The sequence below is a fragment of the Dryobates pubescens genome, chromosome 18 (genome assembly GCF_014839835.1).
Source record: "Dryobates pubescens isolate bDryPub1 chromosome 18, bDryPub1.pri, whole genome shotgun sequence".
NCBI lineage: Eukaryota > Metazoa > Chordata > Aves > Piciformes > Picidae > Dryobates > Dryobates pubescens.
The window spans coordinates 14045456-14333813 of NC_071629.1; the positions used below are offsets into that span (position 1 = coordinate 14045456).

Genomic DNA, 288358 nt, shown 5'->3' on the forward strand with positions numbered 1-288358 from the left:
AGCAAGTCAAGTGCTTTGGTTCTTTGCTGGCAGAAAGGCCAGATGTCAAGGACCAGCCTGCAGCAGGCAAGCAAAGTGTGGACAAAACAGAGGAAAACAAGTGTACGCTTACAAGAAATTAAATATGAAGTTATGCTTAGAATGCCAAACTAATGCATTGCTCATGTGTGGGCTCTGCACAGAAGAGAAGGAGCTTCCTCTGCAAGATTTGTCAGAAGGCTTGGAAAGTCCTGGGTGAGCCTCCAAGACAGGGTGGAGACATCAGTTCACCTGAGTTACATGGCAATCCCAAGAGCAGTAAAAGTAGAAATGAACATAAGTAGGATGTGAAATCACTTCTTAGGATGGAGGCAAGCATCATCTTATCAGTGTGAGTCACGGTAGCTTTTATAGGTATATACCATACAGTCAGGGTTAAAATTAAATTAGCTCCAGTATAGGTCTCAATTACTGCAGAATAACTGAGGTGTATGCAGGGGTGCATCCTGTGAATGAGTAAACCAGCCCTGAGTTTGAGGAGCTGGCAGGGTCCTTGTAACACATAGGATCTCAAGGGCACTCAGTGGGCAGGTACATCTGGAAGTGTCAATGCTAATACAAATCCTATAAATGGTCCCGACTCCAGCTTTCCTAGCAGTGGAGAGCATTCAATTTTCAGGTCTTCTTGCAGGGTTTGTGGAGTAGAAGAGCTCTCTCAGGAGTGGGAATCACCTTCACACAGACATGGTTGCTAAGATTGGCTTTTGCCCACAGAGCCTGGAGCATTAAGTGACAGCTGGTGAACAAACACATTAAAGGGACTCTGGGTAAGATAGGATACAGATCCACAGGAGCTGTAACTATGTAACTGCTCTGAAACGAATCTATTTCTTTCTCACCATTCTATTTTGTGTTGTTTTCTTCAAAGGAAACAGTTAAATTCCTCGATGCTGACTCAGAAAGGAAGGCTCCGCTGCAGTCCACAACCACATCCTTGAAGCATCTATTACTTTCCCAAGTAAACAGACTCGTTCATAGACAAGACTTTATTTTAAAGAGCTTGCATGCCAAGTAAGGTGGAATTTACTTCTGGGGTAAAAAAGTGTTGAGGAGAAATGTCACAGTGTGTGCCACAAACTCAGTAACGTGAGCACCCAGGATAATGGAAGGTCGCTGCATATCACAGCTGACTGAGGGGAGAAGACAGATAACTGCTAACCCCCAAGTTAGAGGAGAGCATTGAGGAATAAAGAAATAAGCAAGCCAGAGGTAAAAATAATTAAATAAACCCCACCAAGAACACTCTGCTTAATAGGACTAACTCCACCACACCTATTTTCATCTAATGGGCTAGTAGTGCACTGCACAACTAGTCTGTAGTCATCTGAAATTAGAATCTTGGTGCAGTTATAAGGATCTATTGTTCTGGACAAAACTACAACCATAAGGACACCTTATAAGGTGTTAGGCACATAAGGTATTGTGAGGTGCTTCTCTGCCTTATGAATGTAAGGTGTGCTCTGGTTTTATGCTTGCTTGCTTTTTCTCCATGTTTTGGATGAGAAATATGAGTTAGGGGAATTGAGAGAAAGTCATATGAGAATCTGTGGTGGCAGGACATAATTCCAGAAGGGATATGGCCAGGGCACCAGAATTTGGGCATTATAGAGTAGTTACAAAGAAAGGGGAAGTATTACAGAGATGTGTTTGAGACTCAAAGCTCACTTCCACGCTTGAGTCACCTTTCTGTCCTTCCCTCCTGTTGTGAAATATTTAGAATATACTGCAAATATTTAAAGAAAAAAAGCCCCTGTAAACAGTTCAGAGCCTGTACTTTTAAATTAATCAGTAAAACAAAGCCAGGAGGGCAAAGGGCTGGCAATGAATAAAAACAAGGATAGACATGTGACCATCCTAGGAAGTAAATTCTAAGAACCTGAAGCAGAAGCTGTACTTTAGACAGATGTAGCCATTGCCTGTATGATCCTGCCTGCCTTGTTTAGCCAAAAGGAATGGGAGTGTGGCAAGTTCACACAGATCAGGGGCTTTGGTGCACTGGCCTGCATTTTTCTATGAATCAAACTGAGGTTCTGTAGTTTAGAGACCAATAGGCTGCATCTTGATCTCTATCCCGTGATCTAGCCTTCAGAAATGTGCTGCTTTTATAACCACCCTCTGCATTTGAAGCTTCTACTTACAAACAAGCTTCTACTTAAAACCAAGCTTCAGCACAAGTTCCACGTTTTCTCCTTGCAGTCAAGCACTATTTGTCAGGTAAGAACTCCCTGGGAAATGTTAATATTCTACCAAGATTTTGTTGTGGTCTCACAATTCCTGTTGTTTTTTTTTTTTTTTCCCTGCCTTTCAGCAAGAGTTACAGTATGTACACACCAGGTTAGCTTTCACCTTTTTATTCTAAATAAAAGGTGGAGTTACCTGCTGACACACTTCTCTGCCCTTCAGGGCAAGGCAGGGCGTCTGCCTCCATAGAACACCCACTGCACTGCCAGTATTCCCAGGAAGAAGCACTGGAATGTAAGGACAAATTAGGAAAAATTAATAAGATTTATACCCACAAACTGACTACTATACTGAAGATTAAAGCATACATGACCACAAACCCAGCACATCCTCACCAACTCTAGCTTTGGCTGGTTTGTGTAATCCTTCCCATCTTTTCCTTTTAATAATCTCTTGGGATATGGACCATGAGGAGCTAGTTTGACACTGAGGAAAAACTGCCTGAAGTACAGGCACAATTCAAAGCTGCTAGCACAGAGAATTAACACATACATCTCCTGGCTGCTCCCATCACCCACCTAACATGAGCAGGATGGCAAATGATTGCCTGCAATGCAATGTCACTTCTAGTATTAGCAGGGAATGAAGGGCTTCAGGTCTGTGCAAGCATAAAATTGGATAGGGAGTTAAACTGATAATGAAAAAAATCAACTCTATACACACTGTCTCTCTTGTCTTGTATTTGAGCACATAGGTGTAGAGCTCTCAAACTCTCCTCAATAAATCTTAGAGATGTGTTTAATGGGGTACAAAAAATTATCTTGCCTCTTCAGCAGTGTTCATTCATGACCTAGTAGGCATGATACAAACTCACTGCTGCTACTTCAATGAGCCATTCAACTGTGAGGAAAAATTACAATCAAAATCATATTGCCAGTAGCACAGCTCTAGTGTCAAGACACACACTACATTTTTGACCTTTATGGCTTGTCACTGTTCTGCAGAGAAGTTTTCTAAATATGTTACTTTTAAAAAATTAAAAAAGGGGGGGGGGGGGGAAGAAAAAAGAAAAAAGCATCTTTAAAGAAGATAATGTATTCATACTAACATGAAAGTATTTAGGGAGTGGTTAAAAAGAAATTGTCCTGGTTTAGAGTGGGACAGATCCTCTGTTGCCCTTAGAGGGGCAAAAGAATGCTGCTCACACAAATAGATTGGATAGTGATGGAAAGTTTAAATGGAAAAGCAATTGATGTTCTACAAAACTACAGAGCATAGTGATAGAGATATCCCAAAACATACTGAGTTCCCTTGCACCACACCCCAAAAGCCCCCAACACTTCCCTACTCCCCACCTGAGGGTACACCCAAACCCCCCAGGGCTCTTTCTGCTCCCCACACTGCTAAGCTAGTCCCAGGCTGGCGAGGCCAGAGACTTCCCCCTGCCCCACTTCTTATCCTGGCATTAGGCCTAAACAGACCTAAGAGGCCTGAGATACTCCCCCACTGTTTAACCGATAGGGAAACATCTCCCACGGGAGCAGAGAGGGAAGAAAAAGAGAGTGACTTTGCAGATGGATTTATAGGGTGCAGGATTTGTGGGTAGAAATAAGCTGTTTCCTGTGTCCACCTACTGGTGTAACCTATGCGGCCCCCAGAAAACACCCAGCCTAAACTGCCACAGAAATAAAACCCTCTGCAGGAACTATGTGCTGGCAATAGACTTCATCAAGCCTGAAAACATGTTCAAGCAGCAGCCACAGTTTCAGCTGCAGTGGAGTACCTGACTCTGATAAACTACTGGAATACGATATCTCTTTATACTTCTGTAAGGCCAGACAAGAAAAGAAGTGTTAGAATACCATTAGTTCTATCAGTAGCTGCGGTATTCTCTTCCATCAGACCCTTAGAAGCTGGTATTTACTCCACTTAGCTCATACAGGGTAAAATAAATCAACATTTGATCAAAACAATGTAACCTTTCCCTTTTCTTACAACGAACCAGCAGTATTGGTTGTGAGGCTTTGCTCACTACTTTCACAGGTGTCTGCTGCCACCAAGGGATGATGCAGGTGAGAAGCTGCTGTAGGAAATATCTATGAGCTGAGGTAAAGCTGGAATCCGTGGCTTGCAACAGAATTTGCTCTGCGACAGCCGAAGATCTTTCACTTTGGAAACATCATTGACTTGACAGGTTTTGGGTAAGGAAAGACATTGTCAGATTTCAGGAGAGCCTTGATGATTTCTAATTATCTATTAGCTTGGTGTTACTTGAATCACAAATATTTGCCAGAGGAATGCAGAAATTTTGTATAGCACCTTGTTCCCAAGATTTAACACAGGAACTGGGAATTCCTGCATACTTAAGCAAATCCAAAAATCAGATGCTGGCTATTTGGTTTTTAAAACACAGGTTGTTATAAACAAAATATATCACCACACACAGATCAGGGTCCTCCAGACTAATCAGTGACTTTCCCTGAAACTATGGAACCTTCAACTGAGATATGCTTAAAATCCAGATATGTTAATCTAGTGAGTTTTCTATTCAGAGAGCTTGTGTGACTTCACACCAGGGTAATTTACTTGACTGTCATGCCAAAATCTGGACAGTACAGCTTCTGAGGGAAAGGCTAGTGTGTGTTAGACACAGACTATCAATTATGGAAGACATTTAACACCATCAGTGATGTCAGGTGATGTAGCTATATGGCTGTATTTTGTCAACAGTATAAAGGTGTGATTTGCTGATGTAAGGCATCTCACTGTGACACTGCAGCTAGGTTAGCCAGTCTGGATTGACTCATGAAAATGAGCCATTTTCTGTGGGATTCAGGAGATAAAGATTTCCCAGATCTCAAATCCACTTGCACTGCTATAGTCCATTTTACTCCATCTTGGTAATAAAGCTGCTGAAAGACAAAAGGTGTCAGAAAACTAGTGTTTGATCTTACCCTAAGATGAAGTTGGGATGTGTGTTGTACCTTGGCAGGGCAACTACAGCTTTAGGTGAGTGACAGAAGCCCGAGGCTGCAGACTGAGATGCCTTTGAGCCAGTCACTAAATCTGCTTCAAAACTGTAGCTAGATATATATGCAGGGGGAAAAAAAATTAGAGAATGTTTATTTTAAATCCTGTCACAGCTAAAATAAGACTGTTTTATCTGAAAGAAGGTTCATACACTCTCCTAACCTAAAATAACTAAAGGCCTACATTAAAACAAACCCAAATATTTTGGTTACTATTTCTGTGCAACAAGCCTGTAGTTTCAGAACCTTGAGTGCTAAAAGTTGTAGGTTTCCATGCCTGCTGGAACATATCGAGCCAAAGGCAGTCAGTCCAAGGTGATGGAATTATAGGGTGTGTCTTCATTGAAAGGGCAATTTTTCATCTTGGGAAGACCTGGATGGAAAGTTAGTCACAACAGCAGAGCTAGTGAAGACAAACACTCATTCTGCCTAAAAGCAGTGGTCACTAAATGTGTCTGTTTAGCCCATGGGATGCCTCAGGCCTCACTGATTTAGAGCTAGCCTCAGAAGCTCACTTTCTAGCTCACACTCCCAGAAGCATGGTCTGGTGAACTCCCTGTCCCAGCCTGCTCTCAGTGCAGCAGGATCTGCTCCTCCAGCTCTTGCCAAGCAGTGAGTCATCCCAGGCACAGGAGTCACCAGGGGAAGTTTTCACCATGCTGCACAACACAAAAAACTTTCATGGTATCTCCCCATGAGATCAATTCAGTGCTAGGCAGAGATAATCTGAGGTCCCAGGGAAAGTGCACGTTTGTAGGACCCTGGCATGACCAATTCAGAAAAAAATATAATCAAACAGGAATTATTTTTTGGCCACACAATAAAAATGGCACCACAAAATGCCAGATGCCAGCCTGCCCAACCTACCTGCAAGCAGGGACAAGACATAATGGAGAGGGAGCCTGACAAACACAAGTGTTTGGACAGAGCAAGGTGTATAGTTTTATTTTTATATAACAGCTCAAAGGAGTCCTGCAGCATTCAGGTGGTGGTTACTTCAAATGCTTGAGATGCTTCTAGAGAGTGCATAAATAAAAGACCTGTTCAGGCTTTTCACCTTTTTCTACCTTATTCCCTGGAGAAGTGCTGGCCATCAGATACCATGAGCAAGCATGAGCCAGGCTGCTAGGACTTTTAACAAGCTGGGGAGCTTAGAAAGGGATTTTCTTCTGTTACTGCAGCGTTGTCCTCACCCCTTCGTGCTTGGCACTCTTCTTTGGAACACAAGTGACTGCAGCCAGGCTCTTTGCAGTAGGGCCCAGTGAGAGTGGAAGAGGCACAAACTGACACACAGAAATAAGAGATGTTTTATTGTGTGGGTGACTAACCACTGGAACAGACTGTCCAAAGAGGCTGTGGAGATATTCAGCATCTCAGTCCTAGGCAACCAGCTGGATCTCACCTGCTTGGGCAAGTTTTGACTACGTGACCTCCAGCAGCCTATTACAGCCTCAGCTAGACCAGGATCCTGTAATGCAAGTCACCTTATGTACACCACAGTTATTACACAATTTCCCAGCTTTCACTAGTACCATTTGCGTACAGCTCAACAGTTTGATGTAGTTTGAGTGTCTCACTCTAGGCCATGCAGTTTAGCAGAGCTGGAAACATACAAAAGAAACCTTCCTTGATCCTCAGCTTTTTGCTGAGCAAGCAAAAAGCAACAGTGCTTCACCTTTCCCATTTCACCCAGAGCACTCTTCCCTGGGGAAGATGAAGCACACGTGACATGCAAAGCTGCTCTCAGAAGCTCCAGCCTGTATGTGCATGTTTCAACCTCCTGCAGGGCAAATGTAACAGCATCACATCCCCAAGCTGCCACATTTGACTTTTTAACTGACCAGAGGAAGAAACAGGGAGAAATTCTGCACAGCCGGCAATAGAATCTGTTAAGTCAGCAAAGAAATAAAGATCCTCGAACATCGTTCAAAACAGCCTTTGGATATTACATCTTTATTATACAGCTTATAATTGCCAATAACATGATGGAGGCACAGAATGGGAAATGGGAGGCTACATGTTTCTAGAGGTAAAGAAATGTAACAGCACTGGATCAGCATTCCACAACAGCATTCATAGTTCATACCAAAACTGAGTAAGAAAAAAAGTCTCACGTTTAAAACATGTAACTGGAATTTCTAGGCAAAACAAGAAAAAAAAATCAATAAATAAAAATACTTATTTGTTTCCACTGTGGATAGTCAGCTTCACATTCATTTTTGTATAAAATGTTAAGTGTTTACTCTTTCAAAAGTTTATTGGAAGAGTCAAAGAGCATTTTTTTAAAGCCTCCAGCATATGCACTCTTTGTTTTTTTAAATAGAGCAGATGTTTCATAAATAGCTAGTCACAGAAAACAGTAAAAGAGACAAAGTAGTAAATACAATTTCCTTTGTAACTGTGTGTTTCCAAGGGACATTTTAAAACTTTGAAACCAAACTGCCTCCAAGAAGAGCAACACATTTACATATTAAAACATTTACATTTGGGAAAGCACTGAGCTCCCACATGATTTCACTTGCACTGCACATTCAAACTGAAAAACATTTTGGTTCTTCAACAAAAAGCACCTTATATAGCATTTAAAACGTTCTACAAGTTGATAGCACACCTTTGGGGGAGTGTTGGACAGATACTCTATTTTCAAATATCTAGACTCTGAATGTCCTAATCAGCTATACATTACTCGCACAGTATCTTAAATCCAACTTCAAAAGACAAGTCCAGACAGATACCCCTAAAGAGCAGAACTGGACTGACAGGGACCTCCTGAGCAAGCAAGTCCTGACCACAGCTTTTGCTGGCATCACTTCATACAGGCCTCTTCTAGAAGCTCAGAACAGTTTGCATTGTGCCTTTACCAGCTGTAACAGAGCTGTCTCATAACCTAATAGCTGTTATACTTTAAAAGCTTCATTTCAACTCAAGCCCAGATTCATCACAGCCACTTCACAGCCACTCATTCCTGGACTAACACTGGTCTGTAGCTTGGTTACTTCCTCTAGAGCTTGGTCCTCTGACTGCCCTTACAAGCTACTTTCTCATTCCCTCTTAGGCAGCGTTTTGCTGTTCTTTATTCCTCAAAAATCATCTCTGCATCTCATTAAGAGTCCTGGTTTTGAACAGTGGCTGTATTTTGTTGTAGCTGGATCAAATGCTAGGTTTGACAGAAAATGGGAACGTTTGGAAGTACACCTGTGCTGGGAAAAAGTTGGTGATAAAGGCAGCATCCCACTGCAAACATTCAACTCATGCATCATTTGGACAACTAAAGGTTGAAGCCAAAGTGTTCTAAAATATAGTTGGGAGCAATCACTCACACTGCTGTATCTGCCAACATGGAATTTAACCTGAAATCACTTCTCTGTTTCCTGCAGTAAGAACATGGTGTCTGTGCTTTACATGCTATGGTATGTATACACCATAACCAGCACCTGCAAGAGAACTCCCATCTGAAAGCATGCTAGGGTCTGCGCTACATGATTAAGACCACCCATTGGCACAAGCCAGGCAAAAATATGTGAAGTATTTTCCTTTTATCTCCTGAATCTTGCTAAGAACAACACCAGCAATGAGGGTGCATAAACAAGAAAACCAAAGTCTTTGGAAATACTTTGCGTGGTCATGAAGCACTAAAAATCCATCACGATATGATCAAACAGCTTTCAGGTAATTACCTGCTTTGTAAGAAACAGCTTTGTTGCTGAAAACTGAGAACAGTATCTCATGGAATGGCTTTGCAGTAATGTATCTAAGCATCTCTTCACACTACAATATATACATGTAGCCAGAATCTGATTTACTAAAATGATCTATAATCATGTAGAGGTACTAGGAGCCTAAATCCTGCAACAAAATATTTTGGTTTTTAAACTAGAGACAGAAACACATCATGTTACACATACAGCGATTCACTAAGCAGTCTCCCACAACATGACTCTTTTGATTCCAAGCACTGGTATTTTTCTGGTAGTTCTCAGATAAAAAGCAAAAGCTGTTCACTTACGACTTCTTAGACACACAAATTGTGCACTAACATCAGACTTGAAGTTAAAAACTAAAAGACAGAGACCTCTTTATCATACTCTGAACTCAGTAATTCTCCTCTACAAGCACAAGGTGGAATTCCATGTTTACACCATGAACTGTATGTTGTGATGTAGTTCAACATTACCAAACCCAGAATTGCCTCAGCCACCTCAGCAGAGGATTTAGAGCACAAAGTTTATTAAGTGACAAACACATAGCTAGACGTAGCTGCTAGATGTAGCTACTAGATGACAAACCTCCTTTTTTCTGAGAATATTGCTAATATTCACAGTTTAAGGATCAAAACCTGCATTTTGATGTTTCAATTCAGCAAGAAATGAAGAATCTTTTAATTCACAAAGCCTGGAACTCAACATCCCAAGCAAAGAAGGTTTGGATCAGTCCATGGAATGGATTCTGGACCATTCCTGGTATAAAGACACCTTTACAAACAACTGATGTCAGTACCATATCTGATACATAACAAATTCTCTAAGGGGAGGTCAGATCTCTGCAAAGACTGAACTGTAAGGATTTTAAAGGCAGTCTCCCTGACACCTGCCTGAACTACTCTGCTTCATGTCAGGAGTGCCAGCAGATACTGGTAGTGAGCACTAACTACACTGCTGCCTTCTTCAGAAGCTAAGTATCTCAGCTAACACTGCATCACACTCATCTTGTATTCAGATGTTGCAGGTGTTTTTGGTTTAGCAGAGTTTGGGAGTGAGCAAACCTCCCATCACACTAAACCTTCAAGCAGAAAACCTTAGCAGTAGGAGTGTACTGGGACAGATTTATGGAGTTACTGTGGGTATGACTTTAGAAAGCAAACCTAAACCTCTCAGTTATCTCTGCTTTGCAGGAATTCAAACCACAAACAGGGAGGCGATTTGAAGGCAGGAGTGTGGAAAGCTGGAATCAGATGTTTGTAAAAACAAAAGGCATTGGAGAGGAACCATCCCTGGTAGAAGGGGGTTGAGGAGATGTGAAGTAAGGCACATTTATCTGCAAATACAGATCCTTCAGTATTTTGCAGATGCAGTAATTTGATTATCACATTTTAACACAGCACTAAACTTGACTACACACAAAGTAGCCTGTTATCAGGCTGGGAAGCAAGTTTCTGTTTCTTTAGCCTCCATAACTGTATTTTGATATTTTGTCAAAAACATGCTACACTGCAAGCTTCCTGGAGTGGTAACACAGCCCTGTTTGCAAGCAGGAACAGCCCCTGCACCTTTTTTTTTTTGGCAAATCTAGTTTAAGAAAAACAAAGACCCTGAACAGTCACTGCAAAAACTACCTTTCTACATTAAAGAGGAAACACATCTGAAGAGGCCTCCAGAAATATTCAGCACACGCACAGAGCCCTAGACAGCTGTTTGGTTGTTCTGCCACTTTGCTTAAGGGTTGGGTTTTTTTTGCTTAGTGTGAGAGAATGGGCGAGTGTCATAATGCTGTGTCATCCTCTTCTCCAAAATCTCCCACCAACAGCGAATGCTTATCTGGTTCGTTAAGAACGACGCTGTTCACCGAGCGCTTGTCTGAGAAGAGAGAGTTTATGGAAGCTCTGCTGTAATTGATAATCCGATCCATTAGGCTGAGTTTAGGAGAGCCGGTCCCAGTCTCATCAATTCCAACGTGAACACTGATTTCAGACGGGCTCTTGCGCCTCATTTGGCCACGGGCCCGGAACTCAAGCTTCTCAGAACTTGGTTTCTTGTACCTAAGGAAGGAAAAAAACCCAAGAGATGACAACATATCTCAGGGCTGAAGTAAAGCACACTAAAACATGGAAAGAAACTTGCCTACTACTATGCTGCTTGGTCTGTTGTCCCAAGTAGCATGTGACAGGGTGAAAGGGAACAGCCTCAGGTTGTGCCAGGGGTGGTTTAGTTTGGGCATTAGGAAAAATTTCTTCACTGAAAGGGCTGTCAGGCACAGGAACAGGTTGTCCAGGGAGGTATTTGAATCATTATCCCTGGAGGCTTTTAAAAGCCATGTAGATGTGGTGCTGAGGGACATGCTTTAGCAACAGACTTGGCAGAACTAGGTTAATAGTTTGACTTAACAATCTTAAAGGTCTTTTCCAGCTTAAATGATTCTACACCCAAGCTAGAGGACATTTACTATTTGAATGATTAGACAGCAATGAAAGCTTCAAATGTGACAATGCTACTGCACAACCAGAAGTTAATTCAGTGCTTTTTGGCCATGACAGAAGAAAGGTAAAGGTGACAAGCATCACTCAACATTTAACTGCTTTGGTGATGCCCAGCATCTGCACAACACATTGTTAAGATATGTCTACTTAGAGTGGATTGCTGTAGCTATTGATGACCAACTCTTCTACTCTCCTTCTGAAACCTGGTGTGTTAACTAAACAGGAGAGATACCATTCCTACCAGGGGATGCAGAACAAGGAACAGTAATAGTGACACATGCAGCAACCCTCAGTGTCAGTGTGGCATTTGCAGCTTCATTGTCTCAGAAGCTAGCATCTCCTGACCAGATTTCTTATAGATACACAAAGGCCACTGAGGATTTCTCCCTTTTGAACACATTTCTCATTTGTGCACTTCTCTTCACATTAGAAATCTGAAGCACTGCTGTCTGAAGTGCTTTGGACCAACTGACTCTTCTCAAGCAAGAGCACAACCAATTGCTGCTGAACACAGACCTGCCTGAACTGTTCCTCAAAATGCTTTGAAATCTGTCCTGGTCCCACACTTCTTTTCTCCCACTCAAAGTGAAAGACTCGAGCTTTAAATCCACATTCCAAATCATAAAACTGTACATACTTACATCTTTAACAGCAAAGAAGAAAGCACAACAGAAACGGAGGAAGCAGCCATGGCTGCAGACCCCATCCAGGGCTGCAAAACCAAACCAATGGGCATGAAGACACCTAGAAAATGATAACAGTATACAATAATATTTACATACACAGCATACAGTAACATTTACAATTTCAGTTTACAATTTTAGTTGCATTTCAATGCTAAAAGAAACAGTTTAAAGGACTAATACTTAATACATCAATATTTGGGTTCTATCTCAGCTACAACCTACAGCTGGATGTGTCAACCAGCCTGAAATTCAGAGATAAGCATGTCTCACCCGCCTTGCAGTAAGCTGCTTGTTCACAGGGACGAGCTCATATATAAACCTTTTATCTTGAAGCTATTTTGCTGTCCTGAGAATACTCAAAATAGCCACAATGTGGAAGAAGGACAGCTCATGAATACACCACAGCAACAACCCCAGGCAGAGAAAACTCTGCATTTATTGACAGTTAGAAATACAGAAAGTGGGCACTCTTCCACAGAGTGGTAAATCACTGCAGTCTTCTACTCACTAAGCACAATCTCATCACTGCAGCGAAACCTTCACGTACCAGCAGCAATGGGGACTCCAATGAGGTTATAAATTAGAGCAAAGACAAAGTTAATCCGGATCCTTTTCACAGTTTTCCTGGATAAATCGATACTTGCAACCACATCCATCAAGTCATCCTGTAAGTTAGTGTTTATTGGAGAAATGAGAGAGGGAAAAAGCACACATGTAGTGTCATCATACCCCTGTTTGTAAGCTAACCATATCATGTGTTGGGGGTGGAATTAGATGATCTTCAAGGACCCTTCCAACCTAAACCATTCTATGAATATGCTGGATGTAATAAACTACACGCAGTAAGTATCCTGTAGGATGCTCCGGTTTGTTTGCATAGAGCCCACACAGTCAGCAATCAATCTTATTCCAGAAGCCATCGTAACTCAAAAACCCACACACAGTACCACACAGCACAGCTCTAGACACTGACCACAGCTTCTGTCAAGGTGTTGCTGACATGTAAGAAACAGCGACTATAAACCTGGAGGCCCTGTGGTGTGTCACTGAAGTAACTTATGGTTGCCAAAGGTCAGGTCACTTTTTCCTCCTCTGCCCACTTCAGTTGCCCCAAAATTTACAGTAGCTAGAAAATGGGGAAGTTTCCTTCACAGGGTAATTGCACTACATCACGCAAACATGGTGACAACAATCTCTTCTCTGTTCCAGTTCTCCTGGCTTATGAAGGCCATAAACACTCAACAGGGATCTGAATCATTCAGGACAAACTGGGCCTTCTAACTCCTCTCAATGAAGCACTTCAATTTCTTACTTTAATTAGAACAACATCAGCTGCCTCGATGGCTACATCAGTTCCTGTGCCAATAGCAATTCCCACATTGGCCATGGCAAGAGCTGGGGAGTCATTGATACCATCTCCGACCATGGCCACCCGTCTTCCTTCATCTTGTAGCTGCTTCACTTTTGCTACTTTGTGGGAGGGAAGAACCTCTGCGAAGACTTTGGTGATGCCAACCTAAAGAGAGAAAGCACATAACTGTTCTGCAGCTTTCTGCTGGCTATGAGAAGCTTCTGCCTTTTGTAGTGTGACTAGGAAAATTGAAATCTGTTATTACTCACAAGCTAAAGACCGAAGACATCTAGTATGAAAACAGCTCTGAATTCAAAGCTGATGTTACTTCTACTAAAAAAACGCTTCCTGCATGCTCACCTTATTCTAGACTTGTTGACATTCCCGTTTTTCACAGCAGACCAGTCCTATGCCAGCCACAGGCAGTATCAACACAACAGAACATGCTTCCTGTGAGTGGGCAAGCTCCAAACACAGGTGTCACAGCTTACCTGAGAGGCAATAGATCTTGCTGTCTTGCTGTTGTCACCAGTCATTAGGACAACTTCTAATCCCATACTCTTCAAAGTGTAGACTGCCAGCTCAGCCTCTGGTTTCACAGTATCAGCAATAGCTATCAAGCCACAAAGCACTCCTAAATTAACAGAAAGAATGTGTTTGTGATAAAGATCTTTAATGCTTTAAGAGAAAAAACAAAAGTAACTTTTCCAGTAAAACCAATTCCAGATATAGTAATACCAACAGTAAAAAGCAAGATGAGAAGAGGTATCAGGGCAGCAGTTTTTAAGGCAATACAGAGCATAGACCGTTCAACAACAAAAACTCCTTTTTTTCCTCCTTTCTCTTTGCTCCTTCAAGTCTCTGCACTATGTCTAACTTCCCTGTCAACTAAGGCAGGCAGTAAGAGGTCTCACCTAGATGAAAGTGTTATAAAACTAGCTGATGATCTCTTTTCATCCCATTGTTCTGCTTCAGTTATAATTGCTATGACATTATAGCTTACTTTCTACCTCTGAATGAGAAAGACAGCACTGAACTTACCATCCACAGCTGCTAGAACTGCCGTGCGACCTCTCCGCTCATGCTCCATCATGGCTTTATCAACTTCATTTTTCACAAGGAGGCCATTTCTGTTCATCCATTCCCGGTTCCCAATGAGGACTGAGTATTTCTGAGAAGTCATAGCAGCTGAAAAAAAATTTTCAAAATAAAATAAAATTAAAAAAAAAATTCCTACCACCATGTGGATAACCAGGAAGCTGCCCTCTAGCTAATCCTATCCAGTACGCACTGAAAAATCATGAGGGCACCCAAACAGAAAAATCTCACTCCATACTTTCTGTCCCACCAATGTTTTTGCCATGTTCTTGCCAAGATAGACACCAACATTTCTTCAGTAATGGGTAGTTACCACATGAGCAGGCCAAGAATCACAAGTCAAGTCCCTTTATCAGTGCTTCTATTTACATATCATAGCCCAATACAGCTGAAAGATGCTACAGTGAGCTGTTCTTGACTGAAACCCAGTCAGTTGTGCAAATACTCAGAATTTTTGGCTCACAAATAGTAACTTGGAACGAAGCAAAACAAAACAGAGTGCTGAAAGACAAATGATGTATGATTGTCCAGCCCCATATTCAAGATGTTACTTCAGATTGCATTTATCAACACATCCTGAGTGATCATAGAATCAGAGAACTGCTTGGGCTGCAAAAGACCTTAAGATCATCCAGTCCAACCGTTAACCCTACACTACCAAGTCCAGTGCTAAACCATGTCCCTGAGCACTACCTGTGAGCATGAAACAAATTAGATTAAAACTGTTTCATGTGTGCCTTGATGCAAGCCCAGTTCTCCAGGGTAGAATAAAGTGACCTCATTTTTAAGGCTCCTAAAGACACAAAAGCAAGAATGATCCATTTCAGTCTATAAAGTGGAGTTGTCTTACTTGGCAGTTCAGCATCAATAATCAAAGCAGGCTGCACAGATTCATCTGTATTCTCCTCAATCTTCACAAGTGTTGCATTTTTAATATTGTTTTCCTCAACCATTTTATTTTTCCTGTAGAGCAATGCTTCAATATTGGTGACTTTACAACTGATGCCGCAGCCTGGGACTACCTGAAAATCTGTACAAGTCCCAAGAGTTTCTGAGTCCAGTTCCTAAAGAAAACAGAGGCAGAGTGAGAAAGCACCGAAATCTATAAAAGTATGCTGCATTTACAAACTCCACAAAACAGAGTGCAAAGAACTCTAGCAGGAGCAGATAAAAAGTCAATCAAAATATAATTATATATCCAGTGCATCTAATGGTGTACTAAGTGATTCATGTGGCTCCTCGCTTTTCAACTTTCCCAGGTGGATACATCAATTACCTTCTGAATAACACAAGACTACTCACAGATACTAAGTACTGCCAGAAAGGTTCTTTCATAACACAACCTTCTCATTTCCTGAGCCAAGAACTTGCCTTTTTGCAGTACTTTGTTATTGCCACTCCAAGAGGATGTTCGCTATTACTCTCTGCAGTCCCCACTATTGCCAGCATTTTATGATGTGGCAGCTGGTTACCCTCCAGTAGAAACTTCACCTGTGTCACTTCTGGAGTTCCATGGGTGATAGTACCTGTTTTGTCAAACACAACCACCTTTACCTGCAGCAAAACAGGATGACTTGAGTCAGTGAACAAAGCTTCAATGCAGAGCTTTCTCAGAAAAGACTGAGGGGATCTTCTCAATGCTGATCAATAGCTAAAGGGTTGAGGGGCAAAAGGATGGGGCCAGACTCTTTTCAGTGGTGCCCAGTGACAGGACAAAGTGCAACAGGCACAAACTAGAACCCACGAGGTTCCATCTGAACAGGAGGAGAAAATTCTTTGCTGTGAGGGTGCTGAAGCCCTGGAGCAGACTGCCCAGAGAAGTTATAGAAGAGATTCCAAACCCGCCTGGACATTGTGATCATGGGCAACCTGCTGTGGGTTTCCCCAAATTTCCCAGCACATTCTGATCATGCCCCGCTTTACTAACAGGTACTGACACATGTGTTAATGATCTGCTCAGGCAACAATTGGCAAAGTGCCTCAAGTACCAGCCTTTAAAGTTTTTGTAACAATGACCTACAGCCTTTACCTTGTGTGCCATCTCTAAGGGCTCTCCTCCTTTGATCAGAATACCATTCTGGGCTCCTACTCCAGTCCCAACCATAACAGCTGTTGGGGTGGCTAATCCCAGAGAGCAAGGGCACGCAATGCACAAGACTGTGATGGAGGCTTGGAAAGCAAAGCGGATTATCACTTCAGCTGCAGAAATGCTCTTGTTGTAGCCCTGGTGACAGAGGTTTTTGTCAGTAACAGAAGAAACTGAACAATACAAACAACATATTCAAGCTACACATTGCCTTGGATGTCAAAAAAAAAATCTGTAAATATATAAGCTAAGACGCTAATATTGACAAGTAAAGCATAGGCAAAACATGAAAAAGCTCAGACTAATGATTAATAATTAACTAATGACCAAATTCTGCTCTGTACTGCATATACCATCTGGTTTACTTATGGGATATTTACCTAATAAGGCACCATATGCTATGATAACTCTTTTATGCTGCAATATAACATAGTATAAAGATATTCTATCAATGAAGTCACAAACAAGGTGGATATGAAGCTTGCTTTTCTGGTAACTAATAAATTCTAAATCAGAAATAGGAACCAAGAAACCTGTGATCTAGATAGTTCCAAGGTACAAGTTAGGATCATTCTCCTTTGTCACTTGTAATAAAGATGAACTCCACTGATTTCTAGATGCAGAAATGGAGGCTGTGACACAGAGAACTTTGTTTCCCCACGAAGAAGGGATGGAAATTGGGAAATTCTGATGTTTACCTTTTTTTTTCCCTTCCTTAAATTCACTTCTTTTTAAATACTAACTTTCAGGAGTTGCTTAATCACTGCAGAATCATTTCAAGTATAAATGCAAGAGTGATACAGTATAAAAAAAAAATAATTATAGTAATTATTATTACTATTAATAATCATCACCATCTATAGCCAGCAACTGCCAGCAGGGATACTTCAGAAAGGGAACTATTACAGCCTAGTAGACTTGTGGACTAACTGCTTTTTAAGCATTTCAAAAGGTGTATAGGGAGACTTACTTACCAGAAAGTACTTCTCTACTATTTCAAAATCCACAAATCCAATTATAATCCAGGCAAAAAGGGTAATGACAGAGACAGCCACAATACAAGGAACGAAGTAGCCACTAAGTTTGTCTGCAAATTGCTGGATAGGAGCCTAGGAAGGAGAAATACTCGTTAGCTCCAGCAACATCATGTGCCTTCAGACAGATATAATCACAGCTGCTGGCATCATACCACACTTTGTAACTACCTACTTAATAAGACTTGAAAGAGCAGATCACTGCGTAATCCTTATTCAGCAAAATGCTACACAACCTTAACCACTCTTCTCATGATTTGGAATGCTGATGCCTAAATGGTAAGACAAAACCCAAATGCTTCATTTGGTAGCACTCTACCTTTGAGGTCTGTGCCTCCTCCACAAGTTTTACAATCTGGGAAAGAGTTGTATCAGCTCCAACATGGGTTGCTGAAATCAGGAGTGATCCGTTCTGGTTAATAGAACCTGCAATAACTGTATTGCCAGGTTTTTTAGTCACAGGCATCGCTTCACCTAAGGAAAGGGCAATCACAGATATTAAGGTACATTTTTCAGCACTATTATAATAGCTACCAACTCCTGACATGCAATTTGAAGAGTGAAAACTGATCAGCTTCAACTTCCCTTGTCAAATTCATTTTCAAGAAATAAACATTTTTACACTTGCAAAAGTCAAAGGGTGCATCAAGAGAAGTGTGGCAAGCAAGTCCTCCCTCTCTACCATTTTGCCCTGGTAAGACCACATCTGCAATACTGTGTTCAGTTCTGGGCTCCCCAGTTCAAGGGCAGGGAGTTGCTGGAGAGGGTACAGAAAAGGGCAACACACGTGATCAGGGGACTAGAACATTATGATGAAAAACTGAGAATTGGAGCTTTTTAGTCTGGAGAAGAGAAGACTTATGGGAGGTCTTACAAAACACTTACAAACACTTCAAGGGTAGGAGTCAGGAGGATAGGACCAGGCTTTTTTCACTGGTGCCCAATGACAGGACAAGGAGTAATGGCCACAAACCTGAACATAGGAAGTTCATCTAAACTTCTTTAATTTAAGGGTGATGGAGCATTGGAACAGGTTGCCCAGAGAGGTGGTAGAGTCCCCATCTCTGGAGACATTCAAAACCCACGTGGACGTGTTCCTTTGTGACCTTCTCTAGGTGAACTCGCCTTGAAAGGGGTTGATCTCCAGAGGCCCCTTCCAACCCCTACCATTCTGTGAAACGCTTACCTGTGATAAGGGATTCATCCACCATAGAATGTCCTTCAATAACACGACCATCCACTGGGAATTTGCCTCCTGGGATCACTTTGACAATGTCACCTCGTTGAACCAGTTCAACATCAACTTGCTCTTCACTAGAAGTATGTAGAGTGTTTTAGTAAGAGACTGCTAACTCGAGTTACCCAGGCTAAAGGAGCTCTCGCTATGCACAAAACATAATCCCACAGATGGACATTAACTTATTAAAAAATTGGCAGAATAAAGGCCTTTTTAAAGAGCACTATGATGATTTCATCATCATTTTATTTACTTTCCAGTTGAGAAAATTCACTCATTTTCTTATGACGGCAAAAAATTATCAGGATTCCAACAAAACAACTCAGAGCAATGTTAGTTTTTTGGTATTTTTAACATTTATAACTGGCAAATATGGAGTTATTTGCTTCAAAGTTCTATAGAATGGTAACATTTGTCTGGGAATTAAGCATATTAACAACAAAAAAAAAGGAGCAACAGAAAAAGCAAATGACAAAGCAAGATACCTTAAAAGAACGTTACCAGGGCCCAAGGTAACAATAGTAGCTTCAGTAGCTTGTAATGAAATTAGTCTTGCCAGTGCTTCTGATGTTTTACCCTAGAATAATAATTTTCATATTTTTCTGACTATGCTATTGAAAAGCAAAAATTGCTGGGTAAATGACAACTGCAGATGTTGCAATTTACCCTATTAAAAACACTTTCTGCATTTACATTAAGCCATTTCATATTTTTTACTGGTTCAGTTACTCAGGATGATTTTACAACAAGGAAGGTTAAAAGAAGTTAACAAAGCTTTTTCACGGTATGTTTCTTTTAAAGGTACACAACAACGATTCTCAGTGTCTTGCAGCTTGTAGATATCATGGGTTTCTGTCTTCCTTACCTTTGCAACATGCTCTAGCCACCGGCCCAGGGAGATGAAGACAAAGAGCATTGGGGGTGTGTCAAAGAAAGTTACAGGGTTTACTTTTGCTTTCTCAGCCATTGCGACCAGGAGAATAACAAATGAGTAGACGAAGGCAATGGAGGTTGCCAAAACAATCAGCACATCCATATTTGCAGTTCTGTGCTTCAGTGCTTTGTACGCCTGTATGTAGAAGTGCCAGCCTCCAAACATCTGCAAAAGGAGCAGCAGTTGTGGTTTACACACACATTTGTAACACAGGAGCAGCACCTCCATGAGAAGGGGACACCCACATTATTTGTGTTATTTGCCTTCTCCATCTCTTCTCATGCCAAATCATGCCATCAAATCTTCTCACTTCCACCCAGTTCCACCAGCTCCTCCCCATACCCAGCAGTGGAGCCCTAGGGAGGCTGCCTGGCTGCACAGCACCTCTACACTGACTGGCCTGCCCAAAACAGTCCTTGGCACCACTTATTTCGGCAGCAGCAGAAGCACAGAACAACCTCAAGAGCGTTCTGAATCAACACAGCCACAGTTGCTTTTCCAATCTAATTTCTACATTGCCTTCCATTATGAATGTTTGTGCCCAACAAACTAGAAGTGGTCCTGCTCCCACTCACCTGTACAGGGACACAGAGCAAAAATGACAGAAAATTCATAACGGACAATCCTGGCAGGAGCTGGTACTCCAGCACCATGGAGGAGTGAAGGGCCTCCAACTCCTCATCGCTCATGTTGTGACGTGCGTGAGCATCTGACATTTGACTGTCCATAACCATCATGTAAATCATCAGCCCCATGACAGGAATGCAGAAAACCAGGCTCACAACAAAAGACCTTTTCCACCTCAGATTTAAAACAAGAAAAGAGATTCGGTTTGCAGTCAAGAGCTGGGCACCATTCCAGCTTGCAAGTCTTGCACAGTCATAACAAACAAATCGTAACTTTACCAATGATCAAAAAAGACGACAGAAAGGTCTCTAAATACATTCAGGAATACTTACTGCCTTATTTCCTGTTTGTGATCCAGATGACTAGCAGATCTATCTTTTTTGACTAATGAAGTAGTGAAACCTAAATCCTAAGGGAAAAGAGCATAACAATAAAGAGAAGAGCCATCTTTTAAAGGCACTTCGTGCTCCTATAAAGTTATTGCTAGACCATTGCTGCCGCCAGCATTAGATTTGATTTACTTTATTTCCAATATGATTGTTACTATTTTTTAGCTACCTTGCACAGACAGAAAAGCAATCTGATGTAAAAATCAACCTTTCTAGAACATTCCTATGCTATTCTAAAATGTGTCTTTCCAAAATTCCTGAAGCACAGAAATTGAGGGAGAAAGACAGGAAACTTATTTCACCTCTCTCATGCTACAGTATTCATTGCTGGGATTTATTTTTCTGCAAACCTCTTACTGGTAACTTCAACTCTACTATAGCTGGGCTTTCCTAGTATTTCAGTTTAAAAACTCTGGCAAAACCATAACAGAGTTTTGCTTTTGAGCCAGAACACACATAATCTGCAGAAACCTGCACCAAGAAGCAAGGAGATGGGGAAAAAAGAGATTTTTTTTCTTTAATAGTTTTCCCTTTTGCTTCTGGGGTATGTAACTCTTGAAAGGACACTGGATACGAGACTTGGTGCCTTCATGAAACATACCTTTATTGTTTGTATAACATCTCGAGGACCTATAATCTCAGGATCATATTTAATATGTGCTTTGTTGGTTGCAAGAGCTACTGAACAGTATAGAACACCATTAGTCTTCATGAGTGTGGACTCTATTTTGTGTACACAAGAAGCGCAGGTCATTCCTCTCACCTGTAAAACAGAGGTTCCTCCCTGTTATTAAAACCACAGGTTACTTGGTAAATGCATCTAAAGAACTAGGAAAAGAAGGAGGGCTTATGACTATTCTGAATTATTCAGTGCATATTTCTGGGGTTTGAAGCAGTGGGAGGGAGCTCTCTAGTTAGGATGAGAGCAGAGGAAGCACAGCATACAGACCAGGTTATTAAATTCTGCTAAAGCTGTGCAGGCTCTTCAAGCTCAGAGCGAGGGTACTCTGAGCTAGACTTGGCTACAAAACAACCCCAACACTAAGATAAAACCAAAAAGCCAAGAGGAAATTCCTGCAAAATAATAAAAATTCCACAGGAATATGTCTTTGTCTTCAGGGTAGTAACAATGAGCCAACACAGTTTGCAGGACAAGGTACAGTTTGTGATACATACCTGCTGCGCTCTTACACTAGAGCTTAATTCAGGAAAAAATCAGCTCTATGATGTTTACTTTAGGAAGTGGACTTTAGACAAACACATCCAATACATAAAAGTAATGAAGACAAGGGTGGTTGGTTTTAATCCCTAACTTACAACAAGCTCCAGAACTCCATCTCCTTCACCACAGTTTTCCATCACGGTGGCTCCAAATCCCAGCTCCCGTATGAGCTCTGCAATGGCTGCAGGGTGTATGACAGCAGGATTGTATCTCACTTCTGCCTTTCCTGCCATTAGGGCAACAAGTATCGAATGTATTCCTAGAATATAAAAGGTGTGGATGGTAGGTCATGCTTCAGAAACACACTGCATTTGTGGTAATGTGATGGCACAGAGGCAAGTCATGGAAACCGAGAAAGTTAACATATTGTAGGTACACAGAAAAAAACCGCATCAAAACCTTTGGAAGACTGATAAGCAATGCAACAAAAGCACCCAAGTGTAGGTGTGACAGGTGAAAGTATCACCCCATGTGAGTTGCATGTTTCTAGCAGTCTAATTGTGGATGCCCTCTCCCTGGAGGTGTTCAAGGCCAGGTTGGATGAGGCCTTGAGCAACCTGGTCTAGTGGAAGGTGTCCCTGCCCATGGAGGAGAGCTTGAAACTAGATCCCTTTCAACCCAAACCATTCTGTACTCCTATGGTAATTACAAGAGTTCAATCCACAGTATATGAAAAGACAATCCAGTCTTACTCAAAAGAAGTACTTCTCAAATACAGTTTTGCATATTTTTCTGCTCTGCATTTACCATTTCTAAAAGCTTGTTCTTCAAGGCAGAACATGTATGAGAAAGGGTAGATCTAACAATATGCAATCCTGCTGTGCACAAATTAAAAGGGTCTCGATCCATCCATTTTCAAGGATGAAAAAAATTAACCTGGAGCACATCCACCTTCATTACAATAATTAAACACAGTCTACATTAATGACTCTTCATTACATCACAGTCATGCAACTATTTGCTTCCTGCAAATATAATCAGCACACTGAGAGAAGCTGTCAGGACAGATATAGCTGTCCTGACTCGCAAAGCCAAAATTAACTTAGACCTCTTTAATCCATATTAATGCTGTCCTTCTCTAACAGGTCCCTTCCTAACACAGGCACATAAGCTCCTGCCTTTAAGTTGTAGACCTGGGCAAATTTCTCCAGCAGAAAAGATTTGGTTTTGTTTCAAAAGGGTCCATATTTGGTCCCTATATTGTCTTCGGAGCACCCTAACTTCTGCTTTGGCAAAGGCAGTCTCTAGCCAGCATGCCCACAAAGCAGCAAGGACAACACTGCTTTCATCCTGTCAACCAACAGTGAGCAGACTGTGTTCTCACCCTTGATACACCAACTTCTTTTCACAACCCACCCACTCAGAATTCTGTACAAAAGTTGGATGGATTCTCTAAAGGAAACACTCTGAAATGTAACAGATTACACTGACATAAACCTCTTACCATCTTCTCTTCTCAAGTTTCTCTCAATGTTGGCTACACATGAAGCACACGTCATTCCTGTGACCTGGACATAGCACTTCAATATAGTCTTTGTCTCTTGTCTGCCAAGGTGGGCTGGGGACACTTTGGACAGAGGTTCAGGTTTGTGAGATTCCAGCTGCACTTCAGGTGAGGGCTGGGCTACTGCCACAGATAGTTCCGCCCTTGCTGGAAAGGAAATTCAAGACATTACGAATAGCCACGGCTATAAGGTACGAGCTGGTACTACAGCAGCCAAAAACACATGTTGTGGTCAATTTAGCCCAATAAAAGGCTGACAAACTGGGTCTCTTTAGCCTGAAGAGCAGCCTGAGAGGGCATCTTCTCAATGCTCAGCAATAACAAAAAGTAAGGGGGCAAAAGGATGGGACCAGAGTCTTTTCAGTGGTGCCCACAGATAGAATAAGGAGCAACGGGCACAAACTGGAACCCACGAGGTTCCATCTGAACATGAGTTAAAATTTCTTTCCTGTGAGGCTGCCTGGACAGGTTGTGGAGTTTCCTTCTCTGGAGTGATTTCAAACTCACCTGGATGTTGTGATCCTGGGCAAGCTGCAGTGGGTGCCCCTGCTTTAGCAGGGGGTTGGACTGGATGATCTCCAGAGGTCCCTTCCAACCCCTACCATGCTGTGATTCTGCGATATGCCAACTGTTAAATTTCATTTTGGGTGGCAGCAAATTATAAACAGAACTGCACAATCCTTTTAAATTAAGAAGTTCAGGATGTCATTACCTGGTAAAAATGCATCAAATCCCATGTCCTCTATTGAGGAAAGCAAGTCTTCTGGGCACGTTTTCAGAGGGTCATATTCTATAGTCCCGTTACGATTTGCAAGAGAGACACAAATGGATTTGACACCTGCCTTTTGGGATATGACTCCCTCAATGGACTGCACACAAGAGTTGCAAGTCATCCCTTCAATATTTATCACCACAACTTGAGTAAGTGGCTGGCTAGCATCCTTCCAAGCTGGATGAGGAGACTTCAGTGGAGATGCCAGTGTGGGGAAAAGTGCTACATTTTCATAATGGTCAGGAAGGCTGACTTTAAATGTTTCAGGAGACACCATCTCAATGGTTTTTCTCAGGAGGTCTATGCTAATTAAGTGTGGGTTGTAGTTTATAATAGCAGATTTCTTCTCTAATGAAACAGTTACACTTGTTACTGATGGGAGTGCTGATAGGGTGCTCTGAATGTTGAGGACACATGAATTACAGTGCATGCCATCAACTCTGAAGACAACTGTCTTTGTATCATTCACATTTGAGTTTTCTTTGGGTTCTGTTTCAAAGCCTTTGGTCTGAGTATTTCTCAACCTCTCTAGGTCCATAGCGCTGAGCTTGAGGGGCTTGGGCTGCTTTTTGAAAGATGCTGTGAAACCTGCAGCTTCTATTTGATGTTTTATTTCTTCTGCTGCAATTAGATGAGGCTGGTAGACAACAACAGCTTCCTGATTGTCCAGGGACACTGAAAATTAAACAATAAGTGTGCATAACAAACATGCTGCTCTATGAACAACAGATCTTGTCAAAGCTTCCCAAGAATGCTTTAAATGTCTAACTGCAATGGAAAGACTGAACTGCTTCAGTAAATACCAAACTACTTGTATTACAACAATTTTTAACTCCACTTTTCCTCAACTTTCTGCTCTTTCCCCAGTACTTTTTTTACTACTTCTTACTAAATTCATCCTTTTAGTCAGGGTTCTGTGGCAATTTGATGCCAAAGCTATTTAAACAAAGAATGTTGGTTTTCTTTTTAGATCCAATCACAGGCATGCCAGTATTAATTTTTAATTGGAACAGAAAATATAAACTAATATTAATTACAATTATCCTCAAGACATCTAGTATTAAGAGATTTCTATATGGTTATACAGTTATGAAATACTACTAATACACAGCAAACCACTGAATACGGTCACACAGCCTCATCTCAGTTTGGACTAGAAGTGAATAAAAGGACCCCAATTGAAGGTGTACCTATATAGCTGGTACCACAAAGAGTAACCGTCACACTAAGCTAATCTAAACCCAAGACACCTCCACAATGTCATCAGAGAATAGCACTATCAACCTCAATTTACACGAAAACACACTAAGTTTTTACCTTTAATCCGCTGGACTCCTTGCAGTTTGCCAATCTTGCCCTCAATGGTGCTGGTGCAGGAGTGACAGGTCATCCCTGCTACTTTCAGGCGCAGCACAACGCTGCTTGCTTGAGACCAGCTGGAATCTTCCCAAGTTCCAGGAGTTACCTCTGGTGCAGAGACAGTTAAATCTACTCCTGGGACCATGCAAATGATCTGCTCGACATTGATAACGGAAGGAAGGAAAGTCACCACAGCAGTTTTTTGGTCAGAGGACATTTTAACATCCAGGATACCTTTGTTCTTCAGCAGCACACTACAGATCTGGTTAGATGACAGAGCTGACTGAGTAGGAATTGTAAGAAAAACAGTGTCAGGTGAAACAGGTTGTGGGTTTGAATCAGCTAACGTAGCATCAAATCCCATGTCATATATTGCTTCCTGCAGCGTTGCTGGAGTCTGCAGTTTGGAGTCATAAACAACAACTGCGTTCTTATCCTCTAGAGATACCTTGCAAGGGGAAAAAAAACAAACAACAAAACCACAGCAGTTTAGCAAACTGCAATACTAAGAGATGAGAATTAATACCTTGCATGAGACTAGAAATAGAATTTATTTGCATAGATTACTAACACTTGTCCAGTATACGCATCTCTCATTACTCACCTTGAAGAACAAAGCCATACCAATAGCCAGCACAATGTGACTTTTGCTCATCTGTGCCACAACATAGCTAGAAAGTACAGATGATTCTTTCCTCACACCAGTTTCAGAATCCTTTACAAGTCTGTCTGGCTAATGTTACTTATGACATCCAGACAGCATCAATGCAGTTAATGAAACCTCCAGAGCCAAACTCTCTTGAATTGAGATGACTTAACCCAGTTAAATCTCCAAAGCTAAACAGCCCACAGAAGCAATTCTAATCACAGGTACAATTCTGCAGTGAGCAGTAATTACCCTTAGGCTACAAGGAAGGAATAAAACATGCTTTGAAAAAAACCCTCAGATTTAAGTAGCAGTGAAAGGAGTCCAGTTTTTCCAGGCATCTTTGGCACAGGCTGTGAACTTCCTATGAGCAACAAAGTGCATCAGACTGCACAGAACAAAATTCACCTTGGAAATTTGATATATTAAAAATATTAAAGCTGGTTTTCCTCTCTCTAGGTTTTAGTGGTCCAGAGACGTCCTGATTTGGTACTAACCTTTCACATCAGATGGTACAAACATCCTCAATTTAATTTGCCCCCAGCTGATGATGTATCAAATACAATTACTGCAGTTTCCAAAAGGGAAAGACAATGACTGCCAGAGGCCCAACATGTTATCATTCAATTCTGTCTTTCCTCTGGGCAAAGTACAACCTGAAGACCACGGTCATGATTAGATTAGACCAAGTAAATAATTTTAAGAACCACCTTTCTTCATTTTTGTCACAATTATGGGTCTTAGCAGAATTAGGAATATGGACATTTATTGGTTTCATTGCAGTTGAAGGAGAAATAACCTAAATGCAGCTCTGTTCGCCTGTATTAGCCATCTAACAGTCATCTCCCTTGCTGACCTGATTCATTATCACTAAAACAAACCCCTGCTTTACTATTCTCAGATTTTTTCTGAAACAAATGATCTGGCTAAATTGAAGTTGTGCTATTATAATGAGGATAATTAATAAAAATGACCTCAAAGTTTCTTACAGCCTTGTTCTACTCAGACAAAGTTTCTGTAATGTATTCTGTTTCCAAGAGTAGTTTCAGAAGTAGCATTCAGCTTTGGACTAAGGTCTCTACCTTAAAACCTAAATTCAAAACTGTTAATATCACCCTTTCACACAAGGAATGAAGCAGGTTTGTAAAAGACACTATAGGATGCATACTATTTTCAGTTAAGTATGAATCTTTCCCCCTTCTCCCATCTCAAGTCATCTGTGTATTCAGCTCATAACACTAACAGAAACCTCCCAATTTTTAAATTGCTTCCAGTATTGCAACTACTGTAAAATGAAGCATTGTATAGGAATGATGAGCTCACCCTGGAACACTAAGATCTGATATTTTGTCCATGATAGAAAAAAATACCAAAAAAATACTGATTATCTCTTCTGAGTTAAGAGAAAAGAAACAAAAAACCAAGTTAAAAGTAAGTCAGATCAAGGAAGTTATGGGCAAACCACGCAGCTCTGTTACCAATTGGAGACAGCAGCCCTGCTGCTCCTCCTCTCATTTCTTCACTGACAATACAAAGCAAAGGAAACTTCTAATGCTTGAAAGGGCTAACAAGGGTTTCCTTCGTCACCTGGACTACCTGCTACTTGTATTTCACTAACCACAACTAAACAGCCTCATCTTTCATGGTAGGTCAACTACCACAAGGTTAACTGGACATCTCAAGCCCACAAATGCTTTTGAACCTGTGCAAGTGTCCACTGTGTACTATCAGTTAGAAAAAAGCCAGAGAAGGTGTGGAAGCTTGGGACATCCATTCAGTATAAGGGACAAGGAGATTTTTATTGTTTTCACAGTGTAAATTCAAGGGCTTTTTGCTTTATTGTATTTAAATGTGTCCTGTTATTGCCTTTTTACTCATTACTTCACAATACTGATTTAATTGCAAAGCAGAATGTTACTTAAGAGTAGCATGCAATGACCTAGCTTCTAGTGTCAAGTGCTTGGTTTCTCTCACACCAGAAATACACTAAGACACTTCTAACACTAGCTTCCCATGCCATGTACAGAATACATTCTTTCCACACACTTCCCCCTGGTACATACTTTATCATCATTTCTCTTAAAAAACAAAGCTTTGGAAGAAGCAGTGATGGGTTTACCTTGATGTGATGGATACCATTCATCTTTCCAAGGTGCTGTTCAATGGTCTGAATGCAGGAATTGCAGGTCATCCCCTCCACACCAATGACTACGGTTTTTGCCTCCATTGTGAAATTCTACTCGCGTCTTCTCATCGCTGCTGGCCAAAACTAAAACAGGGATTTGTCCTTGAAACAGTTCAGAGATTGAAATCAAAACATAGATTTAAAAGATGATGTACTTGGCCACATGTAGAAACCTGAGCAAAGCTGAACAGGAAGAACTTGAGGTATTTTTTCAATGAATTTTCAAAATGGGTAAGCGTTCTGACATTTATTGTTTGATTTGTGTTACAATCAAGACCATTTAATTGCATGCAGCAAGCTGTCATTCACCAGTGGGTGAGATGAAACTACAAGGAGAAGCATGTGAGAAAGGAACAGCAGCTCCTGGATGCTACAAAAAAGGGGGATGGCATATAAGCCACACTGGCACTGGTGATGCTTATGTTTTTCCATATTTATATCTTATATATTATCCTTGTCACAAACAGGTGACACTGAAATTAGCCCTAGGAAGCGAATCAAGCTTTTCCCACATCTTAATCAGAAATACCTAATTTCTGCTCCCCTAAAGATCATTATTACTTTTGTTCATTAAAAAAAAGGCCAGAAAAAAAAATATTGCTAAAGCTAAATGAAACTGATTTGTAAAAATAATGGTTAAGACATGTGACTTTTTTTACCCATTGCAAACACTGCTAAGTAACAGAGAGGAAATGAGAGCAAGTTATTTCCAGGGGTCCTTTTAACCTTTCCAAAATTAACTTTTTTTGTTTTTTTTCAATGACAGAGAGATTAGCAACCAGGAAAATGATCACAGTTAACTGCTTTATGTTTGGCTGCAGTGGAAACAACAGCAACCTTTGATGATTAACTGAAGAGCTACAGTTAAACAGCTGCTTACCTTGTTTTTGTTTACCCTCAGAACCTAAGTTACATGAAGTACTAACAATGTTTAATGCAATTGCTTTTCTTGCTCCTCAGTGATATTTCAGAAGCATTCTTTGTTATAGGTCAGAAAGGTCCTGGTTTCTCTTTAAGACATGCTACAAACTGCGTAAGAATACAGGGGTGTTTCATCAGAGCAACAGCTTTAACTCACTGGTGCACAAAAGTAAATGCTGAAGTTTAATCAAGAAGAAAACAAGGCAGGATAAACCTCTGGATGACTGAAATTTCCAAGAGATGAAATATTTTCCCCTCTAACTAAATTTTCTGTGAAGAGCTAGGAATACATTGCACCTTTCTGTCAGCCACTGATCAGTGGGAGAATTTACCTAATTTCTAGGTGAAAAAAGAAATATGCAAGATGATCTGAGAAAGCAATTTAAAAGATTTCCCTTCCTAAAGATAATGACCAGCTAATATATATGAATGCTTCTTAAAGATCTTTCCAAACCTAAACAATTCTGTGATTCTGTTACTGAAGAAGACATGTATTATACTACTCAGTAGAAAACAGTAAGAACTCACCCTTGCTAAGAACAGAAATAAGACAACCATATGAAGAGTTACTACAGATCTCACACAAGTATTTGTATGTAAATATTCACACATTAGAGAGTTGTCACTTGACACACAAGAGACTTATGAATCAGCAGAAGAGTAGAATTTGAGCAAAATGCTTATGATGGGTCCTTTCCTCAAGCCAATCTGCACAATCAAGAGGTACAAGGTATTTTTAAAAGCACTACAAAGCTACCCAAGAAAATCCACACTTACCATATTGAAATACGATCCTTACTGATCAGCTCAGCTGATCCACAAAGAATGCTTAGTCCGTGTAAAACAAAGACTTAATTGTAACTCCACAGGCCAGAAGCAAATACTCCCACAAATAACATTCCAAAAAGCACTTGACTGTTGTCTGACCAGACGCACACAACTACGTGAGACACAATGGTCTATCACAGACTCTTTTAACATCTACTACCATTATAGTTTGTCACAAAACACGTTCTCCATTTCCTCATTTTCTTTCCTTGCCCTCCTGGTGCTCATTTCACATACAATCAATGTAAAAGAAAACACACCACCTGCTATTTACGTTTGGATTTAAAGAACAAATCACAGGCAATCAAGCTTCAATCACTCCGCTGCTTGGTGAGCTTTTAAAGACTCTTCTCCCAGGACCAACTGATCAGGGCCTCTTGGCATTAGGCATTATAGAAAGACAGCAGAGAAAGCCCTTTCCTGGAAGAGACTGCAATTCAAACATGTAAAAAGCATAAAGGCAGAGGAGAAAAAGAATTTCAGGGGGTTTTTTAACCCCTTAAGATCCCAAAATCCTAGGACTGAATCCAGAACTTCCATCACAGAATGCACCTTTCAGATCAAAATGTTTCTTCTTTTTGTTCTCTGGCTTTTAATGAAGAAACACTACTGGTTCTACATGATGTATGCATCACTAACAGCTCTCTATTGGCGGGGAAAACGACAAACAGGGATTTCTACTTCCTTTGTTGCAACTTGGTAACGGTTTTCACACCATTTTTAAAACCAGGCTGCTCTCTAAAAACAGTGAGATGTGTCCAAATGTAAGGGTAGAAAACGAGCCATTTGTAAGCAGCAGACTCTCCACACCAGTTTCATTATGACAGTGAAATGAGAAGCAGAGCATTCACAATCTCAGTCTTCTGTACAGTCTGAGACTTCTGAAGACCAAACTGTATGAACTTCCACTCCTCCTGATGCTTCAGAGATTGTGTTCTCAGAAGAAATTGCAGGGTCAATACATAGAGACTGTAAGTGCACACCTCCCCTTCCCTCCACCACCCAGAACAAGAAGTTCAATTTCAAAGCTAATCCACACTTACATCTGAGCCAGCACTCTGCCTTGTTATATTCTATTTCATGTCTAACCCTCTGCCTCTCCTACAAGTGCTTCCTCGTAGAAATACTTTGGCTGAAACGTAAAAGAAATAATTTTGTCTTAATTTCCTCCTTTTGACAATGTCAAATTAAGAAAAAAACATGACTAAGCAGCCTGAAAAATATGCTACACCAATAAATTATAACTGGGTGCACACAAGGGGCGTACTAATATTGACAATTTAATCCTAGTTCTCGTTATAGGTGTTAATGCTTTGCCAAGTTCACTTGGAAGTGGCCGCAGAAGTCAAAAGATCTTCATGAAGCTGTGTACTGTACAAAGAGGAGTGACAGTTCTAGCAGAATAGACCTGAAAAACTTCTAAAATTTCTTTAACATCTAAAAAGCTTCCTAGGTGACAACATACATTTTATAAAGTGACACTGAAGATCTCCGTTATCACTGCTGACTGCCAAGCAAGTGACTGCTAACAAATACATTTCGATTCAGAGTTATCACGGACACATTCTTTCAAGTGAGATGTTAAGTTGTGGATCACACTGTTTCAGAGAAGAGATGGTTTTATGCTTAATCAATACATTGATTAATCTATACAGCATCATCATCAATTAGTAAGGGATTTTAGGATTTGCTGATACAAATGGATAGCAGCCTCTAATCCAACAGCTATGTATTTAGAATACAAGAAACCAAAAGGCTTCAACTCAAAGACTGCTGTTGGAATATTGCCTAAAGCAGCTTCATCTTACAGAGAGCCCTTGGCTTTGAACAAACTTTGTAACAGCTTTTTGTAATCTCTACTATACTATTTACTGCTTAATCCCTTTAGAAACTACCATCATCTGTTCTCTTTCATGACAACTCACCTGTGTTTAGCAGTACACAAGGCAGCAGTACTTCCTTGTTTGTATATTAATACCATCAATGAAGCAGCAGATCCCTAGGAAAAGCCTGGCAGGCTACATGTGAAGCAGCAATGCTCAGAGACAGGATACTACAAAGGGTAATTAAAACCAAAACTCTATTTGGGAATGGACATAAGTATTTTTTTTTCTTTCAGGTATGATTTTAGGCTTAATGCTTGGGTTGTCTGTGTGCAGATTAAAACCCAAACATTTTATTTCCTTTAAAGTCAATTAGTGCTTCTATTAAGAAAGAGAAATAATTTCTACTTCCAACAGCAGTTTCTCCCTATGTGAAGGAAAATTAAGCAGTAATCAAACAGAAAGTGACTGAGAAACTCAGATTCAGCTTTCTAAACTTTTTTTTTAATGTGCTAACAGTTGTCTCTATAAGTAAAATGACTGAAGCAAGTTAAGGTTTGATGAAGGCAAAGTTAAGTCGTTCACAATCTCACACTATCAAAAATACAAGCAATATGAAGAGGACTTGACAACACTGGTGATAACCCAGACTCATTTTACTCTACAAGGAAGACTTTGTTCCTTCTAGAATCCAAACTAACCCAGGCATCCCAGTGTAACCAAACACACTTTGTGCCTGTCCTGAGCCAGTAAGGACACAAAATTGAGGAGCATGCAATGGTTCTATGTAAGTGCACAAGTTCAGTTTTCACCCAAATTTTATACATGCAATTATTTTGAATTTATAGCTGCTTAAATGGAAAGAGGTCAAAGCTGGGCAAAAATCACACAAGTGGCAGACACAAGATCTGTCAGATTTAAGTACAGCCTTGGGACTTTATTAAATTTCTAGATGACGGAGTCCTACTTTAGAGCTCACTTCATTTATGGCAGCAGAAATAAATTACTAATTACACTAGATGGAAAAAAGGCACCTGTCCTTGAAAGTCTGTGAAGACCCATGGAAAAGAGCAAAGGACAGCGTGAAGGAAAAAAGCTGTCTCATCTCATCCCTGGGCTTACAAAAGTGTTGGATGGGTTATGAGAGGATCTGGTCCAACACGGGAAAAAGAGGCTTCATTATGTTCATTGGCAAACAAATATATTTGAAAATATGGATATAAGAGGTTTAGTCATGGAGGGAGAAACTGTACATCTGTAATAAACACCTGTCGCAGACAGCTACGTGACACTTTAAAATAGGCTGTAATTTATGTTGCTCAAGACTTTAACAAGTCCTGCTTGGTCAGCAGGCTATGGAAACTGCTCTGAGGAATGTGATTTCTAGACAAGCTGGGTGAAAAGAGACAAATCCTTTCACTTGTCTGCATGCTTCCACTACCTCTTCAAGTCAGACTTCAAGAATATGAATGTTGGGAGAATCACAGGACATATTAGAAGCAGAGTATCATTTATAAACCCTTCTGGTTTGAGCATACTAAGGCAAAGTGAGGCTACTCATTCTTAAGCTCAGTCTCAAAATACAAGGCAGAACAACAAGTAATGCATGATATAGGCGAACATAAGAATGAAGCAGTAAATGACATGTAATGCTAGCTTTTACTTTCCCAGTTTACTATCTGGGAAAGTAAAAAGCTTCAGGACTTTTCTCTACAACAGAATACTTAGTAATTATTAATTTCAAATCCAATAGAAATTTGTGTTTGTGCTCACACAGTGCATTGTAATATACACAACTAACTTTCATGTTACCAAACAGAAGAAAATATTTCTTGGTCTATATACATCCACAAGTAGGAACCAACAAGTATTTAAATATAGAAATACAATCTTTTATACCTATAGAGAGCATTTTAAGGAACTTTACACTAGAAATATTATGAGGAATTTCCTGAATATGGATACAGAGCAGCAATAAACTTGATTTACTCTTGCTCATGTTTGTGAGATTTTACCAGAATGTTTACTCACATTAAAGAAAATGTACTTGTGAACAGAGTGCTGCCATCACAGGGCAAAAAGCCATGTAAGATGTTCCAGAGGCACAAATGAAACAGCTCAGATTTGAAAGAAAAGACCTTGGAAAAGGTGCTTGGTGGCTTGTCCAGCCAAATTTGCTTTTTCTGTGAAGCTCACCAACAGCCGAAGAGGTACCTTTCCTAAGGTATCAGTGTGTGCACACTTGGTGTATACCAAGAAGCAACGAGATCTCCAGTCTGGATGCCTACTGATAAGAATGATCCTACTCGACCTGCTGGCACTGGCTGCATCCCAAGGAAAGCACAGGAGTGTGGATGTGACTCCTACCATCAGTCCTTGCCTAGCACTAGAGAGAAAAAAAAAATACCCACCAAAAAAACCCAGGAAAGCAGATGCAGCTTTCACTGAGTGAAGCGGCCGAGCAGGAAATACAGTTCTGGACCCAGAGCTGTGCCGTTTCGGACCCAGACCCTCCTTAGGTCCTCTTTCCCAAACACCCAGGTCACCCCCGCGCTGTCCCGCTGCTCGCACCCCCTGGGACCCTGGAGACACTACATGATTCGTTTTGCCTTACAGTAGGAGGAAGCTCACCATACTCCTTCATTCCTCAGAATCCATAGCCCTCCGGAGGTGCTGGACAGACCAGCGCCCGTGTCGAAACCGCTGTTTTCGGGCTCGGACCCTCCCCCGGTGACAGTAGCATAGGGACGGCCCGTTCCCGCGCTGCGCCTCAGGCAGCGGCGCGGCAGGACGACCCCCCGCAGGCGAGGGGACACGTAGGTGAGGGGACACGCAGCACTGCCCGCCGCCGTCGCCTTCACCCCCGCGCCTCAGCCACAGGCAGAACGCCTCTTTTCGCTCCCGCAAGCCCGGAACAGCGTGACAACGGCTTAGCCAGCGCTGAGCAGAGGCAGCCGGGGCAGTCCTACGATCTGGGAGGAAGAGGGCAGCCCCTCCATGGGAAAGGTGGCACGAGAAGGGGACATAAAGCAGACCGTCCCACGGCGGATCAGCCCCGCAGCGCCCAGGCGCGTACTCACCGCAGGCTCCGAGCAGCGCAGACGAGGCGGCTCTCGTTAGCGAGGGGTCACGCCTGGCACTTTGCCCCAAGCGATGGCCCCGCCGGGCAGCCCCGCCCCGCCGGCAGCGCGCCGCCACGTGACCACGACACCGATCACGTGACACGGTGCAGCCATGCGCGCTGGGTCACGTGACGGGGGACGCGACGCCGGGGACTCACCGGCGGGCTTTCAGCAGCTTCGGTGTGTTAATGTCTAACCGAAGTCTCCCTCTTTTAATCTGGTACCCCTTGTCCTGTCACAACAGGCCCTGGCAAAGTTTGTCCTCATCTTTCTGACTGGCCCCTTTTAGCACTGAAAGGCCACAATGTCTCCCTGGAGCCTTGTCTTTTTGAGGCTGAACAACCCCAACTGTCTCAGCCTGGCCTCTTAGCAGAAGGCTCCCAGCGCTCCCATCATTGCAGTGGCCTCCTCTGGCCTTGCTCCAACTGGTCCATGTCTTTCCTGTGCTGAGGACTCCAGAGCTGGCCCCAGCATTGCAGGTGGGCTCTCAGAAGAGCAAGGCAGAATCCACTCCCTCCACTTGCTGCCCACACCGTATGAGGCAGTTGGCTTCTGGGCTGCAACCACACATTGCCAGTCCTTCTCCAGCTAAAAGTAGTAATGCAGTAATTACAATCTCTGAGAGTAAAGGCAGCCATTTTACATGACTGCTGTACCAAAAAAGCAGAGTACTGATGCTTTTCAAGGATTTGAACTGACTTGGAGGTTTAGAATCTGCATTACACCTGTAATTTAGGCCCTGCCCTATTCTGATTACTGCAGAATTCATTAGAAAGTCTCACTTCTCTTGTCATCAGTTAATAGCACTGCTGAATACTGCCTACTTCCAATTAAAAAAAAGATTAAGTTTTTCTCTCAAAGTGAAGAAGCTTATTTGGTTAGTGATTGAAGACATAAAAAGACTTCTGTGGGAAAGAAAGGGCTCTCAACCTTGTTGCAGTAGAAGTCAGAGGTGATGTGAACTTTGCAGTGGGAACACATGTAAGGTTCACTGAGACACACACACATCTGGTTAAACAGACAACAATACCATGTTTTGAGTTTGTCCATCATCCACTAGTGACCTTTACAGGAACAAATGAGCCTACTTAAAATAAGACAATTATTTTGAGCTTTTACATTGTTTCCTATACTTCAGCTGACACAGGACAGAGAGGAATCCTAGATGAGCCAGACAAGTTTTTAGGTTTATTTATTAGACCAGGAATGCCACTGAGCAATCAGGGAACAAATACCATTACATTATCATTTTTTTCAGTGAAAGTGTAGACCAGTTAATTATATGCAAAGGCTGTTACTCCCTCCATTCTTTTGGAGTGACTCTGCCAACAGGTGACAAGCCCCACTCTATTCCTATTTGTGTAAGTGCCTGTAGGGGGATAAAAATCAAAATTATTAACTCTGAAATAAAAGAAACCTTCTGATAGAAGGCTATTTCTGTTGTTTCAGATTAGATTTATTGTATTAAAACATGACATTCATCTAACAAAGCATATAACAGTTAAATACTTAAAAATATCTAGCTTTAGAACAAAGAATCTAGAATGTAAACCCCCTTCACCACACTGCTAGTTTCATCTATGATTTTTTCTGCTGAAAGATTTAGCAGTACAGCTTAGAAATCCCAAGTGAAAGAGAGAACACTTGTGTTCCTACTACATTTAAAAATCAAGCAGTAGAGTGACACAGAAAAACTGTAATTCAAAATCAAAACATGAATTAACACAACTTTCATCTCTATCACACCATTCATATCACTTCCATAAAAAGCTCCTAAATTCTGGCCACGCAAGTTATTTCAAACAAGTGCTCCCCTCATCAAACTCAACAGCTTGCAAGCTTACAGCTATAGTCACAACAGAGTGGTGATAAAAGGATGACTTACATATCCCCAGACAACAGAGAAAACTGCAGCTCCACCAAGGAGTACCAGGTTTCCATACTTATCGTGGAAGTCAGGCTCGTATTTGCGATGAGCTTGTCTTACTGCAGTACGCTGAACGCTACGAGCTAACGAATGTTAAAAAGAGTTACAGAAATCAACTAAAATATACGTTCAAACCATTAAAAATCCTCAGCTCCCCCCAAAGCAGAGGTAAGTGTAAGCGTTAAAAGGCTTGGAATGATTCCAAGAAACACTGCCCTTTGTTTAAGCTGCACTGATTTCTCTCCAGAAACTTATTTCTGAAGTCGAATCCCAGTAAGAAAATCCTCCAAGTTACCTTTTTCATTAATATTGGCTTCCTTCAGCACTCAGTGTGGAAGTTCAAGTATACTTCTACATATCACTGTATCTCTAATAAAATAGCTTGCTTGGTACTTACGGTTCACATTTCTGTATATATGCATTGATATTATCAGTATGTGTCTCTAATATAAGCATTTTCATGATGAAACTACCAAATTAAGAGGTTGAAGACAGTGGCATTGGGAACATTTTTCTCATTTCTTCAGATTTTTGAGGGGAGGGGAGGAAGGTGAAGAAGGTAGTGAAAAGAACTGTGGGCTTCACATTCTCTTCACAGAGAATGAAATACAGAAGCAAGTCTTCAGATGAGAGAATGAATGATGTAAATGATAAATGTACACCACAATAGGTACACACTTATTAAGGAGAAGACAAACAGAAGAATAAAATCACCAGCTTTGTAACACAAAGACTGTTTAGTAGCTGTGTACAAAGCATTTGACAAGACTGATCTGTGCACAGACATCACAAAATATGATCTTTAGCTTCAGGTCAACATGACTAAAGATGATGATGTCAATACCCATAATCGTACTACATCCCTCACATGCTCTGTGAGGCTGCACAAGAGTTGTTTGGGTTAACAGATAAAAGAAGTTTTAATATATACCAAGCCAAATACATGCAGACACCTCGGGCTAAGCACATAATGATCAAGGGTCAGATTTGAGACAAACGGGTCAAGAACTGGGCAATAACACTTTATAGTTAAGAGCTCGTCATTAACTACACCTTGCCACCTCAGGCTGTAAGACCTGGATGCACCTTTAGTAACAATAATGACAGCATATTTTTGCCTTGCAAAGACTTTCATCAAGTCCAACCGTTAACCCAGCAGTGCCAGTCACCACTACACCACCTCCCTCAGCACATCTCCACGGCTTTGAAAGCCTTCCGGGGATAGTGATTCCACCACTGCCCTGGGCAGCCTGTCCAGGGCTTGACAAACCTTTAGGTGACATTTTTCCTAATGTCCAACCTCACCCTCCCCTCTAAGGCCGTTTCCTCTCATCCCATCATTATCGAGAAGGCAAAGCACCGAGGAATGGAACCCAAGGTCAGCTCAAGTAAAAGTTACCAGGAGATAAAAGAAAGGGGGGGGGGAGGAAGGCAGCAGACAAACGACGATAAGAGAGCCGCCCGCAACCTTTCAGCTGCCCTCACGACCCTCCCTCAGGACAGCCCTCACAGGGAAGGCAAGAAACAGGAGGGAGGCCCCCTGACGAAATGGCCGGCTCCCGAGAAATACCCCCAGCACTTCTGTACCTCAGAGAACCCTTCCCCCTGCTTACCGGCGAGGTTTAGAGCGGCCCTGGCCACAGGGAACATGCTGACAAGAGGAGGTGAGCCCTACCGCAGCGGGATACAGGTACCCTTGGCGAGCGGTGAAAAACAAAATGGTCGCGCCGGAAGCGGCCGCCGTGCCCTGCCCCAGAGCCCTGTGGGTAACGCAGCCGCGCACGGCCGGTGGAACGGTACCAGCTCTGTGTAGCTGAGCGGGAGTAGGAAAAGCTCGGTAGCTGGAAGAGAGAAAGCGGGTAAGGCTTGCTCTCTAATTTATAGAGTCAGAAGCACGAAGGATACAGGCACAGCGATGACGACAGTGGTAAGAGGTTCCCGGCGAGAGCTGCTATCGCAGTGTCAGGATGGCCGAGTGGTCTAAGGCGCCAGACTCAAGGCGTTCCGCGCCTTCCCGTGGCGGATTGGGTATTCTGGTCTCCGTATGGAGGCGTGGGTTCGAATCCCACTTCTGACACCACTTTTTGCTTTCTAGTTTTTCGTGAATTGAAATTCACTAAGCGACCGGAGCGCTAAACCCGGAGATTTTGGCGCGAATAGCTCTTGCAAGGAGGCTCGCGGCGCCAGAAGGCGTTTTCACAGTATGCACATCCTCAAGTAGAGGAATAAAGCATGACTCTTCCTGTGGCAATTACACTTGATAGCCTGTTAATGTTACATACTGGCTGAAACTTTCCTGGGTTTAAGACTTTAACAATATTTGCAACACACGACCCAGCAATATATAGGTGTATAAAATTAAACCAAGGGTACACCTTTGGGGAGCTACTGGTTAAGTTCTTTGGAGGTTGTTTTGTTTGTTGTTATTTTTGAGCTTACCAACCTAAGCTAAGGTCTGACCTCTTGCCGCAGTGCTGCCCTCCCAGGATCTCCTACAGCCTGAGTACACTGGCTGTGCAGCAGTTAAAACCACAGAATCATTTTGATTGAAAAAGACATTTCAGACCATTAAGTCCAACCATTAATCCAATACTGTGAGGTCACCACTAAACCACATCCCTCAGCACCGCATCTTTTAAGTCCCTCCAGGGTTGGTGATTCCAGCACTGCCCTGGGCAGCCTGTTCCAGTGACAAGTGGAGTCCCTCAGGGATCAGTCCTGGGACCAATTTTGTTCGACATCTTTGTTGGCAACATGGACAGTGGCACTGAGTGCACCCTCGGCAGGTTTGCTGATGACACCAAGCTGTGTGGTGTGGCGGACACACTGGAGGGAAGGGATCTGTCCAGGGCAACCTTGACAGGCTGGAGAGGTGGGCCCAAGCCAACCTCTTGAGGTTCAACAAGACCAAATGCAAAGTCCTGCAGCTGAGTCAGGGCAATCCCAAGGACCAATACAGGCTGGGCAGCAACTGGCTTGAGAGCAGCCCTGAAGAAAAGGACTTGGGGGTGCTGGTGGATGAGAAGCTCAACATGAGCCACCAGTGTGCACCTGCAGCCCAGAAAGCCAATCACATCCTGGGCTGCATCACGAGAAGCATAGCCAGCAGGTCAAGGGAGGTGATTCTTCTCCTCTGCTCTGGTGAGACCCCACCTGGAGTACTGTGTCCAGTTCTAGAGCCCCTGTTACAGGAAGGATCTGGAGGTGCTGGAGTGTCTCCAGAGAAGGGCCATGAGGATGAGCAGAGGGCTGGAGCACCTCTCCTATGAGGATAGACTGAGGGAGTTGGAGCTGTTCAGTATGGGGAAGACAAGGTGCTGGGGAGACCTTGTTGTGGCCTTCCAAGGGGGCTACAAGAAAGCTGGGGAGGGACTTTTTAGGGTGTCAGGGAGTGGTAGGACTGGGGGGAATGGAACAAAACTAGAAATGGGTAGATTCAGATTAGATGTTAGGAAGTTCTTCCCCATGAAGGTGGTGAGATGGCTGGAGCAGGTTGCACAGGGAAGCCTCCTCCCTGGAGGTTAAGGCCAGGCTGGATATGGCTTTGGGCAACCTGATGTAGTGTGAGGTGTCCCTGCCCATGGCAGGGGAGCTGGAACTAGATGATGCTTGAGGTCCCTTCCAACCCTAACAATTCTGATTCCAGGCCTTGACAAGCTTTTTGTGGAAGAAGTTTTCCTAATAGCCAACCTAAAATCCTGGCACTACCTGAGGCTGTTTCCTCTCATCCTGTCACTTGCTTCTTGGTAGATTGTTCCCCACCTAGCTCCAACCTCCTTTCAGGGAGCTGTGGAAAGCAAGGTCACCGCTCAGCCTCCTTTTCCCCACACTAAACAACCCCAGTTCCCTCAGGTGCTCTTCACAAGACCTGTTCTCCAGACCCTTTCCCAGCTTTGTTGCCCTTCTCTGGACCTGCTCCAGCACAATCACTACTTTAGTCCTGCTTTCTACAATATTGCTGATCCAGACCAGGATGCTGTGCTGTTTGCTTTCATGGCCACCTGAGTACATATTGGCTCACCTTCAGCCACCGTCCACTACATTTCGCGATTATCTTTTCCAACCAAAGTAATTCTGTCTGACGAGCCGCGCATGCTGAGGATAGCCCGAGGGTATCCTAAAGGTGAGGGGTGCAGAGGGATGCAGCATCAGGACAGCAGGAAGACCGCCACTGCCGCCATCAGCAGGGCTTGCCGGCCCGCCTCGGAGCGGCACGACCCGCCCTCGCTCAGGGTTCCGCCAATCCTACAGCTCCAGCTTGCCTCGCTCCTATGGGCTCGCAGCAGCCCCTGCCGGGGACAGGTTCAACAAATCGGAAGCCGGCTGCTAGTCGCGGGCCGGCACGCGGCCAATAGGAAAAGTGTGTGGGTCGCCGGTGGGTCGGAGTCCGCCAATGGGTGTGAGGCACTGGACTGGGACGGTTATGGCGGTGGTGCCGGTGCTGGTCCTGCTGTTTCTGGCGGCGGCTTGGGGCGGCCCGGGTGTCGCGGGGCAGAAGCGGAAGGAGGTGAGGAGCCGTCGGGAGCCCCCTTACTTGTGGCCAGGCAGCAGAGCGGGGTCGAGCCGCACTGGGCCAGGCCGTGGCGGGTTCCCGGGTGCATTGGCCTGCGCTGAGGTCGTACAGCGCTGAGCACCCGAGGCTGAGGGCAGGGCAAGGCCAGGCCAGGCCTGGCGGGCCACACTCTGGGAGTCTTCGCCGCGCCCGGGTCGCCCGCGGGCTTCCCCAGCCTGAGGTTTTGCTGTCATTGGCACTGGCCGGGCTGTGAGGGGAGGCCAGAGGCCTCACGCGGGGCCCGAGGGGAGCAGTTGGCTTATCACAGTCACAGTTTTGATTTGTCTTTTATTTTCGAGTGCGTTTATTTCCAGATTCTTCTATTCCTATAAAAGTCACTGTAAGAGCGTTGTCTTCTGGTGTACTGGTTTGGGAGAGGAGGGCGGGAGGGTGGACTGTCTGTCTTTGGCTGTAATCACAAAAGCGTCTCTTATTTCCACACTCTTGAGTCCTTGGTTTTGTAGAGATTCCTCTGGACATTCTTGTGTCAGTGGGAAGTCAAGAGTAGTTTACTATTTAACGTATTTCTCTGTAGAAGAGTTAATAAGGAGTAGAGAAGTACTGTGACAAATCCATTCAATCCTCTTGCTGTAAGTTTTGGGTGTTGTCACTTATTTCATACTTGATTGTATTATGCTGTAGAATTGCTTGGCTCGTTTTTTAATGAAGAGCTTGGTGTCGAGCACTCCTGAGATCACATGGAGTGGTTGGTGCTCTTATGAAATACAGAGCACCTGTTTGTCATATCAGACCTAAAGGCCTTCAAGTTTGTACTGTGAGGCTGGAAAGAAAAAAACGACCAAAACTCAAGCAATTCTTCTCTGGCTTTTATTTTTTCAGATGGTGTTATCAGAGAAAGTGAACCAGCTAATGGAGTGGGCCAGCAAAAGATCTGTTATTCGAATGAACGGTGACAAATTTCGACGCCTTGTGAAGGCGCCACCCAGAAATTACTCTGTGATTGTGATGTTCACTGCTCTTCAGCCTCACAGACAGTGTGTTGTGTGCAAGTACGAGCTTCATTTAGTCCTAAATTGGAGCTTGACCATCGTCACATGCTTTGTAGGGAATTAAGAATAGGATAAAGCTCAATTGTGTGGGAGGAGTATGCTGGGGCATGTTACAGTAAGATTATCATTGAAATTAAATGTGTGAGAATTTGTGTAATATGCATGGGAGAAGACAACATAGTCCTTAATTTTTGATCTCCCTCCTAAAATAATCACTACTTTGCAGAAATAATATCCACACTGATAGGCTTCTGGAGAAAAACAATGAAAACTCAACTGTCCTGGCATGAGCTGCTGAATAAATACTTGCAGGATTACTGCTGGCCATGCAGTCTAAAACTTGATGTTAATTAATACGATGATTGGCACTTACTTATTTCTAATACACGCTGGATCCTTAACCATGTGATAGCTTTCATATATTATTTTTTATAACCAGTTAGTTGAAATTAATTGGCTTCCCATGGATATGAAGGCACACCTGTACTTGTTTTCATGCTTTGTGGACTAGCAAATCATGAGCTGCTGGTTTCCATTTCAAATTTCAGTTAGAAATTACCACTGCCTGTGTTTGTGGACTCTACGGAACTTGCCCTTGCATTTAAAACCACTAGAAAAGCAAAGTGAGGGTGGGTGATGAAACCATTAATGAAATGGGTGGCTACAGCTCCCACGGCCATTTAATAACACGTCCTGGACAAACATCTGATATGGCATCTCACCTTGTGTGTTTTACAGGCAAGCTGATGAGGAATACCAGATTCTGGCAAACTCGTGGCGATATTCCAGTGCATTTACCAATAAGATTTTTTTTGCCATGGTAGATTTCGATGAAGGTTCAGATGTATTTCAGATGGTAATGTTTGTCTTTCTCTTTTCTAATTTTGCTTTTAACATGGGTTTTGGAGACTCAGGGCGAGAAGGTGAAGATTTATATAGAATTTAGTGTTACAATGTTAAAAAATTAAAAGCTGCCACTCCAGAAATGGAAAGAGCAGAGGGCAGTGGCATGTTTGCAGTAATATGGACAGAGCTGACAAACCTGGCTTCTCTGAGTCTTTTCTGTTTGTCTGCTGTAATAACTTACAGTGTAATTCTTAATGCAGTTGTTCTATGATGCATAATGAGGGTAGAAAGATCACACTGATGTCATTTGGAGCAGCTATTACAACTTTTAAGATCAATGGAGAGTGACAGATTAGGCTTTCAGTGTGGGTTAACTTACTTCTCAAGTACCCTGTCATTCTGCTTTTTTATTAACATTGTGTAACCTGATTTTAAATGCATGAAAACATTCCAGATAGGCTTGCAGTTGTGCATAACCTCTATTTAAAAGCTACACAATTTAGGCAATGATATTTTATTAAGTGGAACCTTTCAGACTGGAAAGATTCACTCCACAAGAGGCAAAGTGTCATTTATTATTCTTGCTAAATTTTCCCCTAGTGTTACATCAAAAATTAATTTATCAAGCTATGGCCTTTGAAGATCATTGTGTGCATTCCTATTTGGCAGACTTCTTTTCTAAAAGTGGTGTTGAGAGAGCAAACCTGCAAAAATCCTGAAATACTGTGGGAAAAACAGTGTTGGGAAACAACAGAACTGCATTTTATAAACAACTACTTTTATTTACCTATGATAATCTCCCTTTAACTGATCTGAATCTTTGGACTCAGTAGCTGTAGATCCAAGTACTAACAAAGGAACATCAGTCACTTCAGAAGGCTTGCTTAAAAAAGAAAAGCCTACTCAGAAGTGATAATGTTTTTCTAAGATGACTAGAACAGCTGGTGACAGAGCTAAAAAAAACCTCCTTCAATGCTGAAAGGAGAAAACAGCATGGAATACAAAAGGGAAAGTGCAGGATGCAGTGGTTACTCTATGAAATACAGCAAGGCAAGCCTCTGTCTGCTGTCTCTATTTTTTTCTGTAAGCCATTGCCAATGAAACCTACTTGTTAAAATTGCTTTTTCTGATTGATACAGTGACTGTGTTGCAAGATAGAAATGGAATAGAATTGTGTTACTAAACAGATGTTCTGTGCTGCTTTGTCTTCTATGAATTTCCTAAATACAGCTAAACATGAATTCTGCTCCAACCTTCATTAACTTTCCTGCTAAAGGGAAGCCTAAACGAGGTGACACATACGAACTTCAGGTGCGTGGCTTTGCGGCTGAGCAGCTTGCTCGTTGGGTGGCTGACAGAACCGATGTCAATGTAAGTATTCACTGACTTTTCTCATGACCACCTCTGCAGCACTCCCTTACTGTGTCATTCTAGTTGTGAAATATGTCAGTTATGTCCTGTGGCTGCTGATCTACTTTCAGATACTCTAAATAGTTCTTGTCTACAAAATCTAGTTTGGGCACATGACTCCATCTCTTAAGTTCCTTTACATTCTGTGTTCTAATGTTTTGGGTAGCTCTGTATGTGGTAAGATGGGAAAGCTCATCTCCTTCCTTCTCCTTCTTCCTACAGAATAAAAAACCAGCCTTGAAATTATTAGGTAGGGTAAAGGTGCATAAAACAAGTTACAGTAATGGGGAAGAAGCACTGCTTCCCAAGTCAGCTTTATTACACAGAAAATGTTTGTGTTGATATTTTTTTTCTACTCTACTGTATTGTGGGCTTTGTTAGCAAATTGTGTCTGCAGTGTGCTACAATGGTCATAATCCAATTAAAGGAAGATAATTCCAACTTTATCTATTTAGATCCGTGTGATAAGGCCACCAAACTATGCTGGACCACTGATGCTGGGACTGCTGCTCGCTGTCATTGGAGGCCTCGTGTATCTGCGAGGAAGTAATCTGGATTTCCTGTATAACAAAACTGGCTGGGCACTTGCTGCTTTGGTGAGGAATTATAACTTGTCTCTGTGGTGTCATGAGTTCTGTAGCAATTAAGTCTTTAAAGGTACTTAAGTTAAAGGTACTTTAACCTGGTAGAGGAAAATGAGGTTTATTTTGGTTTTCTTCTTGGTAGCCTGACAATATTATTTGATCCTAGTCTCTTCAGCTGGGTTAATGCTTGATTGTGTGCCTTTTATGCCAATAAAAGGTAGGACACTGCTTAGCATAAGACTGTATTCCAAACCATTTTGTATAAAACGAAAAATATCCTGGGTTGCAGCAAAAACACTGTGGCCAGGAGGCTGAGGGAGGCAGTTCTCCTCTGCTCTCATGAAATGCCACCTGCAGTAGTGCGTGCAGGTTTGGAGCCCCCAACACTAGGACACGGAACTGTTAGAGTGGGGCCAGAGGTGGCCATGAAGATAATCTGAGTGCTGGAGTCCCTCTGCTGTGAGGATAGACTGAGAGAGTTGGAGTTGTTCAGCCTGGAGAGAAGGCTCTGGGGAGACTTTAATGCTCTATTTGAAGGGGACTACAAGATAACTGGAGAGGGACTCTTTAAAAAGGCATGGAGTGACAGGATTGAGGGGTGATGGCTTCAAACTGGAAGAAGATGGATTTTGGTTAGAAATTAGGAATAAATTCTTCCCCATGAAGCACTGGAACAGGTTATCCAGAGTAGTTGTTGAGGCTTGAAGCCAGGTTGGATGGGCCCGTGAGGAATCTGGTCTGGTGGGAGGGGTCCCTGCCCATGCAGAGCGGTTGCAACAAGGTGATCTTCAAGGTACTTTCCAGTCCAGCCCATTCTATGATTGTAGGAAATTAGTCAAAAATTACAATCAAAAGCCTTACTAAAGTATTTCTTCTTTCCTTTTCAGTGTTTTGTATTAGCAATGACATCAGGCCAGATGTGGAACCACATTAGAGGTCCACCCTATGCTCATAAGAATCCCCATACAGGACAAGTGGTACGTCTTTCCTCATTTTTTTTTCTGCATTTCTGTTGTAGCTCTACAGAATGAGGCTGGTGCTAAAAGAGACAAGTCAGTGCAAATGCTGTTCTTTGTAAGTCAGTGAGGCTGACCTCTTCTGCAGTGATCAAGGCAAATTGGAGAGCTGTTGATCATTTCAGAGAGGGACTGCCTTCTCTTAAAATACACCTGTAAAAGAGGGGTTTTGCTTTGTGTGAAACAGGAATGTTAGAGCTCCAGTCAAGATTTAGATTTTCTTCCAATTAACTTTATCCTTCTTTTGGCTCAAACAGAAGGAGAAACTTTGTTTGAAAATTCATCCTTTACTGCTAAGGAATCTCACATTCCTAATCTTAATCCAAAACAGGTGCTCTGTCATGTAATTGCTGTGTGATAAGTTCAACCATTACTATCCCTAAACTGAGGAACAATGTACATAACCTGAGAGTCTAAGGGCATGGATGGGGCTCTCATCACAGTGGGTGCAAGAGGGTATTTTGCCCTGCTGAACACAGGATCTGGACCATGAAGACTGGAGCTGCATTTATATCATCCAAACGGTACTTTGGTCTGATTGTGCAGGTTTTTTTTGAAGCTGACACAGGTCTCAACAGCTGAAAATGTGCTCTTAAGTTTTGTCTCCTGAAAGAGACAGTGCAAAGCCCAGTTCCAAGCTCTAGCCATTGTTAATCATGTCAAAGTTGACTCCAGTCTTTTCTAAATTCAATTACTCTTTGTCTCTTACAGAGCTATATCCATGGGAGCAGCCAAGCCCAATTTGTGGCAGAAACACACATTGTTCTTCTGTTTAGTATCCTTCCTACTGAGAAGCATGTGGTTGGTGATCTGTGAGCTTATGCTGCTGCCATTCCTATGAAAGCACTTTGTCAAGGCTTGAACTTGCCATGCAACACTGATGCAGAAGCTTGTGGAGTCTTTCCATGTTGAGAATTATTCTTTTATACCACACCAGTGATCATTAAGTTCAACAGAAAAATATCTACTGCTTTCTTACTACCTTCTCCCTTGCTTAGTGTCTGAACTGAGTGCAAGGTTGAAGATGGGGAATTGTGAGATTCTTCAGGACAGCCCATTCCTCTGTGTGTTTTATTGTTTCAATCTGACTTGGGTCTTGTTTTGGTGTTGAAATCCTCCTTCTGTTACTGATCTTTCTTCTTCTATTTCTTTGCTTACCTTCTTTTAATCTTGCCACTCATTCATGCTTATGATTCAGGATTTTTTTTCTCTGCCACTATGCCATCAAGAAAGACAAGTGGAAACTTGCAGGTTGAGATCTTCTGCCGTTCTCTTTGGCATCATAAGAATTCTCAAAAATTGAATGCTCTTTTCTTCTGTTCCCACTTTAATGTTTTTGATCCATCATCTGTAACTTTAGCCAGCTCTGAGTCACACTTTTCTTCCTTGTCACCTCTGTCAGTCTGTGCATTCTTTTATCTTTTATTAAGGATTTAAAACTTATTTAATATTTTTTTCCTTGCAGCTTCACAGTCCCAAATAGTTTACATTTTATAATAGATAAGTGCAGAGTATAGCAGACTTACTGCAGACACACTTCAAAACTTAATTCAAAGTACCTGTGCTCTTAGCTGTTTCACAATGATTAACACATCTCTTCTCTTGAAACAGCCGCATTTGTTTGCAGAGTGACTTCTGCTTATTTCTTCCCTTTTTATTCTGTTGAAAATCCCAATTCCAGCAAGTGAAACATTGGGGAGTTTGTAAAAATTTAAAGTAGGTAACTGATGTTTAAATATGCTGTTGCTAAAAGAACTTTACTCTCTTGCTGTGTATTCATTATTGTTGTAACACCAAACACCCATTTGGAGTGGGACTTCAGAGCTTTGTTTAGTTATTACTGTACTTCTGATGCACTCAAAATTCAACCTAGAAAATTTTGTTGATACTTGTTGGTGTTATTGCTGTCCATCATATTAAGGACCCAACTCCCAGTCACTGGAGACATTTAAAATGGTGAAATTGGCAAGGCTCCTGTAGGTTGAGGTCACTTTTCTCTTGTGCTGAAAGTCGACTGCATCTGAAAGAAAAAGATTTCTTAATGCTCCCATTGCAGTCAGTGATAAGTATTTCTCATTTCAGGAGGAGGATTTGGACTGAACCTCTGTAGTGAAATGGAATGAAATCTTTGGGAGTTCTGCCTTTTCCACTGGACCCACTATTTTGCCTTGCTAGGATTCATTATCTGTAGATATCAGCCCTTTTAAGTTGTCTCTGCTTCCTTAATATTACAAGTGTTGATTTTTTTTGTTTTAATTAAGATTTAGAATAGAGTGAAATATTGCTACTTGAAAGATGTTCTGTTAGCTAAAATATTGCCTGCATTTTATTCCTTTCTATTAGCTGAGTAAAATGCAGAAATTGAGTTTCTTTGGGAGTTTCCCAGTGGAATAGAACAATAATAGGAGCAGATGAAGCTCTCTGGGAATGAGTGCTGTTTCATAGCAAGCTGAGATGATCAATGCATGTTTTTAGTTCTGTCTCAAGCCCTACTATGCTTTCCAGTCTATATTTTAAACTTTGTATTTATCTTTTGATGAGTTGACATTATGAATGCTTTCCAGTGGCTTTTTTCCTTCCATAGTTATTCTTTGGCTGGAAAAACTCTAATTTTTCCAGTGAGTTTTAATGACCTAGGTATGGTGTGGGAGCTGAATTTACAAGATTACGAATGAGTGTATTAAGTCTGTTGTATTTTGTTGATTTAGCCTTAAACCACGCCTATAGATGGTGGTGTTACTTTAGGAATGGTACTCCTCCATGAAGCTGCTACTTCTGACATGGATGTGGGGAAAAGAAAAAGTGAGTAGTAACTTTTTTATTTTCCGAGAGGACATATTAGCAGAGATGTTTGATTTAATAGAAAAGCTTTTGCACTGTGGGCTCCTGTACACTTCCCATATCTAAGCAGAACTGAATGGTTAAATTTCCAGGCAGCACTCGGAGTTGTTTAGCAAATTGTAAGATAAACTCAAAGCTCTTTTGGAACATGGGGGAATTTTAAAATGCTTTGCTAGTAAGAGAAGAAGGGATGCAGTTTCCCCTAAATCAGGGGTACAAAGTTGATACGGAAGAGGAATTGGAAAGAAAATTTGCATTAATTTAGTTCTTCTCAGTGACTATTAGAAGGGTCTCATCTGACCAAATCTGGAAGTGCTACAGAATGCTTTTAGAAACTTTGGTCACTGTGGTGTGTTTAGGGGCTGCTGTTATGTTACCCAGAATCTTTCTCTGCATCTCTTGCAGTTATGTGTATTGCTGGTATTGGCTTGGTGGTCTTGTTCTTCAGCTGGTTGTTGTCTGTCTTCCGATCTAAATACCACGGCTACCCATACAGGTATGTCTTTCTTGCTGCTTCAGTCATTGTTCCCCTGTCATTGCAATACAGCTAGAACACCATAGACTTTCTCAAATGAAGTGAGTAAACTTAAGTTTACCTTCTGGTATCACTCTTGATCTTACTTTTCATATGTATTGTGTGCCTACGAATGAATCTGTCCCTACTTACTGCTATTTTCATGTCTGGTGGTATTAATATAAACCAGACTGGTGAAACAGGCAAATAATGTATTTTATGAAATGTAATTTGGCAGTAAAAACTCTTTCAAAAATGCTCAGCTTCTTCAAGAGTGGCAATATTGGTTGATATCATCTCCAGAAATAACAGGATTTGGTGGATATAATGAATTTTCAATTGAGCCAAAAGAAAGATTGTGGTACTCTCTCTTTAATACCATTATATATTATAAAATATTTATATTCTCATAGTGGCATCTCAGCCAATTTATACTGAAAACAAATGTATCTTTTCTCTTCCTCCATATTCGTGCATCTTGATTGTTGATCCTTATTGTGAGAACAGGGAAAATGGCTGATGCTTTAAAGCTGCACATATTTTGGGATTGCTTCTATAACACTTACTTATTGAGTGCTTAATATATTATATATGAGATGGATATAGACATCTTGTGTGGTTTTAGTAGGTTTTTATACATTTTGGAGGAAAAAAATTCACGTTGAAGGACCAGCTTCAAACCATTTCAGGTTCTGCAAAGAGGATTAGCCTTCTAGGCAAATGAAACCATAGGCAGATGCTATCACTTCTCTATGAGAAGTCAGTTCTTCTTTAAAAATATCTAAATAGTAAAACTGTTATTTCATAAAGACTTTTCTCAAGACCAGAAGAGAACTGAGCTTATTCCCTGCTTAATCAGCTTTTATTCTAGTCTGTGCTAGAAATACCCCTGTCAACTCTGTTGAAGGTAATATGTGATTGTCTTTGCTTTTAAGTTACTAGAAAATTGACTTTTAAATGACTTCTTCCCAGCTGTTTGTTGTAGATGCATCAGATCCAGTTTCTTATTCTTATGGGAGCTAAGTAAAACATTGCACATCTTTGTTTCTTACATAATTAATAACAGTGTTTGTTATTTTGTTCCTGCAGCTTTCTAATGAGTTAAAGGATCCTAGAATATGTAAGATCAGAAAGCTGGTGACTCTGAAGAGGCATGAATGGAATGGAAGAGCTAAATATGTATGGTTCGTGCTACCTCTCTTTATAATGAATGAGATAGTTAAACACTGAACCAAAGATGATGTGTAGTGCCTTAAACATAACAAACAACTTGCTCTGAAAGATGGAATATTAAGGTGCAGTTTCTTTTTTCATAAGCTTTACATCCTCTTAAACAGCTCTAATTCCAGTGAAATTCAGAACCTAGTGCTTAGAACTACATTTCAGTAGTAGACTAACTAGAAACAGTACTTTAAATTCAATTGGATAATTTGCCTTTCATGTGCTTATTTTTTCCCTTAAATATTTATCACTTCATGTCTGTGTATAGGAAGCGACAACAGCTTCTCTGTTGTGCCTTTTGATGGTTGAGAGAGTCTCAGTATACCTGGAAATCTTTTCCTTCAGACTGTGTGCAACCCTTGGAGCCTACTCCAAATTCCAGTGTGGGATGTGCATATCCTAGAGCTGTATTTCATTTTTTGAGAAGAATTACTTCACTGCTGTATGATGCAAGGGGTTGTTTCATAGATGGAGAATTTTAGCAGGTAGAACTGAATTACTCACTCAATTACTCATTTAAAAACTCTGCCTAATGCTGATACTGCAACATTTAAGTTGTAAACATTGTCTCACAGCTGAAAAAAACCACTCTTCTACTGACCAACACTCACATTCTCAACAACAAAAACAAAAACTGCACAGGAAACTACCTACTTGTAGCATGAATTAAAGGTTGTCAGCTGGCTTTCAAGTTACTCCTCAGAACCCTGACAAATTGTCAGGTATCAGATTTTTGATAACTGTTAAGTTCTTGTTGTTCTCCATTTGTTTTCTCCAAGTTTATATCCTTGGTGAGGATATGAGAGTGGGCAGTGATACCTTGGGATTTGCTATCCTTACAGTTGAATGCATGTGCTTTTTGCTTTCTCTTTCTGTTCTACATCTCACAAAGATAATTTGCCTTATGGATTCTTGAATGGAAGAGATTGTGTCTCAAACTGTTGTAGTTCAACACCTCTACAGGAAACCTTTGCAGCTTGATTCTGTAATACTTCCTTCCATAGGCTGTGGTGGCCTGAGAGATTACTAGTCAGAGGAAGATATGACACTTTTGTCTACTCCTTATGCTTCTCTCCTATCTCAAGGAGTTCTAGAATTTGGATGCTTTAGATTGGATCTTGGAAAGGACTATATAATTCAAAGTAGAATGTTATTCTTATGCAATTTTGCTAAATTAATGCACATTTCAAGTGCCTTAACTTCACTAATTCAGTTGTTTAATGTTTCAACTTGTTGAGATGCATTGTTCTGTGCTATACAGAATGACAAGGCTTAGTGAAATGGATAAATTGTGTGCCTGACTGGATTTTGGATGAGTTTCAATAAAATTTTTTAGTCTAATTTATGTTTCTGTGTCTTTTAAACATCAACATAAACCGAAACATGTCTTTTTTTCCCTCTGATGCTTCAATGTGTTAATAACCAAAGTGTGGCTGAGTAGACTGGATTAGTAGCATATATGTGTTAAAGTGGTGAAGTGGGCAGAATACCAGTACTTGAGATCTTCCCATGTACCCAACTAATAGCACAAATGTTGCATAATTTTTACTTGCCTTTGACAGCTGTCCTGAGGTGAAAATATTGGTGTCCTAGACAGCTCAGCTAATACTGTTTCTGGAGATGGAATCTAGATAGTACTGTTGATTTGCCTGGAACAGCTCTGGGTTGCTGTGCCTGTTAATTTTCCTGCCCTCTTGGTGCAACGCTTCCTATAAACTCTGAGGCTGGTTGTATTTCAGTCATTAACAGTGCAGGTGAAAGTGGCTTACAGTCTCAATCTGAAGAAGTAAAGCTTTATCTTAAACTTTCAGAGTTGTTTCTGATCTTTCTGACATGGTGCTTATTCTGTCCCTCTAAAAATAAAAGAAAACCAAAATCTGATCATATACTGACTGACTTTGAGCAGTCACACATCATGTGGCAGATGGTGGAGACATGTTGACTTTCCACTTCAGGTGGTATAGATGTCAAGAGTTTTTGATTTTCCTCTTCTTATCCATGCTGAGATAGAAAATTAAAATCATGCTTACTTTTTCCAACAGTTTTGCTGCTCTCTAGGCTGAAAGTGAAGTGCATGGAGGAGAGAACAAGTGTGATAGTGGAGCAAAAGAAGACAGTGCTTGCAAGGACCTGTAGCAGATTTAGAGAGGATGCAGTTGTGGAAAGATTTGACTTGCGCAGCAGTTGAGAGGTAATGACAGCTATAATTGGTACCCAAAGTGATTCTTCAGGACCATTGGCATATGCATCTCACAAGCCAGTTAGTGTAATACAGTTCTGGACTGGCAGAACAAATGTGGAAGAAGCAATGCCTTTGAGAACTGGTGTGCTAACACTGGGAGTTTGAGGCCATCTTCTTTAGAGAGTGAGTCATTAAACAGCTCAGAAGCACCACAAAAGCTCACCTGTAGAGAACACTTATTATAATAAAAGCAGGAAATGGTATATTCTGTAGCTGAAAATGGACTATGTGGTTTTGGTGATGTGTCTGGTCTCAAAGATTGCTGCTTTTTCCGCTTTGGAGAAGGGGCTGTGGTATATTTAAAAACTATTTTGGACTCCTAGCTAGAAATAATTTAGGGAGCTCTGAGATGAGCTAAGATAAAGGCAAGATTCTAAATCTAACTGGATTAATCAATCTAATGTGTGTTATCTTCAAACCATTGTAGTGCTGAGCACAAAATGTGCTTCTTGGTGTTGGTGCCTAATAGTCATTCCTGTAGTTAAGCAGAGATGCTTCATAATCATATGCTCACTGAGGGCAGAATTGCCTTGTCCTCCAACAAGATGGAAATTGTGCTCTGCTCTGCATACGCTGTATATGGCTTGGTGCTGGTGCAGAGAACCTTAATTAACGTCATGGCTGGTGATGTCCCTGTGGCTGGCTTGTACATCTGCAATCGTAGGATTAAGGTGCATATAAGGACATAAGGGTAAGAATAAGTTAAACCTTTTGGCAGGCAATGGGATAGCCATCAGTGTTGGGAATGTGAGGAGATAGTGGCTGCCTGGAGGCTTTGGGAGAATGTGAATACTGTTGCGGTCATGGATGTCCAATAGCTAACTAAATGTATAGCAAGACTTATTCTGAGCCTTGTTAAAAACAAGATAAAAGTCAGTATAACCAGGAAGGCTGTTTGTTTGGTTTGGTTTATTTCAGTCCTAGTCTGTTCCTGACAGATCTAGAACTTCTGTTTTGATAGAAGTACTGAAGAAAGTCCCTCGTTTAACTTTCTAAATATTGGGAACCTCCAAATCATACAGCCACATCACTGAAACTTGTTTGGATATAGTGCCCATGACATCAGATTATGTTACATCATAGCATCTTGTAGACAAACTTCTCAGGACAGAAGACTGGCCTATAGTGTTGCTTTATGGTTTATTAGCAGTGGTTTCTGATAGTGTGTTTTAAAAAGCGTTCAGACAATAACAGAAAATCACAAATATTGAAATAATGTATTTTTGAAAAAGAAGTTAAAATGTCCAAGTGCTTTCATCTACTCTGAGGAATTCCCATAAAGCATTTGGAGAAATGCTGGCACTTTTTTCTTCTATTGGGTGTTGATATTCTCTGCTTTCTCAGGCTGAAAAAGTTTAATTATTAAATACAGACCACTACTCAACTAATTCCACACCATCACTTTGAACTTGGAGGAGAAGGCAATAACAGCATAACCAAGCACAAACCCAGGCTCTTGAGTAAGCAGTCATCTGTTTTCAGTTTCTGTCATGCTTTTTATGAAGTGAGAAACGAATGAGTTTCATTGGACAAAGTCTGTTCTAGTTAAAAACTGAGATTTGGACCATTCCTATAAAATTAAAGCCTAGTATTTTACTGTGCTGGATTAATTATGCTACTTTTATCACAGATAATCATCTGAAAAGAATATATGTGTAGTTGGCATTTCTAGGTCAGGAGCACATCAAGTTATTAAAATATCCTCTTGTCAATTGATAACTGTACATGTCTTTCAGTCATTTTCCTTGGAAGTAGGCTAACATCTACTTAAGCAAACTAATTACTACCATTATGGAAAAAATAATCAGTGTGATGAGACTCTACAGTGGCCCTTGGTTTGTCCTGCAACCAAAGCTTTGAATCCACATTCTGCCAGGTATACTGGAGCAGCCAGCAGTGTCTATTAGTAAGGCACTGGGGAAAGGGGTCCTGTGAGCTGGGGAAACTTGACTGTAGGCCTGTTAGATGTGCAAACTGTTTCTCTAACAATACACATACTATCTTACACAGATTGCAGGGTGCTTCTACAGACTGTGTTTTGACAGCCTCACGATAGCATCAGATGTTATCTTCAGGAGTAATTGTTGGGAGATGGAAACATTTCCATCTCCCATTTTGTCTTGACATTTCCTTGCAGTAGGATTTTTTTCATGTACAACTTTAGTTCTGAATTGGAGGCAATTAAATTTGCTTTTTAAAAACTGCTTTCAAATACCTTCCATCTCCCAAGAAAACAGTAAAAGAGAAAAAAAAAAAAGAGCAATACTAATAAATTGATCTATGTAGCTGTTCTATGTCAGTAGGATATTCATCCATAAAGCAGACTACATCTCTTGAACAGGAAAATGAATGTTTTGTGTTCTTACTGGAATACTAATGCAGAGCTAAGAATAGGTGATGCTTCTGGTTTAATTAATCTGTCTGGTGGCAAAAAAATAGAATGGCTTTTTGCAACATCTTAATGGGATGTATAGCAGTCAGTTAACAGGGATTTATTTTTCTTCTCAAATTCAGCTAGAAGGCAGGTGATGTTTTGGTCTTTTAGAACTGGAGCATTGACCATGAGAGAGCATTTGTTAACAAAGCTGTTACTAAACCTGCTGTTTGGTGTTAATAAAATTCAGCAAATACGGGATGCAGTTCTTAGGTAGAACATTAAAATTTAAAGCAAATTCTGTGTAGAGCAGTTTGCAGAATTTCCCTAGGATATGTAGGCTTGTATGTGCTGAAGTGTGAAAATGCTATTTATTATCATTGCCTTTCAAGACAAATAGGTATTAAGGAGAAGTTATACTTAAGATGACAAGGCTTCCACATAGTATTTTTTTTCTCTTACTTTGCACATTATGAAGTCATCTGAGTGTCTACTTTTAAAAAATTAATTCATTTTCCACAGGAACTAAAAATAAATTATTAGTTGTCACATCTGGCTTTCTTTGTAAGTGGATAACACTGGTGTCACTTGTCTCACATTCTGTGGTACTGGACTAGGTTTTGCTGGTTTGTGTTCTTAGTCATGTGGGCATGTGGAAGTTGACATGAAAACCAGCATTCAGTAACCTTCTCAGGAAAGCACGTAACTTCCTTCCCTCTGAAGAGGGACATGTTCCAGTCCTCATATAGATTTTAACATCTGACAGGGACATAGAAGCTGGGAAAGCTTCTAGAAAGCAGGGAGAGTTATCTTCTGTGAGGCTGCCAAAGATGTGTTTCCTTATCTAAAGAATTTTTTGTTTAAAAAAAAATTCTAGTGAGGCTGGAGCTTTGCTTAAGCCCAGCTAGCAGTAACTTGGGGGCTGTTGAACAAGTGCAATCTTGAGAAGCTTGTGTTATTCATATCTTGCTTTCTTTTCATTGTGTACTTGGGCAACTACCTCCTCCAAAGCTTGTTTCTGTGCTCATGTCCTGGTCTGGCTTAAGTTCCATGGCTAATTGCAGTGTATGAGACTCACTCTGGTGCTGTTGGTTAGAAGTTTGGCCATCATCACCCTGTGACCCTTCCTACTGATGTATCTGGTGTATTTAAGTGTCATGATTAACCTGATGTCATGGAAGCTTTGGGCAATTCCACCACTTAGATTTAATTTTCATTAAGTGGGCAGCTGGGGATAAGGCACCACCTGACTATTGCATCACAGCTTGCTCAATCTCCTGTTCTCATTTCACCCTGTAATGCATTGTCTTGTGGCACAGGATCTGTGTGTGCTTGGCTTCTGCTGCTGGGGCCCAGACCCTGGGGGCTCCCTGTGGCCATAGATCAGGCTTTTGGGGCTCCCCAGGCCCTCGGGCTTCTCATGTCCCTGGGGCCTCAGGCCCATGGAGCACCCATAGGCTGGAGCCCCCTGCTGGGCACAGCCGGCAGTACATGTTGTTTAGAAGTGACGTCATGGGATTTGATGCGTGACGCCACCCCCCGGCTGGTGATGTAACTCTCCCTCCAGCCAATCAGAGAAGGGAAGGTTGGATGGTGACGTAAATGGCCCTAGCAACAGGCCCCGTCGTAGCCGTCCAATTGGAAAATAGCTGGGGGCGGCCACAAGCCAATGGGAGTCGGTAAAGGAGGAAGGCGGCAGGAGGCAGGTCTCCCTCAGCCTCCCTCCGATAAGATGGCGGCGGAGCTTGCGATGGTGGCAGTAGCGGCTTTGTCTCCTTTCAGCGCCTGAGCCCGGTTCCGGCCCGGCCGGCCGCGCCGACCAGCTGCAGCGGAGACATGACCGCAGAGCCCGTGAGGTACATCCTGGAGCTCGCCCGCGGCGAGGGAGCGGCGGTCGCTGCTGGCGAGCGGCCTCCACGGCTGCACTGCCCGGCCCGGCCCGGCCCGCGGCGGGGGTGGGGCGGGGACGGGCCTGGGGCAGCGGGCGCTGGCGGAGGTCGGGATGGCGATGGGAGGTCGGGTGGAGGAGAGCGCGGGCGGGAGAGGGGACGGCGGTTGAAACGGCCGGGTGCAGCCGGGCGGCCAACGCTCGCCCCGCCGCGGCCCGGCGCTGGAGAAGTGGCGGCATGCACGCCCCTCTTCCTTCGCGCACGGTGGTGTCGGCCCCGGCTCAGGAATGAGAGGTGGGCAGGGCTGGGTCGGGTCGGGTCGGGCTGTCTCGTCGCGTCCCGTCCCGATAGGAAGCGGCGGGAAGGCCAGGAGGGGCGGGGCTGCCATCGCCCCCCGCCATCGGCCGCCGTGCCCCCGTCGTGGGGTGCCAGGGTGATGTGCCCTCCGTTTGTCCGCCCCCGCCCCACGTGTCTGTCCTGTAGTAAAGACCTTTCTCTGTTGCAGATCCCCCCGTGAGGGATCTGTTTGCATGCAGGTTTACAAACATCTCCCTCTACCCTTGAAGACCTGTCTCTTGCCGTCTTAATTATTGTAAACGGCTCCTGTTTTGCTGTGTAAAGTAAGTAAGCTGACAGAAAACATAGCGAAGTCAGTGCTGAGAGACGCCATGTTCAACTATTAATAAATAGTTGCTTTCGGTTTATCGGTATCTCAAGGGCTCTGATCAACACAGTTCTTCACAATACTCCAGATGCCTGCGGCACTATATAAACAACAAAGCACTGTAACTTGACCCTGACGAATGTTGCACGTATCTTCAAAATCAGACAAGTGTTAGGAAAGCATCACCCTGTCTTAAATACTGAGCATTGGATGGAGTTTTTTTCTGTGGCCATATTTGTGTATCTCCACCATCCAGTTTTGGACTTGCATGGAGTAGTTTACAACTACTACTTAGTTTCAGCTGAAAATAAAAGAGTTGATAGTTTTCCTTCTCTTAATTTTAAAGCCTTAGCTTTTCTAAGGGAGTAATGCATATGTCATCTATTTCTAACTAATAAGAGTTTTTTGAAATATGATTAACATTATTGGTGTTGATCTCATTGGATGCAAGTCATGAGTGTTGCAACTATAAATTATTTGGTGCATAACATTCCAGCAGTTATCAAGTTCTTCTGTATATGCTTGTTAAGTATTTTGGAAGATGGGGATTGGCTATCTTGCTAGGACTGACCGTGCCTTACTCTTTCACACCCTTGCTTTTTACTCTCTGTAGTTTTAAAGTTGCTTGACAGTTGTAGACCACTTTTGTGTGGTATCAATTATTTCATGTGGACTAAAATACTAATTAAGGGTATTTCACCTTTTCCATCCCTCAAAGTCATGAGTAGAGTTTGATTTTTGTATAGCAGAAGCCTCTGGCTTACTAGGATTTGTTGATTTTATTTGTTTGATTGCATATTCTCAAAAACGCACTTTCATTTGGACCACTTTTTACTGTGATTTGTGTTTTCTTTCCTGTTGCCATAGTCTGCTTTGCCTTTTTTTGTGTGTACCTCTTGTGCCTGCTCTACCCTATGAAGATTTTGTACATAGCCCTTTCCATATCTTTATGTTGTCATTAGTGCAAAAATTAAGAGTTGCTTCTTAGGGGGCTGCTTTAGTTGGTGCTTCAGTGGAAGAGGATACAGGCTCATGCATTTTTTTTTCAGATTGCCTGTGACATAAAGGTAAATTGGATTATTTCAGATTAGTTCTGATCTTGAAGATCGAAAAGTATGTACAAAATAGATCTGACATTGTATATAGGGTTTGGATTCAATCTGCCCCCCACAATAAGCAGGCCCTTTGACAAAGTACTTTTAAATGTATAGACAGAATGTATTTTTTGTGTGTGTGCTCTAAACTTTCTCTGATCATGAAGTTAGTTCTCGTTCAGTCTAATTTGTTTTTGCAAGTCTTAACCCATGTAGAGCTCGCCTTGAAGGCTTTGGTTTTAATTCACAACAATACAGTTCCATGCCTGGAACTAGGTGTGACATTGTGGGGCACAGTGGTTTCAGCGTTACAAAATGATGAGCACATTGCATGGACTTCTTATTTTCTGTCAATTCAAGTTCTACTTAAAATTGGACTTGCAGACAATGAGAGGGAAAAGAAAACCATTCTCTTTCTCCTCTCTCTTTCATTCCCATTTCCCACAAGTCCTGTGGCCTGTCAGCTGCCTGCACTTCTGTCACCCTGCACAGTCACTCTGCACATAAATTTCATCTCATGCTATCTGCAGTTTTGCTCATTTGAAATGTATACAGAAAGACAGCTAGGAGATTTTTGTTAGAATTCCGTATGCCAACAATACAATTTTGATGGAAAATCTTGCCTCAGCACTTCTGGAAGGTAGAGTGTTTAAAAAGAAAATAATCAATCACTACTAGTTTGCTGGGTATGAAGGTTTGAACTTTTGTTACAGAAAATGCTTTCTATTTAATATTAAGAACTTGGGAGTCTCCCATGTTCTGGATGAGAATTTTGAAAAGCTGCAAAACATAATGAAAGCTGCAGAAACTAAGGAATAAACAACTAAAAAATGCTGCCTCATGTAAATGTTCATAAGGATTTCTCTACAACTTTTTTCCCCAAAACTTAACTTTTTCTTTGGTTTAAACTAGAGTCATCTTAGTCGAAATGACCTAACCTCTCCTACCAATCAGTTCATATGCTGTACAAAATAAGCACAACAGTAAAAGACAAGTTTTGTATCTTACTCGCTTGAGCCATCTGGGAGTCAGTGTAGTGCTACTAGATCTTTTTAAGTTGGCAAAATAAACTTATTTTATAACTCAGACATTTCAATATGATATTTTGGTAACTTTTTCTGCATTTTTGAGTGCCTTGAATGTCTTTGCTTTAAGTGATGTAACAGGGCTGCTTTTGAGGCATGTTACTTAATGCCCCAATAATTTAATCAAAAGAAACTCAATAGCAGTAGTTACAGTGTAAATTATCAATCTTTCACATAATCATGTGGAATAGGCATAAAGAAGGTTCTTTGTCTCTTCCCCCATGGAAAGTAAAACTTCAGGCTGGCTGTCATCTTCTGTGCTACATGCATCCCACAGCCAATGTATTTACACCACTGAAATTAATCTCTTAGAGTGGAACTTACTGCAGTGGCTTCTGCAGTATTATTTCTGTTAAGAGTTTTGTAAACTTTGGGTCAGTGTCTCTTATCAGGCTTAACTAGAAACATTTTGATTTTTCCCTTAAATAATTTGGTGTGACAGAGGGGTGTGTAATGTAAATTGTGGAGTAGGATGACCTTCACATCATGGACACTTGAAGTTTCTGATGTTACAGATAAACATTTACAGCCTTTGTTTCTGTGGAGAAGTTAATGCTTTTCACATGAATATAGCTCACCAAAAGAAAATACCAAAAATAGTACTACAGTAAAACCAAATGCCTCCAATCTGTGGCAAAGTGCATTTTTAAATTGGGTCACTGGATGTGTCTTCTGTACATTGGAAAGCCTGGGGATAGTGCTGACCCTCAGGAAATCACATTTCATATCACCAGAGCTCCGTTTGTGTCTTCAGGTGATTTGGAAACATGAATCGTTTCATGGGTAGGTTAGTCACAGGTTGTTCCAGTGGTGTGTCAGGAGGAGAAAGGAGAGATTGTAGAAACACAGTGGCAAATATGAGGGCAGGTTTTATACTGATGAAGAAAAGGTGGTAGGTAAAGTGCCCTGATTTACTAACGGAGGAGTTTAAAGCTTCCATATTTTTTCATAGCATCTGGCCAGTGGGCAGATGTCATTCAAGATGAATGGTGGATTGATTGATGGTAGTGGTTTGGTTTTGGGTTTTTTTGTTTTGTTTGAGTGAAAGCTTGAGAAAATAATTTGATTACACAAGTTGTTGACCAATACCAACTTTAGTGCAGTTTAGTCAGCTTGTTTGCAAGGCTGAAAGCTGTGCAGTTGTGGAAATTTCTGTCTGTAGGGCTGAATAGGTTCAGCTGTAGAATCCTTGCTGGGCCCATACATAAATTTAGAAAAAAAAAAAAAATGGAAAAAGAGGCAAACAGGACTGATAATGGGGCAAGCTAAGACCGCTTTTCTCTTGTAAAATAAACCTACACTTCAGATGAGCTACAATCCTCAAAACCTGCAGCAAACCTGATTTGGGATATCTGGGAGACTTGAAGGGAAAGACTTAAATTCTTACCGTTTGCATTTAATGATGTGTCACTGGGAATCTGCTAAACTGCAGGAAGCAGAAAGCAAATAAAGCGAAAGAGAAGACAGGTTTAGAGGTAGAGGGGCATGATGCTATTGGCAGTGAATCCCTTCTTTCCCTTTGAACAAAGCACGATTAAGGTTTTAAAATGCACCTTTGTGTGTATAGACACTAACTGGATCTTACTTTCCTGAAGTAATACAGTAAAGGTGAAGATGTATTTAGATTTTTCAAGTCATTGACTTAAATTAGTATTTTTTTCAGCTTGCAGATTATTTTGACTTTGAAGTTACAGATTTCTGTGTAGCATTCAAGCCAGATTAAGGAAAGTGTTTGTCTTAGCTTCTCTCCTTCTATTTATTTTATTTTATGTTTTTTTAAATTTTTTTTTTAGGTCCTATTACAGAAACAGGTGTAAAACTGAAGAATTTTTGACTTTTTAGTGAAGCATGGTAACTCCCAGCCCAATCCTGATGTGGCTCTTTGATGGTTGTTTGGATACCATCTCAAAGAAAAAGAAATTGTGTAATCTTCCTCAAGCAGAATAAAGGGTCTCTTAGTGACTTCAGACTGCTGCTTTCTCATTCCCCTTGTGTGTCTGGAGGAAAATAATTGTTTACTTGTCTGAACCTGTTTTGCCCCAAAGTTACTTCATCTTCATCATTTATAGTCTTCAACTGCACTAGGTATGACTTGATTAAGTCCCTGTGGATTTAAATTCAGTTCCAATCAAAGTAAGAGTGAGTTTGTTTTAATGAAGTTTTAAGCTTAGAATCTTCAAGTTTGATGGAGTGCTAGATGGCTGTGTTGCTTTCTAGTCAGAGCTTCAGTGTTCAGGTACGTTCTGACTGTGTTTGATGTATGATATTTAATGTGGTGCAATTCTGTCCAACCACAAGAGAATGTTTTTACTGTAAGAATGGTCAGCACAGGAGCAGGTTACCCAGAGAGGTTGTGGAGCTTCCGTCTGGAGGTATTCTGGGTTCCCTCAAATAACTGTCTCCTCTTGTGTTGAGGATTGGACTAAGCAATCACTAGAGGTCCCTTCCACCCTGAGTTGTGTGACTCTTGCTGTTACTAGCCTGCCCATGTCTGGTTTTGCTGCTGATAGTTGAAGCTCACAGAGTGTATTACTGCCACTGAAATTACAGTCTCTTTCCAGCTCATCTCAGGTTGTCATCACTTCTGCTTACAGAAACATTTGTACCAGTGGATTGGGAAAATAGCCAGATACAGTAAAAGAATTGGCTACTTACAGTGTGGATCAGTTTCTGTGTGTAGATCACCACGAATTTTTGTACTGGAGGAGAAAGGAAAGAACAGTGTGGGGGTGGCATCAGGTGCATGTGTCAGGGCATGAGAATTTGCGTCCTTTGGCAGCAGAGCTGGTTCCTGCCAACTTGAACAGCTTGTGTGAGTCCTGATTGGAAAGCCTCGCTTGTTTTGATGTAATTGGTATATCAGTATCAATAACTTACAAAATACTAATCTGATTTAGGCTCTACAATACCTTGTTGCTTTGCTTTTGGAAAACCATTTTTGAGTTAAAAAATTCCTACTGGATATGTTCTGTTTCCCCACCTTTATACAGCCATGTGCTTTTGCTAGGCTGAAGTTATTTTCTGGTTGTGGGTTTTTTTTTCTGAGATAAGAAGGCGCCTTAGGATATTGCAGGTCTGTTGATTCCTTTTTTTGATTAGGAATAAGAAAATAAGCAACTCTGATGTAGGTTTTACTATCTTCCACTCTTTCCAACAATCTTAAGCAATTTTATTTGTGTGTGTTCAGCCACTGTGTTGACATGTTCCATATGAAACAACTATGTAGGCTCTGTCTTCTAACCAAGATACTTGAATTGGGGTAAGTCCAATGCTTTTTTTCTCATCAGGAAAAACTCGAAGATTTGCAGGTGATAGAATACTGGCATGATTATACCGAGGCTTAGGTTGTATGAAAGGAAATGACATGTTTTGGGAGGAAGAAGTGAAGAGAATGTCTAGTACCCATTTTGAAATTGTACATTTAATCAAATTTAATGAAATTCCATTTCAGCTTTATTTATTATAATCCAGTGATTTAAAAATATGCTAGTGTGTGTAATGTGTTAGACAAAGAAATGCTTTGGTAAAAACACGTTTGGATCTCCTTCAGATCTTTGGGTGCCTCTGAATTAGCATGTGAATTAAGATTGGCCTTTGATTATTCATTTTTGCTGATAATGTAGAGGGGCTTGGAGAACACAAACTGAATTTCTTCAGGGTGTAACTGACCCAAAAAATGTGCTCCAGCATTCTGTGTTCTAGCTGCTGCTACTTGTTCAGTCTGCAGAACCATACTGGACGTAGTTTGAATCACTAAAATGTATGTAGCATGGATATGCTACCAAATCTTCCTATGCTTTCATGCAGATATAATGTGTTCTTTCCCTTCTTCTTCCCACTGTCTTAATTAAAATACTTCTGCTGTGGGTTGCTGGATTTCTGTAATTCACAGAGGGATACAGTCTGAAGCAAAGGATGATAGTCTACAGACAGTTTAAAAGCACATCTGGTATTTTTCTTTCCTTTTTTTTTTTTAAAAAAAAAAGGATTGTTTAATTTTGTCTGCTTAGTTCTTGTTTTGCAGTGTTCTGTTTCAGCTTCAACAGTGCAAAATAATTGGGACTTAACTTAAACCAACTGTAAAGATGAATTAAAAAAAACTTGTGCCATTGAACTACTATTAAAGTTTAAACAGAAAATAGTTAAGTGTTGAATTTGAAGGCGAGCATTTAAGATGGGAAACATTTTGCAAAGCTTATTTGCCAATATTGATGTAGATGAAAGCTGGAAAGCATTCCTTTTCCACTGACATTCAGGGGCCACTTGAAATTTGGATAAAGGACACTTAGACTAAAGGTTGGTAGGATTCTGTGGAAGACAAATAAATTTCTTTAAAGAAAACACAATTTTAAAACTATTCTTCCAGATGCTGATACTAAGTGGGACATTCCCCTCCTGTAGTTTTGAAGTGTCTGAAGGAAGTGGATAGTAACTGAGCACAGGAACAAGGTTTTCCCATTGCAGTTCTACAATCCAATCCATTGTAATCCAGTGTTGCTGCTGAAATGGGCAGTCCTGCGCTTTGCCCTGCCCTCAGTGTGAATCTTAAGCACCTCACCTGCCATCAGAGAGAATGGTCATGTGAATGCGTAGCGAGTGGGATCCAAGTGAAAGCTGGTCCTTCGAATCTTACTTGTCCAAGGTGATTTGACTCATTTTGCAGAAGCATGATCGTTAGCTAAACCAGGTAATGAAGTAAGGTGGTGGTTTGACCTAGGCTGGGTGCCAGATGCCCGTCAAAGTCGCTTTATCATTCACCTCAATTGGACAGGGAAGAGAAAAGATAAGAAAAGGCTAGTGAGTCAAGATAAGGATAGGGAGAGATCACTCGGCTCATGGGCATAACACACTCAACTTGGGGAAATTAAATTTATTACCAATCAAATCAGAACAGGGTAATGAAAAAGAAAACCAAATCTTAAACCACCTTCCCCTCACCCCTCCCTTCTTTCCAGGCTCAGCTCTGCCCCCAGATTTCTTGACCTCATTCCACCAAGCAGTGCATGGGGACAGGGAATGGAGTCAGTTCATTATAGATTGTATGTACCACTCCTTCCTCCTCCCAGGCTTTGGCTGCAACATGGGGTCCCTCCCACAGGAGACAGTCCTTCCTAAGCTGCTTCAGTGTGAGACCTTCCCACAGGCTGCGGTTCACAGACTGCTCCAGCAGAGGTCCCTTCTATGCGTAGAGTACTTTAGGAACAGAGTGCTACAGTGTGTTGTTCATGACATCACAGCCTTCAGGCATGTCTTAGGTTGAGCAAACAGAATTGGAAACTTAAATGGAAATACGATTCACAAATGTATACAAAAACATACCAAATACACGAATTCATATTCAGCCTTGGCCCAGTTCTTTCCAGCCTGGGCTTTACCAAAACCTCACCAGGCCAACATCTTCCAACCTTCCCCCCAAATAAGCCCAAAACCCAAGCCTCAGTGCCCTGCCCCAAAACCTCAGTGCTTCCCCCCAACACTAGGCCTGAAATGGTGTAGCTACAAACTAGCTTTGCTAAGGCCACTCAAAGCTGCAAACCTACCTCTCCTGCATCGCCAGAGATAAAGGTCTGTGCCGGGAGCAGGGAGAAAGAGATAAAAAGGGGAGAACGGAGAGAAGTGCTTGTTTATAAAGGGGTTGCAGGATTATGGGAATGAAATAACAAAAATTGCATTTTCTAGTCCACCTCCTGGACCATCTGGTCTGTTGAGGAATGGCTTGAATTGCAGGGGCATAGTCCTATGGAACAGCTGCTTGAACAAAGTGTGTAGGCCGGACTCCATCTAGATGTTTGCTGCTCGCAGTGAGCAGGTGTGCTGATGTAGGGGGATCATCGTGGCCTTGAAGCTGTGCTTGCAGCTGCGAGTATAGATAAAGTATAGGTAAAACAAAGAACTAATTAGAGAGGAGCTTGCACGTAGATCTAACTGTAAGTAGGCTGGATATTATAATGTAACCCTGGACTAATGGCCAATGAAATAATGACATCTGTGCATATTTAGCTGAGATGCTTTATAAGCCGTGCTTTCTAACAATAAAGTTGAAGCTTGCTTATCAATCATATTGATTGCTGCGAGTCTTTCCCTCACCTATCTCGCCGTTGGATATTTCTTCACAACACTGGTCCTTCTGGAGGACTTTTTTGTTTTCCTCTGTAGTTTTTAAACTGGTAGCAAGGTATATCCTCTTGCTCTGGCATTGCATCATTGATGGGCTACAGGTGTATAGCTGGCTTCACTGTGGACTTCACCATGGGCTGCAGGGGAATTTTCTCTGGCACCTGGAACACTTCCTCCCCTCCTGCTTCACTGACCTTGGTGTCTCTAGGGCTGTTTTACATACTCTTATTCCTCTCTCCCAGCTGCTGTTAAGCAGCAGTTTTCCTGCCTTCTTAAATACATTATCCTAGAGGTGCGACCACCATTACTGATGGGCTCAGCCTTGTCCAGCGGTGGATCCATCTTGGGACCATCTGGTATTGTCTCCATGAAACATGGGAGAAGCTTCTACCACCGTCATGCAGAAGCCACACCTGTAGACTCCCTGCCACAGAAACCTTGCCATGCAGACCCAATATAGCTAGGCATGTCCAAGGGGACAGCATTCAACAGCCAGACTGAATTAAGTATGTTGTGTCTGGATTAGGACACCAGCTGTCCCTTAATTTCCTTCTGTATCTATTGATCTGTAGAATCATTTAGCCTAATACCTGGTTTGCCTAATATGTACTTCTTTTTTTTCAATCCTAGTAAGAGCCAGGCGTTTACTGTTTGAGTGCAGCACTTGCTCTGAATTTAGGTAAGAAATGGTATTCTCATAGGATAGTTTCCCAAGGTCACAAATCAGGTTCATGGCCAAACCAATAATAGTAGGACACCATTCCTTTCAGTCCTGTTTTAATTAGGCTAAACAGTGTTGAAACAGCTCTAGACTGATGGTGAAGCCATTTCTTTAGAACATGCAAGTCTGAAAATGCTGGTAAATGGTGTTGGGGCTGTTGCTGTGTGGTAGAGGGAGGTGCTGGCTTTACTTTGTGCTTCTGAAGTGGTTCTCAATTTTTAGGCTCCTATATTTAAAAAAAAAATACTCTCTTTGTGGTTTGTAATCAATTTAGTAGTGGATGGGTCTATTAATACATTGCAAAGAACAAGGATTTTGCAGTATAAGCTTTAAAAAAATCTTGCAGATAGATTCTGAGCTATAAATGTGTGACACAAAATCACTTATGTACAAAACCAGGTAGAGCATTGCCCTAAATTAAATTTTCTTTGTGGTGAGGGATAGTAAGTGTAACACCTTTACTTACACTTGACCTGCTATTCCTTCACGTGGTCTTACAGTACAAAATGCTGAGTAATCAGAGGAAAGACAAGTTGAGGAGACGTTTGTAGATTTTCTTTGGACATTGTTTGTCAGCATGATTCTTTTGCTCTGAAAAGAATCATTTTAGTCTGGTTAGAATAACAGTTAGTAAATGGCAGTAGATAATGTCCCAAGTGCTAATCACAGAGACACATCCATACCACTATGAATTTGGTTTGTGTTGAGAACAATAATATTAGAACTTTTCTATAATTCACATTTCTTTTTCTAAAATAATGTTACCTAAGTAAGTTACTTATAAAGCAAATGAGCAGAATTCCACGTGTGGTCTGACTTCTTTTTTTCCCAATTACCAAAAATCCACTTTTTTTGTGGCCTTTCTCAATGTGCATTAGTTTTCCAGACTGTCTGGGATAGACATAAAACATATTTATGTTTTAATTTTTTTTTTTTTTTTTACTTACTGTGAATAAATTGTCATAAATCTCCCTCCTAAAGTTGAGCACGCAGTTTGGTAAAGCCTAAGTGTGTCAGTAGTATTTTCTGTAGTTTGGTAGGAGTATACCCTTCATCCATGAGAATAAAAGGAAGCCTCAAGTTCGGGGACCAGGAGCTGTGCAGCAGCGTGAGTCCAGTAATTAGAGAGGGAGACTTCAGGCAGATGGAGAAAAGAATTTTAAGATGCACTTGAGAGTAAACTGGGCTTTGTTACCCTCCTTCAGAGTTGCTCAAGTGATTGATGGTATCTGTGTGGATTCAGAAGTGTCCTCATGCAGAAAATCTTTTCATTACAAAGCCTGGTTTTGTTTTGAGTATTTCAGAAGATTTAAAGACATTACAGATTGATTTTGTAGTGGGTATTTTATATGTGGTTATTTCCACTGCTTTAAATAGTCATTTGCATTAATGTGATGATACCTTTGACTCAGTGCTCAAGAGAACCTCCATGTCCTTATCAAACAGATGATTTTGTTATGTTTTTTTTTAGCAATAATGGCTAAATAGAAAGAAGTTAATAAACTGATAGATAGTAGGGATAGTAAAGTGAGTGGGTTGAGCTGATGGTATTCTAAAAAAGAAGGACAGAAAATCTTAGTTCTGTTGCTGTCAGAAAACCAATTTGGAAGTAAGGGGGAGAGAAAAAGGATGAAAGCCTGTGTCCTTAAACTGGGTTAACTTCTGAAGGGGGCGTTGTAGTTGAGCAGTTTGGAAGCTGGTATCTAGTGATGCGGTACTATGACTCAGGCATATAAGCTGGCACGTTTGAGAGGGATGGCATCGTCCAGGAGGGAAGTGGTGACAAACTGCTGAGTGCTGACTGTTGACACAGGGGGGGTTTGAAAGGGTGACTGCCCTTGGCCTCCCTCAGCATGTTGGCAACTAGAAAAAGACACTTGCTGTGGAAAGCAGTAGCAGCTTTGGGAGGAGGAACTCTGCAATAAACAATTTAAAAATGAGCAGGAATAGCATGGATTATGAAACAGTGGAGCTTTGTAATGAAAGCATAGGATAAAGGTGTTGCCTTTTTACTGTAATGAGCGTGCAACACATTGGTGTCTGAAGCTGCCTAGTGAAAATTCCCACAAACAGATCAAGAAATTACCTGATCCTGCGTGGATGGTTTTTGACAAAAATCGGTGCAGGATATGTGTATATGTACATGACTAATTTAATGTAAGCTTTGCATAAGCATGTAGATCTGTTTGTTTCTAAGGTTGTAGGTGAAATTCTACCATTATTTCCCAGGCTTTACATCCTCAAAGGTGACTTTATTTTATTATTTAAAGATCTTACTGTTTTTAACCTGTAGTAGAATTTTAAATTCATTTTTCACTATCTTCCTGTCATAGCAGAATTACCACTCAGGCTTCCTTCAGTTTTGCAAATAATTTTAAACATTAAAAATAATTTAAATAGGCTTTTTGTTATTATTTTAAAGAGTTCTTGCTGCTTTTTGTCAGTAAGGCTGCACCTATTTTACTCAAGGTTTAACAAAATTTTGCCATTTTTATTTACTCTGATATTTTCTTGTAGGAGCAGTTGTTTAAACAGTAACTCAGTTTCTTTTGTAGGTATTTATTGAGATTAAACAATTTCTCTGTGAGATGTGTAGGTAACTGTGAGCTTTACTTGTATTTTAACAGTGAAAGCAAGTTGAATACATTGGTACAGAAACTTCATGACTTCCTGGCTCAGTCATCAGAAGAATCTGAGGACGCAAATTCTCCTCCAGCACTATCTAAAAACAAAACCATAGGTAAAAAGTCATGTTATGTTTTTATTTTTAATGTACGTATGATTCTAAAGTCGAATCACTTTGTGGCTTTACTGTGTTGCACTTCACTGGGATAGTTATGCAAAGGCCTAATGTGATGTCAGTGGTGAAACTGTAACAAATACACAGTAGGTCTTTGCTACAGTGTTTATTTCAGTTCTGAACCTTTTCTAAGTGGGAAAAAAAAAGTAATCCCGCTGCTAATTTACGTGCCATGAAATGTGAGATGGCAAACACGCTTGTGTCAGGGGTAGAAGCTCCCTGTTCACTTCACCTGTATGTGTAAGTGCAGTATCTTGGTTTTTCTGCTGACACAGCTTTTGCATACTGTACAGCTGTGGAAGAAGTTCTGGAGGTTGTGCTTTCATAATTAGTAAAAGAAGAAATGGACATGTAATCTGGAAACGTTTCAAAGCAGTACTTCTAAAAAGCCTCACATCCAACAAAAGGTCAAATTCAGTATTAGAAATTTTTGCCTACGAGTCAGAAATAGGTGTTGAATTCTAGGCACACCCACCACAATGCTGATTACAGACATGTAAAGTGAAATTATTTCCTAACAATACTGAACAAAATTTATTTCCAAATTTGACTAGGTTAAACCCAGTTCTTACTTTAGGTAGGACTAGTTACAGATGCAAACTTTTCAATCTCTGCTGCTTAATGAGCTAAAAGTTGTGCTGAAGTGATAAGACTACAGGAGAAGGACAGTGTGTTGACTGCTACAGAGCTTATTATTTAGGATGATGAGAGTTTGAAAATAAGAGTTTAATCTTCCCAAGTTGTCCCAAGTAATAAATTTATGTGGGTTTTCAGGTGTGCAATTAATATATTCTAATATTTTTTTCTTAAGCGTTTGCTGCCATGTGGTGCTAACCTCCTTGTGTCAGCAGCAAACTGAACTGTTAACATAAGAAAAAGAACTTACTCACGTGATACTGTGATACAGATAATCTCAAAGTGATATTCTGCTGAGGAGCATACTGGGAGAAAGAAATCTTTTCCCTTTATCCTGTGTGGTTACAAAGCAGGCTCTTTGCCTAAAAGTACAAATTTCCTTTGAAACAGGGGTACACTTATTAATAGCAAACGTGACTCAGTGTTGGTTTCAACATCTCATGTTTTCTTTCTTGAAAAAGAACATATTAGTTGAAAATACAACATTTAAGCATTTAAAAAAAAAAAAGGAAATGCCAGAATTAACTCTGCAAATTTGCTTCCCTTCCCAGTTACCTGTGCATAATGATAGTGTCTTTGCTGCTGTGCCTTTTCTTAATCAACAGGATACTCATTCAGTGTACAAATGTTAGACAGGATTTGAGCCAAATCAGGTTCATATAGTGATAAAATTAATTTTGTTCCCAACATTTAAGATGATGTGAGGAGAGAGATGATGGTAAACACAGTCAAGCATGTCCCTGTCTCACTCAGAGGTCAATTACAATGCGAAGCCGTTGGTCACTGAGCGCTTGTATCTTGGGAGCTGCCCTGGAACTGAACTCTACCATGATGCTAGGAGTGATAAGATGCCCCAGTAACTTCCACTCTGGCTTTTCTTAATATGATTTTAAGTTGATTTTACTGCCTTATCATAGAATCAGTAAGGTTGGAATGTTTTTTTATCCTCTTTGCATTTGAATTGCATGTCTCCCTCCCGTACAGGAGGAGAGTCACTGAGAGTGTAAGAGAGACTGACTTGCTGCTCCTGTTTGGAGTGCCCAGCTCCTGCCCTGGAGCATCAGTCCCAGGAGAAATCCCGCACACTCCTAGCCCTGAAGTGGATAGAGCACGTGTGGTTGGGTCAGCGCTGGAAGGGATGCCGCACTGTCATTCTGTGGGGTCCGTCACACAGAGAAACAGCTAGAGGGCCAGGTTCTTTTGCTTTGGGAAGTAGTGCACGTGCAGCCTGTTAGCAGTCTGAATACAGAATCTACAGAGGTTGTAGCTGCCAGGATCATAGACTTCTCTACCAAGCATGTACAAACTGGTGTTTTCCATGGCTGTGATTTTATGATCCTAGTTTTAACATTACAGTTCTAATGTCAAGATGTATAAGAGAAAATAATTCTACTTAGTGCATTTATTCATTTATTAAGAAGTTAATTTTATTTCTGCATATACAGTTGCACTTTAATTTCTTCCATATTTCCTCAGATGTGGGAGGGCTTCTTTGAGCCTCTCAGTGATGTAATTGAAAGTAATCTCTAAATGCATTCTGTAAAACTGATGCCATACAATGAGTTGTGCTTTCTTGTGCAGGTCTGTCTCTGAAAGCCACAGTGTTGTCTTTATTCATGCTGGTGGAACATAAAAAATGCTATGACATAGTGTGAAGAACTAATGTTTCTTGCATTTCAGTGATTTAATTCACTTTAATTCCTTTGATTTCTTTCTATAGGTAAAAGTAGAGAATCTAAAAGTAGTTCAAGTTCAATGGAGAACAGTAGAGAAGAGGTAGGAATGAAAATGCTTCTGAATTTTAGTTTCATGACTGGTGCAGAATGGCTAGTACAGAAAATGCTGAGTTCACTGCTACTCTTACAATAAATGCTTAAAGAATATTAGCAGAACCATGCAGTAAATGTCATAATTTATAGTGGATACAAACATAATTTGTGAAGTGTTTTAAAATGAATTTAAAATGTAGTTTTAAGTAAATTTAAATTTTTGTATGACAGTTACTTAAATTAAGGCAGTCCTGTTTCTCCCTGCCCACCCTTCTTTATTTCCATAGTATTGAAATGCACACATTTACTGCTTTGTCTTTTTGATGCATAATAATTCCTGGGAAAATGTCTTTAACGTGGTTCAGAGAGTTAGGTTTTACTTACCTGAGGTATGTGATTGCATTTTTGTGAAGAAATGCAGAGTCTTGTTAATTGATGCATATTGGACTCAATCTTGAAGGCCTCCTCCAACCAAATATTTTCTGCGATACCCTGAGTACATTGCACACAGAGTTTTTCTTTTTAAGAAAACTTGCAGAACATTCTTTTATCCTTATTCTGTTCTTTGGCTTATGTGTAAATAGGCTCTTACTTATTTTTGGCTTAAAAGACTTGGTCTCTGCCTTGTGATTAATGCTTGCACCCTGTCACTCAGATAGCAGCAGGTACTTGGTTGTCCTTTTAGGCAAATATGCTTTCTTTTTAAAAAAGAGAAAAATATGTAGATTCAGGATTCTTAGTGATAACAAGCAAGTTTCTTTTATATGGTGTCTTAGATGCATCAAAGACATTTTTCATGTGCTATGTCTAATACCTGCTTTCCTGTTGCAAACATTCTGGTTGATAATGTTCAATATATAAAGCACAACTGCTGGTGTCCTGCCTTAGTTTTCCTCTTCTGCAGTAAATTCAGTTACTTATTTGATACTGTCCAAACCTAGTTACGATGCGCATCCACAAACCTCTCAAATACCAGTTTTCCTGCAAAGATGGGCAGGCTTTTCTGGCATAAGAGCCAGCTAACAAGTGTCTGTATTCTGGTGGCAGTTCTTGCGTGCATGCTTGTGATATCTCCCTAGTGCCAGCCTTCAAGAACCCTCTGTATCTAGGTGCCAGAAAAGATGGTGGTTCTTTCACATAATGTGAGAAACATTCATAGACCTGCAGCAGCCTCTGCAGCACTTCAGTGTTGTGAGGAATCCTAGTGAGTGTAAGGAAGTGGAAATGCACAGGAATGTGGAGGCAGGTGGGTGGATGTGTAGGCAGGCATGCTGATCAGGAAAGTTAACATTGCAATGAAAATACACAGAACAGGAGATACCAGAACTGCTGATGGCTAGAACTGCCCAGTGGTTGTGGTGGGTTCAGAATTCCTCCCAACATTAAACATGAGCCTTTCCCAGTCTTCTTATGAAAGCTGAGAGAACTTTCAGCAGGTGATACAAACCGAGAATTTCCTCAGTTACATCAGTACTCAAGGTCCATGCAGTCTTTCTCAGAATATCTCAATTTCTGACAGTGCCCTCTGTGTTTCTTTTAAGATACATGCATAAGGAGGTTAGGGAGCATTAGTGGCTTAGAGTTTGATGACGCCTATCTCTTTTTTGAAGAATAATGTTTTCTTGGGGCCTTCCTACTGATCTGAAATCCATAGATTTAGATGACCTGAACTGTCAGGACTGTTGAAATTGGGTGTCACTTTTTCTTAATGCTTTTCTTGCCCCCCTTTTTTTTTTTTCTTAAGAGTGCTGGTGACTTCTGAAGTGTGCTCTAATAAGAAGCTGTCTTTCTTGACATGTCACTTGGTCACAGATGTGTTGACTTTAATGTTTTCTTGTTTTTAGGGTAGTAGTTCTTCGGAAAGAACCAAATCTGTGGGATTGTCACGCTCAAAAAGGTTGGTTTGGAAAACAAAACCAAACAAACTGCTTTTTTGGCACGTGAAACTGGAAAAGCCCAAGGACTAAGCCAGATACTTTTAGTATACACCAGCATAACTCCATTCAGCTAGCAGAGTGCTGGTAAAACAAGTACCTTAGAGTGATATTAAAATTCAAACCATTTTGCAGGGTCAAACATAAAGATCATAAAAAATGGGGTTTACTAACAGACACGGCAAAATTCTCATGTATCTCCAGGACAAAGGTGTTGATACAGTTGTTCCTTCATTCTTGCTATTTCTGCATGCAGAAGTTTTCCAAAAATGTTAACTGGGTCATACCAAAAAGAAAAAAAAAAAAGAAAAAAAGAAGACTTTATGTACCTTACTGTTAGGGGACTGTAGAGTTGCAAGTTTAGTATTATATATATTTGGCTTTAATTTATCCCTCATCTTCTGAATCCAGTGTCCTGCTGAACTCATTGATTTATATTGTTTATACAGACTTGATTTTCTGCTTCCTTTCTGTCACTAAGGACATTTGCACTCATACATTTGTCATACTATGCCAAATTGTGACAAAACTAGTACCCTGCAGTAGTTCATGTACTACCTTCAGACTACTGAAAGTTATGGTCACATTCTTTTTTCTATTTTTTTTTCCCACCCTGCCCTAACATGGTAATTTCACTCATTTTAATGATTTTGGTTCTAAATTATATTTGTGTGAAATTCTTTCACCTGGTCTTTTTATTCAGTAGTCACCTTTTCATTTCTTTCTTCATTTCCTTTATTTCCTTGCAAGCATCTTTTCTGCCAAGCTGCTTATTGTAATTTGCTGATGCCTGTGTGTTCTGTTACACTGCCTGTTAAACTCGGAGCGATGAACAAAATTCCTGAGGAGACATTAATTTGTTTCATTTAGGCTTTTTTTCCTAGAAGTGTGATATCCCTGAAAACCTTCATAAAAACACATCCAACTTTGATTTTGCTAAAAAAAAATAACGCAGGAAGCCTTTGAAACAAAACTATTTTATTAGTACCTCTTTTAATTTCACCTCAGAGGGGAGAATTCCTGTTCCTAACAAGAAAATTGGTCTACAACTTACTACAATAACTTAGAGTGCCCCACCTTATAATGCCTTAAATTAATTCTGGTATTCTACTTACAAAAGGTGCCAGCCTTACCTGTTTGTCACAGTATGGTGTGTTTTTTCTTTGTTTGGTTTTTTTCTGTGCAGGAAACCTACAGTTGTAACAAAATATGTTGGCTCAGATGATGAACAAACTTTAGATGAGACTGTAAATGAAGATATTTCAAATGAAAACTCAGAAAATGATGTTGATATGCAAAGCTTGCCTAAAGGTAGTTCATGTCTGTCTTTGTTTCTGAATTCAGCAAATCAGAAAAGATTATGGTGCAGCCTAAATAATTAACTAGAATGCACATGCGGAGTAGTAAAATGCTTGTCTTGCATTCTGTTGGCTTTTTGTATATAAGCATACAAGCTGGAGCTCAAGCACAAATACACACAGTACACTCATTTAAAAGAGGAAACCAAGCACCTTTAGTTTTGGACTCAGCACACTTCAGTCTATGGGTACACCAGGATGTGCTGGTGACTTAATTTCAGATGTCTACTGACATCTGTATAAAACCAGCATGAAACAAGAAATACTTTTTTCTGTTCTTTTGTGGAAATCTCAGACTTCATCCCTTTCAAGTCTTACTTATTGTACTGTTCTGTCTTTGAGGTTATTGACAATTAGATCAACTAAAGCAAAACTCAGCCGGGGTAAGGGAAATGTCATTATTTGATATAATTTTAAGCATCCTTTTAAATAGTTGATATGATAAGCCTACATCCTGCTCTTAACTATAGTGTGAGTTTGATTAATCTCTTCTGTTTCTTACCTGTGAAAGCTACAGTGAAAAATATGAAGGACTACTGCTGCAGTAGCATGTAGCTACTGTATGTTTGGCAGTACTTAAAGCAGTGACTTTAAAATTACTTTTTTTCGGACTGTTAGGTAATTTCTAGTGTTCTTACAGTGAAAGCATCAAAACTGAGATCTTCAGTAAATTTTTTTTTTTGCATTCACAAAGTCTTCTGTTTAAATAAAAAACAAAGGAATTTTTGCATTTTGTTGAAAACAAACCAGGTTCTAGTGTATTGATTTTTCTTGTATTTCATATTGATAAAAGTCATGATAGTGGAAACTGATTATGAGGGGGGAAAAGAGAGAGAAAAAAATAGTTCCTCTAAGGCTTTTGATGGATTTAAGTGACCTAATCAAAGCCCTTTATTTGTAGCACTGCACTGCAAATCCCTGTACTACACACGCCCAGCAGTATGACAGTCCTGGACAGTCCTCTCTATATGTAGTGCACCGGGGCAGGGAATGCAGAATTTGCTCCTCGTAGCCCATTCAGTCTTTGGCTTTTGTCCTACAACTGCGAACCAGACATAGTTTGAAGTGTGTGGTGGGGCTTTTCAGTTTGTTCTTCTGTGTTTTATTCCTCTGAACATCTGTGCATTCGAAACTTTAAGTCAACAGACAGCACTACTTTTTTTTTTTTTTTTCTTCTTTTAAAGATACTATGTTGGCTTTTATTTAAACAGGACTTTTGCACTTCATTTAATGGTTTCCAATTTCTAAATGAAATCATTCTAGGTACAGTGGTTGTACAGCCTGAGCCAGTGCTGAATGAAGACAAAGATGATTTTAAAGGGCCTGAATTTAGAAGCAGAAATACCGTTAAAATGAAACCCGAAGCTCCTAAAAAGCGTGGAGGTAAATACAATTTAAAGCATTTGTTAAAATGGGTTTAGATTGTTGCTGATGACCACATTTGGTACACTTCAAATTGTTCATATTTCTGATAAATTATTCTAAAAATACCTCCACTCTTCTGGCTTTCTGTTCTTGAAGGATTCTAGCTGAAATTAGCCTCCATTGCTGCCCCTGCAATGCAGCAGTGAAAGCTAAGATCAGTTCTCATTAAACTTATTTTCAGCAGCTATAGGATGCATCATTAGGTGCTCTGTATGGACCCCTTGCTTTGTATTCAGAACAGTTGTTTGGTTGCAATCGGGTGTTTGAGGTATTCTTGTTTTAAGGAATTATATCGGAATACGGTAGATAGGGGAACATTCACTGACTCTCCAAGAAGGCAACCTTATTTGAGCAGGAACATGTATAGGCATATTATCAATCAGTGAGCTAGCAAGAAACCCAAAATCTCTTAGCAATCCAAAGACTTCTTTGTTTTGTTTTGTGGGAAATTCCCTACCAGTGGGCCCACCTGAGGATTGTCTTTGAAGAGCTGCTGTGCCAGCCAGTTTTCCGTATCTTGAGCAATTAGGTAGGTTATAGCAGTAACAGAAATTAACGTCCCATTTTTTTCTGAAAAGTAAAGGACAGGAAGGATTTTGCACGAAGCAGCTGGTTAGAAGGCAGGTATTTTCCTTAATACTACAGGCAATATCTGAGTTCACACATACATCAGTACCCACTGTATTCAGACAGCTCTTGTACACACTATTTATCCTTCCCATTGCATCATTTGAGATACTTGCTCTCTTTTTAAAGTCTTATTGTAATTTAATAAGTGTGGTTTCTTCATCTGTGGTTGAAGAGGAGTGAAATGTGACTGTGTGGAAATGTGCTTGTGCATATATTTGGGGCCATGCATGATTTTAATCACAGTCTGAGCAGTGATGTTTTCTCTCAATTATTAATCTTTGACAGTCAGTTTCCTTCCATCCCTGCAGGATGTCTTGTTCAGCATAGAGCAGTGCTTTTTCCTGTTGTCTTTATAACAATTCTACAAAAGCCCTGACAGAAATCTTAAGAGTTATGGTATTAAAAAGATAGAAGTCTTCTGCTTGAGCTTTGTGGCCTGTGTCTTCTTCCCAGGATAGTTCATATGAGCTATGCTTCCAGCTTTTTTTCTCCATGCCTGGAGAATTTGAAGGCCGCCTTTTGTGTATCTGGACTGGTTAATCATGCACTGCTGCCTGGCATAATAGTTTTGGAAATCTGAAGTTTGTTTAAACCAGATCTTTATCAGGGCAATTTCAGGTGTATCTGTTTCACTACTGATAGTCCTTGGCTTGGCTTTGAAGTATACAGTACATGTGTAAAGCTTCTGTCAACTTTCAGGGAGATGAAGTAGGTACTGCCTGCTTTTGTGCTGTCCCCATTTCCAGACCAGGAGAGGTATGAGCGATGTGAGTGCAGTTGACCTCGAGAGCAGCTGGATTGGGGATGTATGAAAACAGTTTTATTTTGTGATGAGTACTGAAGAGGTAGTGGAGGTCCATTTAGTCTACACTTGTAGCAAATCTTGTTACATGATATGGCACTTACCTTTCTCTAGGGTGAAGTGCCCTGGCCCATGCATATAGTAAGTTATATACATTGCTGGTTTAAGCAGGTAAGCATGTAGTAGCAGCCACTTGAGATTCTGAATTCTGTGCACAGTGCAAGTAAATAAATAAAGACAACAAAAATTGCCAATCTGTCTTTGTGGAGTATGTATTCACATTTTATCAGAAGTTCTGTGTGCTGTTTAACTTGAAGAAGCAGTAGTGATAGAGCTCTTGTTTTTCTGGCATCCAGATGCTCTTATCCAGGAGTGCAGTGTCAGTTTTGTACTGCAGAATGCATATACATGTATTTTTGCTTATAAACTCACAGTTAGGAATGGTTTAAAAGTATTTCTCAGTATTAATTAATTAGCAGTTGTTTCATTTCTCTGCATCATCATAATTTGAAGTAGTAACATAGTTTACAATGGTTTGTCTCAGAAATCATCTCTTGTTTCTGGTGCCAACTTGTAGGTTCCTAAGAAGGAGACAGTAGAGCTTTCTTTTAAAGTTGCAGAGGAGGGGGAAGTTGCTGAGGTCTTGTAAACAACTTGTTCCTCAGTTGGCTGTTGACCTCTGTGATTCTTAGATACATTAAAGGTTTGGGAAAGCCTGAGTAGGCTTCTGTGCTGCTTTTTAAAAATAGAATAGAGTTTTCTTTTCCAAGTAGTATGAGATGGTAGATACAGTTCTTCAGTGTTTACCAGCAGTGTTTGAAACAGATATTTGAGCTGGTTTTGAGGTCCTTAGAGGTGCTTTGCAAGTCCACAAGCTCTGCAGTACATGCAGTCATGCATGTGTCAAAGTTAACACAACAAATCTCATACTCAGAATTCCAGACCTCCTATTTTCACTGGATTGTGAGGGCATATTAGTTGTTCTTACTGCTCTGTAAACCATTGGAAATTGTGCTTCAGTAGCAAATTGCTACTAGCTCGTACTGTTCTTGAGAATGTTCATTCAGTTCCTTAACATTGTGGTGGTGATGTTTGGTTCTAATTCTGTGTAGGGATTATTTAGATAAATATGTATATAGTCTGTACTCAGACTGTAGTTGTTAACCATTTGAGTTAATTTCCTTGTACTACTTGCTGAACATGACAGCGAAGGACAAGCCACAGTTAAGTCATCCTATGTCAAATCTCTGTCTGCTTGATCCCAAATCAAGTTTTGGAAGGTGCATAAACTCTCTATCTGACCTTTCAGAACTGTGATTTTCCTTTCTCTTTATAGTATCACTGCTGTTGAAAACAAAATGGTCTCATAGTATTAATTAGTTGGTTTAACTGCTAACTGCCTGGCATGTAGCAAGCCTCCAAACTCCGTGATCACCACCTTTTAAAGTGAATTGAATGATTGACATATCCCCCCCCCCAACAAATTTTTGTGACCCAGTGTAGGTAGAGTAGCAGAGTGGTGCAGAAACTGTGGGAGCAGTCAGCAAGATGGTGAGAACGTGTGTTTCACAGCAAAAGTGTAGCTTCAAAAAAACCCCAAAACCCTAACCCCAAAACAACAAAATACCAAGAAGGGAACAAAAAGTGAAAAAAAGGAATGAATGAGGAAGGTTGTATCAGGGCTGCTTTGAAAGAGTTTTAGTGATGACTCTTATTTAGGTGTGTTCTGATGAGGTGACCACTTAATCCAAACTAACTCTCAATGGAAAAATGAAATCTTGACCCCAATTGGAGTATAGAAGTTAGAGGAAGGTTCTTTCAGTCTGAGTGGCTGGTGGTTACAGAAATACTTCTCTAGTGCTGGGTAGTAAAGAAATAAAGGCATAACATAACATGCCAAAATATTGTAAGAAAATGAATCAGCTTTATACAGATTGCTTAAAAATATATGAAAGCAATTAATATGTGTTTTACAATCTTCTCTATAGAGGAAGGACTACATGGAATTGTAAGCTGTACAGCTTGTGGGCAACAGGTGAATCATTTTCAAAAGGATTCAATCTATAGACATCCTACACTGAAAGTTCTTATTTGTAAGGTATGTGGTAAACAGTTCTACAGTTTGTGCTGTTTGTTTTTGTTTGAAGTGTCATATTAGTTGATTTGGGTGGGACTTTCGTGGGAGCAAGTCTTGTTTATTAGCAATAAACTTCTCCGTCTTTAACTGTTACAATTAAGGAAAAAGGTAAATAATAGACGACAAATTTATGTTCTTGTTTTCTTATGCCCAAGTTAAATTCATTGTGATTTGGGGTTTTTTTTAAGTGTATTGTTACAGTTTGAAGGATTTAATTTTAGTGCACCACTTATGTTAAATGATCTGTCTGAAATTTTTACCTACTCCTAATGTATTTTAGGAGCACATTTAATTCTGGATGTCTTGGTAAGGTATTGTATATAAATCAACATTGGAGTAAGAAGAGGAAAAATAGCTTCGTAGCCACCTCCTCTTGTGTACAGCTCCTGGACTGCTTTAATTTGTGGCAGCCTCTGTAATAATGGTCTAGTCCATAATCCAAAACCAGCATCTGGGTCCTCAGCTACATGGTTTTGCGGTGGCTTCAGTTAGGCCCTAACTGCCTGTGTTGAAAAGAGGTGGGGATTATGGGAAGAAGGAAACAACCCTGCTTCTTTTGGAGAATTCTTAAGCAAGAGAGAGCGAGCTTTCTACATCTCTTTAAAATTATCTCTATGGTGGTAGAGATTATGTAAGATATGTCTAAAGAGAAGGAGATAGAGATCTGTGTTTCAATACACATGAAGTATTTATCTTCCATTTGTCTGTCCCCGATTTCCCAAATACTCTGTCAGCTGAATATGTAAGATTATCTGAGCTATGTCCATCTAGTCCAAGGGTCTGGCTCTTTTTTGTTCCTTCCCTCTCCCCCCCCCATTCATTGTAGCTTGTTTCTTTTGTAAAACATGCTTTTGAAAAATCAGTTTATGCAAGCACTGATTGGAGTCTGGAGTCCTAACTGTTGTTCATAGGCTTGAAAGTCCTTAACTCTGCATGTTCTTTTGATGCCTGCAAGTGATCTGGTTCATTTTTTAAACTGTAGAGCGTTAGGTCCAATAGCAGCTCTTGACTGAGCTCCAATAAATAATTTTATCATGTTTGCCATAAATTCTCTATACCTTCACTTAATTGAACATGGCCTTACATTAATGTAAGAGGGAAAAGTCCCTGGTCTGCATGCTCCTCATCTTCCATTACTTTCTGTGCCTAGTTTTTCCCTTATTTTTCTCCTGCTTAGGTAAACAGTCAGAGAGTCAAGAAGCTGCTTTCCTTTTGCTACAGATGTGCCTTGAAGTGTCTAAACATCATTTACTCTTTGTTATTGTTGTTCATGGTTTTGTTTAGTTCAACAGATACGTAACACTACTCCAGATACAGAGGTGTCATAATTTTAAATTCAGGTGCTGAAGCCTCTTCTGGTTTCTGAATTCACAGATTTTCTGGATAAAAAGACAAAATTTAGCTAATAGTTTGTATTGATAGGAATCAATGTAATGCTTCAAGTCTGGGAGAGCGTTCTTTAATAGCAGCTGGAAAAAATCCACACCTTCAAACTTTAGTTTAAAGAATTAGGCAACTGAAGCCACTGCTACTACTAGCTGAGTTGTTTGTTTATTTTTTTTCCTTACTGTTACAAATTTTTCAATGGAAATGCTTAGTTAGAACCTCGAAACTCAATCCTTGGATGTTAACATCAGGATAAATACAGAAGACCTTTTTATTTAAAGCTTTATAGGATCAATTGCTAACATAAGGAGCATTTTAATGTGTGTAGGATTAAGAGTGTCAGGGAAGAAGTGATGTTGGTTTACCTAGGAAATGAAACAACATAATAAATTTGAAGAGAAACGTGCATTTGATGTTCTAAAGTAAGCAAACATGCAGCCATCAAACAAAAGCCTGTTTAATTTTCAAACAAACCTTGAGCCATCTAAGTATGAATTTCTGGTTTAGGACCTGTCCTGTCTATGGAAGGTGGTTTTTAGATCAGCGCAAAAGTAAAAGGGGTGGACTGCTGAAGACCTTGCAGCTGCTGCTTTTAATGGCTTCCCTCTAATACATACTGAAATCATAGGAATTGATGAAGTCCAGTTGGAATTTAATAAAGCATTCCTTGTCCTGTCTGTCTTTACAGACTTGCTACAAGTATTACATGAGCGATGACATAAGCCGTGATTCAGATGGAATGGATGAGCAGTGTAGGTAAGTAACACCCACAGCTCCTCTGGGTTTGTTTTTTTCTTGAAATAGTGAAATTAGTGACAGAGAGAGACTGATACATAAGATCTTAATTGGCAATTGTTTCTCACCAAGAAATGCTCAAACCCAGGGGTTTTGTAAATATTTGATTGTTACTTTAGCGCTTAACAGGAAAGCATTTTATAAAGAAATCCAGCAGCAAACCGTTGTAAAACATCACATTTTAAACTAAATTGCATATCACCTTTTAAATACTTAAAAGTTGAGACTAGAATTTGACATTTGAAATCTTGTGAGTCATGGAAACTTACTTTTCCAGATGCGTCTCCCACTTTAAAGTACTTCTCTGTCCTCATGTCAAATATCTGTCTAAATGTGTAATCCATTCAGAACTGTGCAGTCTGTAAGCCTATGTGTCAGCTGCTTTTCAGGTCACTATCAAAGACTATACAATCCAGATAGAGATCAAAAAGCATGCTTTAGTGTGATTTGTTCGTTTGGTGTGGTAATATGTGCTTGTAGTAGTAGGGTCATAGAACAGTTTGGGTTGGAAAGGACTGTAAAGATCATCTAGTTCCTACCTCCCTGACATGGGCAGGGACATCTACTAGATCACGTTGCTCAAGTCCCCATCCGACCTGGCTTTGAACACTTCCAGCCTTGGAGCCTCCATAACTTCTGTGGGCAACCTGTTCCAAGTTCTTCACCACCTTTGTGGGGAAGAACATCTTCCTAGTATGTAATGTTAATCCAGCTTCATCCAGTTTGAAACTGTTCTATGCCTGAGAAAGTCCCTCATCAACTCTGCTGTAGCATCTCTTCAGATACTGGAATGCTGCTCTAAGGGCTTCTTGGAGTCTTCTACAGGCTGAACAACTCCAACTCTCTCAGCCTGTTCTAATAAGAGATGGGCTTTAGCCCTCTGATCATTTTTGTGACCTTCTCTGTTCTGAAATGCCTTCAGTGTTTCTCTTCTAATACACCAGCTAAGGCTAGAAAGACTTCTAGCTAATTCATTTTCCTGTAAAACAAAAGAATTCACTTGCTTTGTTGTTTTTAAAGTCTCAGAAGTAATTTGGAGAAATAAAGTTCAATTAATGTTTCTTCTTATTTAAAATGAATACTGAAACTGTGTTGGGATCTTACTGACTGTTTCAGCTTTCTGAACTGTTAGTCTAATGCCTTAATGTTCTGACTTTCCAGTTCTCAGCTGAGTGCTTTTCAGTTGTGCTTTTACCAGTGTTTGCACTGAATGGATCTGTTTATCACCTGAATTTTTAAATGCTTTGTCAGATAATAAAAAATATATAAACATCTCAAATTTGTCACCTTGTTGATAAGGAGCCAAGACTCTTATTAAGTTTCCTGTATCTCATTTCAGGTGGTGTGCTGAAGGTGGAAATCTGATTTGCTGTGACTTTTGCCATAATGCCTTCTGTAAAAAGTGCATTTTGCGCAACCTGGGTCGAAAGGAACTCTCGACTATACTGGATGAAAACAACCAGTGGCACTGCTATATTTGCCATCCGGAGCCTTTGTTGGACTTGGTCACTGCCTGTGACAGTGTCTTTGAAAATTTAGAGCAGTTACTGCAACAAAACAAAAAGAAGATAAGAGTTGAGAGTGAAAAAAGTAAAATCTACGACCATACAGTCAAGTGTTCTCCAAAGAGAAATAACTCAAATTGTAATGGTGAAGAAAAAAAAAAAGATGATTCATATTCAGGCTCACTAACATATTCTTATAAAGCACTGATGGTGCCAAAAGACTTGCTTAAGAAAACAAAAAAACTAGTTGAAACTACAACAAATCTGAACTCTAGCTTTGTAAGCTTTTTAAAAAATGCTGCGGAAAATGTAGAAATCAGCCCAACTGTGCAACTTTGTCAGCTAAAAGCTTTTAAATCTGTGTTGAATGACATGAAAAAAACTCATCTGGCATTAGAAGAAGGACTGAATCTGGAGCTTCAAGCTTTGAATGTTAAAATCAAAGACAAAAATACCAAAGAGAAAAAAAATGATGTTAGATCAGAAAAAAATGAGGGGAAAAAAGATGAAGGAAATGAGCATGTGGCATCAAAAGAGGATGACACTGTAAAAACACAGAAAAAAGTTGTATCCGTACGGCCTGACAGTGAGCCCATGGATCAAAGTGTTCCCACAATGGAGCAAACAGACACCAAGCGCACTTCTGGTGAAGAAAAAAGGTCTGGCAGAAATGAAGAACCTCAGTATGAACCGAATAGTACAGAGGCTTTAGACATGGATATAGTGTCCATTCCCTCATCTGTTCCTGAAGACATTTTTGAGACTCTAGAATCTGCTATGGAGATTCAGATTACATCAGATGAGCAAGACGGTGGCAATACAGGAGCAGATCATGAGACTCTGAATTCAAATACAAAGTCAAGCACTCCTGTGAAAGATCCCAAAGGTGGTATGAAGTTAAAATCATCAGCTAAGGGATCAAAAGAACTGATTGTAAAATTAACTCCTGTTTCCCTTTCGGAGTCTGCAGTTAAAGCTGAAGATCAGGACAGCAATACAGAAAAGGGAAATAAGGAAGTGTCTAGAGCAGAAAAGTCTGATTCTGTAAAACAAAATCATACTGCTGACAGTGAAAGTGAACCTTCCCCAGAGGAATCTGATCTCAGGAGGTCACCGCGTGTGAAGACCACGCCTCTGAGGCGCCAGACAGACATCAGTCCTTTAACGTCAAATTCAGAAGAAGATAGCAATGACACGTGTAATGAGAAACGTAAGAGAAAGTCATCAAAGCAGCCAAAGAGGAAAAATGATAAAAATTCTTCTGGCAGTACTGCTGATGGTCCTAACCCTAATAAAGTGTCTAAGTCCAAAAAGCCATATGGAGTAGATCATAGCTCAGATTCTGATGAGATGCCAGCTGTTCTTAAAGAAGTAGCTATGATGAGTCACAGTTCTTCAGACATTGACAGCAACAGTGAAGCACCAGCAAATGATCAGAGTTTAGCTTTTGGAAAGAATCAACCAGTAAAGGATGAAAACGGAAAGCGGAAACGAAAAAGTTCCAGTTCCGGTTCAGATTTAGATGCTAAAAGAGGCAAATCAGCTAAAAATGCAGCTGCTGCTAAAAAGAAACGACAAAACTATTCAGATTCTTCAAACTATGATTCTGAGTTAGAAAAAGAAATAAAAATTTTGAGTAAAATTGAATCTGTCAAAAAAGCTAAGAAAAAATATTCACAAAAAGAAGGTAGTTTTGATTCCTCCGAAGAAGAGCAGAAGAAAAAAGTAAGTAGTAAGAAAAAGATAAATTTGAAGAAGCAGAGAGATAAATCTTCTGAAGATGACAACGCTGAAAAGTCCTCCCCAGAGAAGGAGATTAATGATTCTTCTAAAGATAAAAAAACTGCTAAGGGGTCAGCTGCTAGGGAAAGGATAAGCAGAGACTTAAAAGAAAAAAATGCAAAGGGAAAGCCTGACGAGTCTTCTGATGCTGAGAAGTCTTTGCTGGAGAAAGAGGAGAGTTGTCCTAAAGGTGCAAAGCTCACTGAAGTTAAGAGCAAGGATTTGAAAAAGAAAACGGCACAGGAAGATTCTTCTTCAGAGAGTACTGAGAAATCTGCAAAGAAAGAGCACGGGTTTGATTCTTCAAAAGACCGACTGAGAAATAAAAAAGGATCAGAAAGCAAAGTGAAGAAATCTGAAAAACTGAAGAAGAAAAGTTACAAGAAGGAACAAGATGATTCCTCTTCTGATGTGGAAAAGTCATCTCCAGAGAAAGGAAGTTGCAATTCTTCTGAAAATGACAAAACTAAAAATGAGCCAGTGTGTAAAGAAAAGAGGAGGAAGAATTTAAGAGAGAGAGTTCCTAAAAGAGTACAGCTAGATTTATCCTCTGATGCCGAGAAATCTCCCTTAAAAGAGGAGAGTTCTTCTGAAGATGCTGCAAGGAGTAAAAAACAAACTGAAAGTAAAGAAAAGAGAAAAGTAGGTCACAAAAAGAAAATCTCCAAGAAGGAGCAGAATCACTCATTGTCGTCCTCTGATGAGGAGTCTTACGAGGACAGTAAGAAAAAGATTAAAAGAGGGTCAATGAAAGAAAGTAAAAAGAGTAACTTAAAAAACAAAGTGTCAAAAAAGAAGGTGGTTGTCTCTTCTTCTTCATCCTCTGATAAGGAAGAAAATGATGAACAGAATTCAACAGGTCTTGGAAGCAGCGATGAGCAGAAAATTATGCCAGTGACTGAAAACTTAATGCTGTCTGCTGGTGCTGGATTTTGTCAGTCATCAGGTGTGCAAAAAATACTCATCTACATATACTGTTGATACACTAATAGAGGAAATCTGTATGTTTGGGGTATCATTTAATAATCTAGAAGTAAAATTATTCCCAGGTTGGTAATTGCACATTTAAATGTTGGCAACCAGTAGATTTTTCTGATGAGGCACCCATTTCAATTTGTGCATCCTGTCACTTGTGGAATTAATAACGTCACTGTCAGTGGAGATGCTCGAGAAGCCCAAGTTCGTAATTCCAACAGGTGTTTCCTTGCAGCACAGCTTTCAAAGCCTGTTCCTGTTTTTGGTTGCCCAGGGTCCCTTTAGCAGAAACTGCTTTTAAGTGACTGGTACCTGGTAAAATCAAATCTATCATCTCAGAGTTATGTGCTAGAGATGACTCTGAGGACTTGTAGCATTGTAGTACACATCTTCAAAATCAAGTAGATGATCTTTGTGCCTTTTAAGATCCACATAGCCATAGAGGAGCTGGTGTCCGTTAACAGGAATCAGTTACTGTTTTCATAGCAATAATTATTTTTCTTGCCAGGATAGAACTACTCCATCAGTGTCTTATATCTTCAGGAAATGAGAAAGAAATAGAGAACTGCTGAATTTTAACATTTTACTTGAAGAGTAATTTTCACATTACATGGGCAATACACATGGCTTTTAATAACTAGATTTTCAACTAGAAAAAATGAAATTTATTTAGTGTTCATTACTGTGACAGGTAAATTATTTCCTACGTTTGCTTCTGATGTTTCACAGAACTTTATATGCATGACTTCACTGTATCTGAGCCAACAGTTACAGGAGTTAGTAAAGCTGCTAGCTGACTGAAAGTGACTAAACCAGCAATCTGCTCATGGAGACAGCAGGAGGGACATAGATGCATTTTGGGTTTCTCAAAAGCCCATGTAGACAGACACTAAATCAAGTGATGGTTTTTTAGAACAAACAAAAAACCCCACCCCACCTCTAAACCGACATAATGCTCGGATTTTAAATTGAACATCATATTCCTCCATTTTCCTACCAACTTGATGCTGACCCAACTCTTCCTTAAGTTTTCCTGCAGTTCAGTTTCTGGAGGATTGTTAACCTTTGCAGATGAAAAAGTTGCTTTTCACAGATGCTCTGCTGCTTCGAGTTTAGAACCCTGTAGGAAAGCAGCATTTGATGAATGGTGGTTTGCATCATTGTAGAGTAACAGAAACCAGGTTTCTTATTATGCATATTGTACAGCCCTGTAATGTTTGTTTTCTGAAGTCCTTTGAATAAGTTCAGTTGCATGTAATACTGGGACTTTCAAGGCTTTTCCTTGATGGCTGCCAGAACAATATTTTCCTCAATGATGCCAGTGCTGCAGGAGGTTGCAAATGAGTGGTTTGCATAGTAATGAACATGTGGTGGCTGCCATAACTTTTACAAGACTTCCCACAGACAATTGATGGCACTCAGTGACAGTAACCCACATGCAGCAGTTCTTAGCATCACTGGACCATCAAAAAAAGTAGTTTAAAACTAACATCGCTGATGGACAGTGTATGTTCATAGACTTGATGTTGAAATGACCCAAGAGGAAAAAGTTGGTGAGGGTATAACTGGGTTTCTGAGGCTGTGGGAGTGATTGTTCTATTTGCAGGTTGTAAGTGTAAAGATTGGGTAATTACTGGATAGGAGAGACAGGTGACAGTGTGCAACATGGAAAAATGAGATGGTGATGTGGGACGATTGACAGCAGAGCTAGAGAAGTGGTTAGTTAGCCTGGAGAGTGCCAGAAATGGAGAGTCTGCTCTCTCCTAATCGCCTAATGGGAAGTTACAGAGAAGGCTGTGCTGCACCTGTTATGAAAGGGTGAGGCCATGGATGCAGGTTCTGGCAAAATCCTTTACATTCAGGATCGTTACACCCTGTCAAATTTTGCACTCTGTCCTTGGAAATATTCAAAACTTGACTGGCCACGATCCTGTGAAAGGTGACCTCCCTTTGGAGCTAGCTCTGCTTTGATAATGGAGTTGAAGTAGATTATGTCCAGAGGTCTCTTCCAGCCTTAGTTATTGTATGATTCTGTGAGATTATGCCTTTGTAATTTTAAGGGGAAACAAACTTCCCCTTTCTCTTCAATTTGCAAAAGCAAAGCTTAAAGTGTGTTGGAAGAAGCTCTATAGGTTGATTGTTGAAATGAGACTTGGAATCTGGTTTAACCAGCAGGAAACTTCTATTTATGTAAGCCTGAGAGTGAGGGACTTTCTGTGATCACCACTTAACACAGTCTTGTCAGACATCTGGCTAATTGCAGGACAAGTGTACCTTAAAACCACTTAGAGTGAGCTTCTTATAGCCTAGTTTTAACCCCTTCTTCACAAGTAGAAAATAAACAGTACAATTTAGGACTGATAAGGTATTAGTTGGTTCAGATTTTGAGATCTCTTCCTAAGCTTAATTTTACCAACTAGCAGATTTGGCTTCTTATCTGTGAGTCAGAAGAACAAGAGAAAAGAAAGGCAGGCCTGGGAATCTTGATTTCTCCTATTCAGGCAGGAGAGTGCAGAGGAGCTTAAAGGCAGATGTCACACTTTGCTGTTGTGTCCCACACTGCTGGTTTTGGTTTGCTTTCCTTGTGAGACAGTATCCCTGTGGTGCATCTGGGTTTTGGGTTTGCACTGTAGATGACACATATAGTTGTCCCAAGTGTCAGTCTTCACACATACCCAGCAACACATGCATTGGTTTGATACTCTGAAAGCAAAATAGGCAAGGATTGTGGTTGTGGAGTACACTTAGTGGTAACAGGGTAGCTCCTGAGTTTGCTGGAGGATTCTGTAATGCATTTGTTTGGGTTTTCTTTTCAATTTATACAAATTTGGTAGTGAAGCTTCTGAAATGGAGTTAGGAACTTCTTAGGAAACTTGATTTCAGACTCCTAAGTAGAGTATTGAGTCTGTGTAAAAAGGAAGGAATTGCAAGTTGGGTGTAGTAGTAGCAAGCATAGTGTGGATAAAAGTGCTGCTTGAAAAGCTGGGGACTTTATTGAGTATTTTAAACATAATATCAAAACATTTAAGTATAAATTAGGTACAGTTTAAGTAGATAGAAAAATGTTTATGTTATACTAAAAGATGGGTAGCTTTTCTTGTTTGCTAGTAGAAAAGTGGTGCTATTACTGAGCTATTTGTAATTTGGGATTCATGTGCTGTGTTGTTTATCACTGCTTTTACATATATTAAGTTATGTAACTGTTTGGGTTTGTGTTTTTTTTTTGTTTCCCTTTCCTCCCCCAGGAGATGAGGGAGAGACTAAATCAAGGGCTGTTCCAATGGAGGAGGAGGAAGATGATGATGATGACGATCCTGAGAATAGGTATGATACCATCCATAAGGACTTAAAAAAGATTATAACACACCCTAGGTGTGGGCGCAAACCGGCACAACGGAAGAGCAAGCAGGTTGTGAAAACCACGACTGCCTGCCTTGTAAAGACTCGCTCACGGGCTTCCCGCAAGTTTGAACAAGGGGCCAGAAAACAGAGGCCAAAATCCAGAAATGCAAAGAGAGTATTTAGAAGTGTTAGCTAACACACCTTGCATAGGGTGTGTTATAAATGCACTGCGGCACTGTCTGGTTTGTGTTCCCACTCAAAAGTGTGAGGTTTGTGATGAGTCTTTCATTCAGGCAGGTCAAAACCTACTTCTGATGTGAATTTCAGCTAGTTATATGAATAGAAAGTAAAGGTTTGCACCTGTGCAGTATGCAGTGCTAGAATATTTTCAGACTGAATTTGATTATTACTGTTAAATAATTTGCCCTTTTTTTTTTTTTAAAATAAATCAACTTTTCTCAATAAAGAGAAAACACAAATGCAGAGAAAATAGTGTCGAGGCTTACACATATTACTTCAGTTTCAAGTTGAATGAAAATGAATCTCTCTAAGATACAGTTAGGTCAGATGTCCTATTTTACGAGTGCCATTGTAGTTAATCAAAATTATCCCAGCTGGAAAACAAAAGCACCATGTTTTAACAAAGTGAGTACACAGCATGAAATACTGCTCCATGATGTGCTACAGTTTCCTTGTGGAAATTTTTAGACTAAAAGGAGTTCAACAAATTTTATGCAGTATGTTAGAAACTTTTTTTTTCTTTCTTTTTTGCTCTATAGCATGTATGGGACCAGCTTCATAGTTCTGCAGAGTTGCTGGTAGAGTCTTTTTGTAATTTAGAATACAGTATCTTTGTTTCACAGAGTTGTCTTTTGATCTGTAGCTGAAGTAAATTTTCAAAACACTGTTCTACATCCTGTATGAATCTCAGTTTGGCATCAAAATTAATTTTGCCACTGCTGTAGTTCTTGCATGTTTCCAGTCACCAAATTGAATCAAATTATTTAACTTTCAAAGTAAGATGCTCTTTAGGGACTTAATAGTATAAGGTCATATGCAGAACATGTAAACATTGGTAACATGAGATTTGCTTTGATTTCAGTCCTGGTTTGATTTTAGTTTTAATTTTTCTTTTTTTTTCTGTTTTTGGTTTTTTTTGTTTTGTTTTGTTTGCTTCTTAAGTGTTTCTGGTTGGTAACTACAGATGCCACCAGATCTTAATTATCAGTTTAAAAGTTATATTGGGAAAGAAAATAACCCAATTCCTAACAGATGAATAATTGCTATGAATTTAGGGTTTAAAAATCAGTTTCTGTACTTCATTTTTGGGCCAGATCTTTGAAGGGGATGTTTCAAATAATATATATTCATGAGGTGGGGATGTTAACCTTCAGACATAGGAACTCGTAACTGCAGTCTGATTCATCACGTGTTGTACTTGGCACCAAAATCAGATATATAAAATGTGAAAAGATGGAACAGATTTCAAGAAATTAAAAGCTTGTTATTCTGTTTACTCAACACAAAGTGTTTAAGTAGTTTACCTACTATTCAGATAAGTTGCCTATTTTCTTGCAGGCCAAAGAGAGTATGTAGTACCTATGGGATGTGTAGTGTGGGAACTCATGTTTGCAGATCTCTAGTTTAGCTGTTCTGTTATTTGCATACCTTTGGATGTGCATGACGTGAATATTAATAGTCTTGAAATCATCTTTGCCAAGATGCAATATCCAAGTGGGTCATAATATGACATACAGTGCTGTATGCTTTCATCTTGTGTTGTGTAATTATCTGTTATTGGTCCTTCTGATCTTTTAAATGGTACTGTTTAATATGTTTGCAGTAGTTTTGTTTATTAAGAAGTTAATAGTGTATTTCATGCAGAATGCCTTTAAATATTTGATGGTTGCAATAAATTTTTGTAAAACATTTTTCTTGTCCAAGCATTTAATTTAATACGGCTCTGGCAGCTTGAAAAATCAGACTGTTCAGCAAAGGCAGTATTTAGAACAAGGTGTTTGGCAGTGTCCACTATATTTTTCCCCTTAAATTTGTATGATGTTTCATCCAAATGTTCATCTCTTAACATATATTTGAAGTGGTTCTAAATTTTTTTTTTTAGTAATATACCAAAGGCCTATTTAATTCTCTACCTGAAAAAATGGTGGCTTTTATTTGGCACACAAAAATTGTCCTCCCCCTCCTCCTCCACAGGCTTGTTTTGGGCAACTTTATTTCTACATATAATTAGTAGGTATTTATGAACACTGCGTGTGAGTTTATAAAATCTAATTGGTTTATAAAATCTAATTGGTGGTAATACATCACAATATTTACAGTTATGACCTTTTAAGAAGAAAATTAATTTCTGCAGTGGTAGCATTATCTCATCAAGATTTTGGACAATTATGAGTGAGTCCATCATACTGGCACTTAAAGATTCATGAACAAGAATGGTGGAAGCTATCAGGTGGACCTAGCTCCACTTCATGAGAGGCTGCAACATTCCGTTTTTGCTGAGATGTCTGAAGGGTAATTTAAAGTAGGCTATACCTTGACTAAACTACTCCTGGGTAACACCCATTTTTTCCTTCTCTCCTTTTCAAAACTTTTTTTTTTTCAGCCTAACTTATAAAATAGATAGTAACGAGTTCATTATTTATTAATGTATATTTTTGGTGTCATTTGTGCACAGGTGAACTATAAATACAAGTTGGGAAACCGGTGTTTTATCCAAATCTCATGCTATGTGTAAATAAGATGGTGCGGGGTGAGGCAACGTGACATGCTCAAGGTCATAGCAGAGCAGTGGCAGAAACGAATGAAATGCAGAGGGGGTTTTATATGTTTGTGGTGGTATTTTTTACTACCTGACGTCCTATGTTAAAGGTCAGACAGCTTTCTGTGCTGCTTAATTAAATGTGTTTATGGTGTTCAACTGTTCCATCTGGTTGGCCAAGATATCTTTTCTGTCCTTGACCAGAGTAAATACCTCAATATCTTTTGATTTCCATGTGTTTCTCTGGAACAATGTGAACAAGGGAGTTTTCATGCTATCCTAGCTTGTTTTTCTTGGTACTTGCAGTTTGATGTTAGTATAAGCATTAAAATGTTAAAGGTAGCCTGTGAAGTTCCTTAGCTTAGAAAACTGGTCACTTTAATATGGCTTCTATCTTAAAACAGACATGTGATAGATTATCTTGAGTCACGTAGAATTTAATTTACAACCAGTTTCAGGAGTCCACTGTTTGATTTATTCTAATTCGTATAAGCCATTTGCTAACAGCAGTCATTTGTCAGATTCATTTACAAGACTTAATCTGTTTGGTTCTAATATTATTTACACTTGTAATTCCCACCAGAGATAGAGTTGTGTTAGAAGTAGGGATCGTTTAAATTCTGAACATTTCCACGGTGTCTTATATTTTCAGCTTAACATGCCAGTTATACACAATTTCAGTAAACAAACAGTCCCATCTCAGTTTGATTCAAATGGTTCAGTCTTTTTCCTGGCTTAAAAAAAAAAATAATCTAATTTTCTGTCTATAAAAAGTGATAACTTGCATTACTACAAATAATTATTTAGAGACTAGTAAATTTACCCAGTCTGGTTTTCAGTTGTGATGATGATGATGAGGTAAATAGCAGCATGGCTAGTAGATTTTGTGCATGGTGTTTTTAGGTGGGATAATACATTTCTGTTGATTTGGTTGTCCCCTTAAGGGGGGAACAACTGAAAATGCATCTGATCTTTTGTTAAGGATCAAAGTCAACCTTTATTTAAAAATACATATATAAATTACTAAAGGTGACTTGTGTGGCAGGTAAGTATTGTTATCCATGTACGGGTGGTGTTAACTTTGCTAATGCAACTGAGGACAATCCAAAATAAGTTAAAGGCCATATTGCTAGGCAGTACTTTAAGGATGGAATTTTAAAGTTTTGCAGTTCTTTTTAGTGTTTCTAGTTACTTTTCTCTCTTCCAAAGCAAAAATTGGGTGATGATACTGTTACTTTTTTTTTTTTTTGAAACAAGAAAAGTAGCCAGACTGCTGCTGTTTGTATTTCCTGCAGCAGGATTCATAATACATCTAAAAGCTTTTAAATAGAGGCCAATCCACACTAGTTCAAGTGGTTCTACTTTGAAGAAAAAGTTCTTTTGACCATTAAGAGATGGAAGAAATTGTCTTAATTTCTTACGTAAGAAACTATTTATCCCTGTTGCTACTAAACATGTTGTGATGGGGTTATAAAGAAACACTACCAACCAAATAATAACAACAAAACAAATCCCTAAAATCCCTTTTTTATATCCTCTGGAAGGACTTAATGTGAAAATATTTGGAACAGGATGTTACTTACCCATGAACTTTCAGTGGGTTCACACTATAATCTGTTGATAATATATGGAATTAAAGCTTACTGTGGTTTAAAGTTTTCCTTTCTCAGGACATTTCTGAAGTATGAGTTCTTGGATAAGTCCACTATTTTGCTATGCTTTTGACATAATCATTTCATATTTTGCCTTGGATAGATTCATGTAAGTTTGGGTTTGTTTGTTTGGTGATGGTTTTTTCGGTTTTGTTTGTTTTTTTAATATTTGAAGAGCATGTAAAGAAGTCCTTTTTCCTTAGTAGCTTTTTGTACCTTAGCTGAAACGTTCTTGTGCTGAGCGAACAGTTTGTGGAACAGGAAATAAGGCCATAATTTTCCTCTGAAGTGCACGCCCCATGGTGTTTGATAAAACTTTTTATGTGTCTGTGTATACACACATCTCTCTTTTTGTTTGTTTTTGCTATAGTTACTGCAAGGCAAGTGCTTGTAGTTACATGAGTGATTCAATGAGAGGTTTTTACCCAAGGCACTTGGTATCAGCTCACCTTGAGACATCATGAGTTGCTTCAAATACTACATCATCTCTTTCAGTTGGGCTCAGGCAATTAGAATGGTAACAGGGAGGCAAGTGATGTTGAGGTAGGGTAATAAATTACCACTTTAACCTGTGAGTTAGTGCTAATTACAACAATTCTTTTTACCTTATTTAACAGTGTGTTCAGTGATACACTGTTACTAAAACTGTTAGTGCTCACATATACCCTAGTTAAGTAGATTCAGTGCCTCTGGAAATGAATCTCATTGATTTAAATCAAGTAAGCACGATAACCATTTTTGGAGGGAATGATTTGAGTATTAGGATTTGGTATTCAGCATCTTCACATTCTTGTTGCAGTTAGAATTCATCTAAGTGCCTGTTCCAGGACTAACAAGAGTCCATCCAAAGAGATCATGAATAAAGCAAAATGTTTTAACTTGGTACATTTTCTAGCAATTTTCAGTCTTGGTGTAAAACACAAAACATCTTTTTAAAGAAGCTTTATACAGATCTGCTTTCTAAAAGCAAGTTAAAACATTACATTTAACATGAGGTTTTTGCTGATACATCTTGTCTTACCACAGTGACTTTTTATCATGTGTCTTTTTTTGTTCAGCTTTCAACCCTTTTCTTGACATTCTCAATGGTATAGGATTACACTTAGCATGTATAGTTCTACTTAAACAATGGAATAAATAGTTCTTTCTGTTTTGCTTCAAAGAATTGCCAAGAAAATGCTTTTAGAAGAAATCAAAGCAAATCTTTCCTCTGATGAGGATGCATCTTCAGATGATGAATCAGATGAAAGGAAAAAGAAAACTGGAAAGCAAACTGAAAACACAGCAGATGACGGTGAGCACTAAAAAGCAGCTGGGGAATAATGATGCTGTAGTGCCTGTCGTATTTTCCAAGGTCACTTGGGAAGATCATAATTAAAGTTTCTTCAATTTTCAATAAAAGTCATTGATGTTAATAGGTAGTTGCCAAATGGAGGCCAGTGTACATGATCATCCCTGGAAGTTTTTAAGGCCAGGCTGGTTGGGGCTCAGAGCAGCCTGGTCTAGTGCAAGGTACCCCTGCCTGTGTCGGGAGGGGGTTCGAACTGGATGATCTTTGAGTTCCCTTCCAACCCTGACAATTCTGTGGCTCTGTGATCATGAGGATTATCGTCTCTTAGTCTCCTTTAAGTGTATTTCTTTTTGTTAACAGTCTTTTTTTGTAACCAGTTCAGATGTCCTAGGGATTTGCAAGGAATGATCTAGACAGAGCAGTAGGAAGCGCAAATGCGTGGCAGAGATGTGACTAATGTACACAGTAATTGGAACAGACGCTGCAAGTGTTCAGTGTAAAGTACTTCAGATTTGAGGGAACAGCGGTATGTTGTTGCTCATGCTCTACTCTTACCTTTGACAGAAGAGAATGCAAAAGAAGATAATTCTGAATCGGAATCAGAGGAAGAGGAATCGAAGAAGCCCAGATACAGACACAGACTGCTGAGGCACAAGCTGACAGTGAGCGATGGAGAATCTGGTGAAGAAAAAAAGGTGAAACCAAAAGAGAAAAAAGAAGTGAAGCGCAGAAATAGAAGGAAAGGTAAACAATGCCAACCTTTTCGGTCACAAAACCTATGTGCTTCTACGAAATAAGCCCAAAGCATGTTGGAATGGAGACCTGAAACTCTGTAATTCAAAAATCTCTGTAAAAACTTCTTTGGGTGTTAAATCTGAAATTCTGTTTTCTTTAAAATGTTGAGTACAAATGCAACACTCTGCTTATTTTATCCTCTGAATTGAATGTGCCAGGGGAAGTTTAGGCTCAAGGTGAGGAAAGAGTCCTTCACAGAAAGAGTAATTAGCCAGTGGAATGTGCTGCCCAGGGAGGTGGTGCAGTCACCGTCCCTGGAGGTGTTCACAAAAAAAAGATTGAATGTGGCACTTGGAGCCATGGTTTAGTTGTCAGGAGGTGTTAGGTTGGACTTGATCTCTGAGGTTTTTTCCAACCTGGCTGATTATGTGAAGTAATCTTGCTGAGTGTTAGAATATTAATCTTCCGTAACAAAGACAAACCCAGTATGTCTCATTGGTGACAAACAGTCTTGTCCCTTATGTGGTGCTCTCTTTAACGTGCACTATTAGTAGGCCCTTGTGCTTCAGGAATTTCTCTGTCCTGGAATTTGAATGCTGCATGCGTTAGCTGAACAGCAGATGGCACTGTGAAATGGTGCTTGACTTGGATTTTTCATTTTCGCGGTTGCATGCAAGAACAAAGAAGCTGTCAGCCCCTTGCAGTTAATAGTTCTGAACAAAGGAGAGGATAAAGCTTACTGCCACGGTGGTCAGCACAGATGATGACAGTTTTGTGGGCAGGGGAAGTCAGGGTACACAGGACTTCTGTGTTGCACTAATGCTAGCTGAAAGACACAGTGCACTTTTCTTCATGAAAACTCATTTTTATCTGAGTGCATCGTCATGCTTTTCTTCCCTTATGGAATTAATGACTCTACTAACACCGTTTCTTTCAAGGGAAGTAATTGTAAATTGCAGTGGCAATGTGCAGATACGATGCAGCCAGACCAATTCTCAGAATTCTTTAGCGTAAGTCTTAAGTGCAGTAGGTTCAACTAGAACAATGTGTTTCAGCTCACTGGGTTTCAGCCCTATGTTACTAATAGTGCATTTCCCCATGTATGCAAAAAATCCTTCTTTTGAGCCTTATTATTCATAAACCAGTTAAGCTTTTCACTGTGTTCAAGGTCAAGCTGAAATTCTAAAGGTGCGAAATGGCATGCTGGCCTTAATTACCTATAAATACCAGTGTGCGCTCCTAAAAATAGTTATGGAACTATAACCTAATGCTGCTATTTTTAATTGTCTTTTGAGTCCATTTAAAACTTGTATTACCTGAAGAAACGTCAAGCCATGAATACTGTAATATAATTGCATGTGTTGTTAGTAATTAAGGGTTGTTTGCATGAATTGTGAAGTATTGATTATGAAATTGCACCTAAAAATGTTAGAAACAACATCTGCCTTTTCACTTCTGTTTTCTGAACTGCTGTGATGTTCCCCACTGCGTTCTCTCCCTCTCACCTTTGAAATGTGACACCACCTAAGATAATGCTGTCATTTGTTTGTAAACTATCCATAGAAGTCTTCATGTCTGAAGACCTCAAGTCTTGCTGACAAAAAACTTGGCTAGTGTTCATGTGTTAAGCTTTTCCACTCTACCCCATATATTCCTGTTGCTGCTTCTTATTCTGTTAAATGGGTCTCACTTTGTCTGAAAGTGCTTATTGATCTTGGAGAGCTTGTTGTATAGTTAGGTGTGTGATGTTGCTAACCTTGCAGTAATTATCCAACATGATGTCATACTTCATTCTTAAAGTGAGCAGCGATGATTCAAATGACTCCGAGTTTCATGAATCTGCGGTTAGTGAAGAAATCAGTGAGTCTGAAGATGAGCAACGTCCAAGAACAAGGTACAAATAACACCTTACTGTGCTCATCTTGTATATGAGTTTTGGATTTTAATAGTGTGATTTAGGCAGTGAGATGGTAAAAGTTAAAAGATTTTGGATTGTTCCTTAAAACTGTTGATGATGTTTGTCTATAATATGGCATCTACTAAAAAATGGTGAGAATTTTGAATTTGTACCACAGTATGTGATACACAGCAGTTTGATGAGCCAGTATGGAAAAAAAAAATAACAAAAAAGATGCATTTTTACATGAATGTCAATTCAGAAATGGTAGGTTGAAGCAGAAAACTAATACTTAGCAATTCTGAGATTCTTCAGGGTCTGGAGTCAGCCATTACTGTATGTGTCCAGTGAATTGAAGGGAGGGAAGGAACATAGAAGTAAACCTCTGACTGCACAAAAGGCAGTTTATATCCTATTAGTTGGTGATGTAGCTTGTGTACTGTTTTTGTCATTGTTTTGTTTGGCAATGAATTATTATTGCTTATCAGTAATACTCTGGATTTGTTTTTTTATTAGATCTGCCAAGAAAGCTGAGGCAGAAGAAAACCAGCGTAGCTACAAACAGAAAAAGAAACGAAGGCGTATAAAGGTTCAAGAGGATTCTTCAAGTGAGAACAACAATAAGGTACTATATTATGTTCTTAAATTTATATTTATTGTGTATTGTGAATTAATGAATAGGAAAAGCTCTCTAGAAAGTGAAGTAAAAACGTAAACATTTTTTCCATGTTATTTCGGTGCTAAAGCTTGTAAAATGGCACTATTCTGGAGAAAAAGCATTGTGTGCTAACACCATTTCTTATCTTGATAAAGTTGCACAATATCTTCAAAGTGAATGGAATTTCTAAACTAAATGTAGAAGATGACATAGTGATTAAGGTTTTCCTAGTATTAGGGTTTCGTTTCTTGTGTGGTGTAGGTGATAGCTGATCTTGTCTAGCACCAGTGGAACAGAAAAATAGTTCTTCATTAATAGTCATTAGCTACAGTCAGAACAGTACCTGCCATCAGTGCTGATTTTGCACAGCTGGCATTATCTTTAGTGTGTTGGAGGACATAGCAGTTAAGGTGGTATTTCTTTTGTCATGCTGGCTAACTTGCTCCTTAAAAAAGTATAATTTTTTTAATGAGCTACATCCTCACCTGTGTGTATAAAAATTTACTTGTCTAAAAATGATGGATTGCATGGTCTGTTGAATCATCTTGCTAATAATTATTTCATTTGTAATAGAGTAATTCCGAGGATGAGGAAAATGATGACTCAAAATCTCCTGGAAAAGGCAGGAAGAAAATACGGAAAATTATTAAAGATGATAAACTTAGAACAGAAACACAAAATGCACTTAAAGAAGAAGAAGAAAGAAGAAAACGTATCGCAGAAAGAGAACGGGAGAGAGAGAAACTAAGAGAGGTATGCCCTGTTTTCTTGGCAGAGTGTTAGGAAGCTGAACTGCTGATGATGTTTAGATGATGTCTCTCTACCTCAGTTGATAGGTAACTTTAAAAGTATTTGCGTGTAGCCTTGTAAGCCACAAAGTTTATGTGTAGTTTCCTGTGGGTTACCATTGGTAAGTTTTATTGAAGACTACTGAGGTCTTTAGAAAGCTGTTTTAATTGCCAGAGGCTTTGCTTTCCAGGGGCAAAAGCACTCATTTACTGTGATGCACAGTAAAGAAGTTAAGGTTTCTCTCTATAAAATAAATGATAACTGCCAAATTTGCTGAAGCTGGTGTCTGTCAAATGCTTGGTGTTACTCATGTGTTACATTTTCCTGTGATGTCCTGTTTCTGTTTATAGGTGATAGAGATAGAAGATGCTTCACCTCTGAAGTGTCCCATTACAACTAAGCTGGTTTTAGATGAAGATGAAGAAACCAAAGAACCGTTAGTGCAGGTTCACAGGAGTATAGTTACCAGACTGAAACCACACCAAGTAGATGGTAAGGAAAAAGGGTTTTAAATTATTGTTGTTGTTTTGGTTTTTTTTCGGGTGTGGGGTTTTTTTTGGTATGCTTGGTTGTTATTTCCCCTCCACTGCAACCTGAATCAGTGTTGTAAGAAAATCTCCTAGGCAGGCAGATGCCAGCATGTAAGGTTTAATGCTTTATCTTTGGAACATCTGAAGTAAAGTAAATGAGATTAGCAATACATAGTTCTGTTTCAGAGGCAAAAATCCCTAGGAATGTAAAGTTGGAAGGGTCCTCAGAATCATCTAATTATGCACACTGAGGCAGAATCAAGTATATTTTTACCCATTATACTGAGGAATTAATATATTCACTTTCTACATTTTTCAGTGAAGATATAAAAATCTTGCAGTATGGGCTTTCTCAATGGAAAATGATAACCTGACATGACTGCAGATGAAGTGAACCTCTTCCTACATTCTGTTTCTAGTGAAGGAGACAGGAGAATAATCAATCATAATTTTCCACAGCTTGTTCTGTTATTTTAAATCTTCCTCAAAGTTCTTCATTTACAACCTCTCTGTTTGAGTAAGGAGCTTGTGGTCTTGTTTCAACACTTAAAGGGAGGTGCCATGATCCAAACCAAGTAGTCAAGCTGAATAGAATAGAATTAACCAGGTTGGAAAAGACCTTTGAGAGACTCTTGTGCTGACTAAATCATAGTAGAGTACAACTCTTCAATAAATATACTGTGGATAAATAAAAAGTCACCTTGCAGACTCTCAAGTTGTTAATACATTTTGTTATGTTGCATATATTTCCTTTTTTAGATTTCACAGTTCTTGATTTTTTTTCATCTTCAAGCATAAAACTTAGTGTCTGATTTGTTATGGCAGGATTTCTTCTAGTTGGTTTCAGACAATTTAGCTTATTTACCAAGTTAATTTCCTCTTCTCATGAAGTCCCTGCCACTTTTTGTTCTGTCTCTTCTTTCCACCCTGTCTCTGAGATGCAATAATCTGCAAGTCTGCACATATGTTCTAACCCAGTTGTCACAATTTCAGTGAAAACTGTTCAAGACAAAGATCAACCCACATCCAACTTAGTGGACAAAAGTGAATCAATAATTATCCAGAGCATTGCTTTTCTAAGGGTTATCAAGATCTTACAGTGATCACGCCTATAGCTTACCAAGTGAACTTGAATAAAATGAATGCTTAATACTAAGATGTTCAATGATTTCCTTCAGGTGTTCAGTTCATGTGGGATTGCTGTTGTGAATCTGTGAAAAAAACAAAGTCATCTCCTGGCTCTGGATGCATTCTTGCACACTGCATGGGTCTGGGGAAAACGTTGCAGGTAAGAAATAAGTATTGTCTTGTTCACTGATCTGTAGCTTGCTCTTAAAAGCTGATCCAGCAACAGCCAATTTTACTGACTTTCAGAACATAGTAAAACTTCCTGTTTCCTGGGCAGTGACTCAATGAGGGTTGCTGGAGGAAAATGTTTTATACAGAAGTCCTGAGAAAGAATTTGTGTTTCATAGTATACAGTATGAAAGTTCTGAGACACACTTGTGTTTTCTCTGCTTTTCAAACATCTAAAATTAAATTCATGATTGAGATTCATGTGAAAAGGTCATGTTTGATTGTAAGTGGTTTGTACTTCCCTTGCGACTCAGAACGAGAAAATACAGCTACTAGGAGACAAGCTTCAGGAGCCGATCGTTCTAAGATAGTTTAATGATCTTAGGCAGGTTCTGGGGTTGGTTGTTTTTTTCTGCCTTCCTCATGAATGTATTGCTCCTTAAACAAAGTTCACTTTTCTCAGTGGTTTTATGATGTATTTGTTGTGCTGATAAAGTAGAGGTTTATCAGAGTCGGTTTGTTATGTTGGTTTTTTTTTATGCCAGACTTCTTTAGTGTGTAAAGTCAGATGCTTTCTGTTTTAATATAAAAAATGTTTTGCTACTATTTAGATTTTTCAGGGTTGAAGGGACATTTGTTTTCTATTCTAGTAATTGTCCACATGTACATTGATATTTTTGGGCTGTTTTTGCATCACAAACATTTATGACCAGAATCTTCTACTGCTCTGGCAGTTAACTGCAGGGCATATTTTCAACCTCTTTATCAGTTTTCAAGTTTTTTTCCTCTTTGGCTTTACAATTCTTTACTTCCCAAGATCTTCAGGTTTAAGCCTTCCTTGTCATTTCAGTGCGTGTTCTTTCTCCTTGGCACTGCTAAAGACTGCTTTGTAAAACTCTTCGTAGCATTTCCTAGAAGATTTCCATTTTTCATGGTATGATACAAGTGTCTCTTCTGCCGTGTTAGAAGTTGCACAGTGAACAACTTCCCATTTCTATTAATCTTCAAAATATGAAGCTCCATCTTATAGTGTTTCCTCTGAAACTGATCACCAAGCAGTTGCTATAAAACAATTCTCCTGGCTCTCATTCTTCAGTCTCTCAAATCGTAGGCCCCAGGAGAAGCTTACACCCTTTGCTTTCAAAAGAGGTAAAGGATGAAAAATGGCTTTCTTGAGTTCCCTGCATCTTAGTATTCGTGCTTTTTCAGGCTAGCCAGGGGTGTTGAATTCTTTTTTGTTTTGCATGTTTCCAAGTAATCATCTTCACAGATTTTGGGGTTTAGTCAGAGGTAACATCACCACAAATACTACTGAGGAGAGTTGCCTGTCTTGATGCTCTGCTGTCTGGTCTGCTCCTAGGAATTCCTTTAACAGAAGTCATTTGACAGAAGAAACTTTACTTTTGATTCTGGGAAAGAGGGAAATTTTGGAGTACTCTGAAGAAGGAAGGAGGGTAACAAAGTTACCTGCACTTGAAAAGGCCGTTAGAAGAGTAGGGCCTCTTTGTCGTTGATCTTCATTGATGCTATTTCTTCATTCTGGGAGGAGGGACTTACTCGCTTGTCTGTCTTGGGACAAGTGGCTGTTGAAATGAGTTGCGAAGCTTTTTGATCTCTGGCTTGAATGAAATCACTAGAGATCTAACTTGCCACTTCTGGAGATACTGGAATTGATTAGAACTGACTTAAACTAAGGATCAATCAGCGCCTTCCTGTGCCTTTCTTAGCTATAAAGTTTCTTAACAGATCTGTCTAGTGCTCTGGTGAGTTTGTGACCAGCAAGTCTAGAAGATGTTAGCAGCCAGCACTTGTGCAACACTTCATTCTAAATTCTTCCTTCAAGCTCCAAATTTGGACGTGCTTTACTCGTTCCCTGGAGTGCAGTCTCTGTAGCGTGGTGATGATGGTTCTCAAAGAGGTTATTTTCTTCCTACAGTGAGGAAGGGATTCTCAAAGCGTCTGTGAGGAAATGCCATTTCACCATCCTCTTCCATCTTGGTCAGTTGTGGTAGAAGCTTCCCCACTGGATTGGGAAGCCCTATCACCTGACCTGAAGGCTCAAGATCTGTTCATTCATAGAGAGGTCAGTATATCAATGTACTGGAATTCCAAGCTGTGTGAAAGATGTCTCAACACTTCTGTGCTGTAGCTAGTTGCACAGTTTGCAAATGACAGCAGCCGGCATTACAACCTTGTTAGTCACTTAGCAAACAGAATGCTTTAAGATCCTCTTGACAGGTGGTTTGTCTTTGACACCTGCATGTTTGGAGTGAGGTGTCTCAGTAGTTTTTAGTTTGTAGTGTTGACATCTGCCTTGTTGGTGTTTGGTGTAGTCAGCACATGTGAGTGCTGCTGTATAGCAGACTTGGCTTGGCTTGAAGTCCTTCATTATTATTTTTAGAGACTTGAAATCTGCTCCGAGAGAAAAGTCTACAGGGAGCATCTGGCAAGTTACCTGTTTACTCTTTCCTAGTGTTAGCTCTGCCTTACCGGGTCAGTTGCTTCCTTATTCTTGTCTTCACTAAAACCATTGCTACCTAGGATTCTTCTAAAAGTAAAGTTACACAAGCAATACCCCATCCTGCTCTCCTGACCTAGCTCAGCAAATGTATTTAGGACTTTCTTATTCTGAGAATCTTCTTTCTTGACCTGCAAATTGCAAGACATAGTCATGGAGCACTTAAGCTAATGTAACATCATCAGATTCTTTATATACTTGAGTATTCCTCTGCAAAGAACAGGCTCAAGGATATCAAAGGAAGCTTGGTTTCTGTGAGCATTCTGATTTGGGGGATTTTTAGGGGGTCACAGGGTTTTTTCCAAATAACAAGGATTTGTAGATGATCAGAGGGGCTCCATTCAGTCTATATACTGTTTAGGTAAAACAAGCTTCAGTCTTGGTTGTTTGTGCTGCACAGCTTGTGGACAGGAAGTTTTTAAGAATTCCAGCTGCAGTGTATATAGGTTTGCTTTGTTTAGGGAAGCTGGGGGGAGAGACAAAATATTTTGATAATTACAACCCCATTGTTGAGGACTTTAGTACCTACTCTGAAAGTCATCTTTGAAAAGTGTGTTTTTATGTGCTCAGTTCTAGATTGGGTGTTTGGTTCTTCAGCAGTTGTTGACACCTTTTACTGGGGGTTTGCAATCTTTTGCAGAACTGGTGTGTTTTAACCTAGAAATGCATTATGGGTGACTCTGTACACTTATGCTTTAGACGCTGTGTATTTAGTTTGAACTATTTTACAGCAGAACGTGCTGAACTCTGTAATGCCATTTGTTCAGCTCTTTAAAGAGCTAAATCAGTGATGGTTCAGCAGCCATTGCAAACTGCAGAGAAGAATGTCAGTAAGGGATCAGAGAAATAAGACAATTAGCGACTTGCTGGTGGTCTGAGACATGGGTATTCTGTGATAAGTAGTCTTGGCTAGTTTTTTCATCTGAACATGAGATGCTTTTGTCTGGATCACAAAACCATTAGTAATTCTTTTTGTATTACAGCATCTAAAAGCAGTTTGCTGTCCAGTGTTCCAGCATAGTCAAGTTTGAAATACTTGGAACGTGTTATCTGGCAACTCAGATTTAATGCCAAGATTTGTTCCAGAAAGAACTTTCCAGGTGTTGTACAGTTGTGTGGATTAGAGTGCTGTCATTACCATTAAAAATGGTGTGAGAGCTGGAGCTGCCACAGGATCATTGTCTCTTCTGCTCCTGGGTTTTTACAGGTTACCTCTAGTCCTATTTTTATTTGCTACTACTCAAAAACAAGCAGCCCAGCAGAAACACCAAGCAACATGAAAAGGTTTAGGTGTTCTTTCCTAGGCCTAAAGAAGCTGTTACTATTTGCTGTGTACAGCCAGTCTGGCTACTTGGAAAGCATTCAATAAACTGCTTCAGACCAGTTTTGAGAGATCTGTGTGTGAATATATGCTTGTTGTTTTTCTTTCCTAGCATTTAATACTGAGTGTTTTATTGAGCATTTTTGTCTGCTTTTTCCTGTTGCAGGTAGTAAGTTTTCTTCACACAGTCTTGCTGTGTGACAAGCTGGATTTTCGGACAGCTCTGGTTGTGTGTCCACTAAACACTGCATTGAACTGGTTGAATGAATTTGAAAAATGGCAAGAAGGTTTAGAAGATGATGAAAAACTAGAGGTACAAGGTTTTAAAGAAGTCTTAAAAATTAAATGATGGAATAGTTTACATTGCCAGGAAGCTCTACCACTCAAAATACAGGCTAAGGGATGCACTTTGGGAAAAAAATCACCTTGTATTAGTAAGCAGTCCTTTGGTATTTTAAGAGAACTGTAAGCCTCTTTTTCCCCTTTTGAAAGGTCTGTGAGCTGGCAACTGTGAAACGCCCTCAAGAGAGAAGCTACATGCTGCAGCGCTGGCAAGATGAAGGTGGTGTGATGATAATAGGCTATGAGATGTATCGTAATCTTGCACAAGGCAGGAATGTGAAGAGTAGAAAACTTAAAGAAATATTTAATAAAGCTTTAGTTGATCCAGGTAAGTGAAAATGAATACAAATGTACGTTAGATATGCTGTATTTCCTGGTTTAGGCATGTGGGCTAAGTAATCTTGCAAATGGCAATCTATTCCAACAGTAATGTTAGTAAAAACAATCACATTTTCTTTGTTGGGTTTTCCTAAGTTACAGAAATAATTGTTCAGAAACTTCCCCATCTGCTTTTGTAAACCTATTTTTACAACAGCCTTTTCTATTGAACCAAATAGTCTGGATAGGAGAAGGCTAAGGGGAGATTTTGCTGCTCTTTACAGCTATCTGAAAGGACATTGTAGAGAGGTTGCGTTGGTCTCTTCTCCCAAGTAAAAAGCGATAGGACAAGAGGAAATTGGTTTAAATTGTGCCAGGGGAGGTTTAGATTGGGTATTATAAAGAATTTCTTTACTGAAAGAGTGGTGAGGCCTTGGAACAGGCTGCCCAGGGAGGAGGGGGAGTCACCATCGCTGGAGGTGTTCAAGGAGCATGTAGATGTAGTGCTTCAGGACATGGTTTAGTAAGCATGGTAGATGGGTTATAGTTGGGCTTGATGATCTTTTCCAGCCTTAATGATTCTACGATTCAAACAGGGAAGTGAACATAGGAATATATACTGGAATTTTTTCCTAATAGCTGTTGAATCTTTTTTTGCTAGCACTGCTTTCTTTATGAGGTAATTGGAAGTGACTCTGTTGGGAGCCTAAATTTATTTTAATCTGCTAATTTGTTAAAACCACAAACTGCTTTGCCCTTGATAGAAATCTACCATTGAGGGAGCAACTAGGCATGAAAAACAGTTGAGAGTGTACCTTAGAAGTGTGAACAAACAAGTGAAAATTAAGTGCTAATTAATTGATTGCAGGTAAAGCACTTAATATTTTATTACTTTTTTTTTAGTCTAAGAATGGATGTCTGGTTTAAGATCAGCTGAACTGAGCAAACTTATGTAAGCACTTAAAAATACTCCAAGTTAATATAACAAATCTATTAAATGATCACCAATAAGAACTAAAAATGTTGGGGTTAGCAAATTCCACCAAAACAGCAACATTTTCTTAGAGATTCTGAAGTGGTGACTGATGTTTGAAAACAATTTATCATTATGCAGCTTGCATCATACCTTGAAAACTGCTTTTAAAAGGCAGCTTTGCTGTTGTGGTGGGTTGAAATTCCTCCCCCCCTCCCCACCTAACATTAACTTTGCCAGGCCTGCCAGAGCTATACATTTGATACTTTAAATGGAGAATGCTGATAGGGTAAATGATTTCTTTGGTTTGCATGTAGGTTTCTTGGGTTTTAGTTATCTGGTTGAACTTCAGGTTTCTTCATTGATTGTGATTGATTTTCTCCCTTCTCCTTTTTTTTTTTTTTTTCCAATTGATGAAATACAGCAGTGGGCTGTTTTGTAATTGTACTTTATACTGGAAATGTTTGCAATCAGCTTGGATATGGGACTTGGAGCGCCCTACTATAGTAGAATGTGTTCCTTGCCCATGGCTGGGGGGTTGTAACTAGATGGTCTTGAAGATCCCTTCCAACCCAAACCATTCTGTGATTAGGTGACCCTGATTTTTGTGAAGTTTCAAATAATGGAGTGGAGCTGTAAATTTCGTTCGAACAGACACAGGGATTCTTCTAACAGGAGCAGTAACTGCAGTTATTTGCATTGGCCAAATGGAACTGGCATCTCCATCGTTGCAGAAACCCTGTTAGAGCATTAATTAATGCTCTTCCACTTTGACTCACTAAATCACGTAATTGCTGTGGAGTCAGGGAAGCTTCAGTACAGTAGCTGATGAATTATTTGTGTGATCGTGTTGAATCCACAGGCATTATTTGTAACAATGAAGAATATGCACTTCCTACCAGTGTGTTTTCTCATGTCTGTTAATGCTGTAGTTATTAAAAACAAAACAACCCCCCAAAACCCAGCAACAACAACAAAAAATGGGAGCAGAGGGTGCAGTGTGTGATTTGCTCAGGATTTGTTGAGACTGTTGCTAGGAAAGTCAAACCTAGAGAAGAAAGGGTGTGAACTGTTGTCCTGAAGTAGTGACAGAACAGCAGCTTTCTATTCAGTGGGTCATGTTCTGGTGCAGTGATGATGATTGGTATAATGATTGATTTACTTTTTTTTTGGTAGGGTTTTTTCTTTTTGGAACGTGTAAGGGAGGCTAAACCTAGGAGTTCTTACCATGTGTCTTTACAGTAATTTAGTCACTTCCTTCATGGATTTGTATTTATGTAACTTCAGAAGTACTGGGCTGTGGAGGGAGGTGGCATGTTGGACTTGAGATTTTTATGGAGGAGGCACAGTGACTTGTGTAACCTTCTCTGTCCCATCTCTTGTGAATCTCTTGGTTTTTGCACCCTGCTTATAGACATGGTTCTGTTCTAACTCCAAACCTCTTGAAGCAATTTAAGACAGCACAATGGTGCAGTGTTTGTGATTAGTTTGGGTTTTTTTTAGATTTGTAGATTTAATCAAGTTCAGAAGCTGCAGCATGTTGAGCCCTGTGGATTTTGAATCATTTCATATGAAGATGGAACCCCCTGTTTTATTCTCTTCTTGGTTTAGCTGATTGGTAGGATGGAACCAGACTGTTAAGAAAACTTAACCTTTGAGTAACTCCATAATTATTTTTATGAAGCTTTTTATGTTGCTTCAAATCTTTTCCTATTTTAACTAATTACAAAAAGACAGAAGTGTTCATTTCTTGTTATCCATTACTTTTGGAGACACTTGGACGGGCCAAATTGATGAGAAGATTGTTGCAGCCACCATCATTTGTTTCTATCTTCGTGAATCACAGCATGGGCAATACAGCAGGCTGCCAGTGAAGGAGTTGCAGAGCTATGTGCTGGCTTACTGCTGTGACTGGAAATAGAAAAACCTTTGCCTCTGGGAGCATTTTTAATTTAAAAAGTTGCAAATTTGGTATTTGAGCAATAATTTAATGATATGTGTCTGGTGAAAATGAATCCTGCTTGGGTAGACATATTCCATAGCAGGAGCTTATATTGCACTGTATACTGCAGAAGAGTGGAGCATAGAGGGAAGGTTTAGCCAAAGTTTATGGGTGGAGAAGTGATTTCATTAATTAACTAGCTCTGCTATGTGAAATAATAGCAGGATCATATATGTATGCAGAGCAACAAATGGCTTCCCATAATGCTTTGTGCAGCTGGTGAAATGCTCGTTGGTTTATTGAGAGCTGTTGTGCTTTGCTTGCAGCATTTCAATAACTTTGCATTTGTTTTTTAATTTGTTTTTAGTTGTTGCTACTAATAAAAATTCCATCTCTGTTTAGCTTGGAAACTGCTCTTTAATTGGCAGTTGTATAAAGCAAACTGAAGTTCTTGTTGGCTTCAGAGGAAAAGAACTGTGTGTCTATCTATATATCTGTCACTGTGTATGCTTTGTGTATTCAGTATATTAACCTGCAAGTACAGTGAGAAGAAGATGGAGTGTGATCTTATAGGCAAGATTGAAGGAGCAAAGCTTTTTAGCCTAGAAAAAACATCTAGCCTGACAAATTTTCTCCTGTGTAAGACCAGGTTATTCAAAGCTTTTTTACCAGTTGTATTTTTACATCAGATGGAGAAAGGAAAGGGCAGAATTTCTTCTGATTTGGGGAAGAAGTCATTCGAATTAGATATTATCACAAAGTGCTTTAGCAGAAGAGAGGGGTCATGGAATTTCCTATTTGTCCCTTCCAATCCCTGCCACTCATGATTCTGTAAAGGGAGGATATGTCCTTTTCTCATAAGTCTTATCTCAGATGAAAAAAATGGACTGAGTGATCTCTTGAGGTCCCTTTAAGCTTCACATTCCTTTAGAATACTTAGAGAAATATTCTGTCCATAATGAATTGCATTCACGTTTTTTAAGAATGAGGGAAAAACCCACAAATTTATGAAAATCCCTGCTGCTGAATTGTAGCCAAGATGTTAGTTCAAGATACCAGTGCTACAGGCCTGCCAAACAAACCACAAATTCCGCTAACATAGGTTTTTTCCTATTTTTATGATCATTCGCTTACTCTAAACAAGAGTTTTTGAGCTGGTGTTTTGTTTTGAACTATCTACTTCATAGTACTGAATCACAGTCTTCACTGAAACTGATTTTCAGGGTATTTGGACCATTTTGATTGTTTTCTATCATTAATACTACTATCCTTCTTCTCTTGCTGTACTTTGATTCTGATTCTAAACCTAGCATCCTAGAACAAATCTATTTCTGAGAATGATACTTCAATGTACAAGCTGTCACATCTGGTGGGGGAGATGTTGCAAATCCTTGCAAATGCTTCAGTTCTGGAAACCGGCTCCAAACCCATCTCAGCAGTGCTATACATGGCAGAAGCAGCTTGTGTGCAAGGTCCTTACTCTGCAGAAAATGCTACAATGAGGACTAGAGATGATCTACTCTACTCTGCCCTAGGGAGGCCACATCTGGAGTTCTGGGCTTCCCAGGGAGATACTGGGGAGAGTCCAGCAGAGGCAGCGAAGGTGCTGAGGGGCCTGGACCACCTCTTTGATGAGGAAAGGCTGAGAGACCTGGGGCTGTTTAGCCGGGAGAGGAGCAGCCTGAGAGAGGATCTTCTCAATGCTTATCAGTATCTAAAGGGTGGAGTTCAAGAGGATGGGTCCAGACTGTATTCAGTGGTGCCTAGTGACAAGACAAGGGGCAACAGACACAACCTGGAACCCAGCAAGGTTCCACCTAAACATGAGAAATTTGCTGTGAAGGTGGTGGAGTCCTGGGGCAGGCTGTCCAGAGAGGTGGAGTCGCCTCTGGAGAGATTCCAAACCCATGTGCACATGGTGATCTCTTGTTGATCACTGTCCTAGAGTTTCTTCTTTGCAAGACAGTTTAATGTTAATCTGAGGAAAACTAAGTTCTAAAAGAATAGATTGTCCATGCTGAAATATCAGCCTGTTCAGAGCTAAATAGGTGAACCCAGCTGATGGCATTGTGTAGCATTTTTCAAAGGTGCATAAACTATGGTTGATAGTACTGGAATTAAGGTCAGGTATTAGATCTGGTAAAACGCCCATTTTAAGTTACTAGCTGGATCCTAGAATATCTTTTACTCCTCCTTTCAAGAAAAGAGCTTTCAGAAACTGCCCCAAATCTCAGTTATTAGGGTAAGTTTGTTCTGTTGAGTTTGGTGTTATCTATCTTAAGCCCTAAATTGTAGAACTTAATAATTCTATTATACTTGCTTTACATATGGTGGAACTGTGTTGAGGTCGGGATCTGACATTCCTTGTGTACCAAACTGAAATAGCAGTCCAGAATTTTTGCTTTCATCTTCTGAGAGAAAGTTGCGGTGACTTGCTGTGGTCACTTTCCACTACTTGTCTGTAGTTCACATCGAGCTTTAGTTTGGTCTTATCTCAGATAAGATTTCTTCACTGTTTAGCCTGACCTGTATGTTGACCTGTTGCCTTAATGAAAAATTCTGGTTACCTGATCTTTTCTTTTCTTCAGAATTGCCTGAGCACCAGTAGATGGCAGCCTGAGCTGGAGTTAAGAACCAGTTTGATGAAGTTTTAAGAGGGTGAATGGAAATGTAGACGTGCACACACTAGCAGCACAAACAGATAATTTTTATAGGAATCCATTGCAAAGCTGTATTTAATCCTTCCCATGAAGACTTTACAAGCAGCAGCCTGTAGTTTACCAGAATGGCTTCTGTGAATGTTAGTGCAAAGGCTAAATGAGAGAACGTGAAAAAAGCCAACCACAAAACACACAAGTTAAAAAAACTCATAACGTTAATAGAACATATTCTGGATTCTTCAGGCTGCCAATTTCTTGGGGATTATAAAAGATGGAAGAGAATCTAATGTTATTTCTTTCTAGGTCCTGACTTTGTTGTTTGTGATGAAGGACATATCCTAAAAAATGAAGCATCTGCTGTTTCTAAGGCAATGAATTCTATCCGATCTAGGAGAAGAATAATTCTTACAGGAACACCGCTGCAAAATAACCTTATAGAATGTGAGTATTCTCTGGTTTGAGAAGTGGTTATTTCTTCCAATACACTTTTGCCTTTCAGCAATCTATAGACTGATGTAGTTTGAGTAGAAGAATTTGATACCATGAAGCTGTTTGAGTGTTTTTTAGCTATAGAAACCAGCAACAATCGAATTTTGCATTTTAAATAATTTTCTCAAGATGTGGCTCCGTGATGGTTCAAGCCAAATTAAAATGAAGCTGCTTGGAATCTGGCCTCTCCTCCATCTTTTCCCTTGGCATAGCTTTACGGACCATCTGATTCCTCAGGGAGCCTGCATGAGGAATATCAGAAAATGAACAGTGCAGCAGTGAATAGTTTTCTGACAGTTGAGTTCCTTGATCTGGCTAACCAGAGGATCAGATGAGTCTTGGCACGTCAACAGGAGAAGGGAGAGAATGTTCAGAGGGGAGATGGGTAGACCAGGTCTTCTAGCAGCATCTATTTAAATTGTTTTAAACCATTGTAGATCAGTGTTCTTGGTGAGCTTACTAAATAGTGATTTACTGTCTTGGGAATTTCATTCCGAACTAGCCTGTAACATTTGCCTGTGTTGGTTAACATGCTGTAATTTCTTTTTCCCTATTCATTAATATGTTTTGAAGCTATTTTAAAATCTTTGTACATGTGATTTTTATTACATGATTGCTTTGGTGATGTTAAATTAAGAAGTTACCTCTATGAAGTGTGTGTCAGTATAAGATTAGAGATGCTCTTTCTGGAAAATGTTTGGGTGATGGATGGTGTGTGTTTGTTTTTTTCTCAACAGAGAATTCATAATTTTAGCTATGACTCATTTATTTTCTGTTATGATTAACTCCAGTACTGTACTTTCCATTTTGAACTCAAGCCTGATCTTTTTCTCCTAGATCACTGCATGGTGAACTTTATTAAGGAGAATTTGCTAGGTTCAATTAAGGAGTTCCGCAATCGATTTATAAATCCTATTCAGAACGGTCAGTGTGCAGACTCCACTCTGGTAGATGTCAGAGTCATGAAGAAGCGTGCACACATTCTCTATGAGATGTTAGCTGGATGTGTTCAGGTAAGGACAGTTTTACTATAATAAATTGCTTGAATTAGATGCAGGGAAGGGGATGAGTTACTTCATCTGGTTCTGTTGAAAGCACTCCTGGGCCTATAAACTTGCTCTTTGATTGCTACACTGAATCCAGCTATTACATTTGACATAATTAGTGAAAATATTTACTAGACATCTGCATTAGATTTCATAGCTTTTATTCTAATATCAGCATATCCTAACTAAGACATACACATATATTAGAAACCAGAGCTTTTTTCCTGCTAGGAAACTAGAAAATTACATGGTAGAGCAGGACATCAGGTGCTTCTAAAGTATTATCTTTTAATTTCATATAGACATTTAAAGGATGCACATTTTAAAAGTGCACAGAAAGCTGATGATAACCAAGTTTGTCACTTGGTTCTGAATTCTTATTTTTTCTGATTTGTGAGAATGAGAACAGTGGGGTAGAGAAGATGATGTATCAGTTCTGAAAGGTTGAACAACTCATTACCTTAAAGACTTTAGATGAAAAAAAAACCAACCCAAACCACAACTACCTAGATTTCCATGAAGATGACTGAACTCCTTCCTTTTCACTTCACTCTGTGTGATACTGCTCCTCCTGTGCTCTCAGCACATGATGTTACTGCTCTTTGACTTTACAAACCCAGGCACCAACAGCCTGATCTAAGGACGTGAGATTGTGTGGGCACTGAGTAAGTGAACTGGCTGTTCAGGTGTTGGCAGTTGATTAAATAGTCCAAGTGGGCATGAGTTGGGTAAAATGGTCAGAGTGGGATAGTCCCACAAGCAGATACTTCCTTTTCTAGGAGAAAGAAGTTTCACTCCTAAGTGACCCTGCTTTAGCAGGGATCTTGGACTAGATAATCTCCAGAGGTCCCTTCCAACTCCTACAATTCTGTGAAATAAAATGTTTATGGCAGTGTGTAAGGCTGATAAAGAACTTCCTATTGTACAATTATGATCATGGAAATAGAAATAGTAGTGAGAGGGTCATGTACATAATACTTCACATCTGTACAGCAGTAGAACAACAGAAACAGGAGAAGAGGAAGACATATTGCAAGTAAATCTTGTGTGTCTTCAGATACTGGGCACCCTGGAGCCCAGATGATTTTCTCTCAGGGTATTATGCAGAGCAGATCCTGTCCATAGGGAGCATCTCTCCTTTTTGCTTTTCAGGATACTATATAATGTCCTGGGAAGAAAACAACTCAGTTCCTAAAGAATGCTCTCATGAGAGCTTCTTGCTGCACTGGTAGATAATAGTAAGGCCCACATGGTTGACAATCTTGAGTGCTGGGTGGGACCTGTCTGCTGGCTCCTGTTGCAGCAAGCTGGCTGAAGTTATTCTGCAGCCAAGTAGTTTATGCAGCACAGTGCAGACAGATTAGCTCTTATGAAGATTACTTGACTCCTATGTGTGGTCTCTCAGTTAGGATCAGTAAAGCACTGTTTGGATGAAGCAGTAGGTGGAGAGAAATAAACTAGTATGAGAGTCAAAAAAAAAAGTAAATTTTACAATCACTTTGGTTGGAAGAGGCCTTTAAGATAATCAAATCCATCCATTAACCCAGCACTAACAAGTCCACCAAACTCTGTCCCTCAGCACTACAGCTGCATGGCTTACAAATACCTCTAGGAATAGTGACGCCACCGCTGCCTTGGGCAGCCTGTTCCAGGGCTGGTCGACCCTTTTGGGGAAGAAATTTTTTGCTCATATCCAACCTAAACCTCCCCTGAACACTTGAGGTTGTTTCCTCTCATCCTATTGCTTTTTCCTTGGGAGAAAAGACCCAATTCCCCCCTGGCTCTAGCCTCTTTTCAGGGAGTTGTAGGAAGCCAGAAAGTTTCCCCCGAGCCTCCTTTTCTCCAGGTTGAACAAGCCCAGTTCCCTCAGCTGCTCCTCAGAAGACCTGTGCTCTTGATCCTTCACTCAAGCATTACTCCAAGCAAGTGTTCAGAAACCAGGAAACAATTAAGCTGGGTTCATCTGTGATACAAACGTTGATAGCAGCAGCTTGACTTACCCATGCCTTCCCCCGAAAAAGGTTCCGGTATTTAAAGGAAAACAAAACACAGAAAAAGCAGTTACCAGAGCAGCTATTGAAGCTGCAGTCCACTTTGGAAGAACTTGGAACTGGGTCATGGGGTTAACAGGTCATGTACTTTTGATTAGACAACTGCATTTACTAGGTAAGATGGGCTTCTGCAGACAGTGCCTATAATTGGGTTGTAGTCAGTGGGCTATTTTTTTTTCCCCTTGTGGTTGGAAAGCATCTAAATCATTGTAATTTATGCGTGGTGCTTTGCTGTTTTAGATGCCAGAAGCTGTTATGCTCTCTGTAGTTGTTTTCATGTTTGTAACTGAAGTACTGTTTGTAAAATTACAGAGGAAAGATTACACAGCATTAACAAAGTTCCTCCCACCAAAGTATGAGTACGTTCTGGAAGTTCGAATGACACCCATTCAGTGCAAACTCTACCAATACTACTTGGATCATTTGACAGGTATGTGCCTGAGGTTGATGGTCATTCAATAAGGGGCTATTTGCCATAGTTGGTACATTGGCTGGGGTTTTCATGTATATTGTAGGCTCTGTATATGTCTTTATCTGCTCTATCTGGTTGTACATAAAAATATTTTTTGGAGGATTAATTTACATCTCTTAACATTAGTCCACCTTCAGGTTTTGGTTCATCTCTCTGTTCTTTCTTCTCTAAACAAAACATAATTAATTTAATGTCTTGTTAGAATCATAGAATGGTCTGGGTTGGAAGGGACCTCCAAAGGTCATCTAGTCCAACCCCCTCTACAGTCAGCAGGGGGCATTCTCAACTAGATCGGGTTCCTTCTTGGCAGCCTGTTCCAGTGTTCCATCACCCTCATAGTAATGAACCTGTTTCTAATCTAAATCTGCTAATCAAATCTAAATCTGCTTTTCTCTAGTTTGAAGCCATTGCCCCTCATCCTGTCCCTGCAGGCCTTTGTAAACAGTCTCTCCATACTTCTTTTAACACCCTTCAGGTACTGGAAGGCTGCTATTAGGCCTCCCCAGAGATTCACCTTTTGAACATAGACAGGCTAAGCTACACAATGCGTTTCTGGCATTAAAATAAAGTGATTTAGCTTAGAGGATCACTTTCACAAAACCCTCAATCCATAGAAGGTTTACCCTTCCCATGGCAGCTTTCATGATCGTAAGTTCCTCCCTGCATCTATTTTGTCACTCCTCTTAAAACTAGATCATTATACTTTCTATTCATCTAACAAATACTGGATAAAAATGATTTTATATAACTCCTTCTAATTTTCACATGGCAAGTCCTTTGTCCTTAAGTGTGTACTGCTTTGATATAACAATAATATAGGTATCTGTTTGAGCCATAATCATCATTATTCCTCATGAGGAAGTGTCCACAGCAGCTCCTGCTCACCCACCACCACAGCCCTTCATCTTCCCAAAGCAGCCCCTGCTCCTTCTACACTATCCTTCACCCTGCCTAAACAGCTTCTGCTCCACCACTACCATTTTTTCACCCAGAGCCAGATGCAAGAACCTCAACCAGCCAAGGTACCACACAGTGGAGTGCAGCCCCAGTAAGGAGGCCCAGCCAGTACCCGTAGACAATACTGGCATGGTCATCAACCATCTTCTTACCTATCGGGGGGGCCAGTAGGCCCCCCATCCTTTGTCCCCACCCCAGTCACCCAGTGTGCACCATGGAGACTCACCAGGGATGAGAGGAGGAGGATCCTTCAGCCCAGATGGGCTCAGTTTATGGTTTCTGCCTTCCCGGCGGGGATTAAAGAGGGGAGTGGGCGGGGAGGGCAAAGTGGCCACACCTGGGGTGGGAGGAAAATGGGGGGGTGGGGGGTGGAAAAGGGGCAGATATGGTGGGAAAGGGGAGGTGGTGGTGAAAGGAGGGGGGGGGATTTGAAAATAACTTTATTTTCCAAAAATCTTTCATAATGCACAACTGCAGTTCATGGTTTGCTTTGCCTCCATGCAAAAAGAACAAACCCATCCATGCTTCATAAAATAAAGTACAATGGTGGCTATTACAATGAAATCTTTCCATACTTACCATTTTGCCCCAACCATCTGGGGTGGTAGTGGTGTACACCATCTGTAGTGGTGTAAGCACCCTGCCAAGCCCTGCAGTTTCCTTTTGTCATTGTGCTAGCTGAAGCTGTTAGTTGTCAAATACTGGCTCTTTTGTGGAAGGAACTATCTGTTCTTTAGTTCTCAAAACCCTCAAGTCTGGTTTTCACAATGGCCACGCTTTTCCTCAACTTTCAGTATGGTCTTAACTGATCTGTCTTGGGGACTTGCAACTTCCAAATAGAATGTACATCTATTTAATGAAAAGGATGTGTAAGGAAAAACCCCAAACCCCACAAGATATTACTTTGGGCTGCCATGCTGAAGATTTCTATTAGAGATAAGCCACTGAGCTTGTGTTTTTAGTTTGTCAAGGCAATGGAATATCAACACTTCTGAGTGATGTACACCTGTGTACCGCAGACGAGCGCAGTGGTAAACACAAGGAGCTCTTGGTGAGGTTTTCTCTACCACAGAAAACATATGTACATGCAGCCAGATTCCTCATCAGGAGTTATAGGGTTCTGGAGCAATTCTGTTTTTAAAATTATGTCTGAAATAATTGATTTAATGATCAGGGGTTGAATTTCTCAGTGAAGAATGTTCAAGGCTCTGCTGATAGGATTTTCTGAAGGCCTGAAGTGTGTGTTCACTTGTTGCAGTAATTATAAAACATACTCTATAATATGTTGTGTCAGTTTATTAAGGGATTTTCTGAACATGGTAAACCACCTGTCTTTAGATGTCTGTCTGTTGCTGATGGGTTTCTGCCCCTCTCATTTTTTAAAGTCTGTTTTTCTATTCTGGTTACACTCCCAAGTTTAGTACAAGAAAGATTAATTGCATCTCATATTAAGCCATGATTTATAGGAGTATAAAACTCCTTGTGTTGTCTTACTGACTTTATATTCTGGATTGTGCAGTCTGTGATCTGAACAAACAGCCAGCTAGTCTTCCTTTCCACAGTTCTCTTGTCTAGTGCCTCTATTTGGTTAAATTATAGAAGGGAAGAGTTTTGAAGGAGCAGTGAAAGTAATTTCTGCTGATACCTCCATTAATAATCCAGTGCATAAATTCCACCTGGTGTCTTTGCCTATTTGCTCTAAAGGAAGTATAAGCTGTATTTTATTTTTAAATATATAAAATAACCAACCTCTCTCCTTCTTGCGTTAATAGTCGCTTAAAGCAATATATAAACCCAAAGCTATGTGTAGCTCTGATTCCTAATTAGCTCTGTACTTCTGTCTGTTCTGTTGGCTTTTCTGTATAGAAATGTTCTGAAAAGCAGATAGTTTGTGTTCTGTTTGTTTTTGCAGCATGCTAAATGCCGTCCAAAAGCTAGTAGCTTAAAAATGATAAGCATTAGCTATTTACAGGCGTACATCTAAATGATTTAGATTGAATTGTTGTAAATCACAACAGTTTTATCACAAAACAGTTAAATCACAACAGTTGGGGTAGTTTGGTAGGCTTTGGCCCATTTCCAATAGAAAGCAGGGCTGGTTTGTAATTTCACTCTCCCAATACCAACTTTGTTCATCTGCTGTGCTTTTAGATAGCAGTGTAAATCTTTCACAGACCAGTGATTAGCATGAGAGCTAGTGCTCTATGTTTACAACTGTTTTTCTCTCACTCTGTATGGAATTCTTTTATGTACAATGGCTTTCCATACTTCCTTATTTAATAAATCAAGCAGCAGATGAGAGGAAGCAGCTCGTGGTCCAATGGCTGTTAAGAGAAAGGCTTGCTCTGGCAAAACGCCTGCTACAGTGACCTTTTGAATTTGCTGCGTTAGTGGAGCCATTAATTTATTACCATACTCTATGTGTAACTAGCTATAAGACAGTGTGCTGCCTAACAGGCAGTTTGATTCATCTATGTTGAATTCAAGGGCTCAGCAAAATAATTTGAGTTTATTTGCATTTGTCAAAAGGAGTTGTACCATTTCACAACTTATCAGTCCCTTGTGGGCGGCTCCCTAAATGAGCAGAAAGCATTGTCTGTTTTCTCCGTCTGCATGTTGAGTTAGTGTCCTGCCACTTGGGTCAGCTCTGTAAGTGCCAGAGACAATAGGAGAAAGAAGAGGGGAAGCAAGAGAAAGGAAAGACAAATGGCCTCTTTTAGAGGGGAAAAAAGCTGCCAAGGCTGCCTGGGAGCAGCCTGGTTTAGGAGGAGGTGTCCCTGCCCATGGCACAGGGTTGGGACTAGATGATGTTTAAGGTCTCTTCCAACCCAAACTATTCTATGATTTACACTCTTGGACATTACTGCGATTGTCTTGTGCACAGAATAAGCTTTGTGTGTATTTTGCCATACACATTTGATAAATGCAGGAAAAGTTGTCTTGCAGGTTTGCATGCCTTAGATGATATATACAGTAAATACTAAAACCGGTCTGTTTCAAGAACTTAAAGTCAGTGTGCTGCTTAATGAGAAACTGAGACTAAAAAAAGACTTTTAACTCTCTATGTTGTACTGCTTTGCACTAATTTGTGCTTGGACAATGAAGAAATAGGCTGGGCTTTTTCAGATTCTTTGTTTTAACAGAATACTGCAGAAATTCAAGTCACTAAATAAAGGTAGCTCAAAATAGTGAGCTGAGTTCATTGAAACCTAAATGCCAGTTTTATTTTTCTACCTTGGTCTGCTTTTATAAAACCTAAATAGACATGACTGTCCGTTTAAGAGGATTTGGATTCAGTCCTGTACTGGGGAGAAAAGTGCTTTCATGTAAAAAATGTAATCATGTTTCTCATTATCAAGAAAAAGGGGAAAATCTAATTTTGACAACTTTAACTAGGAAAAAAAATGCCTGTGACTCAGTAATTTGACCTGTTTTACAAGAGACGTTACAATATGATGTGCATCTGGAAAGAACACTCAGTACTGTGCTGAGGGATTGAACAGTACGTGGCAAAGGTTTTACTCTAAAACCTGAACTTTATTGTCAGGTGTAGGTGGTGGCAATGAAGGTGGAAGAGGCAAAGCTGGAGCTAAACTATTCCAGGATTTCCAGATGTTGAGCAGAATCTGGACTCACCCTTGGTGTTTGCAGCTGGACTATATTAGCAAAGAAAATAAGGTAAATTAGATATATCAAAATACTCTGTATTGAGAACTTTCCAAATAAGTTTTGCCAAATGGTAGGTAAAGTTTCGTCAAATTAATGGAAATCTTTGTTGCTGTGGGGTAATTTTGCTGCTGGTTTTGTCATATTTTCGTTTCTGGCTATGTTGTCATTCTTAAAACATTTTGCCAACCCTTTGTAGAACTTAACCATTGTTTGTTTAATCGAAGCTTCTGGATGAACAAACTTAATGAAATTTCTGTTTTTTCTCTTTTGAGGGCTATTTTGATGAAGACAGTCTGGATGAGTTCATAGCTTCAGATTCTGAGGAAGCGTCAATGAGCTTAAGTTCTGATGATTATACCAAGTAATTGAGCTTTTATTTCTTGCTGGGTTTGGATTTACTTCCATCATAGAGCTTCTATAAATGTGTGGGTTTGGTGTGGGGTTTTTTGGGTTGGGTTGGGGTTTTGGGTGTAGTTTTTTTACATTTTAAAATTTTTTTTTCATTCTCTGTGAGAACATGTTCTCTGGCTCTAGAGTTTGTGAAAAATAATGGGGCCTACGGTGTTACCTTTCTAGGAAAAAAAAATCCAAGGGGAAAAAAGTGAAGAAAGAGTGCAGCTCAAGTGGAAGTGGCAGTGATAATGATGTTGAAGTCATTAAAGTGTGGAATTCAAGGTCTCGTGGAGGTGGAGAAGGAAATGTAGAAGATCTTGGAAACAACCCTTCATCTGTGACAAAACCAGATGAAGGTGAGTATAACGAGCAAGTAAATAAAATACAAGGCAGCTTCGGTTTGCAAAAAGCGATTTGAGAGGCCGTCAGGAATTCAGCTTTGCTGCAGAATGGAGAATAAGGACCTTAATTTCATGAGTGCTTCTATGCTTACAGCTGCCACTACTTGTGATACACTCACCCTGGTACAACAAGGGGCATCAGTTTAGAACTCGGTGTTCTTGTGGCAGAGAAGCTGCACAGTTAGTATTTTGGAATCATAAATACAAACTGAGTCAAAGTAAACATATTGGTGAGAGAGTAATGGGAAGGTGAAGAAACACGTGTCATTGGTTGCTGGTCTGGCATTTGAAATGAATGTTGAGCAAACAGAATAGAGCAGGAATACAAGACTTCAGGAGATTGTTACTCAGACTGCTTGTATCTGTACATTTCAGGTTTGGATTTTCCTTTAATAACCTAGCTTTTGTCTTACCTAGTATCATAGAGCTGGTTTTCTGACTGTATCATTTATTGTGTGTTTAATCACTTCCCCTAAATACATGAATTTTAGGAGACTGTTGAAGTGAGAATATTTTGTTGAGAGGTCCCCATCCCAATGACAGGGGGGAAGAGTGTGTGTAAAATACCTGCAGAAACAGATTAAATGGATTAAAGTACTCACTTGCATTATAGGCAGGATCCTTCTGTATGTCGATCACTTAAATACTTACCTCTCATACAGCCTTCAGTTTAATGTAGCTGCACGATCTCTAAGCCGTCATTTACTGATGCACCAGAGGAGGTTTGTGGGAAGACTTGCTCTCTCCCTGCAGTTGGCAGAAGCCCTTCTGCAGAGATAGGTTTTTCGCACAGCACATTAGGTTTCTTTGGTTATTCAAAATAATTTTCTCTATGGAAAACTTACTTTCAATGGCTGTAACATTTATGGATGAGTTTTCAAAGATGCATGCTTGTTTGGAAACAAAGCTGGTATTAAGTAGCCTTAGGGAACAAGATGGAGATGGTAGAAATATTTGTCCAAATAGCCTGCAGCAAAAAATGGGGATTTGTGCCTCTTATTGATGACTTGTGATACTGATAACTGCTAATCTTGTAATAGTACAAGCAGTGTTTTTGATTTGCCTAGGTAACTCTTTTTATGCCAGTTAAGCCTAATAATGAGAAAACAATTCTGTAGTTGACATTTCAAAATATCTAAATTCAGACCATGTCTGTCTGTCTTTCTTTCTCTTTCTGTCTGTCTGTCTTAATTATCTTGGTTATTTTTGCTTTTTTATAGGAAGAGCTACATCCTCTTCTAATCCTGGTAGCCCAGCACCAGATTGGTACAAAGATTTTGTCACTGATGCAGATGCTGAAGTGTTGGAACATTCAGGGAAAATGGTACTTCTCTTTGAAATACTTCGAATGGCAGAGGAGCTTGGAGACAAAGTGTAAGAAATATTTCTCATGACCTTTATACACCTGAAAGTGTGACAGTGTTCTTCATTCAGTTCTCATAATGCTGTAGCTCATTTTTCTGAAGCAAATGAACATGCTGCATTAATTACCAGTGAGTTTTCCCATTCTTGCATTCTTTCTGTGTCTGCAAAAGCTGTTTTGTCTCAGAAGTAGTATCAGAGTGAGAAGGTAAGAAAAAGAAAGCAATACAATAATATAAAGAACTTCAGAGGTGAATTGTGTGTTTCCCTATTTCTGTTTTCAGCCTAGTGTTTAGCCAGTCTCTAATATCTCTGGATTTGATAGAAGATTTTCTGGAGCTGGCCAACAGGGAGAAAACTGACAAAGATAAGCCTCCTATTTATAAAGGTGAGTGTCACCTTGAACAATTGTAGAGCTAATAACTATTCTACAAGTCTCTGTTCAGTCCAAAGGGAACTGATTCAGTCATTGATTTTTATTACAATTGCTGTATGCTCTGTTCTACTCCTGAAGTTGGCAGGAGTATTAGTCTCCTCTGTGGTGTTTTCTGCTATCCCAATGTGGACTTTTGCTTCTGATTTTATTCTATATCTTCTGTGCTTGATAAAGCCTGAGCAGATGAAATGTTCATCTGAAAGGAGAGAAGGTATTACATTACATTCTGTACCAAAATGATGTTACACGGTGATGTGTGGCAAATCCTGATCCTTCCTACTGGGAGAGATAATGAAAGAGAATTAGGCTGCTTTAAAACAAGCTGCAAGTCTTGCAAAATGTGAATTTAGGCTTCATATATACTGCAGTAGATTGCCTTATGGATTTCAGAAGGGAGAGGAATACTGAATTAATTATTCTGGTGATGCTCAAATGGCAAGGAATTTCTCACTAGCCAGACATGACCTCTGTATAGGGTGTTCTGTTACTCTGTGAAATCCTCCCTGAGCTCCTGATGATGCAGTTGATCTTTATGCGAAGTTTCACTTCCTGATGCGTGGTGATTGAGACATTCTTTTGAATCTGCCATTTCTTTCACATATTTTTGAGGTGTAAACATGTTCAACAGTTACATAAGAGAATGTGGCTTAGTGATACCAACACTGTGGTTAGATGAAGATCTCCAGTCTCTCTCACAGATTTACTGTTTCTGGTTGTTGCCTCCTTAGCTTCTGAACATGCGTCATCTTCAGATGTTGTCTGTATTTTGTGGCATTGGTGCCTTTAGCCTGAGATAAGATTTTAGAGGGTTGGGTTCTTTTGTTAAGCAATTAGAGTATCATACCAAGATTCACCATATAGAGGCCTTCTTGATGTATAACTCAACCTGTTTTCATAGTTGATTGTACTGAACAGTGCTGTCTCCTAAAAATGCTGTGTTCTCCTTAATTGGTGGCACTGTGTGACTCATTCTGTGTACACATAACTTGATGGACAAAGAAAATAAGAGGTTACTTGTGAACTGGGGAGACAAGAAAGGTCTTCCATTAGATGTAATTGTCTTTTTCTATCTCAGCTGGTAAGAACTAGCCATAACTCACAGGGTAATTAAATCCAAAGTGCTTTTTCTGTATTTCAGTTGCAGAATGATTAGAGCTTGACTTTCGAAATCTCCTTTGGAGTATTTACTTACAAATGCTGTTTGAGTGGGAGAGATTTAGTGACCCGAACTCTGCAACATTAAACTACACAGATTAATTAGAAAAACATGATTAGTTCTGTAATGCTTAAATACTAGGTTTAGTTACTTTTAAAAATAATCTTTGGCTCCAAGTTAAGGTATTAACAAATTGTATAATATTACAAATGTGTATATGCAATTAGAAATAGTGAAAAAGGAGGGGAACTACCCCAAAAAAGCTCAGCTCTTTTTAAATACTTCAAGTAAAATTTAACCTTGGCATACAATTAGATTGGTAATTTGTGTCTTTAAATTCCAGTCTGTATAAAACTTTTTTTTTACAAGAACATCAATTATTTGATATGAAATAAAAGTCCTCAAAGAAAAGGGCAAAAATATTAAGGAAATGGGCAGTGATAGGTGCTAGGTACTTTTTGCAAGGTAAAATGGTATTGACAGCATATATTTTTTTCTGGTTTTTAATAATTTCAGAGAAAAGTACTCTCCATAGGGTCCCTTCCAACCTCTACCATTCTGTTTGTAGGAGCTGTTGCAGGCTTGTGGGTGATCTTTGTCATCACAAATGCAATTGCTGTTTTTTTCTGTTGTGTTACATATTTGATAGTTTGCTGTAAGTGCACTACATAATGTTCCAAGCATTGCTATATTGAGTTGTGTACAACCAGCATTATCAGCCTGGTTGCTTAGGCAGTCAGCTTTTTAACAATCTGTTACATTTATAGGTGAAGGAAAATGGTTCCGAAACATTGACTATTATCGCTTAGATGGTTCAACTACAGCTCAGTCAAGAAAGAAATGGGCTGAAGAATTTAATGATGAAACTAACGTGAGGTGAGATCTCCTCTGGTATATACACTTGATTTTCCTCCTCCTCTTGCTGTTGTTCCATGTTTCTTTGTTACAGGATCACAGGATGTTAGGGGTTGGAAGGTACCTCTGGAGATCATCAAGTCCAAACCCCCTGCCAGACCAGGACCATGGAATCTATTGTGGGTCTCGCAGGAATGCATCCAGATGGGTCTGGAAAGTCTCTAGAGGAGGAGACTCCCAACCTCTCTGGGTAGCCTGTTCCAGTGCTCTGTGACCCTCACAGAGAAGAAGTTCCTCCCCATGTTGAGGTGGAACATCCTGTGCTGTAGTTTATATCCATTGCCCCTTGTCCTATCACAGGGTGCAACTGAGAAGAGCCTGGTCCCCTCCCTCTTGACACTCGGCCCTCAGATATTTATAAACATTTATTAAATCCCCTCTCAGTCTTTTCTTCTCCAGACTAAAAAGCCCCAGGGCTCTCAGCCTCTCCTTATAGGGCAGTGCTCCATGGAGTCCCTTAATCATCCTTATATCCCTCTGCTGGACTCTTGAGTAGGTCTCTGGCCCTCTTGAACGGGGGAGTCCAAAACTGGATGCAATATTCCAGGTGAGGTCTCACCAGGGCAGAGTAGAGGGGGAGGAGAACCTCCCTCAATCTGCTGGACACAGTCCTCTTAATGCACCCCAGGATCCCATTGGATCTCTTGGACCTCTTGGCTACAAGGGCACATTGCTGACCCATGGATAACTTGTTATCCACCGGGACTCCCAGGTGCTTCTCCACGGGGCTGCTCTCCAATTACTTGTATTAGCTTAATGACTGACCTCTTAAGGCTGGGCAAATAAATACTGCAGGTGCAGAACATGTACAAAAAGTGTGGAACAGCAAGAGGTTTCTGGTTGCCTGAGGTTACTTCCATTTGTATTGATTAATACTTGCTCAGTGTTTCCTTGCTGTTTTCATTCTTGTTTAGATTGTAAGCAATTTGGATCAATTGCAGTTACTTAAAAAGGCTGTAAGGACCTAGGAAGGCCAGAGCCCTGTGGGGTTTGACCAGGAGAAGGCAGTCACTTGGCCAGGCAGAGGCATGTAGCTCTCTTAGCTGTCTCCAGAATTGTCTCTCCCAGCCATCCACTATTTATACAACATGGCACTTTCAAATCTCAAGTGGATAGACAGGTAGATATCAATGTTTCCAAGTTGGCGTGATCCTAGATTGGTTTTAAAAATAAAATACATCCTTCTGTTGCAATCACTTGTAATGTACAGAAAATCATAAACAAACAAACCCCACAAGCTTCCACCAAAAAAAAAAGGTGAACTAGACTCTTCCATAGTTTATTTTGTCAGGTATCTGTCAAGAGCTCATTTTAAGTTGAACCTGAGAGAAATGGTGTTCAGAAAAAGCAGATGCATCAAAAAGTCATTCTAGAGTTATCCTGAACGCTTGCTAGCCAGGAAGCAGCTTTTAGAGCATGGGGTATGCCTGTTTAAAATTATGGTTTAATTTGATATAACTAATTTTATTAGAGTTTGAAAATGCAAACCCTAAGATTTTTCCTTAGCCAGCACTTCTTGTTAACAGTTGGTTTGCAGAAGGCCCTGATCTGTGAATCTGGCACCGTATGTTTTGCTGAAAGTGTTGTCCTTGTAAAATCTTCATCTGTTTTATGCTTAATACAGTATTTTAATGAAGTTTCTGAGTTATTTTAGTGTATGAACAACTCCACAGTAACACAGCAACATGAGAAGGGTGATTTTTAAATTATTACTTTCCAAAATGGTAAAATGTTGCAACTTTTCTCTGTTCCAGAGGCCGCTTGTTTATCATATCCACTAAAGCAGGTTCCCTTGGAATCAATCTTGTGGCTGCTAACAGAGTCATCATCTTTGATGCTTCTTGGAACCCATCATATGACATCCAGAGTATTTTCAGGGTTTACCGCTTTGGCCAGAACAAACCTGTGTTTGTGTACAGGTTTTTGGCTCAGGTAGGTTTCTCTCTGGTATTTTTGTGATGCATTCTGGTCCTACAAACCAGTTCATAAACTTGTGACTATTTGACCTTGTCTTGAAGTCTGTAATGGTCCACATTGATTCAGTTATCTTCCAGTCCTCACCTGATCACAGTTGACTACTGAAAAAGCTCCTGGAGGAGAGATTGGCAAATTAACTAACAGCTGAAATGATTTCCTGTTAAGCCCACCTTGTCTGACATATTGTCTAATACTAATTCTGGAATTCTAGCAGTGATTCACACATTCAGACTCAGGATATATGTTCTCAGCTTTTTTTAATCTGCTCATCACTAAGAATTCTTAGGTTAACGGGCTGTGGTTGTTAGGCAGTAGGCTTGCTCAGTGTAGCTGTCTTCTAAAGACCTCTTGTCTGGGGACCTTGGAAAGTCCAACTGGAAGGAAAACATAGGGAACTAAAGAATTCTGGATAAACACGCATCCAGTCATCATCTGAACACTTGTATCACACCCTGCAGATGTTAGAGGTGTAATAACTCTTATGATCTCTGATCTGTGCTTTTTTGGTAAGTGTAATTCTGCTAGGAAGCATCTTGCTTCATCTTCCAGTTCTTTAGGTGTTAGAGAATAGACTGAAGACCTTTTCCCAGTGACAGTACTTTTGTTCATTCACTTGCCAACTTAAATAGATTATTTTTGTAACGTGCTGCTGTCAGGCATGGTTTTTTCTTCAGGCTTCAGTCTATTCTTGTAGGTTCTATGTGCACTTCTGAACTGTTGATATCCTTTTAAAATTAGGATGTTCAGTACAGGCTGTGCTGTTCTTGTACTTCTCATAGTCATCATCTTTTTTATTTACCTTTTTTTTAAAGAAAAAGTAATTTTCCTTCTTTTCATCAAGGATCTAATTTTTCATACACAGCTGTGATGAATTAGACTTCACTACTTCTCTTCCCCTATCCTCTCCACTCCAGGGATATGGTATCTGTTTTCCTTTGTACAGCAAAATAAGGTACATGCTGTGGAAATTGCCATTTTTTTGCTCATAATCCTACTTTGGAGAATTTAAACAAAAATTGGATCTTTTCAAAACACTATTGAAATAACACATTTCTTACTCTAGGCAGTAGCTAGATGACATCTGTCACATGCACAAGTTTTATTACTTTGTGTTTGCTTCCAGGAGGTGTGTTTTCTTTCTTTTTTCCAGCAAAGTGTTTTCTAAGATGAGAATGGTTTGCTTTCACTGAGACTTGCCTAAATCTATTTGTAACGGGTGCAGCATTGTGTAGTGAAGGTTCATTGTCACTTCTTAGCATAGTGGTGGTTTGTAGATTACAGAGTCAGAGAAATGAGGAAAACACAGCATTGTCATGTTGTTATTATGACTATTTTGTATCTATTTTTTTCTTGAATGACAAGAAGGTCCAGAATTTGTATGCAATGAGTGTCTTGGGTTTTGTAGGGAACAATGGAAGATAAGATCTATGATCGTCAGGTTACCAAGCAGTCCTTGTCCTTCCGGGTTGTTGACCAGCAGCAAGTTGAACGTCACTTTACTATGAATGAACTTACAGAGCTCTACACTTTTGAGCCAGATCTTCTGGATGATCCTAATTCAGAGAAGAAAAAGAAGAGAGATACACCCATGTTGCCAAAAGTAAGTTGATTGCATCACTGAGAAATTGGATACTATTAAAATGACTTGTAGCTCTTTAAGGACATGGGATATTTGATCTTGGAAGGAGAAGAGTGCTGTATTTTCATTTCAGAGCACTATTCTGCACTTCAAAGCACTATTGTTCATTGCGAATGGAGGTGAATAGCAGAAAATGCAATAAAACGTGTAATTATTATAATGGATGGTATAAAAAGCTAGATGAGTTTCCCTTCATTGTAATTGACAGCATAAAAAAAAAGGATCTTCAGTTAAGAGAGAAAAATTTAAAATCAGAAGAAACAGCAATACTTTTGGACAGAATTTGACCAAATAGAAGGAAATTGGAAGCCAGGATTCAAAGTAACATCTAAGTGGGTGCTGGTGATAGCGAGCGTTACCTCATTTTGTACTAACAGAGATGTGAGGTGATGCTGTGCTTCAAGGTCTGTTTTTTATCTACCTAGGTGAGACTTTTTAAGAGTCAAACTAATTTATCCTGTCTTTTGCCAAGCATTGTTGGTTTTTAGTTCCTTTTAAAACCGCTCTTGCAGGGACCATTAATAGAGGTAAGGAAAAGTTGCACGCACTTACTCTATGTGAGGCAAATTGGACAAGCTAAGGTTTTGTCATCTATTTTTAGTGTTACCAGAACTAGCAGAGACCAGTGACATTGCTGTAGGCAGTCATTTACCCAGCTTAGTGAGAATGCTGATACTCAGGGATAATACAAAGTAGTGATGTCAGACCTTTTTCCAGCTTGGTGCTGAATAAATTTTTAACATCACAGGGGCTTGTTCTCACTGAGGCCTGCCTAAATCTGTTTGTAATGGACACGGCATGTGTAGTAGTGGTTCTTAGTCACTGATCTGCATAGTAGTGATTCACTGTCCTATGTGATGCTTTGGGAGCTGAAAAATGTACTAACTGAAATTAAAACCCAACTTTTACTGCCAGGCAGGAGTAAATTTCATGGGAAAGAATGACCAGTTTGTTACGATTTTGTTCCTTTTATAACCAAGTTAGTTTGTATTTCTGATGAGGTTAAGGTTTTGTGCTTTGTCTTACAGTTATTCTTCTGTATGTGGTCTGCTAAAGACTAATTCATCATTAAGCTGTTTTTCAATTATCTTTGCCTCTTACCAAGTGAACAGCTAGTGTGGCCTTGCAGTTAGTTAACTGGTTACATTTCCAAGTTACTGGAGTTTTATATCATTCTGCAGTGTCAGGGTATGGGAGGGAGGTTTTCCAGTTTGTAAATCTATTAATTGCCAAGCAAAACCAGTATGTTTTCCATTCTAGCCTATCTGTAGACTACTATAGTGTAATAAATCATGGTCAGGCATCATATTGGCATTCTTAATAGCAAAGCCATTCTCTGAAACAGGCTGTTAGACCACCTACAGTGTCTGTGCAGCTGCCAGAGGGATTTAGGAAGTGTTAGCCCTCTAAGTGTTAGTCACTGTTCCACATGCATTTTAAAACCCTTGAAAACAAAGTTTAATGACTGTATCTAAGCTCTCTTTATTACAGTGTTTCTCACCATAAGCGGTAAATTGTAGATAACTGAAAATGCTATTTTGCTTTTTTGTGCTATGTTGTACATTTTTCTTTTGGTATATTAATAGTATTTTATTTTTACCTCCTTAAAAAAAAAAAGATCTTCCTTTAGGTTGTAATTAATAGGATTTACTTTGTTTTATGTTCTTAGATATTTTATGCCATATACATGTATGCTTCCACAAACTCATTGATAGTGAATCACCATTTACTGCTGCTGATACTTATTTTTAGGCAAGTAAGATTAGGTTGAAAACCTGTGAAACACCTCATCATGTTTGCTCAAAGCATTGGTCAATCCAGTGCAATAATTAATATTTTGAAAATTGTTCTCTCTTACTTAACTTTGTTACTTGAGTATTAAACTCCACACTGTATTTCCTTCCCAACCATCAGTGTAAGGTTTGTGTAAGTTAATTCAAATAGAGGCTTTTCACCAAGTCCCTGGCTGGAAGTAGAGCAAATGTCTACTGGAATTCTCTCTCTTTTTTTTTTTGATTGTTTTAGTGAATGACTATTGAATGGCATTTTGTCCTTGTAAAAAACTGTCTCACTACATACTGTGTGCAGGTTTCTAATTCCCTTTTTTAATATGTTGGTTGAAAAGGCTGTAAATCAGGTTAAAATTATTTTTATTTTAGCAGTTTCTGCATTTATCTGTTGAAAACAGCTTCAGCCACACAGAATATGGGAAGCTACCATTAACCCCCAAATACTCCTTCCCTTTCTTTGCCCCCCTGAATTATTCTTGGTGTTGAGGAAGAACCATGCCAGATGCTGAGTTCCCTCAGGTCCTGCAGGAGCTAAGAGCTGGAGGTGTAAAGTATGGTAGGAGGTACAGAACTCCCAAGATGTGACGGGTGGCAGAGCAGCATGTGGCATGTGTGGTGGCTGGTGTTTTCATAGGCCCTTGGTATAACTGTGGTATAAACTTGTTCAAAACGTTAGTGGAGAATGCATAGTGTTTCTAGGAGTGTTAAAAAAAAATCAGTAGCTGTTACCATGTCAAGTATGGCTTGTGATTTGGGTTTTGGGCAGGGAGCCTGAGGGTAGGAGTGAAGTCTATTCTTTAAGGCCATCAGATGTACCTGGGTGGCGAGCTGTCAGGAAAGAATCCTGGGCAATTCAGCCAAGGAAACATGCCAAGTGAATATTTGCCTTTAGAGTGACTTCTCTGCTGCCATGGCATTATCCTGCCTGGCCTGGCTGAATAGTATCAGGGTAGGAAGTGTCACACAGGAATTGATACTGGAGAGCTCTCTTTCATTTGGGGCTTATGTTTACTATTTTGATGATCACAGTCATGTTAGGTTTTATTATTTTTGGCTTCATTTGCTTTCCCTGTGGAGTTCATCTGAGTAAGATACTATATTTTCATTTTATCCACAAATAGGTTCTTGCTTTACACACAAAACTGAGCTAGTCCAGGAGCTGCAGTGTCTCTTCCTTTGATTCCTGTGATCTGTTTAATTGAGTTGTGGCTGGTACCTTATTCAGAATATCATAAGGTTAACTTCTATGTTTTATTTCCTATGGTGTCTTTTTTTCATCTGTCCAAGTCTCTGAAATCCTACATAAACAATCCAAAGGAAGTCTCAGCTGTAGAAAAACCACTGTGGATGTTATTCTCTACCTTGTGCAGGGTTATTGATTCAGAAAGTTAACTGTTCCTTGTTCCAGTGTCATTTTAGCAAAGATACGTAATTTATTTTTGTAATTACAAAGCTCCTTAACAATTAAATGAATTCAACAACACACTCAAAATGGTTTAATTTTTTAAAAGTTGATTAAAAGCTATCAATATGCTTATGAAAACATCTAATGGTGAATGTTTTTCAGATGTAAAATGGATTAGTTGTGCAGTATTTGAAAATGAGTATTTTCTTGAGGATTGTGTTGCATGATGTTCTGCTGCTTTGTTGGTTGGGAGTTTAGCACACCCGACTTGATTTCTGCAGCTCTGAGCTGGAAACAAAGGCCACTAAAATGTCACCTGTATTCCTCTTCCATCATTGAGCTGTCTGCCCCTTCCTTACAAAGCCCAAGCTGCTCCTTTATAATTAACAGCAAAGCAAAACAGGCATTTAGGGTAAAAGAAGGCTTTAGTTCTGCCTTTTCCAGGTTTTGTGTGTAATTGTCTCTCTTTGTCTTCAGCCCTCTTTCTCATCTTCAAAGCGGAGCCTGTTGAACAGTGCTATCACTGTAATTTCACTGTTGTGCAGACAGTGAGGTAAGGGATTACCTTTGTAATCCTTACAACCCAGAAATACACTAGAAGTGTTAAGTGGAGATACTACTTTCTCTGAAAGAGCAGATTCCTCAGAACATGGTGACAAAGAGGGGTGAAAACACGCATTTTAGGACTGACCCTTTCCATGCAGGCTTTTCAGAGGGAAGTTCTAACTAGGAATTAGGTGAAATATTTTCCATCTCCAAGCATGAGTGTGGAAAACCTTGAAGAATGATAGCTTTTCTGTGGGATATCTGCTAAGTCAGAGAACTTGATATCAAGGGCACATAGTAGGAAGATTCTTCAGGTGTGCAGCCAGGAATTGTGTTGGTTGAGGAGGAGCAATTCAGTACTGACTGTTAAAGTTCTTGTAGCTTAGTTTTAACACACTTTTCAACTTTTTGATGTCATTAAAACAAAAGAGGGGCAGGGGTTAGTTCTTTAGCTTTTAATGGGCTGGGAGAATTGATTCTGTATTGTTTTAAAAGTAAGACAATGCCATTGTGTGAGTGTAGAAACACACAATACTTGTTCTCCTTGAGAGTCTTGTTTTTGCAATAATCCAAGTTTAGGTCAAAGGCCAGTTGTCTTAGAAAGTGTTGTTGAGAGACGTCAAGTGTTGCTATTTTACATAAAAAGTCACTTGGCAGTTGTGCAATATATAGTTTCCTTGGAAGTCTATCAAAGTTTCACGTCAAATTTTGATTTTAGCAGCAGCTGTCTGCCCTTTGCGGTCTGAGCAAGACCTTCAGGTTGCTGAGGAGTGCTGAGGAGTAAGGATGTGTGGTTCATGGAGAAATGTGTGTTGTACTACAACCAAAACTTCATAGAGCCATTCCCAGAAAGGGTTGTCAAGCCCTGGGCCAGGCTGCCAAGGGCAGTGGTAGAATCCCCATCCCTGGAAGGATTTCAAAGCTGTGTAGATGCAGTGCTGAGGGACATGGTTTAGTGGTGACCTGGCACTGCTGGGTTAACGGCTGGACTTGATGACCTGAAAGGTCTCTTCCAACCAGAACAGTTCTGTGATTTGCTGCCCTTGCCCCTCTGAAACAGTTTCTGACTCTTGAACAGTGGAAATACTTGGTTTTGACAGAATATTTGTATTATATATGTTGTTGATATGAATTACTAGTCTTAACTTCCACTTCTTGATTTAATTGATCCGCCATCCCTGCAGAGTTGAAAAGGACTGCTTCAAAAATTCAGTCCAAAAAGGTGTAATGGGTGCCTTAAGACTGAGTAGTTGCTCAGTCAAATTTGCTGTGTTTAAGCCTAGAAATAATGACTGTAGAGAGACCATGAGCTTTATGGCAATGTGGTGACTCAATGTCTAACACAGGCTAAAGGTTTAGTTGTTATTTCTGTAGAGTAGCGATTCCAAAGGAGAAGGTGGTGTAAAGTGAAAAAATGCTGTTTAATGTCTTATGATTGCATTTTGGGTGCTACATTTTCCTTTGCTCTGAATTCAGCAGTGGATCTGGAGTCTTTTTAAAGTTAAGTTGATTTATGACTGGGCTGTTGTTCTGGGGTTTCTTTGAGTAGATTCTCACAGACTCTTAGCACTCAGCTCCCGAAGGATTGTATACTGGGATAGACTTGGCTGATAAATGGTTAGGAGGGAAAAGTTTCTTCACCACAGATACTAATAGCCAGGCTCAGAGATAAGTGCAGTACTTGTGTGTGCAATTACTTGGCCAGTGCAATACGTATTTCAGAGCAGTATATAAGAGGTGGGAGCTGGAAAAGACAAAAGGTGGGGGGGGGATGGTGTGTCTGTCAGAGCTGGCTCTGCTGCACCCTTGGTTCCTGGGTTATTCTTCCCCTGACCAGTGTGTTGGGTGGATTAGAGTCACAATCACATTTTTATGTGAAATGAAAGCTTGGCTCAGTTGAGGTCATGTAATGCAGATTGGAAAAGCAGATTAAAATAATAGTTCAGATGCAGTTGGATATAGTATATCATTATTTTATACTACCTCAGGACATAGCCAGGGCATGTGTTTTACTGTAGTTCTGTACTAGGGGACAGTTTTGTGAATTTGGAAGGCTGCTGATCTCAGAATCAGAAGAATTTGCTGCTTATTTAAATTTATTTTTATTTTTAACCATGGCATTAAATGTTCAATTGGTCGAGGAAAAACTTGGTTATAAATTACAACATAACTCAAATTCCTGCATGGATCATTTCCTTTCCAATACATTTATCTCTCCATAGCATTTCATTTCCAACAGGGTTTTAAAAAGATGCTTTTAAAAATTAGAAACCGTTTGTCTGTGGCTCTTCAGTTTTTCATTCATCACCAGGATTTCATCTTAAAGCTTCTAAACTAATTGATAATCATTGTTCTATCAATGAGCTTAACAAATGGAAATACTTATGCTTTTTTGTTTGTTTGATATGTAAGGTAAATTTATTTACTTTCCATTGTAAAATTAAAGGAGCAAAGTGGAGCAGCACCTTTCATACCTCAGTTTTCAAGCTCCATCATTAAAGTTAATGCAAAATAAAGTTTAAACAAAGAAAAGCAAACACACAGTTGGATGTAATTTAAACCACATTTCGAAGACTGTGTTGGCTGAGTGTGGATTATAGTCCAGTATTGTTTTCAATAATAGTGTTGCCATGGAAATGAATGCATATGCATGTCCAGGACCCCTCCACGCACTGATGTACAGCTATGGCATGCTCAGAGTGCTTCATTTGTCTTAGCTGGCTTTGGTAATGTCGTCTTGATTTCTTCACCCACTACTTCTAGATGTTTTTGTTGTATCCTGTTATTGCATCCCTTTTCTGTCTCTGCCTTCTCTCCTAGCACCCCAAAATACTGTTACTTCTTCCTTGTGCCTGTTAGTTGTGAAGGTATTATATTGAATATTGTTGAGGAGCAGGTGATGAAATCATTGATTCCAGTTTAGGGAAACAAGCTAGCAGAAGGATGAAACAGAGACTAGCTTACATAATTGGTCAACATAATAGAGCTGTAAACACACAGAGAAGCAAACAACTTTCTGTGGCTGCTGTGGCAAAACCACTGGTCTTCCAGGACTTCCACATGCAGCTCCCAGTGTTGTTCCAAAAATCTGCTTGTGGGTACAAGCCACTCTTTCCAATAGTTGTTCCATCTAGATTATAAAATGTCATGGTAGGACAGTTCATATTTCTGTTGGTACAAATGCCTAAAGGAGAAGAGGGTGTGATGGGGACTGGGTCTGTAGGTATTCATATAATTCCACAACATATTCAGTGTATTGACTGTAATTCATTTCAGAGGCAATCCAGAAGTGCAGGGAGATAATGGTTTGTATCATGAATCTTCGACTGAATGCTGAGCTGTATGTAGTGTCAGAGAATCATTTTGGTTGAAAACCAACTTTAAAATCATCAAACACGTGTGTGTGTGTGTGTGTATATATACAGAGAGAGATATTTTGTATGTGTATAAAATGTTAGTATGCCTGCAAACTAAACCTTCACAATGGTTTGCCATTATAAAGTATATTGTAAATATTTTGGTGAACCTTAAAAGCAGTCAAGCATTGTGGAATATAGAGGGCTAAATTGCAGCCTTCTGATCAAGTGCAATTCATGGGAATGATTTGATCTTTCCTTGTCCAGTGGATGGGGGTGGCTTTTTATTTCAGCATCTATCTGAACTTTTAAGCAAACAGCCTTTTCTGTCGAATTCTGATGTCCAGTTGATGTACCAAAGTACTACTTAGTGTTTTAAATCCAGTAAAGGTGCCCTTTATATCTTATAGATGCAGATTATTGGTGGGTCCTCTCAGGTATCCAGCCTAAGCAAAGGAAAAATCATTGAGCACATTCCTTTCTTTTTAGGTCCTTAAACTGTGTTTGTTGTTGTGGAATCTGAGTGCATTCCTGTGGTTCATTAAGTGATTGGACTGTCATCTTGCTAACAGATTGTTAAGCCATTACCCTCCCTCTGAGGAAGATTGGGCTATCGAATTATTCTTTAATTTTGTTTCACTGTGAAGTGCTCTGAGCTGCTATTTATGAGGTTGAGTCCAAGGAGTAAGTTAGGCATGAACAAAGAGTCAATATTGGAGTATTGCTGCAGAGTGACTTCTCGTTTTGTCTTCTCTTCATTTGAACAGGACACGATTCTGGCAGAACTGCTGCAGATCAATAAAGAGTATATTGTTGGGTATCACGAACATGATTCACTCCTGGACCATAAGGAGGAAGAGGAACTCACTGAAGAGGAAAGGAAGGCAGCATGGGCAGAATATGAAGCAGAAAAGAAGGTAAAGTTATCTAATCAGGTTTACACACATGAGAACAAACCTCTCCAGATTTAAGTACTACTTACCTGTTCACTTCGTTCTGGGGAAATTAATTATCTTGCCAAAAAATGATTATAGAAAGCAAATTTTGACACATGAGAAATAGAGATACTGTGTCTTGTTTGCCTTCCCAGTGCTGGTCCTTTTTGTGTATTTTCTTTGCTACTTTGATTTAAAAGTTGCTTTATCCTTTTTGCACCCATTTTTTTGTTCCTGTTTTGTAACAAAACTCTGCTAGTGTCCTTTGTAAAGCCTCTCTTTTACCAATGAGGGGCATATCTACCTCCATTTAAAGTACACAATTGAGTTCAAATTTTTTTGCAGCAATCCCACTAACATAAGCACCTTCCAGAAAGGATCTAAAAGTTTGATTGGTATTTCATGGGTTGTTCTAGAAGACCATAAATTACCAGAGTTTTCCAAATATAAATGCATTTTGTATTTTTTAAGGGCTTGACGATGCGTTTCAACATGCCAACTGGGACCAACATGCTTCCCACAAACTTCAGCTCCCAAACACCATATATTCCTTTCAATTTGGGTGCTCTGTCAGCTATGAGCAATCAACAACTGGAGGTAAGTAGCAATCCAGGTCATGTAATGTGTCTGTGTAGCTATAAGCCCCTCTGTGACAAGTCAAAGCTAATGTCATTACCACATCTAGGCTTCTTCCTCCTGCCTGAGGAGGAATGGGATAGAGGAACACATGGTCTGTTCCTCAGTTAACCCAGCTCTTCTTTTCCCATCTTAGCTGAAGTAGCTGGGAGCATTTCTTCCTAGTAACATGCCAGGCTGTGATGTGCAGGAGCTGAAGCACAGTTGTCTGATGGTACCCTACTAGTGTCTGATGAGTCTGTGTAAAAGAATTGAAAGCTTTTAACAAAGTGTGCAGATCAAGGAGACCTGTGTTGAATAATGCAGCATATTTGCCAGGATTGTGCTAAAAAAGATCATTTACCATGGTGGATGTCATTTTGAGCCCAGAGAATGAGTTGAAATTGTAACATCAGCAATGTCATTGTGGCAGAAGATTTGCCTGGGTAGAAATGTAGCACTGCAGTGATGATCTGAAAACATTTGGGTACAAAAATAGTATTGTATAAACACTGCCCACTGTACAAATTGACAGATTTCTACACACTTCAGTTACTCTGTGCTGAAATTCAGGAGTGTGGAAACTTGGTGCCATTGACTTGGGCAAATTGAGAGAAAAAAGTAATTAATATCTCTGTACACAAGGCAAAGATGAAGAAAATTTGGAAAAGGTTGGCAAAGGAATGTGTTCTATGTGCTTTATAATTAATTTTCTGTTGTTTTCTCAGGACCTTATTAATCAAGGAAGAGAGAAGGTTGTGGAAGCAACCAACAGCGTAACTGCAGCGAGAATCCAGCCCCTTGAAGACATCATTTCAACCATAGTGAGTGAAATGGGTGACTGTGGAGTTGGATTAGGAGGTGGGAAAAGGTTAAACGTTATCAGGCAAAGAAATTACTGATGTATGTGGCCATTCAGCAGGTTAACTGTTATTAGTGAATATACTTTCCAATTTGTATTGACTTTTATCTCTGCAGGTTGCATTTACCCTTGATGCTGTTGAGATATGACAGAGCCTTAGAGGACTAGCAGTTTAGAGTCATCATTATTTGCCATGCTATGAAAATCTTGATCTTCTACAAATAAGAATAATAATCAAACACAAACATGATGCATTTCCTGTAGCTTGTCCTTACTTGTCTATCTTGGGCTGCCACATTTCTCATTTGCTCCCAGTAATCTGCAGGTGTAGTACCTTTATTAGGAGTCTGAAGAAGTAATAACTCACAGTTCTGATTCTGGTGAAGTATCATTTTAGATTGACTGGAAATTGGGCTGTGTTTTAATTTGTGATGCAGCTCTGATCTGAACAGATGCAAGACCTCAGTTACCATTATGCTGTTGTCAAAATGTGCCAATAAAGTTTTGGGTTTTTTTTCCCTTTTTAGTGGAAAGAAAATGTAACACTCACAGAAAGCCAAGTACAGGCCCTGGCACTGAGCAGGCAGGCAAGCCAGGAGCTTGATGTCAAGCGCAGAGAAGCCATCTACAATGATGTCCTCACTAAACAACAGATGGTAAAACATCTAATATGTATTTGATTGGCTGTCCATGTTTGATGGATGGACTTTGTGTGTGTGTGTGTGTTCATAATGTATTTTAGGTACATAAATAAGTACCTGAAGAATGTGTGTTTGCTGACATTGTGTAACAGTGTATGTGAACCTGAGGGGATGGTTCTTGTGCCGTGCGTAGGGTTGCACTCATCAGCCTTTTTGAAGGAGACTCCCAGTCAATGAGAGAACATAGCCCCAAATGGTGTTACTAAATGGTTTCTGCAGTAATCAGCTTGTGAATGCCATCACGTTAGTGCTGGTGATAAAAACAGTGCTTTTTTCCTTCAGCCATGCTGTCCCTAACAAATTGATTTGAGCTCTGAACTTGATACTTGGGGTGCTGAGGCGGGTCAGGCACTCACGGCATCTCTGCTTTCCCTTCACAGTTGATCAGTTGTGTTCAGAGGATACTCATGAACAGAAGACTACAGCAGCAGTACAATCAGCAGCAACAGCAGCAGATGTCTTACCAGCAAGCAGCAATGAGTCATCTCATGATGCCAAAGCCTCCAAATTTGATCATGAATCCTTCCAACTACCAACAGATAGATATGAGAGGAATGTATCAGTCAGTGTCTGGTGGTTTGCAGCCACCACCATTACAACGAGCACCACCCCCAATGCGAGGCAAAAATCCAGGGCCTTCCCAAGGGAAATCAATGTGATTTTGCACTAATAGCCTAAAGGATTGTTAAAATCAGAGAAAGAACTTTTATTTTTTTAGGAATCAATGGCTTAACAGAACTCAACTGTAAAAAAAAAAATAATTAAAAATAAATAGTTTGGTCCCCTTAAATGCCATGTTCCATATTAGTGTTTCAGCTTTGTTTAAATAGGACATAATGTTCTCCCTGCTGTCAGTGATGTTGCCTAGAATCTTCTTACATATGTTGAGTACAGGAGATAACAAGTTGTTTTCAGTGAAAACAAGTCCTCCCATAACAGTAGCATCTCCACAGGTTTCCTGTCTAAACTCCTACGCTTGCTTTTAGTAGCTGTGAAGCTGTCAGCAGATGGGAGCAGCTTAGGAAGGACCACAGCTCTGTATGCTTCAGTTTGCCACACGTGAATTGGAAACAGCTGAGTTCTTGATTAGAGTTGATTCCTCAAATTATGGAATACTTTTTTGCCTACCCATTTATTGATATTAGTAGGAATATTCTAAGGGAAATAGCCTAGTTTCCTTTTGACTGAGGTCTGGACTCGTGCGCTGTCATCTATACTGAAAGAAACAGGAACTTAAAATACTTTTTTGAAACAGAATTGAGTGCAATATTCTTAAATACTACTGCTCTGAAACTTCTGAGTCATGCAGTGACATCAAAACTGTGTGTACAGCCTTAAACAGTAACCTGGGGAGGTGATGGTGCTTCCCCAGTCCTCTGCCATATTTTGTTTTCAGTTTTATGTGATGGAACAACAAAGGGTGATCCCAGAGGTGGAGATGTATTTCCTTCACACGCTGATTTACTTTATGGGGAGTCCAGTACAAAGCACATTTCTGTTAACTCCTTAATGCTGGTGCTACTGTCTCTTCCCGTTGCCGGCAATGGGAGACAGGCCAAGAAATTAAATTCCTAGTATTTGGGGGGTTAAAGTGGTGGTGATGTCCAGGGTCAAGCCCTGTCAAGAAAACATCTTTATACAATGGCAGAACCACCGCTGATTTAAAATCCGTATAAAGAAAGTGCTGTAGCAACTCCCAGAGCTGCCAGAATAGTGAAAACCCTTTTCCTCTATTAGGTAAAATGAGTTTTTTGTTCCACACTCCTCCCTGCTCCCTGTCATTTGTGTGAAGACAGGATTTAGTACATGGAGGGCTTGGGTTTCTTTGTTTATTTTGGTTTTCTTTTTTCTCTTGCTATAGACCATTTCTGGTCAACAGTCAACCAATTTCTGGTTGCTTTGATACCATTAGAACTCTCTTTACCCACAGTTTTTGTGCTTGTGAAGATCTAATTATATATAAATAGGGCTTTTCTTTGAGTATAGTTTGGGTGATTCTTCCCCCACCTCTCCAAAAAAATAATTAAAAAAAATAATTTAAAAAAAATAAATAAATTCTAGTTTGGGGGTAAAAGTGAGAGGAACGTTTGAGGCAACGGTGTATCGACTACAGAGAACTCTGGAGAAGCAGGCGGATGGAGGCATTGGCTCCAGGTACTGCTGGACTCTTCTGACATGAATGGAATTTGTTCTGGTTCCTGGAAGGTTTTTTGCAGGTGTTTTGAGTTCTTGCCCTGAGAGGACAAGTGGGTTTTGCATCTAAATACACAAATCTTTGGTGGTATTTGCTTTTGTGCTTGACACTTGGTTTGTGATCTGGTTGTTGCAGAACCAGCTAACAAGTTCTGTCTTGGACTCTTTTTGTTACAAGATACCACAGGAGAACCTCAGTGTGTTCTAGTGCTTTGCCAGCTCTACAGTTCAGTTTAATTTGAGAGAAGGGGAACAAGGAGAGACCTGTTCACACTAGAAGAAACAAAACATGAGACTTTTGAGACAAACATTGGAAGGCAAATGTACTCTGGGCAACTCTCACCGATGCGCCTACGTGTCGTGAGTAAGAGAAATTCTTTCTACCAAACCTGGGAATGTTCAATGGAGTTTTGCAGTAACTCAGAGACTTAAATGTGGAAGTTTTAGGCAACATTTAGAGGCACTTTCCCCCACCCCCACCCCCCCATTCTGGACAAACCTCTGGGTAACAGACGACTAACGCATACGCAGAGAGCCGACCTAAGCGTTGAAATTAAACTCGGACCACTTTGCATACCCGTTTCTCACTTGACATTTTAGCTGCATAACGACGTGCTTTGAGTATAACATCAAGCTTTAACCAATATTTAAGGACAGAACATACGTCAATAAGATAATAAAAGGCTCATTTTTATATTTGTTTTAGATGTTTTAACTAGATAAAATGGCTTAAGATGACGAATAAAAATGTTGCTTGTAATACAGTTTTGCCTGCTAAATTCTCCACATTTTGTAACCTGTTTATTCCTTTGGATGTAAAGCGTTTTTGCTTAGTATTGTGATATTGTATATGTTTTGTCCCAGTTGTATAGTAATGTTTCAGTCCATCAACCAGCTTTGGCTGCTGAAATCATACAGCTGTGAAGACTTGCCTTTGTTTCTATTAGATGGCTTTTCAGTTCTGTATTAAATATCCCAAGTACTATAGAAAAGGTGTCCCCTCTTCCTATAAGGCTGTTTTTGTAATATATATAAGGACTGGAAATGTGTTTTTAAAGAGAAGAAGCATTCAAGTATGACGATATACTATCTGTGTTTTCACCATTCAAAGTGCTGTTTAGTAGTTGAATCTTAAACTATTTAATATCTCATTTAATAAAGTGACCAAAATCCATCCATGTGCCTTGTGCTGCATTCATCATACAGCATTAACTCCACAGGGTTGTGGGCTGAGAACCTGTCTTTGGAGAACTGGGAGTTCAAGCTCTCCTCTTATTCCCTGCAGTGAGGTGCCCAGTGCTGGATGTAGCCTTTAATTTCATTCGGAGGAAGCACTTGTGGTCTAGGTTTTCCAGTCAGATCAATTAACTGCAGTTTCTGCAGCCAATCTGTCTTAAAAATCAAGAGTGAGTTCTCACTCAGTGATGATAAATTAAGAGTGAAGTTCTGCTTGGTCAAATTAGAGTGACTTGTTTGGCTATTTCAAACTCATCATTTTACTGCTTCCTTTCTTAGCTATTATATCCCACTTGTTGGGCAAAAAAACCTAACCAAAAAATGGCATGACATTGTGTTTTAAACCTTAAAGCTGTGGCTCCTGTCCAGTGCTGCAGCCAGGTTACAGCCCTGGGTGGGTCTGCTTGGGGAGGTGCTGCTGGTCTTGCTGTTAGCTGAGAAAGGGCAGCTGCCATGGAAATTGTGACTGGTGTGGAAAGCATCAAATTGTGCTACAAATGTGAGCACCGTGGTTTTAAATACCTCAGTAACTTGATTAAAACTTTGATAGAGGGCACTGGGAGGCTCTGGCACATGGTGGAGGCTGGATGTTGGCTGTTTGTGTTTGCCTGGGGAGTGTCCTGAGATGACACCCCCCCCTACAGAGCAGGCCTGAAAGGTGCTCCAACACTGAACATAGGTGTTTTGAGGTGGTGTGTACTAAATGCTAAACCTGTGGGTTGCTTTGTCCTGACCTTAAAAGCAGAAGCACTCTGAGCAGGGTAAATAAAATTAATCAGTTCAAGCAAAAAGAGTTTTGAGTAAATTTTCAACATTATGGAAAGACAGATGTCCTAAATGTTCCCAGCTGGAGATGTTTGGAAAAATGCTGGTGTTGCAGCATAGAATGGTTTGGGTTGGAAGGAACCTTTAAAGGTCATCTAGTCCAAGCATCGGCCATGAAAGCATGCAGCATCTGAATTTCCTTTTCAGACCTGCTCTGATGTTGAAATAACCCTGTGTGCATCCTCCCAGCTGTAGAATGTACTCTGGAGATGCATCCCAGAGCACCAGCAGCACTCCACCTAAGCAAGTCTTTAGGATAGCTGTGCTGCTGTGAAAGGTTGAGGGCAAGCTGTGGCCTCAGGTTTGGGTCTCAGGTGTGCTCAGACTTTTCGTTCAGTGATCACAGGCTGGGTGCTTTACAGTGAAGGGCCTGGAGAAGCTCCTGATCTGCTGTGAGCATGTGGGATGCAGAGTTCATCCTCTGGGATGTGAAAGGTGTAGAGAAGCTCCTGGTCTGCTGTGGACATATGGGTTGAGTAGTTCATCCTTCTGTGCAGGGCCCTGGGTCACCTCTACACAGACAGCTACCGCACAGCAGGCACATGGAAGCCATTTTTCATCCAGTGGCAGCTCTTGTATCTGCTGTGCCCAGTGATGAGGTGGTGACTGAAGGAATGTGTTGGGAAAGGGCTGAGGCCTAATATGGGGAGAAGGGTGAGGGGCTCTGTGGGGAAGGTAAGTACAGGGGGATGTGGGATCACTCCTCGAGTCTGTGCTCAGCCCCTTTCAACCCCCCCCCCGCCCCGATCTCAGCACCTTGGCTTTGTGTTTCATGTCTGGTGTGCATGGAAGCTATTTGAGACATTGACTGTGGAACAGCACTGGTAGATGGGGCATTAATCAGTGCCTGACTCAGGGACAACAGCTCTTGCACGATGTGTGGTTTTCCTTCCCATGGGTTCTTCTCGTTGCTTGTTAGTGCACACGTCAGCTTGCCATGTCTCTCATGTGGTGATCTGCCACACTTCTGGTCATGGGCACTTTGGTGCTAAATGCTTTTTGGTAATGGTGAGGGAAGATCCTGAGACTCCTCAGTTAAGTTGGCTTTGCAGGTCTTTCTCAAACTCAGCCAGCAGCAGGCACAAGACTCCATCCTCACTATTTTCCATTAACTCTGAAACACTTACTTGCTTTGGAAACAAGATTTTATAGTTCATTTTGCATGACTTCGTGCTCTGGGGTAAGTTCCTCCCTACAATCCCACAACTCCCTGACTGCAGGTTGTGTTTTGTCTTTACCTTAAAAAGTGGGATCACCAGGGATTGCATTTGGCAGTTTCAGCCACAGAAAGTGCTTTTCCCATGGTGCTGTGTCCCCCCATCCCTCTTGAGCATAGCACTGTTCCTGCCTTTCCATGTCTCCAGGTGCCTGTAGAACCTGGAGAAGCAGTAGCACATGGCACCCATGTTTGATGTTTGCCCATTGATTACTTTCAGCACATGTCCCAACTATCTTGTCTCCCACCCACATATGTGGTTAATGAATTACACTGAGATGCCAGGTAATCCAGATTATACCCTCAGTGTACTCTGTGTCTTCTCTCTTAAGGGGAGCATTCAGTAACCTCACTTTATTTCCTTGCAGCACCTTTGTGATTGTAAAGCTTTCTGGATGGAGCTGAAGCTAGACTTGGACCTGCAGAGGGCTCCCCTGCTTGGAGAGTTTCAACCAAACCCCCAAGTACAGGCTGAATCTTGACTGTTGGGTTGTAGAAGACATCACCCTTTGGATCAGGTACCCAAGGTCGTCTGCTGTGGTGCTTTCAGACCTGTGCCTTTCTGTGTGCAAAACAGCACTGGAGGGTGAAGGGCCCAGCAGGGTGTTTTGCAGGGCCACAGCAATGTCCTGCACCAGCCAACTTTTCCTTCTCTTTAGGAGAAGTTTTTCATCCGACTGCTGTAACATTGAAGCACAGGGAAGCTACACAAGCTGAGGTCCCAGACATATACACAGAATCACATAATGTTTTGGCTTTTCCTTCTGTTAGGAGAAAGTCTCTATGGTTGAAGCATTGCAAATGTGTTTTCCTCTAAAACTTCCCTAGCAGGAAGAGGGCAGCATCTGAGGCTGGTCCAACACCACCACTAGAGCAGATAGACCTCATTACAGGCTGTAGGGTCCATCTCACAGCCCTGTAAAAGCCTTCAAGCAGTTGTGTCTCCATTTTGCTTTCACTGCACAGAGCAGCAGCTGGTGGGTAACAGCTGGATGAGGAGTCTGTTCTTCTCATGGACACGTGAATGTGTCCACATGAAAACACCACTGAGCATTGCTGCCAGCTCCCTGTGCCACCCAAAATGCAGCCAAAGTTGTAACTGTTGAAGCAAAACCAAACCCAGCAAATTCCTGCTGAAAGCAACCACTTGGGTGGGATTCAGCAGTGCTGAATTCTCCCTTTACAGTGTCCCACGTGGGAGATGACACCAACCTTTACAAAGAGGTTTACAGTAAATTCTTTATGAATTTTGATGTTGGCAAGTATTTTGTTCCCAGATCCTGCAGAAGGGCTTTAATGCCACCCCTCACACCTGCAGGTCCCTTCACAGCAGGATGCTCTGCTGAAGCAGCTCTTCCATTCAGGTATTGGATGAATGAGTCCATCAGGTGCCCCTATCAGCTCAAATTGATCAAAATGTACTTGATGTTGCTGAGATGTTTGACCTTTGTTTGGAAGAAGAGGAGCAGGCTCTAAACCACCGGATTTATCCTCAAGTGCACCGGAAAGCCCTGGCTGGAGGGAGGCAGGATCATCCCGGGGGCAGAGCGAAGCGCCAGGTCTGAGGGATTTCCCTGTATGCCAGGGAAGGTCAAACATACACATCAGGACATTGGATGAGCGATCGTGCTCCTGCCATGGTAGCAGAGGATGAGATGTTTCAGCAGTGACTCAGAGGAAGAAGGTAAATAAACATTTCTTATTTCAAATGCAGGATTAAATTCCTTCATGTCTGGATCATTCAAGGTAAAGCTCCTGTAATCTCCTCATTGTGATCCACAGCTTGGTTGTCTAGTGACTGCTGGACCTGCTGCGCCTGATGTGGGAGCAGTTGGGACAGTCAAAGGGATGTGGCACAGACACAGGAGGTAGCAGAGAGGACAAGCAATGGCCAGGAGCAGAGCTGGGCACCAGGGCTACAGCTCCGTTAGCAGCACAGCTTGTGAAGAAGCTGGTGTGGACCATCCCCAGGTAAGTGAAATCATCCTGGGAATTCAGGAACTGAAGCTGGAGGAGCTGAGATTTTTACTTTGACTGCTTTGTGAGGAGGTGGCTGAGAAACAACACTGAAAAATGCAGCTGTGATAAGGAGAACCCCAACCCAAGGCCACTACACTTGGATTTGTACATATTTTTTGGATGCCCTAGAGAACCTCATTGCACACCAACCTCTCCTCTCTGCTGCAGCTACACACTCCTGCTTCCTACCGTGTGCTAAAAACCCTCCCTGCTGATCACAGGGGACAAAGAACAAACTGGCATCGCTCCTGGAAGCTTTTCCTGTAACATCCCAAATAGGCACCGAGGGCCTGTGCTGACTGTTGGGCTGAGCTGCAGAGCAAAGCTTCCATCATCAGTGTGCCCAGTGTGGCGAGTCCGACCTGAAGAGAGCCACAGGAATCCAGCACGACGCTGGCAGCAGGTGGAAATATGGGGCTGACTCAGGCTGCCAAAACACTGGTGGATTTGGCTGAGCCCACTGGGAGGAAAGGTGATGGCACTGTGTGACCCAAGCTTCTGCAGAGGAAAATGCCACACAGCCATGAATGTCCAAGCTCTGCCTGGAGGGTAACTGCTTAAAAATGGTAGGGTTTTTTTTTTTTCAATTGCTTTTGTTGCTCTCTACATCTTCTTCACTGATTTTTCCATGATGCTTCAGGTAAGTCTGGTGTGAGATGTGGTGGGTTTATTGCAGGAAGGATGAGTCCATCCAAAGGCTTGGCACACGCTACAAATCTTTCTGGACTTGATTTTTCTGCAGGACACAAGCCATAGCAGCTGCTGCTGGCAACTCACACTGGGAGCTGACCCAGTGTTTCCCAGACTGGTGGGGCTGCATAGGTGAGGGAGAGTTGAAGACACCAACTGTGCCTGCAAGGTTCCTCCATTTGTAGTGACGGTGGTGCTGAATCTGGACCTATCCCACCTGATGGCTACAAAGTCTGAGCTGGGCCCAGTGCTCGGCATGGCCCAAGCACCTTTTTTGCCTGTCTCAGAGTAAAGGTGAGAGCTGGATTTGTAACTCTTGGAAATTCCAGTTCAGCAGCTGGGCATTCTGGTAGGATCATGCTTCCAAGGTCCATTCCAGGTACAACTTCACATCACCCGTGTACAAAGTTTGGTGTTCAGGTACCATACAAAGGCTTTTTAGGGGTGAATATATCCATAGTGATGGGGAAATACTGGGTTAATGGTTAAAGAATGCCAAAAAAAGGGGCTAGCAAGAAATCTACAATATAAAGACAATTTTATTGCCAATAAGCTCTTAAAACTCATTTTTTTTTCCTGTTTCAGTAGGACCTTATTCTTCCTGATGAAAATCCGGTCATAGCATCTCTCATTAAAAATAAAATTATTTTGAAATAAATAAATATATAAAATAAATATCATATACATTTTATAAATAGTTTTGTCCTTATGCACAGTATCCATGCTTACAGCTGAATAATGTTCCTCACCCCATTCCCACCCCAACAGCAGGGAAAAAACCCACGCATCAGGACCAGTCCATGTGGCATCATCGATGTGTCAAACTCCCGGGCTGCTCAAGCAGGGACTCCAAAGGCTTCTTCTTTGCAGGTGACCATCCCGAGCTCAGCAGCAGCTCCTGCAGCACTTCTCTGGGCTTTTCTTTTCTTTCCTTCTTTTCATTTTTAGGTTGTTGTGGGGTTTTTTCCCCTCCCCTCCTTGGTGATGAGGTTTGTTCACCTGCTTGTTCCTTTAGAATCATAGAATGTTAGGGGCTGGAAAGGACCGCTGAAGATCACCGAGTCCAACCCCCCTGCCAAAGCAGGATCACCTAGGGCAGGTCACACAGGAACATGTCCAGACAGGTCTTAAAAGTCTCCAGAGAAGGAGACTCTACAACCTTTCTGGGCAGCCTGTTCTAGGGCTCCGTCACCCTCATAGTAAAGATTTTTTTCCTCATGTTGAGGTGGAACTTCCTGTGTTCCATTTTGTATCCATTGCCCCTTGTCCTATCTCAGGACAGCATTGAAAAGAGACTAACAACCATAACATTGAATATTCGGCCTCAGGTAAAGACAGTGAATGAAAATGAAAGATTATATGGTGGGTTCCCTCCCTTTCCCTGCCCCAGCCCCAGCAATAACCCAGGGTTGATATACACTTGAAACAAGGAGGACCAGCAGTGTCTGCAGTCCGTGCGAGTGCTTTCCTACATCAGCTACGCTTACAGGAATGATGGAATGACTATGGAGATAGTGCTCTGGGGAAAAGCTTGGGAGCCCAAGTATGTACACTGCTGGGGCAGCTGCAGGAAGCATCACCTGTAGTGGAAGAGGTCTCTGTACATCGCTGGTATTTTGGTGGGGTCCACAGGCCTGGGTAAAAAGTGAGTGAATTTCTGGTGTCTCTTAGTCCTGTACCCTTCACGGGGGGAGCCATCCTTGTTCAGAGCCACGTAGTAATGGCGCTCCGAGTCAGGGTGCTTGTAGAGGGTCGAGGCGTAGGTGTTGTACCAGTTCTCTTCAAACTGCTCGCGGAAAACACACTCCCGGGTCAGCTTCTTCTGCGTTGGGGCAATGGTGTCAGGGGAAGAAAAAGACATTTGTGTCATAAAGTATTAAAACATTACACCTTTTTCTCCATAGATTCATGGAATGGTTTGGGTTAGAAGGGACCTTGAAGATCATCTAGTTCCAACCACCCCAGCATTGATAGGGACACCCTCCACTAGACCAGGCTGCTGAAGGCCTTATCCAACCTGGCCTTGAACACCTGCAGGCGGGGGTAATGCACAACCTCCCTGTTTCAGTGTCTCACCACACTCACTGTAATTTACCCTTACTTTATTTTCCCAGCTACTTTCTGCCCTGAGGATGGAGACTAGATGCTGTTGGGTGAGAGCTGGAAACAGGCATGAGGCCTACAAGCCAAGACCCAAAGATGTCTGAAGTTGGAGGAAGAGACAAAAGGAGGAGGTGAGTGTGCATTTTGTGAAGGTGCCCCATAAATAAAACAAACAACAAACAAAACAGGGCCATAACAGAGCTCCAAAGCTGATAGCCAAGTCTCTGAGATTAGGGTGCGAATGTGGAGCTTGGTGCCCACCTGCAGCCATGTCCCACCACAGCAGCCCCATTCATAGGCATCACACACTCCCCAAAATTGTTCTCGTAGGTGAGAGGCAACCCCTGGAGAGGCAGTGGACAGCAGATGTGAAGGGTTTAAACAGAAGCAAATACCACTTTGGAAATTCAGGGTGTAGAGCAGCAGACACTGTGCTGGGAAGGAAAACATTCCTCAGACAAAAGCATCTTCTGATTTGCCAGGGAGCTGTGATGTGAGGCCATACCAAGACCCCAGAGGTCTGGATGGAAAACAGCTTTCTCCGGGTGTCTAACCCCAGGGAGGATTTACAGTGACAATAGGTTATGTGATGAATACGTGCCAGCCAATGGCCAGTCCATCCCTGGCTGGTGTCACCATATCACAAACAGCCTTTCCTTCCATCCATCACAGCTAGGAGCTGTTGGCTTCGTGTCCCATGATGGCTTTTCAGCTCGTGCTCCTTCCCTCTTCCTCCCATCTCCCCAGTGCCAGCTACAGCAAGGAGCCCAGCCATATTGAGGAGCACTGGGGCTGTTCTTCTGCCCCAGGAAGACATGTGTGGGTGGCATTGCCACTGCTGTATCACAGAGGGACCTGCCATCCCACCCCACGGGGCACTGCCAAGGGGGACATCTGCAGACCTAGGATGCTGCAGTATTGCAAACACTGACCCTGCCCTGCAAACAGTTTGGGTAGGGGAAAGAGCCTCAGCCAGGGCACAGAGAGCACTTGCTGAATGTTCTTGCCTGCAGACCACGTTTTGTAACGTGATTCAGGAGCTCACCTGTGCTCAGAGCCTGTTTTGGGTGTTTTGCTGCTAATTAAAAAACCTCCAAGGCAAGTTGTGAGCCTTTCATAAGCCCATGTCACATCTCTTGCCATCTGAGACCTGGGCAATGGGGAACAGGGAGTTCTTCTTCCCAGATCTGTCAATAAATACAGAGCCTTCTTTCCTTCCCCTAGGGCAACATCTACATGGAATATGTTGGCAAATGTTGACCAGCTGAACTTGTGTGCTGCTGCTTTGGTCCAGATTACCTGCTCTTCACTGGGCTGTTTAGAGGTACAGTGTTTGCATAAAATGAAACAGCTCTGTGAAGAAGGACCTTTGGGTCCTGGTGGACAACGCATTCACCATAAGCCAGCAATATGCTCTTGTAGCCAAGAAGGCAAATAGTCTCCTGGGGTGCATTCAGAAGAGTGTGACCAGCAGATCAAAGGACGTTCTCCTCCCACTCTGCTCTGCCCTGTCAGGCCACACCTGTAGTACTGGGTTAAGTTTTGGGCTCCCCAGTTCAGGAGAGACAGGGGACTCCTGAAGACAGTCCAGGAAGGGGCTACAAAAATGCTGAGGAGACTGAAGCATCTCCATGAGGAGAAGAAGCTGAGAGATGTGGTGCTGTTTAGCCAGAAGAGCAGCCTGAAAGGCAGTCTTCTCAATGCTCAGCAAGAACTAAAGGGCTAGGGGGCAAGAAGATGGGGCCAGACTCTTCTCAGGGATGTCCAGTGAGCCAGGACAAGGGGCTGACACAAATTGGAACCTAGGAACTTCCATCTAAATATGAAGGGAAACATCTTGCTTTGAGGGAGCCCTGAAGCAGGCTGCCCAGAGAGGTTGTGGAGTCTCATTCACTGGAAAGATTCCAAACCAGCCTGGACATTGTGATCCTGGGCAACCTGCTGTGGGTGACCTTGCTCCAGCAGGGGGGTTGGACTTGGATGATCTTCAGAGGTCCCTTCCAACCCTCACCATCCTGGGATTCTGTGTGATTCTGTGTTTGGAAAATCCGGGGTAATTCTGTAAGTTGTCACTTATTCAGTGGGATGTCCCCACTGAGCCTGCAAGGTGCTGCCTGCCACTTTTGCTGCTCTTGGCGTTAGCTGCGTGTCTGCCATCGATAGCAAGCTTAACAGAAACGTTGGCACGAGGTTAGCAGGGCTAGGCAGAGAAGCTCTGTCCCGAGGGGACTCCACGTGTCTCTGTGGGGATGGCCAGCTCTGGCTGTATCAACACAGATCAGGCAAAACCGGCAGGGAGGGAAATAATAAACTTGCTGGAACTTTAAAAGCACCGCTGTGCTGTCATCTCCTAAAATACCCATGTAATGCTAATGCTGTCCTTGGGAGCTCTGTTATGGACCTTTAATTAAGAATTCTGTAGTGGCTTTCGATTTTGAAAAGCCATCATTGCACAACCCACGTGTCCCAGATTTTGAAACACCAGGGTTATTTGGGGACCTGGCTCATGATTCGTGCACAGCCCGGATCGGTGGTTTGTGTCCCTGCAGCTTCTGGTCAGCGTCTTGTCTGCTGTAGGGGACGAACAGCAAACTCCCATGATTGTGTCTTCAGGTCAATTCTGTTTCCAGGTGAAGTGTTACAAAATGCTATTTTTATTTCTGTGTTGTAACTTGTCACAGAAACATTTTTCTTGGGGGGCTGTTTAGCCTGGAGAAGAGAAAGCTGAGAGGGGAACTTACTAATGTTTGTAAATATCTGAAAGGTGGATGCCAAGAAGGGTCAAGTCTCTTTTCAAAGGTGTCCTACGATAGGACAAGGGGCAACAGGCACAAACTTGAACCCAGGAGGTTTCACTGGAACATGAGGAGAAACTTTTTTGCTGTGAAGGTATTAGAGCCTTGGAGCAGGCTGCCCACAAAGGTCATGGAATCTCCTCTGGAGAGATTTCAAACCCACCTTGACATTGTGATCCTGGGCAACGCGCTGTGGGTGACCCTGCTTTAGCAGTTCTAGATGATCTCCAGAGGTCACTTCCAGCCCCTACCATGATTCTAAGAACACAGGCCCCAGAATTTAATTAACCCAGCATGAAACTGATGATTCATAGTCAGAACTGCAGGGTTTGAAAGCAGAGAAAGGCACAGTCAGGCTGTGTCCTCCTTTTCAGCAGGCACAGTGAAAGCTGTGACTCCAGGAGCAGCCTGAGGGTTTGGCAGCAGAGGTGCTGCTGTGTGGGTGCAGGATCCAGCCCTGCTTTCCCATGTGTGCTTTGAGATTTTTTTTGTGTTTTACTGGATCTTGGTGATTTTAAGTATCTTGCACATTTGTGATTTAACTGCTGTCTCCACCTTACCTTCTGTTTAGGGCAGATGTTACTATAGAAATTAAATGGAAAAGAACAGTTATCCGTCCATGCTAGAATCCGATTGTCTCCTATGAGCATCAGTAACTGCACCTTAAATAGTGAAAGGGTCTGTGGCAGTCTGAGATAGGAATGGGAGAAGAAAAGGTGATGGAAACTTGTGGGTTACTGTTATTGTTTGCTAGGGTAGTGGTGGAGTCCCCGCTCTGGAGGAGTTTCAAAGCCATGGAGATGCGGTGCTGAGGGACATAGTTTAGTATTGACCTAGAGGTGCTGGGTTAATGGTTGGATCTGATGATCTTGTAAGTCTCTTCCAACCAAAATAATTGTTATTCTGTGACTAGGAAGAGTTTATAGATATTCAGGAGTTTGTATGGAGTGATAAACTAACAAGGAGTTTACACTGGGGTTTTGGCAAAACATGGAAAATTTTAGCCTGAAAAGGGCACTTCTAAAAAATGATGAACAATCTCCCTGAACTCCTTTTAGTTGTAGAGTATGTTATAATAAAATAACACTTAGACCACAACTTCAGCTTCTGTTAGTGAAATATCTGTAACATAAATGTAAAATCTGCAGACAGGTGCAGATTCTGGCCACATGGAGAATAGAAGTGATGTGTTAAGCAGTGAAAACAGAGAAGCAGTCCCTCATTTCATGCTAAATTTCCCCCCTGCATTTAGTTGATCCTTGCCACTCTGTTTCTGAAAGGCAAATGCTTGATAAACCCCCCATCCAGTTCCCAGCTCATGACACCAATGAGGCCCCTGTATTGCAGTGTATGTTACATAGTGATGCAATTGGCACAAGATCTTAAACTTACCGACCCATACAGCTCGCCTCTCTCATTCATGCCGAGGTAGAGTCCTGAGTCCACCCCACGGATGCTCACCAGCCCAACTGCCAGGCTAATAAACTCCAAAATCCCTGAAACAGAAAGAAGTCCAAATCATAGAATCATAGAATTGCTTTGATTGGAAAAGACCTCTAGGATCATCAAGTCCAATCATCAATCTAAGACCACCATGGCCATTAAACCATGTTCCAAAGTGCCACATCCACACATTTCTTGAACACCTCCAGGGACAGTAACTCCACCATCTCCCTGGGAAACCTATTCCAATGCCCAAGAATCACACAGAGCTTCCTGCAGCCTCCATTTTCCTTGTTTCTAATGAGAGTTATTAAATCTATAGTCCTATAGTGTGCAATCTTCCATTTCCACCCTAGGCTTTTCCCCGGCACTGCAGGTTTGCCTTGCTCAGGAGGAATTAGCTTTACTGATGAGAAAAGGTCTGCTAGGTTTTGGTGGTTTGAGTTTTGGTGGTTATTTTTTTCCAAATTATCACCAAGACAGCAAGTGCAGAAACTTGTTCCTGGCCCCATGAGAATTTCAGAAGGCTGTTAGCACACTGGGTTTTGTTCTTCACCAAAAGGAGAGTGATTTTTGTCACCACAGAGCTTCTGTTTTGAGATAACAGTCTCATGTGTTTTGAAGTCATGTGTTCAAGAAAAATAAGTAATAAGTACCAGATGAGATGTTTGTGAGGGCTGTCTTCATCCTGGCATTCCACTGGGATTCCTGCTGCCCCCTAATGTATATACAAGCCTCAAGGATAAAATCACTTCAAAAGCACACACTTCCTCCATAGCCTTTGGAGTTGCTGGTCTTTCTTCTGTCACCCCCTACCATCATTACTGCCAGCAACTCCCTCCTGCCCCATGTGTCCTGCTGCCTGCCCCACCCTCAACCTAGCCTTTTCCTGGGCCAGCAGTATCTTGTCCTAGCCATCCCCAGCCCTCCAAGAGCAGCCTACGTGGGCTTCAGCCTACAGCCATGGTGTCATATACTTTAAATAACAAGAGGCAGTCTCATTTCATAGAATCACAGACTGGTTTAGCCTGGAAGAGACCTTTAAAGGTCATCTACTCCAATCCCCCTGCAGTCAGCAGAGACATCTGCAACTAGAGCAGGTTGCTCAGAGACCCAAATGACCTGATCTGGAATGATTCCAGGGATAGGGCATCTACAACCTCTCCAGGCAACCTGGGCTAATATAAAGTTTTCCTCTGGCAAAGAAATTAGCAGGGTCTGCTGCTGCCTGCTGCACCCCCAGTGCTGCCAGCAAGGGAGATGGCAGCAGTTTAGATGGAGGAAAGATTTGTAAGGGGGAACCCTTGGTGAAGCATGTAAAAACAAACAGCCCCCAAGCAGCCCAGAGGTGTAGTGGGTGCTCCATCCCTGAAGACATTCAAGGTCAGGCTGGACAGGGCTTTGAGCAACCTGATCTAGTTAGGGATGTCTCTGCTCAGTGCTGGGTGGTTGGACTGGATGACATTTAAAAGTCCCTTCTAACCCAAAACATTTGTTGACTTTAACATCGTATCAGACTGCACAGGAAGTCCTCCTGAAGGCATTAGTGGGACTGGGTTAGACTCTGGATGTCACACGCTCCCTAGCTAGAGGTCATGGGCACAGGTCACTGGCCTGTGTCCAGTACTGAATTAGCTGGGAGGTAGCAGCAGAGGAAGGAAGAGGGTTTTCCCCATCCCACCTGATGACTGGAGTACACACATCCACTGACAAGAGCACAGAGTTGTTCTAACCTTTAGCGTGGCTCTGAGTCTCTTAATATAGCTGCCAAAATGTCCAGTCCTGAGTGATTTCTGCTCTGATCAGGTTACTTCCTAAAGCTCCTCTTCAAAGTGTGCCCTAAGTCTAAAATCACCACATGACAAGCAGCCACCTGAGCCAGTTGACTTCAGTGGCAGTCAAAGCTCCTGGTAAACCCTCAGCTTGGGGCATGTCTCTTCTGCTCAGTCAGGCATGGGTGTGATAGCTCTCAGACGATAACTGTATCACCACCTAAATATAGGACAGACCAGGATGGACACCTCTGTCCCCCTTAGCTCAACACAAGACTCATGTCAGATGCTGGCAGCTAAGGTGGGTGCAAGAATTCATCTTCTTACCTTATATTGGGATTTTTGTCCTCATTTTTCCCTGCCTGCTCTGGGGCTTGTGCATCAAATCCAGCCCCTGCTCCCTGCAGCCAGCAGGTGCTTTGGAGAAGAGATGAAATAGGGACTTAGGAGCTGGAACTCCTCCAGAGATGAAAGCAAACAACAGAAAACATGCTTCATGGTCCAGTGCAGATGTTTTCCAGGTTGAAATATGCCCAGTTACAATGCCGTGGCCTAGGGACACATATAAGCTGCAGAGGGTTGGGCTAGATGACCTTTAAAGGCCCCTTCCAACCCAAAACATTCTATGATTCAATATATTGCCTTCAGAAATGCCAGGAGCAGGGATGGCAGCCTTCCCAAATCAGGACCCTGGCTCTGCTCTGCTTGCTTCCCAGTAGTTATTGTGGTTTCTTATCTGAAAAGAAGCATGAATGGGGAGGGAAGAGGGTTGAGGGATGGTCTTCTGCCTCTTCTATCCACCAGTTCTGACACTTGAAGGGAGTTATTGAGCTACTGTGTGCTTCTGTTTTCCCATCTGCAGGACTGAAATCCTGACAGTCACTGAAAATGGAGTGACAATGTCCAACAACTAGAGAGAGGGTAAAAAGTAATACAGAGTGAAAGGAGTACAGGGATACCCAGAAATGGGGGAGACTTTCCCAGACTGGAGACAAGTGCATATTCAAGTGAAAAATATCTGGTAACTGGAGAGCAGTGGATCAACTGTCCTGTAAGTACAAACACAGTCCTCAGCACCAGCGTATTTTCAGGTTTTATTTGTCTTCTGTTGCTGGTCCCATTTAGAAACTAAGGAACGTCTCAGGAAGGGAGACCAAGAGCTCCCATTAGGCATACCCACCAGCATGCTCTGTACACAGCACATGAACCCAGGTCTCCAGAGATGTGGTAAGGAGCAACCCAGGGGCAGCCATCAGCATCTTCTTTGCTCTGAATGGTTGGGTGAGACACTCCTTATCTGATGCAGGTTGAGTAATACTTGGTTTTGCAAACAACATTTCTTCAAGGTGTGCCTGTGACAATCTCTCCTGACAACATCCCTTGCAATATTCCCTTTTTCTGATCTCAGAATGGCACTTAGAGACACGCATGGAAGACAACTGTGTTGAGACGGCATTAAGAACATAACTTAAACCCAGGGAAGTCAGGAGACAGAATGAAGGCTGAAAAAATGTGGGCGGGTATCCATCCTGTCCTTAACTCACTCCAATTGCTAGACAAAATTGCAGCTTCGTACATCTGATCTCCAGCAGCACAGGGAGCGGCCACTGGGGCCAGCTCAAGAATTTTTTTTCCAGTTGTAGCAGTGTATGTTTGTAGAACATGCTTTCCCCCCCTGCTTTTTTCTCTCTTCCCCAGGACCTGTCTCTTTATTCCTGCTTTGTTTAGTCATTCTCTTTTGTTCCTTGGGCCTTTCTAGGTAATATTTGGAGAGATTTGGTTAAGACTCCAACTGGTTTCATTTACCACCAAAGTAGTGAATAATCTCCCAAGCTTTGCTGTGGCTGGACCCGCAAACTCTCGCCTTACTTAAACCATCCCTCAAAGAACAATTCAGCTCCTTGCACCTGTCTCTTCTTACATGACTATATTCAGGAGCAGGGGTACAGAAACATCAGATGTTGTATTAATGGCTACAAACCCAAAGCTTCAGCTAAAAACCTCAACAACTGTTCAGCAACAGGTGCACTATGGTCTGAATGTCAAAATCTACAGCAAAACTTTCTCTTGAGATTTCACTGACTTCTCTAGGAGCCTGTGTTACAGATCCATCAGCAGGTTTGTGCTCCAGAAGAGCTTCAGTTGCTGCCTTTATTAGGCAGAAAAGGAGCAATTCCTCCTGGCAGGGATTGTCCTGGTGTATTTGTCTCAGTCCCATTCTCAGAATGATTCTCATAGGGGTGCCAGTCCAAACCCCCTCCAGATTTTGATTCTCCTTTATTTCGTTGTACAGGAAAGTTCTTAGCAAATGCAGTGAGAACAGATGTATTTCCCAAAACACTTTATCCTTGCTGGGATGATTTAGAAGGAGCTTCCAGTTCAGAGAGCAAATCTGGGCACTCCTCTAGTGTGAGAATGAGCTTTCTTCCAACAATCCTGGAGGGCTTCACCAAATTTTGCATTAAGCCTCCTCTAGGAAAAACAAGCTGTGCCTCATTGTTCTTGCATGAAACTGTATTTTTACAAGTATAAAATATCACATTCCAGAAGACAGGTGTGATTTAGGAACACTCCAGTCCTCAACAGATGAGAGGGAATAGTTACTGTGACCGTTCAGGCAAGTGTGGTTGACAATGCTGCCACTTCCCTGCGTCCTCTGGCCACATGTGCTGATACCATGGTACAAAAGAATCCTTCCCATTAACCCTCACTGTTAGGACCCTGGTACTCAGTTCTGCATCACCAGGGCTTTGCCTCTTTGCACATCAGGTAGCTTTTGGGATGGCACCCACCATGGGAGGGTGCAGGTACTGTCCATCTTTTCCTGAACCCCTTCCGCTATGAAGAGATTGAGATGCAAAGCTTGGTTCTACTCTACTGCATATACATATGCGTCTCTGCTGCGGTGTCACAGCCAGCTATGGAGCACATTATCTGCTTGTGGTGTCAGGAAGCACCTTCCAGCCATGTGGGCTTGATCCACTAAAGTAACATACTGGATTTCTAAGTATTTCCCCAGCTGCCCCTAGATTTTAACTGCTGCCCTGAAACCATCCTTGAGCTCTGCATCTCTCCCCACAGTTTCATACTTCCCCAGGACCACTGCGGCTGCCTCTTTCTGGGCTAAGTTACTGCTCTCCAACTGCCGCATGCAAGATTGAGGAATGCATTGATACATGACATCCTAATATGAACCATACCAGTAACACTGGAATTTAAATACTCATGGCTACTGAATGCAGATGGTGAATGCTGTGTGCCAACACATTATTGCTTTGAGTCTTTGCTGCAGTGAGGTTTAGTCCAACTTTATCTGCACATGAGGATTCCAGTCTAATCCTTTGGGGCTTTGTCTTGCAATTACAACAAATAACTATTTATTTTACACCGCCTTTGGGAAAACCCTGAAGCAGAAAACTATAATATTTTATATCTGAAGTCTGGTCTAGTTTACGTAGCTGGATGCTGACTGCTAAAACACTTAGGGAATGCCAATGTTTCGATTTATTGAAGGCACTGTGTGACTTAAGCTTAAATGTGCAAACCCCATGAAAAGTTTCACCCCATTTAACGTGTTTTTCCCAAGTTTCTTTGGAAACACACTGATTTTACTGTCTTTATAAAAAAAAATGGAACTGAGACTAACACTGCCATTTGGAACGGGCTGTTAACTTGTACAAAGATAAGTAAAAAGAACTGATAGAAATACTACGTGGCAGATTGAACTAAACCCAAACAGATGCAATGGGTTTGTTTTCAGTTTCTTTTAACGTGGAAAGCCACTGTGTGCTGCAGCACGAAAGGTGAAAAGATGTGTGTCTTTCACGAGGTAATTAAAGAACACTTGCCCCACGAGGCTATTAGTACCTGATTCTGACCCGCGGGTTATGACTTTCTTGTTGATTTAGGCAGGGACATGCTATGCACACACCTGGTGTTTATGGAAAGCACAGTACAGAGATAAGCTTCTCCAGCTGTTCCAAAAACCTGCCTTACACCACCAACAATAGCAGCAGGAGTGTTCCTGAGGTATAAGAAAGGAACAGTTGCAAACAAGTAAAGGCAAAAAAAATTCCTTTCACCGAGGAGTTAAATCACTTGAAAACTATAAAAAGTCTTGCGAGCACTTCTTGCAACCTGTTGACAACATAGCTGAGCTCACTGGCCTGGGACTTGTTGATAGCTTACACAGACACCTGCACTAGATGCTGAAGTAGCGGGAATTTTTCTGAGCTGTGCTCAAACTTACTGCACTTCTTTGCCTGTGGCTTGGGATGCATTTTTTGAAGATTACATATAGTCTCATTAGAGATCCCTGCTCTTGTGTGACACTGATACGGGCACTTCAGTCTTCCAACTGCATCACAGGCAGCAAGGTAAATCCACGGTGCTCTGCCTATTGTTCCATCTTCTCTTTCCTTCTGGAGATCCCCTAAATGGTTTTCTCCCTTCAGCTTCCCCTTTCCTATCCAACAGCCTCCCCAAACTGACACCCACCCAGCCAACTGATCCCTGCCCGCTTTCGAGGAGACACTCTTCTTGTGAAATTCATGCAAATAAAAGAAACCAGCTCGCAAACATCTGCAGAAGCAAAAACCAAAAATACGAGAGGGGGTAAAAAACCCAAACCAAAACAACCGAAAAAGCAAGGAATTTCTTTTTCCAACGTGCTCTGCTCTCTTTTGCTTCTCTCACTGGTAACTTCAGGGGTACTTCTAAAGTTGCTTCCTCGCCAAACCAAAAAAATCTTTTTAAAATTTGATTTTTTTTTCTCCTGCTATAGCACGTTTTTGTGCACCTGCAGAAGGGCTGAGCACCGGGAGAGTAGGAAATTGGACATAAAAACTCCCGCATTGCTGGGGAGTGAGCGCATTTGTTTAGGAGTCTAATTATATCCGTCCCGGGATGATTTATATTAGCGGGGTAATTAATTCTGTACGCGGGGCACCTGCTCCCGCCACCGGCCTGGCCCCAGCACCGGCCCGGTCCGGCCGCCCCGTTCCCGCCGCCCCCTTACCGAAGCGGCTGTGGTCCTGCCGGGTGCCCTGCACCGTGCCGTTGGGGAAAATCTCCAGGTGGAAGCCGGTGCGGCAGTAGAGCTGCCGCCGCCGGAGGATGCCCTTAAGGTGAGCGAAGTCGGTGGGGGAACCCCGCTGCAGCCGCCCCTCGATCTGTCCCAGGCGCTCGTTGAGGAAACCGGGGGAGTCAGCGAGGGGCAGCCCGGCGCCCAACCCGGGGGGAAAGCCGTGCAGGTCGGGGTCCAGCGCGCCCAGGAAACCGCCCACCTCGGCCATGGGGGCCGCAGCCCGCGGGCGGGCGGGGAGCGGCGTGGAGCAGAGCGGCCCCTCAGAGTGCGGGCTGCGGCCGCCGGGCCCCGCGCTGCCGGCCCCGGCCCGGCCCCGCGCTCCCCGTGCCTCGCATAGCTGGATGTGTCCCGCGGTCGGATGCAAACTGCACTTTATATACGTACACACTCCCCTTACATTGACATATTGGATATTTAAATGCAAGCCACACCTCACTGGCATCCCCTTTGGCTATTGCCTTTTTTTTTTTCCCCTTCTTCTCTGATCCATTTGGTGTTTTTTTTCCCTTCCCTTAAAAAAAAAAAAAAAAGAAAAAAAAAAAGAAAAGAAAACCCAGCTTCACTCCCTCTTTTATTACGAAAAAAAATGGCAGGAAAAAGCTACACATCGCAGTGAGGCGTAACAACTCTTGGCAGGTCCCCGCGAAGCGGCCGATGAAATCATGGAGTCCCCGCACGCACCTCGTCGCTCCAGCCCCGGGTCCCCTGCACCGCGGGCACCCTCTGGCCCTCTCCCGGCTCCCCCGCACCGCCTGTACCCTCTGTCCCACTTCGCTCCCTCTTTGCCGGGTGTCCCCTGCTACAGACCCGGCAAGAAGCCGTTGGGTCAGGCCGGGTCTGTCAGTGCTGCTGCCGCCGCCTGAGCGCCTGCCCGCGTCCCCGTTATCCCGTTCCCCCCTGACCCCCCAAACGGACACAGTGGAGAAAAATAACACGTGAGAGAGGGGCTGGAGATGCGTTTTTCAGATGAATATGTAAAGACTGAAACCGATCTTTGTGAAAAGCGATCCCGCAAGCTTTACGGCCGGGTTTACAGGCTGCGGGAGGTGAAGGAGGGAGGGCGGGCGGCGCTGCCCCGCTCCGCCGCGGGCTCCCTCCCCACCTTCCCCATGTTGGAAACAGGTGTTTCCGCGCTCTCCTCCGGCCCGCCGACACCGTATCTGTAACGGCAGCTGCCCGGCCGCGCTGCAGACAGGCGGAGTGAGGCTCGCGGAGACGGGCGGGGCGGGGACGGGGAGGAGGGGGACACACAGACAGCGCTGGCAGGGAGGGAAAGGCGCGCGCTTCCCGCCCTGCCCGCCAGGCGGCGCTGCTCCTCCCGCTGGCCCGGGGCGCAGGGGCTCGCGGCTGCGGCCGCCACTGTTTGGTCGCAGAGGTGAGGAGGCCCCCTTGGCCTAGGGCATCGGACAGGGCCTTCATGTCCCTGAAGCAGAGTGTTGCCCACGCCAGAAAGAACCGCAGACGAACCCTCAGCAGGTCTCACCCCTCAGCAAGCCTTCTCTCAATCAAGGCTCTTCCCTCAGCCGGTCTCGGCCCTCAGAGGATCCCACACGGTGGATTACTCTCTCAGTGGGTCTCTTCCCTGTTTTTTTCCTGTCAGACTTGTGGCTGTAATGCATTTGATGTTCTCGAGCTAGTAAAATCTGCAGAGGTGTGTTTAGTTTAAACCCAAATCCATACAAGTATGTTGAGGAGCACTTAGGATAGTGAGAAAGGTAACAGAGTTCAATTACATTATAGTAAAATCCAAGATAAACTAAACCCCACAAACCTGCATGCTTAACTAATGTGTAACAAAAGCAGCAAAATCCCCTGCCCAAGCTGACATTCCTTGCTTAACTCTCATGATTATGGTCAGCTTTTGAAGTGTCTGCTGTACATTTTATTGAGAAGTTGGACAGGCTGGTACAACATGCTGTACTTAGCCACCACAAGATATGGAGGAGGTAGTTTTCTCTCTCTCTCTCTTTTTTTTTTATTTATTTTAAATTTCCTGGTTTATTTATGTTTACTAAGCTGAGGAAAAAGCAGAGAGATTTGTGTCCTGTGTTTGAAGAAAAAAAGGCACTCCTTTAAAAGAAGAAACCTGTTTATTATTTTTCATGCATAGAATACATGAAAGTCATCATCAGTAATTCCTTAAAGAAGGATGGGAACCTGTATACAATTTGTGTCACAGAACATAATGCATCACAGAACTAATTTTCTGTGCTGCTTTGTTTCAGCTCATGCAGTTCCCCCACGTTTCTTTTTTGATTACAGCTTGGATTTTCTACCTTGGGAACTGAAATAGTTACTGCCAAACTGCTCCACCTTTCAATTTACTGAAGAATTAGCAGTGGTATTTACACCTAGTTTGCTGAAATGGACCTTTGCTGAAATGGACCCTTTCTCACACACTGCAGAGGTGTCTGTTTAGCAAGGTACTAAAAATATTAATGGCATTATTTGCAAAATAATTACTGTTCATGGAAAGGAGCTGCAATTGGGATGTGACTATAAAGTCAAAGGAAAAGCAAGACTGGGGTCAAAGCAGTAAATTAATTAGAAAAGAGTATGATAAATAAATGCAGCGAGCAATTGTAGGTACTGGATATCCACTGCCTGGTGCAATTCCATTTGGTTAAGAAAAGAGCAAGACAGCTGAGAATATTTGAAGTAGCATTGGCCATGAATGAGCAATCAGAAGTGAAGAATATCTGAGGATAAAGAAACAAAGCCTTGAGCTTTAATAAAAAATACTTCTGCTTCCTTAACACTTCCCATATTGGGATCTCAAAACAATTTATGTACAATGATGAATTAAGCCTCGCACCCAAGGTCACACTGCCTCTCCTTTTTTGCCAGACAGTTGCTTTTTCCACTAAGAGCTGTTCAAAGGATATTGATGGCTTTCTGTATTTGTTTGGGATTTTGGATGTGTAGCAGCACTGCTGGAGCAGTAGCTCTGAGCAAGCTTCTGTACATCCAGAAACCAGACATGTCCACTGTGCGTGTGCGGGAGCCCTTCTGCCTTTTGTTGTGTGGCGACCATCTGTGCTGCACATGCAAGGAATGTCTGAGCTTTCTCAGCAGATAAATAGGGCAACCGCCTTTGTGAGGGGCTGAGTAAACAAATTTCCTTAAGGGGAGCAGAGGATGGTTTATTGGGTTTTATCTTGGATTGTTTTTACTTCAGCCAGTATTGTTATTATCTTTTGTAGTACCACTTCCAGGCCCTAGACCCTGTTTGTGCTGCATACTGTGTTAAGAAGTGCGTCACAAATCTGAGTCCTTGACCTGAGGAATCTCACTGCTCTGGCTCATGGAAGGATTTCTAATGGAAGGCAACATGAATGAATGCAACAGAATTTCAGTAAGTGTATAGAGGTACAGATATATTTTTGTTTAGAATAGCTGGTAGAATGAAGGTAAGGGTCTAAAGATAAAGCTCCAGACTCTCCAAACTGGCTGTTGGGATCAGGTGCCTAAATAAATGGTGTGATTTTCAAAAGAGGAAGTACCTACCTTTTGCAGTTATTGGAAACAAGCACGGATCTGCTGGTTTTAGTAATCCCAGTATGGATTAACAAGTAGGAAGCAGAATCATTCTGCCTCACCTCTGACTCACAAGAACCCCCATTTGGAGAGAACTGCTGTAAGATCTTTAGTCCTTAAGGAAACAAGTTATGGACAAGCAAATGAACATCAGAGCTTTGTTGACCCTCATGTATGCAGTTTTGCCTTGGTCCTGTCCCATTTGGAAACTGCAGGTACTCATTCTCCCTGAAAGATTACACCTTTCCCTGCTGTGGCAAGGTACAGATTTGAGTCGGCTCAAATTGTGGATGCTCATTTCCAAGTACTAGATGCTGAATGAGGAATGGGGAAGGCTTCTTCATTGGGGTGAATTGGTGCATAATGCAGTCATCTCCATTTGTAACTATTTTTCTTGGGATTTGGGCTATAATTAGGGGACTACTGAGTCATTAGGAGTTCAGTGTTTGGCTAAGTGTACCGGAGAATATGTAACAGTGTCATTCTAGCCCTCAGTGCATTCTAGCCACACCAGTGCAATTTGCATGTGGTTACTGATCAATGCACAGTTTTTAAGGACTGTTTCACTCTGTTGTTGAAGGTAAGCATTTGTGACTTCAAATTCTATCCCAGACCTAGAGCAGGGATGGAAGTTACAGTCTGGAGTTTAAAGCATCCATGCAGCATTGTCACATTTAACAAACTTGATAGGTGGTTACTTCAGTGATTCTTAAACAATGAAGCTCTTGGTACTAAAATGTAAATCATTGTGTAGCTTACTGCTGAAATTTGCAGCTCATTCTTTTTACTGGATTTGTCTCTTGCTATAGTTGGGTAATAAAAAGGAAACTTAACTCCTCTCTGGAAAGCATAGACTCAGAACATACCTAAAGGAACAAAAAAGCCACTTCTAGTCCTTCTCAAACGAAAAATGTTGCCATTGAGTATGTTACTTTTTTTAAGGAGGGTTTTGTAAATACAGCAGCACTTTACAGAACTCTCCATGACCATGGAGGATATGTGTTTGTATCTGGTATGTGTTTGTATCTGCATCAGTTTGTATTGGTCAAATGTAACAAAGAGTCACAGCAAAGGTCTGTCTAGCCCCATATCCTGCCTCTTGATAATGGCTAATACCTTGTGTATGGAAAACAGGACAAGTATAGAGTGATACTTCCTTTGGTAAACCCTCCCAGCTCCTAGTGATTTCTCGTTTAGGGACCTTCCTGAGCTGGAGACTGCAGCTGTATCATTGTTTTTGATATTCCTTGATGGACCATTTTCCATAAAATTGTCTAATTTTTTTTTTTTTGTGAAACCCACTTGTGTTTTTGGCTGCCATAACATCCCGTGGCAGTGAGTTCCACAACATCATTAGGTATTGTGTGAACATGAACTTCCTTCTGTTTGCTTTTGAACCCCCTTGCTGCCTGCCAGTTTGAGTTGGTGCCTTTTACTGTTAAGACTACTTTAAAATAATAATTGGTGTTTACCTTTCCCATGCTGTAACAGCTTGTCTAGAACTAAACTGTTATTCTCCTTGCTTTCCAGGTTGAAAGGGTCTGGCTTGCTTAAGTTTTCCCTGTGCTGAGGCTTTCCAACATCTCTTGCACAGCTTTGGTTCACTGCTGTTCTTACTCTTTCGGTAGCTTCCACAGTTAAGGGAACTGAGCTCAGTGTTGAAGAGATGGGCATACTATAGATTTATACAGAGGAATAATGCTTTCTTCTCATTTTTCTCTTCAAAATTCCTAACAGGATGGTTTTTCCAAACTGCTGTCCCTGTGCTGATCTTTTCTGGTTCTCCAGAATTTCTTTTGTGACAGGTAATAGTTGATGTAAAGCACGGCGGGAACAGCTTTTTCCTCATACATAATTTTTCATTTATGACTTGGAATTAAATTGAATATTTTAACACCCACTCACCAAATACATTTTAGGTCTCATTTTTGGCAATGGCTTTGTGTCATCAGTCACCCACCTACGGCATTTCCAGATCGTTTATGGGATATGAAACAGTCACATCACAGACACTGAATGTCTGTGTCTCTTGGTTATGATCTTTTCTCCGGTTCTGTCACTTATTCTCTCTTTCATTCATCTTGTAGTAAGGCTCAGTTATGAGCTAGATTTAGAATCACAGAATCATTTAGGTTGGAAAAGACCCCCAAGATCATCAACTCCAACAATTTCATAACATATTTCTAGCATAGTTAATAGTCTGGCAATTTCCCATGTGGGGATTTCAGTTAATCCTTATATCATTTTGTTATCTTCATCTGTGCTGCTGCCTTAAATTCATTCTCCTTGAAAGAATGCTGGAGGTTTTCTGTATTAAACATAGATATGAAGATTCAAGAATCTTTCTTGCTCTTCCCTTATCACCTGTGAGTGTATTTCAAATACCTCAGTCAACCCTTAGTACTGTGAACTGTTCAGACACAGATTACACATTGGAACAGAGTTTTGGATTTTTCCATGGTCAAGTTGCTTTGGGATTTTTGGCCCAGTAGATGAACTTCTCTTTGTCTTTAAGGATACTGACACTTGTTCTCTCACTAAGAGCTAAAATTGAAATATGTTAGTGTGAGGTAGAATTAGGAAGTCTGAGATCGGAGAAGTGGGTGATTAGATGGGACATCCTAAAATAAAGAGCATTTTCCTCCTGCTAAAAGGCTGAAGTTTTGAGGACTGAAGCTTTTCAGCTTAATTGCTTATGATTCTCATGAGTAACTTTAGTACTGGGTTAATTTGCATGGTGTGTTTATAAGGAAACACATAAAAAGTGTTAAAAAATTAAATAACCTGAGTTGCTAATTAAAATACAGCATTATTCTCCTGTTGACAAAAGCAGCCAGGTGCTCTGCAAACTTGCCTAGATAAATGTCAGTTGTAGAATTCTGTGCTGAAACAACCAACTACTCTACAAATCCTGCTGCTTCATCACTGTATCTGTGTGGAGAGAAGAAATATCTAGTTATGAAAGCCACTGTAAAGGCATGTTTTTGATGAATTCTGCAAGTGGCCAGAGAATGGGGAAGAGATATAAGAGAGCACCTGATTGATACCCACTGGAAGGTGCAGTAACGTTTAACCTGTTGGAGCAGCACCAGAGGAGGCCACAACAATGATCTAAGGGCTGGAACTTCTGTGAGGACAACCTGAGAGAGTTGGGGTTCTTAAGTCTGGAGAAGAGAAGGCTCCAGGGAGATTTGCTTTTTGCCTTTCTGTATTTAAAGGGGACCTACATGAAAGCTGGGGACAGTCAATTCTGTGATACCTGTTGTATCAGGTCAAGGGGTGCTGGTTTGGAACTAAAAGAGGAGATATTTAGACTAGCGAGAGAGAAGAAATGTTTTACGTTCAGGGTAGTGAGACACTGGCCCAGGTTGCCCAGAGAGGTGATAGATGCCCCCATCCATGAAAATGTTCCAGGTCAGGTTGGGTGGGGATGGTATTGACTGTAGTGAGGACAGAAACAGAGCTGAACACAGTTGAGATGAGAGGGAAGGAAGATGAAGAGCATCATCTCATGCAGCAGGCTAAAAGGTTTGGGAAATCCTAATGCTGAAGTTTCTAGAAGATTAGAAGCTTCTCGGATATCTCCCTCAGCAATAAATGAGTCAAAATGTGAAAATTAAATGTCCTTCTCAGAAACTGTGAAGCATCAGTGAGTATATCAATCACTTTGAAGATCTTGCTGGTATTGGATCTATGGTTTAATGTAGTTGGACTCTGGCTCTTTCAGTAGAGAAAAGAATCAGATGCAAAAATGAAACAGTTCTGTAGCTTGCTTTGTGAACAGCTGAGAAACCTTAAGGCCAGGGTAAGAATACAGTGGCTACCAACTGGAATAACTCAACTAAGGCTTGATAGAATGAAATGATAGGTCTTAAGTATATGGCTACCTCACAGGAAGACTGTAATGAAATCCAGCCAGCTTCAAGAGAAAAACAAAACCTATTGATTGTATTCCCAGGGAAGAAAGAAAAAGAACAGATGTATGGAGTCTTCTGTCCACTTACTGCAATCTGCAGTGCTGACTTCGAAAGAGATAAGGGCTTAGACTTCGTTTTTCCTTGTGCCTCCTTCTGTAGAAGTGCCCTGGCTTAGACACCAACAAGATTTAATTTGGGGTAGTAGAGAGGAAGGGGAACAAGGACCTCACACAAGAACTGACCTAAACTCTGAGGAGGTTTGTATAATCTAATTTACAATAAAATGGTATTTACAATAAAATGGTATTTACAATGTTATCAGACAAAGCTTAGCAGTGTTAAGTTAAACAGCATATAATGTGATTAGTGGGGGAGTCATGCCCATGATGTCATACACATTCTCTGAACTCTTGGAATGGGCAGATAATGTCTCAGGCACTTACTCTCTTGTGACACATAAGAAAAGCTGGGTGAAGGCTTGGGGGATGGGAAGGAATTGTGCATATGCACAAGGTCGACAGCATGTGAGCACACCCAGCAGCAGCGGGCCGACAGCACTGCAGGCAGCCTCTCCTTTTGGCGTGCAGCGCGACCTGCACTTGCACCCTGCTAGCGTGGTGCTCTGTAGTGGTTAAAACAGGCCTTTGGGAATAGTTTAGAAGCTCCAAGTTCTATTCTTGACTCCACCACAGACTTGGTTTCTGACCGGTAAATCTTCTTTGCCTCTGGTAACTCCATTTTTAATGAGCAAAGGTAGTCAGCTGGATCTGTAAAGCGCCCCGAGTGAAGCTCTGTGTGTAGATGGAAACCACTGGCATTCTGTTCATTATGCAGAACAAATACACCCAGACCACAAAGAGCTTTGCTGTAGATAACAGCAAGCAGTTTCACAGTTAGTAATGGGCCATTCATAGAAAATTAAATCTTTATCTTTCTGTCTCTCTGAGGTATGCAAAATGGTATTAAAAATGTTGTCTAGTCTAATCTGGTAGGCAATACATAGCTATAGGTTCACATCAAAGATAATCTAGACCATATTTATTTTGAAGCCTGTTTATGTTTTAAAAAGCTCTTGCTAAAAGCTTCTGAATTAGGCAACGCTTCCCTTAAACTTTAAAATTATTGTAGTGCTTGTGAGAGGACTGACTGGATAGTATTCTTGTTTTCAGTGCCACATGAAATGGACATGGGCTAGACCTGAATTCAGGTGGGAGCTGCAGATGTGCAGCATGAGATGGGGCCTGCAATAAGAGCTGAAAAAATACAAAGAAAAGTGGTAGGCAGGAAGGAACAAGTGAGCTTGGAAGCTGTGGCTTATCTGTTGTCAACTCTATTATCTGTTAAAATAATTTACACTAGGAAAGACCTTTAAAAGCATCAGGTCCAACCATTAACCCAACACTACCAAGTCCAATGGCAAACCATTTCCCTCAGCACCACATCTCTGCCTCTTGGAAACACATCCAGGGATGCAGATTAAACCACCCCCCCAGGAAGCCTGTTACATTTTTTTGAGAACACTTTCAGTGAAGTTTCTTCTAATATCCAATCTAAACCTCCCATGGTGCAACTTGAGGCCATTTAATCTCATCCTGTCACTTGCTACTAAGGACATCAAACCTCACCTCACTATAATCTCCTTTCAGGGAGTTTTAGAGAGCAAGAAGGTCTCCTCTCAGCCTCCTTTTCTCCAGAGTAAGCAATTCCAGTTTTCTCAGCTTCTCTTCAGAAGACTTGTTCTGTAGATCCTTCACCAGCTTCACTGCCCTTCTCTGGACACACTCCAGCACCACAATGCCCTTCTTGTAGTGGGGGGCCCAATACTGAACCCAGTATTTGAGGTGTGGCCTCACCACTGCCAAGTAATCACCTCCCTGATCCTGCTGGCCACACTATTGCTGATCCAAGCCAGGATTCTGTTGGCCTTCTTGGCCACCTGGACACACCCTGGCTCATCTTCAGCAAGTGTGATACCTATCTTCTATCACAGCAAGAAGTCCTTGTCTTGGCTGCAGCCCTGCTGTATGTTTATGGCACTAGTGTGGATGTGTTGAGAGATGTGAATGAGAATTTTATTTGACTGCAGAGGGATGCCTTCAAGAACTTATCTTTGTTGCTCAGAAAGGGAAAGCCAAACTTTTGTCTCTATGGCTGATAAATCAGAAGCAGGGGCCAAGCGTAATCTGAAGAGTGTGTTGGTCTGTCTGATCAGACATATGGGATGTACTAATAGCCACAGTGAATGAAAGAGAAGCCTGCAGGTAGACACCTTGTAAATAATGAAGGCTGACAGTTTTACTACAGCAGCATAGTTTAACACTTTGTAGGTACCTGCTACATCATCGGTGCTGCTTGGATTAGTCTGTGAGCATTATGCAGTTTATTGGGAGAGAACTTTTATATCAGGCATTTTTAAGTTTGTTAGTGGTTTGTTTTTTTCTACTCTTACTATCATTACAAATGTTGCAGGTGGTATTGCCTGTGGGTGACTGAATGATGTACTAGAAAGACATTTAAACTGACAGAGGACAGGGCAGCCCAGTTACATTATCAAACACAAAACAGTTCCAGGAAGGAGTCTTTCTGACACTCTATGTAAAAACCATGAACAAATGGATAGCTAGGATACCTAGGCAGTTAGAGGAGCTGTGTGGAGGCAGATTGCACACAGCATTGAGAGCTGGTCTGGGTTATGGACATTCTGTGTCACTATGGTGAGATGTCCTGTCCTGTGCATTGGTTTGGCCATCCTTTTAAGTTGGGGTGTGGTGCTTTGTGTAGCATCAGGCCTAGGAAAAGCGTTTTGAATGGCTAATGACAAACAATAATTAGGGACATACACAGTCCTCGAAGCAAAAAACTTCACAAACTGCAGAGCCTGAATATCTCAATGAAGAAAATGCCTTCCTCCCAGCTCTCACAGGAAGCCACTTAATTGGAAGGCCAGTAACTATAATGAGGCAGAACCTGGGGTTTTGCCTGTGTAGAGTGAGATCCTCCCCTTGGGGCCAAACTCCTGTTCCATATTATGAAGGCAGTAAAAGGTCCCCTCAGCAGGTGCTGCATAAAGGCATTTCAGCTCTGCCTTTGCAGTACAGGAATTGCCAAGCTCTTGCTTTCCTGAGCCTGCAAATGAATTCCCCAACTCAATGTGGAACAGCTGTGTGATAGATAAAGTACTGAGAAAAGGGATGGCAAAAGAACACAACAAATGGGGATTCAATCAAATAGCACTGGGCTGCAAAACAACATCAGTGTGGTTCTGCTCAGCTTTCCTTCGGGTAAGGGAGATCATCTTGGTCTCATAGTTCAAAGAGAGGTAATGTGTGCTTGTATGCTGTTAAGGACCATATTGTGTAGTGACAGTAAGTAACACTGGCTGTATTCATTAGTGCAGCAAACAACAGCATGGTTTATCTAGAAAGAGGCCTGAGAACTTTACATCCTGAAGAAGGATTTTTCTTATAACCACCTATGTATTGCTGCTGGCTCTGCAGAATTACCAAGGTAATGGTTTGACACAGCACCTAGGCTTTAGACATCTGAGCTAGGAAGGGAGTTAGAAATGGAGATGATGGGGTGGAAGTGATTCTTCTAGCAGAAATTAATTAGGATAGGGTAGCATTTCTCTTCCTTCATGTATGGTTGTGGAAGTAGTTGCTTTCTGCCTTGTTGTAGCAGAAGATTATATTAAATGACACAAAAGGTGAGAAATACTGGTTTGTAACTGTCCTTAAAAAGGGTACTGTTAGAAATGGTTTCATTTAACACTTTTTGAAAGGAACATCTGTGGTGTGTCAGGTCTACCTGTGGGAGTTTCCAGAGGGCTTCTTAGGAGCTTTTTGGAAGTTTGTCTGCCTTGTCAGATAACAACTATGTCTGATCTGAGAGATTGCTTAGCTTTAAGTCTTATGTCTCAAACTTAAAGCAGACAGGGAAAAAAAGTGAAATGAAGGAAGAGTTTGTAACAAACAGAAGGTAGCTAGCTAATTACTGTGGCAGGGTAATGTCTTAGAAAAATCAACACCCTTATGAAACTGCCAGGTTTTCATTTTTCTGTGTCATAAAATTTCCTTGAAATCTTTTGGGTTTGAGTGTGTGTGCACTTTACAAAGTGATCAGAAACTAAACAGCAGCATCTGTCAGAGAAGATAAATGACCTACCAGCAAATCATCTCAGTTAAAAGGAAGATGAAAAATCTGTGGAACAGGGGAATGACTTTTAAATTAGCCATCTCACTTAATTTTGCCCTAATGAAGGACTAATCTTTGGACCCCTGCAAAACAAATGAGAGCATCTAGTTAGATCCAACGGAAACCAGTCATTGAAAAGACTTTTTCCTTATGGACCTAATTGGAAGCAACATAATTCCTTTGATAGTTGTCTTCATTTAGCAGTATCTTTCCCTTCTCCTGATTTATGTACAGTAACTAAGGACTCTGTTAATTGCAAACACATTTGCCTTTTTGCAGGTTGACAACTAAATAGGTTTGGGTGAACCTGGCCAGAGTACTCACAAATAAGGTGCAAAGATCTGTAGTGCAATTTCTTCACAGGTAGCCTGGGAGAGCCTCATTCAAAAGTCTTTTCTGTCTATTGTGTGAGCAATGTGCACAGTTAAGGTAGTGTGGGCCACTCTAGAAATCAGCTAAATCGACACAAGTGAAAATCTAACCTGCAATTTCAAGGATATTTTATCCATTAAATTAGCTCATTCTTCTGGGTTTTTTTTAGATGTAATAGCAAAATAAGTACTTCTTTTCCTAAAATCTGAAGGAGTGACAGAAAAAGCATTGGACACTTGATTGCTGTAGAAGGAGGATTGTGCCTTTAAGGCAGAAGGAAGGAATGTGTCAGTCATGGCTCTCTAAAACAGGGACTTATCTTGATTACAGTAGTAGCTTGGCAGTAGAATATGATCTCATCACTGTGAAAGATTACATGAAATATCAACTTGGCTGGCCTTAAAACAGCTCTGTTCTCAGTTGCATTTGCAACTGCTGCAGCTGACACTGAGTTCTGTAATTTGAAGAGATGGCCATAAAGCTGTTTTGCAGAATTTGGCCTGCGTGCACCAGTTTAAAAAAATCAGGAATGGATAAAAGCATGACTGTGACTGTCTCTGATGTTTTCTCTTTGACTTTTTTTGAACACCTTTAACTTCAGGATACTTGGAATCTCTATCAAACCTGGGAAAACAGATACTCGTTGCATAGAAAGTCACTGAAGTCAGTGTAGGCTAAAATGTGAATTACTGTCCACCTTCAGAATATTATATGCTTGAAGAAACAAAATGTGTAATACAGTTTTGAGCAGCAGGTGTTCTGGGTACTGGAGTCAGAGCAACAAGGCAATGCTGTTTGGTAGAGCACATGATAGGCACAAGCGCAGCCTGTGTTTGTTCTGAAGCTTAGAAACAATACTGCATCTTTCCTGAGCAAATGAGTATTAGGTGTAATTTACTCTTGGGTAGTTTTGGGGAATCTGTTTTGCTTTGAATTTGTATCGTTCTAATTATGTTTCCACACTGAAGATGGTATTTTGACAGGAAATAACTTTCTACCTTGAAATTAAGCTGCAGACAAATTATTTACTCAAGACAGTCTGTAGGGTCATTGGGGTGCTGGAACTGTCAGTCTGGCAGATAAGAACCTATCTGAAAAGTAAATTTCAGCCTGAGTACTCGGCTGACAAACCTCATATGTCGAAGGCAATTTTTTGGTTTATGTCAGCACCTAAAATGCTTCTTAAAAGAAATGAAAATAGAAAAAGTATTTCTGCTAAATCACACGGAAGCCTGGCATGTATATTATGCATTGACTTGTTTTCCTTGATCTTAAATACAAAGACTGCACCAATGCCTTGGCCCCAAAGTGAGGATGGGAAAAGATACAAACCCTCTGCAGTGGCCAGGATTTTCTCATGCACTGATTTCAGCCCTGATCTCAGAAGTGGTCTCATTTGGAGAAAGGTACTGATACCCCCTCAAGTCACATGCAAAGAGGATACAGGAAGTCCCTAATACTACTTGTGCAATGTTTGCTTCTCCTTCTGTCACTTCTTCTTCTCTCAAATTCTGTTATCTATCTATCTCCCCCTTTTTTTCCCCTAAATTGGGTTTTCTTCCCCACATTCCACTTTCCTACTTAGTGCCTGGATTCACTCTCCCACCTCCTGTACTGTATCAGAAATAGTGTGGCCAGCAGAAGCAGGGAAGTAATTCTGCCCCTATACTCAGCAGTGGTCAGGCCACACCTTGAGTAGTGTGTCCAGTTCTGGGCTCCTCAGTTTAGGAAAGATGTTGAGTTGCTGGAAGGTGTCCGGAGAAGGACGACAAAGCTGGGGAGGAGTTTGGAGCACAAGCCCTGCGAGGAGAGGCTGAGGGAGCTGGGGTTGCTTAGCCTAGAGAAGAAGAGGCTCAGAGGAGACCTTATTGCTGTCTACAGCTACCTGAAGGGAGGTTGTAGCCAGAAGGGGGTTGGTCTCTTCTGCCAGGCACCCAGCCCCAGAACAAGAGGACACAGTCTCAAGCTGCACCAGGGGAGGTTTAGGCTGGATGTTAGGAAGAAGTTCTTCACAGAAAGAGTGATTTGCCATTGGAATGGGCTACTCAGGGAGGTGGTGGAGTCAACATCACTGGAGGTGCTTAAGGGGAGACTGGATAAGGCACTTGGTGCCATGGTTTAGTTGATTAGATGGTGTTGGGTGATAGGTTGGACTTGATGATCTTAAAGGTCTTTTCCAGCCTGGTCTGGTCTGGTCTGGTCTGGTCTGGTCTATTCTATTCTATTCTATTCTATTCTATTCTATTCTATTCTATTCTATTCTATTCTATTCTATTCTATTCTATTCTATTCTATTCTATTCTATTCTATTCTATTCTATCTGCAAGCATGGAATCATAGAATAGCTGAGGCTGGAAAAGACCTTCAAAATCATCAAGTCCAACCACAAACCCAACACTAACAAGTCCACTGCCAATTCATATCACTCAGCACCACATCTGTGCCTCTTTGAAACATATCCAGGGATGGGGACTCCACCACTGCCCTGGGCAGCCTGTTCCAGGGCTTGACAACCCTTTTAGTGAAGAAGCTTTTTCTAATATCCAACCTAAACCTCTTCTGGCACAACCTGAGGCTGTTTCTACTTGTCCTGTTGCTTGTTGCTTGGGAGAAGTGACCTCACTCCAATGTCCTTTCAGGAAATTGCAGAGAATGGGAAGATCTCCCATCAGTCTCCTCTTTTCCAGACTAAGCTATCCCAGTTCCCACAGCTGCTCTTCAGAATACCTGTGGTCTAGACCCTTCACAAGCTTCATTGCCCTTCTCTGGACATGTTCCAACACTACAATGTCCTTCTTGTAGTGAGGGGCCCAATATTTGAGGGGTGGCCTTCACCAATTCCAAGTGCAGGGGGACAATCATCTCTCTAGTCCTGCTGGCCACACTATTGTTGATCCAAGTCAGTATGCCCTTGGTCTTCAATAATCCCACTCTCAAAAACAGCTCGTGTTCCTTCTGCATTTTTTGCTGTGCTTACAAAAAAAAGAAAATCTCTTTCCAGGGGGAAGCTCTGGCATATGCTGTCTTCTCCCTGCACTGTCTCCATTCACATTTCTGCTAGAGCTTGGCCTTAGATCCTGGCTGGGTGCAGAGCAGCTTCAATAGCTACTGCAAGTTCCTTTGAGCTACTGACCTCATTTAAAGACTTTCAGGCTAGAAAGGCCATTTGGAGATGACTGAAGCTGTGGTCTGAACCCCAGACCTGTGCAAGTAGAACATCAATGGACCTGCCAAATTGAGATAAGAAAGAAAAAGTATTTTATTCCTAGAGATACATCCCAGGACCTGCATTTGGAACATGGGTGCTATTCTGAGTGACTGTTGTAGCAGATTTTATGGCATTCTGTGCATCTTTTCAAAAGCCCAAAATTGCTATAAGCAGAAAAGGGGTTCTCACCCTCATAGCAGAGCTCAGGTCCTCTTGCATTTCTCTCTGATTCTTGGTGGCAGATCTAAATTAGGATTGTATCTGAAGGCTGAACTGGAAGACAGCAGAATTTTTCTACTGTAATGAGCAGAACTTCATCTTAAAAGGAATGAGTTATGGGCTTCTCTTTTTATAGGCAGTTGTTGAGCCGAAAGATGGTGGTATAGTCTTTTCTAAACTGCTCTTTCTTGTAAAATGTGCCTGAGAGGAAAGTTGTGGTTAATAGAACTAAAGTTATATGAAATTTAATCAAAAGAGTTGTGAAACAAGGTAGCACTTAGTCCTGTATCTCTGTATTTCCAGATAATCCTGACAAAAAGATGAACTGCAAAGAAAAGAAAGTTAATCAGAGCTTTCCACTAGAGTGCAGTGGGTGTGGGCTCAGCACCATGGTTCACCGAGCTTCTCTTTTAATGTTCTGTAATTTCTATGTCATTCTCAGCAAAGATGGTTAGAAATACTGGGAGCCTAACCTGAAACTGGGAGGTGTTTCTTCTGCTACAAAGTTGCTGTGGCTATCCGGAGGTGCAAAGAGATTGTGATGAAGCACTCCTGCAGCTCTGCAAAGTCTGACAGCTTTTTGGGATGAAATAGAACTGTGCATTGAGGATCTCAAATTTTTTCCAAGGAATCTCACAGTTAGTTGGAGCGAAGGCATTGAGTCATTTCTTGGGAGAGGCTTTTGGTTTTATATCCTCAATGCAGGGTGTTTCCATAATAGTGATTGTTATTATAGAGAGAAACAAATGCATTCAGGCTGCATCTTTGACCCAATCTGTGTTTCTGCTGTTTTGCATTGGTCTTTGCTAGTGTGAATTGTGTTGTGTTTCTTTTCTTTCTCTCAGTAACAGTATTTCTAATTATGCTAAATGGGAACAGCAGGAAATAGTGTGACCCAACTCTATAAGCTAGTCAGTTTTCTAAGGTTTTCTAATTCAAAAGCAATGTATTTTGGTGGTTTCCCTTCCTGAATCATCTGATGTTAATGTAACTGCAAGATTACTTGTTTCCTCTCTATTTTACCCGCACAGAATTGTAATCTTGGAGAGCTCAGTCTAGATGGCAATGTGAATGTGTATTTCTTTCTGAAATTAAATTATTTTAAGCTTTAGGAAAAAAAAATAAATAGATGAGTCCTTGACATACATGAAGCTTTTGATTGTTTTCTTCCTGTGTTGCCTCCTCTGAGATCTCCATTCTCCTCTCACCCAACTTCTGTATTCCTATCTCAAATCTAATTCTCTTTCTCATTGTACTTCCCAAAGCCATCATTTCTCTTGTTCAGAAATATTAAAATTCACATTGTTGACCACATTCAGAACCAGTAAACTGAAGTAAGTTTGGTATTGTTTTTCTGTTTTCTCTGCCTTGGTTTTTTTGCACTGCCACCATGTCAGGGCAAGCACTACCTACCTAATATGTATTACACAGCATCTCATTACTTTGCATGTGGTAGCTTCTGTCTGAGTACTGGTATATTCTTAGCAAAAAACATTTTCTCTTTATCCAGAATGATGTGTTGAGGGATGCAGTGTCCAGATCTGGATTGAGATGGGATAATGTTTTAAGGGTCAGGGGCCTTGTTTGAGACTGGACAGAAGGATGCTCACCAGCAAGATTTTAGCCCTGAAATGGAAGTTCAGCATGTGGCCATCTGCTCTACCACTTGAGATTAATGGAGCTATTCCAGGTTGTTCTCAGCCTAACTGAACTTTTAGACCCTTCACAATGTTAGATGTTTATGTGTAAAGTCTTTTTAATTGTGGTTTTGAAACAACTGGGTTTTGGAAAGTTTGGGATAAAACGAAAAGCAAGAATGCATTTCCTGTAGTGCATCTCTCTCAGCGCTTGAAGTTCTGTCTGTGTTGACCCAAAATGATTTCAAGGCTTCAGTCTCTGGCTTTGAGCAATAGATACTGTATGTAACTTTCCCCTTACCTTTGGTAATCCAAATGTTATACCATGTTTCCTTCATGCCTTCACAGATTTCTTGCTGTCTTTTACTTTCTTTTCCCTCCAAGCTGACTTACCACCAAAGTGGGTTAGGCATGCAAGGAAGACATTAAACCAGAAATGTCTCTACACTGCTGCCAAATCTCACAGAATCCCAGCATGACAGGGGTTGGAAGGGACCTCTGGAGCTCATCTAGTTCAAACTCCCTGCTAAAGCAGGGTCACCCGGTGCAGGTTGCCTGGAATGACAATGTTCAGATGGGTTTGGAATCTCTGAGGGACTCCACGACCTCTCTGGGCAGCCTTTTCCAGTGTCCCATCACCCTCATGGGGGGTGGCAAACACTCGTGTTTGCTTAACGTCAAAGCTTTACCTCTCAGTACAGATGCTTTCCTTCATCTGTGGTAGAGAGAAAGTGTGACCTTCTCATAATCTCTTCTGTTTCCTAAACCTAAATGTGCAAAAGTATTTTCATCAGACTCTCTCCAAGTACAGGGACCATCTAGGCCATGCGACAAGGAGTTGATCTTCTCTCAGGCCTCATGCATGCTGAACAGCTGAGACAAAGAAGGGAGGAAGCCAGGAACCTCCAGGACTGGCAGGCTGATAAGTCTTAGCATGGGACCAAGGGCTGAAAACTGTCTTGAATGGTGCTTTGAGATGAACAAAACGGTGTGAGAATTAGTATTCTTCAGAAGACTTTAGAAACAGTAAGTTACTTGAAAACTGTCTGGTACATCAAGCCTGTGTGGTGGTCTACAAGGGAATCGGAGAATAAAATGTATGTAGCCAAAGCTATGAAGATTGAGGTGTAAACTCATCTTTCTTGGAACATAAGCACAGAACCTTTTGCTAACCAAAAAGTTAGCAATTAAAGAAACTAATGTGTGGTCAAAGCATCAGCAATCTGCATAGAATCGTGCACAAATTTGGAAGATCTTTTCCTCTGTGGAAAGAAAAAAACCTTTGGTAGGAGTCAGGGTTTGTCCTCACTGCTTGTTTCAGGAATACAGACACTAATTTTATGCTGTGAATGGCTTAGCCACCGCTACTCAAGATGGTGGCTGTTATTCATTCTGCGCTCCAACTACATCCAGGCTTCAGCTGAAGTATAGACAAAATCTGTTTTGCATTGGAGAACTTCTGGGGGGTTTTGTTTGGGTTTTGCAGACCTACCAAACCACAACACCTTACGCCTGTTTCATGTAGGTCAAGCTTATGCTGTAGTTTTTGTTTCTTCAAGGGGGGTTGAATTTTGTTTAAATAAATCTTGAAGCAGCTAGTTTTTCACCCATGGATTAGAAATGTCCAGCATCTGTTACACTGGCTTAAGAGAATTTGCTTTTCTTGAGCTGCTGAGACCATGTTCATTTTTCATTAGCTTTTTTCTTTCCCCCCTCTCTGCTTTTATTTTCTTGGTCTCTGCTAATCAAATCTGAGCTTAATACTTGAATCAAATTCTAAACTCTAATGTTCAAAGTAGATTTGTGATTGTGCTGAAATAATTCATTCTGTCCATGCTGAACTCGCCTAATCTACTTGCAAGTTGTATTCTTGCCCTTTGTAGTGCAACATTTCTGTCACCCAAGCAAGAAAAATAGATCTTCACATGCTTGGCCGATTCATGTAAGCCACTCTTTAGTGAATAGACCCTTTGGTGTGTAATTTTTTTTCTCCCCCTGCTTGTTTGATAAACTTGAGGCATAGTTACTTTGAAGATCAGGCATTATCTACCTGCTCTGGGAACAGTTCCATGAAAACTGAGATTGGATCTCCGGGCTGCTGACAAGCTAATTCTGGACATTATTGCAAGCCTGAAGGTCAGTGTGCCTTTCAACAGTGGAATAGAATTTCTAGTGCATTCATCTCTCATTGTAAATAGGCCTCTCTAAATCTGAGCTATGCTTTCTTAGGTGTATGAGAATTCAAGCTTAGATGCATTGTAGAGGACTTCAAAGATCTTGAGATAGGAAACGAAGAAGAATTCCAAAATATGGAGAGGTTAAGTAACAGCAGGAATCTTCACCCTAAGGAGCTTCCAGCCAATGTCTAGGCTGAAAAAAAAAAATCACCTTATAGTGTTATAGTAACTGACATGAAAAGAACTGGTGAACACATTTTCTGGGAGACAAATAGAAAGGGATTCTTGAGTGATTTTTGTTGTTATTTGCAGGCAGCAATTGGAATTTTAATTAGGGAAGTAAAAGAAATGAGAGAACAGGAATGCTGGTGTTAGATTCTTCAGAACAAACGGAGAGTGTTGATCAGAGGGACTCATGAATCACACTGCCCCCTTCAACCTCAATTTTCAAACTGCTCCAGTGAGCATTTGCACCAGGATGCACTCCTGGCAGCTGTGTACAGTTAGGGTACTTCACTGCTGTCTGAAAGGACTATGAGTGTCTTCCACTGAGCTGTCAAAACATGCTTAGTATCTTCATAATTGCCAGTTCTGATCGAGCATTTGAGCAAAGTAGGACCCTAGTGTGTGCTGATACTGTACAGAAATTTCATCTTGCAAGCACAAAACCTGGCAAACAGGATACTTCAGTACAAAGAACAGATCATAATTCACTCATTGTCAAACACAGTTAATGATGCTACCTGGAGACTGTCATCTCTTGTTCAGACTTTTTTTTTTTCACAGAATGGTTTGAGTTGGAAGGGACCTTTAAAGCTCATCTAGTCCAGTCCCCCTGCAGTCAGCAGGGGCATCTCCAACTACAGCAAGTTGCTCAGAGCCACAACCAACCTGATCTGGAATGGTTCCAGGCATGGGGCATCTACAACCTCTCTGGGCAACCTGGGCCACTGTCAGTGTTATTACACCTTTAGTAGAAAAAAATTTCTTCCTTGCATCTAGTTTAAATCTCCCTCTTTCAGTTTAAGCCCATCATCCTTTGTACTGTCAGAATGAGCGCTGTCCCCTGATTTCCTAACAGCCCCTTTAAGTTCTGAAAGGCCACAAGAAGGTCTTGGCAGAGCCCTCTCTTCTCCAGGTTGAACAACCCCAACTCTCTCAGCCTGTGCTCACAGCAGAGGGCTTCCAGCCCTCCCACCATTGCTGAGGCCTCTTTTGGCCACACTCCAACAGGTCTATGTCTGTCCTGTGCTAAGGGCTCCAGGGCTGGCCTAGCACTGCAGGTGGGGTCTCAGCAGAGCAGAGCAAAGGTGCAGAATCCCGTCCTTCCACTTGCTGCCCGCACTGATGGGGATCAGCTTAGGACACAGCTGGGTCTGGGCTGTGAGTACATGTTGCCAGCTCATCTCCAGCTTTCCATCTAGCAGAATCCCCAAGTCCTTCTCCTCAGGGCTGCTTTCAACTTATTCATCCCAAGCTCATACTGGGGGTTGCCCTGACCCCAATGGAAGACTTTGCACTTTTTAGTTCTGAGTTTCTGCAAAGAAGCAGACTTGCCTAGTGCTTTCCAGTCTGTAATGAGGCTACCTCCTTATGGAGTGTCATGAGGAGCTGGGCCAGCACCCTTACCCTATGAGATCAGTGTCCCTCACAGGTGCTTGGGTGTGCCCAAACAGAGGATCCACCTCTTCCTTGGGAAGTCGGCCAGGAGGCCTGCTGCTTTCACACTCCCATCTCCTGTGTATCTCTGACCAGCAAATAAACTCCAGGGTGTAAATACATCCACAGCTAGTTGGAACCAAACATAATTGTGACTAAAAAGGCCAGCAGTTAGTAATGCTTCAGTTCTCAAGCAATAGAATAACAAACACGGTAACATATAAAGCAAGAGATCTAGAAGTATAGATTCTCCTGTGCATTGATTTCTAGGGAATAGAGGCTGTGTCCTGCAAACCAGTAGATGTATGTTCTGATATGCTTGCTATGCATGAATGTGTGCAAATTGTTATCTCTCTTGGTGCTTTGGTTTCTCCAGGAAATAGATGAAAATTGCACTCAGATGAAATATGCCATGTCAATTATTTTTCTTTCTTATGAAAGATCCTTCCTCTTTATCCACACCCTGCAATGTGTGCCATGTTTTGCATGCTGTTTCTGAACCCTCTGACTTGCTGACCTTCTTTGGGCAAATACAGGTCTGATGTAACTTCCCATGAGTCTCATCTGATCCAGCTTCCTTTTGATCCCATCAAAGCTGGTTTATGATGACTGGAGGGACTGCTGCAGAGCTCCCAAAGTTCACTTTCTCGTCTGACCACTGTAGACCACTGTAGACCCTGACTGTCTGGAAAATCAAAACTGTCTCTAGAGAGAGTTTCTTTGCCTGTTGGAAAGTAACAGAGTGGTAGCTATATATAAACTTTAATAAAGGTCTTTTGAGTAGTATTAGGTGTTTATGGAATGTCTGTAACATGTATTTAATAGTATGTACTATTAACAGTACCTTCAAGCAAGGGGGAAGATGCTGCAATTTTTAATTAAGTGGTTATGGCTTTGCTGATTGCAGGAGTGTCCAGCTCCCTGTGCTGTGAGACTGCGGAGTTCCTGAAGAGATGATGTTTAGCTTGGGTCTGCATGTTCAGGCTCATCTGTCTTAGTCTGAGACTATGGGCTGCTGAAGTCTCACCTCCGATCTTACAAGATTTGAGTAGAAGATGGCAGAAATCTTGCAGGAGTAACTTCCTCCTTCATGGATGGTTCTGTGTGCTTGGAATGAGATTTGTTAGGAGAAGACTCTGGTTTAACCATGCTAGAATTGGGTCTGTCTTTCTTCTGAATTGAGGTCTGGATAAATTAAAACCAAGGAAGCATGATACTTGGGGTTGAGGATTTAAATGCAGACTGTTCATCTCCTAATTTTCAAGACCTTCAGATCTGAGAGTCAAATTTCAGGAAGCCTTTGTTCAGGGACAGACTATTTAAAGAGTTGCAAGAACCCTAGAAACCAGAGTTCTTTGTTCACAAGCCATGCACAGTGCAGACAACAGCAATAGCAGCAATCCCTTTCCCCAGGAACGGCAAACAAGCTTAACCCTGAGTTGGAAAGACCATACTCTGGAGAGGTGAAAGGAAATTCAGTATCTGAGCTAAGTGTGTGCTGACTTCCTTGGAAGAAGGACTGCCAACTGTGCAAAGTTATGATGATGATGTGATGAGGACCCATCATCCATCGAGGCCTCCATGAGCCAACAACATTCATGGAGGACTGCAAAATAAACAGTCCCACAGGGTGGGGGGCATGAAGGCAGGCAGCAGGCCTTTGTTATTCTTATCCCTGCTGTACTTGGATGCCTCAGAGAGCTTCAAGGTAAAGCTTTGATGTCTGTCTTACAATGATCTGTTTCTCTACATATTTTGAAATATCTGGTTCCAGTGGTACTAAAAATTTGCTGCGACTGAGAACTTTTCCAATGCAGAGTACTTGTTAAAATCTAACACGTGTCCAGACCAAACTCGAATAAGGATTGTACTATTCTTTAAATTATATTTAAAGTTTGGCAATTTTTTTGAGCTCACAATGTAACTTTCCATTGAAGTCTAATTATAGACTTAAGTAAAAGTCTTTCCTGTTTTATAAAGAAAAATAGTGACCTTTACCAAGTCCAGTCTCTATTTTTGAAGTTAGACATTAAGGGATGTGTTGCTATTTGGCTTGGGTTTTCCTTCTTTCTTTTCAACAAGTGATTCTAAAACACCCTGTCATCTTTTCCAACCTGTTTGCTGAACATTTCTGTTTGTCAGCCCAAGCTTCATCACACTCTGATAAATGTTCCTGCCGGACTGTTTATGTTCTCTGTGTGCCTCACTTTTGCCTCCCTTTGTGTGGGTCTTGCCTTTTTATTCTTGTGGTGTGCTCTTTGGCCCTGAATTGTGTTTGTCTTCCCCAGCCAGAGGTGAATGTTGCTTGGTACAACGACTTTTCATAGGACCATAGAAATGTTTCATTTGGAAGGGGGTGGGTGAAGACATCGGTCCCTCTGCAGAGGTAAGAGTAGAGCACAAGGTAGGGTCAATTGAGAGCTCAGGAGCCCAGCTGCAGTGCATGTACACCAATGCACGCAGCCTAGGCAATAAGCAAGATGAGCTGGAGGTCCTAATCCACCAGGGCAACTATGATATAGTTGCCATCTCAGAAACATGGTGGGACAACAGGTACAATTGGAGTGCTACACTGGGGGGCTACAGGCTCTTTAGGAAGGATAGGCGAGGGAGGAGAGGAGGAGGGGTGGCTTTGTATATTAGGGAGACACTTTCTGCCTCAGAACTCGAGGTGGAAGATGAGGGAATTGAGAGCCTGTGGGTTAAAATCAGAGGGCAGCCCAACAAATCTGACATCCTGGTTGGAGTCTGTTATAGACCACCCAACCAGAATGAGGAGGCTGATGAATTATTCTATAAACAACTGGAAGCTGTTTCAAGATCATCAGATCTTGTCCTCGTGGGGGACTTCAACCTGCCGGATATCTGCTGGGAACTTAATTCAGCAGAGAGAAGGCAGTCCAGAAGATTCCTGGAGCGGATAGAGGATTGCTTCCTGACGCAGCTGTTAAGTGAGCCTACCAGGGGACAGGCTCTGCTTGACTTGCTGCTCTCCAATAGGGAAGGGCTAGTGGGAGATGTGACCGTGGGAGGCTGCCTAGGGTGCAGTGACCACGAGATAGTGCAGTTTTCAATATGCAGGGAGATAGGGAGGAGTACCAACAGAACCTTCACCTTGGACTTCCGGAGGGCAAACTTCAGCCTCTTTAAGAAACTTATTTGTAAAGTTCCCTGGGTACCAACCCTCATGAACCGAGGGGTCCAGGAGGGTTGGACCTACTTCAAACAGGAGCTCTTGAAGGCACAGGAACTGGCGGTCCCCATGTGCCGAAAGATGAGCCGGCGGGGAAGGCGACCGGCCTGGATGGACAGGCAGCTCCTGAAGGATTTAAGGGAAAAAAAGAGGCTGTATCACCTTTGGAAGGAGGGGAAGGCTTCTCGAGGTATGTTTAAGGAAGTGGTTAGATTATGTAGGAATAAAATTAGAGAGGCAAAGGCCCAGTTGGAACTGAAGCTGGCCACCTCTGTGAAAGATAATAAAAAGCAATTTTACAAATATATCAATGCTAAAAAGAAGGGCAAGAAGAACCTCCACTCCTTACTGGACCTGGAGGGGAACATGGTGACCAAAGACGAGGAAAAGGCTGAGGTCCTGAACGCCTTCTTTGCCTCAATGTTTAACAGCAAGGTAGGAGTCCAGGATGAGTGGCCTCCTGAGCTGGGTAATAGGGTCGGGGAGCAGTGTAATGCCCCAGAAATCCATGAGGAATTAGTCCGGGACCTGCTGAGCCACTTGGACACCCATAAGTCCATGGGACCGGATGGGATCCATCCTAGGGTGCTGAGAGAGCTGGCAGATGAGCTGGCCAAGCCGCTCTCCATCATTTTCCTCCAGTCCTGGCTCACTGGGGAGGTCCCAGGTGACTGGAAACTGGCCAATGTGGTCCCCATCCACAAGAAGGGACGGATGGAGGAACCTGGAAACTACAGACCAGTCAGCCTGACCTCAGTGCCAGGGAAAGTGATGGAGCAGATTATCCTGGCGGCAATAACTGCGCACCTGAAGGATGGCCAAGGGCTCAGGTCCAGCCAACATGGATTTAGGAAGGGCAGGTCCTGCCTCTCCAACCTGATCTCCTTCTATGATCAGGTGACCCGTCTGGTGGATGTGGGGAGGCCTGTGGATGTAGTCTATCTGGACTTCAGCAAGGCCTTTGACACCGTCCCCCACAGTAAACTGCTGGCTAAGCTGTCAGCTCGTGGTTTGGACCACAACACTCTGTGCTGGGTTAGGAACTGGCTGGAGGGCCGAGCCCAGAGAGTGGTGGTGAATGGTGCCACATCCGGCTGGCGGCCAGTCACCAGTGGCGTCCCCCAGGGATCAGTGCTGGGCCCCATCCTCTTTAACATCTTCATTGATGATCTGGATGAGGGGGTTGAGTCAGTCATCAGCAAGTTTGCAGATGACACCAAGTTGGGAACAGATGTTAGTCAGTTAGAGGGTAGAAAGGCTCTGCAGAGGGACCTTGACCGACTGGACAGATGGGCAGAGTCCAATGGGATGGCATTTAATAAGTCTAAGTGCCGGGTGCTGCACTTTGGCCACGGCAACCCCATGCAGAGCTACAGGCTGGGGTCAGAGTGGCTGGAGAGCTGCCAAACGGAGAGGGACCTGGGGGTGCTGATTGACACCCGCCTAAACATGAGCCAGCAGTGTGCCCAGGTGGCCAAGAAGGCCAATGGCATCCTGGCCTGTATTAGGAATAGTGTGGCCAGCAGGAGCAGGGAGGTCATTGTGCCCCTGTACTCTGCATTGGTTAGGCCACACCTTGAGTACTGTGTCCAGTTCTGGGCCCCTCAGTTTAGGAAGGACATCGAGACACTTGAACGTGTCCAGAGAAGGGCAACAAGGCTGGTGAGAGGCCTTGAGCACAAGCCCTATGAGGAGAGGCTGGGGGAGCTGGGATTGTTTAGCCTGGAGAAGAGAAGGATCAGAGGCGACCTCATTGCCCTCTACAACTACCTGAAGGGTGGTTGTAGCCGGGTGGGGGTTGGTCTCTTCTCCCAGGCAACCAGCACCAGAACAAGGGGACACAGTCTCAAGTTGTGTCAGGGGAGGTTTAGACTCGAGGTGAGGAAAAAGTTCTTCACTGAGCGAGTCATTCGTCATTGGAATGGGCTGCCCAGGGAGGTGGTGGAGTCGCCGTCCCTGGAGGTGTTCAAGGGGAGATTGGACGTGGCGCTTGGTGTTATGATCTAGTTGTGAGGTCTGTTGGAACAGGTTGGACTTGATGATCCTTGGGGTCTCTTCCAACCTTAGTTACTGTGATACTGTGATACTGTGATACTGTGGAAAAGACCTTTAGGATCCTTGAGTCCAACTATTATCTACCTCTACCAAGTCTGCTGCTAAACCATCCTTTGGCACCGCATCTGTTTGTCTTTTAACCATTTACCTGGGGAGACTGTTCCAGTGTTTGAGAACCCTTTCAGTGAAGCAGTTTCTTCTAATATCCAACCTAAACCTCCCTCAGGGCAGCTTGAGGCCATTTTGCTTGCTACGAGGGACACCAACACCCACCTGGCTCTACCCTCCTTTCAGGGAGTTCTAGAAAGTGAGGTGGTCTCCCCTGAGCCTCCTTTTCTCCAGGTAAACAAACCCATTTCCTTCACCCACTTCTCACAAGACTTCAGCTCTAGACCCTTCACCAGCTTTGTTGCCCTTCTCTGAACACACTCCAACACCTCAAAGACTTTCCTGTACTGAGAGGCTCAAAATGCAATCCAGGTGTGACCTCACCAGTATAGGGGAACAATCACTTCCCTGGTCCAGGCCAGGATGCTGTTAGCTGTCTTGGCTGCCTGGGCACACTCTGGCTTATATTCAGCTGCTGACACCCTCAGGTCCTTTTCCACCAGGTAGTTTCCAGCCACTGCCCTAGACCTGGAACTTTCATGGAGTTGTGACTCAAGTGCTGGACCTGGCACTTGGCCTTGTTGAACCTCATACTGGCCCACTGACCCAGCCTATTCGGGTGCCTCTGTGGAGCCTCTTTCCTTCCAGCTTGCTTTGCTGTTTGAGGAAATTTTCCTATGGTAGCACCTAGGCAGCATTTTCTGAAAAAGGGAGGGTACTCTCACTTCTCTTGATACTGGTATTATCTTCTCAGTCAGTCATTTGGAGTTTGAGAGTGAAAATGTTGCTTTTTATGTACCTGTTTCTAAAGAAGCTACCTGTGCTGTCCATCAGTTTAGTTCAGTGAAAGCCCTGGGTCCTTAGTGCTGTGGGAACATAGGTTACTAAGCCAACGCTGTATTTAAACACATTTACATCAACCATTTTGTATCTGAGTTTCTATGTTGTACAGACTGAGATGTGAGCAGCAGTGCAATCAGGTAGAAGAACCTGCATTTTCAATCTCTTCTCAGTCTGTGTGAATCTTTTGTTGAAAGACTACCAAATGAAATGCCAGTATTCTGGGGGAAGTGCTGTATGTTACTGCTGTTATTCGTTATCTTTCCAAATGATGGTGTTTTTAACCCAGGTGGTGACTGACTTATTGAAGGAGATACTCTCACTGTCATTGGTGGAATACCAAAAAAAGTCTTAAATGTCCTCCTTGAGCACTCCACTAACTTCAGCTTTCTGCAGGACTGGGCCTAGACTTTATTCCTGACAACTTGGATAATTGCTTGTTGAGACCCTACTTGTAGGTGATAGTCTGTGAAACAACCACTTGCTTTGCTTCTGAGGATCATCACAAATTTCTTTCTGTTCAAGTTGAGTTTATTATTTTACGGTTTTCCACTGCAAGTGAGACTTCTACTGTGCAACCGTGTCCAATCAGTGTAAGAGCTCAAAGCCTTTGGTGTAAAATATTTTCTATGAGTGTGTAATACACCAGATAAATTCAGTCAAAAGCAGCTATTTAAATATTTCTGTAGCCAATACTAAATTTTTCAAGGAGGGTTTGTGTATGTGTTTTATTTTGTTCTTTTGTTCATGTTTTCATTGTCTTTCTCTAGCTTGAATCTTAGAGGCCAGAAATCATACTTTTGTTGATGCCATCCACTTCTCTTTTTGGATCCATATGTTCCTAAGGGCTCTTGGGAAATTAATTGGAAGCAAAGTCCTTGATCATAGTTCTAGGAACTCGATAATTAAAGATTTGTTCCTTCTGACATAATGTGGCTAGACAGGTACTTTTTCATTTGGGAACCTTGGATTCAGATCTTGAATTCATTATACTGGTCAATAAAATACTTTCTTTTAATGCCATAAGGTTTTGCCATTATTGAATGGGAAAAATAGAAAAAAAGCAGGTGAGGAGGCTAGAAAAAGAAGGCTGTGACATTTTCTTCTTAAAGAATTTGTAAACACTGGTACAAGTCTTAGCCAACATGAGGTATGTGAAATATTAGAGACGTTCCTTTTTTTTTTCTCTTATAAATAAGCTATTTTTGGTTTTGAAATCCTCTGTCCTGAAGGTAGCAAAGACTTGGAACCACTCAGTCTGAGGAGTCTCTATGGAGCTCATTTTTACAGTGAAATGCGCAGTCTGATTTTTCAGACCAAGGGTGTCAGCTCAATCGTGAAGTCACGGAATATTCTGAGATGTAGTCATCATTCCTTTCGTGTCTCTCGGAGCATGCGTGCTAGTTTGTAAAAATGAGCGAACGTCGTTACACATCAGGGTCTTCTATTCAGTCACAGGTTGTATCATTGTATTATATTATAGTGTAGTGGTGCTGGGAGACTGGGATTCCCATGTGCTGGGCTCTGTTTTTTAAAGTGAGGACTTAGTATTTGTTTGCTTCAGCCCTCCCTGAGGAGGAGGTGAATATGCTGCCGAAGTTCCCCAGAGGTGCAGGTTTGGATGATTGCTGTTCTTAAAGCAGTCTGATCTCTCGGTGTTCTTCACTTGCCAATAACATACTGAGTTAACCTAACCAGATGGGTTAGCCTACAGACATGTTGAGCATGATTTCTGAGGGCATGTGAATGAATTTGGCGTGGTGGCGTGCGTGTGGTGGTGTATTCGTGTGCACTAATGCTAAATTCATGCTGAGAGAAACACCGTTATAGATTATCATAGAAGCATGCAATTATTTTGGTTGGAAAATTCTTAATATTGTTGGGTCCAACTGTGATCTAACTGCCAAGTCTGGTGCTAAACCATGTCCCTCAGCACCACACCTCTGCATCTTTTGAACACCTTCAGGAATGGTGATTATGTTCTCTTGTGTCCTTCCAATGGGTGTACTCATGTCTGATTTTGATTTGAGCAGGTGAATGACTCAATAGCCCATTAGCAAGCCTTTGACCTACTGTGTTCCCCATTTCCCTTTCCAGTTTTGACACTCTGGATAATTTATGTAGCAATTACACTTCAGTTGTAACTTAAGTCCTGGTTTTGTTCCTTTAACAGAAATTAGTACTGAAAGGTATTGCGGTGATGGAGGGCTTAAAATAACCAACAAGCTGTTTGTCTATTTAATACACATTTTTTCCAAGATAGTGTTTTAATGACTGGGAGAACACAATAGGGTGAACTTCACAAATTCAGCATTGGTTTTCAGGCTGAGTGATACCACTGAAAGACTGTGAAATGGAGAGCTATCCTCTTCCCCCTCCCTATTCCACTCACAAAATAAAAAGTGCGTGTGTGTAACAATGCTACTCCAACTTATTTATCTTTATCTAGTTCCTCTGTCAGTAAGGGAATGAAGCGAAAAATTCAGAACAAAGTAACTTAAAAAAAAATCAAAGGATTAAACCCCCCGTGTATGTGATCCTGATGAATTGGATGATTCAGAAGATGTTAACCAGAGCAACAGCTGTAATGGAAGGAGAGCCTGTAACAAACAGGTTTTCTGATTTATCGGGGTAATCAAGCATAGAAGTGGGCAGGCACTGGGTGGTACAGAATACCAGCATTTTTTTTTGTGCTGCCTGAGAGATAGATTGGAACCTCTAGGGAAGAATTGCACGCACCCCCCCCCTTAATTCCCCTGAAGAATTTTTTTTTTTTTTCCCCCCTTCTCCTGAAAATGAAAGCAGGGAACAAGCATTTCCCTGGATCTCATTTTAAAGCTTCCTAAGTTTAAAATGGTTGTTACTTGTTTATTGCTATGGTAATGTAAACTACCCCTAACATGAGACTAATCCTGCTTTTGAAGGACTCCGTTCCCTAACATGAGACAGGTAATTGAAGGGAAACTGTCAGATATACATCTAGAGATGTTGGGCTGCCTAAAGAAATGCAACAGATGGTTTTCGGTGTGGTGTAATTTGGTGGCAATTAACAGTCTTTGTATTGAAGACTTTTTAAAAAAAGAGCCTCCCTACAGTGAATTTTAAACCAATTTCTAATGCTGTTTTTTTTGCCTGATAGTGCAATGTCCTAATCCTATCTTTTGGATATAAAATCACTGGGGACACGATGCAGACCAAGTTTAATGTGACTTAACTGTGTTTGTGTTCCTAGAGGTCATAGTCTGTGTTGCAAAGCTTGCACACAGCAGGCATGCCTTTCAGTACAGGCTTTGTGGTGATACTCCCTGAAATGCCTCAGGCAGTGTATTTGTTAAAAAAAAAAATAGTAAGTTTTGATATTTATCAGCCTGTGAGGTTTCTCATGCAGATCTGTTTTCTTCTTTAGATCAAATCTATGAGGAGCAGTCCTATGTAGCCTTGACTGCACATTTTGAGCTTACAGATGTCTGGTTACATCATCTATTTCTTCCTTTGGATATTTTCCAAGCTCCCTCCCAGCAGCATGAAGTCCTCATCTCAGTTTCCATTGAGGTGATCTGAGTTCTATTCACATACCACCTTGCAAAGCTGCCTCTGTACACAGCTAGCCATAAGCAATCAATGTATGTAAGTTCCAGCCACTTGTGTCTGGAAGGAAGAAAGCATTCAGTTACATAGAATCACAGAATAATTTTGGTTGGAAAAGACCTTTAAGATTATTAAGTCCAACCATTCTCTAAATCTACCAAGTCTGGTGCTAAACCCTGTCCCTCAGCACCACATATCTGCATTTTTTTGAGCATCTCCAGGCATGAGGATTCAACTACCTCCCTGGGGAGCGTGCTGAAGTGTTTGAGAATCCTTTTAATGAAGAGGTTTCTTCTAATATCCAACCTGAACCTCTCCTCAAACCTTTGTTTTCATCACTCTCACTTTTTTTTTCCCCCTTAGTCTTTGGATCTTTCTCAGTAGCACTTTTTTCTGTTGTATGTTTGTTAAGAAAATATTCTTCTTTGCTTGTTGCAAGAAGTTCACTGCACACATGGGATAATATTTGTTTGATTTCCTGATGTGTCTCCTGAAGCCAGAATGTGAAAATATTGATATAGCCTCACAGGGAAGCAGTCTTTTCTACTGTGTGTATACAGAACTGCCCAGTTTTACTTAAATTTTATAATTATCATTATATATAGTATTATAGGCCCCTTAGAACATGATTTAGTTGTGGGGTCCTTTATTGTTGTTTTTAACAAGGTGCACGGTGCTCTGGTCAATAATTTCTCTGCTAGTGTTCCAACAAAGTTGTTACCAAGTAGTGAGTTCGCTGGGTGAGTCGAGTGCTGCTTCTCTTCCCCAACTGGGTGCAAGTTCAAAACCATTGTCTGTTGTTAGCTTTTGCTATTTGCTTTTTCTGCTGCTGGGTTTGCTGCAGCTATAGGTGTGAGATGGATTTTTCTCATAGTGAAACAGTGCTTGAGGGTCCCATCACAGGCTGAGAAGCCATTCCATTAGCTGAACCCAGTATCTGTTTCAATGAAAAACCTCTCAAAAATAATATTGGAATAATATCACAAGGCAAACAAACAACAGAAATAAAAGCCAAAAGAAACCAGGCTGCCTTCAGTGCCATCAGGTGGAACAAATCTGGGCTTCAGTAAATATTTCCCCCGAGTTTGTGATTTCATAGCGGAGTAACTCCCCACAGAACCACCTGTTTGCCAACTTTTTACCAGCCCCAAGTTACTCCTTTCTCCCCTGAGCCTCCCTAGAGTTTTCCTGCTTGGAGCCCCCCAAGTCAAAGCCCCTGAAACTACTGTGGTTACCTGCCTGGTTACAGCTGCTGTATCTCCCCTTCCCTCCCATGCTCCCACCAGCTCTTTCCCTATCCTTGGCCGTTCTGGTCAGCTGATCCACCTCTTCTTCACCTTTCCCCATTTTTGGGGGCATTGCTCTGGTAGAAATTTAGCAATTAGCTCTGGTAGCAATTTAAGAAAACCTGGAGGCCAGCTGGGACTTCCAAGGAAGAAAAATAAGATGTGTCTGAGAGAAAACAGGTGCACCACAGCCCCGGCTTTGGTGAGCTCTAACAATACATCTGATGGAGCAGCAAAAGCATTTTGGGTAACTTTAAGAAAAGCTGTCTCCTGCACTACATTATCATTAGTAATGGCACATTCCTGGTTTCAGTGAGTCTATTAAGGATGTTTATTTTAGGGAGAAAGGGCACAGTTTATTTTGCACAGAACATGTTTGGGAATGTTAGTCATGATGTGTCAGTGACAATCCAAAAGACCTGGTGCTGCCTTCTTTGCATATCACTGACTCCCCTGGCTCCCAGCAATTCGCATTCTTGGTATTGAAAGTGTCTCCCCCAGTGAAATGTTGATAATATTTTTAACAAAAAGAGCCTTCATATAATTGATATCTGCAAGAATCTGAGCTCCAAAGGCATGTTTTAACCTGTGTATTTTGTAAACACAACATGAAAAATTCACAGAGAATTTCTGTTACATCCTGAGGCAACTGCAAAGTAAAGACTTGGGGAGCTCTACGGTGTATAAGGAAGAGAAGGTGAACAAAGAGAAGCCAGATGGGAACATACAAGCAGAGCATGCAATTAGTATGTCTTGTGCACCCAGCAAAAGTTATTTTTTCTGCTATGGCTATAAGGCAGACTACCTCGGAGGCACAGTATGTGCTGTCAGAAGGTTTTATGCTGGTTTAGGGACTTCACCTTCCTAAACAGCAGAAGGTACGCTGATGTGGGCTCTGTTGCTAGCACAGATTATATCAGCCCCTGGAGTCCCACCAGTGTGTCAGCTACAGGATGTGCATTTTCCATGCCCTGAGCTGACCTTGGGTGTGCAAAACTTTGGCAAAGCATTACAGTCTAGACATGGCCTAAGGCAGGTTGAATTTGCCAAATGTAGTGTTTAATGAGACAGCCAAATGAGTGTAATACACAGCAAGTTCAGTAAAGCCCCCAAGGGCTGGGGTCCTAGGAATGTGCTGTGATGTAGCAAAATAAGCCAGTGATCCTTTTCATCCACCTTCCTGGAGGGACTGAGCCTGGCTTCAGAGGGGCTGCAGCAGGGTGAGGCTCACAGCACAGGGAAACCTACAGACCTTCTGTTCTCCTGTGGTGTTTAATGGTGTTTAATGTTGCCTCTCTGGAATAATGAGGCACTGTCCTTTTCTGGGCACACAGAACAGCACTATCCTCAGTCTGTGATGACTAAGAGGAAGGACCACTAAACCCTTCTGTACTTGAGATGGACAGTAAAATGGTTCAATGCAGAGCCAGGCAAATGGCATGTGGTATCATGGAAAAGAGATGTAGGGGCCTGGGGAGGTTGTGTTGGCAGAGAGATGGAAGTCTGATGCAGAATGGCCATGTCGCAGGTAAGTCCTGCAGAGAGGTGGCTCAGTTGTTAATATACTCTCTTGCTACAAGCTCCTGGTATAGGATGTTTCATGTGGTATGCCAAAATGTGGACACCATAATTTGGCACAGTTGTGGAACAATCCAGTATGTAGGTTGTGCTATGATATCATCATTGCAAATTCTCTGTGTAAGTTACAGGCAATTCAGACAGACCTATCACCCTGTAATTCTCAACATTTTTGCAGGTGAAATATAAAGAAAACTCTAACCTGGATTTCTAAAAGGTTCTGAAGGACAAGAGAAAACTTTATGGGAGGTGTTTTTTTTGTGTCTTTGTAGGTTTGGTTGGTTTTTAAAGGCAAATCCTTTTATATTTTCTGCTAGGAAAGCTGTTCATCAGACCTGTGGTTCATGGATGAAGACCAGAACCCATTGATCTGTACACTGGAGGGAGGGTCCTAATCATTGGGTAAGGCTGTCCTGTGTTTAGTACCTGCATGTTGGTACAACACCTTTTAAATGTCTCCAAAAGTGACACTTGATTGAGTTTTCTTTGACTTCTAGAAAAAATTTCTTTTTTTCCTTTCACACAATGTTTGTTCTTTATGATTGATTTAATCACATATTAGAACCACTAGAAACACACGGTTTGAGAGACCTCCTGGATGTGCATCAGACCACACCCAGAAAGTTTGTCTGTCTTTTACTGGCAGAAGTTTAAACTGGAAGGAGAACCTAATGGGAGTGCTGAGAGTTGCAGGTCTAGAAACTGAACTCTCTGAGCAAAATCTCTTTGAACATAAGAGAAATTAGTTCCATTTCATCAAGGAGATAAGAAAATAAACATGATCATTCCTTGGCTCTGAAATGCTTTTTATTCAACAAAGTAATCTCTGTTTAGAAAGACATTTAGAGCTTGCCTGTTTGGCAGTAGCTCGCTCTCTGACACTCATCTTTAGATTGTAAGAAATAATGCACTAAATACTGTTTGTTTTGTGGAATTTGGAAGTGTGATGAGAGATGATACTGTGACACAAACTGAAGCTAAAGCCAGAAGGAAGCCCTGTGGAGTGGTAGCACAGCCATGCAACAGGTTAAGGTATACACTAAGGCAGGAGGGGAGGAAGATTGAAGTCTGAAGTGCTGCTTGTTTGCCTCCCCCTTCTCCCATTTCTGCCCTGGGAGCACAACCTAAACCAGATCCCCTGCAGATATAGAGGTCACACAGTTTATTTCTGTCACACTCATGTGGCCTGGCCAATAATGGGGGAACATGAATCAGAAGCTTAATTTAAAACCAAAAATATATGGTGTCACTTTGTATTATGAGAGCATCTGAGGACCAGTTAGGATCAGGGCTTCATCTGTTACATGCTGAATCTGTTACAAGTTGAACATGGTGTGTTGTTGATCCCCTGGGAACTTTCAAGCTAAGATGGAGCAATGTGGAGGAGGGGAAGAGAGGGGGAGGGAGCTGAGGTGTTGGGTGGTCTGCAGAATGCTAGAAAGGAGACAAAAGGGTATATGCTAAAAAACTGTCACTTTTAACTGTTCAGGCAAGTAACTGAAAAATAAGACTTGGAACAGAGGAAAAGACCTTCTTTGTTTAACTGAAGACATCTGAAAGATCTCAAGTTGATGTGGGGCTGAGGTGGGAGGAGGCAGGACAGGCAGGTGAGCGGATTAATACCATTGTTGCAGCTTGCCCATGTAGTGTTTGGACTCTTTATTTCCTCAGCTACATTTATTTGGTGGGATATTGTTGATAAAAGCTTGGTCTGGAAAAATGGAATCAACTTGTCTGAAAAGGTTAGCTTCATGAGAACTGTGTCATTGTGTACCCCCACTGTTTTTCAGGGCTGGTGAGCTAGATGTGAAAGCATGACTGACAGCAGCCGTGACTACAAAACCAACTGGAGAAGAAATGGAGACATGCCTCACGATGAATATGTAAGGTGGGGAGGAGAAAGAGTTAGACTAGTTTGTTGTGTAGTACAAAAACATCTCTCTCTTTGTCACATCTTCTACTTATGAAAGGCAATGTTGTTCTCTCCAGACACTCAGATGAAAACTCAGAAATGAAAAGTCAGAAAAGCAATTAAGTGATCAGTGCATGGCTGCTACTGCTGTCTCCAGAATTAACAACAACAACAAAAAAGAATGCTTGATCAGAATCATAAATGTGTAAATCTCTGGCTAATGATACTATCCTTTAACCTGAGCACTTCTGCTGGAACAGGAGGATAGTCAAAACCTTCCTGTCTCCTGGAAAGTCCATGGAGTTGGAGACAGTATCATGGAAACCTTGGTAGGTATGTAGCATTCAGCAACTTCACAGATGAGCTTCCAGGAAACCTTTACAGCCTTTGTAATAAAAATAGCATTGGTATATGACTTTGTTTATGGTGGGGCCCCACAGAGAATTGTTTGGGTTTGGTCTGTAAAGTTTCTAGCCAGTTGGTCTTGCAAAGAACAAGGGTAAGCTGGAGCCTTGCAGCATTTAAACTCTGTGAGAAGGAAATAATATTTAAATAGCAATCATATCTTGGGCCCAGCAAATTTGACATTGCCTAGTGCTGCCAGAGGTTTTAATATTATTGAATTCAACAGTCTTTTCCATCAAATTCCAGAATCATCTGGAACATTCCCTCTTATGTGAAATGAATGCTTGTCAGCTGCCAGGTGATTAACAATGTTTTCTGAGATGTGAGGGTGTCTCAGGAGACCCTGCTTTGTTTTGCTACTGTAATTTCCAGTAAAGATTTGGTCAAGACTTGAAACTGCCTCAAATGATGTATTTTGCAGCTTTAAGGTAAAATTCAGACGTGCCAAAAGGTTCTTGATTGTTAGTTCTTCTGGCTGAAACCACCTAATTTTTCCGCTGTTCTTTTTGTACATCTAGTTATGGATGACCATTTTATCTCTCTGGCTTCAGGAAAGACAAACACTGTATCACTTCCTAAGTGTGAGGAGGGAAACCCCCCCCTACTAAAATATTAGTAAGAATTTTCAAAGGGTTACAAATTAATCAGATATTGTACAAATAAACACTGAAAATGTAAGTCCTAGTGAAAAGATTTGCAGCCTAAAAGAGACAAGCCTTTGGCCTTTGGTTACATTCAAAGGAAAGGGTAGGGGTGGAGAAATTAATCATTTTGAGAAGGAATCTAAATTGAGAGGGCATTTGGCAGACAAAATAAAAGACCAATCAAGCATAAGAGCAGCAAAATGGTCACAAGATAAAGTGAGGAAGAAGCAAACTTAAGCAGAGTAATTGGAAGACCTTAAGAAACAAAACTGTAAATGCAACCAAGGGTGCCTGAACCCTGTAAAGGAGATCAGAAAGACTGACAGCTAATAGTGTGACTTGTTTAGCAGTTTCTTGCAAATGCAGGATATCACTGTGAAGTGACTAAGTGCTCTTTGCAAGTTGTGAACCACATGTGGTGCCAAAGCAGCACCAGCTAACTTTGTTAATGGGAGGGAACGCTTAAGTGGTGTTGGGTCTTCAGCATTTTAAACAGTGCAGCCCTCACCCTTCTGGTTCATATAGTTCTGCAGAGAGTGTAGTGGTCCCATGGGCACAATCAACAGCTCTGCCTGCAGCCTTTTAGCTGTCAGTGTAGTGGGTCTACTGAGTACTTGAAGTATTTTGCAATGGAACTATTTTGATTTCAATGTTGTTTATACCACACTCTCGAAATCACTTGGAAAAGCTTCTGAGCACAGGCATGTTCTACTTATGTGGAATAGATCAGTGTGCATGGGAAGATGCAGTCATTGCAAATGTGATAGGGGGTGTGAACTGCAACAGTGTTTGTTTCACTGACCCAGAACCATCATCACCAGCCAAAACTACTAAACATATCACAGGATCACAGCATGTTAGGGGTTGGAAGGGATCTCTGGAAATCATCTAGTCCAACCCCTCTGCTAAAGTGGGGTCATCCAGAGTAGGTTGCCCAGGATCATAGTAGCCAGGTGGGTTTGAAATCTTTCCAGAAAAGGACACTCCACAACCTCACAGTGAAGAATTTTCTCCTCACGTTCAAACAGAACCTCTTGGGTTCCAGTTTGTGTCCATTGTGCCTAGTCCTATCACTGGGCACCACTGAAACTCATAGTCATAGAACAGCTTCAGTTGGAATGGACCTTAAAGATCATTTAGTTCCATCCCCCTGCCATGGACAGGGACACCTCCCACTAGACCAGGTTGCTCAAAGCCTTGTCCAGCCTGGCTTTGAACACTTTCAGGGATGAGGCATCCACAGCCTCTGAGTTGAAAGAGTCTGTACCCACCCTCTTGCTCACTGCCCTTTAGCTATTGATCAGCACTGAGAAGATAATCAAGTTAGTAAAGTTAGTTACATCATTTAATCACTTTTTACCTTTTCACAGCTGAAGTGCAGTTGAACAGATTTAAACAATTTATACAAAAAGAAAGGCATTTGGACTGAAGAACCATAAGGTGTATTTTAACATTGCTGCTTTCTAAGCTGTCCAAGAGCAGGTTTATGAAGAAATGATTACTTTAGGAATTTCAAGAGCTGTTCCTTCTGTGTGTCACCCTTCAGATGGAGACAGTAGTGGGTTTCATTCTTTTTCTATTTACAGCATGGGTTTGTGTTTTGACTGTGCAGGGTATGAATTCCCTTGCCCTAACTGAAATGCATACATGTGATGTAGCACTGGCACAGCAAACATCCATGTGCCCATAAATTGTAAGAGTAATTCTTCAGAGTAGTATTAAGATACAACTTAATTCTGACAGTGCATAGAGATTATCTGTTTCCTAGTAATAGGTGAAAAGGCAGCAAGAAGACTGACATCTCTTGCTCTTTCCACCCCAGTTAGTTTGGAGAGTGCCCTCCCATACAAAGCAGTTCACATATGCAGGAATTTCTTGATTAGACCAAGGTGTTCAAGAGATTAGTTACTATGAGGAAACCTTGAGAAAGTGACATTGAAAATGCAACTAAAATATATTTGAAAATTAATAGCAATGTGAATTAGGAAAGAGCAAATCCTTCAAATGTCATTGAAATACTGCAATACCAGATGACTTCCTAGAACAGTCAGGGACAGTCAGATAAACCAAAGAAACACCTCAAATAGATCACAGATTCACAGATTGCATTGGTGCCCCTGCAGTCAGCAGGGACACCTCCAACTAGAGGAGGCTGCCCAGGGCCACATTGAGTCTGATCTTGAATGTCTCTTGGGATGGGGCCTCAATCCCCTCTCTAATCAACCTGTTCCAGTATTTTACCATTCTCATTGTGAAGAGCGTCTTCCTTATGTCCAACCTAAACTTACCCTGAAAAGATCCATGAGAAGAGCTGCTTTATTTTTCTAAGCCAGTAAGCTACATAAAACTCTTGGCAGTGTTCATTACATAACCTATGTGAGTATCTGTAGTCTTTTGGGTGTGAGCCAGTGTGGAGAGGTGCAATGTAGTGATCTTGCATTGGCAGAAGGAGGAAGAAATCAACCAACTGACCCTGTAGGTATTTCCCCTGCTCATCAAAAAGGAATGGGTATGGAGAAGGCACAGGGGGCACTATGCCACTAAATAGCTTTCTGTCTAGTTATAGTGTCTCACCTTCTATTTTTAAGTGTCTCATGAAAGTGCTAAAGAAAAGCAATATAAAAGAGAAAGAATGTAAATATTATGGTTCATGGATATCAGCTTCAGTCCGAGTGCAAACCCCAGCCTTTCAATGAAAGCTTTGAGGGGCTTCTAGTTCAAAGGGTTTCAGAGATGTGGAGAGGCAGAGATGTACATTACTTTCTTCTTCTCTATCGGTCACCCCTTGTTGATGGCAGATAAGTTGAAATAGGGAAGAGCATCCTTCCTAAAGCAGTGCCGAAAGGGCAGTAACACTGACATAGGAAAGAGCAGCTACAAGGTGGTAAATACTTTTTCAACTGACAGGATAATTTTTCTGCTGAGGCTGGAATTGTCAATGTCAAACCAGCTTTTGCTCATGTCTCAGACCTTCTGATGCAATCGGCTGCTTCAGTGGCTGATAAAATACTCAGGAAAATCTTCCCAATTTTAAGGCTTTATTTTAGGAGGGTTTGGTGCTTTTAGTGATCTTACTGTGTTTTTTCTTTCAGGATTAAGGGACTACTGGCAGATGTCTTAGGACTAGAATGTGGTTTAGACTTAGCTTTTTGTTTTTTTGGAGGATATCTGGGAGCTGGAAAATCCATCCACAAGACCACTGGAAACTGCATATTTTTATTTAAACTCGGCCCTGCTGTGTTTAGTGTCAGAGCTAAAAGGTGAACCTGATATGAACTGAAAATGAAGCAGAAAGCTACAAATCAATGAATGGCAAAACAAATAAGATGCTGAATGTAAAAAGTGAATGCTTAAAATGTTTTGGGCTTAATCACTATCTTTATCATTAAAGACTTACTTTTAAAAGTAGGCTGTTTGCTACAATAGCATCTTAGGTATCTGCAGACTAGAAAGCAGCTCATATATATTCTAGTCAATTAATTCTTTGCTAAAGCAGCATAAGTTCAAAGGTGTTTTTACTTTTCACAGATTTATTTCTCTCATCTGGCTTTGCATAAGCTCTCTGTTGACAGTATTAAAATGCTTTTTAATTTGTGATTAGTGCGTAGTAGCAAGGGGAAGCGAGACTTGGCAGGAACAGCTCTTACCAAGTAGGTATGTGTTTCTTTTTTATCTCTCAGCCAGGGCTGAGTGGAGGAGCTGAGACTAGTTCATACTCAGACAGGCTGTTGAAGTTCCAGTCTGGTTTTCTAATTTTGAATTTCTACAGGATGAGATAAATGGTAGGAATAATTATAAATTCTATGTGAAAAAAAGGAAAAAAAAATTAAAAGGAGTCCTTGAGACTGTAAGAAAAGGTCTACAGTAGTCCTTTAAAAGCTAGAACAGCTTCAAAAATTATTATAGTGTTGTATTTGTATTTCATATAAATATTTTTCTTACTGATGCACTATTTAAACTCACCATGTGATATTTATTTGCTACCTTATTCAGATCAAGGGAATGAAAAGATCTGAATCAGTGAGCTGGCTTTGGAGACATACAGTACTGACAGGCTGGACAAAGCCCTCAAGAAAAGATTAATTCCTTCTTTGCAGTTTCAGAATCATTGTTATTGCTGAGAGGTTTTGAGATTGAAGTTTGTCAGAAAACTAAGTAGAGTCAATATGGCTTTCTCAGTGCTTTAGATGCTGTCGTGCCTTCTTCTAGTGAACCCTTCTTTCAGCATCTGCCACTTTGTCTTTCTTCTCATCCCCCCCAAAAAAGACAGGAAAAAATAGTATTTAAAAATTATAAATCTGACAGGCTCACCAGGCCCCATCCTGTGATTATGTTGTGTCCTCTGCTGGATGTTTTCATCAGCCTATGCTCTTCATTATGCTGCAGAGTACCCCCATGCACGGTTGGCACCAGAAGCTTTATACTGAGAAGGAATGTCCAGCTCCTCAAACAGTACAACATTGCCTTTGTGTTCCCCATAGTGTATGAAGTGAACAGTTGATTGGTAGTGTGGACTGCTGTGATCATTCATTTTAGTTCCCTTCCATCCTGATCAGGGGTAGATATTTAATCTGCAGCAAAAGAATGTTTAGTCTTTTTAGAGCCCTTCTCATCTCTGGGAAGCACGAGGATGAGGGCAGATAATGGCGATACAGGTTTCAGGAAAATATTGATCCTGTCATGTCGTGTGGGGTTTTTTGAGTTTGCTTGTTTGTTTGTTTTCCTCCCCCTGTGCAATTTGGAGTGAAAACATGGGACACTTAATAGGAAATCTGTAGCCAGAGCACCGTGCAGCTTCACCACAGACTCTGAGGAGATGAGTCTCCTTCCTTATCCCTAAAAGTAAAGGTTTAGTTTATCTTGCTTCTTGGCTAACCTGTTACAGAAAGCTACCTCAGTGTTGGAAAAGTGCTTGAAATTATCTGAAAAGCATGAAGTCTTGCAATAGTTTAAATTGGAAGAGCAGCTAACTGGGCTGGAGATGCAGGGACTCTGAGCAGGCCTAAATGAGGGAAGGAGATGATATGTAGGGAAGGAAAAACCTCCCGTCTGCTAAAATACCCTGTACCTAGGACTGGTCCTGTGTAAACTGTCAGAGCTCCCAAGTACTGCCTTTTATACTGTACTTCAAGTGAGACCAAAGGATGGAAAACTGGTTGTCTGAGTTATTTTGAGGTTTTATATTATGTTCAGGAATTAATTTGGATGACAACAATGGTGTTTTTAGTGCAGCAGCTTGAATTAAATAAGCAGTCTGGCAGAAGATCTGAGAAGCAGAAGGTGAAAATAAATAAAATGGAGCAGCAAAGAATGCAGAAAGAAACAGAAAGTGTTCAAAGGCATGTAAAGGCAATGAGGGCTGAAGCCAAATTCAGATGCAGACATCTAAGGTACAGATTCTTTTCCCTCCTTTTTCCCTCCATCCCCTGATGATGTGCGTATACAGCCCCTGTCAGATCTTGCATTTACTCTTGTGACAGAATCTAAGTGATGGAGCTGAGGAAAAAGGAGGCAGATGTGACTATGTGGGAAGTTCCTTTGCCACTCAGTTGTGCATGGGAACCACATCTTTTTATGTAGTTTGTGGGAGGGGGATTTATTCTTTCAGCATTTTGGGAAAGACTTATGATTCCACCTGGGTTTATGCACAATAGCTTTCCTGTCTGTACTCTTTATCTTTCTTTGAGAGCTCTCTGCCTAAGTTATTTTCCTCCTGGGATACATAAAATATACTCTCACCTACACTGGGATGAAGAAACTCTTGAATACAAAGGCCTCTGCTGAAGGCCTTTTGCAGCTATTGTCCATTCTCATCAAATTTCACCTGGAGCTCATCTGCAGGGCCTTGGGTCATCTAGTAGCGCATTATAAACTCAAAATGGTCTGGCTGTGTGCTGTGGTACCCGTCACAGGAAGCTCTCTCCAAGGCTCTGAGTTACCAAGCCATTTAAGCTTTTTAATTGTAATGATTTGTAAGTTAGCTCATGAAGTCAGTGGTACAGCTCCTGAGCTTCAAGCTGAAATGGTGCTGAAGTGCTTTGCTGGCTTGCAGCCTGAGCTGGCTTCCAGTGTACTATAGGCAGCCCTTCCTGGGATGATGGTGAACTAGAACCGTGCTAAGGTGTTTCTAGCAAGATGAAAAATCACCTCGCATCTAAAGGTTTTATTGCTTTTTCTGCTTTCTATGAACTCAAAAATGAGGCTGTTTCTAGGAAAAATGGCTCTTGAAAGTATATAATTTCCAGAAGCAGGGATTCCTTTTCTAAACAATCCTTTTTGATAAAACTGATGCTGTGCCTGGAAATGGTTGTGCCGTGTGAAGGTTTGAACCCGCAAAATTAACTAAATGCTGTGAACTATGACTGGTTCTAAATTAAATGTACCTTAGCCCCTAAATCCAGTACTGAGGTCTGCCCAGAGCTGGTGTGTCAGGGTTGCGGAGGTGCCTGTGGGTCTGCATGTCTGTGTCCATACGCTGCTGGGAGGGTGTGTACAATGAGATGATATGTGTGGGTTGTTCTAAGTGCCTGTTAACCATTGTCTCCAGAATTTCTCAGTAACAAAACTGCTTAGTGAGTCCCTTCAAATCCTGCTCCTGAAGAAGAAATTGGTTGGTCTTTACAGAGCAAAACGTAAGTCACCACCAACAGCTAAACAATATCTGATAGTTTCTGCTCTTCTTTGCATATTTTTCCAGACACATTTGTCCTGCTATAGGCAAGGTACTCTTGAAGAATCATATTCTTCTGTAGTTTGTAGTTGCATAGTGGGTAATCTGAAACCATGTAATTTATTTAACACCATCTCACTACTTAGCTTGCAGAATCTCAGTGAGAAATATCCCAGGTCCCTTGACCTTATTTTTTTCCCAAATTTGTTTTGAACAGCATGCCTGGAACATGTGTTTCATGTGTTATATTTCCTCTGTGGATTCATCTTTGACATTCAATGTGTGAACTTTTCTTATAATTAGTTCTGATCAGTAAACCTAGTTCAGGTACTGCTGTAGATGGTTTAACTCAGTTTTCTGGTTGGCAGTCACAAACCACAGGATGCAGCCCTCTGGAAGGAGTGGAATTCTGATTTCAGGCTGAAGTCAAAGGATACTTGTGCACACTTTTGTATGTGCATAGCAGGTCCTTAAAGCCAGTGTTCAAGTATCTAGCAAATGCATTTGACATACAGCTTTCCACAGATCCTTGGGTTTGTGCATCAGATAAATCTACCTCAGCCAGATGAGGTTTTCTTCCATGATTTCATGAGCACTTGCTTTATAAACATCTGTAGATTTTAAGTGGACCCACTTTTGATGCCATTGCTGGTTGGATTTTCTTGTTTCAAGTGGCACCTAAAAAGGAGAACAAAAGAGACATTACAGTGGTTAGAGCAGACTCACTGGAAATAGAAATATTCTCTCTTTTCACTTTATTTGCTTGAGGGTTTGAGTAGCTTTCAGGTAGAAGATGTGTTAATTAGTCATGGAAAAAATCCAAAGCAGCACAAGCAAAAAAAACCCAGACTGCTCAGGAAATGGTATGAAGTTTTTCTTTGCCTTTGATTGTATATCTTGCCTCCACTTTGTTGCCAACAATTTCAGAAGTCTCGCCTGTTTCAGGAAAGGAGATGAGGGCACTGCAGAAATGTTGACTCTTATTTGTGTTTATCTTAGTAGCAGTAAATAACACACTGTACTGTCCACGTTAGTATCCAATGACTTTTGAGGCTTTGAGTCCAAGGGCAGAGAAGAGGAGCTGCGTTTTGGAAACACCTTTTGTCAGGCAACCTGTTACAGAGGGGTTCAGAGGCTCTTCCTCGTGCCCCCCAGCTCCAGGCGCTGCCCGTGCTTCGGGCACACCCTCTGTGTACATTCTGCACATTCCATAAGTGACTTTGCTTATATAACCCTGTCTGTGCTACCTTCCTCTCCCCACATAGGTGAACTGACGGCTGCCCTCACTTAAAGCTGTCCTCACCCACCAGCCAGGCTCACTATACACAAGTCAATCTTCATTTGTGATCCCATTTCTCTTGTTTCTAATAGCTAAATGCCAAGACTCCCAGCTTCGGGGTTTTCTTTTCAGGGCAGAACTAAGGCAGTTGTCTAGCAGCTGCAGAATCCAAAGTGGCTTTCAATGTGGCTGTATTTTCCTGAACTGAAATCTTAAGGACTGTTCCCCCATTGAGCTGCATTCAGAAGTGTGGATAATGGAAAGCTGAGGCTACTCCTGATGCTCCTGTTTTCCTTGAAATGCCTTGTGCTGGGCAAACCTGTGCACCATCCTGAGCTGCCTCTTCTCTTTTCACATAGAAGGAATGCTAACACCCAGCTTCTAAATTAAAACCAAGGAAAAAACCAAACCCCACAAGCATCAAGCTTCTGAGATCCTTGAACAGCAATGTGCTTTAGGTACAAACTGTACCTACACATGTTTAAAAGGGTACCATTAAAATAGATTCATCCAGGACACAAGGCCAGGTTTTGACTTTTCTTGCCAGGTGCTAGTGTTTTCATAAAAATGAACTCTTTTCTAGTACTATTGATCTGCCAATGCAGCCAATAATCTGTCAGGAATAATTGGTGTTAAATGGTTGTAATGGCAATGTGGTCAGTGCCAATAACATTAATCAATCTACGCTCTGCTACTCAACAACAGGGTGCACAGGAAGAATAGTCTCAAAGGACTATGCTCTTTAACAAGCTTATTGTGCTTTACTAGTTTAGGATTTAGAATTTTAAAATATGGTTTCCAAAGATTTGAAGTGTCACTTTTAACTATCATCCTATTCATCTGTAGAAACAACTTCTGGGACACATAGGTTGGGTTTCATTCTCAAAGCTGTAGAGCATTTCTGGCTCCCACTGCGGTTGGCTGGAACTGTGGGCATGCAGGAACTTCAGGAATGAATTGTTAGTCGTTGTTATTAATTCATTTGGGAAACACAAACAGTGTGAGTCATTCACTTGTGAAAAATGCTTTACCCTTTCTTCACAATAAGCATAGTACTGGAAAGCACAGCCTTCCAACACTGACTTTAAGTAGAATTTCAGCAGCAGAATTATGAATGGGGACTGACTTTGCTAATCTGCAAAGCCCTGCAAAGCTGATAATATACGACCGAGACAAAAATATGGGACTTCCAGATCACATATGTGGTGTCCTTAATGAAACCACCAGAAAATGTCTGAATGACATAGAACATAGATAAATATGATGTCACCAGTTTGAAAGCATGACTTCCTGAGACTTTTTTGCACTGATTCTTGATCTGGGGTTTTAATTTGATGTCATCTATTTGATCAGTATATCCTGTTTCTTTTAAAATTCTTGGCTAATTTACTCTCTTTTGCTATAATTTCCATTTCCAAACTCTTTGATAAGTGTCAGCCAGTGCCTTTTCAGACATTTCCTCTGTATATAACCCAGAGAGCTGCTTAATCATAAGTCATATGTGCAGCAATATGGTTTTATTATTATTCATGTCTCTCTAAAAGCTGAAGCCAAATCTTAATTTGAGAGCACAATAGCTGAGTCTTTGACAAAAAAAGAGAAGGAATAACAAGTCAGTCGCTGTGGGCCCAGCAATTTCCTTAGCCACTTTGCATAATGAAGTTCTCTGCAAAGTACTTTTCACTTAGATTCTGTCACCTGTGTGTCTTTGGATCTGCCTTTTTGCTCTTGTGGCAGTCTTCACTCAGACAAGCTCTGTACCGGAGCGGGAGGGCTGTGTTACAGAAATCCAGACTGTAGAGGAAATCTTCATCCCAACTCTTCTTTGCTGTGTTTCTTTTGTGAAAGAGCAGACTTCCTTTGGGAGAGACCCGTCTGTGAGTGACTCCCTGCAGTTTACAGTGTCGTCTTTGGAGGTGGCAATATTCCCAGTACCTATCAGCACAGAGTGCCATGCACACCAAATTTCACATCTATCTCCTTAGTGAGGAATATAAATAGAAATCAAAACCAGTTGTGCAAATGCGTGCTGTAAGTAAGCTGAAAAGAACTGCCTCCTGCCTGTGTGAGCTGTAACTCCTCTGTCTGGATGCTTCCATTAATACTTTCTATTTGCTGGTTGTAAATCTAAATCGCTGTGGCTGAAGATAATTGCAGCTTAGATCATCCATGAGAGAGAGAGATCATCTAGCACAGGAAATATTTTATTGCAATGAAGAAAAGAAAGGGAAGGAAAAAAAATAAAAAAAATAAGAGGCATGAACTAAAAAGGTATTCTGTTAAATAGTCTAAAAATCAAACTGGGAACATAAAAGCATCTGCCACATACTTCTTCTTCTTTTCCTCTTTTTTCCTCCTTCTCAAACATGTGTACCCATAATATGTAATGGAGTGGAATTACCTGAAAGGATGGGACCATTTTGAATACACTTTTCTGGGGCTCCTTGGTACATGTGTGAACAATTTGAAATAAAAAAAATATGTTGATTTGGAGCAATTCGTAGACGTTTTGCGGTTGATTGTCTGTACTGGACAGATGGATTTGGTCACCATAAGGCAAATAAATAAATTAGCACTATCTTTGAAATGTATAGCCACACTTGGCATCTGCAGTTACCAAACTCCCTCCCCTCTGTTCAGATGCCTTCATCTATACTGCTGAACTGGCCTAACTCTATATTCTGTTTGGCCTTGAGTTAGAACAGAGGACCACCTGCATGAAAGAGATGTGAAATGTTATGCGTGCCTTTGTAATGGGATAAAGTACTGGAGTACCAAGTCTGCAAATATTTTACTGAGCAGGTCATGTATTAAGTAAAGCACTGAAAGGTGAAATGATAAATGATGAGGTCATCATTTTAGAACTGGTATCCAGGTGGTGAAAAGCCAGAGGGCTGAGATTTAGAAGAAAAAGTGACTTCCTTTAAGCTTCCCTGACTTGGTGAGTTGCCTTCCTTGTGCCCTACTGTCTTGGCCAGCTTTTTGGCCTGTTTGTGTATAAATCTGCCTGCAAAGCAAGAACCTCGTAAAGGAAGGATATAGACGTGCTTTTGACTGTCATGATTCATCTTTTCAAAGGCTGCAAAAGTACATTCTGCATAAGGCCAGAATCTTACCAAGCTTAATGTAAATAAATGTGACATGGTTTAATTAGTTCTGCCTGCCAAGGTGAGTCACAGAGGCTGTATTTAGAGATTTCCCTTTTCCTCCTTCCCCCATTTTTAACCAATAGGCTGCATATCAGCTAGCACCTGTGATCTCCAACTCAACAGTTCCAAACTCATGAGAAAGTTTTTACCCAAATTTCTTTCTGTTGTGTCCTCATTTTGGAGTTAGCTTTCTGTCAGCTAGCTTGACTGCAGAAGAATCTTCTAACTGTAGGAGATGGGTAAAATGTGCTAGATTGGATCAGGGCATTTCATGCAACTTCCCTGTCACTGTAATTAGAAAGTGTGGTCAGTGTAACTCAGAAGGAAATTCTGTTGGATTTGAAATTCCCTCTCTCATTTGTGACTGTTCCTTTAGTTCAGTGTATGATTGAGGTGCCCGGGTGTGAACATAGCATTTAGCCTGATGTGGGTAGCACAAAGGTATGGGGTGGAGGGCCTATCAGTCATTTTTCAAAGCACTCATGCTTTGTCAACTATGCAGCAAGCTGCTTTATTCTTTCTTCTGCCTGCGGCAGTGGGACATCAGTCAAGTATTCCCAGAGTGCAAGTCAGTTGTTTTCTGGTGGTCTAAAGAGTTGAATGTGCTTCCTAAAGGGTCAGCTCAAAGACAGGCCCAATGCAAAAGGAGAAGGGAGGTGGCCTTGGCAGGAAGAGGGCAGGCTGGGGGAGAAATCTGATTTTTCTGTGGCAGCTAGTTTTGAGCAGGTAGAAAAGATAATCTTGTTAACTGGCACAATTTTAAGAGAGTTTCAACAAAAGAATTCAGATTTGAATAATATGCATAAGTAATGACTGCCCTTAGGCTACAACCTTCAAGAATAAATTGCACAGATCATCAAGAATAGTAGCTTCCTTAGTTCGCAAGGACTTCATGAGGGAGAGAATTCATCTCCTTACATTACCTGTCAATGTTGTAATGGATTCCCATTTCAGTGATGTAACTGTTTCTTCTAATAAGTGAAAAGCTCATCATAGATTACTAGACTTGAGTAGTGGCTCACTGCCATCAGACTGGCAATGTGACTGACCTGGAAGTTTGAGGCATAAAAGGTCTTCTGATGGCAAAAAATTCTTTAGGACACAGCACTGACAAAGAGGTAAGATCCCTGTGTCCTGCCTGTGCACTTGCTTGGTACCAAGTCCTGACCACCATCCTGAACCTTCTTTCTGTTTTGAGAGAGGAGAAAGTAAGAAAGTGCACACTTTAGCTAGATATAGGAGGGATTAGTGTTTGGGCAGGAGAATCACACAATTACCCCACGTGAATATTTTCTTTCTGTGTTTGTGTGAGTATAACAACACTTGGAAAGCCCACAAGCACTCATGGCTCAGCTCCGAGCGAGGCAGCGTTGAAGCAAATTTAAAACTTTTTGGAGGCTTTTCAGAGACTTTACAGATTATTGTGAGTGCATGCAGCAAGAACTTTTGAGGTTTGAATGCCACTGGCAGCGGTTGGAGGGGCAGAGAGCCTACTTGCAACTTGGGCACGTAGCCACTAGAAGCTTCCTACTGCCCCAAAGGAGTCCTGGGGTATAAAGCTGGTGTGTGAACAGTGTGGAATCCCAGTGGCATATCTGCTACCAGTGGCTTAATGCAAAACCACCCCCAGTGTTAGTTGAAGACACTCAGACAAGGCAGGGTGTTGCCTGATTGGGAGTGAGTCCCTATAGCAATAAGACTTTTCTAGAGAGGCAAGACTTCTGTCAGAAGAGCATCTTTAGCTCTCTGTTGAGCGGGGTGGGGAAAGGATTATCTGAATATACTGGTGGCAGACCTTACATGTTGATGGGGCATTCTGTCTGGCCAGATATATGTCAAATAGGTGATGTGCTCATTTAACATGGTGAGGCAGGAGTTTGAAAAGAGTTCAGGTATGTTAATGGTAGAAATAGCCCTGAAAATCAGGGAGGGCTTTAATGGTGTTAAGTCATCTATGAACTTTTGAAAATTACGGTGTCTCTGAACTCCTCAGCAGAAGCTCTCAGCTAATAAAATGGTTCAAAGCAGAAAATTCCTCTTCACACAGTGGTGTGTCCTTGTAATGGAGTCCTGGGTGTCTCCTGTAGGCACCTGACAATGTGGGCTTCACTGTACAGACTGTAGTGCTTAAGCAAGCTGAGGAATGACGGGGTTAGCTCCGCTTGCCTGGAAGATCGTGAGATCAGGATAGGATTCTCATACATGGGTCATTAACCCAGTCCCAGCAAAAAAGAGAGAGAGGCTGGATAGTAAAGTTTAGAGGTTTTTATCTGTAATTTGCTTTTATCACAGTAGAATATGGAAGTATGAAACTGAGGGCTGCTTCTAACTCCCATGCTGCTTCCTTTTGATCAACATGGCTAAACCAGCGAAGCAACAGGATGCCGTAAGGTGAAGAAATTAAATCACAATAACTGAGTAATATTTTTGGTGAATTAAAAAAAAAAAAAAAAGAAGAAAACTGTATGTAAAAAAAAAAAATACAGAGAAATCAATCCTTTCTTTCTGTCTTTCTTTTTCTGTCTTTCTGTCTTTCTTGGAATCCACCCTGAACCAGATGTTGGGAGTCTGTAGTTTAGTGTTTTTGGATCCCTGCCCAGACTTTTACCTATCTTTTCAGCTATTTACATGGGTTTTATTTCTCCAGCTGCGCTTTCACTGATACTGTACAGTCACAGACCTGCTAACTTGGGAGTCACTAATAGAGGGAGTTACTGTATTTTCATTGAGATGAACAGTGATACAAAACATCAAATGGAAATAATTTTGTCTTTGCTCTAAGAGTAAGAGGATCAGGCTTAATGAGGGGTGTGAAGAAATCTGCTGTGGACAATGATAACACAGAAGGAGGGAAGGGAGCGGCACAGGAATTTTCTTTCCAGCACCATCAAGGGAAGGAGCAGACAGCTGCTGTTGCTGCTGCCTATGGGAAAAGGTGCAGGGCAATGCCTTTTGTTTAAACCAGACTAAACTCCCATTGTGCTGTTTGGCTTTAAGTGTTTTTTAGTTTTGGTGCTTTCTGCCCTTACTACCTTTCAATTTCCATTTAAAAATATTTTCTTCTTTTTATAGGTATTAATTATTCATTGTTCTGAATTTTTAGTTGGATTTTTGAGCCATAAAGATTCAATATGAAGGAACTAGAAGACTCTTGGCATAACTACATGTGCTCTCCATATTCTGGGCATGGAGAGGTTCTATCATTTGTCTCTTGCATTGTAGCGGGTATTAACAGCAACATCATGAGCCCACATGTCAGTCCCCTGAAAGACTCTAAATCTACTTAATTGGGTTGCTCATACAGTTGCACTACAACTTTTATTTTGTGTTGGCATAACATTTTGCACATTTCTAAATTACAGTCTTCAACTTGTAGTGGTTCAGACTGGAGAAAGGAGAAAGTCTCTCAGCAGAAGATTGGTAAGGGCTCTCCTGAGGGAAGTGGTATAGTTTTTAAAGGTGTTGTGTGGCAGCCTGCCTGAGAGACTGATGCTTCAAGTTTGGTCCTGAATCTGGATTCAAGCCAATACCCTAGAGGTTGAATATTCCATAGCCTGTTACCAATCCCTTGAGCAATGTAGTGTCTCCAGGTGCTACAGACTTCTTAGCAAAAGCAATTCCATTGGCAGTAAGAATCAGCCAGTGCAGTTCAACTGGAATTTTTTAATGAAGTCTCTCATACCATTGGGGCTGAGGATCAGGAGGGAAAGGCAAAGGAGAAGGGGGGTATTCAAGGAGGCTGTTTTACAGTGCTGTTGTCTAGGAAGAAGTGGCAGAAGGGTGTGCCTCAGGATGGGTGTGATGAGTCTGGATGTCTGAGCAAGCTAAGAATCATTTTGTTGCTGAGCTTGCTATATGGCATGCAGCACTTGTTATTTCATCAACAGCATTAGCCTAACTATTTGAAAAAAATCTCCCCAAACTGTAATTTTCCAGGATGGTTATAAATTGGATGCCTGATCTTTGTCACCCAGCACAAACTGACAGTGATGGCCCTATTCCTTAAGCAGATGGTATCACGCAACCACCTTGTTTGTCTCCAGCTGGGGAGTACACTACAAACATGCAAAATCTGATACAAATCTGGACACTCATGCATACCGATGTAGCACTAGCAGCTTCCTTTAGGACAGTATTGCTGAAGGCAAGATAAAATGAGATAGATTTAAAGAAAACCAAAACAGTGTCACTAACTTTAGTGTCTAGAGCTAGAAAGAGGTAACCAGTAGATGAAGAACAAGTGTTTTGTAACCAGACTCTCATTTGTATTCCTAAGCCAGTCACATGTTTTATCTTTAGAGCTTAATTTTTGGTCCCAGAGTTCTTTTCCTTCCACACTACTCTCTACTGAAGGCCATGTCTACTACAACAGCATGGACATTTATATTAGTGCTTTTTTAGCACATGAATTTTGATCCATTCTGATTCTCCAGTAGATTACTGGGAATATTAAAATGTATTTGAAGGACTGAAACAGTGCATAGTTTATGCATGAGACCCATGGCCTGAGCATTCAGGTTTACAGCTCCTGGGTACAAGGGGATAGGTTTAGTGCAATTGTGTATGGCCACATCAGCCAAAAGAGACTGTTCAAAGAGCACTCTTTATACATATAATTTATGCAATTTTTTAGTGCTGTGTTGCATTTTAAGGGCCTCTGGAGGCCATCAAGTTTACCACTTGGGTAGATGCTATGTTGCTAACATGGCTCCTGTTAAAATCTGAGGGCTCTGGTTCTCTACTTACATTTTGATTGTGATTCAATCCTTATTTCTACAACTCACATTTCACTGTTTTCTTCTCTTCAATTTTTTTCCCATCCCAGCAGCCATCTGGTACTTTCTTCTGTCAGCCAAGTTTCTGTTCTTTACCTGGAGCCTTTCAAATAGAGACTCTAGAAGAGAGTGGATTAACAGTTGTCACTGGAAAATGAGTTTACTTCCAGCTGGAAAAGCTGTGAAATATAACTATTCATTGATATGTTAGACATTTCTTCTTGGACAGTCTTAATTCTATTTGAAGGCAAATACCTGGGAATAGTTTTCCATAGAGTTAAAAATCTTTGAGAAGACACTTAGCATCTCTAAAGTGGGTTGGCTGACTTTACTTGCTTGTATTATGCATGAGGTTTCAGCAGAACAAATGTGTCTTTAGCAGACAGGTATTTGGGATTAGCCAAAAATGAGCCTTGAGACTCTAAACTGGGTCATATTTAGCCCAAATAAGAGAGATTTGTAGGCATTCTACAATACTTGCTATCCTTTTTTTTTCTTTTTTTTTTTTTTTTTGTAGTAAACTCTGAAGGTTGTATTTGCCCTGCACTATCTTTGTCCCTTTTATAATAAAAGTAGAAGTGCATAAATCACTTGAGAAGCAACCTATTCTCTTTGCTGTCTGAGGTTTATTATAAGCATCCAAAGAATAAAATTTACTTGTGTACTTTTAATTGTTTCAAGAACTAAAATGTCTAGGCTGGTAGTAAAAGTGTCATGAAATTACATGTAAGGTTGCATGAGTTTTGGCTGTAAATCTTATTCACCTTGACTAGATCTCATACTTCAATTCACTGGGGTATAAAATACCATTTACATTAGTTCTTAGTTCACTTAATCATAATTAAATGACTTCAGAGGGCAATAATTCCTAGAGACTCTTTCTTTGATGTGACACAAATAACAAACTGTGTTTGTAATGTGAAGGTGTTCTACTTCACTTTTACATTTGCCTGAGCCATATACAGCATATAATGTTCTCTTTAGGTACAGACATATGCTCTTGTTACATGCACCATATGGGTCACAGATGTGGCTGACATGGCTACATGACATCTTTTTTAATTTCATTGCACTATACCAAGGCTGTGCATAGACCTTTTCATGATGGTTTGAAGGCATTTCTGCTCAAGATTTTCCTTTTTATTTTTTTTTCATTGACTGGGGAGGGAAGGGCCCCTCTTTTGTTATCAGGTTATAGTGTGTTAATAAAAACCATTCTGAAAGTCATATTTTGCTGCTGCTGAATTCATTGTCACCTTAAGCGTGGCTGCACTGCAGTGTGCTAGTAGTTCTTTTGATTTGTTTCTCCGTATACCTGCTACCTGAGCTTTGCCTTTTTTGATCACAGCCAAAAGCTACTTTTTGGGAGGATAAGTGTCATCTTTAGATTCTCCATGATCTTATAGAGATTGAAATCCAGTTTTAAGTTCTGCAACTACATTTTTATTTAAATGCAATTTAAATAATTTTATGTCAAGAAACATATTTGCAAGTGGGGGTTTGTTGCTATTCATTTTGTCTTGGTGTATACAGTTTGAGTGATCTGAAGTGCTGATAATATCTGTTGACCTACACCAGCTCCCTTTGTGTGTATGTTCTGAACCAGAATGACAGTATTTTGCTTTCATGTAGCATCTTCTATCCATGCACCTAGAATATGGCTGTCATGCTAACTTCTGTGGGACAAACTCAGGATTTCCATGTAAAGAACATGGACCTCCAGCTGCAGGGGGATTTTTGGATGTTATCTCAGTCAGAATATCTCTTTCTGTCTAACTAACTAACTAATGGCTTAATGAACTTTGTTGTTGTGTCAGATTGGAGGAACATAAGTTATCTAAAGTTATCTGGTTAGGATGTGAACTAGTAAAAGTTCCAGGGCAATACTTGTCACATGTTCAAGACCCTCATAAAGCATTAATTGTCCTTTTTTGTGTTGCTTTCAGTGGAAGCTGGATTAGTTCCAACAGGAAACATACAGTTTATCAAATCAGAGTTGAATGGTGTTCTTCCAAGTAGCAGCAAGTGTAGTCATGGAAGACAAGTGTTAGCAATATCCCGTCCTCTGTCTCAAGACACCAGAAATGCAGAATCAGGACACTAGATGAGTAACTGGGAATTCTATATGTATTCCAGTTACCTGCTTTCTCAATGGACATATGGAAGGTACATTCAGCCATTAAAAATTGTGCTAAATTACATATATTTTCTCATGTAAATATCTGTTATGAGGCAAATGTAATGAGAACATATTTTTCTTATGATAAATTTGGTGCATGTAGTTCAGGTTACTTAAATCCACCACAGTTTTCTGAGTGCACTTGGCAGTCTGTTAATGCAGTTATTGACAGTCTTCCTTCACTTTCCATATGGCTTTACACAACATTTCTAGCAGGATATTGCACTCTTACATCCCAGGTACCTGCAGCCTCTGGAGAAAGTGCTGTGGAGCTCAGGAGGTCTCTGATGTCCAAGTCTCACTGCACAAGAAGTTCCCGAGGCATGGGGTGGCTTCCTGTCACTAATAGTATCTAGGAGATGGAGGCAATTAATTTTATTAAATTTGAAAAGTTTTCATTTCAGCTCTGACCTTTTATTTGAATATACATTCATTGAAACTGGAAAAGCAGAAGTAGATTGAGATTCAAAGGAACTCGCTTGTTCAAAATATTTTGGAAAGAACATTCGGAGAGTTTCAAAAGGTTTTGCTTTTGTTTTAATGGGAAATTTGCCCAAATTAATTTGCTTCCATGATTTCTGTTTGCTGAAACAGCAAAGAGTTTTCTCACCCCTCCCTGCCCAAATCATCTCTTCTTGATAAACCTCTTTCTGAATTTCACCTATATTGACGAAAATCAGATATGAATGATATTCGTGTGGAAAGAAGTAATTCAGAAATGAGTTTGACTTGACATTTACCCATGCTGGCAGACATAATTGGGCTAATTATACTAAATGTGCCTCTCTATTTTGCAGTCCAGAGAGGCTGGGTACTGTGAGTGGAATCATCTCAGGCCTAAACCTCTTGATCATTGTTCTTCCATCAATGCATATGTTGTGTTCAAGGTCCTCCTTGATTCTTTACAGCTCTTAATGAATTGCTTTAGATTATTGCACTACACTGTTTGTCGATCTTATTTTGTAAAAGATTATATGAAGGCAAGTAGTCCTATTTCTGCAGAATAATCTCTATTGAAGGTCATGGCCTTTCTTCCTCCTGAAACCTTAGAAGAGCCATTGGCTTTGTATCCCCTCCAGACATTAAGGGGTCCATTTCAAAGCAGTGAGTGTGGGAGGTGTACACACTAAACTTCCTAATGAATAATGGGATGTATTTTTTGACTTGACCCTTTTGAGCATGACTATGAAAACCTACCCAAGAACATCTATCTGGAAAGTCTTCAGTCACCACTCTCTTGGATAGAGAATTTATGGGCAAGCAGGATCTGGGCTCTCCTTAACCTCATCTGTATGGCTGGAATGAATGCACAAGCTCATTAATTGTCTCATGGCTCTTTAGCTTCCTTGGGGCAACTGTTGGCTAAGTTAACCATAGCAGGGTATTGTTCTTCTTCAGCCTACTTCTCGCATTTCTAGAAGTCAAATTGTTTTCTGAATTGCTTGTTTCCACACAGCCTTGCTGCAGTACAAGCGACTCATTTCTCATTCGTGTTGCTAGCTCATAACACCATTCTCCTAAACTGACATTGCAGCCTTTTCACAGCCATCTGCCATGTACCTTTTGGAGAAACCTCCTATTGAGGTTCAGGTAACTGAATTTCAGCTTTAAATCATGGGTGTTCTGCATGGCGGAATTTCCAATGCAAAGAAAGGTCAACTGAGAAAAGAGACTAATGACTGCAGAAGAGACCTAAGGGAGGGCATGAATTCCTTAGAGTAAGGGATACATGAAAGACAGGACTGTGACGATAGTGGGTGGGAGATCATCAATATTGAACTGAGACTGAGGTACAGACCATGAAGATTAATGTTGATATTGAAAGGGAAGTCAGGAAATAAAACTGATCCGTTCTTCATTTTTCATATCATAAGAGTCACTGATTCTATGAAGAACAGCCATGACAGAACAACCTGAAATTCTCTTGCATGTTTACTTGCTAGATCTCCCTGAACTCAAGTGGGTTGATATTAACCCTTCCCTCTATGGAGTACCTGAAGTCCATGGCCAGTTTCTTAGTGCTCTGTGATGTTGTCAGTCAAACCTAGGCAATTTGCAAGTCTTGTAGAGAGGAATTTAATGAGCTTGGTGTCACCAAGGGAGAGATCAAACTTGTACTGAAGGTGGGAGATGTTTTATGTATCCAGGACAGGTGCTGCAGAAAGGCGTGTGACCATTTCCTAAAGTGCTTTCAGACTGTGCCCCAAGAGATTCTGAAATGGGAAAGAACTGGTGCTGAGCCAGAAGAAATCTAATGAAATAGAATTGGTTGAATTAGATGGGATAAGTCATACAATTCTAGAGCTGGATTCAGCCAGAGGTAATTTGGGCAGGTCAGTTTTTTTGTTGTGCACACCACACATTAAATCTCCAGTATCAGCACAGTTCTTCAGTCTCAGTACCATTATCAACTCAGAATAAGTCAGGGAAAACAATTTTTTATTAACCCTTAAGGAATGGGGGTGGGGGGGGGTGGTTTGTTGTTTCTATGCCATCGAAAACAACCACACCTACTCTTGGATGCATCTGTAGATGAGGTATTTTTTTAGCTGTGTATTGCTACTGATATATAGCTTCCAGAAGGTATACTCCATCTGGATGCATGATTCATTCAGATAAATTACTTATCCAATCCTGGGATCTGTAGTAGAAAAGCAAGCAATTAACCTTTCCTAATAAGAGCCAGAAGCAGGCCTTCAGGAAGTTGAAATGAAGGAGGTAGCTGGTATTTAGTTTCCAGAGCAAGTTTTAACACCAGCAGATGGTGCTAAAATGTCCATTAAAAGGAAAAAAAAAAAAAACAACCAAAAAAAAACCCAACCCAAAATCAAAACCAAGAACCCAAACATCTCAAATTTCCTTAAAATCATAAACTGTCAGGGAAAGATAAATTGAGATACTTTAGCTAATTACTGTGGAAAGTTGAATCTAGGGTGATGTTAGTCATCTTTTTGCTCAGAGCAGCATAACACACATGAAGATATGTGCAGCCTTTATTTTCTAGTTTGCTTTCAAGATGGATCAGTTTTCCTTCAGTCAGGTCTTTACCTTAAATAAGGTGACTCAAGTATTTCAGGTATTTTCATTCATATTCAAACTAAGGATTAAAAGCTCTGTTGTGTAATTTTGCCGATTAATTAGAGGAAAGATTTATGATTTTTGACTCTTTCATTCTGAGTAAAGACTTAAAACAACTGGCAATTGCTTTTCTCAGGATATTGCTGTATAATTTTGTTGGCCACTAAAGGGAAGTTATGTGATTTTTTAAATATATATATATATATAAAAGTCCCTAATATTACATGAAGAATAATTTAAAAATGCATTGTAGAGGAGCTGCAGGGTTAAGTCAGGAAAGTCTGGTGCAAGGATGCAGAAGTTTTCAGTTCTAGTTTAAGTGGTGACTCTGCAAGTGGTTGCACTGATCTGGAGCTGGTAACTACTGAAGGGTGTATTTACATGTGAGCAATAGCAAAGAGAAAATGGTGTGTGTGTAGATCATGGAGACTAACTGATCTCAGAACTAGCCAGAGTTTCTTTCCTAAATACCCAATAGTTTAGATAGTACTCACTATTATTTAGTTCACTGTTCGAGTCTCATCCCCTCAACTATGATTTTGTGATTTATGTGATAATTGTCTGAAAGGCCTGAATTAATGGTGATGATTTAGGGTCAGAGCTGGGCCCATTTCTTTAAGCAGCATAAAGAAATTACGCTGACATTTCTGAGCCCCAAAGCAACTGACAGGCATTCTAACTTAAAATGTACAGCCCTGGTTCATTTTGGAATTAAGGACTCTGCAGCAAATTTGGCTTAGGTTTTAAAGACATAAACAGTGACAATTTTATGCCACATCAGAGAACTAAGCAACATATCATACTGTGAGTCTAGAGAATCTACAAAGCCACTCCTACAGAACAAGATCATCCAATCTAAAAGTTAGTCCCAGCAAGATAATTAATATAAAATTACTTCTAGCAGAATATTTTTTTCTATGTATCTAAGAATGGTGAACCACATCCTGATATCTCTTCTACTTGTGAGTCTTGCCTAAATAAGGACAGAGAATGATCTTCAGTGTTTATCCCAAAAATTATGTAATAAGGTTTCCAAATATTCATTAATTGTGCAACCACTTGGGACTGTACATACACACCTTCCTGCTGCTCACTCTACGAATACTCCTCTGCAAGAATCATACAGGTAATGGAGTAATGCAAGGTGTAGCTTATATTCTAACATCCTATTTAATTATTTTTTAGTAGTGGTGGAGTGTAATTATTTACTGACCTATCAAACTGGTCACTGAATTGGTGTGAAATTCAGATTCTAAGCAGCACTGTCATTTTGATAATTAGAGACTCTGTCTTAGGAGAATGTGTGCTTGTTAAGTAGTAATTTGCTTAAAAAAATAATTAAAGACAGAAGTTATTTAGGAAGGAAGGCTTAAGACCAAGATTATATTCAAAGGAAATTAAAGACAGGAAGCCTCAGGGTATTACAGCCCTGCCATGCAGCTCCTATTAAGGCAAATGAAGCCTTACAAGCAGCACAAATCGTGATGCCGGTCATAAGGCTGCCCAGCACTTTCCATTATAAGATTCTGTTTTCTATTGCATGTAACTTTGCCAAACTTAAACCATTTGGGCCAAAATTTTCCATGCTTTCTGCCTGGGGCAAATATTTTTGAAAGTTTACTCTAAAATGCTCAGCCATTTGTCCAACAAGAGTAAAGGAGAAGAAAAAGATACTGGTTTGTCCCTGTCTAGGGGGATTTGTGTAGGTATGTGTGTATGTCCCTATGTAGGTAGAAATAAGAATCTTTGTCGTTTTGAGAAATACCAGTGCTTGTTTTTTTAAGCTGGAAAATGCCAGTTTTGACATGGGAGAGTCTTTGAATTTGCCAGCTATGCTTCTGGGAGATGCCACAAGAGACTTTCAACAGCATGCTGTCCACTTGGCAGATAAAGTGAGCAGGGCTTTGAAGAGGACATAGCAAGTAATTGCATCCCCCTGGTTGCATTGTAGCTGTAGGAAGTCTAGACAGAAGATTAAGAAACAGGAATGATCAGCTCTACTAAGCTCTCTGTGCTCCTCCTGACTAAGGCAGTGGAGATGAGGAGTCTAGTGAGGACAGTGGGTGAAGGAAAGAATGGCAGGGCAATAGGATGGAGGTAAGAGGAAAGATAAAGAACATAGGAAGGCAAAGATATAGAAACAGAAAAAAGAAAAAAAATAGTGAAAAATTGGAAAGGTCAGAGAAACAGAGACAGAAATGCTTTATAACTGTTACACCTCTGTACCTGAAACCCAAAGACATGGTCTGTTTCTCCATCTCTTCCTAGTGACAAAGTCAAGCAGTGTGTTGTGTATCTGGAGCAGGCTGACCACCTGATGACATTTGATTTCCAGTGTAAGCATTTGAAAGAATTTAGTCAAGTCAATAAATACCCTCTTCTCTTTACAAATGATTAAAATAATGGTTACAATGTGAAGTCAAAGGTCTTATGATGGTTAATTAAGAACATAAACATTATTCTAATAGCTTGTGGGGTGTAACTGTTCACTTATTAGGTCTGTTTATCATTAATATACAGCCTCTCACCATGTGCTTCTCCTGCACCACATGCTCACATCTGCCTTCTTCAGTGAACTTTCGCTACTCTTCTTCCCTCATATGCACTTGTTCTGCACATTCCTTTTTCTTTTCTCTCTTTAGATCATCTCCTTCAAATCTCAGTCCCTACACTTGGACTTTGTTTGGCATTCTCTTTTCCTTTCACCACTGTGAACAAAGACAGTATTATCCTACTACCAAAGGTTATGTCTTGGTTTCTTTTTCATCCTGGCCTTCTCTTCACTGGGCTTTCCCAGTATGGCTGTGGGCAAATCTTCCTGCCTTTTCCCACACACATTGTAGAGAACCTGCCCTTTGCAGAAATATCTACACTCACATGCAAAGGTTTTTCTGGATTCCTTTGTTTATGTTTTACTAAAGCAATATCCTCCTTTCTGGTCTTGCTTTCTGCAGCATCACCTTTGCAGTGACCATTCAAAGTCTGCTATTTCATTTTCCTGACTTTTCATCTTATTTCGCATGTTCTGCAGTCTTGCTCTTCTCTCTTCCCCTTTCACCTTGTTCTCTTTCAGATGGTGCTGCATCATTACTTGTAGCTGGCTTTCAGCAATGCAAGCTTTTCCCACTTGATAGTCTGTTCCTGTGACCATTTCCATGCTGTATCTTGTGCTGTGAGAGGTCTAAGAAAGCCTACAAAGTGAAAAGTTGATTATTATTTGAAACTTTGCTTAAAACTAGCGGCTGTCACCATGGTCCTGAACAATGCTAGCTGACTAGGTAAAGGCATGCTAGACTGTACAAACATCCATATTCAGGTTACTGCTGCCTTGTTTTTCCATTCATGCTGTACCCCAAGTCACTCTTTTTACCCTTTTATTCTCTATTTCCTAACATTAACTCAGACTACAAGACACAACCTGCCTTTTAGTTCGGTTTCTGTACGGTACCTTGCACCATACATCTTCCTCCAATCCTTGGCTGCCCTCAGGCAGCAGTATGAGATGCACAATGCTAAAAATAATTGATGCCACCTTGAAAAAAAAAAATCAGTGAGTTAGAAATTAGCATTTGGAAAGATGGGACTTAAAGAAGCCAGCCTGGTTCATCACAGTGAGACTATCAAAGCCGTAGCACATGGTCATCTCCATGTGATGAGGAGAAACTATCCCATGATATTGTTGAGCATTGGGAATATTTTGGGGAGTTTTTCTTGTTCTTTAATCTGACATTGTGTGTGTTTTGTCTTTGCAACAATACTTCTTGCTATGGTAACACCTTTTTTTTTGTTTGTTTTAAACTGGAATCCAGAGCATGAACATGTAATGCTGCATCTACTCTATTGCTCCTGAGAGAAATTAGCTTTAGGAAGATTTCTTTTGGCCAAACTTTCAAGGAGGAAACAAAGTGTAAAAATGTGCATTATCTAAAAAAACTTACTTTAAATTGGTGATTCCCGTTATTTTGTGCCATTGTCTTTTGGTACACCCTTAGTTTTGAAGACATTATGTATGTATTTGTAAATGACAGGATGGGGAATGTTACCTTGCTCACATTATTTTATTCTCATTTTTCACATCAGAAGGAAAATAGATTCTTTCTTGAGTCAAATGAGCAACAGCTGGATCTTCCAGTACCCTCCTCCCATTCCTCTAATTGAGGATAAGCATCAGCTGTGGCTTTGCACAGAGGCCGTTGTGGGATCAGGACTGCAATTTAGCATTTCATTCAGCTGATATGAATATGTAATTATAATTAGGAGCTCCAGGGTCCATCAGCACATGTATGAGCCTGGAATTTAAGTTGTGTTTGGATATAAGTCTGAACTCTCCAGTGGGTAATAAACCTGCAAGCCAAGAAAAGCCAGAGGCGAGAACTTTGTCTGGAGGTACTGTAGGACTTCCCTGGAGGTCCTTCAAATAGTGAATCATCAATGCTGAAATGTTTGCAGATGAATTCCCACCTCAGGCTTAACTACAGAAAGAAGAAAATTATTGGTAAGTTGGGCAACTGAATTGTGCGCACAGCGTGCCTAGGTCTTCATAGACTTTTGCTAGGGTTAGGGGGATGGGCAGTAATATGGGCAACAGGGTCCTGATCCTGCTGTATGGTAAGGACTTATTAAGATGTTCCAAGCATTGGGGTTTTTTTTTCTGTCTAAAGTCAACAGGAGAACCTCTCTAGCAATTCAGAGAAGACAACAGTGTCTAGGAGTGTTCATCTGACATCAGTTCTGAAACTATTTCCAGAGGCAGGACTTTGCATGTGGACAGTTTGAAACAGAAAGGGAGCAGTAAATATGGCTACTGTTAGAGGTGGTTGGTTGGTTGTGTGTTGGTGGGAGGATTTTTGTTTGGTTGGTTTGGTTTTGTTTTTTGTTGTTGTTTGTTTGTTTGTTTGTTTTTAAGCTGTTATGACTTTCTAATCCAGATAAGGATTCCAACTTTGTTAATGATGGAGATGTTTATAAATGAAATTCAGTGTATTCCTTACCCTTATTGCTGAGATAGTAGCTACTAGACCTTTTTGTCCCTGTTCCACCTTTTAGATACCACCTGTTTTCATTGAACATAAGTACAAATAACACAGAAAGAGGCTGAAACTCCTGTTTCTCACTCAGGCAAACCTCAACAGATGTCCGTGGGTTCAGATCTCATTCACAAAAGTGCAGCTATGACACAAAAATACATTTATTTTATTTTTTTTTTTTAATGCCTTAGCTGGTTGCTAGAGGTATGCGAACAGGTGTTTGCTGCTGTAGGTGTAGACGGAGCTAGATTCTGTTGTGTCTGCTCTGTAAAAATGTGGGAAAGGTTTTGTATGTCTGGTAGAGATTCAAAATTTAGAAAATCTGAGACCTTCAGGATGGCATACACAGACGTATGGAAGACACGGGTTTAATGTAAAAGGTGAGGGAAAAGTAGTTTCATTGCGATTAAAAAAATACTCTTGGCTATTCTGAATTCTCAAAATTTTCCCAATGGAAGGAGCAACTACATAAGACTGTCTGAGTCAAAGTGATTCTAAACTTATTCTCAACTCACTTCTCAGTTGTTGTTCTGTTTTAAAAGCTAGTTAGTGGGCAGCTGTTTGCTGAACTGAATTGAAAATTGTGCAAGGGGCTCCAGTGGAACGGAAGCCCCATGTGTTCTTCTGCTCTTTGGAAACTTTCCAATGGCAAAGTTGGAAAAGTTGGAGGGTTGACCTAGAAGTGATTTTTACATGTTGCTGTATTTGAGGATGGGGATTTTTCAAATTTTTAATATTACTGATTTTGCAAATTTGCTGCAAAGCCGCTAAGGACAATACCTAAAACTTAAAGGTAGCACATTTTGCTTGGGAGAAAAAGGAAACCTGCCATGTGGATGGAGTTGAAGTTGTCCTGTGGAGCTGCACAAAGATTTCTTCCCACTACCATGATTTCCAGTGAGATTCACACGGGTTTGAAGTGAGTACCAGGGGATTACCTTCTCACAGAAGTTAGGAACTAGAACTTCCCTTCTGCCAAAAACAATGCTTCGTTTGCTACAACTCCTGTAACATAGCTTTTTCAGGAATGGTCTGCTTTCAGCTAAATACTGTCAGTGCTTGATCTTCAGAGGCACAGAAGTCAGTTCTGTTTTGAGAGATACTGATTGCTGCAGAGCAAACTTTGGGTGGATGTGCAGCTAATCATCTCACCATAGTTGTGGTGACTAGCCAAGGTTCTCTTTGTGGTTTAGTGCCCAGAAGAAGATGGAAGATTTATTGATCGAATATATTTTGCATTCTTGTATGAAGTGATTAGTTTGTAAACTGCCACTCCTCCAGCCAAAATGTTAAGACAGGTGGAATGGAAACAAACCATCATTGGATGTGACTGCCATCTAGGGCTTAGGGCACAAGTGACCCTTCACAGATTCAGAGATCATCTTTCTGTTGGAGCCCCTTTGATCAAGTAGTCATGGTGAGCGATAGCTTCCCCAAAGGAGACTTATCTACCTGTGGGGAAGGGACTATTAAAAGAATGATCTTTCATATCCACTTGAAGAAAGGAATTTCACACATGTAGAAAAAGTATGCCTAAATGAATGTGTGCTAATGGGAACTGTCATCACGGGAATCTTGTGCAAGCAATTCCCGAACGGATGCAAGATATTGTGGATAACCAAGACTGTCCAGCTCTGGAAGTAAAATAAAGCACCCACAATGGAAAATGTGTTTAATAGGCTAGCAAGAAAAAGCCTCAGCATCATAAATGGGAGGAGGAATGTGCTTTCTTCTTCTGCAATCAATGCGTAGGGCAGACAACTTTGTATCTCTTTAAATGATCTCCAGATCCATGTTAAAATATGTCAAAGTGTAGAATGCAATGACTTAATGACTTTAACACTGGAGTTTAGAAATACCACTAATAATACTACTTATTTCATAGCTTAAAAAAAAAAAAAGAGAGAGGAAGTTGGTGGTCCACTGAGACTTGCACTAACATTTTGCCTGCCTGGTTTCTTTTCACCTGTTTGTTTAGATACAAAGCTACAACAGATGCTTGTGTGAGTGCTTCAGAGTACTCCATGAGTTATTTAAAATGCCATCAGGCAAGAGAACAAAGGTCAGTTAATATACACTGAAGGGACTGAGTGAGACAAAGACCTTTGGAAAGGTACTGAAGGGTGTGAGTTCAGTAGTTGCATTCTTCAGCTCTTGCTCATCTGAGTAATAAAAAGAACGCTGCTTTTAAATGAGGCCCAAAACAGAGATTTCAGTGGATGCTGGGGGTCTGACTTGCAGTGTGTTGGAAGACCACCCATGACAGAAATAGCACACAGGTACTGAAGGTCAGGAGTGGAATGTGCTTGTGGAAGGATATGAGTACATGGGGCTAGCTAGTGTTACTTGTCCAGCCCATCCAGAGGAATTGTGAGACAAGTTAAAATGATTCCAGACCTTTGAGGATGTGCTTCAGGTTTGGACTGTGGCCCAGGAGCACAGCTATCTGCCAGAAGGATACGTGACATGGCAACATGGTCCTGGGCCACTGATGTCAGTGAAGCTCTGGTGCTGACTTTGATGGATGCTGCATGAAACCTTAGTTTGTACTCCACTTAGTGCAAGCAGCTTGCTTGACCCCTTCCCAATAAACGGACTCATCCTACAGGATCAATGTGTTTTAAAGAGAAAACTGCACTTTTAACACAACTAGATAGACCTAAAAAGTGAGAAAGTTGTGCTGGTTTAAGTTGGAGGACCGAAGTGGGGTTGTCTATAACAAGGAAAGGACTGTGCTCACAATGATGGCAATGTAACTTTTACGTGCTAGGCTCCTAAATACAGTAACACTGAGTGTGCCTTCAACAAAGCAGAGGACTTCTTAAAGAATTTTATATGTGAGTGTAAATTGTTGGTTTCTTATAGGTTTGGTGTTTACATATTGAAGAAAATGGGGCAGATTATAAGTATTTGATCCTTGAAGCCCATTCCAACCTGGTGTTCTATGATTCTATTAGATTTGGCAGCCCAAATTCATAATGTTCCTTGCTTCTCTATTTTTTTTGATCCTAATGTTACTTAATTATAAGATTTAAAAAAAATTGTTCTGTAATTACCTAGTCCTATGCTTTATGTAGAAGGATGTTGAGAGACATGTGATTATAAACTCCAGACTGCTATGTGCTGACATTTATGGCTTTCTCTCTCAGCACTACTGTGAATAGATGCTACATTCTCTCAAGCTCAAATGTAGCTGGAAGGTTTCTGGCAAAAAAGCAATTTGCATTTTTGGATAACAAACAGAAAAAGGGCAGATACATTTTTCCAACACCTGCTCCAGGTTTTAACTTCTTCCATTGAGTCTCTGTATGGTTCAGAGTTGGGTTTTTGCGTTTCACTGGAATGCCTAAAATTGGCTTCTGACTGACATAAAATATTAGAATAATTGGATTCTGTCCTTTCTCATTATATCATTTTCTGTTTCCTTCAACATACAATCCATAGAAAAGATGTTTCTAACATTTCCTGAGAAATGTCTTTCAACATAAGCTCTTTCCATCTGCTTTTGGAAAATCAGAATATTTTATAATTACACAATCATCTTGCTCGAGTTACTTGGGTTCTATTAAAACATTTGTACAGTTAGAAGTGTCATCTAAGAAAGATTTAGGAAAAGTTCAGCTTCAAGGTTACCTTTCTGTCTAGAACTTGCATATAGAAAAAGATAACCAAATAGACTTGGCCTTTTGAGAATGATGTCAGAATTTCCCTCTAGATACCCATTTTTTATTAACTTTTGATGGAATGACATAATTCATCTTAAATATTGAGTAAGTGAAGCCCATGCTAACTGTTCCATAATTCTGGTTAATGGATGAACTCTCCACTGCTTTCTCAAACTACAATTCCAGCTTGGGGCATTATGTGAGTGGTTGACGTGAGTAAGTGTCTGGTTAAAATAAAACTAATAGTCAACTAATATTGTAATTGTTGATCTGTTATGGTATTTGGAGCTTGAATGAATTTTAGAGGCATTAACTCAGTCTAATGCATTTTTTTTTCCAATTTTTGATTTCTGCGATAGTTTGAAATTGGAAAGGAATGGATAAGCCCATAACAAAACCAAAATACCACCACCAAACCAAAACAAAGACCCAAACCGCCACCACCACTGCACAACAAAACCCCACAACAAACAAAATACACTTAACTGAGAAGAGAGAGAAATAAATTAACTCATTTGAGAGTAGTCAGAAATAATTCGTGCACTGCTGTGCTCTGCTTGATATTTATACTCCTGCATGTATCTGCATAGCTTCATGACAAACAGATTAAAATTGTGAGCAAAGTAGGAGAGTGAGATCTGTGCTGGAAGCAGCTTTAGAATAGGGACTGAGGTCCCCAGGCAGGCGGGTGTGCTTCACAGGAGCCTGCGGGCAGCCCAGAAGAGCACAAGGCACTGACACTGCTGAAATCCCACCAGTCCAACTCTGCAGTAATTGCGGTTCCTTCCCAAGGGGCTCTGCCTGAGAGCACAGCTGCATGATGAACGTGCTTACAGTAGGCCACTGGCAGGTTAAGAAAACACTGACTTATGTCTGAAAATGCTTCTAGGGTCAACTGCTACCAAGACGTGAAAAACTAATGCTGGAGAAGTGGCTGTGTCTGAAGGAAAATCCTGTGGTATGATGCCAGGGATTCTGTGAATTATTAGGTTTGCAGTATGTAAACAATATATTTTAACTTAGTTTATGTGTCTGTGGCTCACTCCTGGAAGAAGCCACGATTCCCACTGGCTTCAGTGAATGCTGCAAGTGCACAGAGCCTCCATGGATATGGTTTGTAAGTGCTGTGCACCAAGAATTGTGAAGCTCTGGATTAACCCTTCCAAACCCAGAATTCCTGCAAAAGCACTCCTGTTTGTACGCATAGGCATTTGCTCAGTGGGATCATTCTCTGCATCACTCCATGTGCAGGGAACCCCTTACTCGTGCATGTGCAACACACAGTCCTGGGTTGCATTTGATTGTGTGTACATATGTAAATTCTGTGTGTGTCCAAAAAGCTGTAGCAACAAAGAACAAATTCTTATGTTACACACAGAAAAGTTGTGTAATGGAAACTGAAACCTGCACATTTGATTGGATTAGATCCCTGTGCTCTAATGTTGGCAACATATATTTAAGAAAAAGACTGGGATTTGATTTTTAAGAACAGACAAAGAAAATTTTTGTGGAGCTTATGAAGTCGGTGGGTCCCAACTGATGATTGTCTTGGGTGAAGGACGTGTTCAAGGGAAATGGGTCTACCCCATCCTTTCTCCTCCTAGCCTGGAATGAGATGAGGAATATTCTGGTCCATGTGATGATATCTCACATCCGTGCCCTTCCAGAGAAGGGCAACAAAGCTGGGTGGAGGGGTTTGGAGCACAAGCCCTATGAGGAGAGGCTGAGGGAGCTGGGGTTGTTTAGCCTGGAGAAGAGGAGGCTCAGGGGAGACTTTATTGCTGTCTACAACTACCTGAAGGGAGGTTGTAGCCAGGTGGGGGTTGGTCTCTTCTCCCAGACAACCTGTGACAGAATGAGAGAACACAGTCTCAAGCTGTGCCAGGGAAGGTTTAGGCTGGATGTCAGGAAGAAATTCTTCACAGAAAGAGTGACTGACCATTGGAATGTGCTGCCCAGGGAGGTGGCGGAGTCACCATTACTGGAATTGTTTAAAAAGAGACTGGATGTGGCACTTAGTGCCATGATTTAGTTGATTAGATGGTGTTGGGTGATAGGTTGGACTTGATGATCTTGAAGGTCTTTTCCAACCTGGTTAGTTCTGTAAATTCTGTAAACTTCAGATCTTAGCAAATACATTTTGTTTTCATTTATTGTCTTTTTTTTTTTTTTTTTTTAGAACATTTTGAGGAAACACTTTGTTATTTTGTTATAAAGAGGAACTCTGTAGTTAACAAAAATAGTATAATATGTGAGGTGCAAAAATGGGAGGGAAGAAGACAGAGGGTCAGGCAAGACTGGCTTGCAATACTCTTTTCTTACACGTTTTACTCCCTAAAATGTTTCTGCAATACTGAAGTTATAAAGCAGGATTTGGCTTCAGCATGCAAGTTGTGTCAACACAGGTCAGGGAATGAAGCCACCGAATCAGGCATATAAACACTCTTGCTTGTTTCTAGGCAAAGACAGAGACAAAACTGCACAAAAAAACGTGCAGTTAGTTCAACTGAAGTCCAAGCAAAGGACTTCTAAGGATAACTGTTGTTTTTTCCTCTTCTGTAATGTGCATTGAGCTTCCTCTCTCTCATTTGTCCATTGGATCAACATCCAAAGCCTCTTCATTTCTTATGATACTTGAAGCCATTTTAAGTACCTTCTTGCATTTGTGGAAGAGGCTGTGTACCATAGAGGAGCTCCCCACTATGTGATCAGATTTGCAGCTCCCAGCACAATGGGAAAGATTAATTTGTCCTGGTTTTCTAAGTGAGATTTGAAGGTAGGGAAAATACAGGAAGCCAAATAACAATGGTAGGATACAATACTGCTAGCTGCTTGGAGTGGAATGATCTGGAGGGAGAGTAGAAAACATGTGTCTAAAAGGTCAAGTGTGAACTCAGACACAATGTACTGAAGAATTTCTCTTATGGTGGAAAAAAAAAAGAAAGGCGATGCTGGTTTATATCAGAAAGATGATTAACAAACCAGAGGTGTTGATAGGACATTTGTTGTATGTATGCTGTGGCTGCATACTTCCTGGATCATGGGGGAGCTTGAGTAATTCGGTTTAATATTCTGGATCATCTGAATATTTTTAGAACTGGAATTGGAGGAAATAAGGAGTTTCCTTTGTAGAAGTGTTTATGCAGATTGTCTTTATAAGAGTGAATCAAAATAAACAAAAGCAGCAGAGATGGAAAAATTTCCTAATGCTCTTTCACCTCAACTGAATCCATACTTGTCAGGGAAGGTAAGGCTTAAAAAGGAAACCCTCTGGAAAAGTTTGAGAGCTGCTACTTTAATCTTCACCTTCTGAGCAGTTTCAAATATCAAGAGCAGAATGAGAGAGACGGAGTCTCTAATTAGTGAAGGAGGCAGGTAGGACATTAATTGATTTGTTATGCTTCTTTGTTGACCTGTGCTGTCTTTGAGAACAATAGAAGAGTTGTAAAGTTCCTCAGCACCATAGCAGAGCTTTCAGGCTATAGCAGCTTGGAAACCTTTGATCACAGACTGTTGCTGTAAATCTGTGAATTTTACAATAGTACTTTTTGCTGCATGTAATTTAGTTTCAATAATTTTTCTTTGTTTAGGAATTAGTTGCACAAATTTTGGGCCCCCTTTCTCCTTTTACACAGTGTTTGGAAAGTGTCTCTTTAATGGTAGTATAGTACAAATCCAGCAACATTTGTGAGAAAGTGGAATAGTCTGAGGTTTATTATGAAAAATAAGAAAAGAAGGTGAAGAAAAACAGAGGAAGCATCTCTTTGTCTGTCCTTGTTTGCCATTTAGGGTCAAATTTACTATGTAACAGTGTCTGCCATGGCTTCACAGTCCCAAATTTCACAGTGAAACATTATACCCTCACTGCCTAGTCCTTTGAAAGTTGCCTTCAATAAAGGTGTTTAATAGTACTAAGAATTTAGTACCAAGAGTTTAATTAATTATTTAGAACCTAAGAGATATTTATATAAAAGTAATGCTATAAAAACAGTGTATGTACTGTGACAGTTTGATAGCAAAAACTATTGGCTTACAAAAATGTGTGGGCTTGGGCATAATTTAATCATTTAGTTGATTGTTCTGAAAGAGCACAAAAAACCAAAAAGGACTTTTGAACTTCTAAACAGCCCTAGGGGGCAGAGCATTGACTGAGAATTTAATGGAAATGTGTAACAAACCAAAACATAAACATACGAAATATTACAAAAAAGGAAAAGGCCAAGAGATTTTTATGTGCAAACTGAAGGTCCCTGGCACTTTGAATGTCATTCCTGGTGATATCATCTTCCCCCCACCCCCAGGGACTGCTTTTCCTGGTCCCAGCAGCCAATTTAAAAAGGGATCAGACACCCAGCTTGAGTTTCAGACAAAAATTAGATTTTTGTTTTTCTAGATTCTCTGTATAGCCAAAAAGGAAAGACAGAGCTGATCCATCACACCACTAGAGAGATGGCTGAGGTAATCAAGATATATAGTGCTCTTTTGTGAGCGCCTGTCCAGTGTCACAGTTCAATGGCAACAGGATGGTCTTGGATCTCCCTTTGTCTTAAGCTGAACTATGAATGTTAAACAGCACCATTGAAGGGTAGAATTACCCGAGTAAACACTGTTCTCTGGGCACATCACTTTGGAGGGGGATTTCACCTGAGACAAAGAAGCCCAGTTTTTATTTGGTAGAAGAATGCCCAGATAGGGAAATGGGCTTGTTTAGTTGTAGTGATTTAATTTAACATCTGTGGAACAAATAAAAATTGAGCTGCGGAACAAGACCATATATCAAAGCAAAGTGTTGCTTTTCCTGAAAGCTTCTCCTCTTTAGCCAGATAGCTTAGTGTGCTTAAGAGCTTCAATGCAGGCTTTTTCTGAAGGGTGGATGTATATGACATAATAATATCCATTTATTCCTCCCTACTTTGAACCATGCTTGTGTCGATTATATCAATGAGCAGTTTATGTAGACTGAGGACTATGCATATTATGTACAGAATTAGGGAATTCCTTATGTGATTTTGATGTATAAAGGAACAACCAAGAGACTGGCATTTACATATCCTTGATGCATGTTTCCCTATTTGTTTATTAAGCATCATTCTCTTTAATTCCACAGCCCTCGGTGTAGTTGAATAGAAAATAATACATGTGTGCATGGAAGAATTTCCAGTCCTGCTCTGGAAACAAAACAAAACACACACACACACACACACAAAAAAAAAAAAAACCCAACCAAAACCCAGAACACATTCAGCCAAAGTAAGTATTTTGCAAGATAATGTCTAGCATGATGTAATATCAGGCACCTGGAACAGTCACATCATCATTGGTTTCAGCTTTTCTTCATGACTAACAAAAATTAGGCAACATGTACCAAAAAAAACCCCTGAGCTGTAGGCCAGATGGTTTTTGAGAACTGAATAAAGTGAGAGGTGAAGTAAGCATTTGACAGGAATGCACAGGGAAAAGATTCATCACTTTGTGTCCTCTGTCCAAAACAATTACCTCCTTGCTTGTCTGTGGTGTCTGACTTTGAATGAGACAGCAGGCATTGCCTCTAAGAGATGCACAGATTGTCCCTCTGAAGGAAAACTAGTGCTGTACAGATGTAGAAAATCCACAGTGGAAAAATTATTACAAGGGTTTACACAATTTGATCACAAGCGAAGGTTAACTGCTAATTCTCTGAAGGGCAGAATAGCTCATGTTTAAAGAGTCAAACATACTGTCCATCTCATTTTCAAATTCACATTGGCTCTTTGTGTTTATTTTTAATAGAATCAGTAGGAACAGGCAGAGAAAATCATAAATGCAGGTCCTGTTAGCCTTTTCATTCATATAAGCATGAGGCCTGTATAATATAGGGATGGAACCCCTCTGCTATGAGGACATACTGTGAGATTTGGGCTTGTTCAGCCTGGAGAAGAGAAGGGTCCAGGGAGACCATCTGGTGACCTTTCAGAACTTAGAGACTGATCAGAAAGACTTTCAAGCAGGGCCTGTTGTGACAGGACAAGGGGTGATGGTTAAAACTAAACACAGATGATTTAAATTGGAGAGAAGGAAGAAATTTTTGACACTGGGGGTGGTGACATCCTGTCCCAGGTTGCCCAGAGGTGGTAGATGCCCCATCCCTGGAACCATTCCAGGTCAGGTTGTTTGTGACTCTGAGCAGGGGGTTTGACTAGATGACCTTGAAAGGTCCTTTCAAACCCAAACCAGTCTGCAATTCAATGAAAAAGTTGATTGTTTTGCATTTTCATACCAGTGGTACATGTGATACAACCAAATGGTTTCAGCATAACTTAATTTTACCACCAAATTCTAAAAGCAATGATTGATGGCCTCTTATATACAGAATAATTATTTGCATAGCTGGACCTTGATATATGTTGACATCTGCATGGTAAAAAATATTTTTCTTAAATACTATCTTTTTGTGGCAATTTCTTCTGAGGACCTGGCAGCTGCTTATTTCTGTGCACAAAGGATATTAAGCAAAGAAGACACTTAGCTCATGTATATAAAGTTGCAGATAGCTAGTTCCTGATAAACTCATAAACACTGTATTTCTATATGTATAGATATGTTTCTATATGGATCTATATAAAGGCTGTATATCAGTACAACATTTGACACAAATATAGATTTCTGAAGTTTTATGGCCCTGATTTACCTGTAAATACCCTGTGGCTGTTTGGTCTATTACAAATCTGTCGCGATATTTAGACTGTTAGCACCATTAGAAAAGCAAGCCTTTCCCAAATTCTCTCAGTGCTTTCAGGGCTATCAGCCCTCATTGCACATCCTGTTTTGTGCAAAGAGAGGCCAGTTTCAACAGGGTTGGATTTCACACTTAGGAGAGAGAAGAATTAGTAGTTCTGAGACAAACTGTTCAGATAAGCCTGACCTTAAGTGACACAGTGGTGTGTTAGTTTCTGCTCAGTGAAGGAGAAAAGAGAGAGGAGCAATATTACCAAGTACTTAAAAATCATGAAGATTTCCATTTAGATTTTCTACAGATGACTTAAACCAAAAGACATACAAATGTCTACAGTAATGTATATTTTGTCTCAGTGTTTTAACATCAAATGTCATCTGTTTCTCTTACGAGGAGAGGACAAGAAACATGGGGCTGTTTAGCCTGGGGAAGAGTAGACTGAAAGGGGATCTTCTCTATGTTCAGCAGGAGCTAAAGGGCAAGGGGCAAGAGGATGGGGCCAGACTCTTTTCAGTGGTGCCCAGAGACAGGACAAGGGCAAATGGATATAAACTGGAACCCACAAGCTTCCATCTGAACGTGAGGAAAAACAACTTTCCTGTGAGGGTGCTGGAGTCCTGGAGCAGGCTGCCCAGAGACGTTGTGGAGTCTCTTTCTCTGGAGTGATTCCAAACCCACCTGTACATTGTGATTCTGATCTATGATTCTATCTTGGGTGACCTGTTCTGGGTGACCCTGCTTTAGTAAGGGTGTTGGACTAGATGATCCTCAGAGGTCTCTTCAGCTTTCACTGTGCTGGGATTCTGTGAAAAGAAAAATGTTTTTTATTGACCAGGATGTTCATTTCCCTAGGGCCTGAGGCTGGTGCCATTCATTCCTCATGCATCATCAATGCCAGGAAAGCATCAGTCTTCAAGTCAAGTCCCAGCTGCAGCCTGTGCAATCTCATAACACTGTAAATGTAGTCAGTGTTGAGGGGGAGGCTCCCCTACATGGATTCTGGTTCTGTCCTCTTCAACTTCTACTGCTTTGATGGTACTCAGGTGACACTGGATAGCCCCACATTTGATTAAAAGGAAACTGGGTTTGCTTATTCTGTCTTTCTGGATTAGATGGGGTTTGTCAATGCTTTGTGACTGTTTCCTTTGTGCTGCTCAAATAATTTTGACAGAAACTTAAGGGCATTTTCTAGGTATAAGCTTCTTACAGGTGTGTGTGAGTTTTGGCAGTGGCATATGAATGCCTTTGTCCATCTAGGCTTGCACTCTTATTCTGGGGAAAAAGGTGCAAGAAATACAACAGTTGATATTTTCAGAAAGAGTTTCCCCAATGAAAATGTTCTCTCCTAGTATCTGGTAATTAAAAATTCCTGTCTGAGGATTTATTTCCATTCTAATTCTTCTCCTGAGGTTTAGAAATGTTTTAATTTCTTGGTAGATCTTGATGTTGTTGTCATTGATGAAATATTTGGTTCTTTTTGTACATAGCTATGCTCATAGTTCTGATTATGTCATGGAGCATTAGGTGCTCATGCAAGAAACTGATAAATGTACTCTAGGCAGCAGCAGCAGCACATGCTCACTGTGCTAGGCAGCCAACATTCCTCAACTCTGACCTGAGGACCACCTCTGGAGATACTTGTTATCAGTGAATCCTCACTTGCTCTGCCAAAGCGGTTAGCAAAGAGGACATTCGGAGCCAACAGTATAGTTGTGTACAGCCGGGCTTTGTTCAACAGAAACTGGTTTGTGATCACTGAATTGATTTCATATACACCACCAGAAAATTTATATTGTAACATATCTGTGTTCCCTTTTCACCAAGGGCTTGAATCCTGAAGAACTGGTAGATTATTGATTCTGTGACTCATTTGTTTCCTTAAGACCTGGACCTTATATTACTGATTCTATCTAAAGATAGAAGCAGTATCTGTATCATGAATCACATGCACACTAGCTAGCTCTCTAAACCAGTAGGTGTTACCACTTCTGGAATAAAGCAGAATTGTTGAATATTAGCTTAAAAATTAACCACATTTGAATGACTGTCTCTGCTTTTACCTACTCTTGACATAGCTGGTCAAGTTAAAAAATAAAAATATACTTCTTGTGGCTAATTATTTGCTGAAATCACAAGCAGTTGGCATTGTAATTTCAGTTGTCAAAAATCACCACAGTAAGACCAGAGGGGTGGCTGAGGGACCAGTTGTCTTAAAAGTTTTGGTCCTGCAGACTTGCTCATCTGCTCTTCAGTAGCAACATGAAGTAACAACACAGGTTCTTAGCATGACAAATCATGTGGACTAACTTGGCAGACAGCTCACTCAATAATGTTATTGAAAAGATTAAAAATGATCATTTCTCAAGGAATCAGTCTGCAACTTCCAGTCATGATTGTTATCATTTTCCTGGGATGACCCTAAGACATTTAATTTTTTAATTTCATGTCTCTGTCTAACACTATGCTCATGCATCATTTAATGCTCCTTGCCTGAGAAAGCTCTGCCAAAGCATCAACCAAGTGTTGATGTCTTTATGGATGGAAAATTTGGGGTTTATACTGAATCAGTAATACTACAGTATGTGATGCTGGGATTTAGGGGTCTAATCTCTTGGAAAATGATGGATGAGATTCTAGTGTGTTCTTGTTAAACTTTGAAAGAGCGGCTGACACTTGCGGCATTTGCAAGTGCTGTTTAGTTGTTTGCTTGAAACCGGAAGTCTGAAGAACAAGAACGTCAATACTTTTACCCTTGCTCCAACATACGTATTTATAAAATATCTAATTTCTCTTTCTTAAAAAATAATAATTTTAAAGTAAGTCTGAAATAAGCCTGAGTTACCAAATATATTTTTCTTGGAATAGGATATTACAGAATATTTATTTTTCCCGTTGCGGAATATTTATTGTCTCACAGACTGCATTGGCAAAGAATAAATCCTGATGACATCAAACTCTGACAAATTCTGATTATTTCACTTCTGTCCTAGGAACATGATGGACTATTTTCTATTTTCCTCAGAAGATTGTTGGAATTCACCTTGGAAGTTGTGTGAGAGCTTCAGGTTTGTACTTCTCTATATGTGATCTGCCTGTATTTTCCAGAAAGCGTGCATCCTGATTTGCTTTGGCAATTCTCTTTGCCTTTTGCCTCTTTTGCATGAATTAATGTTTCACTATACTATAACTAGAGATTAGCTGATTAAAATGGCAGCCATCTTTCCACCCTTCATGGGCCAAAATCCTGTGGGATCTGTTTTCAAGATAGCAGTGCAAGACAGAAATGAGGCTGTAGCCACACGGTGCTGTGGGACAGCGATTTCCCACAAAGCCTGAGGTCAGGCAGGTTCTTCTTAATGCTCCATGACACTTTGGATCCAAAAGCGGTAAATCCTAAATTTTCCCCCTCGTGGGCATTGCAAATGTTATCTTAATTTACCAGCACTAAGAAAAGTAACTTTTAAACTATCTGTTTATAACTTTTAAAAAACACACTTTGTAACAGAAAAAACAACCAAAACCCACTCACACAAAAATCCAACCAACCAAACCCCCCTAAATCTTACAAGGTTTCCACTTAGCTTTTTTTAAACCAAAATGAGCTGGCCTGAGTCTTTCTACAGCAGGCACTGTCAAGAAAATTCCATTTTGAATACTTTGTTTTAAAAATATTCTGCCCAGTATATATGCTTTTAAATTTTGATTGGTCTTTTTAGAATGATCAGCATCTGTTGTTGAACATGTTGAGATGAACAGGGGCAGTTTTTCCTGCTAATTACAGCGTTAGCACTTATGTCACATTCAAGATTTACTCCAGTAACTTGAGCTAGGCAAATAGAGAGATTCTGCTTTTACTGAGGAGGGAGCACAGAGGTAGAATCGCAATGTAGACTCAGGCTTTGTAGACAGTGGTTCACAGTTTGAAGTTCTGTACTCAGACCACTATATACCAATTCATTTGTAGATAGTGGTTCATTCAGCCCTCCAGAAATGTAATCACTTTAGGACTTCCAGTGTCTAAGTTCCTAGCAACAGTAATTACCTTGCAGAAGTCTGGCTATTTCAAGACAATTAAGAGATATGAAGAGAATTGGTGGAAGAGTGAATCAGAGGTCATAGTCTAGTTCGGTATACAGCCAACCAGTGCTCAGCCTGATAAATGAAAACAAAATACAAAGCTTGAGAGGTGCCAAAATATACCTTAATAAACAATTAGAGCTTGTATGTTTCAGAGAGCTGGGTTTTCTTGGCAACATCAGGCAGTAGTCACTTCTGAACAAACAAGATTGAAAGGGAGGTTTCTGTGAAGGAATAGTGGGAGCCTGTTTGGTGTGCTGCACAAAGACTGTTCCTGACAGTCTCCACCAGATGAATTTTCCCTGTGAGCTGGAGGTGGGCAGAAGTGTGGTGCATTTGCAAGATGTACCTTAGATACGCAAGATGAGTCCAAAGGCGTCACTTGTATTGATGAGCCTGTGGGACTCCACCAGGGGACATCTGCTTTTTAACTGAGGAGCTGGCTGGATTTTATGTGCTCCAGAGTTCTGGGGCACTGAGCTTCCACACCCATTCATGTCAGTGAGGTTTGTGTAGGTTCAGCAGTTGTGAAAACAAACCACCCAACTAAAGAACAAGGCTGCAGGTAGTAGCTTTCTGCTGGTATGATTTCCAGGTGCCTGCAGTGTGTGTACAGCATATTGGTTTTGGGTGACCTAGAGCATAAATGTGTATGTTCAAAAAAGACAGGGAACTACCGGAGAGAGAACAACAGAGGGCTATGAGGATGATGAGGGGACTGGAGCATTTCTCTTATGAGGAGCGACTGAGAGACCTGTGACATTTTAGCCTGGAGAAGAGCATACTGAGAGAAGATCTTACAAATGCATATAAATGTCTAAAGGGTAATGGTCATGAAGACAGGGCTGGGCTCTTCTCAGCGGTGACCAGTGATAGGACAAGGCACAAAGGTACATGTTCCAGTGCAATCTGATCTAGGCACACCTGCATTAGCAGGGGGTTTGGACTAAGTGATCTCCAGAAGCCCCTTCCAGCTCCTAGCATTCTATGATTATATGCACTAGAGGCTGGCCCTGGGAAAAGCCTCTGTGATCAGAACTTCCCCAAGCCAGTTCAAGCTTATAGAAGAGCTTTGACATAATGAGGTGCTATAGTGGCATCTGTAAAATGGAGTCCTGAGGCACAGGAGACGGGCACCTTTGCCTCTCAGCTCTTTCACGTCTGGAGGATTTTTCCCTTACTCCCTGCAGCAGCAGGCAGGTCTGGGAATGAGTAGCCAGAGGGGCCTGGAGCTAGGGGCTGAGAAGGAATTTGTCTTTATCCTTTCCTGAATTTGCTGCCTCAGGCAAATGCCCCTCTCATTCCCACAGTGGCCTTAAAACCCAGGTTCCCACTCAATGCACCCCTTCCCTCAATGCACCCCTCCACTGGCTCAGCTGCCAGGGCAAGAAAACAGCAGGTGTAAAATTACTGCCTTCTCCCTTTGTTTTATAGAATTGTTGCAACATCCCTGTCTCCCCTTTGCCTTCATAGGGACTGGGCTTCTGTGCCAGTGCTGCCTGCCATCAACACTGTACCTTCTGGGACCTTGTGCTGTGCTCCCACATTTAAAGGTTTGTTCCCTTTAAGAAGGGGTGTGCTGTCATTGTGAAGGAATGTACAAAATCTGGTGTCAATAAGCTTAATTGGTGCTAAGGCCTGATTGGGTTTTGTGGGGAGAGGTGTAGATATTGCCTCCTGCTGAACTCTGAAGAGGCCTGGCAGTTTGGCCTAGCTGGAGAGAGCTGCAGAGCAGTGACCTGAGGTGTGTGAATAAAACGCACAGCTGAGGGCTTAAAGGAAGAGTGCAATTAGTGGTAGGCTTTTACTTCTGCTGATAGTCAGCTCTGATATGCTGAGCAGAGTGAATGCTGAAATTCATGGAGGTATTACAACAGAGCTAGGAGGGCTGGTGGGTCTGGAAGGAGAAGCTTGAATTGTGAAAGAGAGGAGGCTTTCTAGAGCTGGGGTAATTTGGGATTCCTAGGGAGAAGCTTGCCGGCTGAACTAGAGTCTTGCTTCCAGCTAGGTTTTGCTAGGAAGACACTTCAGTGTGTGTTTGATTAAGGAGAAAACGGGCAGAACAAGTGGAAAATACCAGTACATCTCAAAGAAAATTCCAGTGGGCAAGAGCTGTTAGTTGGCTTCAGATAGAAAGGTTGGGCTGTTCTAAGTGATCTGCTTTTTAGAGGAAAGTGAAAGGGGTACAAGTGTACACTTCAGGGGAGAAGAAATTAAAGGGCAGCACAGCTGCTCAAAAATTAAAGTTGATATATTTGCCTCTATAAATGCAGCATGTTTGCCAGAGCTCTGCAGTTGGATTAAACTCAAAGCATATGTTCTCTGACTTCAGGATTATCCCACACTGGGCTGCATCCATCACTTCTTTCTCCTCAGTAAAACAGCTGAAGTTCTGTAAACCAGCAGAATTGCACCTCTGAAGTCTAGCACTCCTTAAACGCCCTTTTCTTCTTTCTCGTCTTCTTTCCCTAGGTAGATGCTTCCTGGTGTCTTTCTTTTGTCTTTTTAAATGGTGCCCTTATTTCTCATTTCTTTTCTTTATTATTTTCCCTCTCTCTTAGTGCTGAGATGTGGCTGTGCCACTTTATCGATGTATTCCCAGATAAACTACCTTTGTGTTTTCACTTTTCCTTTCTTTACATTTTGGAGTAGCTCCTTAGATACACCCCAAAATAAACCTAACTTTCTTCTTTCATTTGCATGAAAAAGCTGTCAGCAATAGGCTTTGTTTTCCTGAGATTGCTTCTTTATATTATGATCAATACTTGTTCAGTGTTCCCTTGCTATTTTCTATCTTGTTTAGGTTGCAGTAGCCTGGGTCAGCAACCTGTGTTTTTACTGGAATTACTGGAAAGAGAGGGCACTCAGACACTCAAGGCTCCTAGTGAATCCTAAGCTGTTGATAACAATATAATTCAGCAGAGTGAAATTTATTCTTGCTGTACAGAGTGTTTGCTACAGTCTGTGAATCCCTAAAAAAAGATTAATATTTTCCAATGAAACATGTAATGTACTGGTGGACTTCAGGTTGTCCACTAATCTTTGTAATTGGCATGAACTCCAGGTGGCTGGGAGTCAAACTGCTGTCTTTTTGGCTTTGTGTGTTTTCTGCTGATTACCTGCCTAATGAAGGAAGGAGGCAGGGCAACGTCATCCCACTACCACATCAAGTCACTCACTAAACCTCTCTCTAGAAAAGTAGATTGGAAACATTTAGGTTGAATACAGAAGCTTCTTCCTGTCCATGGGAAACTGTCAGTGACATGGATTTTCTTCTCTGTCCTTCCCTTCTTTTTTAATATTCTGACTGGTTTGGCTCTTCTGCACCTTTTCTCAAAGCCTGCTTTATCAAGGCTGCCCCTTGTTCCAAGCAGACATGTCTTTGAGGATTGCCATTCCATTATCTCAGCAACCAGCTGCAATACAAGATATTTGTTATTTCTTTTAGATGTCCTAAAGGAATGTCAGAAAGCTGCAGCGTCTGTTTTGTCCACAAGGTAATGGATGCTGTAATAGTTAGTGTATGGCTACAGCTTCACGAAGAGCATTCACGGGCATGGCCCAGAAAAGTAATAGCAAAAGGACTGCACAAGACACAGAGCAGAAAGCAAAACTGGAAATCATGCATGATTAATCTACTTGCTGTTTTCTCATTGTGTTATGGAAACTTAACTTTATAGACTGAATTGCACTAAGGCAGTATCTGGTTTGTATTATCAATCTTGTCTCCATATGGAAACAAGTCAGATCAAACGTCAAGGTCTTTTATTCTTTTAAGTGCCATCATGTTTTTCTACATATTTTGATATCTCTCATAACCATTTTCTTCTTCATTCTAAATGATTAATTCACTAGGCAGTCAGCCTCCCTCGAGTATTGCAGAGCTCTAAATTGCTTATTTTGCCAAGATGTATTTGTTACTGGATCAGAAAAGCTTGACTAGAGTCTACTAAGGAGGGAATTCTCCCTCATAAATATTCTTTCTGGATAGAGCATGCTTCTACACTGGAAAAAAAGCAAAGATTTCTGAGACATGTTCAGACAGGGTTTGTACTTACTGTTGAAGTCAGAATTGTAAGAAGCACTTTGCCTTTCCTGTCTTGTGAAGATGTTTTAAAGAACAGAACCAAATTTTAAGTTAATTAATACTTAAGGGTTTTGATAGGGAAGGAAATTTTATACTGCACGATATTAAAGAACTTCAGATTAATAATTCGCACTTCAGGATGGATACAATATTCATGTCAGAGAGTGAGGTACTTTGGAGGTTTTTCTGGACTGTCATTTCTGCCTCAAGAAAGGGAAAGACTTTGTGATTTTTGTCAGTATAATTATTTGGCTGTCAAAGGATTTACTTCTGTCTTCACCAGTTGGGAGAGAAGTAGTAGATTCATAATCGACAACTAATAAATTCTACTTCCTACCCTCAGATCTCTGTCAGATAGATAAGAAAGATAATGGAGGGGGATGAAAGCACTCGGATGAAAGAGTGAAAGTAATGTTTGGTCTTTTTGGGGAAAATGAGAGTGGAGCTGCTCTGGTAGGTGCTGTAACAAGAGTTGTTTCAAAGGGGAGGGATAGCAGGATGTGGAACATTCACTTTGCCAAATTTTGATTTAAACCTGAACACAATGGTGAGGCACCTGTTGAGAGCTGAAAGCTTTTCTAGAGACTTTGGTGCTAATTGTCGCCTCGCAGCTGGAGGATTATGTGTAACTTGAGCACTTAGCACTGAGGTTCTTAGAGCAGCCTTGACAAGTATTGAAGGAAAAAGTTCCTTTTTTTTTTCCCTCCTACAGTTAATACCACAAAATGGTGGTTTATAAAGTTTGTCTTTAATCTTACTTTGCCATGTTGCCCTTTTAAGAGAGAGAACTACAGTCTGCAATAAAGTCACCATCACTGCAAGGAAGTTGCTTTAACTTCAGAAGTAACTAATTCTGCTAAATACTATATTGTATAGAGAACTGAACTAAATCTCCCATTCTCTGCAGTAACCCCATGAGTTGGGGGTTTATCCTTCTGTAATTTAGAAATACATTCTATTACATAAGCATACTTAATCGAAATTGATCCTCCTCTCCCTGGAATTTCTGCATTTTGTACCTGTGTAAAACGCTCCACTGAGCCATCCTGGGATCAATATGGTGGAATTCATGCTTTTGTTAGGTGGTTTGGTTTTTTTTTCTTCTCCCAAGTAAACAGAATGCCAGTTTCATGGTGTCAGCCTTTTATCGGTCATCTGAAGGCAGGCAATAGAAAGCATAACTAAAGTAATTACAATTGCATGGCATACAGAAGGAAGAGCTGCAAGTCATTAAATTAGACTCTTAAAACCTTGTCCTTCATTTACTTGTAACCTGGAGTAACTGTGGAAGTTTCTCAAGGTTCACATTAAAAAGTGGTGATAGATGACAAATTAATTTGATAAAAATTTGAGGTTTTGAATTTACTATTGCCTAGACTCTTGTAACAAAGAAATTAAATATAACCCTCAAAAATACTTTTTTTTTCCCCCCATGAGCCTTACAACTTGCATTCCTGGAGAGCATTAGATAAGAGCTACTTTGCAAGCAAATCAAACCAGTTGCATTCATTTTCTGTTTAACTTTTTCCCTAATGTAATCAATCTACATTAAAAAAACCACCAAACAATTGTTGAGGAAGCAGTGAGAAAAATAACTGAAGAAGATTGTTTCCTCCATAGTTCTATCTTTACAAGATGTTTCAGACATTGAAACATTGGATTAGAGCAGTAGACAATGATATGAAACTATTTTATCTCTCTCCTTCATAACTCTGGGTTGTTCTCTGAAGTTGATTAATCCCTGTACTATGCAAATTGCTTCAAATTTAACACTGGCTGGTTCAGCTTCTGTTCCAAATAATCTGAATTTCACTAGCAGTTCTATTCATTTGCTTAAACCCAAGAACTATAAAAGAGGAGCTTAAAAAAAATGAAGAAAGAACATATATAACTCATACTCCCAGCTCGAACACCTTGCAACATCTTATTTCTTTTCCAGCATTAGCTAATACTGAATTATCTTATTTAGGTTCAAACCTAATATGGAACACACCATTTCTGCAGTGAGGAACTGGATGTTGACTTCATAAAACTTACTGATGGAGAAAGTAGAAACACCTGAGAGGGGAGGGGAAAAAACTTCTGCAGACTTCATCTGTGGCTTCCACAAAGGTAAGATGCAAAATCCTCTTCTGAAGTGAGAAAGTGAAGAGCTAATCTTGATTATTTCAGTGAAAAAAGCACCATAATTTCTGCAACTAACTTGATGACTTCTTGTTTGTTTATACCACTTGGAAGAAAGGAATTAATTACTTGTACTTGTAATTTCAAGAAGCAAGCTTACTAGATAACAAAAGTTTGGTTGTTTTACTGATGTGCTTTATTCATGCTCAGCAATTTCCAAAGGGTTACCTATAGCTCACTCAACAGACCTGCTAAGAGCAGTGATGGTATAGAGAGCAGGTATTCCTTTATTGACAACCAGGCACACAGAGTGATTGCTCCATGCAAGCGTGTACTCAAAAGAGTACCTTAAGGACAATATAAATATATGTTCGCATTCTATGCATATTCACCAATATTCCAGGAATAAATTACCATACTAATTAATTTCCCTGAAACTCATTCACATGTGCAACCAACACCTTGCGTGTGGTCCTTAGCTTGTTTGGTATGATTCACATAAATTGCCCCAAGGCCAGCCTTGACTGATTTGTTTCTCCTTTATCTTCCTGTCCTTGCCTTCTTGATGGTACAGGCTTCCTTTGGGCTGCCCTTATTTTCCTTCTCTGCATACTCGATTGCACAAGTTCCTTTCATCTAGTCAAGCTTAGCAGTCTTTACCAATTCAGTCTAGCAAGCATCCTTAGTTACACACTTCTCCAAGAACTCTGTGCTTCTGCTGCATGGTATCACTTTCACTGTTCACATAAAATGGAGCATTCTTCAGTAGGACAGTGATGAATCAAAAGGAGAAAATCATTTCAGTATGGTAATTGCATTGACTTGTATTATTTTAGCTCAGCATGGTTGCAAATATAAATCTATTAAAAAGAGCCAGCCAAAAAGATACATCTCCACACAGCATTTTTAAAAGGCATAGTCACTTGCTTGTGTTAAAAGCTGCTAGCCTATAGGCCTGGAAATACTTAGAACTTTTGTATTTTTGAACGATTGACTAACTAAGGGAAAAAAAATAATAAAAAGAGTGGTGAAAGGAAATCTTCTTGTTGAAGAAATGTTAAAGTAACATTTTTGGCAGGCCACTGTGGGTGATGTCATTCTACAGAATGTGCTAAAGTCTGTTATTTTACAGCAGGAACTGATTCCTCAAGGCAGGCAGAGTCTATGGGCACTTAGTGTTGCTCTCAACTTTAGCCAGCCAAGATCTGTGCTTTTTTACACCTCGTTTGATGGTAATAAACCATGCATGCTTTTAAATGTGGGACTCGAAGGCTTTTCTCATGTGTATACACACATATATGTATTTGTGTATGTTTGAAACCTTTTGCACACTATTGTGTGGGTTTAGCACTTGGCCGAAGGTATGTTCATTGCTGGTGTTGAGTGTTTGATGCCTTCTGTACTGAGCTGTTGGGAAGGTAGGGAGAGCCTTCCCCCTCGCAACCATACTGCCATTTCCTTGTGAGGTGACAGTTCTTTAGCTTTCCCCCCAGATGCTTGCTAATCAATAGGGTATCAGAGTAGTTACAGCTCAGAGTGCATTTGCTTTTTCATGAGTGAAAATAGGTCTCAGCTCTGACTTGGGTGCAAACCTTTGGTAAACTGCAAGAAGCTTTACTGTATTTAAAGCATTAAGTAGTAAAAGAATTTGGTTCTGTTGAAATCATCCAAGAGGGAGTGCGAATCAGTCTTGGGAGGGTTTAGGGGTTGTCCTGTTAAGGGCCAATAAATATAGTTCACTTGTGGGCTAACATCAGGGAATATTTGTATTTGGAACATTTTATGTGGCTACTTTTATTATACCATCTGCTCTATCTCATCAATTTGGACCACTGAGCCCAGCCATGTACTGCAGGTACTTGAAACTGTAAAGGATACAGCCAGGAGCAAAGAATACTCAGGGCCTGATTCTGGAGCAATTTTGTGAACTGCTAATGACATAACATATCACTTGGGATAACTTAGATTTGCCTTATGATTATTGCATCTGAAAGAAAGTGCTGAATGCCTTTCACTTACAGGCTTCTCCTTCTGCGTTTTGCTTCTACTGAGAAATACTGCTGCAATAGTCCCAGTTAAAGTTTTGTTTCTAGGTATATATTAATGTTTCATCAAGCAAGCTTTTGGTGTCTTCACTCCAGGCTTACGTTCTACCAGGTCGACTTTCTGGGCTTTTTTTCTATACACTATGTTGAAAACATTAAGGTTACAAATTAGAGCATGTTCTCCCATCTCATAAATTACAGCACATTTTCCTATCCCCTTATGTGATGCCCAAGGCAGTGGTTGAGTCCCCATTCCTGGAAGGATTGAAAAGCCTTGTAGATACGGTGCTGAGAAACATGGTTTGGCAGTGGACTTCAGTAGTGTTGCATTAGTGGTTGTTCCAGCCTAAACAATTCTAAGGTGTTTGTCCTGAGGAAGGACTTCAGGCAGATCATAGCAGAGGAAGTCTATGGCAAGACTTCAACAATGGAGACGAGACAAAAATTTGAATGATTGTTCTTCACATCCCCCCTGTGAGTCCTGGATAAAGGACAGTTCTCAGTTTTAAATGTTTAAAAATGTCTACAAATAAATGCAAAAATGGTTTGGCAGGAGTGAAAGTTTCAGACTTTATAAAATGCAGCATGAAATCTCATCTGATTCTTGTATCAGTACTCTTCATTGGTGCCAAGAGCCAGTTAACATTTGTTGTACTTGTCAAGGGCTGAAGGTCGAGCTCTTTAAATGAGCCACCACCAGGAGGGTCTATTTCCAGTGTCATTCTGGTACTCTTTGGCTGTTATAACCAATGCATAGGCTTTGTGCCTGGTGTTGTCCAAAAGCCTACACCTTTAATTGTAATTAATTTTAGCAAATCTGAATTAACAATGGGAAAGCATTGTTATGACTGATAAAAATTAAATGCATGTGTACTTGAAGTACAAAAGGCTTAGTACCTAACTGCACTGTGTAAGCAGTGAAGTATAATGGAGGCTTCTCTAATTATTTCATCTATTTCCTTTCATGTGTGCATGGTCATGTGCATGTACAGCTGTGTTTGGATGCTTAAATGTGCTCTTGAAATCCACTCTGCCTTCTGCAAATTATCTCAGTAGCAGCTGCTGTCTGTGGCACAAGCCAGGATTGGTGGGGTAGAGCAAGATTCTTCCCCTTCTTCCAAGAGACATAATTTTATTAGGCTGCATTGGAAATTATAGGCACGCCTGCTGAGAATTCCCTGCAGTTATGAGGGTTTGGGTTTTGATGCACACAACTAAAATTTTATTTATTTGTTTTTACTCTGAAGTTAAAGCTTTCCAAGTTCAACTGGCTTGAGTTATTTGTAGGTGAACACCCAGTACTCAGAAGAGACACTAGCACTACTACTGATTGCTATCTAACAAATCTAACCAGGACCTGCTTAAACTCAGGAATGTCCTAGGACAACCTCATGGATTTGCAGATTGTTATACTAAAAGAAGGACTGTAGATGCACCGGGGTGGGTGTGTGTGGAAATGGGACCTGCTGCCCAAGGAAATGGGAATAGTGAAGAAATAGCTGAACAGAAATGCTGCATAAGGTAACTCTCACGGTCTGTGAGGACAAACCAGCCAATAGTCCTTGTGCATAATGCAGCTGTGGACAGCCGGAGTCCCACTTTTCCTCTCTTGCAGGAGTGTCTGTCTGCTTTATCCTGCTGTGGAAGCCACCTTCTTCCTCCAGTACAGGACTAGTTTGGTTTCCCAAGATCTTGGTGGTTCTTTTAATTTTGCAATGTAAGGTATCTCAGGGGCAGAGACCGTGTCTTATTTATGGCTTTTATGAGTCATTTAGTTCATTTTTGGATGCCTGACAGATAATAATGTGTTTGATTGCATCATGTGGTACAGCAGGTCTGCAGGAAAACAGATTTTCAACTCTGTAATGAAGCCTTAGGTTTGATTTACTGTTTACTCATTCGACAGCAGACGCTAGCCAGAATTCAGATAATTCAAATTCTATGAACAGACTAAGCCAAAGGCAATATAAAATCAAGTATCATCAGTGTACATCTCATAGTTCACACAATGTAATGCTGTCTAGATTTTCATCATTAATGTTCCTGGACTAAACGTGGAGCACTGGATAGAAGAAAACCTGGACAGATTTCAGCTGGAAAATATTCATAGTATCTAAATGCTCTATAGAATAACATGTTAAGGATTGTCATTTTGCAGTAGTTCTTGTACAATTCATGTTTCCCAGTTGTTGAGCTCTACCATAATTAAGCTGAAAATACAAAACAAAACTTTTTTTTTTCTTTTTTGTTTTTTTTTCCTTCTTCCTTCACCCCATGCAATTTGTTCTTGTGTGGGATTTGAAAAGTTGTAGTTGTGGAAACATCAACAAACTAATTCTTAACAGAAATAATTAAGCTGACAGCTAAGAGATGCTCCCTTTCTCAAGCACTTAAAAACAATAAAATAAAAATTATTCTCTGCCATCAATTTTCCCACTGAGTGAAGCTGAGTCTAGTGCAGAAAGTTATGCACTGCTGAGATGCTGTTGGCCATGTCTGGGGACACAATGTGCAGCTTAAACAGCAGAAGGAGGAGTACTGTATTCTTTTTCCTCCTTAGGGACCTGACAGTGTAGTTCATGAAAGACAATGGTTTTGGGCACCCATTAAGTCAAGTAAATTTGATCAACTTTTTGGTTGTCATATGAGCAATGAACCCAACAATGAGAAGTAGTAGAATAATAAGTTTTCCAAGAGAGGACCAAAGAGTGCTTGGTGTAGTGTCTGGATAGGTGGTGGAACCCAGCTGTAATGCAGCAGTGTGAAATGTTTAGGACATCTCTGTGGTTCCTCCTGAACCTGAAAAAGTTCCATGGAGCACCAGGAAAGCTCTGAGATTTATTATCAGAGATTAGCTATATCAAAGGGTTATGGAAGTAAAAGAACTTAAATGAAGAACTTGCTTTGCTAGTGGGAAGATTTCCAAAGGGATGAGGTCAAATTGGTCAAGTCCAAATAATGCAAAACTGACTTAATAAATTTGATTCTGATCTAAATCATCTCTCAGTTGAATGGCTGGACAGTCATCCAAGTCAAGCAGCAATGCAGAATTACTCTGTGGAAAGGCTTGTGCCAAGTAATGAAGGCACTGAATGTGGGTTTGGGATTTACCAATTATTTCGACGTAGCTAAATACTAGCAAGAGAAGTAGGAGACCGTCTGGTTAGGTTTGATTCAGTACCTTGCAGCTTGAGAACTTCCATTCCTATCACCTACCTTTTCAAGGAATAGCTGTCTGGGTGCTGTTGCTCTGTTGTGTTTGGACTTCTAGAACAAAGGAGACCAAAGGTGCCCCAAGAGACCACTGAATTTTACTTCTTCCTTGGAGAAAAGAAATTGTCATTAATGGTGATGATGGAAGCTGGAAACTATTTTGTACAATTTTGTCTTTTAATGCCTGATCCTAATCCAGCTCCTGAGACATGAGTATGAATTAAAATAGCTTGTTGTTGATGAAAACAAGAAGTGTCAGTAACACACAAAAATGGAACAGGTCAGTTGGAGAACCACATTGCTAGAACAAGGACTTCTACAAATGTAGAGTGAGGTAGAACAAAGCGTCACAAGCATACAGCTTTCTCCCACCTCAATGAACAGACAGCAGTGAAGTTCAAAAGCAAAATTCTGAGATACCACTACCAGCATCTTTAGTTAAGTAGCCAATTAAATACCAATATTGAGGGTTAAACTCTGACTGTATAATGAGATCTTTGCTCTGTATGGTGCTAGTCCAGCAAGAGTTACTAGGCTGGAGCATCTAATACAACTAAAGAGATGTTCCTGAGTTGTTTAATTGGCTTCAGATGAAGGCACTGTCTTGAAGCTTATGCTCATCCAAAAGTTGAACTGCTATTCAAAATAGATTTCTGGAATTCAAAAGAAATCTGGGTAGCTAAGAAAAGGAATGATTGAACTACTATTTGATTATGACTAATATCTGCATAAAAATGCCAGACACATCCAGGCATTAAAGGCTTTAGTAATGTGGCTTAGATGAAGGAGGTGATATGTAGGTGATGGGGGTTTGGGTTGTATTTTTCTGTTGTGTTTCAAAGGACATTAGGCCAAATAGCGCTGTAACTTCTGCTTCTGAGAAAAGATGAAGGGAATGTCTGAAACTGATTTTGAAATCTGGAATCACAGCTGTAGATGTTCAAATATTTTCCATGTTAACTGAAATAACTCAAATTTCCAAATTTCATCTCAGTTCTTGGATCAATAGTAGGTTATAATAATCTGCTGGAGTTATCAGAAGGCTTTTTCCAGAGATTTTGTGCTTAGTGATATTAGGGACAATCCCAAGCTTACAAAAGTAATTCTTCATTCCCGTAACTACTACCACTGTTATCCAAAACGTTACACATATGAAGAAAAGCATTTATAGGGTAATCTCAGAAGATTCAGATCATTCTCTTACTCATTATAATTGTTTATATTGTATATCAAAATCCCCTAGAGACTGACGGAAACTTTATCCATGTATCTGTGCATACATCCATCCTTCTCTTCACTTTTCCCTTCTAACTCCATACAGGCTTCTTACTGTTAAAACGGTGTTGGTCATGTAGTCCATAGGTCATCATGAGCAGCCGGGATAATGCTCTCCATATGTCAAGATGTTTGTAAAGAAAAAAGTGGAGTTAAAGCACTCAGACCTAAGTTCTCTGAAATGTCTGTTGCATTGCAACCACTCAAAGGTGGAATTAATAGCCAGGTCACTTTTCTAAATATTTTTCACAAGTAGTTTCAAGAAATAAACCCAGAAAAGGGAGACAAAACTCTGTTTTCACTGAAGCCTGTGATAGGGTTTACAACTTTTTAAGCAGGGCTCACATTTGCTTCTTGCTTAATGGTAGTATCTTGGTTTGTAGTTTCTGCCAGGACTTGGTCTCATATAGTTTCTGACCGCATCTGTTCAGAGCCAGAGGATTGGCTGGCAAAGGAGCAGAAATTCTTTCAACAGCTCTTTGAATAAGGATCAGCTACTTTTAATTTACCATGGGATGAAAACATTTACATGGCATTACCACAGCACAGGTGATGTACCCTAAAGGTTCATAACCTAGTTTACTCCATGCTAACTTGGTCACATATCCATGTTTTAATTTTATGGTAGCTGCTTTGTGTGAATTGGCTGTAATTAGCAGCAACAATATGTTTATGTCGTGTAAGGGAAACAAATCCTATTCTAAGGACATTTTCATTAGATTAAATATCATTATGGTGAAACACAGTTTTGTAACTTCCTCTGAATGCTTAGCAAAGAGCATTTCTAATTACACCAGCTTTGCTTGCCCTCTATTCCTCTATGCATTACACAAATGGTTGGAGCAGAAAATGGTTATTAAAGCCAGGAGTGTGCCTAATAACTGGTGTGATAGAAAAGCAAATTGGTAGCTCAGTACCTTTTTAAAACAGCTGTAAAGTTTTTACTTGGTAGCAGAAGTCAATTGATTTTTTCCTTTCTTCCCTACTTTGCTTTTGGTCTGTAGTCCGAAGAGATTTTTTGACTTTTTTTATATTTTTTTCCCCTGCCACAGCTGTCTGTGAAAGAGCCAGGTTCAGCAGCTCACACCTGTGTAAGCATTTGAGGCAGAATGGTGTGAATTAGCCTGAAGCTGTAATGCATCGAGGTGACTGAGGGGGGTGCTGCTACCAGGAAGGGTTTCCTGCGGTATCAACTGAAAATAGATTTTTTTTTTCTAATTTTTTTTTTTTTTTTTAAATCTAGGTCTCTAATTTTTCATTTTGACAGTGCAGTGTGAATTCAGGGATTCTTCTACAGAGCTGTGTGGGATTTGGGGTCTATTGCCTAATTAGGATATCAGTGAAAATCCTTGGCTTCTGTTCTTCAAGGCTTTGTCAAATTATGTATTTATGTATTGCATCAATACAAGGGTCATTAACAACTCTGAACCTCAATTAAAAATGTAACTTTCCAGAATGGGTTGTTAATTTTTATCACTGCAAGTTTTACTTTCAGATAAATCCAGAAATTTCTTGACTGTTCACTTGGAAACAGTTCCGAAACAGTTATCTGTGCTCACTTAGAGCCACAGGAAATCATGTTCCCACTTTTCAATCCTAGATATCTACCTTAGGCTTTACTCTTCCTGAGAAGTTGCTAGAGATATGGAGCCTACAAGACATAACATTAGACAGTGAAGTCGTCCCCACTAGTAAGCACTACTAGAGTATTAATATATTGTTGGGAGGGAAATGCCAAGTTTCTTGTTGGTGTATGTGGAAGACCTTTTTCTATGATCTTTGAAACGGAAGCAAACTCTAGTGATACAAAGACCCAAAAAACTGTCAAAGACCCAAAACATAGTTGGAGAGGTTGTCACGTTCATCTAGAAGTTAACAGAAACTTTATGAACAGGTGTTCTCAAAACTTTGTCTCTACAAGGAGAATAGAGAATTCTTGAATGTGTGATCTAGGTAAAACCATAGAACATAAACAAAGAATTTGAATGCTAGCAACGAAGAATTGTTTTTGTTGGAAAAGACATCTAAGATCATTGAGTCCATCTGTCAACCGAAGGCCGCCATGGCCAGTAAACCCTGTTCTGAACTGCCATGTTCACACATCTCTTAATCACCTCCATGACTCCACCTCCCTGTGCAGCCTGTTCCAATGCCTGACCACTCTTTCAGTGAAGAATTTTTTTCCTAATATCCAACCTAAAGCTCTTCTAGCACATTTCGGGTAATTTCCTCTCATTCTATCACCTGACACTAGGGAGAAGAGACTGACTCCCACATCACTACAACCTCTGTTCGAGTTTTGATTGTGCACGTTCTTACATTGGTAGCCATGGCTGGGAACTCCATTGCATGAAAGACAAAGTCCTCCTTTGGAGAGTAAACTGTTTTGCTTCTTTCTCTGCCTGGATATGTTGAAAGAAGTAGAACTGAAGTGGGTAGCTTCTGAGAAAGGTGGTTGCTGCTCACTATATTTGAGCACCACCTTGGCCTCAGAAGGAGAATTGCTGTGGGGGATAATGGCTGTTTTGGCAAAGGGAGGAAAACTGTTTCCTGGGATTAACAGCAACTGCTGCTGCTACTGTTATCTGGCTTTTGTATTTTTGCTGGCAAAAGCTGCGGCCCTGCTTTATTTAATTCCAGTCAGTTAGTCTCTTTTAATCCTGTGATGTAGTGGAGGCATGTTGTTTATGGCTGATAATTGTCAAATAGAACAATTCATTAAGCTCCTCTATCAGTCAATTCCTTCTTATTTCCTTTTAGCTCAGTCTTGTGTGTTCCTTTATTGCCGTCCTAAAGATCTCATAACTTTCCCAAACTGCTCAGTTTTACATGACCTTCTGTGTTACCTTTTTTTTCACTGCCCATTTTGGCTAGAAGTTTCATGAAGCGAGGGAGAAATTTTACTTGCAAAAATCCTGTCTCAATGTTAAATGGGTTTAGAGGGATAGGGCATAGTTCAGGAGCCCTTCTTTTGGAATCTAACTATGGAAGGTGACAGCCTGTATTAATCCATGATGTTGTATCAGATTGTGGAGTTGGATGTGATTTGCCTTATTGACACATGGCTGATTATCTTTGTTTTATGTGGCTGGAGTTGATCCAGTCAACTGTCATGGATAACTATGGATATTTTATGTTAATAAATTCAAGCATGTTTCTAGGTTGAGTCACTAGTCAGCTCAGCTGGGACAGCATTTGACTGGGGAGATCTTCTGGTTTTAAAGTACTTTAAGTCCAGGGCAGAAGTTATAGACCCTGTCTAGCAGTGTGCACTATTATTATAAGATACAAGGAAATTCTCTATTATGTTAAAGAAAAAAATAAATTAAAAACTCCCCAAACACCAAAAAATAAACAAACCCAAACCTAAATAAACTCTGCAAATTTATACCCTCTGCCATATCACTGCCTTTGCTGCAGATGTACAGAAGGTGAATCAGTGGCACTGGTTCCAGTGACTGCAATGATTCACTCTGTGTTTCTTTTCTCTCTTTTAATTTTTTTTTAACATGAATGTGGCACTTGCAGAAGTCCAGGAGGAAAAAAAAACATTTGGCTTTGGCAAGCATGTGGGCAGAGAGTATAAAATTCCATACACAGCTGTGCCAGTGTGCTTCAGCCCTAACTTACACTTCCTGCTCTTCCAGAACCAACCCTGTGTTAGAGATTGCCAGTCATGACACTTTTTATGGTGGTTTTGTGCTGTGCACAAATGGCGACTAGAGTGAAAGCAGCAGACTAATTTTAGTTCATGATCTTCAGTTTTGAATCCAGGTCTGCAGAAGTGAAAGATTAGAGTGTGTGTGTGTGTGTGTGTGTGTGTGTTAGCTCACTAAAAATTTGAGCCTTTTCTCCAGCTGGACTGTCTTGACCACCTGCTAACTTGTTGATATGGTGAGAGATTAGATTCTTTGGGTCCAATTCTGACTTCATGTACTCTGGTGTAACTGAAGTGGCTTTTGTAAAATCCTTCTCAATCACATGAGTTAAACTTTAGCAAGGCCTAGACATTTCTGGTTCTTACTATTTTAAATAATACCATAGTACATTTGTTGCTTGTATGGGTTTTTTTTCTTCCAGTTTCTCCGTTTCCTCTTTATCTGCTAGTCTTGCTTTCCATAATACCACGATAAAATAGCTTTCTCTGTTGTCTGTCTGCTGTGGTCCTGTATTCTTTCAGTCTGTTAGAGTATACCTAAAATTCTGTGCTCATCTTCTTGGTATTGGTTCTTCTCTGCCATAATAAATTTTCACAGCAGTAATTCAGAGACAAGACAGAGCACCCTGTTTTGCCTGTGCTTCAGAAAAGGAGAATATTGGTTGTGTGAGAAAGGTCTGAAAATGATGCCATGATTCACCTACAGGTCAGTGACCTTATTTCACATCTTTTGATGCTCTGTGTCCTGGATGGGATTTGCCTGCTACCAATTGTTTGACGTGTGCATGAGCAGATCCCAGAATTTGCTGGGAGCAAGAAGGAAAAACTGCCTGCCTCCTGGGTAAGTCACTGACCTGGAATGGCTTAATTTCCTTGCTCCAACACAGATTTCCTCTGCAGTTTTGACCGTATCATTTAATTGCACAAAGCCTGAGTTTTCTTATCGGTATGCTGTCTAGAGATAACAGTGCCTCCTTGCATCCTAATAGCACTGGAAATAGGTGCATGCCAATTTGTTTGGCAAAACGCACAAGGACCTTGTTGTTTCAGGACAGCTCAATCTTTGCATGCCATCAACTGACTTGTCCATCGTTTACAGAGTCACTCAGATGGATTTTCAGAAAAGAATTACAACTTTTTCTTGACTGTTTAGTGGCAAGAAGCAAAGAAAGATGTCAACAGAATACTTTTTTCATAATCCAAAGGCTGCTTCTAAGATGCTTGCTGTAAAATCGCTCATTTTACATTTTTATTTAGAAGAACTAATATTTACTTATGTAGAACAGAATATATTTTTAATTTGTAAGCTGACATTCCTATAATAGGTGGCAATTCCTGAGACATGTTCCCACATTAAAGAATTATTAATCTTTTTTCTTGACCTGAATGAATTCACTCCAGGTACTTTTTATTGTTTTCAAGTCTGGGTGAGAAAAGCGCTGTGACGAGCTGAGTGAGAGGGTGCCATCTAGTGCTCCATTAACCAGCACCGTTACTGCAACCTCTATGTTGCGGCTTACTCTGTCATGCCTCTCCTTAAAGAGCTTCCTCAGGAAAGCTTATTGCAAGGTAATTAACTGATGGTCAATGAGCCACCTTCTGTTGAGTCACAGTGCTGAGGAATGGTGTGTAACAGAAAGATGAAACCATTTCCCCCTAAACTTTACATGACTTCAGTGAATCACTCTGAAATCCTTGAGTTGCAAGGAGAATATGCCCTATTTTTTGGTGGGGGGGTGTTGTTTGTTTGTTTCAAAGCTTTGAGTACATTACAGGTTGATTTCAGTTTAGCAGCTCTTTAAATAAGTTGTATGCACTGTTTAACTTTTTTTTAAAGTCAGTAACTGATATCGCAGAATCCCAGCATGGTAGGTGTTGGACTGGACCTCTGGGAACGGTGATTGCTCAGTCTGGAGAAAAGGAGAGTAAGGGAAGACCAACTCCTGAACTTCTTGAAAAAGGCTGGAACCTGGTCAGGATTGGTCTCCTTTCCCAAGGAACAAGCAATAAGACAAGAGGAAACAGCCTCAAGTTGCACTGGGGAGATTTAGGTTGGAAATGAGAAATGAATTCTTCTTTGCAAGGGCTGCCAAAGCCTGGAGCAGGCTGCCCAGGGCAGTGGTGGAGTCCCCATCCCTGGAGGGGTTTCAAAACCACGGAGATGTGTTGCTGAGGGACATTGTTTAGCAGCAGACTTGGTAGTGTTAATGGTTAGACTCAGTGTACTTAGAGGTCTTTTCCAGCCTAAACAATTCTATAATTCTATTTTCCACCTCCACTGAGTATTTTTTAAAAGAAAAACCGAAACACATCCAACACTGCTTTCCCCACATCTATTCAAGAAGTAGTCTGAAACCCAGGCTGAAAGCTTCCCTCTGGTCTGATGTTGCACTTCTCTGTGTTTGTTCTTTGGGCTGCTCACATGCTACATTTTCTCCTTCCTACCCTCAAGGAAGTGGTTCAAATGCTGAAGTAAAAGTCCTTCCATAAGAGAACTGGTCACCATCCCAATTAAAGAGGAGCCTCCCCTACCTCATCTTGGCAAGCAGAGTGTTTTTCTGGCACAGAAGATCTCCATTCATGCCAAATAACCACCTATGGGATTTCTAAGGCCCTAATGGATTTTGAAAAAAATCCAGTAAGCAAGCCATTAAAGTTCTGGAACTGCTTCCCAAGTGGATCTGTGGGGAAGCTAATGGCAACTGTTGCCTTTTGAGAATCTTAAAGCTCTTTAATCTCTTGTCCTTTGAATTTCCCCATTAGAGGGTCTCAAAGTATCTTGTAAGCACTAGTGAATTAAGTGCTGTAGCTTGCTGAATCCCGTTTTGTATTAACTTGCTGAGTGATCACAAGTGAATCACTTTTCACAAATGCAAAATAAGAACTGAAGTACTTAGTTAATGATTTATCTGGCACAAGTCTGTCTTTTGTTCCATTTGACAAGAGCTTACACAGCAGGGCACAATTCTAGATTCAGTCCCCTAGTTCTACCACAATCATGTTACTGCATGGAAAGTCCTGCTGCCTTTATCAGTGGTGGTGTGGGACTTCATACTCATAATGGAACATCATAATCTTAAATGTATTTTCCAAATGAAACAACTCTGTGATTGTGATCATCAAATTTAATTAGAATTTAATGAAATAATGGATATAAAGTAGTTTTGCTTTAAACTTCTACTGTAGAAGATGTTTACTTTACTTTAAAGTAAAGATGTAAAGTAAAGTAAAGATGTTTACTTTAAATTGAAGGATGCTTATGTTCTGTGGTGATGAATACAGCACAGATACAATTTGTTTGACATCCTGCCCCCAGTCCAGAGCCAGAATTCCTTTTCTGATCACTTTCAGTAGTACATGGATACTCTTTTCAGATAACAATTCTTTTGGAACAAGGTACTGAAAGTTATAAAAATCAAGGTTGACCCAAGGTTCATTCTCATCATTAGAAGGGAAATGAAGGAAACACTGAATGACTGAAGGCTTTGAAGTGCTGCTCAACCAATTTAGCTATTAACTTGAGTCAGAAGGATTTAATTTTTTAACTTTCAGTCTGAGGTTGTCCTCAGGGCTATACCCTGGTACATGTGACACTCGCTGCATAGCTAAGAAAAAAATAATCCAGATCTAATGTACACTGTGGCATGATCCACAAAGAAATCTTTTTTTTCAGTCTAAGTATGGCAGAGGACATCTATCAGTAAAAGGTAAATGTAGTCTTTGAACTGTATCATCATGTCATTCTGAGAAGACAGACTTGTGGGGAAGAGGAGTGTTGTGAAGGAAATGCACCAATTGAATACCAAGTGTGTTGTGAGTGTCTGTTTCTGCAGTCCTCATTTTCAGTTCAAGACAGGCCAGGAATGGTGAAGAAGTAGTTTTCTGTGACAGGTTTTGGGGTGTGTGGCAGTGAAGCAGTCCTTTGTGACAGGTTTTGGGATGTGTTACAAGCCAATCTGTTTTATAATTGAATGTGTGATTAATTAGAGGTGGGCAAAATCTCATCAGAACTAGACCAAAGGTGCATCAAAACTTCCTTACTTCATAGCAGCCAGCTCTGAAGAAACTTCAATGCAGCAGATGGTTGGGTTGATGAACATCCCAGTTCAGCACACCCCTAAGAAAGTTACCCAAATACAACTTACTTGCTCTCAGGTGAGAGTTTTCAGTGAAGAACTGAGACAGAGCTCTGGCAAATTCTTTTGTGTAGATGACTGGCTAGCTGAAAGCTGTGTGTGTGAAACAGTAAAAGTCTGAGAGTCAAAGCTCTAGGTTTGGCAGTGACCTTGCCAAAACTGAAAAATCAATCTGTCAGCCACCCCAGAACTCAGTGGTGTTGGATGTAAAGCTGGCCACTTAAATACCATCAGCTTGAAAGTCTGGTTTGGGATTTTAACCAATCCTATTTTATAGAGGGACTAGAATGTTGGGGTTTGGCCTGAGCTGCTTCTCTATATAATGAGAAGCATTTATAACCTCACAGTATTTATTTCTTGATGGGATTGGTGAATAGAACATTCCTGTTTAGAGGGAATGGAAGCCCCATCTGATTTTCTTGGAAATTCATGTGATGCATTCTGCCCTTCAGGGAAGAGCCTGCATTTCTTTTATAGATATATATATATAAACATAAATATTTTTGTCTTCACTTTTGTCCAAACCCAAGTTCCTTGCTTCATTTAAGTTTCATGATGAGGAATACCTAACCTCCTTTCTTTGTCTTTCTGAATTCAGTTGCTGTGTTAAGATTTTCATGGGAGACAAGGAGATGGTGAATTTTGCATCACACAACTTACTGTTGAAAGTTACTACTATACACATTGGAACTTGGTTGTATGTTGGAGTATTTGGGAAGAAAAATAATTGCTTTTTTTCTGACTCTGGAAAACTAAATTCTATTTAAAAGCTTCTGTTCCAGTCGGGGAACACTTTTTACATCATTCTTGCAGGTGATGCATTATCACCACCAGTCAGAATGGACGCAGTCATGGATTTTAAAGAGAGAAGGCATCTAAGTATGACTAACATCTTAGAAGGATTTGGGGAGCAGCTAAACATAGATTAGATATTGCATTGCTTCATTTTGATGGATTAATAATGGGACAAGGAATTTAGGAGGAAATTGTATCTCACACAGATTGTTTAATGCTGAAAATTCCCACGACACTTTGTGCCAGCTGTTGAGCACTCAAGAAACCTACACAATTATTAACTACAAGAATCAAAGATGCCATGAGGGGATAATAGTTATCCAATTTGAAATGGTGCAAGGGTCTGCGCTTATGGTCTCACTCACTGAAAAAATATGCCTGGGTTTTTGCCTTGCTGCTTCATTTTGCCATTTGAGGGAATATCGCTTACTTCAGAGCCTTGCTGGTGGTGAAGGCAAAAAGCTGGATGAAGCAGAGAGTTCCTGGAGGTCAGCAATAATTATCTGCAGAGAGTTTTGGGTTTATTTTTAATGCAGATGATAATATCTTTAACAACTTAGCATTCCTAGAGCCATGCTAGGGCAGTGGCTGAGCACTGTGAGGAGAGACTGCATGAGAGGTGGGAACAAGATGAGAGCTGCATTGGGGAAGGATGTACATTGAAGTCAATAATATAAAGCCAGTGCTAGATTAGCAGCCTCTAGTGTATATAAGAGTAAGGTGTGGGGGAGATCCCATATTTTAGACTGCTTAACTCCAGAGTGTACTTACAGCAACATGTGGCCTTGCTAGGACAGCTAAAGCCAGTGAATGCGCAGCAAAGAAGTGGTGCCATGCTGTACAAACAGAATCATTAGTGACCTCTTGAGCTCATCCTGTTCTGAACTTCTGCAGGTTGACAGGTTTTTGGGTCCTGCACACACAGAGCTTTCATATTCCTTTCAATTGAAAGAAAAGGGTAGATCAGCAAAAAACCAGAGTATTTCCCAAGGGTACTTCACGATATGGTCCCAGCAGCTGCAGACATTACCACGCTTGATATTGTCTAGCTGCTCAGAATGGTGTTTTTTCACTCTTAGTACAGTTTGCTTTGGCTTCCTGATGAGTAGATATCTATGGAAAGCCACAGTGCCCAGCCAAAGGCCTATTTTTGTCCTGAATCAATATAGCTTTGCAAGCGCAGGTCCAGGATCAACAGAGATTGATGGAAACTTTTGCTGTGCACCTAGCAGCAAGGGCTTTGTGCTCTCCAGAAATTGCTTTGTCTTTCTAATCTGTGTGTTCTGAGTAAAGCACAAAACAGTTAAGGGGCATGTGAGGGGGGAATATTAAATCTGTGTTATATTTCTGTAATGAATGAGACGTTATGGCACCTCCAGTATAATCCTTATTGAACTTGTCCCCACTTCAGCTTGAGCACAGGTGTGCAGTCAAGGCACAGCTGCTACCAGATGCCTTTACATTTTCAGAGCTGTTAAAGAAGAATCCAGAATAACACAGGGAGAAAAGACATCCGTCTGCTTCCATAAGTACAGAAAAAATATTGTGTTATTGTGGCAAATTTCTTCCATTTTGATACCAAAATGCTTTAAAATAAAGGTGAAAACTTACCCCAGTGGGGAAAAACATAAAGAAATTAACTAGCTTGTCCTGTGAAGCACAGAAATGTCAGGATAAAGTTAGGAAAGCAGCCTAGATGTTCCATGGTCTTTGTGTAATCACCAGCAGATATCTGTTTAGCTTGGTTCTTGCAGGCTGGTAAGGCAGTTTGGTCCAAGCAGACAGCTGCAAGACTTGAAGCCTGAAGCGTTTCCATGTGGATGGAAATGGCGCAGGCTAGCATGGGAACCTCCACATTATTTATTTGTCTTGGTGCTGACATAGGAATTATTACTCTAAATAAGGTGTGAAGACATAGTATAGGACCTTGTTTTATTTAGTGAAAAACAAATGCCTAGGGAATTATAAGGATACTTTCTCCCATGAATGGGGGGTTCAAGAATGGCTTTAGACAAACCGTACTTTAAAACCTCTGAATTAACTTGTCTGATCTTGCTTTGAACCTCTGTAAACTCTTAGGACAGTGTCTTGTAGCAAAGTGTTCCACTGCTTAACTATAGGTTGTGCACTGTGAAGCTGAGGAGCTGTGTAAAATTCAGCCATACAAATATTTTTAACAGGAGCCTGAATTCCTGTTTCTGAGCATGCTGGAAGAACTCTTTGGCAAGGTGAGAACCCTGATGCTCTGTTTGCATGAGCTGTCCTGGGAGCCCTAAATGGAGTGTTCTGAGATTTTAGTTTTACCTGGAGCCATGCTGAGAATACAGTTGCAAGACTTAGCTGCGAACAAACTGCTTTGTTAAATTTTGTGTCTTTCTTACAAGTAAACCAGGAAAATATTCTGTTCATCCCACTTATACATGGATATTGGAAAAGTAGGAGAACAATTTCCCACCTGAAAAGCTGCTCTACTTCGCATAAAAAAATTAAGGTCCCTTGGACTGTGTGAAGGCATTCCAGCCTCTGCCAGCAGCACCATTTGTGGTTAGTTACAAGACCTGTTTGACTGCCTTAGGGGGTAGGATAGAGGGATTCAAAACTTTCTACTACAGTTTCCTGTACAACTATTTTAACACTGTTCTACACACAAAAAATGCGTGTGCACAGTGGGAAGGGGAGTTACAGCTGGTTCCTTTTGAAATAAAGCAATGAACCTCTGAGAACTCTTAGAAATTCCTCTCATGGCGTGTTTTTCTAGTAACAAGTAGAATTGAATACCCTCCTGTAATAATCTTTTCTCTCTTTGGAATAATCCATTGTAATATCTCTCTAAAACTACACTCAACTGCCCCACATAAAGTTGGTCCTCTTTTAGATTCTGCTTGCATAGTCAGTACAAGTGTGTAGAGTGGATAAAAATTCCCTCTGTTCCAGTCAAATGATCATAGCTGTTCTATCTGCACAGATACTACAAAAATATTTAGCTATTTACCCATGATGTAGTAGACAGTTAAGCAGAAGACAACTAGAATAGATACCTGTAAAGAAAAGGTCTTCCTATTGCAAGTGTCACTTCCAGCTGACTTTTCAAGATCGGGGGAAAATTCCATCTCTCTCATTTGCTGGTTGTCTTCCCCTTTGAAGTGATGTTTTCAGCACAGCAGCTGATTTTACTGCTAGAGCAGAATCTGTAGCCTTATAACAGAGACTATAATAGCAGCATTTTCTTAACTCTCTTTGACCTCCTTGCTGTGTACCATTAGAGATTAATATAATGGGTGTTCTCTCAGTAATTCTGTTAAGCACCATTTCCAACAAAACTTATTCTTGGCGTTTCCTACAGATTTTGCCAGAACTGACTCAATGTGGCTTGTGTTCTGTGCAGTGGAACTCATGGCATGATGGGTTTTTACTTTTTTTTTCTAGAGAACTTGAAAGTAGTCAGGCAAGGGAACATTTGAAAAAATTAAAATGGTGAGACTTCTAATGTTTCTCAGTTGAATATGTTGGCATGTTAGCTGTTCAAAATTGTCTAGTCTGAGAGGGCCAGGTTTTAACTGGAGGATTTTGTCAGGAACATACTTTCACTAGTTGGGGGTTTGACCTGGGACTATTTTATTTTTTGAGTGTGATATCTGCTTCTGTTATTGAAATGCAGATTAAAAACTCAGAGTTGTTGTAATGGAGGAAAGATAAACCGTGAAAAACACTGAGAAGCAGGGCCAGGCCAGCAAGTGAATGGGCTACATCTGGGTGCATGTTACTTGAGAGATTCATCTTCAGAAAGCAGAGGCAATTCTGAGATACCTTAACTGGTGAAGGTTGTCTGAGAACCAGTATGTTAGAAGGTGCTTCTTGAGGAAAATTACTTCTACAGGACTTTCCACATCACCAAACCCAGAAGCGTTGTCTTGGAATGGATCCTCGAATGTGTATAGACTGCTGCTGTTGCTGCAGTTACACTGTGAGGAAAAACATGGATACTTGAGCACCCAAGCAGAGGTTAAAGAAATTATATTTGTGGGGGCTTTGATACCTAGAAGAGTGTAAGATAGTCCAGAATCCTTTGCTTTAATTGCGTGTGGAGCTGACTCTCTCATTGAAAAGCCACCAAACTTTTCCTATTCTTTGTCAAGGCCAGCATACACTTGCAACCCAGAAAGCCAGCCATATTCTGGGTTGCACCAACAGAGGTGTGGCCAGCAGGTCAAGAGAGGTGATTTTCCCCCTGTGTCTAGTTCTGAAGCCCCTACTACAAGAACATATCCAGAGTAGGGCCACAAGAATGATCAGAGGGCTGAGCATCTCTCCTTTGAAGACAGGCTGAGAGACTTGGGGTTGTTCAGTTTGGAGAAGAGAAGGCTCCGTGGAGACCTTATTGTGGCCTTCCAGTATCTGAAAGCTGGTGAGGGACTTTTTAGGGTGTTGTGTAATGATAGCACTAGGGGGAATGGATCCAGGTTACAGAAGGTTAGATTAAGATTAGATGTTAGGAAGAATTTCTTCACCATAAGGTTGGTGAGACACTGGAACAGGTTGCCCAGGGAGGTGGTCGAAGTCCCATCCCTGGAGGTTTTTAAAGCCAGGCTGGATGCGGCTCTGGGCAACCTGATCCTAGTGGAGGGTGTCCCTGCCCATGGCCAGGAGGGTTGGATCTTTGCGGGATGATCCTTTGCGTCCCTGCAAACCCTGATAATTCCATGAAGGCTGTTTTTAGCAAGTGAGCCCCACTTCTGTGAGAAGCAAAATAAGTTTGCAGTCTCTCAGGTTGGTAAGATGTGGAGAGAGAACTAAAAGTACTGGTTGTTAATTGGGGTACATTTTTGATTGTTGCTTTTTGTTTTGGTAGCGGATTCTTTTGTGGTTCCTGGCTGTTTGGTTTGCTTGCATCCAATTTCATATTGACTTGAAACGTACTTTCCAAAGGTCTTCTGCTATTTCTAGAGAATACTTGTTTGTTTTGCTTTATTCAAGGGTAAAGATGCCATTTCTACCAGTATTCAGCTCTATAAGTGTTACTACTTGGACTAAAGTGTTTCTGAAACTACTGCTTTGCTGCTTCTCTGGAACTGACTGGTTTTTGAAATGGAGCTTTATTAAGCTGATCATCTTGATAAGCTTCCCGTTGTGCAAGGGGAAATGATATCCAAGTTTTTAAAGAAGAAATAGAATTCGCTGCCTTGTTTTTGTGGCTCTGACAGCTCTTCCAAATCCTCTGTAACTGGAAGGAAAAGAATCTTGTCTTCAGCTGGACAATACAGAGGGGAGAAATCTGTATTCTTATACAATGGAGTTCTCTTTCGGGAAAGTCTCTACACTTTCAAAAGGAGTTACTGCCTTTTATTTTTTTTTCTTTTTTACTCTTTTCACACAGTGGAATCATCAAATTACTTCTCATAGCTCAGAAATTATTATTATTCATCTCCATTACAGGAGATCATTGGGAACACTATGTTTCCTGGTGCCCAGCACTTTGGGTTTTCATGGAAAGAGGGCAAATACTTTCATTTTTCCAATTTCTAAAGCTATTTTGGATTTAGAAATTGGCAGAAATTGTCTCTTCATATGAGTATTTGATTTGGCATGGAATGCTCTGCCTGGAATTGCTTTGTATTTGAAGTATATCTCCAAAGAGATATAAACATATGATTTATTAATCACTGGTATTTTATTTTAAGATATAAATTTCTGCCTTCTTGTTCAGCATGTGGGCAAGCTTTAATTTAAATTTCAATGGTTACAATATATAATGTGATTAAATATGGAATTAGCTCAGGCTTGGGTGGATTCTGAAGTTGGACTGGTCCAAATGTTAACAGTGACTGGTATCTTTAAAGTTGCAAAAATTTGGAAGTCAGTCCTGTTCATATGCAGTTATGTTTTAGCTAACTCCTGGAACCCCTGTGATGCAGGACAGCAAGAACCAGTGAAAATTCAGTGCCTGGTTCTTTGGTGCTAACGTATCACAGCTTTTATCTGCTCACTGTTATACTTTGAGGGGAACTGATGCCTGCAGCTTTCTTTTTAAATTTGTAGGCTTTCTCTTCTACCTGATTATTTCTGCTTCATAGTCAATATACATGGGGAAAAGACCCCTCTCTAAGACACTGAGAGATGGTTTTCATTTCAGATTTTTTCTTCTTTCTGGGCCAGTCTGCAAAAATCAGTTTTATTCTTCTTATTCCATTATGTTCAAAAGCTGCATGATCCAAATGCTGTGAATCCAGCTAGTCTCAAAGTGTTTGGAAGGAGTTTCTCTAGGATGATTCACTGCATGTAAAAAGAAATCTGTATAGAGGGAAATTTTAGGTGTCCCTAGCTTTACTCTAGAGTTCTGATTTCTGGCCCTGGAAGAAGCTGTTATAGGTCTTGTGTACCTTTGGAACAAGATTTGGCTCTAGTTTAATAATGAAAGCTTCAATTTTGTGTTCTTAAATCAGAAAGTTCAAGCATTGGCTTCATGTAGCCTGTAGAGCTGATACATTAGTGATATAAAATACTTACTTCAATTCTTCCTTATCCTCCTCATGTCATGTGAACAGCCTTGGCAGTATGGAGAAGCACTCCTAGAGCAGCATAGCGAGAGCTCTGTAGCTGTTGTTCTCGTGCATATATGGGAACCAAGAGCTAAAAAAACAGAAGAAGTTTCTTAATGGCATTTCTCAGTTAATATTTTTCTGGAAAATGAACCAGTGCTCCAAAGCTTTCTTGCTAGTTTGAGAATCACATGAATCATGGAATAGTTTGGATTGGAAGGGACCCTTAAAGCTCCCCTCTGTATGTCCTCTGTAGTCAGCAGGGACATCTGCAACTAGAGCCGGTTGCTCGGAGTCCCAGACAAACTGACCTGGAATGGTTCCAGGGATGGGGCATCTACCATCTCCCTGGGCAACATGGGACAGGATCTTACCATCCTCAGTGTAAAATATTTCTTCCTTCTCTCCTGTCTTAATGTCTCTCTTTCAGTTTAAACTGTCACCTCTTGCCCTGTCACAACAGGCCCTGCCAAAACGTCTGTCCTCAGGTTTTTGATTGGCCCCTGAAGTCCTGAAAGGCCACAAGGTTTCCCTGGAGCCTTCCCTTCTCCAGGCTGAACAACCCCAAATCTCTCAGCCTGGCCTCACAGCAGAGGACTTCCAGCCCTCCCAGCATTGCTGTGGCCTTCTCTGCCCCCCCTCCAACAGGTCCATGCCTCTGCTGTGCTGAGGACACCAGAGCTGGGCCCAGCATTGCACATGGGGAATTAGTGGAGTGGAGCAGACAGGCAGAATCCCCTCCCTCTGATTGCTGGCCCCAAAGATTTCCACATGGGAAATAACCAATTCTTCTCTGGTCCACATTGAGTACATGCTGGTGCATTTTCCCTTAGTTCTTATTTACATTCTCTTGTACTAATGAAAAATAGAGAATAAAAGGTATCTTTACAATTTGCTAAGCAATTCCCAATGTAGGTACATGTAGGTACCTTTTGATACCTGTGCTTAGTGCCCAAGACTGGCACAGATCCTGTTTTGATTCAGATTTTCCTGAAGCTCGCAAAGGCAGCACAAAAGAGGTGGCCCACAGAAGTCATAAAGCCATAGAATCCTCGTGAGAAGTTCTGGAAAAAGCTTGCCTTCAGTTCAGCTGGAATTCAGGGTACCAAATTGAGCTCCACATGCTTCCCAAGCTTAACCATCATGCATTTCATCCTACATTTTGTTTTCTTTTGAATGACTGCTTCCTAAGTACCATTTTATCAACTGGCAGGTAAGATGCATCAAACCCATCCAGCTTTCATTAATGCGCTTTCAATTTTGTGGTGGTTGTTTTTCCTTTCTCTTCTTTTTTTTTTAAGGTCTTGTTTTCTTTCCAACATAGCAGTCCTGATGGCAATTTTATGAAGGTTCTCACTAGTTTAAGCTGTGTCACATAATGCTACCAGCACTGCATGGTGCATCCACATAACTTCCATAAGGAACAACTTTGCACTTACAAAACTTTTCATTTTCCTTTCAGTCACTCACTCAACACTACTCTGAGATAGAAAGGGTTTTATGGATAAGGAAAGGTAGGCAGGAAAATAAAAGAACTCTTGTCCACAAACAGAATGGTCAGATAACTTCAAGCTTTTCTGAATTTAATTCTTGGGTTACCATATTACCTTTTGCTGTGCTTTGTTTTGCGTGTGCTATTGAGGCAGCAACATGTGCAGAAGCAGCCTGGTTTTGAATTGATTTCTCAGAATGTATTGGGGTGGAAGGGAACTTTGAATGTCATCTTGTTCATTCCCCCTGCAGTCAGCAGGGACACCTGTGACAAGAGCAGGTTCTATCAAGCTTGACCTTGAACATCTCCAGGGATGGGGCCTTAACCACATCTCTGCACAACCTGTTCCAGTATTTTACCACTGTCATTGTGAAGAAACCTCAGTCTACCCTGCTCTAGTTTCAAACCATTGCCCCTCATTCTATTTCTACAAGCCCTTCTAAACAGTCCTTCCCCAGCTGTTTTGTAAGTCCCCCTTCAGATATTGAAATGCTGCTATATGGTCTCCCTGGAGTCTTCTGTAGGCCAAACAACCCCAACTCTCTCACCTCAGGAGAGGTGTTCCAGCCCTCTGATCATCTTCATGACCCTCCTTTGGACCCTCTCTGGCAGGTCCACATCCTTCTTGTGTTTGGGGCCCTTCTTGTGTTAGATTTCATCCTGAAATCTTCTGTGGGGGGCATCCTTTTATGCCCAGAAAGTATTCCCCAAGTTGGGATGCGCTGACCCTGGAAAGAACACTTCTATGACAAGTATTAAAAACCACTGAGTTAGGATAATGGAAGTGACTTGTATGCATAATGTTTTTTCTTGCTGGCAGAGGTTTGCTGCGGATTTTGGCCTAAAAAAACTATTGACCTGCACATTCACTGACCAGCTTTCCGGAGGATTCAGTACAGGGTCTTTCATGACATTTTGGGTGTACCCCAAATTCTTGCCAAACCCTCTGGAACAGTTCAAAAGCGCGCTGATTGTGTGCAGTCCTCTGCGGTAGGAGGTGCCAAAAATATGAAGGTCTCTCTTAATATTTTCCACAATGTTGCTGAGCTATTAATGTAAATTACAAAAAGATTTTTTGATTATCAAGGCAAACTACAAAAAAGGAAAATGTGCTGTAATCCATATAAATCACTTGACTAAACCCTATGCAATAAATCCAGTGTTGGTGAAGCTAAGTTCCTCTCTCTGGCACTGCAGTTTGCTCTTTACAATAAAAATTTACTTTACTCATTTAACAGGTGGTGTTTGCCATGGACCTTCTTCACCTTTGTTCTCTTCCTTGTGATCTGTAGCTGTGCAGCATTTTTACTTCATTTACAACCAAACAACAACACTCAAACAACAACAAACAAAACCCCAAAGGCACCCCAAAACTAAAAGATGAAAAAGAATGGGGAAGTTGCCACAGAAACAGTTAAATATTTGACCCTGTTTACTGCCAGCTTAGATAAAAATCAGATTTATTTCCTGGTGAAGAAAAATTCTTCAACACATTATATGTGCAGTGACAGTCGTGGGTTTATTGCAGCCCATTGGAATAAGGGATTTCACATGTGTTGCAGTGGAGGGAACATTTTAACCATTTGCTTCTGTTTGCCATCTGTTTTCTTTACCATCTCGGCGCTTGTGTGAATTTCACAGCTGCAGATGGTATTTCCTAGGCCAAAAAACACAGGCATCACTGCCTCCTTCCATATGTCCAAATTAGTTACAGCAGAGAGATGCAAGGTGTTCACTTCTTCCCAAGGTGCTCTCCATAGTGATTGAGGAGGGATCAGCCCTCATCTTCCCTCAAGCAGACTGAACTGGCTTTGAGTTAGCTACTTTGCATGGCAATGGACTTCTACAACACAGGCCCAGTTGAAACGTCTACCTTTTGTACAACCTTTTGGCTTTTCTTCTGTAAAAAACTTAGCACTGAAAGACAAATGTGCACTTGTAATGTCTGAGCAGTTGATTTAGGATCTTCTTAATACAAATCCTAATTAAGAACTAAGGGCTTTGTCATACATGCTCAGTTACGTGGGAATGAGATCAATGCCTAAGTGTGCTTCTTTGATCAGGTGCTGGTTAAGAGTTGGATGGTCATGATCTACTTTGAAGCAGTGCCTTCTCCTTTTGAGTCAGCTTTGTTCTCTTTCACATGCAGACCACCCTCTGATGGGGAAACTGAGAGAAAAACATAGTGTGTAGAGCTCTAGTAACTACTATATGGCTGAAGTCTTGAATGCTTGGGAACTGAAGAATTCAAAACATTTGTCAGCTGAAGGCAGGTTTATCTGGTTTGCGATACCAACCCCAGGATGGAAATGGGGAAGAATGACTTGTAAATGAGGACATATCACTGCTAATTTCTTTTTTTGTTGATGCAGTTCTACTGCTCTGTTAATGATCAGATTGAAGGAACTGTCTTCAAATTAGAAGGATAATTTAGTTTATTCAGTATTGTAGAATTTTGGATTAAAAGGTGCTACACAAGTAATACTGTTTTGGTTTGTGTATGCTTAGCTGTCTGGAGATCATCTGTTTGACATGTGAATTCTCTGGAAATACTATTCCTTGAAGCAGCAGCAGAAGTGGAGATAATGTCACTTTAGAAAGTACCTCCTTCAAGAGTCAGTGCATGCCAGTGAAGAGAAACAGTGGCTCTTGCCCTTGGTACAGCTACAGGTGATCTGCTGGCTCTTTTGACCTCCATCTGACTCTTCCACTTTGCTGCTTATACTTGTCTGAGATTCTGAGTGGTGATACTTAAAAATGTAGACAGTGCTTAGTGTGTCAGCATGCTTGGCAGAGAAAAATAGAAGGCCAGTCTACATGTAGAAGGCTCAAGAGAATTGCTGTTACTTTCCTTTTTAGCTAAGCCTTGTCTCCTCTCTCATCCTAAGCTGATCTCATAACTTCTGAAGCTATCCACTGATGCCATATACAGAATTTTCAGTTTTTCTCTTTTCCCTCACCCCAGCACATCAAAACCAGCTAATGGTAGCTGCATAGTACTAGTGCATGTAACAAAGAGCTACTCAATTATTTGAAATCATAATTAATAAGGAAACATGAAATTCTTATATTCTCATCTATGCAGATATATCCTATGCTGTGCTTGTCATGTCCTTTGGAAAACTTAAAATACATTATGCACTGGTCTGGGATAAATGTGTTACCCTTTCCAGATGTAGATCTCTTTCCCATCTGTTTTCAGTTCTTGAATCTTTCCACACGATCCTGTGCCATTGACTGAAGGGCAGAATGAGTTGCCTGTTAAAGCTGCATCCTGCACAGCACTGTTGCTTGAGAAATGCCACTACCTTGTGACACCAGCTGCAGGATTTTGGCACTATCAATGCAGTGAAAGCAATTCTGGTTTTCAGGGAGGACGTCTCCTGTATCAGAGGGGATTGATTAATTGTGTTGCAAAGCATCAGTAGGTGAGACACAGATGCTTCAGAGTTGTTTCCAAAAAGTGCTCACAAGTGATAGAATCCTATAATGGTTCGAGCTGAAAGGGACTTTAAAGATCATCCAGATCCAACACTTCCTATTAGCTCCGGCTGCTCAAGGCCCATCCAACCTAGCTTTGAACACTTCCAAGCTTGGAGCCTCCATATTTTCTCTGGGCAACCTGTTCTGGTGTCTCACCATCCTCATAGGGAAGAATCTGTTCCTAATGTCTTATCTAGATCCATCTTTTTCCTACCCTCTCCCTGTCACTCCATGCCTTTGTAAAAAGTCTCTGTCCAGCTGTCCTGTAGCCCACTTCAAATACTGGAAGGCTGTTCTAACGTCTCCCTGGAGCCTTTTCTTCTCCTGGCTGAACAACCCCAGCTTTCTCGGTATGTCTTCATAGGAGAGGTACTACAACCCAGTGTGGGTGCAATGTCAGTGAGCACAGTGTCTGCAGTCAGAGCTGTCTTAATGAGTAAACCATGGATTTAAGAAAATAATATTGTCAGAATCTTCATCTGGAGTTGCTGTGTTCTTCCCATGGAGGAAGAAACTTTTACATCAAGTCGTATTTGTCATTCTATCTATAGTTAATATCTGTGGGTATTTACAGTCAGGTGTTGCTGTATGCAGGATATGAATAGACCATCTATTTGTGGTTTGGCTTGCATATATCATAACTCTGGTGATAAGTGACAATTACTGGGTTTGTTTATGGCTTTAGAAGTACCATTTTAGCTGCTCTCCAAATGCTACAGGACAGAACACTGTTTAACATGGGGGTATCCAGCCCAGATCTGAGGTTTGTCTCTCTATTGTTCCAACCAGACTATTTCTGTGGTGTCGGTGAAGTGCCGGATGCAGGTGCAGGTTGGTGTTGAATTTCCCAGTTAACTGTCTGGTTCCACAGCCCCCTCTCCATCTGGCTCAGCAGGCAGTCACTGTTCAACTGGGTCCCACAGCACCAACAGGCCAGAAGTGAGATGTGTTGGCAGAGCTGTGCTGGTTTTGAAGAGTGGTTTCAGATCAAGACTGAGTGGGTTGATATTGCTGTGTACAGGGAAAATTGCCCTTTCTCAATCTGTCTGGCATTAACTAGTCCATCATTTCTGTGTACGAAAGCTGGTAAAGGCTGTGCGTTAGGTAGGAGCACAGCAAGGGTTGAGCCTGGCAGGCAGGAGCCTTTGTGATTGTAATTCTGTTGCACTGACTCACTCAGTGACCTTGGGTTGATCACTTGACCTTCTCTTGCTAGTTGCTGCAGCTGTGAAAATGGGCAGAAGCAAAATACTTCATCATCCTCCCAATGCGGGATCAGAGCTGAGTGTTCCTGGGGAAGCAGCTCACCCAGAGTACTCATGTCTGTAAGTTAAAAGAAAAATGGGTGAAGGTGGCTGGTTAACTTGTTCATAGTTTAAGGAGTTGTCTTCATCTGAATGTGACACTGACGATATTGCGGCATACACTTATATATGCTAAACTGTTTTTTGTGCTAGCTGTAATGTTTTGAACATGAATTGCTTTTCATTCCATCCTTCTCCAAAAGGAAGAAAAAAATTACAAAACACTTTAACAGCAACATGTATGTCCCCTGTTAGTGTTTGAATTGTAAAAAATCCCTGTCTGAAGGATTCTGTGCTTTATTTAGAGCTATTTGAAATTAGTTACCCATGTGTTATAGGGGGACAGTGAATACTGAGGGCTTCAGGCCAACACAAGACTTTTCTGTGGTGTGAACGAAGGCTGCTCTGTTTTGGTTCTGAAATCTTTTTTGAATAACTGTGGTTTGGAAAACCAAGTGCATATCAAGTTCATTGCTGTGCTTCAACTGCAGATCTGATTTTCATCTGAGAGCACAGAAATTGGCACATGGGCTTTAGCAGTTAAATGTTTATGTAGTCCTCTGTGAACCTCATGAAGTTCAACAAGGGCAAGCATATCTGTATCTGGAAAGAGTAACTCCGTACACCAGTGCGGATGAAGGGCTGACCTGCTGGCAAGCAGCTCTGCAGAGAAGGTCCTGCAAGTTTTGGTGGACAGGTTCACAATGAGCCAGCAATGCACCCTCGTGGCAAAGGCGGCAAATGGTCCCCTGGGGTGTATTAAGAAGTGTGGCCAGCAAGTTGAAAGAGGTTCTCCTCCCACTCTACTCCACCTTGCTGAGGTTACAGCTGAAGTATTGTGTACAGTTCTGGGCTCTCCAGTTCAAGAGGGACAGTGGACAGCTGGAGAGTGTCCAACAGAAGGCCACAAAGATGATTAGCAGACTGGAGCATTTATCTTACAGACGCTGAGAGACCTGGGTGTCTTTAGCCTGGGAAAGTGCAGACTGAGAGGGGATCTTATAAATGCATATAAGTATCTGAATGGTGGAGATCATGAGGATGGGCTGGACTCTTCAGTAGTAGCCAGTGATAGGACAAGGGGCAACAGGCACAAACTAGAGCACAGGAGGTTTCACTTCAATGTCAGAAGAAACTTCTTTACTTTAAGGGTGCTGGAGCCCTGGAGCAGCCTGTCCAGAAGGGAGGTGGAGTCTCCTTCTCTGGAGAGATTCCAAACCCACCTAGACACTGTGATCCTGAGCAAGCTGCTGTGGGTGACCCTGCTTTAGGAGGGAGTCTGGACTACATGAGCTCCAGAGGTCCCTTCCAACCCCCACCATTTTATGATTCCTTTCAGAGCTAACATTCAAGACAAAGACAGCTTGAAAGTAGGTCTGAAAGTTAAAGTATACATGAAGATGAAGACATGCACTCCAAAACTGGAGTTAAGGAGTAAAATAAGGAGCAGTCAAGATAAACTGACCTGAAGCTTTGTCTTTTAATTAAGTCCAATTAAAAATTCACCTTTAATGAATAACGTGAAATCACAGCATATGGTGTGCTTTGGTTTCAGCTTATCGTGGGTTTTGTCTGGATATGTTTTCTGTATAGACAGAATCTAGAAACATTTTGCCTTTCCGAAGTGTTGTCTCTGAAGTTGTCCAGAGTGCTGCCTGGTAGTGTGGTTTCCTATGAAGAGATTTTTTAACCTGGTATGTAATAGCTGTGAACAGTCACATGATAGCCATCCAGTTGGTAAGAGTGCAAGTCAGGGCTATCCCCTCAGGCAAACTTCATTTAAACACTCTTCTTTGTGCCAGATTTCTAGGCATTTTTCTCTTCTAATGAATGCATGTGTTTTAGAGCAGAGACCTTTCTAGCCCTTCCCTCCCCTTCCCCCAGTCCTGCGCCTACTTCAGTGCTGGGTATGGTGTGGGGGTTTTACTCAGATGTTGCTCTGAAGAGTTTCAGAAAACCTGTCAAAATGATTAAGAGTCTGAAATTCTATATTACATTAATGTTTTTCAAGCATTTTATTCAACAGACAATATAATGTGAACTATAACCAAAAATTCAAATGCTGGCTCTTACATAACACTACTGGAGGGGCTGCTGTCACTTTCCTGAAAGCAAATATTTTGAGGAGTATGCCTAGCTCTGCAGTGTGAGGAAAAAAAAAATGAAATAGTGTGTGCTCATGTCAAATCGTTTTTTAATAAACATTTATAGTTTTCAGTCTCCATTAGGAGGTTTTCTTGGGCAGATTTGACTGTGAACTCACGCAGTTTATTTAGAAAGGACTTCAAGGCCGTCTGGGATTTTGAAGTTTGAGGTTCTAAACTATTTTATTCCTTACCGTGATGAGCAAGAAACTCCTCTGGAAATGCTTTATGTTGGCTAAGCTGTCAGGGCCATCCAGCTCTTAAAGAGAAACTAGTCATTTAATAATTTTACCCAAGTGGGGAGAGAAAACCTAGCAGGAGTAAAGAAGCCTCTGCCTGAATATTTAATGACTTGGGTAAGTTAGGACAATGATGAGTAAGGTGGATAATTATGAATGAAGAATACAAGACATGAACTGAGCTGATTTTCAGAACCTATTCATAATTGATTATTTTCTTCCCTATGGATCTGGACTCTTAACCTTTTAATTTGGGGTCAGACCTAAGATGCTGAACATACAGAAATTACTGTAAGAGTTCTCATAACTCTTTGTTTCTTTATGCTTTAACTTGTAATCAACCAGAGATGATGATAGGCTTAGTTAATTTTCTTTGGCTCACTGAAGAATGTAACAAATCAGTTTCTGCCATGTCTGATGGTGGCTTTACACCCTGCTTGTCTGTGTGTCCTGAGATGAATCTCAACAGATAAGGGAGGATGGGTTCTTAAGGCATTTTGCCCACCAAGTAAGACCCAAACTATACCTGGTTTCCTTCCAGCACTTTCAGCTCACCTGTTTTTGAAAGCCCCAGTGATGCCATTCCAACCTTCTATCAGCAATTTAGTTAATTAAGCCAGAACTGCAGGATAATTTCTTACATGTCTCATCTGAATATTTTATGATTCAATTCAGTCCTCTTTTCTCATCCTACTCACCAAATACTCATCATCTTTGCAGCAGCCCAGTGATGTATCTGAAGACAGTTATCCTATCTACCTCCACCCCTGTCTCTAGACAGTATGATTTAATATATTCTTTTTCAGTTTGGTATCTCAAGGGAGTTAAATTTCTGTGAGTTTTGTGGAAAAGAGGAGTTGACTAAGGGAAAGCTGTGTGACAGCTCTGACAAAGAGGCATGTATGCAGGAGTCAAATGTTACCCTTTCTGAGGCATCCTCTTGCCAACGAGCTGGCTCCCAGGCACTAGCTGGTCAGCCAGTATAAATGTTGCACATGCCGCCTGTTATCCAGACAGATAGGAAAGCAGTGTGGGTGGGAGCTGGAGAGCTTGGGAGATGTGAGTGGGGGAAGGAGGGAGCAGGGATGCTGAAACAAGGGCTATCTTAGAGAAAATAAATGCCGAGATTATTGTGGTGGAGGGAACAGGACTAAAGGAGAACAGAGTTTTTCAGTTTCAGTGTTCACTGAGATGTTGATGTTAAGACTTGTTTTCAGCAGGCGTGGGAGTCTGGTACACATCCTAGGACCCAAAATTCCTGAACTTTCCTTAAGGTCATTTTGTAGACTGAGCCAGTCTAATTATTTTATAATGGGATGTAAATTACTTGGAGAATGTATTGAACTGAGCATTCAGACTCACAAGTTTTTGTTCATGTTCTTCTGCTGGAATGAGAAGAAAGAGATCTGTGTATTGGGATTTTCATTATTAAATTGGTGATAATTATAGGTATTTTTGAAATACATGAGTGAAGAAGACTAAATGCATACTGAGTTAGTAGTCTATAACTTTTATCAAAAGAGGGGAAAATACTGAATATCCTATAGAAGCGTTAGGTAAAGAAAAATCAGTGCAATTTGCCTAACAAAAAAATACCACGTATCATGTCTTGGTACTCTGCTCTTGCAGGAGATAACATGCCAATTTAAGCATTTCAGCAAGTACATGATTTATATTCAGGGTTTTCTGCACTGGAAAAGTACGGTGATCTGTAGAGGAAAAAATCAGACTTGTCATACAAACTTATTTCAGCACAAGAGTCAGTCAAGAGAAACATTAGAGAAGTGTGTGTATGAAGGGCAGACTCGCTGCCAGGATTTACTTACAGCGGTTTTGTTCATTTGTGATTTCCATTGCACTTGCTGTTTTGATAGAATTTGCTCCTAAATGACTCTAAGCTCCAGTTTGGGTTTAGCTGGTGTTATTTAGCATGCAGGTTGCTAGGATGTCAAAAGCCATGAGTATTGTCATGCTGTTATGATATTGCTGCCTGTACTACCTTTGATGGTCTCTGTTAAAGTTCTTGTTTAACCAGTTGTGATCTCCCCTCCCTTTGTGCATGAGGGAGATTATTTCAAGGGTTAGGGCTAGGCAGACTGCTAGATGAGTGCCAGAGGCTCTCTATGAACCCTTCTCCTTTCCTAAAGGGAAGAAGGGAGAGAGAGACTGATGGGCTGGGCTGATCAGATGGAATGGAAAGAACAATCCAATGAAACGGAGACATGGAAGCAAACCAATATGGAACCCAGCTTCTGATGACAATGATGTCACCATCACCACTGGTGCTGAGGGCAGGCATTGGGGAAGTCCTAGACTGGATTCAGTGGCAGATGGGAACCAGATTCAGGAGCTAGATTCTGGAACTGGATTCAGGAACACAGGGATCAGGATCAAAGGCTGATTGCACAGAGCCCTCCTTTCACACTAGCTGTTGCAGTTATACAGAAGGCTTGACCCTGGTGATCCCTCAGCTTAATATTGAAGATGAGGTCCATGGGCTGGAATCCCTTGTTGGTCAGTTGTTGGTCACTCCTGCAGGTGCAGCCTTTTACTCTGCACCCACACAGAGCCCACAAGATTTAGCAGTGACCTGAGTCTGCAGCCCGACCTGGGTACTAACTCTGACCAGCAGCATTCTCACTGCTAGAAGCAGCCACCGTCTGGACAAACATGCCCTGAACTTAAGAAAGTGCCTTACTGATCAGAGACTGAGCTGAGAAGTCAAATCACTGAGCAGAATTAGTTCAGTTCTAACCCAAACCAGGACAATCTGTTACAGCAAACCTATGTGAGAAAGCTTGACACAGAGATCATTCTGTCAAGAGCAGTGCTGATGTTTTATCTCCCTTTTTAATTTCATGATTTTACAGCTTCTGAAGGAGCTGTTCTGAAACACAAGAAAGTAAAGGTTAACACTGGAAATGTAGAATTTGCTTGAGCTGCTTCCTGAGACTCTGTAGTTGGAACTTTTCTGAATTGACCAGGTCAGATGCAAGGAGGTTTACATGGAAGAATGTTCGTGAGTTCTTAAAAGCTTGGGGAAATACAGTGTTGGCTGAAAAAAGCAGATGTGGCATTTCTGAGTTGTGCATAGTCTCCAAAGTGATGTTTCAACCAAAGCTTCTGGAAAGATTTTTATTTTTTCAGGAAAACAGTGGAAATAATGACATATAGATTGTGCCAGCGCAGACTGATAGTGGAAGAGTGGGAAAAGCATAGGAAACTGTTCATGTTAAATAGCAAATTAGATTGTGTTGCTTGCCTCTTAAATAGCAGATATACCTGCTGGAAACATTTCCATGAGGAGATCCACACTCAGGAATCAGATGCTCAAAGAGTGTTTCCTTCCAAGTTAGAGGTTTTTCACAAGTGGCTGTGTAAGACCCCCCAGCACAGCTGAGTAGCTTGTAATCAAGAGATGCTTCCATGCTAACACAGCCTTTTCCTCCGGTGAATTTCAGCATTTGGAAGTGGGTAATGAAACTGCCAAAAGTATTTAATTGTTTTTTTTTCTCTGGGAAGGAAAGAATGTAATAATGGCAAAATTATTTCAGCAAACAGTCCCAAGAAACCTAACCATGGTGAACATGGCTGAGGTCAGGCTTCCTTAAATTGAGTTTTTCATTTGAACCACTAAACCATACTCCTGAAGAATGCTAACAATAAGTTGGAATTCTGTGTTCCAAATTATAGGAAGCACTGGGTGAGTCCTTTTATGATATAGGGAGGAGCAACAGATGAATCAAGCAAATTAAATTACCTGGAATTTTGCCAGAAGAGGGAAACAAATTTTTGTGACTTTTTGGAGACCTCTGGCCCTATTTGAAAAGGAACTATGGGCAGAGGTAAGAGAGCAAGTGTGTGGTTAATAATTTCCTGCCCCAGAGCTGCATGATTAGCCATTGTTTTAGCCAAGAGGGAAATTGGAGTGTCCATCCTGCTTTGTGCTTACTGAGAGTGAGGTGGTTGCTCAGAGCACAGCAAGGACATGAACTTCACAACCCACTGTATGTGTGTGCTCATGAAATGAGTCAGGAGCCTGTGATCTACTGGAAAGATTTAGTGTCCCAGGTATAAATACCAGCTGTTTCACTGAGAATGTCTGCAGTTCACTGTTAGTCATCCACACACTTTCTCCCTTGGCCTGTTTCTTTTTCCCTCATCCATCAGTTAGTACAGACTGGATACTGGGGGTAGATAGGCTTCTGGTCTGAACTCTTACAGCTAGCCTTTATTTTTCCTCTTCTGTCCTTCAATTCCTGTATGTATATCTTTGCCAACCAATTTATCATGGCTGTTAAAGATTCATTAGACAGCATTATCACACTTTGAGTGTGAAAATGTATCTAAAATGTTAGTAAATAACTCCTGTGAGATTGTTTAATTCAGGTGGCACAACGTTCCCTTCACCTGCATGCACTCCACCTAGCAGAGGTTCAGTCTGCAAATCCTGTGGCTTCACTAACACAAATAGAATTATAAACAGAATCCAGCCCCTAATGGCAATGATGTTACTGTCACCACTGATGCTGGGGTCAGGCACTGGGAAGTCCCAGACAGGACTCAGAGCAGATGGGAACAGGATTCAGAAGCACATGGGTCAGGATCAAAGGCGGAAAGGACAGTCTTCCTGGAACACTGGCCATTGCAGTTAACATGGAAAAGCTTGGAAAGAAATCAAGTCAGTGTAAGGGTTTACAATTGTTGTTCAGCTGTCCTGAATTTCTCTTGCCCAGTGCTGCATTCAGACCCCCTGGTTCTTCTAGGTGAGATCTGAAGTTATGATTTGTGCCACCCTATAGCAACACATTTCTGTAGTTCATAGAATTTGGTGGAAAATGTAGGGACTATTAAATCCATATGGTACTCCCTGCAGCAGACCTGTATCCTCCCGATTACCCTAAGCTCCTGAATTTCATAAACCATCTTTTTTTCTTGCTAAAATTAATACCACATTTAAGTTAGATAAGGTCACATGTTATTTAGTCCCCTGTGAAGATGTCAGAATTGAAATGATTTACAGTGGAAATAGAATTGAAGTGAGAGAATTGCTGCTTGATATTGGAGAACGATGAGATGAGGCAGTTGATTATATGGAGTTACAGTATGGTGAGAGACATGGAGAGAGAACCCAGAGCCCTTGGGTGCTATTGATGCTTTATTCTGGATGGGCTCCCTCATTTCTGAGGCTTTCTTTTTGTTCTAATGCTTTTATGATTTTACCAAGAGAAGGGTGTCATTGTCTAGAATGAATGTTTGGCATCCATAAGATGCTATGATTTATACTTAAGGAGGAGTCCTTCTTGACCTGGGAAGGCCATCTTTAGACTTGAGAATTCATGCAAATACTGAAGTTATACAAGATTATGAACATATTTGACTCTGTTATTAGGACAGTAGAGCAGGAGCATAGATTCTTCCTGCTTTAATCAAACAATTAACAAAGATTCCTTTCTCAGGCTTTTGTATCTTGGATATGGATGCTTTGGCTACCTAAAAAATGAGCGTCGGGGTCTTTCAAAACCAGGGAACTACTGGAGAGGGTTCAGCTAAGGCTGCAAAGATGTTGAGGGGCCTGGAGCATCTCTGTGAGGAGGAAAGGCTGAGACTTGGGGTTGTTGAGCCTGGAGAAGAGCAGCTGGAGACGACATCTTCTCAATGATCAGCAAGAGCTAAAGGGTGGGAGGCAAGAGGGTGGGGCCAGACTCTATGCAATTGTGCCCAGAGACAGGACAAGGTACAATGGGCACAGACTGGAACCCAGGAGGTTCCATCTGAGCTGGATGAGAAACTTCTTTGCTGTGAGGGTGCTGGAGCAGGCTGCCCAAAGAGGTGGTGGAGTCTCTTTCTCTGGAGAGATTCCAAACCGACCTGGAAATTGTGATCCTGGGTAACCAGCTGTGGGTGACCCTGCTTTAGCAAGGGATTTGAATTAGATGATCTCCAGAGATCATCACTGTTCTGTGATGTTCTGTTCTGTTCTCCACAGCCTCTGTACAGTAAGCCTGGGACTCCTGGGAAGTATCAGCCCTATTTCACAGAGCCTATAAGTAATATAACACACTCACGTAGTAAGCCTGCATCCTGGAGCTCAAGTCTTGCTGCACGTGTGTGCATTTTGTCTTTGATGGGGTGGAACTATCCTAATACACAAAAAGTACAGGTAACAATATCTTCCGTTAGAGAGTTGGAATCACTTTTATATCTGGCTTACTGAATTTTGACAGCACATTTCAGTCTCCTGTGCTTTTTTTCCTCCACGCCTGTAGTCTGTCTACAATGCAGGATCTGCAGAGAAGGTCTGTTCCTTACTATGCACAATGCCTAGGGGGGGAGTAGAGAGAAAGTCTTGATCTCAGTTTGGCCCCTGGGAAATTTTGTATTGTAAATAAAGTAGTAAAAACTATCAGGTGATGACACTTTTTGGGCTGAATTTTTTTGAACTAGAGACCTAAAGGTGAAATCATCTGTATTGCATTACCCATCACTATGCTGTCCAGATGCTTTCAACTTTCTGTGCCTTGACAGATGACTACTGGAGTAGCACATTCTGGGTTTTGGAAGAGCTGCTGCTCTGCCCACAGACACAGCTGAACATCTTGCTTTGGAAAGCTGTCGCTGGGACACTCTTTTCAAGAGCTGTCACTAATACTGCAGGATTTCTTAGGCATTTATTTTGTTCAAAAGGAAAAATTTGTCCCTTAATTTGAGTGCTGTAGCATTTGTGACTGTTTCATTCCCCCAAAACCCCAGTAAGAATCTGCAGTAGTGTTTTTCTCAGGTACAGTATTAAGAGCACAAAATCTTGACAGTCCCATGTTGCTGACAGCCTCGTGCTTATCTTTGAGAATGGTTGAGGTTGTTTTTTTCATTATTCCTGCTGTGGGTTTTGTTGGTTGGGGGGTTGGTGGTTGGTGGTTTTTTTTTTTTCCCTTCTGCATGTTCTCATGTTTTCTTCATCCCATCTGTCATCCATTTCACTTCTTGTGCCATCCCCCATTCTTGTCTTCCTGTCCCATTTTGGACAAATTATATGTTATGATGCTTGACTCTGTAGTCCCTACCTGGTACATGTTTGTGCTAACATGCTCTGGCCAGGAGTTGTCTTCTACTTGTAACACCTCAGTAGTAGTAGAGGCCACATTCATTTAAAACTCAGGTAAGATGAAACCCCCTTCTCTAGGACAACCCCCTTTTCAACTGGCTTCTATTGGTCTGGCAGCCTCAGCATTTTAAGACTGCTGCTGTTAGTTTAAATACTGAGCTTCCTTCTCTTAGAACAATCTCAGCATTCATGTGGTGATAATTTCTACACCATTAGGGCTATGAATTTTCATTCAGACACACAGAGCTATATTAATTGTTTTATTTTTGCCAGATACAGTGCTACAGGTAGAGGATACAATCCACTTGGAATAGTAATAGCAACATACACTTCAAAAGCCTGGGAGTTCTGACTTGCTTATGGGTAAAGGGGCCAGTGAGCTCTTCCATTTAACTTTTGAAACATTTTACTCACTTCACAGTGACTGTAGGCACTGGCTGTGATTATTTATTTTTTTTTTCCCCACTGAGGATCATAACCAAATGAAAACTTCAATATTCTTTCATTTTTTTCCTACATATGTAGACTAAATGTTTTATCATTAATTACCTTTCTTTCAAAGAGTAGTCTTCTAGCATAAGGCCTACACTTCACAGACAGAAAGATGGTACAAAGAATGAACTTTGTAGGTGGTCCCTTAGTTTCTCTCCCCAGATTGAGCTATCTTTCAGTTCTAATAATCACACTCACAAGGCCCTCGCTTCTGATAAAGTGGAATTTTGATTGAAAACTCCTGAGCCACAGCAGGCTCTCAGTGAACTACACCTGTGCAATGCCAAGAGCAGCCAAGTTCTCTTTCCCGTAATCTCTGAATAACTGCGACACACATAAATTCCTAGCCCTGACCTTTTTGTGCATTCCATACAATCTTGGCATAGAAACACAGTTGCCTCAAGCCTAGACTTGTGTTGCAATGCAACGGATCATGGGCAGCAGAACGATGCAAATGTTCTGTGCACTTGCACGTTTATATCCATGTCTTCGGGGACCATAAAGCAGGATTTTCTGTGGTTTAATATACGACTTCACTTTTTCCCGTAAGCGTGTAATTTCAAGGCCATTTGTCTCAGGTGGTTATTCATGTCTCCGAACATGTGTAGTTGGATTGAGTCTTGTTAACATTGGCCCTGGCATTTAAAGTCTGGAATTGCAACATGTAAGGCTTGAGCAGCATCAGAGTGTGCAGGATGTAATGGAGACATGGGGAACCTTATGCCTGCATCTAGTTTCTCAGCAATTAAGAGGGGTATTTTTGTTGTTGTTCTTGTTGGAGATGAAGTTATTTGAACCTATGTGTCCTTGCCATGGCAGCAGGGTTGGAACTAGATGATCCTTGAGGTCCCTTCCAACCCTGACAATTCTATGATTCTATTTACATGGGAATTAAACTCATTCCATTGAGTGGAATTATATCAGTTAAATACAATTTCAACAATATATGATCAATCCAGTTTTAAACTGGTGACTCAAAATGTATGGCTGGAGAAGATTCTAATTCTTGAATGGCTTGCATTAGAGGCTAAACCAGGGACATTCAGATACTGAAAAATAGGTTGGAGCAAGGTGTTTTGGTCTTTTTTTATCTTGTTCATTGAAGTAAAAGCAGAGGTATTTATGAAAATATGCTGCGAGTGTGATTGGGATAAATTAAATTTTATCTTAAAGGATTCAACTTAATGGTTACTCTTTTAAAAGAAGTAGTAAGTGGTGAGGTGGATTTGCTATATCTTAGTCTACATCCAAACACTAGATAGAAGAACAGGTTGATGGACTATGAACAAAATTATTACTCATATATCTGCATCCACGAGGATTTCCTTGATTGCTGAACAAAGCAAAAGCTCCATTTTGGCACTATTCAGTGCGGTCCTGCTGCAGTCCTGACAGTGAAGTTCTATACAGTGTGGTAAATTGATGTTCAAATTATTATGTTCAGTGATGAGCTGAGAAGAGAGCATGGCCTCTGGGAATCATTTTGGGAGTGATTTTAGGATGGAAAAATCTCTTTAGTAAGGACGTGCTGTTCTAAGCAATAGATAAATACAGTAGATCCTTAGACAGTTTTAAGTCTCTAATACAGCCAAAGCATAGTGTTTTCACTTAACATGGGATCCTATGAAACAGAGATGGAAAGAATGATTATGTCTGCTGTGAGAAGAGAAGAACCTGACTGTAATTTTTTATCAGATTTCTGATAGGAAAGCCAAACTGTAAGTAAAGATGTGCTATTTTGAATAACATCAAACATAATGGTTCTTGGCTAAATAACATCATCTGATTCCACTTCTTCTAAGCAGTGTTTGCCTCATTTAAGTAGCCTTCAAAAGAGCAGCTCAGCAAATCCCTACTCCAGCAGATGTGTCATCAGAAGTTAACACAAAGCTTTAGAGTTGGCTGCTCCTCTGTGATGCATTTGGATCATAAACATTATCTCAACACTTACCTGAAGGGAGAGGCAAATAGATTTGGGCCATCCTGATGGCAAATTTGAACGATGTTCTGTAAGTTAAATACAGTTTGGGTGGTAAGTTTAAATTAAAAGGAAGTGGTGTGAATCTCTTGCAGTCAAACTAAAAGAAATAGCATAAAAATAGGTCTCATTTTTAAATTGTAATCAAAGTTTTCTGTTACTTTTCAGACTTGGAAATTTCCAGTTCCAAAGCCTGAAACAAAATACATAGAGGGAAAAAGCTCTCAGGTGTCAGTGCACTTACCTAAATTTGTTAATCTCTTGGTTACTTAATTAGAGTAATCTCTTCACATGACGGCTGTACAGAAACACCTCCCTGCTCACCACAAACCACTGGACACCAAAGTGCCTGTGTTAGCTCTATAGTTTCTTTAGTATCATTTGGTGATGAAAAAAGCTGCATAAACAAATGAGGTTTGGTGATTTAAGTCTTTGTGGGGGAGGAAAAAGTAGTTTGATATTTGATAACACACATTGTGGTTAATGAATGATACATATTAAATATCAGCTGAACAGATTGACTTGTTTGCTGGCTAAAAAGCAAACAGTGCTAGCTTTCATTTGAGTCCTGAGATTCAAGAGATGCAGTGAAGAGGGAAGTGAAAACTTGTGTATGGTAATCAGGGTTTAAGTATCTTTAAAGTTTATCTGAACACAGATGTTCTTTGCATGAATTACAAAAACTTTGTAAGAAAAAAACTGACTGTGCAGGTTCAAGGAGACAGGGAAGCAGCTTTGAAGGTAAAAATATTCTATTTCAAGTCCTGCCTGTACTCACTGCATCTGTCTGTTTCTCTGCAGGGCATCACACCTACACACTGTAGGCATGTAGGGAAGTTTGCTTCTTTGCCATGCTCAATTACAAAAACCAGTTAAGTCTTATGTAAGCTATTTGGACAGTGTGTGCATAGCACAAACCACATCTTATCTTTTGTAAGTTAATCAGCTTAGTGTTTTATCCTCAATTTATTTTAATTATATTTCGTTGGAGTAGGTTGGTGCTTGCTCTCATTGAATGACAGCCTTGGCTTTGTCTTAGTTCTGGAATGATGTTAAAGTTTTTTATGTGTTGTTAAGTGTCTCAGATGCTTTGGAACTCCTTTCTTCCTTTCTGTTTCGTGTATATATGTATTTGCTTTGCTTGTACTTGCTTTCAATTTGACTTTTTCCCCTGTAGGTATTACAGAAAGCATGACCTCAGATCTTTTGGCTGGTTCTGTTAACAGCATACCTGAATCCTTGGCAAAACCCCATCACTCAATGAATGCTGAACAGCTCCAGGTTTTTTTGGGTAGCCAAAGGAAATATAAAATTAATTAGCAACATAATTTAGGTCTTTACCTGCCTTGTAAAAATCTACAAATATTTGCACTAGTTAGAAGCTTCTGGCTAAGATCCTGTTCTCCAGTCTGAGGGTATGAAATGCTGAAATTCATCTGAATTGCAGAAAATTTGACAATTAGTATTGGGGATTCTCCTAAAGCCTTTCACTGGTTTATGCATTAATGATTTACTCAAATACTTAGCAAGCAGAAGTCAGTTGGAAATGCAGATATGCATCCATATCGTATCATTTCTTCCTACACTCATTCTCTATGGATTTTTTCCTTTTGTTTTTGGAAGCTCCTATTGCAGTCATAAAGCAGGTTTAGTTGTCTTTTTGCTTTTATGAGGACAAATACAGACAGCACATGTATGAATTTGCAGCATTTTGGAATATATACTTTCTGTCTAGGTTATTTTGCTATGTATAAAAGAACTAACTCTTTGTGAAATGCCTGGGTTTTTCATCTTGGTGGGTTTATAAAGCTTAATCAACATTTCTCATTTTATATCAGGCTCTGATTCTTGAATTTTTATGGAATTTATCCCTTGGGGAAACTGATGGGAGAATCTGATTCTCTCTAGTCCCCTCATACTTTTCTCTTATTTTCTGGGGTTTAGCTGATTTTTATAGTGGCATATCAATATGATAGAATGTTTCCTTACTTTTGAAGTTCCGTAATCATATTTCCAGGAAGAAATACTTCAGACTTCATTTTATTTCCTTGGTAGAGAACCAGTTTTAAACAAGGACATGTATCCAGACAGCAGACAGTCCATAAGATGCTGAGCAATAGCTGACTCAAGCACTTCATTCGGGTGACACATGCTTTGTCAGTTCCCATTTTCCTAGGTTGCATAGTAACCAAAAGGTCAGCCTCATTCCCTTAGCAGTGGAAATCAAACATAAGTTCACAATGCCCAGTATTTTTCATTCATCAAATCCTTCAGGGCCCATTCATTCCTCGTCTACGTGTTCGGGTGTATCTTTAGTTTTCCATGATTGCTTTGTACAGCTGGACGGATGTGTGGTCTACGTGCAGTTGAGCCAGGTCATCATCTTCGTGGTTCAAGTACAATTGTAGCTTCCTTACAAGAGACTAAAGGCATCCAATATTTTTGTTGTTATTGTTGAAGCAGAGTAATTAGGGATACATGGAAATGTGGGAGAAAACCACCTTTAAAGGAAGGTAGAACTGGTGATATTCTGCTCTTAAGACCTACTTACAGGTAGCATTTTGTTATCTGGGAAATATATATGAGAAAAATGTGAATCTGTTTCCTTTTCTGACCAACTTAGTGATTGCTAGGATCAATGAGAAGCAAGCTGAAACACTGCAATCTAGATAACTGTCTCCTGTTAGCTGTTTTTACACCAGTGTTTTCATATTGACTCATCTCTTACACAACTGGAAATGTGTCGATAATAAAATCCAGTGTATCCAGGGAGGCTTTGGAATCCCTTTTTAGAAAGTGATTACCTAAAATGTTTATGGTCACTTTTCTGTGACACCCACTGCCCCTTCCCCCTCTTCCCCCCCCAGTTCAGTAATTGATCCCTTTTTAATTAAATGTGTTTAGCATAGCTTCTTGTGTCTGCTATAGTCATTTGTGTCGCTCGTTCTAGTGTTGGAGTTCCAACCTTAATAAATTATACTGGTAAGAAAATGCATTAGTTACTTCTTTGGTTTGTTGTTATTGTTGTTTGCTCCAGACCTGTCTATGTATGTTTTGCTTTAGATATAAATTTGAAAGTCTTTGTGGAAGGCAGAAACATGCCTATTTGCTTGGACTGAAAGGAAAGATGTAGATGTGTGATGACCCTGCTCTTGCTCAGGCATAGAGAGAAAAGCTGAAATAAGTAAAAGAGTAGGATTAGGGTTTTGTACATGGATTGTGTCCACAAAAGTAAATCCTTCGTGCTTATTCTCTATTGCAAATAGTGTTGCCAGATACAGGCTGATTATCTTTGACCTAAGATCCATTATAGAATGGCTCTGAAGCTCTGAGTCTGTGAAATTATGCTGATAAATGCCTTTTTGACATCTGATTGACTCAACATGCCACTTGGCAAATCTTTTGTGTTTTATTCTTTGCAGTAATACAGGATTTGCATTTGCTGCATGTATTTTTGTTTGTTTGTTTCTAAAGTTAGAAAAACACTTATCCAGGTCTTGATTTAACTAACTGTTGTTAAGAGTCACCCCCAAATAAAAAAAGCTAGATAATAGACAATCAGTAACCACCTGTGAGTTCTGGCATTCCATATAGAAGGTTTAAACTTTTTTTAAAATGGCTTTACTTTCTTCTTTTGTGCCTCCTTAGTTGAAATGTATCACTTCATCCAAGTGAATATTGCAAATATTAACCACATTTTCCACGTGAATGAATGTGCCCTATATTTTGAAACATTTTTGGTTTGATTCTTCATCATGATTAATGTCTAAGTGAAAAACCAGCACTCTGTCTTGTTTCTCAAATACATTGAAATGGACAGCACAGTGCAGACATTACAGGAAGCAAACATGTTAGATGCCAAAAAAAGTTCTCGGCTGGAAATTCTCAGCTAAAGATGGGTGCTCTTGGGCACTGAAACCTTCCCTGTATGTCTGGAGGGCCATTGCAAAGTCACTTTCAGACATTTGATGAATGAAATAGTGGGAAATCTTCCAGCAAAGGATTGAAGTCATTGTACCTGTGTCTCTGTGCTGTCATTTGGCCAGACGTTATCGCTTCAGGAGAAGGAAATTAGTGATTATACCTCTGACTCCAGCTCATTTTGTGTATTTATGGAGATTCTTCCACTTTTGCATTTTAGCATAAATGAGGAGCTTTAGAAATTGCAGACAAGTCTGGTACTGAAGTCTCATATCCTGCCTTTTTAGTAG

General features: G+C 41.0%; 5 protein-coding genes and 1 non-coding gene across 7 annotated transcripts; 3 read left to right on the forward strand and 3 right to left on the reverse strand.

The window, feature by feature from the left end:
- Positions 1 to 9514: 9514 nt before the first annotated feature.
- On the reverse strand, positions 9515 to 28635 carry ATP7A (ATPase copper transporting alpha). The gene is made up of 22 exons (XM_054169813.1): positions 28507 to 28635; positions 25700 to 26189; positions 24323 to 25057; positions 23551 to 23757; positions 22202 to 22365; positions 21486 to 21647; positions 20828 to 20904; positions 20444 to 20669; positions 19800 to 20033; positions 19420 to 19511; positions 18884 to 19011; positions 18017 to 18171; positions 17638 to 17772; positions 16607 to 16801; positions 15949 to 16131; positions 15428 to 15641; positions 14521 to 14667; positions 13971 to 14113; positions 13441 to 13644; positions 12676 to 12793; positions 12084 to 12186; positions 9515 to 11004 (listed from the first exon to the last, which is right to left on the reverse strand). Exons 1-22 carry the CDS (start codon positions 28612 to 28614, stop codon positions 10728 to 10730), a joined length of 4497 nt encoding a protein of 1498 aa, XP_054025788.1. The 5' UTR covers positions 28615 to 28635; the 3' UTR covers positions 9515 to 10727.
- Positions 28636 to 36435: 7800 nt separating this feature from the next.
- LOC104300139 (cytochrome c oxidase subunit 7B, mitochondrial) lies at positions 36436 to 38942 on the reverse strand. Its single transcript, XM_009900387.2, has 3 exons — positions 38807 to 38942; positions 37152 to 37276; positions 36436 to 36635 (listed from the first exon to the last, which is right to left on the reverse strand). Exons 1-3 carry the CDS (start codon positions 38841 to 38843, stop codon positions 36561 to 36563), a joined length of 237 nt encoding a protein of 78 aa, XP_009898689.1. The 5' UTR covers positions 38844 to 38942; the 3' UTR covers positions 36436 to 36560.
- A 212-nt stretch (positions 38943 to 39154) lies between these two features.
- On the forward strand, positions 39155 to 39270 carry TRNAL-CAA (transfer RNA leucine (anticodon CAA)). Its single transcript has 2 exons — positions 39155 to 39192; positions 39225 to 39270. It is a non-coding gene; the product is annotated as a tRNA-Leu (tRNA).
- Positions 39271 to 41565: 2295 nt separating this feature from the next.
- On the forward strand, positions 41566 to 50493 carry MAGT1 (magnesium transporter 1). Its single transcript, XM_054169510.1, has 9 exons — positions 41566 to 41700; positions 42586 to 42755; positions 43494 to 43611; positions 44832 to 44972; positions 45467 to 45607; positions 46483 to 46572; positions 47323 to 47386; positions 49339 to 49413; positions 49858 to 50493. The coding sequence occupies exons 1-9, from the start codon at positions 41587 to 41589 to the stop codon at positions 50001 to 50003; spliced, it is 1059 nt and encodes a 352-aa protein (XP_054025485.1). The 5' UTR covers positions 41566 to 41586; the 3' UTR covers positions 50004 to 50493.
- Positions 50494 to 57510: 7017 nt separating this feature from the next.
- Positions 57511 to 141563, forward strand: ATRX (ATRX chromatin remodeler). 2 transcript variants are annotated; one of them, XM_054169460.1, is made up of 35 exons: positions 57511 to 57659; positions 70001 to 70113; positions 72530 to 72585; positions 74423 to 74475; positions 75699 to 75823; positions 77134 to 77253; positions 80716 to 80825; positions 82939 to 83006; positions 84385 to 87278; positions 90553 to 90631; positions 96244 to 96374; positions 96936 to 97115; positions 98907 to 99000; positions 99520 to 99628; positions 100235 to 100414; positions 100801 to 100942; positions 102159 to 102268; positions 106282 to 106428; positions 106608 to 106785; positions 112654 to 112791; positions 113677 to 113852; positions 116249 to 116366; positions 120913 to 121043; positions 121307 to 121395; positions 121611 to 121783; positions 123049 to 123202; positions 123475 to 123578; positions 125550 to 125658; positions 127452 to 127629; positions 129080 to 129274; positions 137178 to 137327; positions 137817 to 137942; positions 138689 to 138784; positions 139350 to 139478; positions 139904 to 141563. In XM_054169460.1, exons 1-35 carry the CDS (start codon positions 57640 to 57642, stop codon positions 140180 to 140182), a joined length of 7254 nt encoding a protein of 2417 aa, XP_054025435.1. In that variant the 5' UTR covers positions 57511 to 57639; the 3' UTR covers positions 140183 to 141563. The 2 variants fall into 2 exon arrangements, with proteins under 2 accessions (XP_054025435.1, XP_054025436.1); XM_054169461.1 differs by lacking the exon at positions 77134 to 77253.
- A 6691-nt stretch (positions 141564 to 148254) lies between these two features.
- FGF16 (fibroblast growth factor 16) lies at positions 148255 to 161203 on the reverse strand. Its single transcript, XM_054169463.1, has 3 exons — positions 160833 to 161203; positions 153993 to 154096; positions 148255 to 149524 (listed from the first exon to the last, which is right to left on the reverse strand). Exons 1-3 carry the CDS (start codon positions 161107 to 161109, stop codon positions 149279 to 149281), a joined length of 627 nt encoding a protein of 208 aa, XP_054025438.1. The 5' UTR covers positions 161110 to 161203; the 3' UTR covers positions 148255 to 149278.
- Positions 161204 to 288358: the final 127155 nt, after the last annotated feature.

Coding starts and splice junctions, on each gene's coding strand:
- ATP7A (XM_054169813.1), bottom strand. CDS start 28,614: ATGGAGGCAAAAACCGTAGTCATTGGTGTGGAGGGGATGACCTGCAAT. Junction 19,012..19,419: donor CCTGGTAACGTTCTTTTAAG/GTATCTTGCTTT, acceptor ACATACTTCTAG/TGAAGAGCAAGTTGATGTTG. Junction 11,005..12,083: donor TCTTCTTTGCTGTTAAAGAT/GTAAGTATGTAC, acceptor TTCCTTCCTTAG/GTACAAGAAACCAAGTTCTG.
- LOC104300139 (XM_009900387.2), bottom strand. CDS start 38,843: ATGTTCCCTGTGGCCAGGGCCGCTCTAAACCTCGCCG. Junction 37,277..38,806: donor GGCCGCTCTAAACCTCGCCG/GTAAGCAGGGGG, acceptor AACATTCGTTAG/CTCGTAGCGTTCAGCGTACT. Junction 36,636..37,151: donor TCTCTGTTGTCTGGGGATAT/GTAAGTCATCCT, acceptor ATCCCCCTACAG/GCACTTACACAAATAGGAAT.
- MAGT1 (XM_054169510.1), top strand. CDS start 41,587: ATGGGTGTGAGGCACTGGACTGGGACGGTTATGGCGGTGGTGCCGGTG. Junction 46,573..47,322: donor ATCCCCATACAGGACAAGTG/GTACGTCTTTCC, acceptor TGTCTCTTACAG/AGCTATATCCATGGGAGCAG. Junction 47,387..49,338: donor ACACATTGTTCTTCTGTTTA/GTATCCTTCCTA, acceptor CCACGCCTATAG/ATGGTGGTGTTACTTTAGGA.
- ATRX (XM_054169460.1), top strand. CDS start 57,640: ATGACCGCAGAGCCCGTGAG. Junction 96,375..96,935: donor TGAAAACACAGCAGATGACG/GTGAGCACTAAA, acceptor TACCTTTGACAG/AAGAGAATGCAAAAGAAGAT. Junction 121,044..121,306: donor ATATTAGCAAAGAAAATAAG/GTAAATTAGATA, acceptor TTCTCTTTTGAG/GGCTATTTTGATGAAGACAG.
- FGF16 (XM_054169463.1), bottom strand. CDS start 161,109: ATGGCCGAGGTGGGCGGTTTCCTGGGCGCGCTGGACCCCGACCTGCAC. Junction 154,097..160,832: donor GCAGGACCACAGCCGCTTCG/GTAAGGGGGCGG, acceptor TTTCTGTTTCAG/GGATTTTGGAGTTTATTAGC. Junction 149,525..153,992: donor GAGGCGAGCTGTATGGGTCG/GTAAGTTTAAGA, acceptor GCCCCAACGCAG/AAGAAGCTGACCCGGGAGTG.